The sequence below is a fragment of the Haemaphysalis longicornis genome, unplaced genomic scaffold, assembly GCF_048455015.1.
Source record: "Haemaphysalis longicornis isolate Haplotype H1 unplaced genomic scaffold, Haemaphysalis longicornis Haplotype H1 scaffold_4, whole genome shotgun sequence".
Taxonomy (NCBI): domain Eukaryota; kingdom Metazoa; phylum Arthropoda; class Arachnida; order Ixodida; family Ixodidae; genus Haemaphysalis; species Haemaphysalis longicornis.
Genome location: NW_027526361.1, coordinates 133273891 through 133562248, shown reverse-complemented (window position 1 = coordinate 133562248; position 288358 = coordinate 133273891). Strand labels below are relative to the sequence as shown.

Genomic DNA, 288358 nt, shown 5'->3' with positions numbered 1-288358 from the left:
TTCTTTTTTTTTGCCATTTTGGAACTGAACCCGAACCAGAACGAATTGAAGGAACCATTCCAAAGCGGTTCCGCGGCTTCAAAGCTAATTTCTAGTTTTCGACTATGGTTCCCCACCTTGCCCCTACGGATATTTTACCTCTCGCCCGACAGCGCAAGCGAACTTTATGCATAGTCTGTAGCTTCACAACCCATCAGATTCGTCTTCTTATACTTACTTTCAAGTTAATGTAAGTATGTCCGTACATGCTACCAGTTTGGGTTAGATACTGCCCACCTCCCCCAATTATCTTTTGTGTTCAGAATAAGTCATGAGAACGTATATTCCGAGGCGACATATCATCGCTTATTCTTCATGGTTTCTATATATATATATATGGTGTTTAATATCATGTAAAGTTTTCAATGTGTTGTTGCTTTGGATGCAACCTCGCCGTTTTGTGAATGCTTTCAGGAACATCATCAACAATAAATCCATATCTTTCACTTGTTCCGGTTTGAAAGGGCAGGTATATAGAAACAGCAGTGATACACAAACACCCGCAGTCCTCTACGTCACCGAGGCTTCTTTTGTGTGACATTACGTCCCTTGTTTACTGCTTTTAAGAGGTCTTGAGAATTAAAAAAAAAAGTTTGGGGCCTTCTCAACTCCACTTTTAAAGCAGAAGGGACAGCATTTCCATATCATTTTGAATCTGCTCAAGCTTAAAATTAAGTCGGGGCTCATGAATTAATGTCGATTGACGCGCTTTAACGGGTAGACTGGGGTGGATTAGTGAGATGACTGGGGAAGCTATGGTAATGTGCTGATTCATTCGGATTAGAAGAATTAGAGGGCCAGTTGAGGTCGATTAGTGGCTCAGACCACCCTCGACATGTTCGGGGTCCTTGGCATTTGAAAATATTGCGGCGCTCTCCTCTCGACCAATCAGGAAGTTTAGTTGCGCGAAACACAGCCGGAAAGTGGTTAGATGGCGACAACGCGAATGCTATAAATGTCTTTCGTTATGCACGCATTGTGCTGTTATGTTGTTTCTCGCGTGAGATGGACATCTCGCACTGAAGTTCAGAATGATTTTCTAATGCATATTTTATGTTATTATATTATATTATTTATATTATTTATAATATTATAGTATATATGAGGTGACACTCTAGGAAGCAACTAACTGAAAGAAATAAAGAAGCGATCAAGTGGATTGATGCGAAGGACATCAGCATTTTCGAATACCTTTACCTCCTTTGTGCTACCGTTCTGTAGCCTTGGACTACCAGCGACCATTAGCGCTGCTTGTTACTTTATTAAGCTGCTATCTTTACTAGAACCCAATCGCTGTCATATGTCGCTGAAGTTTCACAGTTGCTATCGACGGTGTTTCCCTATATTCAGCGAGTCATTATGGCCGTCTAGCCGGTCTGTTAGCACATAAAATGTGGATAGAAGGAAATCCCTCTAAGCGCCACCTGCCATGCATGACCGGTGGAGGCTGACGCTGACGCCGGACAGTTTTTTTCTTCCTTTCTTTCCTTCTTTTTCTTTCTTTCTTTCCTTCTTTCCTTCCTTCTTTCTATCTTTCTTTCTTTCTTTCTTCTTTCTTCTTTCTTCTTCTTTCTTCTTTCTTCCTTTCTTTCTTTCTTTCTTTCTTTCTTTCTTTCTTTCTTTCTTTCTTTCTTTCTTCTTTCCGTACACAAAGGGGACCAGAGGCTAAAGGCTTGGAGCCTGACTATGGCCCCTGATCCCGGTGGCAGGTAGCGTGCGGGTGCTGTATATTATATTGAAAACTTGCCGTCAAGTGCACAACAAAAACAAAAACAAAAAGTAACAAAAAAAACTGCAGAGAATACATTAGCAGTCATGCTCCTCGAACACTCAATGTGCGAATACTTTGCACGAAACAAAGGATACAGAACAAAATTTTCCCGCAGTATGTGGCACCGCAACACTGGCGAGTTTTTCCGTGCAGTGCAAGGAGTGAACGGACAACAAAACACACCCAAAGCAGAAACTTCCTTCTGCATAGATATCAACAACTTCGCTGCAACAATTTATTTCATGTTTCCGTAAATTTTAGCTATATGGAATTAACTGCTCTACAGGACATTTTTAATCTGTGTGTTTGACAACCGTTGGGGAAAATAATGGGTTTCTGAACTTTGTTCAATAAGGTGGGGTTTGATAATCCGTGTGTTGCCGGCCGTAGCTTGTTCTTGTTGAAGGCATTGGTCCATGTCGTCTACGCAAGGTAAGGTGTGTGGCAGTTACAGGGTTGGAAGAATTGTATAAATTTTTGTCCCTAATCTAGTGAAGTAATTTGAAGTAGTATGTTTGATTTGCCTTGAGAAGTAAGTGCTTTAGAAAGAGTTCATGTGTAGCTAGGTATTGAGGCCAACCGTGGTAATTTTGGAATATTCCTAAAAGCTTCTTCTCAAACAAGAACAATTCGGTATAGTTCTGGGTAGTGGTTGTGCCCCATACTACAGCTCAGTAGGAAAGTTTAGAAAAAAATAAGGAATAATAGAGTGTCTTTTTTAGCCATAACGTTGTGATATCTCGAATTTTATATAGACAGTCCACCGTTTTGCTCTGTTCAGCGGTTAATTTACACATATGGGTATCCCGTGACAGATTATTTTCAAACCATACACCTAGAATTTTTTTTTGCTTTTGATTGCTTGGGTCTGTTGTTTCGCCAATCAAATCTATAGTATAATTCAATGGCTTATTAATCGGTGTGAACACGACGAAATTGGTTTTTCTTATGTTGTATTGTAACTTATTGATAAGCAGCCAGTGGGATAGAAGATGCAAGTATTGGAAAACCCTAGTTTCCAATTGTTGCAAGGCCATACCCATAAAAAATATATTGACGTCGTCGGCATACACTATTATTTTGAGTGGACCAGGTATCGCTGGCAGACCATTTATGTATAAATTAAATACCATTGGTCCGAGAATCGACCCTGCGGAAAACAATTTATTATTCGAAATTTAGCTGAGGCTGTACCGTTTACTAGCCCATACTGATACCGATTTGCTAAGTAGTTGCGAAACAATTCAAGGGGAATACCACGAGTACCGACACTCTAATGTGTTCTTAGAAGGATTTGTTAGTTTACCGAATGAAACGCTTTTCGTAGATAAAAAAACAGACCAATACTGTACAGCCTGCATTTAATTTTTTTTTTTGATGATCTGAATTTTGATGTCCAACCCGCCGCGGTGGCTCAGTGGCTAAGGCGTTGCGCTGCTGCGCAAGAGGTCGCGGGTTCGATTCCCGGCCGTGGTGGCCGCTTTTCTGATGGAGGCGAAAAGCAAAAACGCCCGTGTGTCCGAGATTTCGGCGCACGATAAAGGTCCCCAGGTGGTCAAAATTAATCCGGAGCCCTCCACTACGGCGCGCCTCATCGCCTGCGTTGCGTCGGCGCGTTAAACCCCACAATCAATCAATCAATCAATTTTGATGTCCAGCAATGACATTTCAGATGACCGATTTTTCCTAAACCCATACTGCGCATCACAAATAATATGGTGTTTAACCAAAAAACTTTGCAACCGTATATTTATAATTTTTTTCATATACTTTGGGAAGCACAGGAAGCACCGATATTGGCCGATAGTTATTCGCAGTATAATGATTTCCTCCTTTATGAATTGGTCTGACCCTCGCTATTTTTAGCTCACCGGGAAATATTTCACTGTCGATCATCTTATTACCAATATTAGAAAGAACACAACTGAGAATATGACTAACGTATTTTAAAGGGGCTACCCGGATGTCATCGAACCCAGCAGCAGTATTGGGTTTGAGGTCGTTTATTATATTTGCTTTTTCTTCTGGTGTTGTATGGAAGTGTAAAAAAGGAATTTCCGACATTTAGATTTGGCAAGGACAGTGTGCCGTCCACAGGGGGAGCTGGCACAGTACATTCCCCACTTTGTATAAAATATTAAGTTCAGCTGCCGTGTCCGCCTCACACATCGTTCCTTGAATTGTTACAGTTGATGGTTTTTGGTATTCTTCCAGTTAAATGATTTACTTCTTGAAAATTTTTCTAGCGTTTCCTTGCAGGCGTGAAAATGGGGATTCGTAATACGCTAATTTAGCTTGCTTAAGTTCAGCGTTAATTATATTCGGATATCTTAAAATGCTCTAAAGTCAGTCATATCTCGCGTTTTGACAAAGGAGTGATACATTCTGTTTTTTGTTTATATTTTCTCGAGTAAAAAGCGATTAACCCACGGCTTTCGCATCTTCCTCTCACGTTTTCTTTTCAAATCTTCCACTCACGCACTGGCAATTCTCTCGCATTAAAGCTAAAACGTCGTTAAAACTAGACGAATGAAAAGCGTAGCAGAGCAACCAATTAGTTTAAATGAATACTCAAGAATACGAACCATTCAGTGGCCCTCCGGTCCTGCACCCCCTGCCACAAAACTACTCCGACATCCTTCATCACTGCCGAGCTTCCCGCGGGGCCCTACCACCCTCATATTCCTCTCTAGGTGTGGCCGACGCACACATTTGGGGACAACTCCAGACCGAGACATACCGCAACCACGCCTTCCTCCATTGGATTTCCCCTACCGCACACCCCCTCCCCTACTGCCCATGCTGCCCCGGCATTCCAAATGCAACAAATCATTTGATTTAGATGTGCCCTTCCAGCCCACCCCCGCTTCCCCCCAGCCACACACCCTTGAGCAGTGAGTGGGAACGGCTTGCTGCGCAGTGGCCAGCTGACGCAACATGAATTTCTTGAAACGCACGCACGGGCCGCTGTAGCACAGCGTGGACTACCGGACGAGGATGTCCACCCACCGCTTAGAGTCGCACGCAAGGCGTTAATCAGAAACGTTGTCCAATTCAATCATTGTGCGAAAATACGTGTGCGTGCGTGTGTAGAAATTTGATGGTACTAAAAAAGGTGGCCGGCTCTCTCACAGTTTCATGCCAGCTGAAGAGGCTGCCCGCTTGCCAGGAAACTACCTATCTGCCTGATAGCCAGAATATTCTGGCGAGGATGCGTGATTTGGGGACGAGAGGCGGCCCGACACGCGCCGGCCATTGGGGAGAAGGGGGCGCTAAGCCGCACTCCGGCTACAGTCATTCTAGAACACTGTACCACGGTGGCACTCGAGGGTACCAAAAACCGATGGTGGACGCACGGGTCTGCTTGTGGGCGGGTAGTCTACAGGGAGACTGCCAATTGCCAGAGGCACCGGGGCGCTCCTCACTGGCCAGGAGGCTGCCTGCCTAGCAGAATACTGCGGCGAGGATGCATAATTTTGAGGCGAGGTGCGGCTCGTCATTGGTCGGCGAGGGGACTGGATCTCAAGGCGGCACCGCGGCAGCTACGTAGAGCCATTGTTTTGGAGCGCAGCTCTTAAGCGAACGCGTTTGTAGTTCCGCATCGACCCTCGGCGTCGGCCTCCTTCTAACCGAGAGAACGAAGCCGGAAAGCGGAGGATGACAGTATGGCGAACGTGTGAGGGGGAGGGCGGTATGCCAAGGCCGCGCGAGACATGCTCGTCAGCGGCGACGCGATGCGAGATAAGGCGAGAGTAAAGCGCGCGCCGTCGTGGGTTCACTAATGACGCAATCACGTCCAGAGACGCAGCAGCTGTGCGCCGTCGCCAAGAAGACTGAAGTTCACGCTGCAGAAAAATTCCCATTAGGGAGTGTAGTAATCATCAGCCGATTTTTTTCGTTTCCTCAAGAAAACAAGTGCGGGGTTTGTTATCAAGAATGCAATACAATGAGAATATATGAATAAACTAAACTAAATAATTAAAATAGACTTCCGGCCCTAAAAAAAAGTAATTCGTTCCCATTCTATCCCAGACATCAGCAGCCTTAAGTGTCCCTGCGAAGCTTTTATTTCACATCAATGAGTGTTGTACTCGCTGACCTCCCATAGAAAACATTTTGCAGTGGATTGCACAGTTAAGTCGGCCGAGCCAAAACATTTGCACAAAGAAACCTACACTATGAAAAAGCTTTTATACCGATGTAAAAGAGAAACGAAAACGCAGCACTAAAAGGGTAAAACACAAAAACACTTTTGCTTTTTTTCCTCCGAACCCGGTCGAACCCGTTTAAACCGGTTTTAACCACTTCGAACCGAAAAAATTGTTTAAAAATGTAAGAAACAGCGCAAAGGACAGGACGTAGAGTAGAAGACAAACACGCGGCGCTGACCAAGAACCAAGTTTTATTGGTTCCAGGTGGCTTATATACACATCTACAAAGCAATGGAAAGGGAAAAGCAAATTACAGATGGCTTGAAATGTACATAAGTTCTTGTCACAAATGGCCATCGATACGTGAGGCCCAGTTATACATTTGAAAGATACGCGATTTCATTTTCATACAGAAGCACGGACTGTTTGCTTACACTTTTATCGCCTCTCTGGGCTCTCAGTACAAACGGCTGGCTGTTTCTAGTTTTTCGTTGTATTTGAGAGTCACTCGCACTGATACCGCCTGTTCCTCACTCGCAGATTTGTAGACGGGCCCCATGGTGCTGTTAATACTAGTTATGTAGCCGGGTCGCCCTTATTTAACCTAAAAGAAGCTATCGGACATGCGTCGCTCGACGACGCAGGCCACGGCAGTTGGGCCGGGACCGTGTTTCGCTTGCTGCTTGAGCTGTCAGAATCACGCAAATTTAACTTCTTGCAACCTCATTACTCTTAGACGATCTCATATTTACAATCCGTTCGACTAGGCTTCTCCCAAACTTTTCGAAAGCGGCCGCCCACTTTCGAACGACGGACACGCGGTACGTCTCGGTGTCGTCCGGCCACGTCGGTCCGGTGTATACGGTAGGGTTCTGCGCATGCGGGGCGGCGTCCAGACGGTAGACGTTACCGTACCGGAACCGTTTTTCCGATCTGCTATAACTCTCTAATGAGCGAGAATGGTGCAGGGAGGGATGAACAAAGGCGTGCTGCGTTGCTCCTCCAGTGGCAATCTTCAGGTGCGAGCCGAGCATCGTGGGACCGCTTTGTTGTGGGTCCGAGACGCTGCTGTTCAAGGAAGGTTGCACCACCGAATTCAACCGACTGACCTGTGCGAGAGAAAAAGTGCCTTCTCTTTGTGAGTGTGTGGACATCAGTTTCCGTGGCCCGGATTGGTGCGTCCTGACGTCAGCCGATAAATTGACCCCATCTTTCCGCGGGGGGAAACCATGGGGTGATGCGACGCGCCTGGGCGGTGCTTGTTACGGTTGCGCCAACCATCGCGATAGCAGACCTGTTAGTCTCCTTTCAAATCATCGGTGGTCATCGGATGCCATCGGAGCGGCGGCAGTGGAGCGACTAAGTGGAACGGCGCCGTTATCGCGTTTATATGTTCCGCGCGTTAACGGTGGGGGGAATGAGAGAGAGCAGCGCATGCGCATGTGTTCACCGAGCGCTAAAGCGCGCTGACGCACAGCTGGCATGGCGAGGGGAGCGAGCGCTAACGCAAGATGGCGCTGTGGTGAGAGCGGTGTTACCGCGCAGCTGGCGTGGCGAGGAGAATGTGGGAGAGGCGTGCGGACTACGGATGGATGGAGGGACAGGGCGAGTCAAAGAGTTGCGTCGCATCTAAAAAAAGGAGAAAGAGGGCGGGCCCAACCTGATTTTTAATCTCGTGCGCACAGGAGCGAAAAACCCTATTCACCCAGTCAGACGCCATGTAGATATCTGTACATAAAGTTTCTTTCTTCGCCGTCCCCGACCCCAATGTTTGCCCCAACTCCGGATCAACGAACGCCATCACCGGCCACGCTACCAGATCCGCAACACTGGTTGGCAGCAAGTGGGATCATCTCCACAACGGCGAGACCATCTCCACTACGGTCGGGGTCGTCTCCATGAGGCATGGGTCGACTCCAGAGCATCGGAACCGACTTCACGGAGGCATGACTGCAAAGTTTGGTGAGTGCGAGGCCATTTGGTTTGAGGGATTAGCAGGCTCTGCTTACAAAGTGTAGCGAGGGAGGTAAAGTGTATTACTCTTTTGACGCGAGGTTTATTTGGTGCTTCGGGCTAAATGATTTTTTGTAGTTACAGTTGTCAACACTCTATACAGACATGAACCTGAAGTCGCTACGAAAGCAGCAACTCCTAGAGTTGGCAAACATGTTGGGGTTAAGCTTAGGCGATGAGAAAAAAAAAGCCAGAAATCATCGAGGCTATCAAAGCAGTGGGGGCAGACGACGATGAGCTCTCAGAGTGCCGGGAGCTTATGAAAGAACGGGAGCAAGAGGAGAAAAAGAAAACAGAGGAGGAGCTAGAAAGAAAGAAAGCAGTAGCGGAAGCACAGCGTCGTGCAGATGAGCTAGAGGTGAAGCGGCTCGAACTTGAAATTCTGAAAGCCGGAAGCGGTAGTGGTGTTGGCGAGGCCTCCAGTGGAGGAGGAGCAAAGCTGTCGTTCAAAATGAAGGACCTCATGCAAGCGTTTAAGGTGGGAGAAGACATGGGTTTCTTTTTGGTAAATTTTGAACGCACATGCGAGAAATTAGATTTTCCTAGAGACACTTGGCCGCAACGCCTACTGACTTTGTTGCCGTGTGAAGCCGCCGATGTGGTATCCCGCTTGACTAGACAAGAGGCAGAAGATTACAGCAAAGTAAAAGCGTGTCTTCTAAAGAAGTACAGGTTGTCAGCGGAGGCCTACAGGCAGCGGTATCGGGAAGGTGGAAGAGGGAGAAATGAGTCGTACTCGGAGTACGCGTATAAATTGATGGCGTATTTCCAGGAGTGGCAAAAGGAGGAGGGCTTCGTTTGGCGACCACGATAAGGTGGTGCAGCGCCTAGGTTTGGAGCAGTTCTACCGCCGGCTCCCCGCAAGCATGCGTAGCTGGGTAATGGACAAATGAGGTTTCACAACGGTGACACGAGTTCTTGTCGCGTCATGCTAGTGAAATGAGGAGTGCGAAGCGGGAACTCAAACCCCAATGGCAAAAAGACAGCATCTCCCGAGATGCTGAGGGCGCTATAGCGACAAAAAATTGAAGCACCGTGACGGTGAGAAAGCGGAGACAAAAGAGGACCAGGCAAAGCACCACAAAAAGGTTTTCGAAAAGAGACAACCACTGAGTTGCCTCAAGTGTCGCCAGCTGGGCCACGTGGTCGCCGGGTGTAGGAGTCCCAGGGTAGCTTTTCTGTCGGCAGGTGAAGACGATGTGAATATGAAGCTTGTGGAGCCGTACATTCGGGAAGTGACGGTGAACTGCAAATGCTGCCGGGTACTACGGTATTCCGTGGTGACGATGGATGTAGTACATCCATCTTACGTAACCCCAGAGCAGTTCTCAGGCGAGTGCGCCTGGATCAAGCAGGCGGTTGAGGCAAACAGCGTGTGTCTTCCGATCGCGCGAATTTGTATCGAGGGCCCCTTCGGGATACTTGACACCGAGGCCTCGGTGTCGCCTAGTTTGCCGCCCGAATATCCGTACCTGTTTTCCAACTGGTCTGATGAATTGTTGCGACAAAAGGGTTTGAACTTTTGGGTATTCGTCCAAGCGCTGACCCGATCAAAAGCTCGGGAGTTGGCGGCGATAGCGCCCAGTTCAAACGAGGTGGCACCCAGCAGTCAGTGCATGGTTGAGAGCAGCACTCTAAGCGTAAAGGCGCCCTTCCGGCCATGGTAGTTGGGCGACATCGCAAGGCTCTAAACTCGAGGAACAACCTGGAGACGAGGATGAATTTTCCGACTTCTTAGGTGAGGTGTTTGTCCCACCCACTTCCGAGAGTCTGCAAGAGTTGTTAGGAGTAAACAGAGCTGCCCTGATAGCTGAACACAAACGTGACGCAACACTTCAGAACATTAATTTGGGTAGAAGTGAAGGAGTTGCAAAAAAGAATGCTCTGTATCAGGAAAGGAGTGGTATACTGTACCGTAGGTACAGGGATAGGAAGGGAGTGCAGTTTGATCAGTCGGTTGTGCCAGGGGCTTATCGCAAGAACCTCTTGCACCTGGTTCATGGCAGCGCGTGGTCCGGTCACTTAGGTGTAAAAAGAACTAAGGACCGGCAACTACAGGAATACTACTGGCCAGAGTGCTTCCGCGATGCTGAGGAGTTTGTTCGAACGTGTGACACGTGCCAACGGCTGGGTAAGCAGGGCAATAAGGCACGGGTCCTATGAAACTGGTGCCCATAATCTCCGGGCCATTTAGACGCCTCGTTATTGACACGGTAGGTAATCTTCCGGCAACCGATTCCGGCCATTGTCACATCCTCACCTCCCTTTGCCCCGCTACGAAGTTCCATGAGGGGGTCCGGACAGTTTATCGAACGCCGTTTAATCGAAGGCCGTTTTACACCGGCTGTTTCAGTGCGGCGGCCACCAATCGCACAAAGAGGATTCTGTGATGTCATAAAAAAGTTGCCAGAAAGTGGCCAGGGAGTCACCAATGCTTTTCATGCTTTTTTTTTTAAATTGCCACTATTTTTTAAGCTTGCGATAGAATTGCACCACTGTTATGAGGACAAAGCAGTCTCTCTAATGAACCGAACTTGTATTTTGCTGAGGGGAAAGGGAGCTTTGCATTACTTGCCACTCAGCGCTCACGCACCCACGGCGTCCCATTACTCCCCGCCTGTTTGACAAGTCCGAAACCTGCACCAAGAGTAAATGGCGAGGGCACGCCGGGGAGCTCCGTGCCCCGGCCGCACGGCGATTTGCACTTATGCTTGCGTGCACCAAGAAATCAGGTGTCGCCCCCTACGTCCAGGGGCGTAGCCAGGATTTTTTTCTTGGGGGGGGGGGGCTGACAAAAAGGTGGGAGGGGGAAATATGTGGGCAAGGCTTTTCGCGCGTTGTTTTCAAACGAAGCTTGAAATAACGGAGTTCAACATGCGATCTGTGTATGCTCAACGCGACCAGTAAAGCACACCTTATGGACGTTATATGATGATGATGCTGCTGCTGATGATGACCGAAATTCCCGTTCGTCGGTCTATGGGTAGCCCACGGGTGATTCGTTCGTCCGTACAGCAGGCGGTTATGCGGGCACGCGCTCGTGAGCGTGATCATGAGTGTGCTCGTGACTGTCGGGGGGTCCCCGAAGTTCGTCAGGCGGAAGTGGAGGCCAACACTGGGTGTTTACTATCAAGATTCGTGTTTTAGATTTTCTTCTAGGAAAGGGACTAATACGTTTTCTTATCAGCTATGAAGTACAGTCGAGCACGATTTGAACGTTATCGCGCCAGCATCGAGCGGCCAAGCATGTCACCGGCCTCGTAGGCCGGTGGCACGCTTGGGTAAGTGTGGCCAGAGTGCGAAATCTTGATTTTCACGGTTCCGAAACGAAACCGTAGGCCACCTACGGTTTCGTTTCGGAACCATGAAAATCATGATTTCGCACTCTTCTCTCCCTTGTTGGCTGTTCCATGCTGCAACAATGGCCCGCACGACTGACGTGCCCCCCTTTGGGTTTCAAGCTCTACATTCGTTGTTATCAAGCACAGACTTGGTTGCCTTTTATCTACGCCGACGATAACGAAACTGGCGTGGAAGATTTGCTAAAGCTGTTGTTCTGTCTGCTTCATTTGAAGGACCCGCGATAACCCTCGAATCACACTGGACTGTACTATTATTAGCAATATGAAAGGGAGCACTGGAACGCGTGGCCAACAGCGTCGAAACAGACTCGGAGCGATACGCGGATGGCGCTGTTAAAAACAAAGGGGGAAAGGAGGGCGCTCTTCCACTAACTGTTGGCACTCCCACAGCGCTGGCATTCCGACAAAGCAGCAGCTTATGTCATTTCGCCGATAATATGGTATCGTCGGACAGCCGATAAGACGCACGGCAGGAATGGGGACAGTTGTTGGAACTTGGAACAGCGTCCCCCTTTCCACTTCGTTTCCGACGGCGACCGCTGCGTATCACTCATAGCTGGGTGTAAGGGTGTTTTCTACGCGTTCCTGTGCTCCATTTCATATTGCTCATAATAGTACGTGCGGCACCTTCGTATACTATGGCGGTGAAGCTAGCAAACGGACGTCCTCGTCCTTAAGTAATTACCTTTTAAAGACGATAGTCTTTCTTGGGCTACTTAAACCCAGAAATTTTGGTCCGTCTGTATGTCTGTCTGTCTGTCTGTCTGTACGTCTGTCTTTCTGTGACTCGATTCAGCCACCCGGCCAAAGCAAAACAATGCCTGCGCAATAGTCTTATATAGTCACAGCTAAATCTACCCGTCTATGTCCGGTGTAATGTTCATACTTGTCAACATTGTTGAAGAAGAACAAGACATCACGCAAATATGGGACAACAAATCAATGCAGAAGTGATATTTGCATTGTTCCTTTATAAAAAATCAAACATGCTTGTTTTTTGCGAAATTAAATACTTCATCAACTGCAGAAAAAGAATTCACTCCGCCGTCGCCTGCTGTCGCCCGCGCCACTATAGCTTCTGGCGCTATTTTAAGAAATCAACCGGCAACAGTTACGCAAGGTTCGTCTAGATAGGTTTCACGTTCTGCTTACAACGCACGTGGAGTCGGGAAACGATGTTCTTATAAACGTTGAAGTAGGGCGCCTTGATTAACGCTCGTCTTCGCCGTACGGCAGCATTCGCATCGAGACACCCGGTTTGGAGCAGTGGAACGCGGGAAATTTAAAATGATTTAAGAAAACATTTGGCGTCTTTACCTCGGGAGGAGCGCGACGCAAGAGGAACAACATGAGAGGTGAGCGGGAAAACGAAGGGAGGCACTTACTTGGCAGAAGTCGATAAAGGCTATCGTCTTTTGACGGCATTTGCAACGAAAGGAGCAGATACGCTGCCAATTTTTGTTTTTGTTTTTGTGCTGGTAACCTGAATAGTAAAATTACGCTTAACAAAAAACCTTATTGCACTGCTGTTGAATGTTGAGCTTGTTGCACGTTTGTCAAGTTTCATTCTATTTCTAGCCGTTAAATCAGACATGGCTTCCGTAAAAGTCCGGTTAAGCAAATACGTGATGCTGATTCTAACCAAGTGGGAGGTCAAGGAAACAATGGAATAGTGCCAGAAAGAAAAAGTTCCGCAATAAAGAGAATAGTACAGTTTTGTTGATGTGGAGGAAATACAAGATGGGCAGAGCAATGCTTTTTCATAAATTATGGAACTGCAATAGTAAAATGAAATGCGATGTCGGTAGAAAAATAAACATATAAAGGATTGATATTTGACTGAACTACATACAGTGATACGCTATGTCATGTTATTACACTTTGTACCAGTGTAAAGACAAGGAATGACACGCTAAAGCCCAGACCACATGTATGCCTATATGAGGCTTTTGCTGCTATTCCGCCAGCGAAACAGAGGGACTGCCTCGATAGGCTCGCGGCAGGTTCCCGGCGCAACTCGGTGTATCCGGCGCGAAATGCAGCCGGGTTGTATATGTGGACATGTACAGCACTTGGAGCGGGCACAGGGATCAGACGTTGACGTAGCCCTTGTTATTAGTTTTATATGAACAAGAATGTCCTTAAAACTGCAGATTAATTCCTCGCCTGCAGGCGACTTCAGGCTGTTTTTCAGGCTACTTGAACCGCACCCCAGCCTGGCACGAAACATTTCGGGAGACACGGGCCCGGTGTGCCCCCACTGGCTACGTCCCTGCCTACGTCTCACCTGGGGAGCCAGCGTCGGGTTCGCAGCCGTTGCAGCGAGGGTGAGCACGACGGCAAACGCGGCGAGCAGGGCCATGTCTCTACAGGCAGGTACCACAAAGGTGAATCTGGGGCCAGCGTCAAAGCGACTCTCTCGAGGCTATGTCGCGGTGGAGAGGAGGGTCCCGCCGCAAGTCAACACCGACCGGAAAAGGGAGACGGCCTTAGCTCTCTTTCCGTGACGTCACACGATAGGGCGCTTGGCAAAAACATCGGAAAGCTGTTCAAGGGCGGATCTGGAGCAGGTGCGCCGCGCGGAAACTTTTTTTGCCGTAAGAATGAGCATGCGTGTACCTAAATAAAATTTGACGCGAAGATAATGATAGGAGCAAAATATTTATGTACACAATCTAGTTTCGTTTTGTGTCTGCGCCAGATTGGGGGTAATACACCTATTTGTTCTGGAGAGTTACCGCTTTCCTTTTTGTTTTTACTTACCGGCAGAATCGACAAGTTTGTCGTTCAGTTTGCCACAGAAGTTCTTCAGCAAAACGTTCCTGCTGCACAGCACAATGTGTTTTAGCACTGTTTCACTCTTGTGACCATTTTCACAGGCGTCGAAGTCAGATTGTTCTTCGTCGGCCAGCATCGGCGGTAATATTACTCTCTTTTTAATCAAAGTATGGTTTTATGTCGATTTCGTCTATCATTACGGTCGCAAAGCACTGGTCGCCTTTTATGTCAGAAATTCTCCTCGTTATGTAACTAAGGAATGTTTCACTGGGATGTTTTTGTAGAGGGCTCATAACATATGACGAGCACACTGACCTGATTTTCATAGCATGTGGCAAGGTGATGCTTCCATGGCTGCGTATGTAAGCGTACGCATGGGGCGATATTGTGAAGAGGTGGCAGCAAAACACCATGAAATCAGCAGAGTAGCGTCTGCGGTGTTTTCTTGCTAGGTGTAAATTGACCTGCTGTTTCAGAAAACGAATGCAGTCGCCGCTGTCTTCTTCTTGGGACGTCGACAACTGACCTAGCAATAAACAAGCAGCGTCGCAAATTTCTGTGACTGAGTTGGACTTCAGGCTCCCGTCCCACTTTTCGATGCTTTCGAGGAGTTGCACGATATCCCGTTTACTACTCGCAGTTTCAGAAACACACACATCTGCGCCTAGCTTTTTATGGCCGCTTTCATTGCATGTACCGTCACGCTCAAGTCTCCTTTGACGCTAACAGAGTACTTTAGCCAGGGCGCTTCATCTTCGACGATGTGAATTTAAAAAAATCCTCTAATTTTTCTTGATCATGTGCCAGAAATTCTTCTCCTAGTTCCTCAAGTGGCTGGCTAGTTCGCTTAAGGCATTTACTTTATTCTCTTCGCGAGCTCTGCCAATCGCCTCTCGTTGGATTCAGCGATGGCTTTCTGCACGGCAGCATGCTCCATGCGCGCCAGGCTTGGAGTCAGGCTCTTCCCTCTTCGTAGCTTCCCAACAAGTATAGCCTGGACAGTTCGGAAACTTCCAAGGTACAGCGTCCTGGCGAAGGCGCACATGAGTTAGCGACACTGTGATTGTGCGGGCAGAGGCTTTATCTGTATGCGCGGGTACACGGATAATATCCTCATTGGCGAAGTGAAGTTCATATACCTGGAAAAAAACTTACCTCCAATAAGCAAACCCATCGGTGCTTGACATACAAAAGTGCGTCTTGTGAGCCAGTTGCACGTGCACGTGTATCCTCTTGCATTGAAAGAGCAATTCTATACAAAAATGAAAAAAAAAGAAGCTTACCCTGGAATTCTCGGTGACACGTTTTCTCGCGGCACCGCGTGTATCCATGCATTCCTCAGTCTTCCTTCCTTCGGTAACTTGAACACGGGTACCTTCGTGTCCCCGGTGTAGTTGCCGAGGCATCGCGGTACTACGGCGGCTGGATGGTGGCGGTACAGCACTTGCACGGCATCTCAGCGGACTTACTTCGACACTGCCAAAACTCTCAGACACGAAAACACTCACAGGAGCAAGCAAAAAACGAGCGACTGGACAGCAAAGAGATTCACGCGGAAAAAGACACGCCGATGAAGGCTCAATATGCGGGGCAGTAGGGGCACCCTGCAGCCGGACGTGTGGTGTGGTGACGTCGCGGTGACAGGTGGGGTGATCCCCTCCGTGGGGCTGGGCTCGTCAGCCGTCCTATCCATCCGCCCCATTAGCTGACGTAGCGCGAGTGGAAAGGGAGAAGAATTGATGCCTTCTCCCTTTCCAGTCGGTGTTGAACAAGTCTGGATACTAGCAATAAAAAGTACAACCAAAGTCGCCCCACTTTTCGCCGTGTGGAACGGAGGGAACGAGCAGCATAAACGGATTGCGAAAGCTGCCTGGGTGGCGACGGGCCGGCTCCTAAATTCTTTTTTCCTCCATGCCTTGCGGCAGAGCCAATTTAATAAGCTGCGCTTGCCGTTCAGGCGTCACGGTGTGTTTGTTGGTTTGTTTGTTTAATTGCTTGCTTGCTTGCTCGCTTGCTTGCTTGCTTGCTGGCTTGCTTGCGTGCTTGCTTGCTTGCATACAGGCGGCAGCTGCCGAAGGAGGCATCGTCCGCCGGGGCAGGAACTTTAGCTTTGCCTGCCGAGTTCGCGAAAGATAACAAGAAAGGCGCCGTTCGTCATTTTCAATTTCCACCCGCAGTAGTCGGCAGTGCAAATTTGGCGAATGACGAGTATCACGCTTTCAATTAGACTGAAAAATGGCATCTGCGCTGGAACAGTGCGCAGCGCGAACGCCATCCCCGACCCTGCATTTCATTGCTGTATGTATGTATGTTTGTGGTTTATTGGCGCAAGGGTTTCTAAGACCAAAGAGCGCCAGAACTATGTTACGTGGTCTTTCAATAGTCATGTTTGTGCTTAAAATATGTATGAAACGAGTATGATACATCTTAAAATACTGTATATATGGGTGTAGAGGGCCCGTCCACTAAAGCATGAAGATGTTCATAATGGTGGCTGAAATGGATTATGGGTGCAACGTGATGCACCTCGAGCCAAAGAGCATGCGACGTGAGTGGGCTTCCCGTGCGGACAAAGGGAGCATGAGGGCCTCACTCACTGCTCGTAGGCTCTGAGGTCACGCACTGTACGAGATGAGTTTTAAAAACTTGATGTCTGCAAGATAACTTAAAAGACTTTTGTTTGTAAACATAGGTTCATCTCCTAAAAACAGTGAAGGATGTAGTGGAATGTTGTAGGTATATATTTTCGGGAAATGCCGTTTTCTGGCTTCATTGCAGAATGTGCACTCAATTAATACATGGAGGACAGTGAGCCGTTCCCCACACTTGTTACAAACAGGTGGGAGTGTTCCATTCAAAAGATATGCGTGTGTAGCGTAAGTGTGGCCTATTCGCAGTCTGCAAATGGATACTTCAATGAATCTGTTTTGTTTTTCTGTTGTGTATCTTCCTAGGTTTGGTTTTACTGAGTGGAGCTTGTTGTCTGTGTGTGTGTCCCACATGTGCTGCCAGCATTTACGGATTCCCCTCCGGATTACTGGTTTCAGATCGAGGTGAGGGACCTGCGCTACATCAACACCACTACGTAGGGCCGCCAAAGTGGCGTTCCGGTCAGCAATTTCATTGCCCAGAATGCTACTGTGTCCAGGGATCCAGCAAACAAGTATTTTTAGCTTTGACTTATAGGCAGTTATAAGAGCTTTAAAAAGGCTGTTTAGAATAACGTTTTTTGTGGGCTTAAAGGAATCCAATGCAGTTACTACGCTTAGGGAGTCTGTGTAGATGACTGATTGTTGTATTTTGTTCTGTGTAATGTGTTCCACTGTGATTAGAATACCATAGGCTTCTGCTGTAAAGATGCCACAATTTCTGTTCAATGTCCTTGTGCTGGCAAAGTCCGGGCCATGTGCAGCACAGGACACAGAAGAAGAAGACTTGGAAGCATCTGTGTAAAAAGAGGCGCATGGATATCTGTGTTGTAAACTTAAGAAATGCTGTAAAATCAATTCGCGGGGTGCACGACGCTTGTCAATTTGTTTAAAGGATGTGTCACAATGAATAGTTGACATGTCCCAAGGTGGGACTATATCGGCGATACAGGTTTTTATGCCATCATCTAAAGACACCCCTATCTCCTCTGCAAGGCCTTTGACACGCAAGGCTACAGGGGCAGGGATCGACGGGCGCGCTAAATACAAATGGGCGGATGAGATGTCATTCACAATAGAATTGCATGGGTGATTCGTCATAGACATTGTCCTAATAGCATAGAGGAGTGCTGTATCAGCACGCTGGTGCTCTAGGCACCAGTGGTCGCATTCTACATAAAGACTCTGGATTGGACTTGTCCTGAAGGCTCCAGAGGCAAGGCGAAGGCCCAAATGTAGTACTGGGTCTAACATTTTTAAGGCAGTTTTAGACGCGGACCCGTATGTTACACTTCCATAGTCTATACGTGACCTAACTAAACTCACAAAGAGACGTAGAAGGCAGTCTTTATCAGCACCATAAGACTGATGTGACAACACTTTTAAAATGTTAATGGTTTTTAGGCATTTTTGTTTGAGTTTCTTTAAGTGCTGTACGTACGTTAGTTTTCCGTCAGGCACAACACCTAAAAACTTGTGTTCTTTCTTGACAGCAATCCGTTCTCCGTTCAGTGTGACATCGGGTTCTCGACGAATTCCACGCTGCCTTGTGAATAACACACATGTACTTTTGTGAGGATTCAATTTAAAACCATTTTCTTCCGTCCATTTTGCAAGCCTGTTCACACCTAACTGTATCTGCCTTTCACATATGGACTGATTGCATGACCTAAAGCTTATTTGGACGTCGTCAACATACATTGAGTAGGAGATTGAGGGCGGCAACGATTTCCCAAGTGAATTCATTTTAATTATAAACAGAGTACAGCTTAATACTCCACCCTGGGGAACCCCATTTTCTTGTATGTATGTTCTTGATACCACTGTCCCTACTCTTACCCTAAATGTCCGCTCCGACAAATAACTTTCAATAGTGTTTAGCATATGTCCAGACACACCGAATGCCTTGAGATCAAGCAGTATGCCGTAACGCCAAGTTGTGTCGTATGCTTTTTCTAAGTCAAAGAAAACAGAAAGACAGTGCTGTTTGTGGATAAAAGCATCTTTGACATACGACTCAAAGGCAACTAGCTGGTCAGTTGTGCTTCGACCTGATCGGAAACCAGCCTGACAACTGTCCAGGATGCCGTTATATTCAAGAAAATGGATTAGCCTCTTATTTACCATTTTTTCAAAAACCTTTCCTACGCAACTTGTCAGAGCTATCGGTCGGTAACTGGCAGGTAATGAGGCATCTTTCCCCTGTTTTAATACGGCAACTACAACTGCTTCTCTCCAAGCTCTCGGAAAGTATCCCGCCGCCCATATTTTGTTGAACAAGTGCAAGAGTGTTCGGAGAGTTTCTGGGTGCAGATGTTGTATCATTGTGTATGATATACTATCTGCCCCAGGCGCTGAAGCCTTACATGTTCCCAAGGCGACCAAAAGCTCTGTTATGGAAAATTCCGTGTTGTATGGTTCGTCAGATCTTTTGTTATCACGAATCGGTTTCTTCTCCATAGATGTTTTGTGTCGTAAGAAAGCATTCGTGTAATGAGCAGAACTCGATACATATGAAAAGTATTTCGCAAGTGTGTTTGCCTGGTCCTCTAGGGTATCGCCTGTACTGTTGACCAAAGGTAGGGTGTTTGTTTTCCGTCCATTAAACTTTTTAATTCTATTCCATACTTTGCCTGCATCTGTGTACGAGTTGATAGAAGTCACGAAAGAGCGCCAGCTATCTCTTTTTGCTTGCTGGCGAATGCGTCTTCCTTGTGCTTTTGCACGTTTGAAGGAAATCAAGTTTTGCGTAGTGGGGTACCTGCGAAGGACACCCCACGCCTTATTTTGAGCCTGCCGTGCAAGCCTACACTCTTCATTCCACCACGGCCTCCTAGTGTTAGGTGTGGCACCAGATGTTTGCGGAATTGAGCTCTCGGCAGCATGAAGAATGTGTGCAGTCACCAGTTCACAGGCTTCGTCAATGCCCAAATAGCTTAAGGACGTGTATGAAAGCTGAGATAATTGTTTAAATTTTAACCAATCAGCACCAGATTCCTTAAACTTTTTATGGCAGATGGAACTGTTACGGGCTTTATCAATGCCTTTCAAGATGACAGGGAAGTGGTCGCTCCCATAGGGGTTGTCGTCCACTTCCCATTCAACAGCCGGAAAGAGGACAGAAGAGCCGATCGCCAAGTCTATGTGTGAGTATGTATTGTGTGTAGTGTTGTAGTATGTCGGCTCTTTTTTGTTAAAGAGACAAGCTCCGGATGAGAAGAGGAATTTTTCTATCAAGCGGCCCCGGGAATCTGTGCGTTCAGATCCCCATAGTGGGCTGTGTGCATTCAGGTCACCTACGAGTAGGAACGGTTCCGGCAGCTCATCTATGAGAGACTCAAATTCTGAGCTAGATAAACGATATTCAGGGGGAATGTATAGTGAGCAAATTGTTGTTAATCTGTTGAAAATAATTGCCCGGATTGCAACCGCTTCTAGTGCGGTACGCAATTGAAGAGATTGGCAAGGGATAGATTTTTGCGTAACTATAGCTACGCCACCAGAGCAGTGCGTGCAGCTATCTCTGTCTCTCCTAAATACTGAGTATTGGTTCAGGAAATTGGTGTGCTTAGGTTTCAAGTGTGTCTCCTGTAAACATAGGATGGCTGATTGCGTTTTGTGTAGGATTTCATATATATCATCTAGGTTTTTAATAAGGCCCCGGCAGTTCCACTGTGTAATTATTTGTGCTACCATTAATGTTTAGGGAGGAGATTTTACCTGGTGTAGATGAGGACTCGGGCTGGATGTATACTATCTATCGGTTCTGACTTGGGCCTGTGACACGGGTGGCTGGTGGCTTTTTGCCTCGCCCCGCCATGGTGCGCTGTTCTCTTTCCGCCTTTGGCACTGGCAGAGACGGTGTTACCTCCATGTCATCATCTGAGTGGTGTGACAGTGACGAGATGGAGTCCTTGCGGGCTCCGCCTCGAGATATGTTCGAAGTGGAGGCAGGAGCCCCTGCCGTCCCCGACTGTTTGTTGGACACAGAAGTGGTCGTGGGACCGACCACATCTACGTCCATGGCCGCCTGCAGTCTGGCAGCCGGAAGAGGAGGATTGACGGCAGAGCCGTCACTCCTCACACTTGCAGCTAACACAACACTTGCGGGCGCCACAGGTGTCGTGTCAGATGGTTGGGCTGCCTTGGGCAGCACCTGGGGGGGCTGGGACGGCACCAAGTCTGCTTCGCAGTACTGGGTGGCCGCCGTGACTAGACGCCGCTCCGCCCCCCGGCGAGCTGCATCGGCATACCTTTGAGAAAACATTGAGTGTTTCTGTCGTGCTTCTTGATAGGTAATGTTCTGGGTGACCTTCATGTTTATGATTTCTTTCTCGGCTTTGAATTTAGCACATGACCGAGAGTATGCAGCGTGGGGTTGTTCACAGTTCGCACATTTCAATACGTTAGAAGCACAGTTCTCTGAAGGGTCATGATGTCCTGCGCACTTGGCACATGTCAGTTTTCCGCGGCAGGTGGTAGTACTGTGCCCATACCGCTGGCACTTGAAGCAGCGGCGTGGGTTGGGTATGTAAGGTCGTACGTTGCAATGAAGGAAGCCTGCAGTGACAGACTCCGGTAGGACACTTCGGTCAAAAGTTAGGATCACATGTTTCGTTTTTACTTCTTTGCCATCGCGTCTGATCATTATTCTTCTTACCGCAGTAACGCCCTGGTCACGCATGCCCTCGAGGAGGTCAGACTCACTTTCATTGAGCAGGTCCATCTCAGATATGACGCCCTGCGAGCTGTTAAGGCTCCGGTGTGGCGTTACAGCTACTTCAAGGCCAAGTAGGTCGGTCTGGTTCAAGAGACTATCAGATTGTTTTTTAGTAGATAGTTCTACAAGCACGTCCCCCGATGTCAGCTTCTTTGCCTTGTAGTTCGCGCCAACTACACTCTCAATGAACTTGGCAATTAAGAAGACCGACTTGCAGGTAACTGGAGATTCCTTGCTCTTAGATTGTATCACTAAGAAGCGAGGAAAGTTGTCCGGGGTGTTAAATTTCATGTTGGGCAGAGGTTTGAAAATTACATCGGTGCGGGCCCTTTTTGGGGCCCGATCATTTGGAAGAGAGGATTTCGAAAGTACCATGCGGCATAGTATAAAGCAGGGAACTGGGGTACTTTCTTCTTTGACGTTACCCTGATGGTCAAAGAGGTCCCGGAGCTCCCAGCCTGATAGACAGACAGGGAGCCCATCGGCCGGAGCTTGACCAGGGCTCCGACGGCCACCGTTCACGGCTTCTAACCCTTCACCTTTCAACTTCTCGCCACGGTAGGTAACAGCTTAAGTATGGGGGGCTCGGGGTACGCGGTGTCGCCACTCACCGTCACCAAGATTACTCAAGGTGCCCCGTGCGGGGGCATTTCATTGCTAAAGCCGGCGATACAGCAACCGTTAGCGTAGAAGGTGCTGGGACTTTCTTCTTCCTCACCGGCAGCAGACGACGCTAATCATAAAAGGGTTGAGAGTTGGGCCAGTTGGTAATGATGCATCTCGAAAAACACACTGCGCGCACATTAACGGGGACAAGAACACATGAAGACGGCACAAGCGCAGTGCCGTCTTGTGCCGTCTTCATGTGTTCTTGACCCCGTTAATTTGTGCGCAGTTTGTTTTTCTAGACGCTAATCATCATCATTAGAGAGATTTAGTCTACCGGGTAACGTCCGCTGACGCTACGGCGGCACGTAGCGGGGCCCGACTGGGTAGGTAAAAATTCGTTCCGGTGGGGCGGCCTTCGCCATGCCCGCGCATTCTCTCCACTGAGGGGCAACCTCCTCGCCCTCCCCGCGTGCGCATGCGTGGTCGGGTCCAGGTAACCCTCCACCGCAGCCTGAGCCTCCGATAGCCGCTATGCTAAAACTCTCTATTCATTAATCTCGTCACGAGCCGCCGCATGCTCTCGTGGCTGCGCCACTGGTCGGCGACTTTGGCTAGTTTCGGTTTCCGAAATTGAGGCGATCCTAGCGGCAGGGTGCTGCGGCGTGGCCCTTCTCTTTCCCTCAGAGTTTCTTTCCACACCTTCAACGCTACCGCGCCTCCTCACGCATGCGCAAAAGCTCATCGGCGCCAATATTTTTTTTCTTTCTGTCGGCGCGCACGGCGGGCCAGTTCGGTGCGTGCGTGCGTGAGCGAGCCGGCGTGTGAAGGGTTGCGCGGGTTGCCTAAACGCCTCCACGGGGCTAAAGTTTCGCTGTATTATAAAATATATTCGAATGTATTCTAAATATGGTGCCGCGGAGGAAGGAGTGTTACCAGTCCTGCGCAGCTCTGTGGTGCAGCAACACAGGGCGAAACAGTTTGGCCAAGTTTCTCGCCTTCTCCAAAGACGACGGTAAGCAAATTAGCTTTGTACAAGTTATAGTGAATTCTGCAAAAGCCGACCGATTGCACTCTTTTGTTTTCAAAATACTTCGCGCATGTAACGTGAAGTTAATCAGACGTACATGTCAGTCGACTTGGAGTGGAAACTAATGTTTAATATATATCACAGCTCTGCATGTACGCAAAGTTTTCATTGAAGTGAACGCGTCTTTGGCGCGCACACTCTTGCTCGTAAGATCAATTTGTGGTGGCATTGCCGTTTTTCGATTGCCTTAGTAACTGCTTTAACGTCGAGTATACATATCAAGGTATTTTTTGTTGTTTCGTGCAGCAGGAATGAGTCTTGGTTTGGGCCCCAAGTCAAGGACGGTTTGCGACTTCATTGGACGTTTCCTATGGTGACTCTCCTCAATCCCTCCAAAGGCATCACGACGCACCTGCTCACACAGAAGGCAAGCTCACCTGTACGCGCTTCTTGCGGTTCACGACGGACCTACTACCACGGCGATTGGTGGCGTGGAGGTGCTGTGCCCCAAGCATTTTTTCCTCCGCCGTTTTGCTCCAAAACGTATATTTGCGGCGAAACTACTGCCAAGCGTTGCTTCAGTGCTCCGAAAAATTTGACGCGCCAATGCGCGTAGATATTGACAGGGAGTATTGGAAGGCCAAGCCGAAATACATGCGTTGTCTAGAGCAGCGACTCCACGGGACCTTCCAAACAGACCAGATGGTTCCACATCAGCTCCGTGTTTCTTGATGAAACAAGCAGTTTTGTTGTGCGGAATTCTATAACATAAGTATCAATGAACTCGTGAAGTTCTGTGCTTTCATCTGACCATCAGACGCCCAAGGAACTGCGACAATAGTGCCACAAGGAACAGGTAAAGATCTTCAAGACGCTAAGCCTTACACCACCGAAACGTCGACGGAGCCGGCTCGTGCACCGCTGCTTCGGCCGCCGCTGCTACGGCCGCCTCTGCAGACAAAGCACCCGCTCGTGCGGCTGCAGGAATGCTCCTCTGCGTCATCGCCTCGTGCTGAACTGGTGCCGCTAGCAATGCCTAGCGTGCCCCGCACCGCCGCTCCGTCAAGCAGAGCCCATACGCCGCAAACTGTGCCTCACCTGCACCCAGACGCTGTATCGCCGATGGATGAAGACACCGAGGTAGCGCCGGTGACCTCACCACAACGGAACCCAACCCATACGGACTCTCAACAGACCCCTTTAATCACGTCGCAGCAAGTCATGCCACCTGAGCAACGATGGAACCGCCAACATATTCACACTCAAGACCAAGTGGCGCCCCAGAGGACGCTTTGAACAAGTGCGGATGGCTCCCACATCGGCGTCGCCTTTTGACCTCACTAAGTGCAGTTCTTTTACCGCCAGTGACCCGCGAGCTGCATCATCGTGTTTGTGAAGTGCTGAGTTACACCCTGGTGTAAGTCCGACCTTAATAGGCTGCCTGGGGAACTTCTTGTGAGCGACGAAATTTCTCGGGTGAACTAAGCCTAACCAGCACCACGCCGTTGCTCAATCCTCCGCTGCTGCGCCCCGCCATGTTGGGGCTGCAGCAGGGATCACAGCAAGAGGCGGCCGCTACAATGTCCCTTCAAGCTCCCGCACCTGTGCCTGAATGCAGCCTCGAAGCGCCGCAAATCGGTTCACAAGCATTAACCCCAGACTTCGGCAACCAGTCATCCAGAGAACCCTCTACCACGGATCGGAGCAAAGACTCTCTACCACGCCTTGGACACGAAACCATGATGGACTACGACCAGCAAGACGTGCATACCACATGAAATGGACAACCAGACGGTGACACCCTTCCAACGTGGCAACGGAATCAAACAGCGGCAGCAGCAACGATCACGAAGACAGACCGGGTAAGTCGGCCTCGTTCGGTACTCACGCTCAGACCACTTACTAAAATTAACATCGGCGACATACCAAAAAGCTCGTTCGCACATCTCATTGGCATCATCATCATCATCATCACCAGCCTGTCTACGCCCACTGCAGGGCAAAGGCCTCTCCCATTATTCTCCAATTACCTCGGTCCTGTGCCAACTGTGACCAATTTATCCCCGCAAACTTCTTGATCTCATCTGCCCATCTAACTTTCTGCCGCCCCCTGCAGCGCTTGCCTTCTCTAGGGATCCACTCTGTTACCCTTAATGACCAGCGGTTATCTTGCCTTCGCATTACATGCCCTGCCCAAGTCCATTTCTTCTTCTTAATTTCTACTAATATGTCTTTAACACCAGTTTGCTCCCTGACCCACTCCGCTCTCTTCTTGTCCCTTAATGTTACACCTATCATTTTCCGCTCCATTGCCCGCTGAGTCGTTCTCAATTTAAGTTGAACCCTCTTAGTGAGCCTCCAAGTTTCTGCCCCGTAGGTGAGTACCGGTAAGATGCAGCTGTCATACACTTTCTTCTTCAACGACAATGGTAGGCTGCTATTCATTATCTGAGAATGTCTGCCATATGCACCCCACCCCATTCTGATCCTTCTAATTATCTCTGCCTCATGGTTGGGATCTGGGGTCACAACTTGGCCTAAGTATATATATTCGCTTACCACTTCCACTGCCTCGCCATCTATCTCAAACTGCTGTGCTGTCCCGAGGTTATTGATCATTACTTTAGTTTTCTGCATATTAATTTTCAGGCCCACGGTTCTACTCTGTTCGCCCAGTGCGGAAAGCATGCTTTGCAATTCGTCCCCCGAGTTACTTAGCAAGGCAACGTCATCAGCAAATCTGAGGTTACTGAGGTATTCTCCATTAACCCTTACTCCCACCTGTTCCCAATCCAACGTTCTGAATACTTCTTGTAAGCATGCTGTGAATAACACTGGAGAGATTGTGTCTCATTGTCTGACAACCTTCCTTATAGGTATTTTACTGCTCTCCTTATGGAGGATGATGGTAGCTGTAGACCCATTATAGATATCCTCTAGTATTCTTACATAATGCTCATCTACCCCCTGGTTTCGTAATGCCTGAATGACTGCTAGGGTTTCGACCGAGTCAAATGCTTTCTCATAATCTATGAAGGCTATATATAGGGGTTGAGTATACTCAGCGCACTTCTCTATCACCTGATTGATCGTGTGAATATGGTCCATTGTTGAATAACCTTTACGGAACCCTTCTTGTTCTTTAGGTTGACTGAAATCTAAGGTTGCAGAGATTCGGTTAGCGATTACCTTGGTAAATACCTTGTAGACGACTGACAGTAAGCTGATCGGCCTGTAGTTTTTCAAGTCCTTCATGTCGCCTTTCTTATGGATTAGGATGATGTTCGCGTTCTTCCAAGATTCCGGTACCATTGCAGTCATTAGGCATTGCGTATACAGGTTTGCCAGTTTTTCAAGTACAATTTCTCCGCCATCCTTCAAGAGGTCTGCTGTTATCTGATCCTCACCAGGTGCTTTGCCCCCTTTCATTTCTTTCAAAGCCTTCCTTACTTCTTCGGTCGTTACTGGTGGTATGTCTATCTCCTCTGAACTACTGTCTCGTTCGGCATTATCCTGTATGTCCCGGCTACTGTACAGATCCCTATAGAACTCCTCGGCCACTGTGACTATTTTATCCCTATTTGTGATGACATTGCCTTGCTTATCCTTAAGTGCATACATCTGATTTTACCCCACGCCAAGACGTCTCTTTACTGCTTTCAGGCTACCTCCGTTCTTTACAGCGTATTCGATCCTCTCCATATTATACTTCCGTATGTCAGCTGTCTTGCGCTTATTGATTAACTTCGAGAGCTCTGCTAGTTCTGTTCTGTCAGCTGCGGTAGAGATTCTCATGGTTTGCCGTTTCCTGATTAGATCTTTCGTCTCCTGTGAAAGTTTACCAGTATTGGCATCACGGCACCCCAAACATACCTCTCAGAAATAGCTTCCCACAGATATGATGTAGCAGGCAACTGCATACACATCACGGTATACGACAACGAACATGCTAAGCGAATAGCTCAAACAACAACAATACAAGCAAGGCAAAACGGCAACGTAACCACGATTCCTTTCGAGATCAAGAGTTCCTATCACCGTCCCAACATGACACGTGGAGTCATTGATGTTGAACCCAATGAGTCGAATGAAAAAATCCGCAAATGGCTGCGCTGCGAACAGGCTGAAATCCTCAATGTGGAGAGAATTGGAAAGACAAACAGGGCGGTCGTTACCTTTGACTCCCCAACACTCCAAAAGGTTGTCAAATATTATATGGCAATAGTAAAAGTAGCTGACTATCACCCAAAACGCTTGGTGTGCTACAACTGCCACAACATTGGCCACATGGCAAAATACTGTCCGCACAACACCGCATGTCGCAAATGCGGCAGAATCCATGACGAAACACAGGAATATGGCCCAACAGTCTACTGTGATGCATGTAAGGAGATTGGCCACATAGCAGTTAGCCCGCAATACCCCAGTCGCATTCCAACGCCTTCCAATACTCCGAGTAACGACGCGGCTAAGGGCATTTCATTGGCCTACAGCGTGGCGCACTCAGCAAACCATGCCAGCGAGACTCGCATAACAACACCCAACGGAACCCCTGAACAAGATCGCCCACCATCGACGTCAGCCGAAGCAGTCAACGCGAGCATTCTAGCCCAGTTGGCTTCTATGCGCAAGGAACTTGAACATTTGAGAAAAGAGAATCAAGAACTCAAGAAGGCACTCACAGAGAAAACACAACCAACACAACCACCCCAGACGCAGTCCACCAGACCCAACAATTCGACTAGGCGCTGCCGTAGCCCAAGCATCAAGCGTACGCCCACGTCCCAAACCAAACTTGACCCGGAACTCGTGCAACTGCTTTCAGTTATCCGATCTGACATCCAAAAGGAACGTGCAGCCCGTCAAGAAGACATAGGCAAAATTCGCGCTCTTCTTGAAAGCCATACATCACAGACAGCGGCCATGATGCAACGAATCACTAACCAATTACCCCAACAGGACCCAATTCAAGAACCACCACGCAAAGTACCACCACGCAGCAATTCCCGAAATTAATGATGCGAAACACCATGATACTACAATGGAACTGCCGAAGCTATTTACAAAAGTCGCCCATACTGCTACAAAAGATTCAACTGCTGAAGCCACTTGTCATCCTCCTACGAGAACCACGCACCATAACTTCGATTAGTGGGTATGTAACATACTCGGACCCCGCAATCACATGCAAACCAAGCCACTCCGCGACCAGGACACCTGGGTACTCAGTAATCCTCGTCAAGAAAGGAATTGGGTGCCATCAAATAAAACTTCCAGGACTCACGTCCCAGCACCATGAGACAATAGTGGTTCGAAACAGGCTCCCAGAGGGAAAGCAAATAATTGTTGCTTCGGCTTATTACAGACCTAAAACCGGCTCCGCTCGCAATTCATCGTTCCTATGGGTCACCCAACTAATTCATCAATATCCAAACATACCAGTCATATTTGGAGGCGATTTCAATGCAAAAAGCACAACGTGGGGATACGCCATGGCGGACATCAGAGGAAAACTTCTGGAAGACGTGATGGAAATGAATAACCTCACGCTCGCGAACGATCTCAGCGTAACCACAGAATAGGGCTGCACGCCTCCCAAAAAGATACCACACCGGATCTCACATTTGCCTCTCTTGGTCTCTTAAACGCGTGGAAAATTTCTGACACAACTTGGGGTAGCGACCACTTCCCTATAACATATTTCCTTCGTGGGAAACGACTAAGAACGACCAAAACTCTGAAATTAACGAACTGGATGACCTTTCGTGACAGCCTCAACCAAATCTCAGACCCATCCACCGATTTTCATACTCTTGTTGAACGCATCCAAAATGCTTCGCGAGCCTCGAATGAAGAGGTCACCTGCTCGACTGACACACCGACCATGGACGACCATTTGGCCAATCTGTGGCAGCGCGCCAAACACCTCACGCGCAAATACAGACAAATGGGAAAACTCCATTGCGATCTCATGAGGTTAAGAAGGCAATACAAGCTAATTCAAGAGTACCAACGACAGCTTGCTAACGACCACTGGCAAGAGCTATGTTCGAGTCTAGGAAATGAATGTGGCCTGTCGAAACTTTGGAAAATTTACAGAGGAATGGCGGGAAAAAGAAAGCAGCACATCCCGTTATTCTCAACGCTTACACTGCACAAGGATCCCGAGAAGGTGGAACGAGATATTATCTGGACGCTTTTCCCAACTTCTAGTAGACAACCTAGCGACTACCTCCCCATCATTGACATCGATAACGAAGATTCATCACTGGACTACCCATTCACGATGGCAGAGCTCCGCACTGCAATCAGACAGGGTAAGGCGAGATCGGCCCCGGCACACGACGGGATTACCTGGCAGCACATACGAAACCTCGATGAAGCTCACTTGGAACAACTACTGGTGCTCGTAAACCACTCGTGGAACACAGGCGAAATTCCCGAAGACTTTAAGCTATCCCTGGTAAACCTAATCCCGAAGCCTGGAAAAGACCCACCATCTGTAGTTTCCAACCTAAGACCGATATCACTCACACCTACTTTGTGCAAGTTCTTATTAACAACCGAATACAATACCACTTGGAATATGTCAACCATTGGCTTCACCCTTCCCAAACTGGATTCCAGCCGCATTTGGAAACGCTGGACTGCCTTTGGCTGCTGCGCCGCGTGATCACCAGATCCCCGTACGACCGCGGACTTCCCGACAAAGTCTTAACTGTGGACCTTAGAAAGGCATTCGACAGAGTAAATCAGACCACAATTCTGAATGAACTAGCTCAAGCCTTTCCCAGCAAAAGAGCATAAATATGGGTCCGAAACGTCCTTCACAACCGCCCCTTACAACTCAACAGCAAGCTCCCGGGATGGACACCTAACACCTATTACAACGACAAGGGAGTGCCACAGGGATCCATCCTTGCACCGGTCCTCTTCAACATAGTCATGGCGAAATTGGCTAAGAGTCTTGAACAAGGAACGTCGGCCAGATTTGCTATATACGCCAATGACGTCACAATATGGTGCGAGGGTAGAGACTACTACTCAATGACAACAGACATGCTCACCGAACTACAGGCAGCAGTAAACACCATAGAGGCGTGCCTACCACAACTAGGTCTTGAACTCGCCGCTGAAAAGACTGAGCTGGTCATGGTTTCAAGCACGAACAAAGCTCAGCCCACAGGAGATGACCTGCTGTATATAGGTGACACTGAGATACAAATGAAACGAGGGCACGTACGGCTACTCGGTCTCCCGCTAGCCAGCTGCAACAGCCCCAAGATATGGATCGCAGAGCTGCGACGAAAATGGAAGCCAATGCTGAAATTGATAGAACGGCTGTCCAACAAACACGGAGGGGCGAATCAAAAAGCCTGCCTAACGATGGCACGTGCGGTCGCAATTGGCACTCTAGCTTACGGAGCCCCTGCCTATGAGTTGAATAAGACCAACACCAAACACATTCAGGTGCTCGACAGGGCCACATTGTGTACCATAACGGGCCTCCCAATACACACAAAAAAAGCAGCCCTTGAGCAGGCCGTGGCACTTCCTCCCATCGTTACTGTGATGAAAGAAACAAAAGACCAAGCAGACCGCAAACGAGGTCTCACCCGCCAAGTATTGCTCCTTACGGCATGGGACGAACAAAAACCCGCACCAACAATTGAGCTACCCATCCCCCTTGCACCCTGGTCGATATCAAACAACATCGAAAGCCACCTCAGCAAGCCAATCCCACGGGCTCTTCCAGCAACCAGATCTCAACGTATTCACTAGCTGATGGCGTCTAAACTGCCAAATGAAATTGATATCTTCACGGATACAAGCGTGACTCTCACACATATCGGTGCAGCATGGACATGTCCCCAAAATTCATCTTTTAACGGGCAGATATCTTTCAACCAAAACGATGGAACCGCATTAGAAGGAGAACTACACGCCATAAACAGCGCGATTAACCACATCTGCTACGACATCGACTTTAAACCACCGCACAACGTGCGCATTTTGACAGATTAATTCGCCGCAATCCGAGAACTACGAAAACCCCTTTCACTCAACCCACTTGTTAACTCCATATTACTGCTTAAGAAACTACTAAAGAGCCAGAAAGTGAACATCAGAATCGACTGGACACCGGGTCATGAAGAGGCCAGCCCAGGAAACCAGGCCGCTCACGCAGCGGGGCAGGAAAGTCTTAACGTTACTCCTCCGCTGGTTTATACCTCGGCTACTTCACCTCCCCTACTCATCCAGCGACTCAAGAAGCGCAAGAAATGTCAGTACGAACAAGTGACACCCTCTGGTTATCTTGCTAACATGCCCTCATTAACAAGAGCCGAAGAAGTATTCATCAACAACATTTGCGCCAATGCAGCTTACACCCCACATATCATGCAGAAGTGGACAAAGGGCCCCACAACACCCTCACCCCCACATTGTCCCTACTGTAACACAAACACCAAAGCAAACCTGCACCACTTAGTATGTGTATGCCCATTCTTCGATGCACATCGTTCAGACACCATTCGACACATTGATCTAAACACCATACACCAAGAAGCACATACTGCATTAGATAGGTCTTTATTACACGAAATAGGCAAATTTCTAACCAAAAGTCGTCTTTCGCGAGTAGTCTGACGAAGGACGACCCCGGCGAAGCCTCCGAACAGTCAGTGAATAGAAGAAAAAGTGCCTGGAACTGAAGCAACCTGTGTAATCCCCTGCTTCATATCCCATTTTCCCTACCAAGTGGCTTTAGCCCTCCCTTGCCCAAATAAAAGCTTTACTACTACTACTCAAGACCAAGTGACCCGACCGGACCGGGTAAGTAGGCCCGGCTTCCAACTTGTGCTAAGACCGGTCGCTAAATGCAGCATCAATGATATCCCCAAGCATACATTTGCTCACCTAATTGGAACAACCGCTCCACAACCGTATCTAGCGGAACTCGCCACACAGATCTGACACAGCAGGAACTGCATCTACATAACCGTCTACGATGACACACACGCATGTCGCCTTGTTACTGTTGCATCTATCTCTTTCGATCCCCCGCACGGGGCTCTTTGAGTAATCTTGGTGACGGTACTGGCGATACCGCGGACCCCGAGCCCCCCGACATAAGCTGTGACCTACCGTGGTGATGTGTTTTTAAGGTGAAGGGTAGAAACCTCAAACGGTGGCCGTCGGAGCCCAGGTCAAGCTCCGGCGGATGGGCTCCCTGTCTGTTTACCAGGCAGGGAGCTCCGGGACCTCTTTGACCATCAGGGTAAAGTCAAACAACAAAGTACCCCCGTCCCCTGCTTCTATACTATGATATATGGCATTTTCTAAACACCCCCCCAAACGTGATCGGCCCCCGAAAAGGGGCCGCACGGAACTTTCATTCCCACCCCTTTCAACAACTGCCTTTTCAGCAAACGTGAATAACTATTCTCGTTTTCTTGTGATCGAGTCAGCTGACACAACGAGACCCGTCGCTTCACTGTCGGTATCCCTTGTCTCCAAATTTCTGCAAAGCACATTAGGTGAAATGTATGAAGCCAAAAAGCTCAGGACAGGAGAAATCCTTGTTGAACTCAACAATGTAAAACAATCCCGCACACTTCTTGCCAAACTCGCATCCATGATCTGGACATCAGGATCACGCCCCACCGGAGCCTGAACAGCTCCCAGGGTGTGATTTCAGAGTCGGATCTCCTTACAGAAACAGATTCCGACCTCCTTGAAGGGTTAAAGTACCAGGGCGTCACAGCCGTGCGCCGCATCACGATGCGCAGGGACGATAAGATAATCCCCACCAAACACATTATCCTGACCTTCGACCGATCGACACTTCCGCAATATATAAATGCAGGCTACATCCGATGCTCTATTCGCCCGTACATACCGAACCCGCGCCGCTGCTTTAAGTGCCAGCGGTTCGGGCACAGTACAACCTCTTGCCCCGGCAAAACAACCTGTGCGAAATGCGCAGCGCAGGACCACCCCACCGACAATTGCAATTCTGACAACTTCACTTGCGCAAACTGCAGGGGCCCACATGCGGCCTACTGCAGGAAGTGCGAGAAATTTCAACTTGAAAAGAAAATAATCAACGTGAAAGTGACAGAGAACATCACCTACCCAGAGGCGCGGAAGAGGTTCACCTCTTTCCCTCTGGGGAGGTACGCCGACGCAGCTCGCCGGGGGGCGAGCTGCGTCGAGCGGCGTCTGGTTTCCGCGGGGACCCAGTACCGCGAGTCGGACTTGGTCCCGCTCTCGCCCCCCCCCCCGGGTGTTGCCTCAGGCAGCCCAACCCGCCTCTGCACCGCTCGCTGAGCCAGCAGCGGCTGTGGGGCCAACCACGTCTGGTGGGAGCGATGCTGCATCCTCCACTTCCACTCTAACGTCCCAAACCTCAGGCGAGGGCGTAGAGGAGATTGACATGGAGGAACCAGCGGCAGCTCCGACCCCCACCGCACCGCCTGTGCCATCCGAGGCATTCCTTAAACCCTCGGTGGTTGTGGGTCAGTCAAAGTGCGCCCAAAAGGGTGCGCGGTCCAAGGGGCTTGATCAGTCAGGCATTCCGAGGGCATCAGACGACGAAACGGATGTCGGACCGTTCTTGTCTGCGGTGCACCATAAGGAACGTGTCCCGACGCCAAAGCCTCCCGACAAGCCCAAAAAGACGAGAGTCACAGCCCCGAAATACGACACATAAACATACACACTCCAGTAGCTCTCACACTAAATAATGGGAAGAGAAAACGTAATTCAATAGAACTGTAGAGGCCTTCTTAAAAATCTTGACGATGTATACGAAATACTGCATGCTAATCAGCCAAGTGTAATGTGTGTTCAGGAAACACATTTGATTTCTAAGCACACAAATTTCTTGAATAGTTACATGGTGGACAGGGATGGCTGCACACACTCTTCTGGCGGTGGGGCCATAATTGCCTGGAAATCCTTAGCCTGCCACCCTGTCACTCTGAACACTGTCCATGAGGCTGTAGCAATTCGAACAATAATATTTAATAGGTTGATAACGGTATGCTCCATATATATTCCTCCTGATCTTGCACTTTCGAGCTCTGACTTCGAGGCGTTGGTTGACCAGCTGCCCGAACCATACATCTTAACAGGCGACCTTAATGCTCACAATTCTCTATGGGGCTCTTCTCGTACGGAAGCCCAGGCTCGCCTGATAGAGAGGTTTCTTACATCCTCTGGAGCATGCCTTTTCAACAATAAACAGCCTACATACCACAACATAGGACACAACACATACTCGTATCTTGACTTGGCTATTGGCTCTGCAGTTCTCCTTCCTCTTCTCGTGTGGGGTGTGGGCACTGACCCATATGGCAGTGACCACTTCCCCACCTCGCTAACATACATAGGTAAAGGCCCATGCAGTTCATCTTCCCATAATAGGTTCAATGAAGCACGAGCTAACTGGAATACATTTACAGAGGCATCCAAACTACACCACACATCCATAGGACACCTACACGTTGAAGAAGCAACCCAACTTCTCACGGCGCACATCCTCGACGCCGCCGAAAAGTCCATTCCCCACGCCTCTGGTGCTCCGCGCAACCAGAGGAGGCCGTGGTGGAATGAGGACAGTAGGCGGGCGCGAGAGGCCCAGAACAAGGCGTGGGGTATCCTTCGTCGGTACCCCACGTCGAGTAACCTCCTCTTGTTCAAACGGGCCAAGGTGTTTGGAAAACGTGTGCTCTGTGGGGCAAAACCAGAGAGTTGGCACTCCTTGACATCCATAAACTCGTACGCAGACACACACAAAGTCTGGACACACATACGTAAGCTCAAAGGACAACAAACACACAGCCTGCCACTGGTTAGCCCAACAGGGGACACACTCGAGGACCAGGCCAACACACTTGCACAACACTTCAAACACGTGTCCAGTTCAGCACACTACACAAACACTTTCATGAAACACAAAACATCTGCGGAAAAGAAGTCACTGCGTGATAGCAACAAGTAGCACACTTGTTACAATTCTCCTTTTTCAATTCATGAGCTGAAGGCAGCCCTGACAACATGTAAGCCTTCAGCTCCAGGTGCAGACAAAATCACATACACCATGATACAACAGCTACACTCAGACACCCTTGAAATGCTTCTACATCTATACAATAGCATATGGCTTTCGGGCACATTCCTCGCTCTTGGAGGGAGGCCGTAGTAGTGGCTTTCCTGAAGGAAGGGAAGGACCCTTCCTCTCCCGCTAGCTATCAGCCCATCGCTCTTACAAGCTGCCTGTGCAAGCTCCTCGAGAAGATGATAAACAGGAGACTTGTGTACTTTCTTGAGTACAACGGTCTTCTCGAGGGCTGCCAGGCAGGCTTCAGGGCGGGGCGATCTACAAATGACCAACTTGTAGCCCTTGAATCATACATAAAGGACGCTTTCATTCACAAACAGTTTTGCACAACGGTGTTTTTTTACCTTGAGAAGGCATATGACACCGCCTGGCGCTACGGGATCCTCAGTGACCTGAAGTCTTTCGGTGTTTCAGGCCATATGATCAACACCCTTGCAAGTTATTTGTCCAAAAGAACGTTTCGCGTGAGAGTAGGTAGCGCACCCTCAAGAGTTCACGTGCAAGAAAACGGCGTTCCGCAAGGTGGAGTTCTAAGCTGCACTCTGTTCATAGTTAAGATGAGCTCCCTTGGGAAGGCATTGCCACCTACAATTTCTTATTCAATGTATGTAGACGACGTTCAGGTATCTTTTAAATCATGCAATATGTCCATCTGTGAGCGTCAAGTCCAGCTCGCTGTCAAAAAACTTGGCAGCTGGGCAGACAAGAACGGTTTTAAACTTAACCCAGAAAAATTGGGCCCATCTCCCCGGGACTCGAGTAAATGCGTCGCATAGGGGGTAGGTGTATTGCGTTAACGTTTAGTGTTTGGGAGTTGGTGGTAGTGAATGCGTTGTATCAGCAGCTTCTTGACGTAGTTTGAAAGAGTCAAGGATATAAGGCGCGTTCGTAGCCTCCCGTTCTGTGTCTTCTTTGTGGCGTAGTGGGTAGAGCACCATGTACATTGCGTTCCGCCCGCAGGGTCGAGGGATTGAAACCAGGCGCCGGATAGTATTTTTTTATATAGTGTAGGGGGAGGGGTGCGGACTACGACTACGGACGTCAACGCGGGTGACATCGTGAGTTACTGAAATGCTCTGCATTTAAAAAAGCACCTGTGTTGTCTTCTCCAGGAGGCGTGGGATCCATCCGGACCCAGACATTGCCCTTAATGGCGTTGCGCTTCCTGTGAGGAAGGAACACAGGTTTTTAGGAGTGGTGTTGGATGAAAAACTTACGTTCATCCCTCACATTAAGCAATTGAAACATAAATGTCTAAAGGCTCTCAACATTCTTAAAATCTTGTCACACCAGTCCTATGGAACCGACAAGCAACTCCTCTTACGTATTTTTACAAGCCTAGTGGGGTCCCGATTGGACTATGGAAGCGTCATTTATGGGTCTGCAACAAAAACGGCACTGAAAATGCTCGACCCAGTGCTGCATCTGGGGCTTCGCCTTGCATGTGGTGGTTTTCGCACTAGCCCAGTCGAGAACCTCTACGCCGAGTGTGATAAATGGTCCCTATATCACCAGAGGATTTACATGGATTTGTTGTATGCCTCGAAAATCATGGCCCTGACTTTAACCACCCTTTTAATTCCACCATTAATAATACATCCTCACAACAACTGTTTTTAAATCGTCCATCCATCTCTCTGCTTTTTTCGCTTAGGGTAAGAGAGGAAGCCTCTGAGCATAATGTACCTTTTTAGACATTCACAAGACACCCATCACTGATTTTATACCACCATGGAATCTGCGCCGTGCGCTCTGTGACCTGTATTTTACGCATCTTGATAAGAACAGGGCCCCAAGAATTGCGATTCAGCATCATTTCATGTATCTGCAGGATAAATACAGGGCTGCAGAGTTTTTCACTGATGCTTCCAAAACGTTCACTGCGGTGTCTTGTGCTGCTCATGGACCCAATTTTGAAGCAGGTAGAACCATGAATGCAAAGACAAGTATTGTTTCGGCAGAAGCATATGGCATCTTTCGGGCTGTAAATCACATAGTTGAACACAATATTCCTAAATCCATCATTTACACAGATTCGCTGAGTGCCGTCCGTGCATTATCATCCAGAAAGTCATCGAAAAACCATGTAGTTAACCTTGTTTTGAAATCAATTATGCTGGCGTATTCTTCAAACCTTGAGGTGACTGTGTGTTGGGTGCCAGGCCACTCTGAACTGGCGGATGAAATGGCCGCCAATGCTGCACTCCGAAACACAGTAAACATAACAACACTACCTTACACAGACCTCAAGCCACACCTAAGACAGCAACTCCGTAAAACTTCGCAAGCAGACTGGAGCGAACAGACAGACAACAAACTACAAGTAATAAAACCGCACTTGGGACAATACACTACTGACTCACACAACAGGCACATTGAAGTTACCTTAGCTAGACTACGGATAGGCCATACACATGTAACGCACTCGCACCTGCTAACGGGATCTCCAAGACCCCTGTGTAGCAGGTGTGGGGAGGGCCTATCCGTGGTCCACATACTCATACAATGCAAGGCACTTGACACTACACGACACAAACACTTCAGAGAACTCTACAGACAACATATTACCCTACACCCATCGTTGTTTATGGGTGACGATGCCATGGTTTCTGTGAAACGCGTGTTTAAGTATTTGTCAGACGTTAAGTTTTTACACCTCATTTCTTATCATGCATAATCAAATCTGGCCCTATACACCAGCCATCACCATTATCTTTAATTGATTTTACTATGTCCGGTTTATAGGTTTTATACCTACCTTTTGTGGTAATCACTTCTCTTCATTAAATAACTCCTTCTCTGGAGCTCTTTGCCCTCGCTGGCCTTGCGGCATTAAACACCAACCATCATCATCATCTCTTTCGATCACTGAGGAACGCGCCAATGTGTCCCTGTTGAGGTAAAACTCTCCCCCTTCAAACCAAACACCACCAGAGGCGTCATCACGATTGAGCCAGATGAGACCAGCGAAGAAACTCTCCAATGGCTACGGTGCGAAAAGGCCAAAATACTAGCCTCCACTCGACTCGGTCGCACTAACTGGGCTGTGATAACCTTTTACTCGCCGACATTACGAAAGGAGGTCAAATATTACATGGCGATTGTGAAGGTGTCCCCCCACCAACCCAAAAGGCTTGTGTGTTACAACTGCCATAACGTTGGGCACATGGCCCGCTCTTGCCCAGCACAGGCAGTGTGCAGCACCTATGGGAAGCACCACCCGGAGGATGAAGGCTGTGGGCCCCAAATCTACTGCGTCACCTGTAAAGAACCCGGACACATAGCACTAAACCCCACATGCCCCAGCAGAATACCTAAGCCGCCGGGCAACAATCCCCAAAAGGACACCACCTATGGGGTCACGTGGGCAGATCGCACTAGGGAACACGGATCTGATTCACCTCGTTCAACTGACCCATTCCTGACGCCGAACAACACTAACCCTAAGGAACCGACAATGGTCGCCACAATGAATCAGTTGAATGCACTGCGTGCAGATATCCAACAGCGGCGCATCGAAAATCAGCAACTGCGCACCGAAAATCAGGAACTCAAGCGTCTTCTGAACAACAAGACATAAGCCCAGTCTAATTCAAAGCGTCTCCCGACTTCCCAGACATGACCTAGCCGTAGCAAGAGCACAAAACGTACCCCTACCTCCCAACCGACCACGGAATCTCTTCGAACAGTGCGCACAGACATTCACCACGAACGTCAAGCACGCCAAGCGGATAGCAAAAAAGATAAGGAATACTTAGACGACCAACTCTCCCAGATAAGGTCCGTTATTCAGTGCGTAATAAAGAAGCTTCCCTCGTTTGACGATTCTGAGGAACCGCCCCGAAAAGTAACCTTACGAACCTCAAATCCGCAGCAATAAGAACATCACCAACAGCACTGCAATGGAACTGCCGCAGTTTTGTACAGCAACAAACTATTCTTAAACAGAAAATTAAGCAAATACAGCCACTATACATTCTGCTGCAACAAGCCCGCTGCACGCCTCAGGTTCCAGGATATACCACATATGTAAGCCCCTCCATACCGCACTACACTCGCCGCGGCTCCATAACAACTGCTACGGCACCCGGCCATGCGGCCGTGTTAGTGAACTCTTCTTTGAGCATCCAGCAAATATGTTTCGCAAAACTCAACTCGAAATTCCACGAAGTCATTGCAGTGCACACTCGCCTTCCCAGCGGGAAAGCAATTATTGTAGCAACGGCCTATTACAAGCCAGTCACGCTATCCGAAAAACAGTACAACTTCAGTTGGATTTCCACCTTGATTTCGCAATTTCCTGGTACTCCGATATTACTAGGTGGGGACTTCAATGCGCTAAGCACCACGTGGGGATACTCTAAAACTCACCCGCGAGGGAAAGCGCTTGAGGACGCCGCCGACGCATCCAATCTGCTGCTCATCAACGATGTTGACATCCCCACTCGTATCGGCCTTCACGCTGCACAACAAGACACATCACCGGACCTTACTTGGGCCACCCCTGGACTCACTAGAAAATGGATGCCCTACACCACGACATGGGGCAGCGATCACCGACCAATTCTAATTCACCTACGTGGCAAGAAACTTCGCGAGCGGAAAACAGTGAAGAGGCTATATTGGAATATTTTCCGAGAAAGCATTCTGGGCTCATCTCCGGCACTCTGGAAGCTTCAACGGAGCCTCACTCAAAAGGCAAAGAACAGAACTCCCCTATTTTCTACCCTTGCCCTTACTGAAGACCCCAGGGAAGTGGAACGGCGTCTCATAACCACCTTTTTTCCACACGTCTCCACATCACCCCCTGAACCTCTCCCTGACATCCAAATTTTCTAACCAGACCAGACCCTCGACCTATCTTTCACGATGACTGAACTACGAACAGCCATTGGGCAAGGCCACCCGAACTTCGCACCCGGCCATGATGGCGTAACATGGAAGCACCTTAGAAATCTGCCATCTGAAGCCCTCTCGCACCTGCTCTCCCAAATCAATTACCTCTGGGAACAAGGATGCATCCCTGACCATCTCAAGCTGACCTTGATATTTCCTATACCTAAACCGGACAAGCCAACTGCAACTCAAGGGAATATAAACAACCTACGCCCCATTTCATTAACCCCGGTCATATGCAAATTAATTGAGAGACTAATCAACAAATGCCTCATGCACTATTTGGAGTATGTGCAACCATACTTCCACCCCTCCCAAACAGGCTTTCGTCCCAATGTAAGCACACATGACAGCCTCTGGCTTCTGCTCAGAGTCATCAACCGATCCCACTACGCAAGAGGAAACCCAGACATTGTCATGGCCGTTGACTTACGCAAGGCGTTTGACAACGTCAGCCAAAAAGTCATTTTGGAGGAACTTGCAAAGGCGTATCCGAGTGTAAGGGCTCAAAAGTGGATACGTGTTTTCTTACAAGGTCGACCTATAAGACTCCATGGGTCACAGCCTGGCTGGGAACCCACTACCTAATACGTAGACCGCGGGGTCCCTCAAGGTTCGATTTTAGGACCAGTTCTATTTAATCTAGCCATGACTAGGGTGGCACGACAGTTGGAAGTCGACACGGCTGCCCGCTTTACCATTTATGCGGACGACGTCATAATTTCGACTGAAGCAGCCGACTTCGACTCTCTTGAGGACCAAACTATAGAACTGCAAGCCGCGGCGCATAGCCTCGAGCTGACTCTTGCCGACCTGGGACTCCAGCTGGCTGCCGAAAAGACTCAGCTCTTGGCGGTATACGGCTGCAAACCACCCGCTCAATCCGATGTGATACAAGTTATAATAGAAAATCAAGTAATACAAGCCGCAACAGAACCCATCACCCTCCTCGGCCTACCAATCGGAACAAAGAACAGCGCTGGAATATGGCTGCAGAGGTTGAAGCAAAAGTGGAAGGGTCTGCTCCACACTATCCGCAGACTTTCGACAAGTACGGAGGAGCAACCAAAAAGGCCACCCTGACAATGACAAGAGCTGTCACAGTGAGCACTCTCACGTACGGCGCTTTCGCCTATGAACTCAACAAAAGCCACACAAGAGCTCCCCGAATGTTGCACAGGGCAACCCTCCGACCCATGAGTGGTTTGCCTAAGCACACACATAACCAGAAACTCGAACGGGCAGTTCCCCTTCCTCCCATTGAGGACATCATCAACGAAGCCAAGGCGCAGGCTGAATTCAAACGTCCTTTAACACACCAAGGACATGCCCTTGCTGCATTGAACGTGCGCAGCCCACCAACACCGTGCACTTTCCCCACCCCACTTGACCCATGGAGTCGCCCAGAAATCGTACCCACTACGCACAGCAAGCCGATTGGGCGCAACAATCCTGCACTCCGAGAACAACGCGTCCGACGCCTTCAGATGACAAAACTCGAAAACGAAGTTGACATCTACACGGACGCTAGCGTAAGCTTAAATGTCATCGGACTGGCCTGGACATGCCCGGAGGTTCCTGCCCTCTCGGGGTATCATAACATGTTCAACAACCACGCCACGAGCCTTGTAGCAGAACTGCACGCCATCAACCATGCCATGACATTCCTTGCGTATGATACTAATTATCCGCTTCCTCCATCTATTCGTATCCTCACAGACTCGTATGAAGCATTGAAAACAATAAGATCTCACAATACCACAAATACCCTGGCACATCACATATTATACCAAGCGCAAGCTGTTTCCAGCGAGTTCTCACTGGAACCAGTGACTTCAGACGGCGCCATCAGCGACGGCTCCGGAGGACTGTCCACTTTTGACTCGCTGTTACTTGAGCCAGCATTGCCGTGGATTTCGCTCCCTTTATAAAGTACAGCTAATTTTCCCTGATAGAAACACAACTTCCCTGAGTTTTTCCTGACTTTTTCTAGGCTATTCAAAATCCCTGAAAAATCGAGGTTTTTTCAGGTTTTCCAGGTTGGTAGACACCCTGAGCAGCAGAACTGTGTCCAAAGATACGGCAAATACTGGATCCTACCTAGCCTGACGCATGCGCCCGGCTTCTTGGGCAAGAACTGCTGTATTTAGTGACACTACTCCTTCCTTTTCTTCAAAGATAACCTGCAAACATAATTATTATTACGAAAACATGGGGGGGGGGTCGCATTGTTCACAGGCACCTTATTATACATTATGTGGTTTCGATGTTTGTTTTGTGGTTTACTTAACCAAATTATGCGTGATTAGCCTGCGCATGCTCTCAGTGGCTTAGGCCTTGGCGCCTTGGCGTTTTCGCCCAGGGAAATAAAACCATTGGAGGGTAGAGGTATACCGCTTTGCTGTAAAACAAAAAGAACTGTTCGAAGAGACACAGCATTGTGTCAGCTTGTGCCCTCTTATTGTTTTTCTTCGTTGTTCGTTATCCTTTTACTAATGTGCCAAGACGCACAATCTTCCGTTTTACTGAATATTATCGATGTAAAGGGAAAAAAAAGGCGACAATGCCCCGCAACCCGTCCTGAAATCACTTCTGAGACTTCCTCCCCCTTAAGCCTTGATTGACTGATTGATTGATTGATTGATTGTAGGGTTCAACGCACCGACGCAACGCAGGCGATGAGGCGCGCCGTAGTGGAGGGCTCCGGATTAATTTTGACCACCTGGGGGTCCTTAACGTGCGCCGAAATTTCGTACACACGGGCGTTATTGCCTTTCGCCTTCATGGTAAAAGCGGCCGCCGCGTCCGGGAATCGAACCCACGACCTCGTGCTCAGCAGCATAACGCCTTATCCGCTTTGCCACCGCGGCGGGTCCCCCTTATGCCGGCGTTATTGGCACACTTTGGACTGAATGTGCGCGCTAAACCACTGGCACCTGTTCTGTAAGCATATATGTGGCTGTTGTTTTATTTGTCTGTTGATTCTACATCATACATCCAACATCGGCCGTAGGCATTCGCGAAATTTAGTGGCCGCAAATATAAACCACTATGATTTACCAGCGCAAATAAATCATGAATGTAAATCATTCATGATTTACTGGTAAATCATGAATGTATACCAACTAGCCCAGTTCTCGACCTTGTTATAAACCACTAGCCCAATTCGCTAAATAATTAACCAACAAGGTTAAAACGTTCTTCAATGTGTAAAGTTCCGTGGATCTTGATCTAAACTCGCTCTTCGCTTCGTATACTCTTTCCCAGCACAATAAAGCTTACGAGGACTTTTTATTGGATTTGCGACTAATGAGTCATACCTCTGGAGTATAAAAAAAGAGAATAGATGTTTCTGTAGCCATACCCCACTGCCAAGTTCGCCTTACACAGCACACACTCCCCTTTACAACGATTGAGGGAGGAAAAAAATTCCGGGCCTGGGGAGGGGCGAAGCATGCAGTGTATAAGTGTATTCGTGGCGCCTTGGTGTTTTTGCCAACGGAGGTGAAACCGTTGGGGGTAGAGGTGTACAGCTTTGCTGTAAAAGTCTAGTGTCTTTAAGGCACGAAGCGTTCCAGCGCGAAGCGTTGGAAAACGAGTGTCCCGGTATGTTGTTTTAGTACGCGTTACGAAGCGTTCCGGAGCGGGGCGTAAACGAGCGTCCCGGTGCTTTAGTACCGTGACTACACGATACGACGGTTACAACGACGACGACATGAGACGCCGACAGCCCGAGCCCCTAGAAAAGAGTGAACATGCGGAGTGAGTGGGTGGGAGTTTACGATTCCGTCTGGAAACATGCTAGCGTCGCTTCAATGCTCTGCTTCATTCTTTTTCGTCGGCACCGGGGGCCTTGGTCCTCGGCCCATCATCGATCGACCACCGCGCCGGGAGGCAGCGCCTGCGAAAGGCGGCGACGACCACGAAGAGGAGGAGAGGCGAGCGCCGGCGACGCGTGGACGACGCGAGCCCGTTGCTCCCCGCCCGGCTAGAACGCGCTCGGGGTCCGCACCGCCACAACGTCGGGATCCCGAAGGGGAGCGCGCCGCTGCTCCGCTTCATCCGTGCTTCAGCCCACGCGCACGGCACGCGCGGCGTCAGGTGCCTCGCGCTGGTGCGTGCTGCACGCAAGAGGCCCCGTGTGTGCGTGTTTCCTGGCTCTGGATTCCCGTCCGTCGGATTATCTTCAGCCCCTGGACGGTCCGCAGGATCTTCGGCATCGAACACTCGGGGTGAGTGGTATTGTTCTACGAGCAGCCCGCTCCGCCAGCGTGGTCTTGGGCGATCGCCTGCTTCGTGCCGGTATCGATCGCCGAGCGGTCTGCCAAGGCAACGGAAACGTTCCCGAACCGATGTGCGCCGCGTGGCTACGTTGTACGCGCCGAAATTTCCGAGCGCTGAACGAGTCGTGAGGACCGGGCGGTTTTCCGGAAATTATTACAATTTTCTCGCTCTGTTGTAGGTATACGTGACAAATTAGTCACCCTGCGGTCCTATTTCGCGCAACTTTTATTTAGCTCATCAGCCGCGACAGCTGATTCTTCATACGTCCAAACTGTGGGAGAAATACGAGTACACGGTACGTCCAAGAAAGCGTGGCATTAGCGTTAAGGACACATTACAGGTCAACTTCATGTCCTGCAGGCTGTGCTCCAACCAGCCTGCACCTGTTGACAAGCATTTTTTAACTTTCAGAATTACAGTGGCATATGTAGCATTTCCCAATGAAGTTGACTTCCTTTTTTCACCTTTGATTTTATTGGATATACTGAACACAAGACTGTCTTCGGCTCCTCCAGAGACTCACTCCTAAAAACTCAATAGGTCGAAACAGAAGCGAGTCTGGAACAAGCATCCCTATACCTCCGCAACTTTGAAGCGAAAGGACGGAAGACGTCTATGCTACGTACGTATGCTATGTACGTTCATTTTAGGGTATAAGCATCAGCGGCCTATATCTTCTGAAATGTTTCTCGGCAGCGTCCGCGAGCGCATCCATCCAGGCAAGTTGGGTGGAGCCTTTCGGTTCGGTAATATACGCACTATATACTCAAACACGCGCAACGGTATTTCCTTCCAAGAGCCCGTAACGAATGCTCGATTTTCTCGAATAATCCTTCCGGCAACACCACTCACGAGTTCCTTCTGACTCATTGGCCGAATATTTGCAGCCTGCCATTGGCTCTTTCTTGAATACCTCCGAAAAATAAAGCAGCTCCCAGCGGCAATAAATTACCGCAGTGTTACTGCCGGCGATTATGTTGAGACTAAGCTGCCGCCACCGAGACGCGAATGCGAGCCTAAACGCAGACGCACGGAAAGTCACGCGTCCTTCATGCTAAGAGAATTGCCATGGAAGAGTTATGATATCTGCATTTTTCCCTCGCCCGCAAAACAGCATAAGCGCCGTGTGTGCCTCAGTGGGCATAACAGCACCATTAAAAAATGAGACGAGGCATTATCTTTTATCAAGCTATCGGTCCCTACACTCAATTGGTCTATTAAAAACAATATTGTAATTCAGGACGAGGGTCCCATACACGCTTTGAAACTGTAAATATTTGACTAGCCATTTTGCCGCCAGAACTCGATGACGCTATCATTCTTAATTCCAGCCTTAACCGAGTTCATTTCCCAAGTTACCTTCTTTGTTGCTGTTGCTCTCACTTGTATGGAGAATGGTGTTTCAACCTCGTACGTTGAACATACGTTGAACCAATGTGGCTAGCCGTTTAAGCTTACGCTTGAACTAAAATGTGCCGCGCTGCGTATATTATTTTTTTAGTATAATATACAGTGATTCCTAACTTTCTGGATTGCTTGGACAGCGTTCTATGTCTATTTACAAGTTTTATCGTATTGAGATTAGACATAAACACGAGTATTCGTTCGCAAAACTCTTTCCCCCCAACGCAAGCCGTTTAGTGCTTCACAGCATGACCGGCAGGCGTGTAAAGAAGCGCCCTTTAGGTACGTGTGTAGCGAAAGCTCATCTTTAGAGCGAGAGCTTTCTTAGATGGACCGATGGCTAATGCATTTCCCCGTAGACCAGTTGGTCGACCGAAAAGCTCTGATAGCATCTCCGGAAAAACGGCGCTTTCGTGAAACCGGGCTTTCATTGCGTCAAAGCGGTTACTTCAAAATCGCGGAAAAGGAACGGTTCTATAGATAAGACAGTAGACGCATCTGTCATGAAAAAGGAGTACAATACTATATTTTTATCTCAGCCCCATATCAGTATACGCTTAGGTCGTTCGTAGATGCGTTTACTTACAGCGCGAAAAACCGCCGCATGGGTTTGTTCTTGGTTTCCGATTTGGGTCTTTGAAGGTTTGCCGATCGGTTGGACGCACTTTCAGCTTTCGCGCTTCTCTCAACTTTCTTTGGGAAGGTAAATTTTTAAACTCGCAACGCATGATGTTGGAAATTTATTCCAATTGGCAGGATGATAAAGCCACTGCCGACTGTACGCAGGTGAAAGGGATACCGAGCAATCCCACTAAGGATCCTACTAAGGATCATAAGGATCCAATCGAAAGAGCTTGGGTTCCGGTTAGTTGGAAGTCTGTATTTGTAGCTTTAGTGAACGAAAAAATTAACGCGGACAGAGAAGACAAGCGGACGCGGACAAGCGTTAATTGACGTTATAGCGTATAAACCCTGGAGTTTCAGGCTAATTACGAAGCAATGACGCAATTTAGCAAGGGGCGGCTCTCAGGCGAAAGGTCCTGGCATATACGAGACAACGTCGCAAAGCTGTGGATTTTTTCACCTAACTATGGGAAAGGGTACTACCCTTATTCAGTGTATCTATGCATAATAGACCGCACAACGCTAAGCGTAAAGGCCGTCGTAAAAGTGACAGGGTTTAGCTTTTCTATATAACCGGAGACGTCGGAATGTTGTGACCTTGAAAGTTTTCCGAATTAAATGATCGTTTTAGACCCTTTGTGTAGTGGCGGACGCAAGGATCTTTGTGTGCTTGTCGGGGGGGGGGGGGGGGTTAGGAAGGGTGAGTGAGAGCTTGATAACAGCAAAAAAAATGTTAAAAACAACGAGACGAATGCACAACAAAAAGTGCAAAACTTCGGGGTTCATTTCGGGTACGCTACGAAACCTACAGATCGTTTTAGTTCTTTTCTTTCTTTTTTGTTGTAAGGAGTGCAAACTGCGTTCGCGTGCGAAGTGTATTGCGCGGCCCCATGCCGAACTTGAGTCTCTGCGGCCAGGATAAGTTTGTGTGCGTGCTCACTGCCGCTAAACCTTCGCAGCTCGGTGACCCATTGCACGCGGTGCCGGCGTACCCTTGCACCCAGTGGCGCAAGGGTACCCTCGCACACCAATGAGCAGTGGCGACAAAGCAACCGATTTCCCGACCGATCTCGCGGGACAGCGGCGAACACGTTGAACTTGAAGGCGAACGCGTTCCGTGCGGGTACCCGCTCCCCGACGGGATTCCCTTCCGGCCGGAGCAGGTAGGCCATGGGAACGAATCGTAGCACCTGGCTGCCCGCTCAGAGACACGGACGCGCGATGTGCGATGGTTTCAACAGGAAGTTTACCTTCTCCGCGATGAGAATAAACGGTCCATCCATCGAACGCATATATGGCCATTGTCTTCCCCTGCTAGCTGTCACAGCTGAAATTTTTGCGCAACATTTGCCAAAACACTAATCGCCATCTTTTCGACATTTTCTTTGCCGCAGTGCCATAGGTTTTGCTTTTCTATGTAATACTGTACTCGTCCGTGCTGACACCAAGTTTAACCCCAGCCTGCATAACTCGTCGGGCCGCAAACACGTTTTTCCAACCTTCCACTCCCGCCGAATAATTATGTCGCCGGATATTACGTTGCTCTTTATAACTACCCGCCTATGATGCAGCTTCCTTCTGTTGATAGCCGAGTTAATAAAACTTTTCATTTGAACGGCAGCTAATACGGACGTTTCTGCCGAGAAAGTTTATCAAGTAAAAATTTCCCAACTTGTTTTCATTTAAACTGCAAAACTACAAAACGCAATAGTCTTGCGTACAGACTAACTCGCAGTTTCGGATACTGCAGTGATACTCCAAGGTTGGAGAGGGTAGTACGGATACTACAGAGCTGTATTATCCGTATTACCCTGTATTACCCTGTATGTTGTATTACGCTGTATTACCCCGAGAAAAGAGCTGTATGCTCACAATAGGTAGAATCAGGGGGCCGTCGCCACGCGCCATTAGAAAAGCTTCTGGCAGAACGTTCACTTTCGATCTGTTGTTAACACGTCGGAAAACGTGAGCCTGTTGATATATGAATAATCAAGAGGTTCCCATTTTCGGCCGTCTTAGTCTGAGCGAAAATAAAGTCTCTCTATCTCTCCCTCTCTCTCTCTCTCTGACTACAACGGCCACCCTATTGGAGCGGCTGCTAATAGAGTCTCAGCCTTACGCAGATACTAAACATTTGCTGTCTAGTCTACATACCCATTCCCTCAATTAGAAATGACGTCTTCTTTTATAATGCTTTGAAGCGCCTGAAATCGTAATTTTCCAGCGCTTCTTATGCATTGCTCCGTCGTTATTTAAAAGTTTACGTGGAGATACTCATTCCTATACCAACCACTGTATTTTTTCAATTGAGGTTGCCACATTCTTGGGTGTATGGATGATAGCAGGCATCGTTGTTCTTATCGCTAAACTGGTGTGGAAGCTAACACCAGTAACTGCTCTACTATACCTCCCCCGTTTTCAGTCACTAAGCTGGAATATGCCTCGTTCCTAAGTATACTTCGGTTGTCTAGAATGACACGTGCAACAGTTGTCTAGAATGACACGTACAAATCCATTGATCAAGTGTCAAAGAAGTTGTCGGTGATTGGACATCGCTTCTCCCGAGAGCCTCACACTCATAGCTTATAGGACCACTGGGCCAGTGAACTTGCCTTCGCATACATTTTTTAAGCTAATCTATAGATAAAGTAACTGTGTGGAAATTCTATCTCTGCGGCAACTAACAGTCCGTCTAAAACCACAATAGAAAAATTGGCGCGGCTTTCACTAGTGGTGCAAGCTGGAGAAACAGTGCAGCTGGGGTCGATCTAGGTTCTTCCGTTTTTACTGTTTTGCTACGTTTCGCTAGGGTTTGCTATAAGTCTTGTTAGGTTTTACGATGTTCTTGCTAGGCTAGATTAAGCGCTGACGGGTGAGACCAAGTTTAGCCGGATTTTTTAAGGCCGTTTCGGTCGGTTCTCTACACTGACAGAACAGCCCAGGGGGAAGAAGTTAGGTCGGCTCCCAGCTCCGTTTTTTTCTCCAGCCGTACACCACTAGAGTAAGCTGCCCCAATTTTTTGTGTTCTAGTAGCTCAAGAAAGGCTACCACCTTTGAAATGGTATTGTAAGGCGTGCGCATGCGCATATACCCCTTGTGCCCACACTCGAGCAGGCTGGAAAGCCGACTTCACTCTCGTAAAACCCTATCTGCGGTGGTACCACTTACAGGCGGCGCAGTTTTTTTTTTTTGCTGGTGTTTTCTTTTTTGCTAACGCCACCGGACCAAGGCCAAGCTTAAACAGCTCCGCTGTTAAAAGCCCTTTTCATAGTTTGAGCTCCTGTAGCAAGCTCATCGTCTTGCTCAGGCTAGGAGACACATATTTTGCGGATGTCGATAGTTTTAGCAGGTACTCCATCTGTTAAGTTAAGACGTTTGAAGAATGCAATATTGCTTTCATTTTCTATCATAAAACAGTATGGGGTACTTAGTTAATAGTCTCGTCGAATGAAATTTAGTTTGCTTTAGTAGTAGTTGGCCTGGTGTTTAGCTGTTTGCATCTTAAGTTTTTCATGGGTCGTTGATCTCACCTTAGCCGTTTGCCTGAAGCAAGAATATGCCCTCATTTATGTGCGTGATGAAATTACGTTTTAGATTGTATCATGATAGTTTCGTTTCAGTTCATTTATGTAATGCATAGTTTGTTCACGTAAATGTTCTCTTTGTTGAGTCTTTCTTTTAGTCGTGCGCCAGTACAGAGGCCTATCGGCTGTCCCTGGGCATAGTAATAAATTTTTGTTCTTTTTACTACCGTTATTACATCGCACTTTCTGGTACAGTGGCCCGCAGCTATTGGCTACGAATGCACTAGCGATGTGCCACAATGTTTATTCGTGTGAACACGAATAAACTTCCTGTTATTGCAAAGAGACATTTCTTCCGTATTAATACAGTCGTTCTTTTTCGTCCTCCATGCGGATGATATATAAAATTCTTTTGAAGTCTCGCTGGAGGGCTTCTTGAGAGCGGTCAGTTTTCATTTACTGGCTGAATGAAAACTCGCATAGCATCTCATACCATTTGCTCCCCTGGTGTTGTGCAGTTTATATCAATAAAACGCAATCCCGTTTAGTCATTTTCAAAGTTGCGTACATTCATCTACCAGCCATGACTTCAACAAGCCTGGTTGTGTTTGTCACCGCAAGCCAGACAAGCTGCGATTACGAAAGAAAGCTTGACATCCACCTGAATGCAGCCAATCGGCTGCAAAGGAAAGCTGCATTGAGGTGGTTTCTGAGGAAGTTTCTGAGGAGTTTCTGACGAAGCTGTATTGCTTTTCTTTGTAACCGATTGGCTGCATTCAGGTGGATGTCAAACTTTCCTTCGCAGAAACTTACTCCACCTTGGGGATTTCCCCTAAATCTGGTCGATTAAGCTACGATTACCTTCGAATGGATGTTTTCTCGTAACCAGTGCCCCAGCAATCTGATCGATCAAGCTACCATTAACTACGGATATATGTTTTCTCGTAACCAGTGCCCCAGCAATCTGATCGATTAAGGAGCGATTAACTTTGAATGTATGTTTGCTCGTAACCAGTGCCCCAGCAATATCCACTCTCGTGTGTATCAGCCGATAAGTGAAACGTCCGTGCCTCGGGGCAAGAGGGGTAAACTTTATATGCCCTGTTCTTATTCGAACTAGTTTACTGTGAAATTTCTTGGCATGATTCCGTGGCCAGGCACGGTTCTCGAGCAACACAGGTGGACATGAGAGGAGCCGCCCACATTCAATTTTCCGACGTGGGGCACCGGTCACTGTCCAAGATTTTAGACACCCGAGCACATTTATAGAACCGCTTAACGCACGGTACGAACTGATAGAGATGCGGTGGTGCTGGGGTCGGCAGCGATCGCAGAATATCGCAGGCAGGATCGCCGGCAATAATATTAAAAGTATACATAAAAAGAAACTTAATCGACGAAAAAATGCAAAGAAAACGACAAAAAAAAGCAGCACAACACAGCTGATATAATAGCAGGTTATTGCAATAGCGGACGACCGATACAATTCCGGCGGAATACCCCCACAAAACTTTTTGTTTGCAAACATTGACATTCTATACCGCTGTGTCTGGCTATCTACTGCGGAAGTCTATTTAAAACTTGAACTTACCTTTTTCCGGTTGTGTTAAAGTGCTTCGTGCATACCCCTTTATGTGATTCTGTTTGGGTGCTTTAAAACGTAATAAATTACGGATTCGCGAAATTTCAAACCCGATTCGGCAGTTTAAGAAAAATATCCCGGCATATTTTTTTGGCTGCTACAATACGGCACACAGTTGAGTAACTTCCTTTTAACCTCATTTTTTCGCATGCGTTGTGTGCAGTACTTAACGTGTGCTGGCGCAGCTGTTTGTGTCCGCTGTTTCGCTCCACTTCGCCATCAATTTTTTTTTCCCCGCGCTTTTAACTTCCTGCACCCTTTAAGACCCCTCAGACACTGGAATGCCGTTTCGCTGTGGACAAATTTAGCGTTCACTTCCGGTAAACCAAGACGCCGGTGTGGCACAGCTCCAAGAAAAAGGAGACCATCCTGTCAAAGCAGCGTTGAGCTATGCGTCCCCGATCCCTTTCCCTGGTCACAGGCTCCTGCGGTCACACGTTAGAAGGGTGAAAGTCGACCTCAGGTACTCAGTGCTCCAAGTTCGCGCTGCATGTCGATACATCCCTACGAAATCCACTCGGAAGTTACTCGGCAAAACGATTTTACGCTACTGGTGTTTACCTTACACAGAGATTTTGTTATGGGCGAAGCACCTTAAGGCCGAGGTTTGCCGTCCGGTGTCCGGCGTCCGTACAGCCCCGTGTAAATTGAAACATCTGTCAACAAAAGGTTCACAAAAGGTTAACAAGAACAAAATAAAAGTTTGACAAAAGGTTAGAGAGAGAGAGAGAGAGAGAGAGAGAGAGAGAGAGAGAGAGAGAGAGAGAGAGAGAGAGAGAGAGAGAGAGGCGCACAGCACCGTGTAAATCGAAAAATCTGTGAACAAAAGGTTCACAAGAACAAATTAAAATGTTCACAAAGGTTAGAGCGAGAGACAGAGAGTGCTCCTGGAAAGCCGTGCTGCGCATGCGTGAGGAGCATTGGATTGGATTGAATTGGATTTGGATTGGATTGGATTGAAAATTGTTTTAGCAGCAGTAAGCACTTTCTCGGGGGATTTACGGCAAGAACAATCCCCAGTGCTTCGCCCACTCGTCATGGCTCACTTCGTGGAGATGCGTGAATTGTTTTTTTAATGAGGAAGCTTTAAGTGCCCCATTGTGCACACACCTTGCTGACTTAATTCGCGTAGACGAAGGAACAAAAGTGAAGAAGCAGACGCAAACACGTAGTCAAACTAAACACCGTAGTCAAACTAAGCACCGTACACAGCAGGCACGTAACAAGGGGAGGAGCTTTGCGCCGGTCCTCGCGGTCTAGCATGCGTAATCATGCGAACGGAAATTCTCTCAAAATTCGCAGCGAACGGAAATTTTATGCATTATCTCAAAACTGGTGCTCTAGTGAGAATATCGTATGGGCGCTTTCGTGCACACTCGAGTTAGGCAAGGGAGAGAGAGAAAGAAATTGTGGTGGTGGTTGGTTTCTTAAATCAGGTGGTGTTAGCTTGCTCCCCCCGAACGCCAGCTAATGAGTCAATAATATAGCCCCTTAACCATGAATCCACCAGTCTCGCCTCCCGAAGGCAGCTCAGAAAAAGGCGCGACACCTTCTTACGCAGAATCCAACGTCCCCTTGGGAGGACGATGTTGTCCAGAGTGGTGTGTGGGGCTGCCAACTTTCGCTTCGCTGAGTGCAGTGCCGTCAGCTCTGCCACATGCCCTGGGCCGCACATTATGTAGTGGTATACGCGCATCCCCTACCCTTACACATGACTAACAGAGAGGTTATTGCACGAAGCCAACTTTGAATAGCCAAGCTGTCGTCTTCGCTGAGTTCGTTCGGATGCGGTACAGCAAAGTTGCTTCTGATCTCGTAAGTGAATTTTTGACGCAAGGCTGATGATTGGGATCACCCAAAGCCACTGTATCTAGTGGCTCTAACTGTAGTAGCTCAGCGTCGCTCTTAGCGGACACTTGGGACATGACTCTGCAAGACCGTGTTTCGCGTTCCTGCACAGTTCTAGTCACTTTACAGCGTGGCAGTCTGAGGAAAAGTCAATGAGTTCACAGTCAAATGCACCTGCATCAGAATGGGCATGCACTGCCCACACAGAGCTTATCTGGTCGCGCTACTCGAAATTCAGAGCCTCTTTCAGAGAAGAGAGCGTGTTCCGCCCAGAAGACCGGAACGCCATTCAGACGGCAGCATTCAGGCCGCGCTGTTACGCCGCCAAGCAAGAGAGATGTGCACGGCTCGTCGGTCAATGCCGCGAACTCGCACAGTCGCGTATACACAAACAAGGGGAAAAGGCGATTTCCGCCTCGTGTTTCGAACGTTCTATGGAATAGCTATGCATGTAATACGGTTGTGTCGAATCGCCCTTGCCTTTGTCAAATGTTTTCAATGACGCCCCTGGGACTGCGCTGCTTTGCAATTCCACGCCCTTGGCCAATTGAACTGCCGGCAAAGAATTTCCGTGCATCCTACTGTCGATCTAATTTGACACGAATCTCCGCGTAGGAGATTTTTTGACTCCTACAGTACTGATATCAGTGTTAGGACACCACCGGCATTCTACAAATTAATTACCCAGAACTGTTAAGTTAGAGATTTGAACCAAGCATTTTTCCGAGCAGAAGCAACCTACTACTCAATTAAGGCTGCGTCAGGAATCTGAATAATATGAAGAACGCTGCCACTGTATTCTATACTTTACACCAAGCCATGCGAGGAGTCTGCTGCATCCAAGTGAAGTACGCACGGCCACGCACACGTCTCTAGAAAACTCCGAAAGATGCCCCAAAAATGTAGAGAAAACAATCATAAGAATTTATTATTTATTCAGCGACTTTTTGTCAATTTTCGATTTAATCTAGCCTATTATCCGCGTTCCACCGTTTTCCCGATTTCTTTTATTCAAGTCATGTCTAACGGACCGTAATGATAGCGCAAAATAAACCATACACCATTTTCTTGGATACCCTACGAGCTTCGAAGACAATGGTTATTGTAAGTTTTTCAGGACTAGGATCGAGGGGTTGGGTGTATTAACGCGGGCACCTAAAAACAACGGCAAAGAACAAAATTTCCGCTTTTCTCCCCATGAGCGCTGGCTATAGGAGCCGTACATGGGCACAGCGGAGCACTATGTCGGTGCAAAACGCCTTATTGCAATGCAACAGTTCATCCCGCTTCCAGGGCAAAGCGTCTCTAGAGGCCCATAGAACTTCCATGCATAACACCATGCTCTCCATTCCCAGCTTGACAGCTTTTCGCTCCGTGTTTGGTACCAGACCCGTCGAGGCAGTGCAAGCTTGGGAGACGCGCTTCCACTTGTAGATCTCTCCACGCGTGCACGTGGCCCCGCTGACAAGCAGCAACTCGCCAGTTGCGAGGAGGTGTACGCACTGTTAACTACCCATCTATTTTCGGCAGGAGACCGCGTAGTTTTTAGGCTCCGTCGACATCCAGCACATCATTCATTTGACTCCCATTCTTCAAAACCGGGATGGATGCAGGCATTCAGGGGTGACCACTTGCGTTTGCGGTTAATCATTTTGTGTAATTGTGCTGGTGTTAAGTTGCTATTTATTGAATGTGTTTACTACAGGAGACATGTATGCATTTTATTAAGTAATACGTTAAAAATTCATATTTTAAATTAAATATTTTCCGAACGTGCTTAACGCTCCTACCTCAACGGTCACAACTGCTCGCTTTAGCAGCGATATTGGCTGTCTTCTTGTCTACCTGGATTGGCATTTTGCCACCGCCATTCCCATTCGTTCGTCTTTTGCCCTCCCGCACTGGCTGCACAGTCTTTTCGCAGTGCGCAGAAGCGGTAACGGGCGTCATTAGACCCGTCGAGGCAGTGGAAGCTTGCGAGCTGTGCTTCTACTTGTCGTCGTCTCCATGGCAACGTCGCCGGTGTTGCGAAGAAAGCTCCCCACGCGCCCTCTCAAATCTCCTATTCTGTGCTTTCCAAACGCTGGCTGTATTGACGGATCGACTCGAAATTCGCCGACAATCTCGTCCTTTTGCTTACGAAATGATGCGAGAATGAACCGCAGTATTGATCTCACCAACAAGGCACAAGTCGCCATACATAGAGAGTGTTGCGCTGAGCCTCCATTTATGAAGGGAAGCTGGTTACGTGCAAGCCGGATGTGCCCACAAATGCATTTGTTTCAAAACGGAGCAGACTATACCTACAAATCAGACAGAAATAGCGACGGCGAGTGCATCTCTTTCGTGGGCGTAAAGTTTGACGTTGAATGTCCGGTTCTGAGTGCTGCGCGTGTAAACAGTGGGCGCGAAATTCAAAAACACCCGTGCAGCTGGTTTTACGACGATTAAAAAAATCCAAGTGGTACAAATTGATCTGCGACCTTCCTGGTGGTGTTGCTCGGCCCTTGCCTCCGCGCTTGAAAACGATGATAACAGATTTCGGCCGTCACCAAGCGAAGAAGGGACGGTATAATAGGTGCAAACCGCGTCACTGTATACGAGCGGTTTGTGTTTTCGCACTGCATGATACGCCATCGTTAAAGCCAATCAACTCTCGAGGCTTGTTTTGTGCAGCTGTGGTATACGACCTGCGCTAGGGCGAGAGCGGTTGCGAATTGACGGGCTGCACAGCTGTGGCGCATCCGACACACATTCCTCCCAGAAGTGTGTCGCTTGTGGCTTGAGCCCGAGCCAGTGAGCAGACTGTGAGTGTCGTTAGCAGATGTGTATACCTGCGGATCAACTCGCAGTCGGCGTAAGCAGCGCCAAGCGCACCCATCACGACATCACTCCAAACACCTTCCATACCACCTGATGAGTTTCAAGCTGTTTATATGAAAAAGGTAAGGGCGTCAAGCCACTCCTGCGCAATGATCGTAAAGCCCACGGGGGTGGTCATAAACAATTATAGCCGCTCCAGCCACATTTAGTGTGTCCCTGTCTCAGCGTTTCTGTTTACATGCAGCGTCAGCCAATACCGGCTATTGTTTACAAATCAGAACAGTCTTGTTACAGAGCCACCGCAGTGGAGTTGATCCTGGTGATGTGAATGACAAGGCTAAAACGTAGTCAGCGTATATGATGGTCGGTTTAGAGCGTGTCTGGTGAGCTTCTTGATGGTAGAAGGGTGGCAGATGTGTTTTGTGTAGGGTCTTTTGGGAAGTCGTAGGTGGCCTTGATCCGTGAAAGCTAGAAAAACTTTACTTCACAGTATACTGCGACATGCGCCCTGTAGTCGCCTAGCGTCTCTACGGTCCAACAGCAATAGTAAATCCTAATACTAACCCCAAGTGATACTTTGCATGTGCGTTGTTTACGTGCACATGTGACAGTGTGGACGATCCAAATTGAAATATACCATCTGTAGATACCTTGCCGAATAATTTGCTACGTATTTTGTAAGAGCCGTAACACAACGACGTCGTGAGATCTTAATGTTTTGAATCGTAATATAGAGACCAAGAAAATCCCAAATTAATTGTGATAATTCTAATGGCCCGTCTATAGTAGGCCTATTAGTGATCATTTTATAATGTTCAGCTAATATGACTGCATTGAAATAATATCTCTTTAGTGCTCCCGCCATAATTTTAAGCGCTGCGTCGAACGTTCTTAGTTGTCCATTACCCATGCAGTCACTAGTGCAGTGGCCTGAGTATCAAGTTTATTTCACTTCAACTTAAACGCACACGTTCTGAAGCTCCCCATCGAATGCAGCGTTATTTGCGGCTAAATGTCGTTGAGTCGATCCGGGGAATGGGCACACTTAGGTGCCACACGCGTTTTTTCGTAATCCCCGGAGTAGGTACTGTATGGCGCTTAACGCACGACTAGTTTTCGCAAGACGAGACGTTGCGAGGGCGTATGCTGCGAATTGCTTTTTTGCAAATCCAATCGGGCCACTTTTATTTCAGGAATGATTTTTAGTACGATGCGTGGTACCTGTTGAGGGAAATTAATTTACTCAACAAGAGTGTCTGCGTCTTCCGTTCGGTTGTGTTTCACCTGACGAGCACGGAGGACAATTTTCGGCATCTCTTTTTTTTTTCTTCTTCACGCATAAATTGCCTCTAGCAGTACCTAACGCCTCTTCATATTTTAGTGCGTGTGTGCATTGACACGTCCAGTATGCTTAAATAATATTACGCATTAGAGACGAGTAAAGCCTCTGAACCAAAGCTCCGCTTCTTTCGAAGCCGTTATCATAACGACTCCACCAAAACTCCCGCCTTTTCAAGGAGCCCAACTGTTTCTGTTAGAACTGACACCCTTTAAGATGTCCCAGGCCACATACACGATTCTACTCCAACTTCCCCCACTTGACCCAGTGTTCTCCAACCAAAATAAAAGTTGCCCTCCCCCCTCCCTCTCTCAAAAAAAACTTGTAGATCTTTTTTTTTGTTTTTATGTGATTATTCTTATCGACTGTTGTATGGAACAGCCGGGAGAACAGTGCGTCTCATTTGTTCTTTTCGCCTCAACTGGATGCATAACCGATAGACAAAATGTAGGCGTCGCTAGACTGATGTGGTAATAAATGAGTACTTGTAATAAATAAGTACATTATAACCCCGCTCTTTCGTTCCTCAGTGCTGCATTTTCCCGGCTGCTACGTTGCTTTTGTCTAGTCGAGGCGCAGCTTACATAGAGTCCTATGTATTAAAATGCTCGCTCTTACGTCGTGTCTCAAAGTACGTTCCCGGATCATGCGTCACAATCTGACACTCCGACGCCGCCCGGACAGCATGAGCGGACCGCCATTTTGACGCTTGACGAGCCTTGGCCAGTCTTGGTTACAGAACTTGCTGAATGAAGCCGCACACGGTTGCGATTCACGACCACTAGATGGTCGTATGATAATCTATGCCATCACCATAATCACTGCGCCCACAAGGGAAGTGCCACTTCGGAATGCCGGAAGTGCGTGTTTGGCATAAAAGCACCACCGCGACAATCGCTCTTTTCGTCATCGCGCACTTCAAGCTTTGAGAGCACCGCTGTACTTGCAACCGCGAACTTTGTCGTGCCTTGATTGCGTCGCGAAAACGGGAGGCGCTTTCCCTTCACGAAAAGCTTGACGTACTGAACGCAGTAGACAAGCAGCCAGCGCGGAAGAGAGTTGACATCACTAGGAACCTTGTAGTGCCAGCGTAGTGTTTTCCAGCGATCGCAAAAGGCGGCAATCCTACATTCTCGAGTTCTTTAAGGTTCGAAAGGCAAAGTTGCAGAAATACATGGTTGCAAGTCAAAGCTACGCTGTTTTCGTTCATTTTCGAAGGTTTCCTCGCTGCCGCATTTTACTGGTTGTTACGTTTTGTTTTACCGGTCCGATGAAAAATGAATGAACGGTTTAGGGTTCGGCTAGTACATCCCCGAGCGCTTGTCGGTGCTGTGTAGGGGTTCCGTCATAGCCTCTTGATGACAAAAACTGTGGTTCTAAACCAGCCTTCGTTTTTAGATGCGGAGGATCTCATGGTTGGGGCTGTGTCCCTCCCTCCCTTGTCCGCCGTCCGCACTCTACTGCGCATGCGCGTCTCTTCAGCCCCGTCAACGTTTTGGCTGACGTCAGTGCAGTCCACTATAAAAAGAAATAGTCAGGCGGCGCCCGGTTTCGATCCCACGGCTCTCTGGCCGCAACGGGAGGTACGTGGCGCTCTTCCCACTGCGCTAAAAACCGAGACGGCAGTATGTGCTACGAACGCGCCTTATGTCCTTCACTCATTGAAACTAAGCCAAGAAGCACTGATACAACGAAGGCACGCGAAGCTGAACGTCAACGGAAACGACGAACTAAAAACTAGTGGGAACTTCAGTCGACCCCATGGCTACTTCCCACCTAGCAGCGGATCGCACCTGTCGCCGTATAGACCTTCCACGGCCGCTACCACTTCTTACGGTGTCCACATTAAAAGAGCTGCTGCTGGTGGAAAAGGAGAACCTCCACCGCGCCGCGCGTGCTTTACATTCACCGCGTGGAACTGACCTCCCCAGTGGACTCGCTCGCTAGGAGGAGGTCCTGCTGCGGAGGCTTCGAGTTGGGGTGGCCTTATCCCCAGCGGTGACCCACGCTTGGCCTGCCCGCTATCACGCACCGTTTGCGGACACCTGTCCCTTTTGCACGGTCCCTGCGTCCGAAGCCGACACGAGCCACCTTCTATGAACCTGTCCTGCCCTTCAAATCTCTCGCCTGCGACACTTCCGGGGCACAGGGCTCCATCCTGGTAGACCCCCTGATCTACAGCGGTAAATATGGGGCCCTCAGTACAGGTCGCTGCTGACTTTTCTGCGTGAAACAAATGTGATGTTGTATATATAACTTTTATGCCGTAAGGCAAACTCTCGCAAAAAAAAAAAAAACATACTACTCAGGGTTCCCCTACGGGAAGATGGTGTAATTTTTTTTTTCGCCTTTAAGCTGAAATGCAATTTTCACTGCTTAGGTTAGTTTTCGGTGTTTAAAATGATTGCTTTGTGTTCGTTAAGTCATGTTATGTTAGTTTAGGTTAGTTTACCTTGCTTTACATTAGGTAAGGCGATGTAGCGCTAGACGCGGCATTTTTTTACGAAATGCCCGTAGACGTCGATATAGTGTTGTGCTTACAGTACCGTCGGACGACACTCTAGACATAACCTTCCCACAAATACAGCATACCCACGCGGGGATCGGTCTACGCTGAATAGCCTATTTCGTTACTGATTGAATATGGAGGGTCATTTGATGTCAATCAAAGGAAGCTACCTCAGGCTCCCATCAGCAACATTTTCCGTTCTCATCTCTTCTTTCCTAATTCCACCTAGCACGAAAATGGGTTATGGCAGGGCAAAGTGTCAGACCCCGCAATAAATGCATTTCGCCGCCACCACCACACACATAAAGCACACGCCTGCGAGGGGATTGGTCGACAATTGTTTAAGCGCCATGTGCCAGGATGGCTTGTGCCCGATTGCTGGCCAATCCCCCATGTGGGTACGTGTCACGAGGAACAACAACAGCAACAGCGGCTTGCCTTCTTCTTTGCAAGCCCTGTTCGCCGGAAGTTATTTTCGCTTTTCATGCTTTCGACGACTTTCTGCAAGAAACCTTGACCCCCAGTTTTCTTTCGCCCTAATTTTGTTGCCTTTCGTTTGTAGTCATTTTTAATCTATTTCTTGATTTTTTTGCGTTTCTAATTACAGTTTCTGACATATCTCAAGCATCATTAGGAGCCCGATCGTGCCCCCTTTCCCACGTTCGCGAAGAAAACTTGACTGATGGAGTGAAAGCCCAGTAATGTTTTCAGGATGCTCTCAGGAGCCCTTTTAAGCTGCAAACGCTGGCGGGCAGTATTTCATCGCCAGATTTGCTGCGACAGTTTTTTAAAGACGATAGTAGGGCTACTTTAACCCAGAAATTTTGGTCTGTCTGTCTGTCCGTCTGTCTGTCTGTGACTCGATTCAGCCACCCGGCCAAAGTAAAATAGATATTGCGCAATAGTCTTATATAGTCACAGCCACATGTAAACGTGTAAGCCCGGTTTATATGTTCATACTTGTCAACTTTGTTGAACAAAAACAAGACATTACGCAAATATAAGACAGGAAATTAGTACACAAGGGATATTTACAGTGTTCCTTTATTAAAAAATTCATGTATGCTTGGTTTTTCGATAGCAAATGATATTCTACATCTACTGCAGAAAACCGCCGCCTCCTGCGGCATTTGAAAAATCACTCGGCAACAGCAACGAAAGGTTCCACTAGCTAGGTTCCACGTTCTGCTTGGAACGCACGTGGAGCACGGACACGCGGTTCTATAAACCTTGTAGTCAGCCGCCTCTATTCACGCGCGTCTCCGCCGTACTACAGCGCTGGCATCCAGGAACCCGGCCTGTAGCAGTGGAACGCGGTAAATTCAAATCGCCCAGCGCAAACCTTTAGTGTGTTTACCTTGGAATCAGGGCGACGGTACAGGAACAGCGTGAGAGGTGAGCGGGGAAGCAAAGAGGGGCATTTCCTTGGCAAATGTCTACAAAGACTATCGTATTTTGACGACATTTGCAAAGAAAGGAGCAGATACGCGGCCAGTTTTTGTGTTTTGTAACCGGTGGACCGCCAGGGTAACGGAGTGGGTACCAAGAGGCGGGACTAGAAGAAGAGGAAGGCCATTAACAAGATTGAGGCACGAAATAAATTTCGGAGGCAATTGGAGTGGACTCGAGCAGCGCAGGACAGGCGGGCAGAGGTCAATGGGAGAGGCCTTCGTCTTGCAATGTGCCTAATTAGGCTGATGATGATAGCGCTTGTAACAACCTCCGTTCCTCCATTTCTTTTTTTTTTTGCTACTGAGTCTACAGCATGCCTGGGAAAATGTCTATACAGAACCGCCATGGATAAAATTTAGAGTACTTTATCTGAATAGGAACTCTGCTGGCTGCGACGAAAGTCAAGCCATAACGTTTTCTGCGCGCATAATTTTCAACCATATTGTTTGTCTAAGCGTAACGAGTAGTACATATCAGCTGTGTTTACCCGGAAGAAGAAGAAAGTAACTTCATTTCCACAAGGATCCCCTAGTACGGAGATCCTGGGATAGCCGGCAGGGCCATCTCTGCGCGTTCAATGAGTGTTCTTTGAACTTCCGTGCCAGAGTTGGCCAGCCTCCTTTCCCATGAAGGAGGGGTAGGATTGGGTATGGGGGGAGTTTGGGGTAGAATGACATGCCTAAAATAAATTATAAAAGAAATCTCTCTAAAACAAGCGGACACACATACCTAGTGACTCCTGTCGGATGACGGTCACACTTCGCCTTGCTTCGCTCTGAGACGTTGCCACTTGTTTTGCCGCGAAAGCAGCAGCAACGAAGTGCTTTCACCTCGATCCTTGGGTTACGCTATAAGAAGGCGGCGTATCTGAAAGGAGAAGCGTGTTTGCCTTGCGCCGTAAAAAAGCCTAATATCCTGCTGCAGGAGCACGCTTTGCCTCTCGAGTTCGTCCACGGCCTTCCGCGTGCACATTGTGTACCCCGTGGTGGAAACCTTTGATTTCCTTCGTGGTGCACGCTTCCTTCCTTCCACATGCTCACGGGCATGACGGCGTCCTGGCGCCATGCTGTACTCTCTTACGTGAGAGGAATGGGATCTCATGGCCAGAACTTTCTCAAATATGGGCAGCGCGGGAAATCTATAACGGCAATGGAACTGGTGTCCAGTGACCTTTCCCCGTATCCGCCCTTTTTATCGACGCATGGGTTTCGGGGGTAAGGGTTAGGAATTTATTTTAAGTTATTACGAAGAAATTCCCGTTAGTGTAGGCTTAATTTTCCAGCTTTGAAATACCGCAAGCAAGTTCTACGGATGTGGCTCCGTAGCGTTTGCGATAATCCCTGTTGCAACGGTGTAAGATACTGCTGGACGGCAAAACACATGTCGCAAAATGGATAATACGAGGCAATATGATCAGCCAAAACATTACCGCTTGTCACGCTTCACAAAGTCGCATGATCGTCTGACAAGGTGCCGTGAAGAGCAGTGTTCCCAGACCTCCGGCGTCAGGGGCCATACCCTAATTATTATTATTTTTTTTCATTTCTCGTGCTGTTTCCTCAAAATTATGCACTGCCAGACCCAACCACCTACATTTAAAGAAATGTAAATAATCCAACTTTACAGCAAAACTAACCGCCTCGAGCTCAACCCTGACCTGTAGTACATTTTTGGTAGAGCGATTGCTAGAAAGAAAGTTCGCGGGAGAGCGTGCGTGCGTGCGTGTGTGCGTGCGTGATATGCATAGTCAGATCGAGACAGATACCCCAAGCTTGCTCCCAAGTTCATGTCTCAACGTTTTACACTTGCATTATCAAAGCTACAGTTAGGAAATGCTACGCGCAAAAACTTGTCGGGTGGCGAAGCCACGGCGAGGATGTGATGGCACAACTGGCGGCGCTCACCCGTCCTCCCGCAGGTCGGTTGAAATGACCCCGCTGCAGGGCTGCATGACATAAGTCCCTGGATTCAAAATGTTATTTTCCAGCTTCGGATGTGCAGATACGAACAGGAGTGCGTGCAATTTTATCCCCTCGGAAAAGCTAGGTGGGTTGTCCAGGTTTCGTGCCGATGCGGCCTACAACACGCAACCGTGCTTCACCGTGCGCTCACGCGTAAGGCGAAGAAGCTCACCTACGAAGCTGGCGTAACGCAGGTTGTACGCCTGATACTTAAACGCGAAGTACAGTCATTGGCAGTGGAGCACGGAGACTGCGAATCGACATCTTAAGTTGGTGATAACTAGTTGATACTGCGCCGTGACTTAATTTTGATTGCGTGGTCGCGTCGACATTGCGGCTTTGTTTTACTTACTACATCGTTGATATTGCGCTAGTGCGCTGACGTCGTGATAGTTATATGATATGGCAAGAATTTTTACTGGAAGAGCCAGCCATGTGATCCTTACCTATCACCCTCTTCATTGACCTGCATTTGGTTCCGTAGTTCATCCGCTCCTTCTCTCACCGTTCTTCAAGTTTGCGCGTAAACTGCGGACTCGACGAATGCGCTTGACTACGCCGTGCTTTCTTTCACATCTTCTTTTCTCTGCGTGCTAACACTTTATTTTTTTGCAGCTGATGCTACTTATGTTAATGAAACGTTTTCAGGTGATTTGTTGAAGGTATCTAGGCCTTTTGCTTTGCGTTAAACAACGTACTTGGCGTAACGCTGCCTGTCGGTCTCCTCCAGATAGAGGCGTGCGTTGAGCATAACCCCTTTGCATATGCGTGGGTAGACAAGCTAGGCGCTTGTGAAACGATGAGCCACGCGGGAAATCTTCACGTAAATTAGGGGATATTAACCCACATGCCAATGTTTAGGGTCCCATTCGGTTACGCTTAGGACAACCTATGAACCAGGTTTTGCCCTCTGTCATTGCGTACAAGTCGTTTTCTGCCTTTTATGCAAAGCGTCGCGATGATGATGATATTTACGGTACTCGTGGATGCTACTCCATAGCGGCGCGGAAGGTACGAGTATAGTTTACTAAAAAATTATGTGAAAGCCGTGCATCTGGTAGCATCAGCTTTCGCGTAAGCGATTCTTTCTTGGTAGCATCAGTATAGCGACTCTTCGTATAGTCTTCCGGAATAAATCCAAGCATGCTATTGCAGATTTTCAATTCCTACAGGAAATCGGCACGATTCGCAATACTTGATAGTGTTGACGCTAATTGGCTGCTCTCGGACACCGGCACTAATCAGGTGACATTTGTTGTTAGTTATTATTCCCGTCCTATCCACGGATAATTCTAAGTATCGATACCAGCCCCGAAATCTAGAAGGCCTTCCGAAAAGGTGCACAAAGCAGTTTTTTTAGGAAACGTTGGCATAAACGAGGGCATTTCTAAACATAGTTCCGGTTCCTCTCGATAGATGGCAAACCCCACATCGCTACGGCGTTTAGGCGAATTTTCGCGTTTTTGAGTGTCAACAAATGCGGCAAAATATGGCGTACCATCGCCATGTGTCGGGATAGCGTTCGGCTATCCTCCGGCAGGGTTAGGTGTGCTGGAAACGTTAGGGCAAAAATCTTCTGAATGATCTAGCCACACCTCCTCGCTCTTCGTTTTCTGATGTCCAGTGGAGAAGCGCGTTTAGCTGCTTCCATTGTTTCTTTGCTTCGCGTCTCTGCGCCGCGCTTGCCCGCTTCCTTCTCAATTTGATTGAGGTAGTTGCAACAGCAACTATTGACTCCAGTGTAGCCCGTATTGAAATACCAACCGTCTATCGAGAGGAACCGGAACTATCTTTAGAAATACTCGCGCTGTAGCTCAAACAGCTCTGACGGGGTTACAACTTCGCTCTTTAGGGATAACGGCGCAGTGAACAATTTGTCCGGGTATCTTATTACCGGTACTGGGTACGCGCAAGGCGGAACTATTGACTGTTAGTTGCCTCCTTCACATACGTACAGGCACACTGCAGAGACATAGAGAGTAAATGTTTATTGAAAGGGAGAAGAGGTCGGCCTGAGAAAGTGATCTTGGGTCTGCTACTTCCTACTGGGGGAAAGTACTGGGGACAGAAAGAGAAAGGAATGAATGTGGAAGGTATGGGAAAGGACAATGAAATCGACAAATGAACTATGTACAAGCCGTAAAACCTCACATACAACGGGGCGCTGAATCAGACAAATACAGTCCGCTTTTCAGTACATGGTTATCATCCATAAAATACAATAAGCATTGAGACATTATTTCGCGGTCTGTTAAATTTTTTCGCAGCCTAGAGCCGAGAATCCAGAGAGGAGTCACTAAGAAATGTAAGCAGGGCTTTAACGGCTAGGCGTTGTTTCCTGTTGTCAGCCCACATGCCCAAAATCTTTTGTTCGGACATGAGGCGAGTGTCGAAGCATAGTAATGCCCTATACATCAGCCATCACCATTATCTTTAATTGATTTTATTATGTTCGGCTTACACGTTGTTATACCTACCCTTGTGTGGTAATCACTTCTATTTATTAAATAACCTCTTCTTTGGCGCTCTTTGCCCTCGTTGGCCTTGCGCCATTAAACACTAGCCATCATCATCATCATCAAGCGTAGTAATGCTGCCTCATGCGTGGGGCTCAAAACCGAAGTTTACGGCGCCAAGGAGCATGTTTCACGGTTACTATGCGTGAAAAAGTTTAGAGTGTACCGTTGATAACTTCGCTGACTCTTCTCCCAGCCTCAATTGGCCTTAGAATTTTCTACTAGCGTACCAGACAGCGAAGTGTCGCATGTGCGCTTGTGTGGAGCGCCTTAGAGCTTGATCATCATCATCATCATCATCATCATCACCAGCCTATCTACGCCCACTGCAGGGCAAAGGCCTCTCCCATTATTCTCCAATTATCTCGGTCCTGTGCCAACTGTGACCAATTTATCCCCGCAAACTTCCGGATCCAGGGATACAGGCCACAAACTAAAGGCACATTCTTCCAGGCACAAGCGTGTCGTGGCTTAGTTTCAATGGAACGAAGGAATTGCGACGACCCCGCGGCGGCTGGCCGACGAGCCGTGCAGTAGCGCAGTCAAGCCAAGCCATTTTGTTTTGGCGTCATACGAAATGTCATAGAAACCGGCAAGGAGGATGCAGAGAGGAGGCAGCAGTTCCGAATTCATTTTTCTACTGAATAAAGTCGCGTAAACGCAGCGAGAGTGGTTTAAACATGGCCTAGAGACTCCAAACTACAATTTGCTCTAGTAATCCCGCAATGTTTATAAATCACTTCAGTGTCCCTTTAAACTTGTCATGCGGTTGCTCAACTAACGAACAACTATCGCCATCTATTAATATGAATTTGCAGTGGATTGTGCACACCGGTGTTCGTGAATGCCTGCCGCCTGCGTATCTATTTATTAAGTGCAGGCACGGAGACTCCGCCAGGCAGACTAACATATGACTCGCGCCACGCCACCCAACATTCAAAAAATCTTGGTTAACTAGAGGTATAACTGGCGCCACTATGCGCCTACCTTAAATCATAAAATTATCGACTGATACGTCCTTTTTGTACGTCAGAGCGTCCGCAGGCGCACGAGCAGGGCCCCTAGGAAGCCTTTATATCGACTTCCTCATTTGATTGATTGATTGATTGATTGATTGATTGATTGATTGATTGATTGATTGATTGATTGATTGATTGATTGATTGATTGATTGATTGATTGATTGATTGATTGATTGATTGATTGATTGAATAAACGTTTATTGAGAAAAGGAAAGGAGGAAAGCCAATGTGCCAATAAGAAAGTTAATGAGAAAAGCCAATGTGTCCATGAAAAAAAAATTGGCCGCGTATTTGTTCCTTTCGTTGCAAATGTAGACAAAATACGATGTCGACCTTTGTCGACATTTGCCGAGTAAATGCCTCCCTTCGCTTTTACGCTCACCTCTCATGTTGTTGCTCTTGCGTCGCGCTCCTCCCAAGGTAAACACGCCAAAGGTTTGCTTAAGTCAATTTAAGTTTACCGCGTTCCATTGCTCCAGGTCGGATGCCTCGATGCCAGCGCTGCCACGGCGCAGACGCTCGGGAATCGAGGCGCCCCACTTTAACGTTTATAGAACATGTGCGTTCCAACCAGAACGTGAAACCTATCTAGTGGAACCTTTCGTAACTGTTGCCGCTTGATTTCTTAAAATTCCGCCAGAAGCTATGATGGCGCGGACGACAGCAGGCGACAGTGTGAAATTTTTTTTCTGCAGCGGATATAATATTTTATTTCGCAAAAATCAAGCATCTATGAATTTTTCTAATAAAGGAAAAATATCTCTTGTGTATTAATTTTCTGTCTTATATTTGCGTAATGTCTTGTTCTTGTTCACCAAAGTTGACAAGTATGAACACTGACACCGGACTTAGACGTCTATAGATTTGACTGTGAGTGTATAAGACTACTGCGCAGACTTTGATTCACTTTGGCCGGCTGGCTGAATCGATTCACAGACAGACAGACAGACAGACAGACAGACAGACAGACAGACAGACAGACAGACAGACAGACAGACAAAAACTTCTGGGTTTAAGTAGCCCAAGAAAGACTATTGTTCTTTAAAAAACCATTCAGCATGATAATAGCGACACCCGCCCTGTGGGCGGTCTTCCCAGTCGGGACCCCCCAGATCCTCGGCTGCTGTGCGGGCCCTGGTCACCAGGTCTCGCTGTTGAGAAGCGTCAGAACGTGCAAGCCCACTGCTCATCATAACTGGAGTTGAGATTAGGGGTGAGGTGTGGAGTTCGAGAGAGCACTCCTCATCGTATAGGGAATGGAAAAAAGAAAACAGCCGCGGTAGAAGTGTTAAAACTGTTCGAGTCTGTATGTGAGTGGCTTCACTTGATGTCGCTTGCTCACGATGTGAGGTAGTCATCATCATCATCATCATCATCATCATCATCATCACCACCAGCCTATCTACGCCCACTGCAGGGCAAAGGCCTCTCCCATTATTCTCCAACTGCCTCGGTCCTGTGCCAACTGTAACCAATTCATCCCCGCAAACTTCTTGATCTCATCTGCCCATCTAACTTTCTGCCGCCCCCTGCAACACTTGCCTTCTCTAGGGATCTCTCTAGTGAGGTAATAGCGGTCCACAAAGGATTGCTAGCGTGTTTTCTTGCTAATCCGCCAGCTCAACCTCCACCATCCTGCTGGCGTGTCTACTTCTTTGTTATTCGTTTATATTTCTACTCCAGTTAACTAAATAACCACTATAAAGGCTACGGCACCGTCGAAGTTTCTTCCCTACGCTTCACAGCTTTTTTTCTTCCCTTTATTTCAACATTCGGGAATTTATTTGCTAATACCGTTAGCATCTGTAGTGCCACAGGACAAATTCATGGACTTGTGGCCTATCCGCGACTTCGTTCTCGGTCTTCTTTCAACAAGGAATAAATAACCGCGGCAACGCATCACTTTGCCAGACAGTCATGTCATGTTTTCTTTCTCTCTCTCTTTTCTTTTCTACGCAACAATAGCGCCCTTGGACAATCTGAAAAAAAAAAAAAAAACCTCTGGTGTGCCATTACGAAGAGAGAAAATGTGTTGGATGGTGGCTCAATAGGACGTGAAAATTCAAACTCCTCTTTTTAACGAAGGATCGTTGAAGTGCTCAGCTTTCATCCAGGTTTTCGGCGATCATCTGCTGCCTCGTCTTACGCCCCCTAGTTCCCTCTTCGGGTAGACACGTGGGTGGGTACTTCACGTCGCGACTCTTCTCATACATGGGATGCCGGAGTAGGAACCAGCCCGCCTCCTGGGAGGACATCTCAACCGCAATGAGCGTGTTCGTGCCGAGGACCCGCAACACCTGAGCGTAGTTCATGCCCGGGTTCTCGGCGAATATCGCAGCGACCGCCTTATGCCGGTTCGGCGCACCGCTGTCCGACTTGTTTACGTAATCGACCACGTATACGCCGCGCACGCGTAGTTGTCGTCGAGGATAGCGTGCGAGTCCATGTTAGAATCCAGGACGGACGAGATTCGCGGGTTGAACGTGTTCACCTTCACGTTTCAACCATCTTTAACACTCATCCTCATCGCCAAAAGAAGTTGGCTTGCCTGCAGTGTGTTGTGAGGCAACATCGCCATTAGCATAGAAAGCTTCGCTTGAAAAATAACCTCGCAGCGGTTTTGTGAGATTTTCGTCACTTTCGTGCACAAATGTGAATTCGGTTCCACGCAAGATTGAGAAGTTACTCGGTGTTAAAGGAGTAGCGACACGCAATTTCAAAGCGAAGACAACTACGTAAAAGGCCTCCGTTGTATATGGAGATGTTCCCTACCAAGTTTTAACAGTAACCGTTCAGTATAACATATTTTAACTACATTTTAATATTTGCGCGCACGAGAAAGCTTAGAACGGATACGTTTTTTCAGTCGGCATTAGCATGGCCATCTGCTCCCCCTGGCCGCAAACTGCGGACGTGAGGGCCCCCGTGACGTGACCAACGCGCTGGCTCCGGCTGGCGCGCTGATGTAATGTCTGTGACACGTCGCGGTTTTGGGACGCACGTCATGCTGCCCGGGTGCTTGTCTGGACGCTCGCACGCACGCTCGCGCTCTCGAGCGCGTCCACACTGGCAGTGGTACGACAAGAACGGTGACGTCACGAGTGTCCTCCTGTCATGACGGCCGCCTCTGTGTTTGTTTTGTCGAAACTGAAAGTGACCAAATAAACCAGCTCTACATTATTATTTACTTTCGTACCGGCTGTCTAATGTGTTATTCTATGATTAGTAGGCTGGTAGGCATCCATAACAGCAAAAAAAAAAAAAAACGTAACACGAAAATTTCTTGTCAGTACTCCTTTAAGAAGTTACTTGGTATGTTGTACAAGCAGTGAGTCACAAAGTATCTAAGCGAGCGTCACGGGAGGGCCCTTTTGCCCTGAGCCGAGTTTAAAAAGAAACCCCAAAACGGGGCAGCATTTCAGCGTAGACCGAAAAGAGAGACCATTTCGGGCGCACCCTCTGCGGGGTGCAGACACATAGATCTTTTTATGGCGAAGAGTGCAGCCGTTTGCCACTGCCAAGGCTCGTATACCGGGGAGGATATCGGGTGTCGAATTCCGCTCCTTTCGCGCCGCGTACCGTTTCGCAGCGCTTCGCGGTGCCGTCTTGTTACGACTCGATGTCTCGCTGTTGTGGAACACGGGTTGTCGTCGTGTTGTTTACGTCTCGGCTGCGTATGTTTCTCAGTGTCGTGTTCTGCCGAGAAACGACGTCCTGCTTCGGCGACGTGTCAGAGACGACGGCTTGGACAGGACACGAGTTCTTGGAAAACCCGTCAGCGGGCTCTTGCTCCCATCAGCGTTTCAAGGGAAAGTGCGAGAAGAGGGGAATGCGGTGCCGTTCGAAATGAGTTATTCTTCTGAACATTGTCGCTTCATTTCTTTTTTGTTTGTGTGTGCATACGGTCGACGCGGGGAAGGCGTTCAGGACGCCCGAGTTCGCGGTCCGCGTGGGCGCGCTGATTCGCGATGTCATTGCGCGGATAGTTTGTGGTATCTCTCTTCCACGATAGCGAAGTGACCGAGAAAGTTTGTGCCGCAGCTTTGAATCCCCTCCTTTCCGTCGCTATTTATTACGGAGCGAAGCACACCAATACGCGTTCCCAAGCTTCAATTCACGGAGCAGAATAGCACGAACCATTTTCTTCCTGCTTCTTTCGCGCGTAGAACGAGTGATTTGAGGTATGAACGGCGATCCCGGAGCGGCGTGTCCAGCATCTGACAAGGAAGGCAGTGGAATGCGCTGTTTACAATGAAAGCTAGCGGTTGTTGTTACACGGTTCCTTCGTCACTGTGCGTTAACTGTAAGCTTCCGTGGCAGTGGAGGTGTTCTGCTAAGGCGTTTTTCAGGTGCACCTAAAATCTTGGAGTGCGTTCCGGGCAGCCCCAGCCCTTCTTTAGATGGAGTCAAACAAGGGCAAAAAAAATAGTAACGAGAATAAACCCATTTACGTGCGAGATAAACGCACCTTAAATAACCTCTGTTGTCTTAAGTTAATCCGTAGCCTGCAACGCGCCTCCAATCCCGAGTGTTGCTTCTGAAAGCGAAAGCCCAATTCTAACTGTATACAATCGAACACAGTTATATCGAAAACGGATACATCGAATTATTCTCTATATCGTACACTTCGAACATCTCCTTGGAGTTCGTATGAAAAAAAATTAGCAGTGGCTTAGCGCGGCAATGCCAGAATATACGTAGCGTGAGCTAAGGGTCAGCACCCGTACTCCAATTGAATTGGATTTCAATCCAACACAATCCAATTTAATCCAATCCAATCCAATCCGATCCGATCCAAACCAATCCACTGCTTCTCGCGCTTGCGCAGAACGGCCCTTCACGGCACACGCGAAACCGCTCAACCTCGGCTAGTGTAGCTTACGCTGCAAAATTATAGCGTTGTTGTACGCGTGCATCGAACTCCCGATTATGGGCGCATTCGGTATATCGAACGCTGCTTCGCAAGTGCCCCTGCAAGTCCGCTTCTCCTGATGCGGTGTTGCGATGATCATAACCTCCGTGATGACAACTTCTCGCGGGCGCTGCCGCACTCGGTGAGAAGGAGGCGGCGTAGCGTCGCTTTGGTGGCATGTGCGATGGCCTTCAACACCTGCTCTACCGTTAGCATGAGGGGAAGCCGAATGCCAGCGAGAACGCCGGAAGTGATCGCGTGTGGAAGCCACACAGAGGGAACGAAAACCCACCAGAAGCGCTCGGTTTCTGGACCTTTTTCTGGGTGCTTCAGCAATTAGCAGTGGTGGTTCGCGCAGGCGGACCGATGCGGGGTGATGCGTGTTTGATTTGTCCATGGCACTCGTTTCGGAGCCATGGTCAAGAAAAATTCTGGGCCATCTCCACTAACGTGAAACCTGAGGAGGGGCGAAGCATGCAGTGTATATAAGTGTACTCTTGGCGCCTCGGAGTTTTTGCCAACGGAGATAAAATCGTTGGAAGGCAGAGGTATGCACCTTTGCTGTAAAAGTTTCTTGTCTCTGAAGCACGAAGCTCTCTAACGCGAGGCGCAAACGAGTGTCCCCGCGTTTTTCTAGAAGGCATTACGAAGCGCTCTAGCGCGAGGCGTAACGGTGTTTTTTAGTAGTATACATGAGACGACGATTACGACGACGACGACGACGACAGGAGACGCCAACAGTCTCAGCCCCTAAGGAGCTTCGCCCCAAAAAACGAAATTATTTGGATTTAGCGACGAAAGGGGACATTATTCGACTGGTACAGGCCGGTAAAAAGACGTCGGCTGCACAGGTATTCGAAATTTCTCGCAGCCTTTTTGGGCGCGATACTGCGCACAAACCTGACGAAGTCAGCCCGGCGAAGTCAGCAAAGGCGAAGTCAGCACGGCCACAGCCCGGCCGATCCGGAGCCTGTCGTGTGCAAAGCGGTTTTGTTACGCGCCTCCAGACGGGAGGTGTTCGCATACTGGTGACGACGGCGCTGAATGCCTCGAGAGGGAATTAGAGAGCTGTCAGCATTCCCACGCGCCATTCTAAATGGCACAACGGCATAGGAGTTCGTAAGGGCTAACGGCGATGTGCTAGCTGTGGCGGACATCACCGATACCAAAGAAGCGACCGCCGTATAGGCGATCGTTCCCAATCGCCTACTGCAACCGAGCTCGCGTCAGTGTTCAGATTCGCCACTGTTTTGGCACATTGTACAACGCCGGATTTTCTCATTTTGATGGTCTCGTTCGCTTCAAGACAGCGTGGTGAACTTTACGAAGCAGAAGAAGGAGAAAGCGAACCTCTAATACTTTTTTATGTTAAATGAACGGTGCGGTGTTCGTCGCGCTGTGCTTCGAATTTTTCATGTCGTAAGGAGCAGATGGGCAAGCTACCGCTCGCCAAAATCTCGGAAAGCCCTCAGTGATGTGCGTTTATCAAAGAATCCTCACACGGCCTATTTCATATTTCAAATCATCGATATACCGAACTATACCGCGATCCCCTCGCAGTTCGATATATTCGTGTTCGACTCGTAAACGCGCTCAAAATCGGGCATCATTTTTGATTTTTAATGACATAATTAGTGACAGAAGAAAGTATACTTGTAGAGGAGAGAAAAAAACACGTTCGAGCATATTGGTTCGAAATTAAGAAGTCACTAACCGTTATCGAAACGGTTGTAGAGCGATGTTATTGTATCAGGCGGGACTGAAAGGGAATAGGTGAAGGATTGAGAAAGGATATAATCAGAAATTTGTACTTCGAACTTCCTGACTGAGCTTCTCAGGCCACGAACCTCCGAGTACCGTGAGTGCTTAGAGGTTTGGCTTCTGAGCTAAAAAAAAGAACTTGTGTCAAAGAAGCAAACATAATGGTAAAATATCTATAATAAAAGAGCGCATAGCTGACCGTTTTCGGCAGCTAAGATCGAGGTAAATTACACGGTTGGCATTCGAGTTGGTATGACAGGGCTAGGTAGTATAGAATCCTTGTTGTTAGCTTAGTACCCACGCTACACATAAGATGTGAGGAGCGTCAGAGTGGAAGGATGTGGATTAATTTAGGCCGTATCAAGACTGTTCTTCGAAATCCCTTGCGTGCAGGTTTATGGCTTTTTGCTCCTCTACGTTAAAAACAGAACCGCCGTGACTGATAATGGAGCCTGCGACTTTGGGTGTAAGGCAACGCCCTGGCCACCACCATTGGGGCGGTCCGAAAGACTACAGGGCTGCGTTTGCCAAGCCCGATAGTGAATACTTACTACCTATATAATTCTGATTGTGACATTCAGGAAGGCGTCCCAGCACCGGGCTCCATCACCTCCGTCATGTGAGGTAGCGCGGTGAAGAGCGTCCGGCAAAAGCTGCTGGCTTGGTGACGACGAGAGGAAGCCGAAGGCAAAATTAACTGGTTTACTGAATGGCGAGAGATGAGCCGAAGCAAGACAGGAACGGGCGATGTTACAGCGCAGGACTCCAGCGGAGTGACAGCATTGATTCGCTGCTCCAAAGCGAATAATCTTCTGCGTTCTGGGCGCCGTATTTATGCCCAAAGCGCTAACGATCAAACAACGTTCCCTCTGCTTTTGTACACGGCGCGAACACACTACAGACACACACAACTCTCGTTCCATAGTTCGTGAGGGGGGGTGGGGGGGGTAGTAGCGGCGCACGCTGAGTCTGAGAGGAAATAGAGTAGGCCGCGGCTGCGATGTCCTCTTCCTTCGGGCAAGTCGCTGCACGCAGAGACGAAGTTCGAATCACCCACAGCGAGGCGCCCTTGCGCCGGCCGTTCTGCGGCATGTTGTGATCTGTCCGAGGCAGGCTTGCAGTCGCAAAACTTTGCAGGACGCGCGAACATGGTTGTGGCGTGCAGAATCGTAACAGGATGCGCCCAGAGTTTAAACGAAAAATGAGCCTACCAGACAAGACCGTCGGTAGACTGAATCGCCCTACACCTACTGTGGACGCCAAGGTCTAGCGGCTTGGGATACTACCACCCGCTGGAGTCAAGTAATCCAGGCTGCTCACAAAGGCGCCGAATAACTTGTGCCGTCCATGCAGGGAAAGAGCAGGAATGACGTTATTGTTTCTGCACAGCGGCCTCCACTTCATCCCGAACAGAGCTGATGCATGCTCGACGGACGCATACGGCCTGTTCTCTTCTCTCTTCATGCTAGAGAATGAACCTCCAGGGAAGAGATTCCGTCAAAAGACCATACCAGGATTGTCTTCCGTATAAGCGGTTTCGGGGAGTATGGAACCCTTTCCGTTTGAACCCGTTTTGTAACATGGACGGGGAAGAAAACAGCCTTTAGCTTGCTTGCCCACCATCCCTCCAGAGGAGATCTGTCCTTTCTCAAGCCATACCAGCAACTCAAAATTGTTGGGGTGATGTGTGAAGTATCCACCAGCCCAATGCCTCACAATCGTATTTTTATGTCGATACTTGTCGACTTGCTGTTTTGTCAAGCGATACCTAATACTAAATACTCACTGCATCAAAAGAAAACGCGTCGAATATACATGCATTTCAATGCTGTCCTGCCCTGCTATCTGCAGTGTTCCTCGGACAACCACAAGCCGACGGATGCTGTGCCAGCAAAATTCTTATTATAACGGCACTTACGGTGATTTCGCGTAGATCCGGGATCTTCTTATTTGTTTTTGTTTTGGCATTGAAAATGCACGCGGAGCACTGCTGTGCACACAAGTTCCGTTTAACATAAGGCGTGGTGCAGCTTACATGAGATTCAGGTTATTCCGTGTTTATTTATTTATTTATTTATTTATTTATTTAGTTAGTTAGTTAGTTAGTTAGTTAGTTAGTTAGTTAGTTAGTTAGTTAGTTAGTTAGTTAGTTAGTTAGTTATTGAAAGTCGCATGTGGACATAAAAAAAGCACCAAGTGGTCGGAAATAGGGTGCGATGAGAAACACAATTAGAGTTGACACAAAAGCTGACACTGCGGCAAATACTATAGGTCGTAAGTGAACACTTCAGATCGATACGTCGCAACACAATGAATCTAATGAAAGCAACGTTGACGGAAACAACGCGGAGCAGACAGTTCGCGCACTGCTGTTTTCTTTCATTGTGTTTCGAGCAATACACACAGGACACAGCAGAGCAGCGGAAAAAACACAACGGAGAAATTCAAAAAGAAAACAAGAACACAAGAGGAAACGTGGGGATTGAACGTATGGTCGAGCTGCAAGAAAACAATTCAGGACGGCGGGAGTGTAAACATTCAACGTCACAAATGATTTTCAACCTTGCTTAAGAGGCAGATTACATTTATTATCGGTGCATCCTTTACACCTAATAACTGAAGAGGTGTTAAATTTTACGCAGTATTTACGCACAGTCGGTATTGGAGTGCCAGAAGCGACCAGGAGTAATTATACGGCCGCTAACTATCATCACCGAACTGCGCAAAGAATTGTGAAGCATTGTGCAAACTATTTCTGCATCGTCAGCACCCAAAACTAAAAATTTCACGCAAGCGAAATGATCGCTCTATAAAACACTCGCACTAGGTTGCTCATATATCAGACATGTCACCACATGTGACATTTCTGGTCATAATTTGTTACAGTGTAATATGGTGGCACTGGCGTTCCCAGCAACTTCTGATATATGAGCACATATGTCCCACAGGTCACCATATGTGACATATGCGTTCATATAACAGAAGTTGCTGGGTATCAAGGTGTAGCCAGCTTACACAGTAAGGAATTCCTGTGAGTTACTGAAAGTACTAAGGCTGGCTTTTATAGTATTCTTTCGCGCTTGCCATGCTTTTTCACTTAAAGGTTACTTCGATGCACGACAGGCCACTCACACAGAGCGGTTCTTGGCGTTCCTCGTTACCATGGCAACCGGCATATCAGTCCCTCCCCTTCCATTCATGCCTCTTGTGATGTGTCGCGTTGCTTCCGCACGTTGTTTTACAACTTCTCTTTGTTCTTTAACAAGTCGCCGCACATAACTCCCTTCCTGGTAGACATCGCTCAAGCCTGCGTCCATCTCCTTCTTGTTTCCCAATCGTATTCTTCCGTAAGAGCGTTTGAAACCCGAAGAATCTCATTGGTACCATTTGTCAAAGCTCAAACCTTATCCCGGTGTGATAAATGATTTGCACAGCACGTAGACAATAGCGCCCGGCGTGCGGGCAAGGCTGACACGCTGGTATGCCACCTTGCGGAAGAGTCAGTCTCTTTAACGTTACGCCCGCACTTCATCGAGGGAGGAAAAAAAAAAAAAAGATAGCGGCGGTGTTTGGAGAGACGGCAAGTTGCACTGCAGCGACAGAGTCACGTGACAGGTCGCACAGCTGCGGAGTGCGCGAAGAGGCCGCATCAGCAGCCGCAGCAGAGACAGAAGCACGCAACACATGTGTTTTCCACGGCAGTCCCCGCAGCCGTGTCGAGCCGCCGCGCTCGGCAACAACACTGCGCTCGCTTGCGTTCGTTTTCGACTCGCCGAATTTGGTGCGTGTATGTCCTGTGCAGCTGCTACGTGGTGCCAGTGGTTTGAAAGTGCCCGCTTATCCTCTGCAGTGACACCATGCAGAGCTTGCAGCAGCGTAACTTCGCTGCCCCGGTGTTGAGTACAAGATGCGTCGACTACGACTGAGAGATGATGGCGCGAACAGTGTTGTTGCACCTGGAGAACCCGCCTGTTGCGCTATTCGGATCTTCCCAAATTTAGGAACCAATAATTTGGGAAAGGGAGAACTACAACGACATGCTCAAGTGCTTTGCCCTACGTACGCTTCTTAAGCGTCCGTTGTTAAGTTGGTGGTGAATACAATGGCCTGCCCAACATCCCGCTTCTCGGCATTATTTTCTGTGCACTACAAACTTGGGTAGTGAAACATACGCTGCCATGTATTAACGTAAACTACTACAGTGAATAGCGGACATCGCAATTTTGTTTTTCGCCGTGTGTGTGACGGTTTGGTGACGTGTGAGTGGAGTGCTGGCTCCCACAGTGCGGCGTTCGTACGGATGTGAATGTTACGATGGCAATAGCCGTGGCTCTGTTGGTCGACGCCTGGGTCGAACCCGAGGCGGAAGACCGGTCCCCCGAAGAAGAGCGGGAATCGCCTCGCGAGCGCTGTTGTAGCGGTCGCCGGCGCAGCAATTCTTGGCCGGCGACGGCCGATGTGGCCACACAGACTCGCTGCCGCCTCTGCCCCTCCCCCGGTGAGTAAGACGCTCGAGACAGGGCACATTTTTTTTTCTGGAGCAAAACGCCGCTTGCGTGCAGTGCTCCAACTTTGTGCTGGTGCAAACAGGCGAAGCTTCCCGACTCATAGCAGCTTTTTTTTTTTTTTTTTCTTTCAGAAGTGATTTATCTGGAATTATTCCGTGGATAGCACAGCATTTTCACACAGCTACTGTTGAAGCTGAAAGCGTGCTTTTGGCACAGTTTTATGTTTAACACGTTGCTTTACCATCTTCCAGATTCATGTAAACTATCAGGTTTAAAACTATCCACAGTAGCGTTTCCCAACGAATGACACAAATACTGTTTCGAGTTATGCAAATTACAAGTTTGCAATGTTCATGCTCAAGTCGACCCACTGCTGCATGGAAATCATTACTTTTCCGCATTGGTTTTAATAGGTTTCCTGGTGATCGGCTTTTTTGCAGAAAAATCTGGGGCTATAAGAAAAAAAAAACGTTTTACTGTTTTTTTAACTACACATGTCTGCGTCCGCTTACAATCATGATTCATGAATAAGGTTCTGTACGCGGAAGCCTTTCGCAGATTTTAATAAACACACCTTCACAAAATGGAGTAATCTCATATGGCAAAACAAGGTTTTTTAATGCAGCGCCCAGTGTTTCTGCTTTTTTGTGGAAAAAAAAAAACTAAACGTTTCAGAGGAGATCCCGGGCTTGCGACGTACTATCCTAGTGAGCATAAATTATTGGGCTACTGCAGTAGACACACCGCCGCCTAGAATATTCTGCGGGAAAGATGCTGCACTGCCTTTCTTTGCTTCTGTAATTTTGTAGTTAAAGAGAGTGAGTAATCCTATATGCCTTACACCGGTACGCTGCTCTCGGCGCAATTCACGGCAGTTCCAACTTTTCTCCCCTGGCGGTCCTTTTGGGGAGCAGGAAAAAAATTTAATATGCTTCTACACATTATTTATCGGACATGAAGTGGAGGAGTACGTTTTAGCTGGCTTTTGGCACGGGGCACGTAAAATATCGCCCTATAATTCAAGAGCCGAGATGTTTGAAGGCAATCGTGGTTGTAATCGTACTTCTGTACAATATTTTTAGTACCTGGTGTGTGGCATTATTTCTAGCAGCACTGCGTGCGAGAAACATCTGGTTGAGTTTGTGAAACTCACCAGGTCGTGCGTAAAGCCATCCGTCATGGATTACGCAATGTCATCCATATAGCATAACACTAAGTGCTTCGGCTCTGGCATAATTCGAGTTCCCCCTGCATTTTTTGTTCAAAATGGCTGCCATGAAACCATATATTCTTACCAATACGCAGAGACGGCAGCAAGAAGTGTCAAGATGTTATATGTCTTAATTGCCTTTTAGGAATTCCTGTGTGGCTCGAATATCCGATTCCATTGGCATCGTCAATTTTGACTTGTTTGTAATTAAATAAGCCTGTAATTCGAAGAATCAATTTTCGAGAAAAGAACACTGAAGCCATTCCACTCCGCGAAGTTGGAAGCACATCGGAGATCTACAGAAACACCACAAACTCTCAACCTCAGATTACTTTGGAAGGGAGAGGACTTTCACTAATTGTGGGGTTGTATGGGGTGTACAGACGAAAAAGGGAAATCTAATCTTCGTCGTGTACATATTCCCAACGCACCCAAAGCTGGCATTGAGAACTGCGTGCACGTCAACTTCCTGTGGGCAAAATGTGATGATGATACCCCGGTGAGGCAGACATGGCTGATTTTAATGCGGAGGTCTCCCGTACGCACAAGAAGCGATTAATCCAGTACGTATTGGAAGAGTTTTATCTAGAGAAGGCCCGCATTCCTAGCATGGTGCCATTCTTTCCTCATCCTTCGGAAGGGCATATTGCATCAGTGGACCACAATCCAGGGGATGTTTTCTCCGGTGATTTCAATGTAGATATCTTCAAACCAAAGAAGAAGTTCGTTTCATGCAGAAGAATTTTTCACTAAAGAAGGCTTGAGTGTTGCCTCCATGAATCCTTGGCCAATCGCCCGCAAGTGCACCTTGCATAAGCGGGCATATAACCAAGGGCCGTTTCTTTTTTTCGTCGGCGTCTCCAATGTGGCTTTAAAGAACCAGGCCGGACAAGACGTGATTCGTCCTGTTAATGTTGGAAGTGTTTGACTGAAGAAGGCTGGCATTATTAGCGTGGTGTGTGGAGCATAGATGAGTTACTGACCGATGACTCGCTAGTGTACGTTGCATTAGTGGGAATAAGCCAGGCGACGTGTTTTCGGCCGTGGATTCAATGTGGAGGTCTACAAACCAGACAAGAAGTGGTTTCTTCAGTTCGTGTTAGAGTTTGGACTAGAGGAGGCCGGCATTCCTAGCATGGAGAGTGGAGCCTTTATTATTTCTTGGCCAATCCCCTACAATTTTCTGACGCTTATTAAGATGAAGAAGAAGAAGGAGAAGGTTTTTTTTATTTTTTTAGACATTTTCGAATGTAAAAGTGCCGTGAGTAGCATGCCTATGTGGCAAGGGCCTATGTGCCTATATGTGCCTACGTGACACATAGGCTTAAGTGCCTATGTGGGAAGGGCTGTGTTTGTTGACGGACAGACACAAAAGATGCTGCTGTGATTGCCAACTACAACTTCGATCTAAAAGAAGGCTTTCATGCTATGCTACATTTTTAAAGCACAAAAAAACCCCCTGAAGCCTTACTATGAGCTATTAGAGTCCTACAGCATTTCTTTTTCACAAAATCGGTAAATTTTTCGGTCTCGCAATCATTGTGAGTATGACCATACAGCGGCAACTAATTCACTAATACTTGGAGAAACTGTGAGATGTTCTCGTAAAATCAATAATAGAGCACAGCTGGAGAGCACGCCTGAAGGACAGAGAGGGAGAATACGCCACACTATGTAGTGTGGTTTACAGGTCGGCCGAGAGAAATACCGCGGCTGAGTTTGCAGAAAAACAGCGACATCAATCATTTTCTTTTTGTTTCCGCAGTCCCAGCCAGCGAGAATGTTCGCCACCAGTGACAGCTGTTAGGCAAAATACGCAGGAATTAAATAGACTTTCACACACGAATAAACCTGAGTCATCGCTAGGTGATTTCTCTTTATATGGTATTTCAATCGAGAAATTCATAGAAAGCGGACGTAGAATGCGCACACCCCTGCAGGACTTAGAGCGTGTTTGCTCTATTTTGAAGCGACCAGTATAACCATACTTCGCTGGTCGCACACACACTGCGAGGTTAGGGTGGAGGAATTGAGTTAAGTAGGGCTTAAGTAAGGGCCATAAAAGAGGTAGAAGTGAACACACGCACACATCCTTCTCTGGCCGCCCATCGCGCCATGACTTAAGGATCCGACCAACCAACCAACCAATAATAACGAGCGGAGTGGGAGAGATGAGCCGCTTTTACTGTTGTGGAGGGTAAAGTAGTCCCGGGACGCTCCTCATGTGTTGGCACCTCGCGAGACGCGTGACATTGTTAGATGCGGCTGCTGTGGTCGTTTTACTTCACCGTGAAAACCAAATAATACGGAGCTCCACACGCCGAAGGAATATCTAGGCTATATATAGCTATGTAGATAAGGGCCGATTCATGTCGGTCCTGTCATGCCCTTTACCAAGTTGGCTTAACGTTGTGTGCTCGGGCCATGTTCGTTTATTGCTGCGGTTACCGAGGTGCCGAGGCAGGGTTTTTCCAAACCCGCAGCTTCTCTGCTCCGCAGTTTTCTACCTCACGCCACTGGTGCAGTCTGGAATTGTAGTTAAATTTCAGCTTCTCAGTCGACCTTTCGGAGCAGACTCATGCAAAACTCAAACTGCTGGCTACCTGCATTCCAGGCGGCACCATTACGTGTGGATTTTTGTCGGTAGTGTGGTGTTCGGTGTGTGCGTGTACAATTCCGAACTTAAGCGCATCACAGGTCTATGTCTTTCAGGGGATGCTTATCCCATCGAGCCACTACGGACTCTAAAGCTTGAAGCCCAACGATGTCTGATGCCTCTGTGCACCCCATAGAAGCTCCATGCCAAAAAGGGTCACTTGCCCCGCTCGCTTGACATAGCAAAAAAGTAGCTCTTTCTCATTTGTCCCCTCTTTTTTTTTTTCGCCCTGACCTTTTCATCGTGTATTTTCTTCCGCCCCACCCACTTCCCTGAATATGACAGACGTCGAGAGCGCAGTCGCATCTTAGCCCCGAAAATATGCACTTTTCTAAATATACGCACTTCGTGGAGCGCCAATTTTCACCAAAATAGCGCTCGAATACTTGGCCACAGCCTTCACCTCTGCTGACACTTTTTCACAGTGGCGTGGAAAAACTAACATAACAACATGAGAGATAGATAGATAGAGAGAGAGAGAGAGAGAGAGAGAGAGAGAGAGAGAGAGAGAGAGAGAGAGAGAGAGAGAGAGAGAACTTTATTTTGACGCCTGTACCTCGAGCGCTACATGTTTTCTTATTCAGGTTGTTGAGACTTGCGAAGCCGATGTTCTTCGGATACGTGGTATGGTCTAGTGTGCCTCGGCTCCTTAGGGAAGGGTCGTTCCGGGGTGGGCATTGGTTGTGGTGAGGACGCTATAAGGCTCTCATATGTTTGCGCATATGCAGAGCTAGGTTTTACCGTCCAGGCATCAGCCGCAACGTGAGCGTTTCAGAAAACCTGCATTGATGCCCGGCATGTGCTGGGTTGGCGTGTGCCTTTTTGTGCTCGTTGAATGAGCCAAGCGTCAGGACAGGCGAATTTATAAGCGGTAGGAGAGGATGGCGTGTTTTTTTTTTTTTTTTGTAGTTTCATAATCCCGTAGCGTAGCTGTAAGAGAGGAAAAGAGAGAGCAAGTTGAATTGAAAAGTAAATCGGCCGGCCCAGGAAATAAACCCTGCTATTATTCGTTGTGGGAAAGGTACGGAAATAAACAGAAAATACCATAGAAGGGGGATGGCCATAGAATAACGCACGAGGAAATGAAACCTAGTGATGAGAAATTCACACAAAGCACGCCTACCGATGTGCCTCGTATAATCCACACCACATGACGCTACCACCACTGGTTGCTCAGCGTTTAGTTCCCCACGTAAGATGTAATTATCTGAGAATAAAAATGGATCTAGTCTGTGCTAGTTGATTCATAAATGGTGGAGAACTGCTGGAGTTTCTGGCGGATACGGCGGGAAATTAAATACGGATGCTGTCTCTCCTTTGTGTCTGTATTCTCCAGAAGTTCGAGCTGCTTTCAAGCGGTTACTGGAGTAACTGCACATTGCAAGTCGGCTGAAACGAAAACAACAGACACCAGACTGCCTCCCACAGTTGTATTGTATCCTCAAACGTAGAAAGCAACCTTACCAAATGCGCGAAGGCTGTTTAATTAGCTACCATACTTGAGTGTACGGCGTATGTTCGCGGTTCCTCATCGATTGGCGCGATTTTTTCAAACGATAGCAAGGCGTCCACTGTTTCGTTTCCATCACGCCCCCCTCCTTGCCGCTTTCGTGACGTCGGCGATGACGACACCCCAGTGGTATCTCTGCGGGACAACATTTAGCGGACTGGCGGCATTTTCAACCGCTCGAACCGGCACCTTCACAAACGGGAAGTAAGTATAAGCCATATATGGGCTAAAAAAATTCGCGCATCTCCACGAACTGAATCATGACGAGTGGGAGAAGCATTGGGGATCGTTCTTACAGTAAATCACCTGTGAGAGTGCTTACTGCTGCTAAAACAATTTCCGATCCAATCCAATCCAATCCAATACAATGCAATTCAATTTAATCCAATCAAATCCAAATCCAGATCCAATCCAATTCAATCCAATGCTCCTCGCGCATGCGTAGCACGGCCATCCAAGAGCCCTCTCCCTCTCTCTCTCTCTCTCTAACCTTTTGTGAACTTTTTATTTTGTTCTTGTTCACCTTTTGTGAACATTTTGTTCACAGATGTTTTGATTTACATGGTGCTGTGCCGTGAGCACGGACGCCAGACGCCGGACAAGCCTTTAAAGTGCTTCGCCCCTAAAATCGTGTGACGACTAGGACAGCGTGAAAGCACATTTCAATCCGGTGTGGCGTCTGGTGAAAATCGTGTCTGAACCACCGGCGGAACTGTCCCGTGGTTCCAATGAGCCAATCCAATGCTCCTCGCGCATGCGTAGCACGGCCATCCAAGAGCCCTCTCCCTCTCTCTCTCTCTCTCTCTAACCTTTTGTGAACTTTTTATTTTGTTCTTGTTCACCTTTTGTGAACATTTTGTTCACAGATGTTTTGATTTACATGGTGCTGTGCCGTGAGCACGGACGCCAGACGCCGGACAAGCCTTTAAAGTGCTTCGCCCCTAAAATCGTGTGACGACTAGGACAGCGTGAAAGCACATTTCAATCCGGTGTGGCGTCTGGTGAAAATCGTGTTTGAACCACCGGCGGAACTGTCCCGTGGTTCCAATGAGCCACGCAACATAGAGGGACGATGAAGGAGGGGCGCGTACGTGCTGCCCGCGGCGAGTGCTGGGTTCTGCGTGCATGTGAACTTGAAATAACAAGACGCTCGCAGATATGGATGCCTGGTTTTGTGCCTCCTTTCTCGACCGCCACTAGGCGCCGAGGCGCGGTCTCCCCACAGCGTAATTATGGTACTTGCTGCCGAGACTGGTGCATGGTGTTCCCTCTTATGGCGCCCATCCCACTTGAACTCCAGACTCCCGTTGAATAGTCAAATACAGTAAAACCTTTGTTATAACACAATCTGTTTATCCCAAGTGTTTCATGGTTCCTTGTACCATGCATGGAACTCATCGCACTATTAACAAAGTAACGCTTCAAAGACACCAGATTCCGGTTGCGGACCCGATGACTTCATTAGAGAGTTATAGCAGATCGGAAAAACGGCTCCGGTACGGTACGCGGTACCCGTTACCGGACCGTACCGGGAAGGCTCGTTTTAAGAGTTATAGCAGACCGTAATTACCGGACATGCTACCATGACTGGGAGTGACTTGGGTTGTACGTCGTTTGGCAATTCTTCGTGAGTCTGTAGCGTTTCCTGTGCTGATATATATTAGTTTTCAGTTATTAAAAGCGCTAAAGGCAGTATTAAAAAATATATATCCAACGCTTCTACAGAGATTCGAACTAGTGACTGGGTGAACATCAAGCGGGCATTTTACCTCTACTCCACCTCAGCAGACGGCGCCAGCAGGTCAAGCTGTGCCCTCAGTACATACGGCTGGCTGCTTCTAGTTTTTCGTTGTATTTGAGAGTCCCTCGCACTGATACCGCCTGTTCCTCACTCGCCGATTTGTAGACGGGCCCCATGTTGCTGTTAATACTAGTTATGCAGCCGGATCGCCTTTACTTAACCTAAAAGAAGCTATCGTACATGCGGCGCTCGACGAGACAAGCCATGTCAGTTGGGTCGGGACCGTGTTTCGCTTGCTGCTTGAGCTGTCAGAATCGCGCGGATTTCACTTGTTGCAACCTCATTTTTCTTAAACGATCTCATGTTTACAATCCGTTCGACTTGGCGTGAGCCAAGCGTACGTCTACCAAACTCTTCCAAAGCGGCCGTCCGCTTTGGAACGACGGACGCGGTACGTCTCGGTATCGTCCGACCAAGTCGCTCTGGTTTACCGTACGGTTCTGCGCATGCGCGGTGGTGTCCAGACGGTAGACGTTACAGTACTGGAACCGTTTTCCCGATCTGCTATAACTCTTTATTATAGCGAGAGTTACTACGAAAAAACTGCCCAGTTAGACCAAATAAGACGGACTAATCCACCTCAGTGTTACAGGTGTAAACCAACGCGGCACGCGACGTTTCGTATTTGTTTTCTTCCTCTTGCCACAAAGCGGACTTTGCGGGTAAAGGGGAGAGGCGTCGAGCCTTGACCTTAGCGATGGCCATGAATCGAGCCACGCGGCCGCTCGAAGTATGCCGTATCTTGTTTCTCGCCGCCGTTCACGCCGGCGGCCGGCCGTGTAACGGCGTGTCCGAGGTGGCGAGGCGAGGGCCGAGATGGAGCGGGTTGCGTGATTTACGGTCCTTCGACGAAGGAAATGTTTACGTTGGTCGCGAGCCCCGCTGCATCCGCCAGGCGAAAGGCACGCTCCATATTTGGGCTCCTACTCTGCCCTGCTCCACTTTCCGCACGGCGATACCAGAGGTTCGTTGTAAATCTGCGCCTGTATACGAAGCGCCCAGAGCGGAGAGCAGCGGAATAGCTGTGAGACGTAGGTGACAAGGGTCACGGCCAAGTTCGCAGCACGAACGACCCCTTGTTCTCTGAACTTCTACATACCGACAAGTTTATATCCAGGGCCGCCGGGAGGGCATGAAGTCTTTGCGAAGTGCTTTTCTAAACTCAAATCGGCTCCCTAAGTGCGATCGCGCCAGGCTGGTTTTATAAAAACACCTATACCACGTTTTTTTTTTCCTTCTTCTTTAGCGTGAGCCGTATCAAATATCGTGCTTGTTGTTTTTCTGCTTCAATTTTGCGCGGCACGTGCAAGCTTCGACAAGGGGACGAGGCACCAATAAATCACATATCCTATGCTGCCGTTAATTCGCGTCACTTATTCAAATTTTTAGGCCAAAAGATATCGCTATTGAGCGAACGACTAGCCCGTCAGTGATGATCCTTTGCTATCAACCCGCCGCGGTGGCTCAGTGGCTATGGCGTTGTGCTGCTGAGCACGAGGACAAGGGTTCAATTCCCCGCCGCGGTGGCTTTTCTGATGGAGGCGAAAAGCGAAAACGCCCGTCTGTTCGAGATTTAGGCGCACGTTAAAGACCCCCAGGAGGTCAAAATTGATCCGGAGCCCTCCACTACGGCTCGCCTCATCGCCTGTGTAGCATCGGCGCGTTAAACCCTACAATCAAACCAAATCCCTTGCTATCAATGCCATTTTCAAAAGACTGCGCTGTAATAAGTAGTCGAAACTTCAGATAATGCCACGGCTTTGCAGCTGCGACGTGTTCCGCAGATCCTGGTGATAGCTTGAATTGCAATGAGGTGACGCACATCGTAGGAATGAACAGTAATCTGTTGTTGCTTCACTGCTTCAATCATCGATGGTACAACAAACACCAAATTAATTCGGCGTCACAGAATTTGTTCCCATCACTCACGGCCCTGGCGATGTCGACAGCTTTAGCGCCGGCATCACACCAGTAGCAGACGACACGCGGCCAACCTGACGACGTCACGCACGTGATGAGTGATACTCCCCGGTACGATATTTCTGCGCGGCGCCGTTAGGATGCTCTGGTGGTAGCTGCAGCCACAATGATTGATTGTGGCGTTTAACGCACCGACGCAACGCAGGCGATAAGGCGCGCCCTGGTGTAGGTGTGCGGATTAATTTTGACCACCTGCAGGGGATCTTTAACGTGCGCCGAAATCTCGCACACACGGGCGTTTTTGCTTTTCGCCTCCATCAGGAAAGTGGCCGCCGCGGCCGGGAATCGAACCCGAGACCTTGTGCTCAGCAGCGCAACGCCACAGCCACTGAGCCACCGTGGCGGATAGTTGCAGCCACGCACTCCCGTGTTCCCCATAAGCGTGAATCCTGTAGCACCAGTTTAAGGTGCTTATCTCCGTGCTTACCCGGCATACGGTCGTCCTCGGGGCATCATTTGCAGCTGCGGCGCTCCCCCCTGGCGCCTACAGCAGCTTCTGTTTCTAGAATTGTCAGTAGTCGCAGTGCTATATTACTCGGTTACAAGTTAAGAACGACAACAGAAGTTGCCCGTGCGCCTTCTAACCTCAACCGCTGTTTTCCCGCACGGAGCGGAGTCGGTTGCTGCGAATATTTGGTAACCACATAATAAAAGTACGTGCACGAGGAAAACTAGCGAAATGCTCTTGCGAGTGCAAGATTCGAACTGAAAATTGGTGAGAAAAGCCCTTAACTTCACGCGGTGAGCCCAATCTCCTTTCAGAGGTAACACACGTGACGTCATCGTTTTGTTTCTTCGGTGGAGTGGTACACACGACATGCGGTATCATTCCCGGATACAAGTAGAGGGGCAGCGCCTCGAGTAAACAACGCTAGCAGACGACGTGTTTCGGACGCTCCCACCTGCAACAAAACACGCCGACTTTCTTCTGTGTTGCCTAGCAACGCGTTTTTTGTTTCATTCGCGGGACATACTTTTCTCTCTGTGACATTGAGCGAGAGGCTTCACACACGACAGATGCGATTTGACGAGGTGGGGTGGCTCGCGCTCTTCCTTTGAAATTGCTAAATCCCTACCCCCTATTCCACGCGCTACGGGCTGGCCTACTTTGGCGCGTTCAAAAACGCGCAGAAAAATGTTGACCTAGTATAACGCAGTACGATAAAAGCCGCTCATTTTAGGTAAGAACAAATATTTCGAAGCTGCCATATCCCCTGGTAAACTCATCATGGGGTTGTCAAGCTCCATCCCACTGTAGTCCCGTTTTCCATGTCATGCCTTTAAGAGGACCCTGAAAACAGCTGGCATATTTGTTGCAGTCGGAAGACTGACCTAACCGCACCTGTCTCAGCGTTTATGATCGCAAAATGTGTCGTCATCATCATCATCATCATCATCATGATCAGCCTATCTACGCCCACTGCAAAGCAAAGGCCTCTCCCATTATTCTCCAATTACCTCGGTCATGTGCCAACTGTGACCAATTTATCCCCGCAAACTTCTTAATCTCATCTGCCCATCTAACTTTCTGCCGCCCCCTGCAACGCTTGCTTTCTCTAGGGATCCACTCTGTTACCCTGTTACTCTGTACCAGTGTTACTCTGTGACAGGGTACACTCTGTTACTCTGTAAATGTGTCATAATCACTCGTAAAGCACGAATTAAAAAACTCATTTGCCTCCCTCAATTGTTATTTGTGAACGTTGATTTTGATTGTGGGGTGTTAAGCGCCAACGCTACTCAGGAGATGAGGCACGCCGTGGTGGAGGGCTCCGGGTTAATTTTTACCACCTGGGGATCTTCAACGTGCGCCGAAATCTGGAACACACGGGTGTTTTCGCTTTTCGCCTCCATCTGAAAAGCGGCCACCGCGGCCGCGAATCGAACCCGCGGCCTTGGGCTCAGCATCACAAAGCCACAGCCACTGAGCATGATTTGTAAACGTCTCTAAAGACGTAAATATTTTGATGTAGAGGGGAAAGGCTTCGAACTTGCGCTGTGATCAATAGAACACATAAAATACTTCACCCTATAGTAGCTCGCAGTAATGCAACAGGAGGCTGTACGGCTTATTGAACCTTCTACATTTTATCACGTAATCTTAGTACGGGAGCGTTCCCGTTCCAGACGCAGGAATTGCGTTGTGTTTTCGATACAAGCTTCGAATCAACCTTAGGGCACAAAATCACTATTATTTAAAAGCTTGAGTTTGAAACATTTCTATGACACTCATTCGATTTTAAGGTGATCTTGCCTAAGTAGGCATCAGCCTCAGTGCTTAGGCAATGTTTTTAGGTGATGTTGATAATTCCTACTCTAGTTTCACGTGACATTACACCGCTTCTGCCTGTGGTAACCCACGCCATTGTAGCATGGTCTATCGGTTCGACTCTCATTGTAGCGCTGATGCAGCCGTGAGAGAATTTCTTAAGCGGAGGATGATGGCGCCCATGCGCAAATATATCATCATAATTGTCCCCGCATGGCTTGTTGATGCGGGACTATCCGATGTTCTGGATTTCCACCATCGAGGGGCACAGGACCTTTTTTGACCCAAGAAACCCACTGCGTCGCTTGATGGCGATGCCAGTCATACTCAAGACGTTCTTTCTCTACCTATGTCTCCCTCTTCTATTACAGTGTCTCCTTATATTGGGAGTCATATAATCCTGAAGGATAGTTTGCCTACCATTGTAGGCAAACTATTCTTCCTGTATCCTAACAGCCGTGGCGGCCTCGTTATAATGAAGGCCTTCACTGGGTCGTCGCCTGAGCTGGTTCGAGTAGCTGACTTTAAGAGAACGCCGACATGTCACGGCCAAGATAGCGACTTCCTTAACGAGGATAAAGCGTCGAGGCATGAGTACACATATATGCACCGCTCATATATACACTGCCGCCTTATCGAGCTGCGCGGAGAAGCTAGTGCATTTTCGGCCTCACAAGCCACGGAAGAAGGTCTTCCTCTCCCCCGATAAATCCATCGCTATACACACCTCCAACGAATCTATCTTCTGCGGCCATATTGTGGACAGGTGAAGTTTCACGCAGACGACAATTGACGAGATGGCAAAACCAGTGGTCTCCTCATGCTTGTAGCAGTCCAAAACTGAACCGGTTCATTCCCAAATACCAGATGTATTGAGGAACGCTGACGAGACTGGCACACGGAAACGTGTCTCCGCGAGTAGTAAGCTGTACCAGCTGGTCCAGTGGGAGGCTGTACCGACACGAACCTGGGCTCTGCAGCTTTAGCCTCGCGTAATATTGTCTCTGCTAGCTGCAAGTGGCAAGAGAACTAGCCTGCCAACACGCTTGCCGATTACGATGACCTGGGCACAACCAGCCATTCTTAGGGTGGAACTTTGGCGGCAGTCGGCTCATGACGCGGTGGTTTTCAAATACTAATCTAAAATATTCCCGTTCCCTTGTCTCGGTGTACTGTACGCGTATCAAACTCGATTCTATAAAGCATTGAAACATCCGCTCACGCCTGCCGCAACCGAATGCCAGGCGATGCGACACCCATTTGGCGCTATCTTCTCCGTACTTTTTCTTTCTCTCTGCGTTTAGTATTGGTAGTCGTACCGACTTTTTATGAATCTGAATGAATCCCTGCTTTTGACTTGTTCGCGTATCGGTAGAGAAACTCATTTTTCCGCACTGGTGTTCGTCGTATGCGCATATCACGACTTGAATAATGATGCGACTGCGAGGCAAATATGAAGAAATAAAATGTGATATCGCAAAACGAACCGATAAAGCAACACTTCAGCAGCGGGCCACGTTTGTAAACCGTTAGAGCGATAAAAAAATGTAGTAAATAAACAATTTATGTGACAATGGGTGATTAATTGAGCTGATTGTATGTGGTGATCATTTGGCACTGCAATGAATACTATCGCAATTGGTCAAGCTGCAACTTACAGATTATTGTTAAATTACCGGCATACTTCTGTCGTTAAGAAGTATAACTGCGCGCACGTTTACCACGGAGTTCAAGACACGAACCTCTCATGTTACTGAGCGTAAGTTTCGTGTTCAAAAGAAAGAGAATCATTGGCCCAATACCATGCGGGGTGTTATAAAACAGCTGACTTTACACTTCACCGGCAATATTTACTTTACAGGCCGTAAAACTCAATCTGTGCTTGAGGAGCGGGTCAATTGAACGGATACACTAAGAAGAATTATCAACTCCAGAACTAACAAAAGAAGCGCAGTGAGCCTATATATATATATATATATCGAGAGAGAGAGAGAGAGAGAGAGAGAGAGAGAGAGAGAGAGAGAGAGAGAGAGAGAGAGAGAGAGAGAGAGAGAGAGAGAGAGAGAGGCGTAATCAACGTATTACAGCAAACAGAAGGAAACAGTGGAACTGGTCACGGACGTCTATAACGTGCCTATTTCTTTCCTTTGCTTCACACATGGGCGCAAGAGTTTTGAAATGGCGTTTTCACGCCTCATCAAACATACGTTAGTTCCCACTTTAGCGCCGCTGATGATGAATGAGAGAAACTTCATACAACCTGCCGGACTTTTGCGTTTCCATCCATAACCTACCAGAGCTTCCTTATTTCTCTTATTGGGGGACAAACGTATGGTAAATATTTGGTTGTGTCGGTCAGTTGTCTTCGATCCTTCATACCATACCTAAATCCCTCCACGGCACTTCAGTCCAATTCAGTCCGCGTTTTCGTAAATCACCAGAAGACTTCCCAAATCGGTCACCACGAAGCCTCGCAGCCTCTTTTGTGAGGTTTGTGGGAACGGCGCGAACTCGCGTCGAACTTAAGGCGTCGTGATCCGCAACTGAACTGGCTTGTCGGGCCCCAAGCGGGAACGGAAGCGCTGCATACCCCGGCCGGCCACCACCGGGTGTTTTCTCTGGCGCCCCTCCCCACTCCGCTCCACGCGCTGACGCTGGAGCGCTGGCCGCGTCAACAGGGCCGTGGCCTAGCGCCTGACTCACGCCCCGGGGCCCAAAAATAGGACCGGGCCCACGAAAAGAATTCCCCCCGGTCGACGCCGCCACCGCAGCAGCGCCGGTGCGGTGGTTCCTGGCTCTCCGGCCGACCGAACCACGGACGCTAGCACCGGAGGGCGCAAGCGCCAGCGGCGATGCTTTCGCGCTAAGCGCCAGGGCGCACTACGTGACTCTGTCCCTGTGCACCGGTTCCAGCGACTGTGGTGTACCTGCCTCGCCCCTCTGCGAACAACCGACCCACCCACCGGCTGACTCTCGCAGGTAGGCCAGCCCAGCTCTCTGAGGACCTGTCGCGTTGCCTGCAAAGCGAGGTGTGTAGCGCAAGCCTTCCGATGTTGACGCCCTGGCACGTTCGAGCTGGCGAGCACGAAAGTTTGGACATCGGTGTCGGGCACCAAGATTTATAAAAAGAAGCAGGTGTTTGTTAAAGCGGACAGACCTCGTTACCGTTGTCGTCCGTTCTGGTTTTGGCACGCGGGTTGTTCAGCTCGAAGGATGAAAACGCAGACAACGTGTGTTCTACAGCAAGGCGAAGCTAACTTTGACGTGAGCGCTTTAACGTGGGCGCTGCCACGTACCGACGTGGTGCGGAACGTTACGAGTAACTTGACAAGGAAACCTCGCCGAATGGGAAAAATTCTGGTGGCGTAACACATGATAACGTCATCGCATGGACACTGTATCGAGAAAATGTAGGAGCAATGAGCCAGTGGACAATGCGCCCGATAGACACGTACGCTGTATTCGGAGTTAGGTACGCAGCATGGCAGGTGTACGATGGCGTTTAGCATGGCCTTTTTGTAAGATAGTAGCGACAGGGATGTAAATTCTTTTCTTACGCATGCCCTTGGTATTCTATTTTGTATTATGAGAAAGGCGGAAGGAGGGATGCGTTGTGGAAGAGGAGGCATGTGTTAAAGCGGGTCGTAGTCTCACCTACGCGCACAACGTCATGGTTTTCTTTTGTTCTTGTTTTTCGCCTCGCAAACTTCGTTGTAAAGTGCTCGTTAACCATCGGCAACTATTGTTTTTCGATCGTTCCTTTCTTACACTCTGACGGATCAGTTCTTGCCGTCGCCTGTTCGTGGTCCGTCCCTTTACAAATTAGCACGAGCCATACGCGACATCCATTGCGCTACGGCAGAGAAAGGGCCTCAAGGGTGTGTAGCCTGTGAGAGTAGCCTAGCCTCCTCCCCGCGCGAATCGAGGCTTTCTGGAAAGGACTGGTGTTTGACTCGCATTTTCTGCTTAAGCAATTAATGCGCATTCTGTGAACTTCATTCGTTGAAAAATAAAGAGATGGTGGGTGCCGTCAGAGCCGTAACAGGGGGACAAACCGCGACCTCTGAATCTCAATTTTCTGAAACCCGTGTCTTAATCCTCATTGTTGTTTCCGTCTGCATACCCTTCCGCTTGTTGCTCGCTATTTATTTCCCGTTTCTTATTCCATAGCTCCTCGCTCCTCCCCCTTTTTATACGCGTTTGTATTGTTCACCCTTTCTGACCCAAGCCAACAAGCAATAGTGCTCGTACTATCACAGAAACGAAAAATAGAGCCCATTTTCACGGACCTAACTGTGCGAACTGCATTACATTTACGATGCTTGCATGTTCCGGCGTTCAAAGTCGTCATTCTGGTGGAATATCTCACCACTACTCTTGCCAGACGTTGTCAGGGTGTAAGGGGTTCAGTAAGCGTAAACATGCGTAGTGTTCATGCAATAACAATCGAATACCGCTTGAGTGGTCGGTTCTGTCGTGGCGGTGAATAAAATGCAAGAAGCTCACACTGACGCGTATCACTTGAAGGTAGCGAAGCTGTACGCAACCTTCACGACCATCACGGTGGTTTAAGTCCACGATTGCAGCCGATTTGCTTGTTCTTCGGTGCCGTAACTACCTTTACTGTATCATTGCTGCTGTAAGTGGGAGCGCCTTTCAATTTTTTGGGAAGTGATACTCATTGGACATCACCTTGGAGGCGCGTACGCTATGGCGTGTATTTCTCGTTCCCAGCAAGTGTTGCCACAATTACGGCGAACACTGGAGTTCTTTTTTTTTTTTGCCAATCTTGGCCAATCTCCCTAAGTGGGTATGCTTGGATTGACAACCGTGCGCAGGGGACGCTGGGCGTTGACGCACACCCGATCACTAGGCATTTTATTAGTTTTGTTAACTGCCGAGCGGTCGCAGCGAGGCCTGCGCTCACGTGCGCGCTCGGCAATTTCTTGGTATTTTTAACTGCGGACACGAAAAATTACGGTTTGCTGTAGAGCTTCGCTGTTAACACTCGAGCAAAACGACATACAGTTGACGGCATTAGGAACACCTTGTAGAGCCTCAAGTCATCAAAGCTAATTCTTACCTACAGGTCGTCTCACACCTCTAATGCAACTACTGCGGGCCATAAAAATAATTGGAATTTTTGCAACTGAATTCCAGTCCTTAGAACACAACACATCAAAGCCTACTCCAATGGTATATTGTCCCTTTAAAGCGGCTCTGAAGAAGTTGATAAGCATCGCATAATTACACTGTCTGCCTAAGGTCCGGCATGCGGGGGTTGTCATCTGGTTCGAAAAATGGCCGGCGGCAATGTCACCCGGGAACGTCATAGCCTTCGACAGTTGTGTAGAGAAATCCTTCGTGACGTCACTTGCGACATTCAGTGTGCCTACGAATTGTCAAGCGGAACGATGCCAGGCTTAAAGGGGCCATGAAGACAAAACTCATGTTGAGTTTATTCGAAAGATTGCCTGGTTAGAATAACACCGACACAACTTTTAATGTAAACGACACTCGAATAAGCTGCATAATTAGAAAAAAAACGTGATGGCCTTGTGACCCACAAGCCCATTTGCCGCAGTAGAACCTATGAAGTATTACCGGCAGCTCCTTAATTGGCTGAGGCCGTCAAATACAAACTGAATTTAGGCAGGGCTTACAAGCTTGCAAAACGAGCTCTTTGCGCTTAAATTTTATGCATATTCTTTTTTATAGCAGTAAAAATTGTGTCGTAAACAGTGGAAGTTATGAACGCAGGCGTAAACATAAAAGTACCAGGGCGTACTGCAAGCAGTATGCCAGTTATAACTGCGCAGCCGTCCAACGCGTCAAGCTTACACTGGCGAACTGGTGTAAGCGACATGGTCTGTGACTCTGTCTGTCGAGCATACCCAATGTTTCACGAAACGATTACTATCAACCGTAAAAAAAAAAATAGCCAGGGACAAATCCTCTAAAAAACAAAGCGTGGGCGGACAGGGGTCTTGAGTGGTATCGTGACGCCATCTGGGAGGACTAACGGTAAACAAGGCAATGAAACACGTTTGGCAGTTCACTGCAGCCCTAATCGCGTACTAAGAATCGCTACAAGTTCCCGCCCTGGATTCGTCATCGCCGACGTCACGAAATGCACGATTTAGCGAATAATTAAAATTTTGCCTTACGCGGTTCAATTTCTTAGCGAATAAAGCATCTATTGCAGCCGGACAAGCACTGGGTGCGCCATAAAACACCAACTATTTCGAATAAAACAAACTTGTATTTCGTTTTTGTCCCTGTCGCGACGACTGAGTAGTAGTGCGGCGGGCGTTAGCGGTATCTCGGGATTTCTTACGAAGGATTTTTCACGAAAGGTGGGACAGTCGTTTCCGATCGACATCTTTTATGTTGACGACAATATTACATATATTTATTTATTTATTTTATTTTAACGTACTGCCAATGCCATTTAGGATTTTTGCAGGAGGGGCGATACATAGTTTCAAATACACCAAATTCAAACGTGGTTTTCTTTCATACACGAAGAGAACAGTATAAACAAGCGGGACAGGTTTTCGACATGACAAGCGAAGGTTACATATTACATATTAAATCTCAAATCTCATGCATCAAACGTCACGAAGTTCGTGGAAACAACAAAGCAACAAAACATAATCAAATTCAATGCAGGATGAAACCCAGACAGAATTTGGAGGCAATATTTTACAGCAGCGATTCAAGAACGAACGAAACCAAACATTTTACGAAACCAAGCCAAACATATTAATGAAGAACTATTCAGTAATAGTGAAAATCATAAGTGACCCAGAGAGAGAAGGAAAACCGTGTCGACTCATTTGATTAAATTCTCGCTGTTGTTCTGGTTAATTTGTCTCGTGGAACCCGCCGCGGTGGCTCAGTGGCTAAGGCGTTGCGCTGGTGAGCACGAGGTCGCGGGTTCGATTCCCGGCCGCGGCGGCCACTTTTCTGATGGATGCGAAAAGCAAAAACGCCCGTGGGTACGAGATTTCGGCGCCCGTTAAAGATCCGAGGTGGTCAAAATGAATCCGGAGCCCTCCACTACGGCGCGCCTCATCGCCTGCGTTGCGTCGGCGCGTTAAACCCTACAATCAATCAATAATTTGTCTCGTGGAGGTGGTTTTCAACTAGAGTTAGGAATCGTTCTATGGGTGCGCTACCGGTAATCGATGAGTACACAGGGGAAAACATATGCGAAGTTATTTTGTGGGAAAAAAATTGTTCCTTGTCCCTTTCTCAAAAAAAATTTCAAATCCAGCTAGGGTCACTGGCTCGTTGAGCAGCCTGCGGAAACTCTGAAACTTCTACCGCTGTAAAACAAAAACTACTGCCGCTATCACCCTAACTCACTGCAGCTATGCAGTTGTACTCACCGCAATGGTTACTTAATGATTTTTTTATTGTAACGGCCATTTCTCGCCCTACATGGCGGTCATAAGCTTCGTACAAACCACGTGGGTATGTCGCCGCAATACTGCTAACAAGGCCGTGTTTGGCGCCTTGTAGCTGCAAAACAGAAATAATGCAGCATGTTCTTGAAGTAGGTAATAGAGAGCAACATTGGCTTTAATTTGTGAAAGTTCGAAAAAAAAAAATCAAAGAAGGCTTTTTTTTTTGGCTTTCCTAGTATACCAAAATGCGTTACCTAGCTGCAGTACAGTGCGTTTTTAAAATTGAACTATCATGACCACACGATCCAAAATTGGCACGAAGATTGAAAGAGGATAGAAGAATAAGTCTGAAAATTTTCAACAACCTAGCTTGTTTAAATGCCGAGAATAAAAGCCCAACATTTGGGCAATTTTCAATTTTTTTTTTAATTTGGGCATTTTTATTAAAAGGAACTTGCTCTGCAAGACAAACATGCATATGGTAAATCATTTGAGAGTATGCAAACCCTTTGCATAAAAAGAACTAGGACGATAGCTGCAGTAGATTTTGTTTTACATCGGTAGAAGTTCCAGATTTTCCGCGGCCCGCTCAACGCGCCATTGACCATAACCGGCTTCGCGAATTTTTTTAAGAAAGGGAATTTTTTTCCCACAAAGTAACTGCAGGTATGATTACCCTATGCACAATGAGCTATATATAAAATTTTCGTCAAAAAAAAAAAGATGTGGACCGGATACGCCTGTTCCATCTCTCGGGAAAACACCCACCAGAAATACCGTAGTGACAGCGTTGTCTGGTTACCCACAACGGCCTTCAGCAGAACTGGCAATCCCGACTACATGAGGAGCGTTTTATCAAGATGAGTTAAATCCAACTTAACAGAATTTCAGAAACAAACGAAAATTTGTGACCGAACCTAAATGCAACGCTGTCAAAGTTATATGTTTTACAAGTCAGCTAAAGGAAATTAACTTTGACAGCGTTGCAATTTGGTCTATTAACAAATTTTCATTTCTTTCTAATATTTTCTTCAGGTGTATGTACTCATTTCGAAAAAAAAAGCTCCTCACATGTACCCTGTGGAAACGTGGAACCCTTGCGTCGAACTGCCATCCCGTACGTCGAGAATGGTGGTGATGCCAACGGCATTATGATCTGATGAACGTGGTATGTGTGCGGCCAGACGAGTCATGTACATAATGAGGCACTATCTTTGTAGTTTGAAGATCCCGACCGTGCTACTGCTGCTCGCCAAGTACCACGTCTTCTTCCACATGTAGTAGGAAGCTGGGTGGAGAGTATGACTGGGAATCGTAGGTTAGTCCAGCACGCGTGGCAGAGCCATGCAGGTACAGATGTCGAAGACGGTGGTAGCTGCGAAGTATTCAGATTTTGCGAGATCCTTGGATCAGCAGCGACGACCCGAGTGGTGCTGTAGCCGCCCTTGGGACGTGTGAAGCCACCGCGAGTGTTTGATAGAAGCTACAACAGCAGTGAAGGGGCAGGGGACGCTGCTACGGGAATTGTAGAGGAGTCCGGTGCCACGGTGATGGTCTCAATGTGTCACAGCTGTGGCGGCCGTGCTGGGCTACAATAGTGCCGCGCTGCGTTGAACCACGTCGTGGTTGGACATGCCGCCCGGTGAAGTCTTGTCCGGGCTCTGGTTCTAAAGAAACTCCGAAACATGTCGGGTCAAGATGCGTCGTCCCTGGAACAACGGATGGCGCGGCGTCTCGTCGTTGTTCGTTGGTTTTGCCGGTTGGACTGAAGGGGGGTGGAAACGTCGATTCCTGTCTAGGTGGCAGACCATGAAACAACAGAGCGGTTGAATGCGGGAGAGCAGCCTCCCGTAGCTGATCTGGTTATCAAAGCTGCGGGGGTTATTTATTAAGGGCGGTCATCATGGAGTTGGAGGAAGGAGAGACAACATTTTCAGACAAAACTCCTAACCACATTCCATAATCTCGGAGTTGTAGAAGAATTATAGTCGTAGTATTCATGCACTAGCGGGTACGCAAAACAGTGAGCTTCCCTTACTTTATTCGGGGGAAAATACTATGGGAAAACAACTGGCAGCAGCGGTACGCCTGCACGTGCACTCCGCACGTGACACCCACTGTGGAAACGGATGGACGGACGCATAGACTGGCACACCATACACATACAGAAATAAAAGTTACAAAGGTAAAGCACTGAATCTTGGTATTAATTAAGAGAACATTCTCGTCTCCACTGTAAAACAATTGGCGGAATCTTTACCTGGTCCTCCCCTGTTTCGTTATCAAAACATCCTTATGCTCACAGCGGACGTAAGTGATTAGAGTAAGGGTGTTCGAGTAAATTGAATTGTTTAATTGAATTGGTTGGGAGGCGTTTTGGTAAATTGTATCGAAATAAATGTCAGTAACTGTGTACTTCACAACTGACGGACGATAAAAAAAAACCAGCGAAATAACAATGGTGTTTTTTTTAAGGCACGACGATTTTCGTGATATTGACAGCGACAACAATGAAAAAAAAAAAGACTGTAGGCAGTTTAGTCGCTTATGCTAGCTAACATTGAAAACTACTCTTTTTTATCTCTCTGAAAATGAAATTCATCAAACTCTGAAGCACTCAACACAACTTCGCGTGTCGTTAAGCCCGTAAACAGCAAATGAAGCCTTTCTCTGCCGCACGCCTGAAACAACACACTTTGTACGAGTCACAGCTAGACATCGTGCGAAAGAAAAAAAGAATGCTGCATGGAGTGATTCAATAACCACCCCGTCCTGCGCCGTACATTTGTATCCTTTATATACAATCGCGGTAAACCTAAATATACTGTACCAATGGAATATCGACTGCGAACGAATATCTAATTATGGAAGCAGACGTGATTCCAAACAAATATTACGCCCACCTCCCCTCGCGGGAAACCTGGTGTGATGCGACGCTGAGGGGGGTTCAAGCGCAAGCGGAGAGCAACCGTCGACCGAAAGGCCGCCGGAGAGCGGCACACCGGTTATATGCGCAGCGCGCCCGAAGGAGAGGAGACCACGGAGAGAGAGAGTACTGCACATGCGCAGCACCGCGCGCAGCGCCGCCCACCGGCGGAGTGAGAGCGCGCTGGGCCGCACACCCGCAGAGGTTGAGAGAGAGTTTTCACTCTCACCTGGGCACGCGCAGGCGCCAGTGCGTCTGCCGCGGCTATGACGCAACACAATCCAACACAATCCACTTTAATCCAATCCAATCCAATCCAAGTCAAGCCAAGCCAAGTCAATCCAATCGAATCAAATCCAATGCCCCTCGCGAGAGAGTGTTCGCTATCGTAGAGGAGAGGGGGTGAGTGGAGGAGAGTGCGGACGCCGACGACGGACGCACGCAGGAAGGACAGGGCCGCCGACAAGAGATGCTCTCAGCGTCGCATCTAAAAACGGTTATATATTAGTACGTGACGTCCAATATCCGCGCACGCCTGAAATAACCTAGGCTTTCCTGGGCACGTCCGCTATTGCAACCCGCTTGGGAATCTTCCATCCGGCCGCTCATCTGATGAGCGGAGCTCTGCAGCGAAGCTATTTTGCGCTGCGCAGACCACATCCGTCGCTATCACGAGCGGAGGACCAAGAGAAGAAGGCACAGTGGCGGGGGGTGCTCCCGTGGGCCGCCGCGACATGATTGCGCCCCGGTTTCTGGCAGTGGGACAGCGGTTGTGCCGGGGTAGACAGAAAGCTGCTGCCGCCGCGTTCGGCTCGGCGTCTGCGCGCGCTCATTTGTGCACAAGGTAGCGAAGAGGCGGCTGTGACGGCTCCTGACGAAAACACGCCGCGCCGTCCTCTGGACCCGAGCCAGTGTCGCCGTGGGGCTGGCCTTAACCCCGACCGGCAAGGATGCGCCCGTTCGTGCGTACGTGCAGCGCGGCTTTTTAGACTGGGGGAAGGGAAAAGGGAGGGCGAAAGGGGGAGTGGTGGGAAAAGAGCCTCTATTTTGGATATGTTCACCTATTTTTTTGCGGCAGAGGCACGACCTGAAAGGGAAGGCCCTCAGTCCCGAAAGGCTCAGAGAGGAGTTATCAATCTTTGGGATTTATTCTTCCTTGATTGATAAACACGTCGGTTGATTGATTCATTTGATTGGCTTATTGCATTAAATATTGTTCTTTGATTTATTATTCATTTGTTGCTTTTGCGAGTGATTGATTGATTGATTGATTGATTGATTGATTGATTGATTGATTGATTGATTGATTGATTGATTGATTGATTGATTGATTGATTGATTGATTGATTGATTGATTGATTGATTGATTGATTGATTGATTGATTGCAAATGCTGCTCATATGGGGAATTAAGAGTGGTGTGTGTAACAGCAGAGACCTCTCTCGAAGGGCTCGCAGTCTCGCCCCCTGCCAGCAATCCCGAAGTGAATCGAGGCTGGTTGTGGAGAGGTGAAATGACGCCGATCGCTCCCCGGCCGCGAGGTCTCCGTTACCCCGTTCTTGAATTTCACGGGAAGCATTGTCGTACGTTCGTTCGCCCTTCGCAGTGCTCCCTTGGCGTGTTTATGGACTCCGGGCACCGCGTTTCTTTGCCAAGGCGGCTTTCGCCGTTTTCACCTTTTCTCCATTGAAAGACAATAATTCTTTCAACGGAGTGTCTTTTTCGAGATTGGTTCCTTTCCACTGTAGTAGAACACGGCCCTGATTGGAGCTAGAAAGCTATATCAACTATGGCTAGAAAGGGGGTCGCCAGAATGCACTTCTCGGGTGCCGTGGGCACGGTTCAAGCGGATATAAGCCCGTTTCACTGACTTCAAGAGAACTCGCTCAGAGACGAACTTTTAAGGGCCTCTTGCCGGCCCTCATCGGGGCCATACGCCGGGGGTGTAGAACTGTCGCACTCAGTTATGTTCTGCCATGGTTCCCTAGGTGTCATTAATCGCTGTTCGCATTTTGTAGGTACTAAGTATAATGCTTGAAATATATCTCGTAAATGTCAGTGAATCTTAGTATAAGTCGTCCAAACGCACTATCCCCAGCTCCCAAACACCCCCGATTCCTTAATCGCGGTAACGACATGCAGCATTAGAGTGAACTAAGCCGGACAGCTAGGACTGCGACACTTATCTAGGCACCCCTGTGAAAAACAGGCTCTCTAAAATACGATCCAGCAAGTCAATCTGTATGAAGTAATATGAATTGATACTCCTTCGTTTGGACAATTGAACCTCCTATCTAACTTGCGCATAAAAAAGCAGCGCTCGTATGATAACAACCTGGAATTATAGCCTAGTGGTTATGATTATCGCCTCTCACACAGCAGCGTTTGATTGCAGTGCTGTCGACTTCCCTTTACAACAGTGCTGAAAATATTCAGGCACGTACGCACGAGCAAGAAATATAAAGATCGGTGTACACCACTAAAGTAATTTCACTTTTAGTGCTACGTGTTTGTCTCAGTTCCTTGGGGTGATGTAGAGCGCCAGTCTTGTTATTGCAAACGGCTTGAGAGCGCTCATGCTCAAACTATACACCACGGGAGCGTGCCTCATAGAGGGTTTATAGACAGCACTGTAGTAAAACAAGGTCTTGAAACCCCCACGGCACTTGAGCCTCGGGGCATTGTTCCGCAATGGCAGACCGGCTGGGCATACGTATACAGCTGGTTCGCGTTGAGCCACTTCCCGCAACTCCCACTTACGTGCCACGTGACCTCCTGCCAGCCTGGGTGCAGAGCGATCTCACATCGACGCATGTTTACACATAACGCTTAACACGGTTCTGAAACACGACCTTCAAGGAATGTACGTACACTTTGAGACGACGAAGGCACTACGCTCTCGAAGCAGGGGCACGGTTTCCGTCTGCACCTCGCATACACGGAGTACCAAGCCGCGATCTGTCGTCTCCCAGCGCCCATCCGGTCCTGGTGTCGGTATGAGCCGCGTCGTTCGGCTCGTTCCCACAGCGACCGTTGCAACACGACGCCACGAGGTCCGAGAGGTGCCGACGTCCTCGACGCATTCTCCGGATGCAAATGTTCTCTTCTCTCGTACCGATGCTTAGATTTGCCGCGCTGAGCCAAGTGCGCGGTCGACGACGATGCGGTGCTCCTCGAGTGGACGCCCGATGGCGCGCTTTGTTTAGAGTGGCCTCTAAAATGACGTCGATGCCGGCCCCTCGTGGCCCTGGTGGCCGCACAACGTGGGGGAGATCAGCGTTTGGCGGTGGGCAGGTCACTTCCGTTGCCCTTCTGGGATGCGCGTTTAGTTGCCATGCCCCCTTCCCCTCTGGCAACGGTCGTTGGCAAGGAAGATCACGCCGAATGGCAAATCAGCGTGAACCGCATGGTGTCGTCCTCGCACGGGACACCGAACAGGGAACCTCGGCTGGCAGCAGCGTGGGGAGAGTCGACCACAAGGTCTCAGGTAATTCGCCGAACGCGTACTCCGCGATTTTTTGTAACGGAACTTTTAGTATATGTCGGACGGAATGTTTTGTGCCCTTGTCCTCGTCCTATATGGACAAAAAAATGTGGCAACCATCTTTGTGCTTACCTTAGTGACAAACGCGTGACATTGTACTGTCTTGTATTGACAAGGTGCCATGCCTCTCCCCACGGGTGGAGGAAGGAGGAGGTTATAGTGCGGGGCAAAATGGCCGCCACTGCTTTTTATGGTGCTTCGATCTGTGGTATTGTTGAGTGCCTGCATTTAAATGCTGGCCAGATTCACTACGACCATCAGTTGTATTTGTCCGCCGTATGTGTGTATGTATTTATTGTTCAATAGGAAAACAGGAAGGGCCACCAGCAGGCGTAAATTGTCTCGCCTATGGGCGGACACCGGAACGCCTAAATTGAGGGCTTTTCAGACACCCAAGTCTAGAATGCGATGCATGTCTGTGCACGGCTTAAGTTTGTTCGTTTTTAACTACGTCAAGCTTCTCCGTCATCATCATCATCATCATCAACAACAACATCATCATCATCAACATCAACATCAACATCATCATCATCATGCCACCTACCTACCATGAACAGCCGACTATGCACAGCGTCGTTCCCGCTTCTCGTAAGGGTCAGTGGCCGGTCCCCACAAGGTCTTTTGGAAAAGATGCTAGACATTGAAGGGCAGCTTGTGTGTGACATACACGCTCTACATCTCCAAGCTCTCCAAGCGCACCATCACATTGCACTTCAGTGGATTCCAGCCCATTGTGGGATAACTGGCAATGTGAAGGCGGACATTGCTGCATCCGTTGCGCATAAGCATAATGGATCGGCATTAGCTATACCATTCTCCAGGAAAGATGCATCTATACTTGCATCCAGCGTGGCATGGAACATGCAGCCTGGGATGACGTATCACGTCATTACGCGCCGTTATATTTCATAGATCCCAACTGCAAATTTAAAATGCCACCAGGACTCTCCAAGCTGGTACAAGCAATTCTACATCGCATGCGGTTGAAATGTCGCATACACGCGCAACTTCCTCTTCAAGATAAAACAGGCTACGTCGCCACTCTGCCCACACTGTGATGTGCCAGAAACCCTGCAGCACCTGCTCTGTGAATGTGCTCGATTCAGTGCTCAAAGAGTATCCCTCGCAGTGACTTTGGGACTGCCGCTTTCCGTGGACATGCAGCTAAAGGACGTTTTAGGACCATGGGCTTGTCCCAAACGTGCTTTACGGGCTACCAAAGCTCTGATAGAGTACCTGCAACACACAGGTCTAGACCAGTCGCTGTGAATAACTCGCCGTATCTGTACGCATCAACTTTTTGAACATCATCGCCATCATCTTCATCACGTCATCAACTGGCGTAACAAGTTAGGCATTTTAGCCCAGCTAACATCGCCAGACTTCATTAAAGATCGCTCTCTCTCTCCCACAAGGTCTGGGCCGAGCTACGGGGTCACCTTGTTCATGGTATACGGGGAAGGGTGACTAATTGCTGGGACGGCTGTGGTGCGTTTATGCACCTGACGCGTCATTGTCGTCGCATGTAGAATTAATGCCAGTCTTGTTAAAGCCTGTCCAGAAAGCGAGCAGAGATATAAGTCAGCATTTGTGAGCCCCTGGCCCGCGAGCTGGTTTTGTCGGTTCACCGTTACGTAAGAAGTACGGAAATGAGGTAAAAGGGGGCTATGGTGCCATTTTTGGTGATGGTCGCGTCAGAGGACAAAAGGAAAGAACAAAAAACAATGCGCCCTATATATTTGCCGAATCCGCGTCCCCCCGCCCCCCTCCACCCCCCCCCCCCCCCCAACAGTCATTACCCTCGTCACCTATAATTTAAGGGCACAAACTGCATCACTTAATGCGGCAAAAAATGTCCTCAATAAAATGCTCTGACCTAAGAAAGGTAATATTAGTTAAAGAAAATGTACGCATCTCTACTGCCCGCTTTCAGAGATCACATTTTGGCGCTTCGGATCACCTCGAGGGAAAAGGCGCAACCGAACTTTAAACTTTGCACACTTTATTCACACGAAATCCACGCAAGACATAGTGACAAGATAAAACTTTCCCGCATCTGGTCTTACAAATCTTAGTTGATGCGTTCTAGCCGACGTCAAACGGTCCCCACGCCCGCGACCTATGCCAGGCGGAAGAGACAACTAGAGTCGACTCCACCACTGTTCGCAGAAATTGTCACCATGGGGGATCCCAGTTCCCAGTTAGCCTCCTGACATGACGCTACGGTGCACCGGGCTGCAGCCCGTGATCCCGCCAAAACTGCAACTTTGAAGTATACGCAGACTGCAGGCGCAAATTCACTCCTCCGCACAAGAAATCGCCCGAACAACAGCGAACCACAGTAAGGCTGACGCAAACGCAAACACTACTCACACCCGACATAGTGCACATGTTCAAAGGCTGTGTAAACACTTTCTTATTAATGTGTGAGGTATGCCACGTACTGACCAATCACTGAAAGCGCATGTTATGGCTATGCCCCCAACGTAGACAGAAGAAATCGCCGCACTGAGAGGCTCACTAAACTCTCCGCGCTGCAGCAGCAGCTGCCGATGGCAGGCTTTGTCCTGAAGACTATACAGGCACCCCACGAGCCTCGCAGGAACCCTGAAAAACCCACAAATGAAGGACTCCTGTGGCCCCCCTTAGCCAAAAGGTAAATCTCTCCCCCCCCCCCTTCTCTCTCTCTCTCTCTCTCTCTCTCTCTCTCTCTCTCTCTCTCTCTCTCTCTCTCTCTCTCTCTCTCTCTCTCTCTCCGTCCCTCCGGCGTAGGCCTGAAGATGATGCGTCCCCCTGTCTGTCGCTAGCCGAATCCGAACCGTGGTGTTTGTCGCCCTTCGCACCACAGCTAACACATGGTTCTTTCTCTCTCTATCTTTCTCTCTCTCTCTCTCTCTCTCTCTCTCTCTCTCTGATAGGGGAACACTAACCTCCACAAGGCAGAGAAAACTGCCAAAACTGGCAGAGGGCGGCACAGTTCTCGCTCTGTCAACGGAGAACGAACCGTAGCAAAAACTAAAAGAAATGAGAAGACGCTGTCTGGGAAGTAACCCCCCAGACGCATCAACCAGCTGTCAGCGATGAACGAGCACATAGCATTTGCGACCGCGATAGTTGCCAAAGAAAATTTCTACCGTTTAAATGTCTACTTTTATGCCCTCGGTGTTCCCGCCACGAGCAGGCTCATCTGCATACAATGGATGATTCAATTGGCGTTTCGCTTTGAAAGAATTTCGGCAGCACAGGTCAAACCGGCGTTCCTACTTAGCCAACACGCATCGAATTGCCTGCCCTTCCACAGTGAACTATGCCACAGCAGCGGTGGGTCTTTATCAAGTGCGCCCGTGGAGGGGGCGACGGTGTTTATGGCCCCCCGCTTGGATACAGGAGAAAATCCCTCGAAATCCCCGTTATCGCTGCGCCGCAAATGGAAGCGCGCGCTGCGCCTGCGGGGAAAGCTCTACCAAGGCCACGTTCGCGCGGCGAGACTAATTTCGCGTCGGCGCTCGACGGAGGCACTGTAATGCGCATTTATTACGGCATCCATTGTAGCGTGTGCGACTAACTTATTGCTTATGTGTGTTGTGACACAAGCGGTAGAGCTGAGCAGCGCTGAGCGTGGTCAGCGGTCAGTTCAATGCGCTGGGCCAAGAAGGTGAACTCTAGGCAGTTGCAAAACTTCCACCTCGAAGCCGTCTGCGAAAGGCATGAGCCTTCTTCAAGCGGCGTGCAATTCGGCCAAGACCTTCTGGCAACCGCCTGAGGCGCGCTGAGTGGCTTCTAGTAGTTGGAGGAGGATTTCATCCTGCGCAGTATACAAGGAACAGCAGATGACGATTACGAGGACGCATCGTTTCACCGTCGCAAGTAAGGGTGTCGTATTCTTCATAGCGTCCCGCTGCGGGGCGGGGCGTTACATTGAAAACGGAAGGGACACGGGAGTGGAGGTGCAATGTGTTGGGAAATTTGCTGGTGTTGTGTCCAGGAAAATACCTTAAGTCCGCGGGGAGGGTTGGGATGGGGCGGGGGGGGGGGGGGGGGCATTATTCACTATCTGTGGGTGTAACATTGTTACCCTGTTACCCTATTTAAAGCAAAGAGCATTAACGTACACATCAGGGTCAACTGTGCCGATAACCTGTGCCTTTTATAGCCACAGTGGTATGTATATACTTGGCTCGAAGCCTCGTGGGACTTGAAATTGCGCAAACAGAAAGGCGCGTAACTTTCTCCGCGATTCCTTCGTCGTTGTCGGAATTTCACCGCCGCCATCGTTGAAAGGCGGCAAACCATCCTGTCAAGGGCTACCTGGTGGCAAGCATGCGAAAGAAGCACGAAAGAAGGCTCCAGGAAGTAGAGTGATGCAGCAAAGTGAACTCTGTCTCTCAAATGCCTCAGCAGCCTCAAAATTCTGCGGTTGTTCCCTTCTGTTTGCATTGAAATTCGATTTAAAGAAAGAATGCCAGCACCGCTCCACGCATCTAGCATCCCAACACGACCACCAAAACGCAGGATGAGAGGGACTTTGAGGGCATACAGAAAAAAAAAATCCTGGTCCATCTCCACTAACGTGAAACCTGGAGAAAGGCGAAGCATTCAGTGTATAGGTTCACTCTTGGCGCCTTGGCGTTTTTGACAACGGAGGTGAAACCATTGGGGGTAGAGGTGTACAGCTTTGCTGTAAAAGTCTCGTGTCTTTGAAGCATGAAGAGTTCTCGCGCGAGGCGTAATCGAGTGTCCCGGTGTTACTCGAGCATATTTAGGGGAAATCCCCAAGGTGGAGTAAGTTTCTGCGAAGTTTCTGTGTTTTTTAAGTATGCGTTACGAAGCTTTCCAGCGCGAGGCGTAAGCGAGTGTCCCGGTGTTTTAGTACCGTGACTACATGAGACGACGATTACGACGACGACGACGACGACGCCGACATGAGACGCCGACAACCCGAGCCCCCAAGGGGCTTCACCACTAAACGGGCGCAAGGTGGGGGATGCGACGGAAACCTTCGGAAATCGGCCAGTATCGTGTTAACGACTGGTCTTTTGCTGTTTAGATGGCTTGGTGATCCGGTGATTTATTCGACCTTCGAGTGTAGCCAGCATACGTTATACGAGGGCTATAAGTCACGCCGTTATATAAGATGTGCGGAACGGGAATGTTTCGTTGCGGGGGTGGGTTTCTCGGCTTTGTTTCAAGAGATTTGGTGTGTTATAGCGATAATGTTAACGGAGCGTTTTCTGCCTTTCTTTGACGTGGAAAAACAAAGCCAACTTAATATCGGCGTAAGGACAGAGCGAACTTTACAGCGACTTTTCTTAAGTTAAGCCGTGTTTAATTTTGTCAAGCGTCACAGGAGCGCCCGGATTAAGAAAACTTGGACGCGAGAAGGGGCGGTGAAGTTAAGATGCAAATGTAGGCCCTAATGCAAATCGAACTAGCCAGTCGATAGCGTGTACCTATCATCGTGAAGGACTGGACTCTTCGATTAACACCAAGACAAAAGTAAGAATTGCGGTATGCGCAAAGTGTACTTATTGCTGACGAGTTTTGCCGTGCTGGGACGAAAATAGTGGATCCAGAAGGCATCGCTAAAATAGGGTAATTTTGAAAGAAATAAAATGAATAAAATATGAATAAAATCAAAAATGAATAAAATAAAAAAAGAATAAAATGAGAACCAAGAATCACCAACTGGCACTCCACCACTTCGAGCATTCGTCTAAGTGAAACGAAGATCAATTTTTACAACAAAGCTGTTTTTATGTGTCTAACCGCCCCAGTTCTCGTGCCCCTGTGGAATGAAAAGTCGAGGACCATGAAAAATTCATAACGTTGTGCATAAACGTCTTAGGGCCTCCACATCTTGATATTTCATACTGCGATCGGGAGATCTGCTTCACAGCAAGGCACTTGTGTTTAGAGGTGAAGCCGACCTTAATTGTATTGGCGTAAGCTTTGTCTCTCTAAGCTGGCTTTCACAGATTAGGTGTTGCGCAGTGAAGCGTAGCCGTGCACGGAGGGAGTATGGTTACACCAGTTACAGCCCCACTTAATTATCCTCTCCACCGCAACCGCCTCTTTCCCGAGCCGTGCACACTGCTCGCTACGCGCGGCGTCTACTACCCTCGCCATTGCGCAATGCCGCGCACTCCCCGGCTGCCACCTGTGCGGCGCACTACAGTCTGCGCTGTGATTGGCGTAGCCGCGCTATATTAAAACATCACTGTCTTTACCTCAGCGTAGCACTCGACATACATGGCTGAAAGTCTTTGGGAGAGGACTTCGCCCTGCTGTGCACGCAATCAGGCTGATGATGATGATGTTGATGTCTCTGTACTCACCAATCCTGTGTGTTCTGAGTCTGTGACATGGAAATCGGTCCACCGTCCTTATAGGGACCCTGCAACACTTTTTTTTCGACTTTTTTGAAATCCTAAATGTTTGTAAACGTAGTCACCCAACGCACCCAGTACTTAAATTAGGGGGTCGCAGTACCTCAGCCAAACATTACTGCTATATGCTCGTCAGATAACTCGTAAACTCGCTCAAAAGATTTCGCTCTCTTTCCCGGTCTTGACGTTCTTCGACGGCTCGAATTACGTCACGAAGGCCATGTAGCGGCTGTTGGCCGATTTTCCTTCAGTTGCAGCAATGAACGCTTTTCGATAGCAGCTTAAAAAAAAGCCACAAAAACAAAGCAGTAACGGAAGGCCTATCTTCTGCGACGAGCAAATCACACAGCGACATTCCGTGCTGGCGATAACTGTAGCTTTCGCAGATCTTCCAGACGCGAAGGAAAGAGTGAACGCGCTTATCGAAAGTGCTGCAGGGTCCCTTTATAACTCAATATAGCAAATCCCCAATAATAGTAAACCCCAACATAGCCAATCCACCCAGAGCGCCAGCTTCGCTGTGCGCGCCTCTTCCCAGGGTAGAATGGCTCTAAGTTTTGTATGTCCTGTTGGTTGTTATTATCACTCCGATTTTCGGCTCGCTTCCGCGTCCGCTCCTTTGGCCTTCCTGCGGTAATTCGTGGCTTCGTGGCTCCTTTTCGTTGCACTCCTGAGCACCTGCCGTTGCAGGACACCGGTAAATGCTGCAACAGCGGCCGCTGTGTCGCTAACAAGTACGACGGGACCTAGCGCGGTTCTGTGACACTAATCCACCCTGAGTGCACTAACGACGTCAACCTCTCCGTCTTACCCAGGTCGCTCCAAGCGTGGCGCCGTCCCGCTGTCCACCGGTCATCACGGCGTGAGGACATCGCTCCCGGAGGGAGGCCCGCCGCAGACGAAGCGCTGCAACGCCTACGGCGACCCGGGTCCGGCGCCGCCGCATCGCGACAAGGTCAGTTCTGCATATTCCGCGTTTACTAAGATTGAGAAAAAAACGCCAAGAAGCTCCCGGAGAAGGGGCGTGCCAAGAAAATTAAAAGGTACTTTAATATTTTCTGGCGGCTAGCGTTTTACGGTGTACCTGATAGGTAGGCCTTCTAAGTTTCTAAAGCACGCGCTGGCAAGAAACATGTCTTCTCGTGCCACAAGGGAGCGTTATTGTGAGGGAATGATGGCGATGAAAGCCTTTACTGAGCTAGGCGGAAGGCGTTATGAAGGATAGTGACCCCTCGTGCGACGTATTGCAGGTAGCGCGAGGTGAGTCGGCTAACCTGTATTGGTAACAGAAACACCGGCGCTGGCGTTGGGATAAGAACTTGAAAACTGTAATTTAAAAGGTACCATTATGATGACAGCGTCCTATCATACAGATGTGTCACAAAGTGGAAACTTTTTATTGGTAATTGGATGAAGTACCGACTATGAAGTACCGACTGGAGGAAGTACCGTGGCTGCATAGTTTCGAAGCTGCTCACGTCAGGAGACTGGCCGTTTCACTGGCGTATTCATCGGAGAGAGGGGAGGATGACAAGCGTTTCTGAATAGCACTGCCAAAGCTACACGGGCCTCCTCGATTTACCAGTCCTGGACGGTCCGCGGGCAGTCCGTGGACTGCGTTCGGACCGGAAGTCCCATAGGAATACATAGGAAAATCGAGCACCGGATCGCGTCTCCGGCAGTCCGCGGACGATCGAGGAGGCCCAGTGTGTGTCCTGCCTTTCCCCAACGCTCCTTAAAGGGGCACTGACACAAAATTTTGAAGGCGAGATAACTTCGGAGATAGATTGGTGGGAACACATATACATCATCTGCAAAATATCAGCGGCGAATACAGCCTAGAACATATTTAAAATCAATTTTAAAGTGTGCGAAACGCAACCGAGCAGCCAGCAGAGGACCACGCGCAATCGACATCCCGAGGAGATTGTGTAAATAAACAACATCTAAACACGTCACGAGTTTGTGTTTGCCGCTTCCGCACTGCCGGCGTTTTGCGCCGGCTCGCCCGGCTCGCCGCTCCAATCGGAGGGCCGGAGGGCGGAGCCTCTGCTCTCGAGAACGAACGACCCGATCGTTGGCGGCGGAGGCGCCGTGATTTCGTCAGCTCATCGGGCAGCTGGCTGCGACCAAAGTTCTACAGCGATTCCAGGCACTCTGTTTCTATTACTGTTTATTACCATTGGATGCGAAAACGCGCCGGAGGCACGAAAAGCCCACTGAGCTAGCCGCACGGTCGCTGTGCAGGCGGCGGCCACGGCCGCGAAGTGGCCCAGGCCGGCGCAGGTAGCTCGAGTGATAGCTTGTTACCGCTGCACGAAATTGTCCCCAAGTACCGACCATGGTGGCTTACATGAGAAAGGAGTTAATGATGCGATGGCGGGTTGCATTAAAAATTGTCATCTGCACCGCTTACGAGAGCGGCACTCGAATATCCGCCGCAGTGCTAAGCCGAACAGATCTGTAGGCGGACCTGTAGGCAGACCGGCCGGCTGCTCTCAGCGCGCGTCTTGCCACCCACCGTCTCGAGCGTCACGCGTCGTTCTTTAGCCGCGGTAGCATTTTCACTTGCAGCGCCTGCGTCACATCCACGGTCGCTCTTTAATTAAGCGCCTCGCGAGATCAGTACGTGGGGGCATTCGCAGAAACTGCCGTCGATGCGGATTCGACAGTGCTACGGCGGCTCTGCTCTGTGATATCCCTCCGACGGTCACGTGGTCAGCTTTGTTCACACAAAATCCACAAAATCCATCGTTTCGCGGCACTCGCTGAAACCGAAACTGCGACTGGCCGCATTGAAAATGCCTCTAATTAAACAACCGTCGCACGCTGAAGCAAATGAGGTTTCTACAGGTTATAAGTAGGTCACTACCTACTTATTGCAACAAAAAAAAACGAGATGCAAAATTTTTGTGTCAGTGCCCCTTTAAGTCATGACGAAAGATACCGCCTACCGACCGCCCAGAAAACGGAAAGGTCAGTCTGGATCCGCATTTTGACTATTCTTGATGTCATTATAACACTGCCCTCCTTCCTTCCCGCCCGTAAATTTCCATGAATCCGGCCCTGTGTCCATCCGTGACTGCTGCCTGTAAGTGAAGGTGGAGTTGCCCAACAGTGCCTGCCACTTGAAATCCATCCACGGGCCACAACCGCTCGATGCGATTTCCATCTAGCGGCCGTGCACGGGCCAATGCTTGCGGCAAACGCTCTCCGGCCCTCCGGCGACGAAGAAGCGCCGTTGTGCTCCCGAAGGAGAGATTTTGAGTACCTGGCTAGGTTGCCTCCGGATGGCGCCACCACTTCAGCCTCCGCCACTTTTCTCGTGTTACAGAGCGCGCTGGATTGCGCGTTATTTCGTAACAACAGGAAAACGGCAACAGAAAAAAAAACCGTAAAGTAGGCTTCTGTTTGCGTTCTATAAATAGCGGTTTTCGCAGCTACGTAAAAGCAGGACGTTGCTTCGGCGCTCTTCATGCAGACGTTGACTCCGGAACAAGGCGTTTAGCGAAAGCCGTTTCGAAGGCGTTTAGGTCTTGCCGCCTTGAGATCTTTCCGCGCGCTTTAAAGTCAGCCAGGAAGCCGTATACAGTGCACACTGCATTCGGTTAAACAGCCAACGGTGAAAGAGACAAAGAAAAACACCGTGAACGCATATTAAGACAAACATAACGAAGCCCTAAAAATTTAGCATCTCACATTGGGCCTGCCACAAGAGAGCGAAAGTGTTGTTCGTCTTGACCATGAAATTCAAGCCAGGCTAGCGTCAACGCCTTCTCGGACTGGGTAGCCGCAACTTCCCATTGACCAAATTCTTCCGGTCAACACTATAGAAGTGCTGGTGAACCAAGAACTGCCCAATCAGGCTGCAGTGTACTCCGTCATGACGGACAGGTTTGTGTGACAGTTCTCCGTTATTTAAAAAGGCATGACATTAAACACGACAATTTCTTTATTGCGTAGCGTTCATAGTTATTTTAGTGTGAATATTTTGATGACCGAAAGCTCAATGCCGTCATAGAAAACCCACCTTTTGATTTAAACAGACTTATTTTTCCCGGGACATCTTCGTGAATGTTGATTTTAATGGAGAGCTTCAAATAAATTACCGAAGCGGAAATTCGAGTCCACAGACACCTCTCCCCTTTTTTTACCGCTTTGAAAGAGGCACACCACACTGTGCTTCGAATTAAGCCAGGGGCCGCATATGTTGCGGTGATGGAAAGCCTTAGCCATTAGCCACTGTTCCACTGCACCATGGTGACCTTAGGTTTTTCAAGATTCATTGCAACGTTCAACCACGAAATTAAATCGCGGCGTTCGCTGCGAACTTTAGGCAAGACAGAGATGCGCACTGAGTCACCACTGGCGGCGACGAAAAAAATGCAAGTAAATGAAAATATCTCAGAAAAAACAAAGCACTTCCGTAGTACGTGCCAGAACAGAGCCAGGCGGGATAGAATTGCTACTCCTGTACGGCGCGGAAATGGTATTTTTCTCCCCTATTTTACTTTCTGAAGAAACAGAAACACGGTGGGGTGCTCGAGCGGGCTATAAATACGCTACCGCCCGTAAGCTCCTCCAAGACGGCGGTGGTTTCTGCCTTATTTAGAGATTCTCTTGCTCTAGCGGCTCCGTGCTGCTCGCCCTCCTCTTCCTTCTCCAGCGCGTGCCGATCTTTCGCTACACTCGTGTTTCTGTTCCCGGCCCGAGGTCGTATATAATCCCCCCCCGGCCCACCGCCCGCTGCTGTCAGCTGGGCCACTTAAACCGCCGCGTCGAGCGAACGTTAGACGCCGAGAAAAATTTCCCCGCAAATATTTTTCTGTGCGAGCCGGAATGCGTCAGCTCGGGTGGAGAGTTTTTTGGCTCGCGGTTTCTTGCTCTATCTTGTGCCTTGAGCTGAGTCGCCGAGACGGAAACCTTGTGTTGACGTATGTTCTGCTTGTGGAAGCTTTGGTATTCGCGCAAGCCGCGCCTGACCACGTCGCGCACGTCTCCCCATTACACGCCGCGCTCCGGAAGTCGTTCGTTCCCTGTCTCTTGCTATCCCCTGATTCTGCCTTGAAGACTTTACGTCTAGAAGTCCAGTGATTTGTGCGACCGACGGTGGGACCCGTACGACCAGTGGGAGAGAAGATATCCTTGGAAAGGGAAATGATGTAGCGAATTTTGTTGCACACTTTTATTACATGGTACTTAATGCTGACGTAAGATACAGGGAATAAAGATGTTATGTATATGCCACACGGAAAATAAGGTTAGAGCATGCATGCTCTAAACTTGTTTTCCGCGGCCGCCGAATATGATTCTATTTGCGTTTTATTTTCGGTTATTTTTATGGGTACGTGGGACGTAGCGAGACTTCTACGGTGAATTAAACGTATGCGCCGTAGCACTTAAGTACCGAGTGAGCTGATTAAGAACAAGTATTTTAACTAAATCACAATATGAACACTACTCACCAGACTGCGGCAAAGCCGAGCGCGAAAGATCGGACGCATGGAAAGCAGCTATACGAATCGAAGTGAGGCTAACGTCTTAACCTTCTCGAGCATTTCATACTTTCGGTTAGTCAGGAGGGAGGGAAATGGACGGAACAGCCACTGAGTAGGGATGTGCGTACTGATGAACCGAACACAGTGGCTACTCGTGCGATCCCGACCGATATCGAATAAACAGGGAATCCCTCACGATCGTACGAGGAAGGTTAGTAATAATGGGTCTTTAAAATGATCAGGTAAGGCCCTCCCCGCTCCCCTTCGAAAGTATTATTTCGCTGAATCCATGATACCGAAGTAATAACCGAGCAGTCACCAACCGTGGCAATGCCGTGAAAGCCTACTTTCCTCCTGCTGCATGCTCAATGCGCAGTGACAAGATACGCGCTCAGTTGCGAGGCCGTTCCTTTTGTAAGCTAAGTTCTCCTGTTTGCAGCTTCAGCCATTTTTAGTTCGCGTTCGCTGCTCGACAGGTCGGCCTGTAAGGAACCCATTCCGTCTTGAGACCCCTGGCTCCGACGGCATTCATGAAAACGTCTCACTACCAGTTCCTTCGGCCAGCCTCGGATTCCACACTAACTTCACTACGCGCATTCTTGACTGTGTCGTCCTAGTCCCTCCACATTATTTCGCGGCGCTCTTTGTCTTCTGCCTAGAATGATCCCTGGGATCAGGGCCATACCTAGAAATTTTTTTCGGGGGGGGGGGGGGGGGGTTATGAATTTTGGGAAGGGGGTAGTTTTGCTGAAAGCAACAGTAAGTATTGTTTACGTGCTGCCTGGAAAAGATTTCGGGAGGGGTTCGAACCCCCAAACCCCCCCCCCCCCTCTGGGTACGGCCCTGCCTGGGATGTCTGGGACCCTCGCAGACCTACCGGGGACGCGCGTTACGTACCAAAAGGTTACTTCTCATGCCGCACGTCGGAGTTAACGTTAAACGTACAAGTGGTGTCTTACTTTGTAGAAACCATTTATTATTTTATATGTTGAAGATGTTTATATCTCACAGCGCTTGAAAAGTAATTCGTTATTTTATAAATCTGCCCGACATTATCGCCCGTGGTGCCCACTTCCCTGGAAGCAGGGAGGTCTACTCATCCGCACGGAATAATATTTCGCACATCACGGCAACAGCTTCAGGAACAGAAGCATTAGATGACTGGCAGATGTCACGCCACGTTCCCAAGAAAGGTTCTCGTGTTTATTGCCGCCTATTGCACGCATTGCATTTTCCATTATTGGTGCTATATTTTGTCGTGTACTTTGAAACAACTTGGATCGCTGTGTGGCTCGCGCTGTGGGTCCGTTACCCTATTACATTTGTTATCTATCACGTCCGGACAGCGGGATATGGGTAACCGCAGGACGATGTCGCTTCTTTAATGCTTCTCCGCGTGTCACCGCGGCGGCAATCGCGGAGTCGGGAGGTTTCTGTAGACACCTAGTCAACCATCAATCGCTGCCGAGTTACACGGCCCCTCGCCAAACGCAATTACGTATTCCGCAAAATTGCGCAAGTTGAACTTCAGGCGTGCTTGCTTCGGGAATTGAGGGCCTTTCGTTACACGGTTTCCGGTCGGGTGGCAATAGGCACCCACGCAGGTTCGATTTAAAAGTATTATTATTATTTTTTTTTTTTTTTCAAGTAGGCTGTGTTGGCGAAGAGTTGCCGGCAAGCGGTGAAAGCGCGGGTTGTTGCACGACGATTCAGCAAGTCGGGAGGCGTGATTCTACGACTCTTGACGCTTGAAAATACGCGGTTTATTTTCGTTGTAGTTCTGCCTGTTCTTGGGAGTCTCAGTAGTCTAATTTATCGTTCGCAGATCATAAACAGCACGCCGTGGCGCTATCTCCGCCATCACGCCATCATCGTTCAGCTCACTCAGTTACGGCTTGGGAACAAGACTAGTCCTGAGCCCATAAAAGTGATTCGCCGACACGTCCGTCCTTTTACCTAACACATGCTATGTTTACGTTTGTAACCTTAACGCATTGTTATTTTCCATTGCTTTCAATGAAGCAGCCCCCAGCAAGACGTCCAGATTTAAGGTCCCGGAACCTCCATCATCGTTCTGTGCGGAACTTGTAGCCATTAGAGAGGTTCTGCTTGCTGTAACCGGATTAACTTTCTAGCCCGTGGCACGCATCGTAGTTCACACCGATGCCCTTCAAGCAGTCCGCTTACTACGGTTAGTTAGTCGTAGCCCTGTGCTGGCCCAGAGTATTCACCAGATTGCGGCAGGCATTGTTTACAAGATTCTTATTGAATGGATTCCACGTGATCTACTCACAGACCACTGCAAGGCAGACGTAGCAGCCAGTCTAGCAACGTACCTTTGTTCCATCTTCAACTTCCCCGTTAGAGCTGTAGGATGCCACTCTCCTACTAAGAGAAAAGAACACCTACGGCGCTGCTCTCATTCCACCGTGTGCTGCCACATTCCCCCCGGTCTTACCCGTGCTGAGGAAGTAGCGCTTAGGAGGATTTGGGTGGGGGCGGCCTTAACTCCCGCCGTGAGATTCCGAATACCGATATTCCTTTACAAACCCTGGCTTCCCAGTTTGCCTCAGCAGCAACGCGATCGCCGACCTCCACCAGTTGCTGTGACCCTGCCTCGCCTTGAGGCCGACGAGACTGCGGCACCTTGCGGCGACGGGCCTTCGCGTAGACGACGCCTCCGCAAACGTCGCACGGATACACGGGCGCCATCATCGTTCACTCCTTGACTTCATCCGCGAAGCGAATATTTTCAGGTTAATTTAATCACCCTTCGTCGTCATCAACTCATACCCCCTCATCTATGCCCTGGCTCTTAACAAAAGGTAAATATTTCATGTATATAGGATATAACGCGGGAACGCGCTCTCACACGCTCAGTGTGTGTGTGCGTGTGTGTATGTGCGCGTGTGCGTTACACGGTACGTGGAACCTGCAAATGGAGCTTAAAAGTGTCCTTTGTTTCACATTCGTTACCAGGAATGAAGATCATCAATTGCGTCGTTGGCATCTCGTGTGCCTGTTACGATTTCTACCCCACCGAGTCTGCAGTAGTCATAAAAAAGCGTATACCGAACCTGTAAACGCGGTGTCCCCCCGTGGCAAAGCGGAAACGCACCACCCCGCCTTCCGAACCTGACGAATCGGCCGACCACGCACCTCTCACGTGCGTTTTATTTCTGGTCCGTGCGCTTTCGTTGCATCGAGCCACGCAGCGCTGGAGGGCAACGGATCCCCGCGTTACGTGGTGTTAAGTCTCTGTTTAGGCTTCCGTACGCCCAACTGTCGGCGGCTAAGATTCACGATCCCATTCCCACGAGTACCAGCGGGAGTGCGAAGGCGGGCGGGTCGTTAGAGCGGCTGTCGTGATAAATGGGTGCCGCCCAGTCGAAGCAACCACAACACACGCACCATTAGTCGGAACGTTTCGAGGTCCGGAGGAGCATTAGAGCGCACCTGCGGGGCCAAAAGATGACCGCGAAGGAAACGAATCATTACGGGACTCGTTCTTCCCCCTCTATTGTTCCTTTTTTATGTAAGTTTCCCATTGACATTACATTCCGATCGCTGGCGCTTTCTGATCTGAGCTGGTTTGTTAGTATATATTTTTCAAATTAAAGCTCCGACGGGGACATGCCCTGAAGGTCCTGTTACAAATAGGTGGCTTCTGGAAAAAGACGGCTATAACTGCGCATGGCATTGATGCTTAAGTTTTGTGCCTTTTTGTTTCCGTGGTCTCTTGGTAGAGCGTAACTTATTTCAGTTTATTTGGAAAGACTACAGCTACAGATACTAGCGTGCTTGTTTGCGACAACTATAATGCAGAAGCAGGCTGGCGAGTTTTGCCAAAACGTAACGAATATGCGAAGTCACGTTTCTGGTTGACCAAACTGCGTATAAAAGTGAAACGGAACTATCCAGTCTCGACTGCGTTTCCGCCGTGTTGGAGTGGCTGAGGTCCAGCTGAGGATTAATGTCTCCGTTTCTGTCGTTACAATGTTCAACATAAAAGGCCGCGCTGCTGCTTTTCAGAGCCCCTAAGATGGACAGTTGTCTAACATGGCCTCCATGGGGGCCACAGTCTGCTTTTAAAGCACGCAGCATGGCGCATCAAAATCTCATCCCGTACACTAAACAGGTTTCGGAACATCTTGATGGTAGCGCACTTAACACGGACACTAGAAAAAGAGACGACAAACGGTTTGTCGTCTCTTTTCCTAGTGTCCGTGTTTAAGCGCGCTACCATCAAGATGTCCCAAATGTAATACAAACTAGCCCAGTTGTCCCTTCTTCTACAGTAAACAGGCTCGTGGATTCCGTGCAAGCCATTTGTATCAAACAAGCAGACCCCGAATACGTGTTGCTAGTTGGCCTTCCAGAGCCTCTGTCTCTGCGCTGTGCGCTCGTGCAGTGACAAGTCTTTCACGTTAAACGCTTCTACTGCTCCCAACACGTTGTGGTTCATTCGCTGAGAAGGCGCGTGACCCCGTTTGACAGGAGGTCCTCCGCCCCCGCAGCCTCTCGGAGCGACCATCACGGCAACCGACCCTCCGTCTGCCGCCGTCTGGCCGCCGGGGTTCTTGACCCCGTGCTCCGCTCTGGAATTTCTTTCCCCCGGTTCTCAGAAAATGAAAAGGTTCCTCCTCCCTCTACTCCCACTTTCCCCGCGGCGCGCCAGGAGTAGAGCAGCGGGCCTCCGGGACCGAATTCCTCTTCGCTCGGGGACATAGAACAACAATGGCCGCCTCGTCCCCCCTGAATGGGCGACGGGGGCCCAGAGGGGTCAGTGTGCTGCTGCGCCCTTTGTGGCCAGGCTGACCGCATAGAGAAAACGCCAGGTATTGGGGCCGGCTGGGAGAAGAAGAGGGGCCCGCGTCCAGATGCGCTTCTGGGCTTCCTCCTCCGCCCGCGCGATCCACATCTCTTTCTCTCCCTCCCGTGGATCCTCGGTTGTTGCCACGGCGGTGGTTCACCTGCGTGACCCGCGCCCGTGACCCCGAATGCGGCGTTCGCGCGCCGCCTCTCTTCCCAGGGAAAGTGCACCCGCCCCCTTCGCTGGCTCGCTTCCCTTCTCTGGATCCCGCGTTTTCTTGAGATATCTGTTATGACAGGACTATCGGTGGATAGGATCACCGAGGATTGCAGAGAACCTTGCCCATCGAGAGGGACTCTGCTGTGTGGTACTGGGGCTTTTTGGAACAGAATCGAATTTCTACGCGTCACTGTGAAAAGCAGGATTAGTCTTGCCGATGTGAAACAATAAAATTTAAGCTCTTCCCCGGTGGCTTGGGGCTAACGGCGATTGTTCTTTAGTTAAGCAACACCTGACAATGCCCAACTTATTTTGTTGGGAAGCCAAAATTAAGTAAGCAAGTATAAAATGCATCGTGTCCTTTTTTTTTGTTTTCATCGGGAATAATTCCTCGTTTGACAAGAATGCTGCATATATTATCACCCACGTGTTTCTTTGTGTTTCTGCGTCCACGACCCCTCATGGAGGTCATGATACGGACCCGTGTACAGCTCCTCGCTGCAGCGGCATGATATGCTGTGGCGGTTTGCGAAGACTGGTACCTATAATCGCAACTTTTTTGCCGCGAGAAGTGGCAGTGCAGCTGCGGTTTGAATTTACCGCCATTGGGCGCAGTCCGCATTTCCAGGTGCTTTTCACGCTGCTGACGTCTTGCACAGCGAGTAACTCGGCTTGAGATAAAAAAAAAAAATAAACATGCCGCTGCCCGCGCCCTTACATTCCGGGCGTTTTCGTCTACGGAAGAGGATCTTTCCAAACCCTCCATCTATCCCCCGGTCCCTCCCCGATACACTGAAATCGTATATCATTATCGCCAACTGCGGCTTCAATACCCTCCTCCGCACCCATCCCTCAGCACACAGGCGGCTCGCATTTGGCGTCGACTGCAGACCAACACATTCTACAACACCACGATAATCCACCACATCTCTTCCTCCACTTACCCCTACAACTGCCCTTCTTGCTCCGTCCCAAACACTACCTACCACCTAGTCTGGGAATGCCCCTACGGGCCAAACCCCCTCCCTTCCCCATCCCCTGAGCACTGGGAGCGCGAGCTGGCCAGCTCACGGTGCGAGGACCAAGAACGCCTCATCATTCGCGCCCAAGCTGCTGCGCTAGCTCGCGGCGATCTGGACTGAGAAAGCCACCCACTTTTATGCTCAATAAAAGTTTTCCAATCCAGAAACACGGCGAAAGCTGACGCCAAATTAAAACTCTTTATTTAAAAGAAACGCGGAACAAATGCCAGAAGAATCAGTCGGAACAGGTTAGGAAGTGATAACGGAGTAGCACGTAATTTATTCCCACTAAAAAAACAAAAACAAGCACTGTTCAAAGCGAGCAGTTCTTTCTTCTGTTTCTATTCCTTGGCACGCTCCGTTTTCGTTGAGTCATTTGTTGAAAAATTTCATTATCCAAGAAGACTTTTAAGATTCAGCGCCCTTCTTGAATTGTTCCAACTTTCACGCGGCGTTCAATAGCTGAACTCGTGCCATTCTGCCCAACCTGCTATACCGCTTGTAGGCTACTTGTACAGTGTATGCGAAAAGTAAACCTTAGTTTACCTTGGGGCCTTTATTCTTTTTGGTTTCAAAAATCGACTGCCGAGGGCAAATCAGCTTATAAACAGTTTTGTGTGAGAGCAGGCACAGCTGTTAACCCTATTAGGCGGATCCAGCAAAAAAAAAAAAAAAAAGGCGAAAGAGTACGCAGAACGGTTTTACGGGAAGGTTTTGTTATAGTGATGGGCCTACTACCATTGGTTTACAAAAAAAGACTGAGAAAAAGCGCCGTTGTTGTTTTTGTTGTCCTGTTGACAAAATTCCTTCCGCCGTAAAGAGAAAAAGATAGAACTCTCACCTACCCTCGCGGGAACCCCTGTGTAGATGCGACGCATAGGGGGTTCACGTTGCAGCGTTGGACAGCGGAGGAACGGCGCTGGAACGATGGAGCGGAGCGGCGCAGGCACCGCGTTTTATAGCGCGCATAACGGTGAAGGGACGCGCCGGCGCCAGTGCGTCTGCCGCGGCTATGACGCAACACAATCCAACACAATCCACTTTAATCCAATCCAATCCATATCCAATCCAATCCAATCCAATCCAATCCAATCCAATCCAATCCAAGCCAAGCCAATCCAATCAAATCCAATCGAATCCAATCCAATGCCCTTCGCGAGAGAGTGTTCGCTACCGGACAGGAGAGGGGGTGAGCGGCGGAGAGCGCAGCTCGTGCGGGCGGCGAGGAGAATGGGGGAGGGGCGGACGCCGACGACAACGCCGATGATGCCGGATGCACGGACAAGGCGAGTGAATGAGATGCAGTCGCATCTAAAAACACGTGTGATCCGATGGGAACCAGGGTGCTGTGCAATCTCCGCACTTTTTAAGTGCAGAGCACTTTACGGGCTCGCCCTGTCGCTATAGTAGCTCGCAACGGTCGATGCGACTGCCGGAATCAAGAGGCGCAGCGAGATAAGCCTCATGTACCGTCGTCAGGGGGTCACGCTGAAGCTACGAAAACCACGCGGTTTAAATAGTCATAACCGTTCGAACCTAGTGAACCGCTGGCACTTGTCTTGCATCTCCCCGTTGTTTGTCGCAAAAAACAACTGCATGTACATTTCAGGCACAATCTGTGTATATAACCGGCAACCCCTGGGTTCATTTAGTTAGGAAAGCTCGTTGGGTTGATTTTTGCGATACTAAGCGAAAAAAGCGGCCGCGCAAGAAAAAAATTGCGCGTTCGAAATGCCGCAGGAAGGCTCCAGCCAGCCGCCCAAGAAATAAATGGCGCGTTCGAAATGACACAGAAAGGTTCCAGCATACGAAATTAAAGCAAGCACAAAAAGAACAGAACTCCCAATGGCGCAATTTCAGGCAGGGTGTGCGCGAGCACTGCGAAGGCGGGAAATTTGAAATGCATTGGGTGGCAGCAGTGAGCGGATAACGGCGCTACAATCCATAATGGCGAATCACTGCTCTGCACTTCCGGCAGCTTTCACATTGAGTGGAATGGCATTATTCTTTTTTCCTTTATTACATGGTATTCATGAGTTTTATAGGCTAACACGGCGCACTTTATAAGCAATCTAAAAATATTCGCAGTTTAAGGAGGAGAACAAGACAAAAGTTCGAACTAAAAGTACGGAAGGCACTCACACACATCAGAAACGTAGATACATTTTGAGACCAGGGGCGGTATTCTCGTAACTGTCCCTTTTGAAAACGTCCCTTTTGCGTCCCTTTCATCGTGACGTACTTCCGGTTAAGAAGTGGACGTTGGCAGCACGGAGGAAGGTTAGCAGTAGGTTTGCCGCGCTTGCGTTACGTCACTTCCGGTTGTTTGCTTTTAGCCAATCAGGGCTCTCCAAAAGGGACACTTTTGAAAGGGACGCAAAAGGGACAAAACTCGAGAATACCGCCCCTGGGCTCACTTTGGAAAGGATAGACGCTTCGTACACACCTACCCACATTGCTCCTGAAAAAGCGATTTGAATTGGCAGCGGTAGGGCAGAAGTATTTGTCGTCGTTGTTCCTTGCTTCGTGACACACAGTCACGTGGGGGATAAGCCACGAACCGGGAGACTTGAGTGGATAAGTGCCCGCATAAAAAAAAATAACCAGTGGCTTAGCTCGGCTATGCCAGGATATAGTAGCGTGAGCTAAGGTTCAGCTGGTTATTCTTAGCTTTACTGGTTCTCTAGGATTAGCTGCTTATCATCCTCACTGCTGCTAAAACAAATTCCAATCTAGTCTAGCCCAGTCACTGCTTCTCGCGCATGCTCAGCACGGCTCTCCAGGAGCCATGTGCTATCGATCGGCTCCGGTGCACCGTCAGACTTGGTATACTGCGCAACGGAGGCGCACAGCCATGGGCACGCGCCGGCGCCAGTGCGTCTTCCGTGTCTATGACGCCACTCCTCTGGAATGCGCAGACCGGCGAATGTGCAGACCCAATTCTGTACACAGATCGTGCTCCAAATGGATTGGATTTCTCTAATCCAATACAATCTAATTTAATAATATCCAAATCCAATCCAATCCAAAGCTCCTCGGGCTTCCGCAGCACGCCGCCCTTCAAGGTCCACGCGAAACTGCTCAACCTCGGCCAGTGTAGCTTACGCTGCAGAATTCACAAAACTATGATTTAGAAGTCTAAAAGTTGTAGATTAGTGCGTGCCACGTAACACGTGAACGCGATGGCCCGTGAGTAGAACAGGCGCACACCAGCCGTGCAGAATTCTGATTACATGGAAGCTTTGGCGTTCGTCAGTCTGCTCGCTGATGTACTTCGCGCAAGAGGTGAAAGTGAAGAAAGAGACGCAAACTGGCTGCAGCAATAAAGAAGCAGCTAGATGTAATCAGCGCCGAAGTATACAAAGGAACGAAAGCGAGGAAAGAGGCGCAAATGCGATTTAGCAGTAAGGAAGTTGTGAATAAGTATCGCCAGGATTTCACTTTCAAAGCACGTTAGCAGACTTCACTACCCCGAGGAGTTTTTGTTCCTACACTATCGGCCTGCGGTCAGCCTCAAAGAATGGAGGTGAGGGCGCTGACAAACCCCACTGTCTGAATGGAAGATGACGGAAGCATACGAATAGTGCATAGGGCCACCTGGTTCCGTATACGCATACACTGCGGCACTGGTGGTTTCGAGTCTCTATTACACGAATGTGGGATTATCGAATAGTAAAGGCACATGGCTGCACGGCGCTACGTTCATGTAAGCAGCATAAATTACCATAAAAAAATAAGGGTTGGTGATTTTTATCTAAAAAAATCCCGGGCCATCTCCACTAACGTGAAACCTGGGGAGGGGAGAAGCATGCAGTGTATAAATTTATTCGCGCCTTGGCGTCTTTGCTAACGGAGGTGAAACCGCTTACAGCGTTGCTGTAAAACTCTAGTGTCTTTGAAGCACGAAGCGTTCTAGCGCGGGGTGTACATGAGTGTCCCCGTGTTTTTTTTTAGTACGCGTTACGTTCTGGCTCGAGGCAGGAACGAGTTTTCCGGTGTTTTAGCGCCGTTACTACAGGATACGACGATTAGGATGGCGACGACAGGAGACGCCAACAGCCCCAGCCCCTAAGGAGCTTCGCCCCTAAAAGTGTGTAGACCGACCTAGCCACGACACTAGTCTTATTTCAGGAAACGTGTTGGCTTTGACGTTCTTCCTTCATTTGTTCGGACGAGTGCGTTCTTGTATCTATTCGCTTGTTTTTTTATCTAAAGCTTATAATGGCTCTTCGCTAAACCGCGTCCATTTCTTTCTTCCTGAATAAAAAATAATTTGGAAGTGAGTTCCCGTTCGTGTTGTTTTGGGCTTGTCTTTCCTTTTGGGACTCGTGCTGAAGACGTGGATGACCAATTGACCAGCACGCCTTTGTTCCTAGGTTGCAAAACGTTCGGTCAAGCCGCTTAGCGTTGCGCATTATTTTAGTTTGACGTCAAATAAATTTTACGGCAGTTGGCAACTCCCGCGTGATGACGGATTATTTTCGAACGACGTGGTTTCCTGCAACTTTCGTGTTGTACCGCCAACGTACCGTAGCTTCACCCCCTTCTTGGAATCCGCTCCCGTTCCGCACCTGGTCGGGCCAACGCACTCCGGCCGAGTGATTTCGTTTTTCGTCAGAAACAAAAGAAATAAAGAACGAAGAACAACGAAAGAAAGAATGTAAGGGCGAGAGAGAGAGAAAGACAAAAAGAAAATAAGGAAGAAAGAAAGAAAAGAAGGTAAAAAATGAAGAAAAAAAGGAAGGAAATAAGGAAGAAAGAATGAGTGAGAAAGGCGAAAGAAAGACAGAAGGAATTGAAAGAAAGAAAGGAAGAAAGAAAGAAAGAAAGAAAGAAAGAAAGAAAGAAAGAAAGAAAGAAAGAAAGAAAGAAAGAAAGAAAGAAAGAAAGAAACGCGTTGTGCTCAGAAGATGGTTGCATGCGCACACTCAACCAGGCGACAAACTGCCATTTCAACAGTAAACATAACAGCTTGACCAAGCAAAAAGAGGCTAGAGCCCGAACGCAAGAGAGGGGCTGCCCTGTCAATAGATGTTTTCTCTGGCAGCCCGAAGAAAGAAACGTAACTGATGCGAACCGGTAAGGGTGGCGTCGTAATTACGTTGGCGCCCCAGGGGGCGCACGCCGTGACGGGGAGTGTGCGGTAGGAAAGGATGGTTGTTTCGTAGCGTGTCTGGTTTGCTTCCAAACATCGCTTCGTTAAAAATCGACGTGTGCCAGCCACTCTTGCGGGGAGCGCAGTGAATTGCGCACATCCATGTAAACACTCGTAACACACCACGGAATTTCAAACCCACGCACGCTCCCCCACCCTCCTCAGCCATCCCCCCATTATTTCATCAGGTTTGTTCTGCGTACTGCGAGGCCTCTCTTTTCCCGGGAACAATTGGAATCACCGGCATTCCGAGAACTACTGAGCCCTGAGACCGTCAGCTTCGCCCAGAGTATCCGTATACTGCTCGGAGTGAAGCGTCAAACGCTTCTCGAGTGGCAACGGCATTGTACGAAACAAGTCCCGTACACTTTTTGGGCGTACGTCCATGCGGTGATTTTCTGGCGATAGAATAAAGGAGAGAGAGAGAGAGAGAGAGAGAGAGAGAGAGAGAGAGAGAGAGAGAGAGAGAGAGAGAGAGAGAGAGAGAGAGAGAAGCCTCTTTAATGGGCAAGTGAGGTCAGCCAGGCTGGGCGCCCGACTTGCTACACCAAATGGGGGTGAAGGTGGGAGGAAAATATATGAAAAGGACTCTCACTCACACATCAATACTCAAACACACAGGCGCACACGAAAAGCACACACACAATCAGGCGATATAGTCATTTGTGCGAGAGTTTATAGCTCACTCACAAGTCCAGTGCTCCGGAGGAATGTTAGGAGCGCTTTTGTTGAGGGACTTGCCATGCCGGTTGTAAGCCAGGGCCCGAGGAAGTGCCTCGAAGAGATCTGGGCGGACGCGGGCAGGCCCGCAAAGAGCTTAGCTGTGGTACGCTCAAGTTAATAGAGAGGGCACGTGCAGAGAACGTGCTTTAGGTCCTCGCTAACTGTACAGGTAGGCCACACAGGTGAGGAAGCCTGGCGAAGTTTAAAAAGGAAATGCCTAGTGTAAGCCATATTGAGTTGGATGCGATGTAGGACAGCTTCATCTCGCTTGCACAGACCGCTTGGCATCCGAAATCGACACTCTGGGTCTATTGTGTGCAACGGATCGTAGGTAATTTTTGGGTCGGTCCACAGCAATCGCTGAGAACTCTTGGCAAGCGATGACGCCAGAGTCACTCCGTCTCGCCTTGTGAAGGGCACTGGAGTAATAACTGGGCTGAAATGCGCTGATGCAGCAGCTCTGTCGGCTTCGTCGTTGCCAGCCACACCGCAGTGAGATGGAAGCGACTGCAGAACAACGACGTGCTGGTTGTTTATTGCCTGCGTGTGCAGGCTATTAATTATTGACCAAGCTGCTCTTGTGGCAGCACCATGAGGTGCTGAAGGGCTGCTTGAGAGTCGGTGAAGATTGCCTATGCCTGAACTGGAGCCATTGAAATGTGTTGCAATGGAGCACGCAGGGCCGCAGTAACCATCGACGAAGCTTTGTGACCTAGGTTTGCGGTAATTTTTGTGCGGGTTGATGGGATCCATTATCCGATGGCAGATGACGTTTCCATCACTGATCCATCCGTGAAAATGTGAGTGTAATTTTGGAAGGTAGTAGCAATGTGCTCCAATGAAAAGAATTTCAGAGCAGGCAGAGACAACTTAGGTTTTCTCTGGATGCCGGGAACGGGTAAATGTTATTTTCCAGGATGCAAATATCCATGGTGGCTTGGTGTGCTCTGGTGGGCTCTGATACACTGGTGGTAATAAGGCAAGTACCTCGGCTTCTGAGTCACAAGCCAGCGGATGGTCGACAGTCCTGGTCACAAACCGCAAGCGTGCACGAAGGAGTTCTTGCTGGCAGAGAACCGCAGAGAACCTACTCTCGCGGAGAGTCCCAAGGGTTGAAATATTTTTAGGTACCCCAAGGCACACACGAAGCACTCTGCTTGTAAGCCTTCTAGAAGCCGTGAGTTTGTTTTTGTGAGAGGCTCGAGGGCAGGCAAGCTGTAGCAAAGCAATCCCTCGCAGAGTGCATTGTAGAACTTGATGAGAGACTCCACCGAGCAACCTCACGCACTGCTGGAGATCATGCGGAAGATCCATGTAGACAAAATATTACTGTGTTAAATTTGAAAGAGGTAACCTTTGGTAACTTGCTTAACTTCACCCAAGCCATGAAATACGTTTTTACCGAGAAAATACACACGAAATGCATTCGTTTATTTATTTATATATAATGTAATTGCTAGAAGATTTCCCTAAAATCGGCATCATTGCTATGAGACGCAGCAGTACTTATAATGAACTTAAACTGTGCTATGTCTCCTTGGCCCCTGCAAACACATATAAATTCCTTTAACTGCAGAGGAGAGGACACAGGCCGTTCCGCATTATGTAGCTGCAGTGCTAAAAGCAGCGGGCGTGTTGTATGTACAGCCGGTAATACGCTTGTCTATAACAGCGATTTCAACTTCAACCAGCTACATCCGAAAACTGCCGAAACATACTCGTTCCAAACATGTCGGAGGCAAAAGCAAAGGGCTAGGACTTCAGAATTCCGCAGTAGTTTTATTCAAATCCCGCTCCGGCGGTGCAGGATAGGGCTGAGAGTACGAACGCTGTGTTATAGACAAGCCTTTTACCGGCTGTACATTTTGTGTTCGGATGCCACCCGGGGTTCATGTTTTTAGCCACTTTCTGTGTCCCCTAACATTGAGAATAAATTACTGCGTTCGTTCGCACAAACAAAAATATCAAGCTACACCGGCTATGCCTTAATTGATTATCTTAACTGCACAAATGTCGGAGTGGCAGGACCCTCATCGAAGGTATCCACCACTGCAGGCTATCGATCCGCAATGACTCCCGCTTCCCACGCGGCCTCAGCAAGCGGTGCGAAGGAGTGTTGCACCGACTGCGCCTGAATGTAGCGTTTACTCGGAGTTTTAAGTTTAAGATAGGTTGGGAAGATTCCGCCCTGTGCCGGACTTGCGCTGTGCGTGAGACTGTAAATCACTTGCTGTGCATCTGCCCGCGATTCACTGCTGCGCGAAAAACTGCAGCGAGCTCCCTCTCTCGTGTACGCCATGGAGGCAGTCTCAAACTTTGTCATTTTCTTGGGGTCTGGGCCATTTAGTGCTGACACTGCCTTAGGCACAAACGTTCTGCTGCAGTTCCTAGGAGACACTGAATTGAACAAATCACTCTAGATCATAGACACAGCAAGTGTCTCACTATATGTACTCTTTCACTCTGTGGCGTTCATCTGTTTTTTTTTCTTGGGTTGGTGTTGTTACTCATTTTTTTGCGTCGATTACTTTTCATTTTGATTCAGCGTTTACAATAACGATTTTCTTTTCAATTGTATTTTTATGTCCAGACTCTTCGGGCAGCACTCTCTTGTTTTTCTTGTCCTTTTTTAACGTTTTTTTTTGTTTTTTCCCTGCTGGACCCCTAATGTCTAACATTCACCACTCATCAACGTAGACACCCCCCATCTGGTGTAGCAAGCCTTGTCCCTAGCAGGGCTGACATCACCAGTTCACATTAAAGAGCATTCTCTCTCTCTCTCTCTCTCTCTCTCTCTCTCTCTCTCTCTTCGCTGCGGGCTTTCTTTTCCACTTCTTTCAAACACCCATATTCAATGTTGCTAGCATATCGGCCGAGTTCTATTTTCTCCTTAGTGGGGCGAACGAAACGACTCTCGGGAGTGTGATGAGCTTCCCTCCGTTCCCGCCAGGCGACGAAAGCAAGCGGAATCTGAAAATGCGTTCCTCTCCGCTGGAAACAAATACAGGCAGCTTGACACCTAAGAAACCCCAAGAGATCACTGAATGCTCACGTTGCTCAGTTTCCTCCTAGCGAGAAGCTGTAGCACACTAAGTTTCACCGCTCTCCGGGCTCTCAAGACGCCCCGGCGTTGTGCGCAAAACCGTCGTTGTTGCTGTCCGGTAAAGGAAACGGCTGCCGCTGTAAAGAGAAAAAAAAAACTGTGGTTGATTCCTTTGTCGTAAGAATCGGTAAAACACGAAAGTGAAATGTGCAGCGAAATCTGCAGCCGACCATGATCTGCGGGTCGGCGGCTGTCTTGTGGGTGTGCTTGGCGAGCGACGTCTTGCTGGCGGGTCACTTAGGCAAAGGTGTACTGGCGTCATTTCCGTGACGGATACGACGTCAGTGAAACCTTGGTCTATCCCGGCATAAAATACTTTCGTGTTAAAATATAAAACCCGAAAACGAACAACCCTAAGTACAACGTACTCTTTAGTACTAAAGGTTGCTTCCCCGCAAGAAGACCCTCTGTGCAGGGGTGCACCGTTTACAGGCCGCTTCCTTCGTTGTACTGGCGTCGCTTCCGTGACGGATATGACGTCAGTGAAATCTTGGTGAATTCTGGAGTAAAACACTTTCGTGTTAAAACAAAACATATATGGGTTCGTAAAGGATCCAAGTTGGGTGTACAAAGCACGAACGCAGTGCGCTACCACTGCGCTATGTCTGCACGCTTCCAGCGGCGGAACAAAGTAGTAGTCGTAGCAGGGATATAAGCTTTATTTGATAAAAGGGGGAGGAAAAGGGGGAGAGATCAAAAGTGGAATCGAAATTCCAGCACCCCACAAGTTATGTGGCCAGCCCTGGTCCTACTAGCAACGCAAGTTGCTGCTGGACAGGGATTCCTCCCACGAAGGAGCGCTGAAGTTTACAAGGGACCACAGAATAAATGTACAAACGGAACGGTTCAAGGGCATCAACCGTTTCGTTTGCCCTTTATTCTGTGGTCGTCCTGTAAACTTCAGCGCTCTACGTTTCCTCATGTCTCGATACCGACTATAGCCACCGATACCACCATGCGTTAGTGAAGTCAATTACTCCCAGGACTCTCTTGAGGTTTATAGCCATTTTCGTCCCAAGTAAATGTGCATTTCCAAGCTGCATGGAATAAAGCCGCTTTCTGGTGACACATTTGGCAGACTTCATTATACTTTTCTAGAAACATTAGTGAGGGTCTAAACGTAAGTGTTCTTTTTCTACGATTTCTCGGTTCTTCAGCACTTAGGCCGGGGTGTGGAGTAGGCATCGAACGTCTTTTGAGTTTCTTTGATGTTACTTTGCCTGTGCGCTGTACCTAATCCGGCTGCGTCCTCGTTACCGTCTAGTCCCTCATACGCGGGAGTGCGAGGTCATTTCGTTCTTGATATTAATTGATTGTGGGGTTTAACGCGCCGACGCAACGCAAACGATGAGGCACGCCGTAGTGGAGGGCTCCGGATTAATTTTGGCAATCTGGGGATCTTTCACGTGTGCCGAAATCTCGGATACACGGGCGTTTTTGCTTTTCGCCTACATCAGAAAAGCGACCGCCGCGGCCGGGGATCGAACCCGCGACCTCGTGCTCAGCATCGCAACGCCTTAGCCACTGAGCCACCGCGGCGGGTTATTTCTTTCTTCGTGCCACATACCCTGTTGAGGGAGTGGCTATGAATCACGAGCTTTAAGAGACTAATGTGCCGTCTTCACAAAACTATGAATTGACAACGCAAAAGCTGTACAATAGCGTGCGCCACGTGTCAAGTGATGGCACGTGAGTAGCCAGGTTGCACACCAGCCCCCGAGAGCTCTGATTATACAGAATCTGCGGCGTCCGCGGCTCTTCTTGCTGAAGTGATTCGCATCACAAGCCGTACAAACGAAAGCGAAGAAGTAGACGCAAACACGGTGTACCAGAAAAGAAGCCCGTCGAAGTAAATCGCGCTAAAAGACAAAAGCGAAAGCGAAGAAATACGATTTCGCAGTAAAGAAGTAGTTGATAAGGGTCACCGTGCTTTCGCCTTCAAAGCACATAAGCAAGCCTTGTGCACCGAGAAATTGTTTTTGTATCGAGCGTCAAAGATATCGCCGAGAGAGGAACTTGGTTCGCTAACTGCGTCATCAGGCGACGATTCCCGTTTCCGAGTTGCCACAGGGAAGTGCAACCAACGTTAGCGCCTGGTCGCCTTTCCGAAGAGCAGCGAACGGGCTGCTCATTCAATTTTTTTCTCCGAATGGCACAAAGCGGGGTCTACTGCCAAGTCTGGTTGTCGCTGTTATCGCATGACTCCCATGTTGTCGGCATGCATTTTTGGAGACCTTTTGCAAGAGGCTGTATTGGCCAAGAGGTCTGGGGCACAAGATAGCTGGGCACGCAAAGGCGTATGTATATTATCGCTGTAGTTTTCCCAGCATGTATAAAAGAAGTCATCGCATGAGCCCCTATTTCGGGGCTTATTTGATATACGACGGTAAGTGGTAGCCGGATACAACCGTTTGGAGTGTTACACGCGATGAGTAGCATCACGCCGAGTATCACAGAATGCGCTGTCACCTCAAATTTATTGTCGCCTGCAAGCGACAGGGGTACGGTACGACGGGGAGAGGCGATCAAGTTGGCAACCTGACTGAAGCAGCGAACGAGAGATCGTGATCAGATTAGGTGACTCGCGGTTGTGGAAAAAAACTAATGTACACCCTGGTCAGTGTGTGTACGTTGAAAATCACATTAGAGAGGGAGAGAGGGTCCTTGCGGGAAGGGGGGGGGATAAGTGCTCAAGAAGCGATATCGAATAGAAACTTCGTGTGTGAATCGGTTCGTAGTGTTTGTGAACAGTGGTGTATGCAAACTAAATACGAAGGCAGCAGTAAAACAATAGCGAATGCAGAAATGCAAGCCCTTATGCGCGAGTTTTGACGTGCACATTGCACCAAATGATCGCACCTTTAGTAATACAGTTAAGTGACGTGACACGCTAATTAAACACACGAATGTTAGCGTTGAGATTAGCATTCCGGTGCTGTTGTTATTTTGAAGGCGAATGCATCATCGACAACGCCGCTTACGAGAACATAACAGCCAAAGAATTTTGAAAACAACGCAGCGTTGGCTGAAAGCCTTGCAGGGAAGCTTCAACGGATAATATTGGAGCCAACAAGGAGTGACACCCCGTTTTTTTGCACGTTCAAACAAAATAAAATTGGCCGCGTGTCTCCTCACTTCGGGGCAAATGCGGTCGCAAAACGATATCCTTCTGTCGCCTGTGCCACGTAAATGCTTCTGCTCTCTACTCGGCCCACTTCTCACGCTATCTCCCCTTCCTTCCGCGATAAACACGGTGGAGGTTTCCTCGGGTAATTCAAATTTCCCCGCGTTCCGCTTCTCGGGGTTCATTTACTGGAATCTCTCCTTACTCTTGAACTTCGCGGAATGCCGCCACGAGGTATAAGTTAAGGCGCTATCGTTTTTTTTTTTTTTGTAGTTTGGCGCCAAAACATTGTTTTCAATGCGCATTTTTTATTTGCTGTCGCAAAAGTCGTCCAGCCACGTAGTTTTTGTTAAATGAAAACTGCAAATACGACTTTTGTATGGATGTTTTGCCTTGAACGTGGACAATGTTTCTTTTTTCCCTGAACAACATTGACAACTATGAAGTATTTCGAGATTTAGCGGTTTGGAAATGGTTTGCCTCTACTCGTCAAGATTTCTGTTATGTATTCGCCGAGTAACGAACCTATAGGGTACAGACAGACACATGGGCGTCGGAGGAGGGGGGAAAGGGGCCTTTGCCTTCCCACTCCCCCCGCCCCCAGGCCAAACCGAAACAATATCCCCCTTCCCCCACCCTCTCCTTTCCCACCTCAATGCAACAGGTTTGCCCCCCCCCCCCCCCCCCTTCAAGACAAAATCCTGCTGACGACAACGGGCAGACAGGACGAAATAGGGAGTTTTAGCACAGCGGCTAGCGGAGGCTCACGCTACGGTATACGCGGGTTACCGGGACCCGACCGCGCATGCGCGCGCGGGGAGGGCGAGGAGGTTGCCCCTCAGTGGAGAGAAGGCGCGGGCATGGCGAAGGCCGGCCGGCGGAACTAATCCCCTCACCGGAACGAATTTTCACCTTCCCAGACGGGTCCCGCTACCCGCCGCCGTAGCGTTTGCGGACGGTAACCGGTATGTTAAAACTCTCTAATATTTGGATTTAAGTACGCGAAGAAAGACGATCGTCTTTAATATCGTTTTTTAAAAATCAATATGGCGACATTCACAATGGAAAGCAATGAAATACTGTACACACAATATACGTGAGAAATAGGGGGTACAAGACGTGCAGCGTGCACTTCAACTGTGGTTTGGTTCATGGCTAGTTTACCGTTTTTTTAGGAACAGAAAAGGCTTAAAGGCATGTCTTTACGTGCCATTTCATTATGCGGACTCTGATTTTTTGAAACATTCATAGTGTCCTCTTTGGGAACTACGACTGCTCCACATTTTCTTTGCTCGGTAGCACACACTCCTTTTCTGGCCATTACCACTACAGGAAAAATGTGCGTGAACAGAACGAGAAGTGATTGATTGATTGATTGATTGATTGATTGATTGATTGATTGATTGATTGATTGACGCGCCAAAGCTACACTGTGGCTATGAGGCGTGCCGTAGTAGAGGCGATCAGATTAATTTTCACCACCCGCAAGCGATCTTTAAATCTTCAACTTGTGCCTATAACTCTACATACAGGCGTTTTAGCTTTTCGCCCCCATCAGAAAAGTGGCCACAGCGGCCGGGATCAAACCCGCGTCCTTGGGCTCAGCAGAACAAAGCCATAGCCACGCAGCTACCGCTGCTGGTGAAAACAAAAAGCGACTTCAGCCGCACTGTCGATTCGTGAAGCACGTCCAAACAGGAGGGTCGCCTTGGATACCTTTGACGTGAGTCAGTTGCCCTCCGTTCGTTCACACGAGCAGGCGTAATCGGTGGCACGCTGTCCCACCAACACTGCAGCGTGCTCACTTGACTCGACGAGCCGGTCGTGTAGCCGGAGCCCGCCAGAGATTCTTCACACACCCACGCTCACACGGTCTAAAAAGGGGGCGTGCTGTTGTCGCCGAGCGCTTTTTGGACCCCATTGACCGTGAGTCAGACTCGACTCCTTCATCGGGACCCGGACACAGGTGACCAGAATCCGATGACACGTCACTGATCCTGCCTCGAGTGAAACGTTACCTTCTCCCCTCGATTCCTCCGCATCCTCGCTGAAGATAGAACGAGTGCCTTTTAAGAACATTAGTCTTTCTGGAGCTACCTATGAGGGAATGAATATTGATCTGTCTGTCTGTCTGTCTGTCTGTCTGTCTGTCTGTCTGTCTGTATGTATGTATGTATGTATGTATGTATGTATGTATGTATGTATGTATGTATGTATGTATGTATGTATGTATGTATGTCCGTCTGTCGTCCGTCCATCCGCCACCCGTCGGTCTGCTCATTTAAACCACCACGGTAAATTAAGAGGTGAAAGAACGCTTAACGTAGGCACAATCATTCCTATCTATATTAAAACTGCTGCGGCGGATCATACATGTTTGGATCATTCAGTTTAATGAAAATAGAACGCATATTTGACGCAATATATAAGTACTTGACCGAAAATTCCAGCGTTATTTTAACCTAGAAAGCACGTCGGATTGGTTTTAGGAGAGCAAATGAAAAACAAAAACTACGCTTTAGAAACGACGTCGAAGAACAGCGAGCTAAAAGCAAACACTAGGCAAAAAATTTCAGCTTGAGATGCTACAAGTACAACAGGAGGAGGAGGAATAAACTTTTATTCAGGCCCAATCTGACTCCGTGTGTGGAGGCAGACCAGTGGGGAGACTCCTTAGTCCAGGAGTCCCTGGCTCTGGCTGGCAGTCCGGGCCCGTCTCACCACAACAGGAAGAAAGAATAAACAGAACGACGTGCGCTGCGCAACAGGCGGCGCACGAGCAGACCGAATACGCGAGAGTTGAATAGAACAAGCAATCATCGCATTCGCGGAGAGAGAAGAGGGCGTGAAGGGGCGGGAACGGCAGAAGACTACCGTCTTTCGGCGACACTTGCAGTGAAGCGAACAGACATGGGCGGCCAGTTTTAGGGGCGAAGCTCCTTAAGCCATGGGTCTGTCCATCCCTTGTGTCTCGTGGTACGTGCCCGCCGCATGCTTTCGGAGATGCAAAGTGGGCAGCGTTGCACGCGCAAGAACCGGCTGCAACCGGCAGCGCAAACTCGGCACCGGGAGCGCGAGCTTGTCTGTGTTCGCCAACGGAGGCGCGAGCGCACGTGCACTGCGCGGGGGAGATCACGCAAGAGATCACGCCACGAACGCGGGCAGTCGTTCTCGGAGATCGAACGAGACGCAAGGACCTTTGCTCGTTTCCTCTCGTCTTGTTCGGGCACAAGTTCGCCCTAAATAAAAGTTCTTTCTTTACCGTTGTGTCCCATCCTACGTGACAAATTGTGGTGGAGGTGCGGGGTAGTCCTCGAAGGCGCGGGGTCTTTCACCAGGTCTGGGCCTGGGAGCATTGACTCCGAAAATAAAAGTTGATTTGTACAATGTACGCACACAGCCTTACGTCTTTCTTAATGATGTAATGGGCGAACTTTCACGGGAGAGTTACGGTTACCGATGATCTCCCCCTCTCGAGCTTCGCCCCACTTATCATCATTCATTCCGTGGATATGGCGTGATTTTTTTTTGTTCTAATTTTCGTTTCAAAGCTACAACTGCATAACCGATCGCGCGAAAGATTGTCCCGGAGGATCTTTGCGACTGCATAACTGCCCGTCGACTGCGCCCGCTTTAAAGGGAGCGCAAGCTCGGGATGATCGCCGTGATTTTTCTTCTGGGAGCAGCAGCGAGTCTAAAAACGCGCGTTTCATCTTCTCGTACGCGAGTTGGATTTGTAGAAGATATTTCAACTCCGCAGCGATCCCTGGTCGCCACGCAGCCGATCACTCTGTCAGCCCTCCATCAGACCTCGATACTGACCTTGAACGGCGCATACCATTTCCAGAGTCCCGTTATCAGAAAGGCCGGCCGAAAGCGTAACAGCGAGCGCGCGTGTGCGCGCGCGTCGGCCTTTACTTAAAGGCGGAAGTTTCGGGCTCGGCGGCGCCGTGTCGACGTAAACAACCCGTTGAGACCACGGGTCTCGTGCCTCGCGCTTGCGGATGCGCGCGTCGACACATCGTTTCTTCTATCACGTGGCGTACTATATACTCCTCTATCGGGAGCGCTCTTTGGTGTATGTGCGTATGTGCGCGCCCGCGTGCGTGTGTGCGTGGCCTGGAGGGGCAGCGTAAGTGCCTTCGAGGGTTTTCGTATTCAGCGAGCGCAACAGCGTACCGGGATTTCATAAGGGTGGGAACACAACCACGAGACAGTGCAAGGTCACTCAGCGGCCTTGCATTGCAGTGAACAAAATCGGAGGCCAAGAAAGGCCTCGGATGAAAAAAAAAATCCCAGAAATTTTGAGTACATGAAGAATTTTTCGCCGATGCACTACTGGCTAAAATGACGTTCGGACTTCTAATGTGAGAGCTCTGATTTTCAGTATTTCATGCAATGGTAGAGAATTTATTTTAAAAAAAACGCTCACGTAACGTTTGTGAAGCGTCCATTCACAATACGTCGCCGAGTTCAACTCAAGTTATCCCTCGGTACACTATTTAGCTGAAGTCTAGACCCATATGGGAATTTCCAAAGTTCGAAAAACAAATAAGAACGCCTTGGCAGCTTTCGTTGCATGCTGCCTAATGAGCTATCTCAGCAATTCACGTTGATTAACGATGTGCTTTGATTCTCCATCGGCGTTCAACACGTTGAAGCGACTTGTTTCATGCTAAGCTGTTCAGTTTTTGTTGGTGCCTGCGAAGCCTGTGTGGATGCACGCGGGCAATGTCCGGCAAATGTCATCTGGCAGACTTGCGATTGGGTCGCTACGTCTCAAGTTCGGCAGCGACATGGGGTGCAAGGAAAGCGGCATTTCTCAGGGCGCCTTTCTCTAAAAAAACTACGCGCATAAATTGATCGATAAAACTAAGAACATAAACTAACTTTCTCAGGGCGCCTTTCTCTAAAAAAACTACGCGCATAAATTGATCGATAAAACTAAGAACATAAACTAACTTCTCATAAATTTTAGCCCGATGATGCGATAGGACAACCTGTGCAGATTTAATATTACGTGAGCATTCTTAGGACACTCCCTTCAGAAGTCTGTCGTAGCACTGTACTGGAGCAAATCGTAAGAACAATAATGATTATAATGTTGTTGATGATGATGATGATTGATGATTGCTATTGGTTTCCCCTTTGTAGCGGGGTGATGACGTGTAATCTTACCAAAACGAACTAATACACCTATGTTTTATACTCTTGTTTTAAACCTAGCTCTGCTTAGGGGAGGCACAAAAAACTTATTAGGCACAAAATACTTTTTTTTCCTGTTACAGGTGGTAACTGTCCCAGGCAATATTCCCCTCTCTGCTTTTCGTCCACCAGCATTCTAATCTTGTTTTCGTCCCCTCGACAGCCTTGAAGTTAATTTCCTCTGTGCTACCCTTAAATCCTAGGGCTTCTGGAAGCCGAATTTTCCCTCATGTAGATGTGGATGGATACCCTCGCATTGCAACACTATGTGCCGTATAGTCTCTGTTTCTTTTCCGCAGGCCACGCATTCCTCATCATTTTGTGAATACTTCCCCACAAAACTCTTAGTTCGCAGGTAACCTGCTCTAGCCTCAAAAAGCAAAGCACTGCCCTGGGGATTATCGTAGAAATTTTCCTTCCTGATGTTCAATTTCTCGGCCCTGTACAAGTCTAACGACGTTTTAGCTTCCATTTTTTTCTCTCCATTTATTCGTTCCAATCTGCCTTGCCTCTTTTTTCGTTACCTTTTCTGTTTTAGATTCTCCACTGTTGTTTCCGTATTTCATCGTTAGCCTTCTAGTCTTCCTTAACCACTGCGTGTCCACGCTTTTCAAGTATAGGCACCTAAAAACCTTAGCCGCCCACCTACGTCGATCCGTTGCTCTCAACCTCAACTCAAAACATATTTTACTCTGCGCTTCTCGAACTCCAAACGACGCCCAGCCCATATCTCCCTGCACTGCTTCGTTAGTTGTTTGGCAGTTGCCTCTGCGCCTCATCACCGCACCGGCTGTTCCTCCGGGCGGCGCAAAGAGTGCGTTACTGCGAGTATTTTGAACGGGACGCGAGTCGCTTCCGGGTTTTTTTCGAGCTTAATTTACTTGCAAATTACTGCCACGACGGCAAGCAGACTACGAGCGCTATTGACGTCATGCGTCCGTCGTTTCAGCGAAGTGATACACCAGATGAGCTATCGCCGTTCTTAGCTTGTATTAGGGTGTAACGTGTAACGGAATCTAGGGCCTTCAAGGTAGTCTTATCTACAGGTGTAAGTGCGGACACGGACCTCTGGAAACAGGGGCGCAGTCGAAGGGGGGAAAGGGGGGAGGGTTTTGGTGTCAACCCCCCCCCCCCCCCCCAGATTTCCCTCTGCATTTCAGCATTTTTCGTCCACGCTGTTCCTACTCCGCATCGGTATATTGATATGTAAAAACAAAACAAGACAATTAGATAAGACAATGAAAACGAAGTGATGTTTGCCTTCAGGCTATTTTTCCTTGCAGTATTTTTGTCCGCGGCTATATATGGGCAGAAAGAGCTATACATAGGCAGAACAGTTCCAAACTAGTAAAACTGCTGGGTCAAGTCACACGTGTCCCCGATATTTGGCGCCAGGGAACCCTCATGCACGTTAGAGGTAAAATGTAAGTGCATAACCGGTAGTTTCCGCACTATTTTAGTCAAGAATACACGTTGGGTTGGTTTTTACGAGACCAAGTGAAAAGTAAAAAGCAATGCCTTACAAATGTCGCAAAAAAGCTGCAGCTCGTGCATAGCAAAAGCAAGCACAAGAAGAACACAGCTCCCGCTCGTATTTCTCAAGCCAGAGCAAGAAACAAACAAACAAACAAAAACGTTTCTACGAAAAAGATGCACGGAGGCGGGAAAATTGAAGTGCATTGAAAATATGTCCATTTTATTAATCAAGCCAGAAGAGGAAGAATAAGAGAAGAGCATGGGGAGGGGAAAAGGAATTGCGTGGCTGGGGCGCGGCAGACGACTGTATCGTTTTTCGATGATATTTACAGCACAGTATGCTGATACGCGGCCAATTTTTTGTCTTCGAGCAGGGGCGGTATTCTCGTGTTTGTCCGTTCTGAAAACGTCCGTTTTGCGTACTTCCAGTTGTAGGCGGGCTTTGGGTTGACTTTTGCGAAACTGTTCTTGTAAACACATTTCAAGCGACTAAACCTATTTTAAACTACCTTTTATGTGTTAACTATTCCGCCAGCGAACTATCAAGAAAGCGTCGAACAATCGTCTGCTCCAAATCGTCTGCTCGTCTGCTCCGAGAAGCCGCGGCTCAACAGTAGCTCCGCCGTGCTTGCATGGCGTCACACCCGCTTGTTCGCTCTATGTACCGCCCCAAGTCGCCTGATGCACTCGGAAGGTGACGTGTCCGTGTCTGGCCGCGACGATGGCATCCGATGGGCGGCCTTGTATAAGAACGCGTCCAAGCGGTCACGGGAGTCTTCCGGTCGTCCAAGGCGCCGGCAGGGCCCGCGTGCACTAGGGTGCAATTGATACGCAATCCTTTCGCAATCGCTGCTGCAAGAAGGCGCAGCAGCGGCAACGCCCACGCTTTCACCTCTTCGCGACGGTTCTATATTTGCGCCCAGCCGCCGTAAAGTGCTCCCGGCCGAACAAGGCATACACGGGCTAAACTAAAGGAAAGACGTGAGCGTGTTGACGAGTTATTTTTATTACGACGACGGCAGCGATTATTATTTATTTATTTATCCCACAGCGCGTTTTCAGTACCCACAGCGAGTTTTAAATGCATTACATTGCATTACAGTAAGGGGGGGGGGGGGGGGGAAGAAAGTAGAAATACATGCAAAATACAGGCAAACAGAAATGGCATTCAATGAATAATGACAAGCCAAAAGACGGCACGGTCAATGAAGATAAAAGAACACGGAAGTATATCGTTAGACATAGTTGATACAACATCATCGGTCACTTACTCCATTCGCTAATAGTTTTAGGAAAGAAGCATGTTTCAATAATTTGGTTGTACAATGAATTTTTTTTATTTTACAGGAGTGATCTGTCCTTAGCGAAACATAGTCAGGACCCAAAAATAACAAGTTCAGCCTATCCCTGTTTTATTATGATATGAAATATATTGTGAGAAAAAATTTTAGTCTGAGTACTTTCGTACAATGCTGAATCGAAGCCCAACCTAGGCTGCACTTAGCAGTGGACACATTCAAGTTGCGTGAGTAGTCTTTAAGAACAAAGCGAGTAGCCGAGTTCTTCTTTCTAGTTTCTCGATATCTAGTCTCTCATGATAATGATTATAATGAGGATTATTATTATTATTATTATTTGTTGTTGTTGAAAACTGCTGTAGCTTAAGTCCTTTGTGTCATTCCAAATTTATGTACCGTATTTATTATATGCAAACTGTGTTCTTGCTTGTTTTTCACTTTTCCTTGTTTTGTGTTGCTTGAATATCTGTACGTTTAAGTGTCAGTGTTCGTAACGCTGAAGCTTTTTCCTTTTTTTTTTCATTTTGGAACTTCCTAACATTTTGCTAGAAAACTTTGGTTTTATACGTATACTTTATGTCATGTTCATTCAATATTTGCTTGTATAGTTCCTATTTTTCACGTCTCTTGAACGTTTCGCTGGCCGAGTGCCATGGCTTGCAACCCTAGGCCTGTCTTTTCTTTTTTTTTTCTTTCCTTTTTTTTTGCTTTGTAAGATTTCTGTAACTATTTTTTACTTTATTGTTTGTGTCATACATATTGTTTTTGTGTGTTGTCTCGTCTTAATTTTAGTGTTTTTTTGTTCTGTATGGTGTACCAGCACCAAGACCCTAGGGTTGTTCCTGGGCACCGAAAATAAAGGTTGATTGATTGATTGATTGATTGATTGATTATTATTATTATTATTATGCTGCAATCACCATCATTAAGTAGAGAAAGGAGAGGTCATTAAACAGTGCGCTCTCAGTAGAGCCATGACGACGAGTACGACGACGATGATGATGATGATGGTAATGATAATGATTATGACGTGGATGCCGGCGTTAAAAGTAATGGCAGATAATGTCCAAGAACGCGCGACCTCAACAGATAAAGAGCTATGGGGGCTGCGAAAAATGGGAGGAAAAGCTAACTAAACGCGATGAAATTTGCAAAGCATCACAGAAGGCCGCAAACGCTGGCGGTCTTTGAAAATCGCAGTAGGCGAAACTAACTTGCCATTTTTGATGCATGAGAAAACCTGAAGGCAGATTTCGCATCTCCAGAAAACGTAGGTCTTATGAGCTATGGTTTTCGAAAAACGTAATGGAAAATTTAACTCAATCGAGCGTGTCCAAGAGTCCGTTCTGCGCAATCTCAGACAAACCTGCCAATGGCTGTGGGTCTTCTGGACTTCTCGGATAAAATAAAAGGGATGTCACCATGGTGACATTTCAAGAAACGGGAAATCCCCATTTCAGAAGGTTTTTCGAAACCCGTTCGGGACTTGCGTAGCAATTTGGCGTTCTGCAGCCGCGGAAACGGACAATAAGGGACAAGGATTTTATTTTTGCACCAGCTGAAAGTAAGTGACAAGTGTGACTGAGAATTACAGTTTCGAAATTACAAAGTAGATGTCGCACAATAGACTGTTGCTGTTCAGCAAGAAACGGTTCCCTCCATGAATGAATCGGAAGCGCGATAAGAAATCCCAGCTTGTAAGTTCTCACCATTGTTCCCCCCAATGCTTCCCGGCTGTGGCGTCCGCTTTTCTTATGGAGGCGAAAATCAAAAACGCCCGTGTGTACGATATTTCGGCGCACGTTAAAGATCCCCAGGTGGTCGAAATTAATCCGGAGCCCTCCGCTACGGCGCGCCTCATCACCTGTATATATGCATGCGTTGCGTCGGCGCGTGAAACCCTACAATCCAATCAATCAATCAATCAATCAATCAATCAATCAATCAATCAATGCCCGGAACTTTGGGAATAAAGTAGTGGTGTGGCTGTTGCGATTAAGAACACTTCGAGGTTTACTGTTCTGTATGGCAATGGAAACGAGGAGAACATGTTATCGAAATTTATGTTTTCTGGGCCAAGTAGTTTTGTAGAAGACGTGTATCGACCTCCGAATGACCTTCTCGAATATTTAAATCTTGTTGTCCATTGTCCTTGGTGAAACATATCCGTTATCTTCGCTCATGGACACATTTCGGAGTGAACAGTTGAGTCAAGGGTACCATTCACCCATCTGCAATTTTTATTATTTACACGGAAGTGTCCGTTATCGTCCATGACGGGCACTTCGCAGCACACGCCTTTTTGTTATCTTTCCTTACGGAAACGCCGGATTAAACAATTAAGGCTGGAGCATCGTTGACGCGCGCCGGCTGCATTTTTCAGTCAATTCGACATTTACTTCCAGTCCTGTTCCCGCTAACAGCTTCGCGCGCGCTGTGATCGTGTCACTTCTGCGATTCTCATATGCCTAAATTACACATTACAGAAGACGGCGTACTTCGCCCCGTGCTTGAACTAGATGCTCAAAAATCAGCCGGTTCCGACCAATTCTCAAACACTTTTTGAACTGATATTAATCACAGTCTCGTGACAGAAGGTCCTTCGACACTGGGTGAACCGCCAGTTTCCGCGTCTGCTAAGAGCTCTCCACCACGCTTCTACGCCAACAAGGCCGAAGCGCGGGTGGCGTACAACGGAGCGAGGGGTGCCTAACGCCGGGAACTATAGGTGCTACCTTAATCCTCTCGTTGCCTTCCAACTCCCGTGCGCAATAACGATGCAGAACTACGCAAGTCTTTCACATTTGCCGCAAACGAACCCAAAACGCTTTCGCATTCCAGCCACGTTGACAGATTTAAGTGCTCCGAAGAATTTCATTGAACTACCATTACTCTCTGTTCCCAAGAACAACAAAATCGCCAAGTCCCCGCGTCTCCATCCTCGTCTCCCCAGGCCATCCCACCTCCCCCTCTCGCTTAGGCGTCGACGCTTGCGCCGCATTCCTCATCCCTTTGCCTAGCACAGAGCGTGAGCCTCCCCCCAAAACACGCCATCTCTCAACACCTGCCAGTGACACCACAGACCCCCTCCCGGTTGCCAGACTAGCCAATGTGCCTAGGGAGCAACAGAGATAGCGTCGGCGCTTTTGTGGCGGCACCGCACTCACCCGTTCGACCTAAATTCTCCTAGCCACGTACAGAATCTCAACGATGTTGCATGGTACGAACTGCTTTGAGGGTGACCGCGCTCGACGGGCACGTATCGGCGCGTTCATTTTCCAGTTGGGGGCTCGGCTGAGCGTGGGCTCACATGTCCCAATAGCCAATAAGCGGGTGAAGCTTCAGACACGGTCTCCGCCAAAACGCTCGACTACCAGCCCTTTGATAATACTAATTACTGCCTTTACAACAATCAGACAGTCGTGATTTAGCACCGTAACTCACCTGGCATCAATAAGGAATGAAATAACTAGTATGTACAGTCTTTGTAAAACTTTTGTGGGCCAAGCCGGAAACGCGCAGGCTGCAAAAAATTCAATGTACGAGTTACGTCCCGAGCTAGGCTGAAACTTTTTGTGCAGAAGAGCTAGGGATAACACCTTTCTTTCTTACTGCCTTGAAATATTTTTGTCACTTTTAAAGGTAAAGCCAATTCCTTGAATTCTTTGTAGTCGAGAAGGCTTAGGATTGGCCCACAAATTTTGACAAAGGGTGCACACCCAATTGGAAAGAACGGAGAAGTGCAGTTTTTTTAGACTTATCGAAAACATTTAATGTCCTTCCTCGCCAGAATCTACGGAGAAAAAAAAAAAAAAACCTCGAGCAAATGGCATATTAGGCAAACTGATGTCGTGAATACATCGCTTATTAAGAAAAACTGAAAACGATCAGTTGGAACCAATGTAAGTATCTCCGAGAGCTTGGCCGTGTACTTCGGAGTTCCGCAGGGCTCAGTCCTTGGGCCCCTGTTTTTCTTTATTAGATGTTTATAGATTGCTCACGGCATTGGCGATTAAGAAAGCAGCCCACTTTTATGCTCAAAAAACGTATTTAGATAAATCGACACCTCTCATCTTTGTTTGGAACAACTTGTTCAGATAGACCTTTCGCAGACGACTGTGTAAACTTCACGGTGATTAATGAGCAAAACGACAAAATTAAACAGAACTTTACATTCAGCTAGACAAGGCGCGTTCATTACACTTAGCAATATGAAGAAACTATTCGATTAAATTTGAGCATACTCTAAAGGACATTGTTATTGCGCACGCTGATAAAATAAATACTTAGACATTACACTTGCATGTAACCTTTATTGGGATAGTCACACATCGAAAATACCTGCCACAGCGCATTAAAAATTATTAATTAAGAAGTTATTAACCTCGGAATATTCACCTTGTGGGTAAATTAAACGTACAGCATTACAACACAAATGTGACCATGCTGATGTTATCTGAATACTTACGAACTGCACTTAGTCACTAATGTTAAAAGAGAATGAAATTAAGCTTCTTGCTTTTGTTTTTCTGTTTACTTCGTACATTGTGTAGTCTAACTTATTAAACATTAAATATAATTTAACAAACTAGAGCAGCGCACGACTTTGTCCAGAACAAATTTTCCGTAACGACTTAATTAAGGGCGCTTCAAATTATCCCATGACCACTACCTAGAAAAACCTTTCAGACCTCGCCAGAAATGCACCCCTGTACAACTAAAAGGTGCGCGGACAGTTAGTATGAAGTCACAAGTTCTGGTTATTTCTTCGCGCAATTTTTTTATTGCAGTAACTTGCCGGATGGAGCAGTCAAATCGAACTCGTTAGAATCTCTTTTTCGTTATGTTAAAAAAGTGTGGTCTTTTCGTAGAGGTTCCATGCATTCTTGTGGCCTCGCGTTTCTTGTGGCGCGTGTTCCCACACCGAATACGGCGAGTGCATTTATCTATGTATTTTAAATTGTGTATGTTGCTGTTCCGACGCAAAAGCATTTTCTTTTCGTTTGAAGGACACCACTCCTCCCTGAGCCCGGAAAGTACGTTTATCGCAAAGGGTCGATCTGGTAATAAAAATAGTACCTTCGCGTTACATTCAGTTTATTAACACAGCTTTCAAATTGTAGACGATCGGTACCAAACGGTTGTAATTCCTCCTCTCTCTCTCTCTCTCTCTCTCTCTCTCTCTCTCTCTCTCTCTCTCTCTCTCTCTCTCTCTCTCTCTCTCTATTCTGATGTTACCACTACACATGGAACCCAAAGGGGCCTGCAGCATCTGCAGATAAAATAGAAGTCACGGTTGTGATAATATTTATTTATTTATTTATGTATTTATTTATTTATTTATTTATTTATTTATTTTGAATGTCCATATGTCCCATTAGAGGCATTAGAGAAAAGAAGGCCTACAGCGAACGCCTGGCAAATATCTAATGAAGTGCAATGCCACAATGAACCAAGAGTGTCACTGCATATGTACATTGATAAGTGATACGGGAATAAATGAATACACGCAATGCCCGAATGCGTATTAAAGTAACACATAATTAACAGGGCGATGTGATGGTAATTAAAACAATCCAGTATCACTAAAAAATGAAATATACACTTCACAAACGTCATACCTGGATAGTTTTTCTCTTTCTCTCTCTCTCTCTCTCTTTAAATTTTTCTTTTGGTGTTGTACTAAGGAATTCCTGTAATCCGCTGTGAAAAAAATACGTTTATTTTTAGCTCGCACAGTTATAAGTAAGCCACTTTAGTCTGTCATCCTGTAATGCGCTTTATTTCGTTGAATAACACTGCAGTTTTGAATACGTATACATGACGTAATGCTTGCGCCCGGCGAGCTCAGAGATTCCATTCCGTCGGCTTGGGGTGGTCGTAGCGAAAGTAACGACATATAATCAACATCAATCAATCAATCAATCAATCAATCAATCAATCAATCAATCAATCAATCAATCAATCAATCAATCAATCAATCAATCAATCAATCAATCAATCAATCAATCAATCAATCAATCAAGAGGTTTATAATCACAAGACAGGAAAAAGGCTTACAGACAATTTGGACCGATAGCCAAGAGGCTAGTTTCCGGTCCAATAGAAAAATACACATACAAATGCGTCGCAGGTATCCACCAAGGGTCGACCATAAAGAAAATGAACAGAAAAAAGGCAAATGAAACAAAATGAAACACATAAAGCAGCATGGACATCCGCTATAATTACAATCGCATCATTCAACTACATTCTGTTTGTCCAAGTAAAACATCTTGCAAGACAACTTGAAGTACCTTACAGTTTCTAAGTGAATAGGTACATCGTTCCACACTTTGGCACCGTAGAATTCAATGAGACTTTCGCCGTAGACGTTATGACAGATTGGCAAGTTGAAGTTGGCGTTGGTTGCTTGCCTAGTGCTCCGAACAGGGATAGAAAAACGTGGTAAGGGTACAGGAAAGTTATGGTTTATAATTGCGTTTACTAAAAGAGATATTTTGTTTTCCTAAACAGTTGAAAAAGAAAGTACACGCAATTCCTGAAAAATTGTATTGACAGGACGGTTGTATATTGTGCATGGTGTAAGTGTTACATGGTATATCGTTTTATATAGTTACGCCACGTTATATAGTAGAAATTGCGTGCTTTTGATGAAAACTAAGCTATGCGGTTATTTTGACGTTGCAAGATGAAAAAAAAAAAGGCTCATCCGAAATCTTACTAACAAAATTTCGTTACGAATTTTTTTCATCTCATCGTCTTGCGAGCTGCTGGAGCATCACGGTTGCATTGGCGAAAAAAAAACTGTGTGTCCTGTTCACGGGGCCGAGCTAACTAGTCCACAGGCACTTTATTCATCACTGTTGCAACGAAGTCAAGAAATACGCAAGCTGCTGGTACTTGGAGAAGTTTATCGGAGCGAAGTGGTGCTCTTCGGAGCAGTCGAAAGATCAAACGTCGAGACAGAACGATCCGCTCAGTCTGCGAAGCTGTTGGAGAAGCTGTTTTTTAACTAGGCGCAATTACTGTCGCTTCTTCCTCTTGACGATTCGCTTGTTTCAGTGATTCAATTTTTTGAATGTGTAACGATGCCGAAAGCGGCTTTTTCAGAAGAGGTATCTCCTGAAATTAAAAAAAAAAAACATGTATTTGTATGTTTCTATCGTCTGTGCTCCGGAGTTTTTTTTTTTTTTTTTTTTTTGTATCTTCCGAATCTTCTGTATCCTCTGAAATATCATCCGTATTTGAGACGTCCAACACGTGCATCGCGATGTTTGTATTCCGCGACACTTTTTGACGTAGCTCTGCACAGCCCTGATCTCGTGACAGGCCTTCCTGTCAAAGGGTGTTTTTTCTCGCCCTCTGCCTGTTAGTATTCTGTGTCGCGCGTTGCCCTCGACCTCTATCGCTCGTGTGCATGCAGGAAGTGGCCCGCGCACAGTCATAAGCGCCGGCGCCCGAAGAAAGCCGGTGGCTCGGCGTTACGTCGACGCCGCTCCCCCTTCGCGAGTCGACGCCATTGGTCGTCGGGGGGGCGCGCTTCTCCCTTCCCGGCCCTTCTTTCTCGCGTACACAAACGCACGTGGTGGTTGAATCATACGCGCGCGTGCCAAACGGCCCGCTTTACGCTCGGCTTCTGTCGGAATGCTCGCCGGGGCGCGAAAAAAAAGACAGACCACGCCACCCCGTGTGGCGATGTCTATACACTGCTGGCGGCGTGGGATGTTGTCACGGGTGCTTCGACCCATCGGATGTTGCGTTCTCCCGGCCACCTTCTCTATTTTCACCCGACTAGAAACAAGGGCATTTCTTGTCTTCCTCCCTTCGGTCACATCGAGCGATTTTCTGAAGGACGTGCGTTCTATATTCTCTCTGTAGTTTGGTCCCTTTCGCTTGGAGCTCTCTCTCTCTCTCTCCCTCTCTCTCTCTCTCTCTCTCTCTCTCTCTCTCTCTCTCTCTCTCTCTCTCTCTCGCTCGCTCTCTCTCTCGCTCTCGCTCGCTCGCTCGCTCACTCTTCCACTACCATTCCGGAATATTTTCACGCACACTTTTCATTTTGCTCCGATCAGGAGACCCCGGATCACATGATTTCCTCGCCACTTCTGTTTCTTCCGTCGTCGCGTTAGGGGGCGTGTGTTTGTACGGCCGTCCCTATTGGTCGATGTTGTGCTGTTTCTGCATTGTTTTTCTGAACCAGACTACTCCGCGCTCTGCGGTTGTCATCCGCTCTACGCTTCTGCCAGTGCGAACGTCGTCTCCTCTCTCGCTCCTCCTCTACCCAAACTCGGCTCGAAGGTGGGCGCAATATCTTCGCGCTGCTCTCCGATCATCGACCGGGTTGGTGTGACAGCTTCGCCATTCTGGCATCAGCCGCGCTCCGAGTCGTCACTCCCTTCTCGCCGTGTCTTAACTCCGTGCCGAGCTCTTCGTCCGATCTCGAGGCATCGACGCCGCCCTAACGAGACCCCATGTTCGACGACCCGGACCCACCAGTTCGGAATTTCCCGGCAGACCCTGGCACGGACAGGTCGGCGTTCTCACCTAGCCCAGTAAGTACACGGAGCAGCGAGGGTGCGCTCGTCTCTCTCATATCGTCCCGGAGAAATTGACGCCGACGCTTTCGTTCGATGGCGTCACTGGAATGTGCGTACACGTTACTGAGAAAATGTACGAAATTTGCACTTATAATCACTGAACCATTCGATACGGTGGTCTTGTTTACGCGATGGAACTCTAGCCAGGGTAGCCTGCACTGATAACTAGTTGATTTCCCATCAGGCGTCAGTTTCAAAGCTTTCTTTATCGGCGTAAATTGCGACAAAAAAGAGAAAATTGTGCAGTCGTGAGTCGCCCAAAGAGTTCGAACACAAAATTAGGCCTAACGGCGGTACGAGGTCATTCTGAGAGACTTTATTAATTCTTTCCAGATTTTCTCTTGTGCCGGCACAAGCGTTATTGCACATACTGTACGTGCATAATCAGAACTGTTGTTGCGCAGTAACCTCAGGAAATGAGGGGCTATTACTCCGTTACTTAGGCGCCGAGAAGTGTAAATTATCACTGTAGTGTCGTCATCTTGCAATGAATGACGAATACATCTGGTAGCAAGTTGATGTGATGCACCGATATTCGCTGAATGGGCGCTGTTGGGCCACTCACTGCACGACATTGTATTTCCGCCCGAAACAATATGCGCTACTTTTTTCAAAGCTGATATGGTGTTTGCTCGAAAGAGTTGCCGTTTTCTCTTACGAATGTGCTAATTTATTTCCGGCGATGAGCTATTAGCAAACCGTTCACCCCAGTTTCGCTTTTCTCAAGGCGCCTTCTCACCAAAAAACATGTGCCGATTGGAACCACCTTCCCTCTTCCGTTGTAACGATAACAGACCCTTTGTTGCTAATTGCTCGGAAATTTTTGCAACTATATGCAGTTTTCGTTATCTATCCTTGTCTTTTATTTACTTGTTTCCTTACTACATATCCTTTCTTTTTTTAGCCGATTTATGTTGCTTTCGTTCTTTGTGCTTCTGACACTTGTTTCTTTTCTTTGGTTTTTTCCCTTGTCTTTATTCTTTCGTGTACTATGGAATGTTGTACTCACCCCTTCTGTAACGCCCTACGGGCCCTGAGGGTATTCTAATAAATAAATAAATAAACGCCCTTTATGCCTACCCTACCCAAATGCCTACCCAAACCATCCAAAATTTATCGTTCGCAATAAGTTATATCGAATTAGGTACCGAATCTCTAGCAATCCGAGCCGACACTACCACCGCCAAAGGCAGCGATATCCGATTGATTGATTGATTGATTGATTGATTGATTGATTGATTGATTGATTGATTGATTGATTGATTGATTGATTGGTAACGACATCCCCTTCTTACGGGGTGATAATTCTTGACATCTCCCCTAAAAGCTAGTGCACCTGTGTTGTGCTAATGTTTTAAATTTAGCGCTGCTCTTAGTGGCCGGCCCGGATTCAATTTCGTTTGTCCCACGTGGTAGGTTTCCTACGCTATATTCCCTTCTCTGCTCTCCGTTCAGCACCATTCCAATCTTCTTTTACTCCTGTACAGCTTCGTCGTTCACTTTCTCAGTACTACTTTGAAGTCCTAGTGTTTCGGGGAAGCGAATGTGTCCCTCACATGGATTTGGACGCATACAATCCCATTCTAACAGGACGGGCTGAATCGTTCCTGTATATGCACGCCGCGGTGGCTCAGTGGCAAAGGCGTTGTGCTGCTGAGCACGAGGACGCGGGTTCGATTCCCGGCAGCGGTGCCTGCTTTTAACATGGAGACCACAGACGAAAAGGCTCGCATGGTGAGACGTGGGCGAGCATTAAGGATCCCCACGGGGTCGAAATTAACCCGGAGCCCTCCCCTACGGAGCGCCCAAAGTGTAGCTTCAGCGCGTTAAACCCCGCAATCTGAATCTGTTCGTTTCGTTTCCGCAGAGCATGCGTGCTCCATAATTTTTGGTATACTCCTTCACAAAGCTGTTCGTATTCAAGCAACGTGCTCTAGCCTCAAAAGTCAGAACACTGACCTTGGTATCATCACAGAGATTTTTCTTTCTGATACCAATTTTCTAGGCCCTGCACAGCTCTAACCACGTTTTCGGTTCATTTTACACCAAAACTTTACTACTTTCGTCCAGCGCTTTCGCGGAGAATCCGCAAGTTCGTAAATAGTTTCTTCCTTTTTTTATTCACCCACTCAAATGCTTGTACTGTTGACTCTAACGTCGACCAGTGTTTCCGCTTTTCTTTTCTGCTACTGTCTCGCTAGTAATAATTTCAACTAGCCCAACTATCCGCCTAAGCAGGACTGACACTTCGTTAGGGCTACTCTCGTTTAAAAAAATTATTCCTTACTTCTAAAGTGCTAAATTTTAACCGCACATATGGGGCGGCTTACTCTCGAGGCCCCAGTCGCGTGCAGCTGAAGAGCATGATAAAGGTGCTTTCCGATAACTTCTTCTTCTTTGTGTTCGCCCGACTCCACTCTAGTGCCTCTCTTTTCGCACCCTGATAACCTGATTGCACCTAATCCTCGTCTGACGACACCTGTTGGATAAGGAAGCCTAGCTTCGCATACTATCATAGTGCTAGGTTTCATCACCAAATCGTGAGCAATGGTAACAATTTTCTGAACCTGTAATGTTCTTTCTTCTCACATACGACATGAAGAAGAACGACAAGTTTGACAGCCCTCGTAGTGATATGAGGCTTTCTTGATGAAAGGCGTTGACACCGCTACACTGGCTGAGCTAGTCCGCTGGCCGCGCGCGTTTATTGCCACGCGCTTGCGTCAGTTGTTGGTGCAGTGGTTTGCGAACGTTTGTATACGGGCGTGAAATTTTTTTAGAGGAACCGATGTTTAAGACTTTTTCTTTTTTAACATGCGGGGACATTTGCCGAGAAGGTGTTGCAACGAAATTTAGGCATTCGTAGTACGAATACGGACCCACAGACAATGGAGGTAAAGCTGTTATCATACCACCAGGCCTTGGGGACATGCCTACGAGGTTTTATGTATGAGTCTAGTTTTTCAAGCTCACATTGCCTTACGCACCGATGTTCCTTCCTGGAGCTTACATGAACATCAATGGAGCTGACACTGACGTGTGCCTGCGCGTGCGTGTACAGGGTGTTGCATCGAAAAATGGAGCACTTAAAAAAATGTTTGGAGCGAACCGCTGTCACGCTCAAACTTTACACGAAGGTCACATTTTGAGGTCTGTTTTGTTTGGCACCACGAAGAACGACGGTACTTACCGTAATATACAGAAAATAAATAAAAGCTATTTTCGTCTAAGGGAAAATGGCGGCCGAATTGGACGTGAAAGCTGATCTTGCAACGACAGCGCCACTAGAGTGAACTAGAAGTATAGAGTGGTTCAAACGGGCCCCAATATGTGAGGCAAAAAAAGGGGTCGAACCGTTTAGGGGCGCTGCGAACGTTACCCCTCCGTCTAGCTTAAAGTCCCACCCTAACTACAATAACGGTACATTCACTAATACATTTTAAAAGTCAGGCAGGCATACACACGCTTCAAGAAGATGCAACCAGTCCGGCGGCTGCGATTGCGCCGCATAGACACTGTACACAAGCGCACATTGTTCGCGAAAAATTGACTTAGTTCCACGAGGTTCCTCGGCATGGCGGTCAATCATGCGACACTTCCATAGGCTAAAAAATCCTATCAGCACGAAAAGGTCATATGCACGGAACAGTTCTTCATCACTGGCAAGAATCGTATACTGTAAGGGGTGATGTCTGTGTCCTTTTCGGGCTAGTTTCCCATGCAATAATAATAATAAAAAAGAACGTTACCCCTCCGTCGTAGCGATGCGGAGACAGTACCTGGCTCCTACGCAAAGAACCTGGGTTCAAATCCCGGCTGGGCTGTCTTATGTTTTTTTTTTCGTAGTACCTCATAATGCATATAAAAGCGCCTAAACTGTACCGTATATTGTTGCTGTGCACTAACTAATCGGCTTGTTTATATTGGGTGAGTGTTAGTTGAGGGGGCGACAATTTAAAACAACCAACAGATACTAAAACTTTAAAAATAGCTACAGCGCGAACAAAAACAAGAACACATACTTACACATTGGCCATGAACTGGCTGAAATTACTTCTGTAGCTACCCTGCCTACTACAAACGCGTACATAACCAGACTTTTATAGTTCAGGGAACCACAGGCGCAGCTGCATAGGCTACGCGTTGCTTCTCACTTGTGGCTATAAAGCGAGAAAAAGCTTAAGGAAGACAATTCAGCATAAACGGAAGGTTCGGTCACAGACGAGGGCGTGCCAATAAAGTTTTATCACCACGAATAAAAGGCTAAAGACCCAAGCAATACCGCATACTTCTGCTGCTACATGTAACGCGAAGAAAGCTGCAACTAACAAATAAAAAACAATTCCGGTAACTGTTCATCACTGCTTTAAAGAACTCTCTGTGTGAAATATTGTTCAAGTAAATGATGTGATTAAATTAACCAGAACAGGTCTTGTTACGCTGTAACGCTTGATATTGTGCTTCAGCCATGAACTCGTCGTCTGCCTTTGTATGTGCTTCCTCGCTAACGCAGACAATACATGTTCAGTTCTCGGCAATAACAAAGAAAACAGAAATGCACAATTTGCGTTTGTATGGCCCAATTATTTAATACTAAGAGCTACTTGCACTAGAATTCGCTAAATGAATAACAAATTAAAGATTAGCTCGTCTGTACTCGGTGATGATCGTCTGCTTTGTCTGCACGGCTGCGCAAGCCGTGCCCACGGCAGTCTGTTCATTTCACATATCGCCTTTGTAACTAACTGACAAGATTGCAAGAAACAATCTTGTCATTGTAACTCTAGATAAAAGAGAATGCCCTTGTTGAGGGTTCTGATCACCGTGTGCGTTGTAGAAGTAACTCGGCGCCGTTACATTAAGTAACTTTTCACTAAGCTAGCTTGCACGAATCGCTAATTTTTCTATGTCGATGCCAGTGGTCCCGTTTAGAAACTAAATGTACGTGCTGTCTCATTTGTGTAATTTACATGCTTTTTTTTGTGCGTATAGAGACGCAGCTTAATCAGGCACATACAGAAAACAGTGACAGATATTGTTTCACAGAAACGGCTTCATCATTAAACTCTTCTATTTAAATGTGTACCGTGAAATTCGTTCGTAAGTGACGTGCATGAATTCAGCTTTATTATACCTTTCAAAGGGGCATTAAGTGTAACTGTTTTGCTACACAACACCGGTTGCATGAGCACCGCAATCACAGCCCACGCTAAAGGTTATGTTTCTGTATTTTGTATAGAGGGGCAGAAGACAGAATGCGAAAGGCCAGATCTTGATTTGCATATGGGCTGAGCTTAGGTTATCTTTTGTCCATAGTAAAATAAAAGGCACTGGCTATGTTACAGCTTTAAAAGTTCATCCAACTAAAAAAGAAAAAAAAGACTGTCCTTGAGGGGGATTTGAACCGAGGTATTTCGCGTAGGAGTCGTGTACTGTATCCGTTGGAGGGTACGCTTGCAGCGCCCCTAAACGGTTCGACCCCTTTTTCTGCCTAACTTTTAATACATGGGCCCTATGGGCGTTTGAACCACTCTATCTTCTAGTTCACTCTAGCGCCACCTTGGATATGCAAAACGAAACGCGCGATGGCGATTCAGGGTAGGGATGACCCAAATGAGGTAGCAGACGACCAGAAAACCTCTTTTGCCGATACTTTATGGTGGCCACAAGTAGCTACATCAGAGCTCATACGAATCATAATAAAGTATTCCCACGGTTCGAAAACCACGCGGTTTAAATAGCCATAACCATTCAAACCTCGTGAACCGCTGGCGCTTGTCCCCGTTATTTAACGCAAATAAAACTGCAGGTACATATCAGGCAAAATCGGTGTATACAACCGCAGCCCCTGCGTTCTGTAGTTAGGAACGCTCGTTGGGTTGGTTTTTACGATTGTAAGCGGAACAAGCGGCCGCGCAAAAAAGAAATGTCGCGTTCGAAATGACGCAAAAAGGCTCCAGCCGTGCAAAAAAAAAAAAAGAAAAAAAAGGAAAAAAGAACGCGTTCCGAATGACGCGAAACAGCTCCAGCATACGAAATTAAAGCACGCGCAAAAAAAAAAAAAAAAAAAACAGACCTTCCGCTGGCGCAGTTTCAGGCAGGGGGCGTGCGACCACTGCGAAGGCGGAGAATTTGAAATGCAGCAGTGAGCGGAAAACGGCGCTGTAGCCCATATGGCGAATCACTGCTCTGCACTTTCGACAGCTTTCACATTGAGTGGAACGGCTTTAATTTTTTTGTCCAGTACTTTATAATGGTGCATACAGAAGTAGATCTAGAGGCAATTCTGGGGGAGGGGGGGAGGGATAGGAAGGCAGATACCTCGGAGCATGCCCCTTTCCCAATCTCCCCGTTGGATTCTTCAACAATAAGTACGACTCACCAGCAGATTGATTACTTACCCTTCTGCATGCCTCTCTATGCACAATTGATCCTTATCTCGGTGCGAATTTCCCTGGACAGCACTTCAGTTCGAGTCAGCAGCAACGTGCAATGCCCGAGGTTCGATTTAAGGGAGCGTAGGTTCATTGCACGTTTCACGATCCGAAAAACGGTTGCGGCTTAGCTCAACCAGAGTCCTTCAATTGAAGGACTCTGGCTCAGCTAACCTTGGATATGCAAAGCAAAAGCTTGGCTTAGTCCGGTTGAGTTTTGGTCTCGCTTGGTTAACCTTTGATGTAGCTGCACTGCCGACTACGGCTCAAAGCCGTTCGGTCCCGTGAACGCTCACAGAACGAGGCCCGGCCTCGCTTTCATTCTCAGCGAACGTGGCGTTTCTCTTTCACGGCGAACGCGGCGCAAATGAGTCACACCGCCCGAGACGCCCCAGCGGTGCATGCGTCGGAGGCAGCGGGTTTGGTCGGCTGCCGATCAGCTGAGCCGCCGCTCCCGTCACAGCCGCTTCCGCTAGGACGCAGTTAGTGAAGCTTGCTTTAAAAGTTACTCAACAGTCGTTCGCCAGCCTTAGCCGGAAGTTCGAGTTAAGGCGTTTAGCGGAAGCGTACTGTAATTGCGTACATTAAGGGACAAGAAGAGAGCGGAGTGGGTCAGGGAACAAACGCGTGTTAAGGACATGTCAGTATGAATTAAGGAGAAGAAATGGACGTGGGCAGGGATGTAACGCGAAGGCAAGATAACCGTTGGTCATTATTCAGGGTAACAGAGTGGATCCCTAGAGAAGGCAAGCGTTGCAGGGGGCGGCAGAAAGTTAGATGGACAGATGAAATCAAGAAGTTTGCGGGGATGAATTGGTCGCAGTTAGCACAGGACCGGGGTAATTGGAGATTAATGGGAAAGGCCTTTGCCCTGCAGTGTGCGCAGAAAGGATGGTGGTGATGATGATGGCTGTAATTGCATTCGCAGTAGCGCAATATTACAAAGATCTGTTGCTCGGTTCTCCTTCTTACGAAGGGGACGGAGAGTTTTATTATTTATGAAACTGGCGATTGGGGCCACGCTTCCTTCAATAATTGGCTGTTGTTGTCTGGGTGGCTTCAAAAATTACAGAGGAATGCCAGAAAGATCCGTGAATGGTTGTTTAGTAAGTGCATTTGCCGCGCTCAACACAATTGCGCTGAATCGTATTGTTCCAGCTGAATTGTTGGGAAACGTGCACGGGAAGATGACGTAATGAGACCTCGTGGCTTACTGGTTTGTCAATGAACACCGACAAACGAGATGCGCGCAGTAGTTTCTCTTTTGCATAATATCTGTCCTAGTTTCCTCGCGTGGTCATTGTTCATCGAAACTGTAGAGCAGGAGTGCACGGAGCATTGTTCACATAAGCCACCGTGTGCACTTCTCTCAGGTCGTACAATTTCCCGATAGCCTCCTGCATTGATTCTTTGTCAAATATCCCGCTCTCCGCGCTGCCGACAGTATCGCAAAGAAATGCGACGCTCTGTGCGTTCCATCCTGGCATGTCAGGAAGTTTGTGGCCCGTCACTGATAAGGTCCGTGGTTATCAACAAACGAAACGCAGATCACGAATTAAGATTCACGAGGTTCGTTGATCCCAGGTCCCGTCTTGATTAGGAAGCGGTCGTAGAGTAATATAGGGCTGATTAGTGAGGCGGCTCAGGTGAACTATGGGGAAGTTATCGAACGTCGCGTCGAATTGAAGAGTTCGAGAAGATGTTGATGCGATGAAAAGACGAGGAGAATTTATAAACCAATTTATATTAAAGTGCAGAGTAAGGGTACAAAGATAGAGAGAGAGAAATAATTATTTATTGGAGAGTTTAGCTCCAACCCAAACAAGAGCTGGCTACTCCAGGCGTTGGAGTATACAAAAGGTACAATACTTGCCCTAAGGAACCACAAGGGGTTAGATTAAGTACATTGAGACAGCACCGGTCCTTACAGCAGTGGAATAAAGTTAAAAAAAAAACAAGAGAACTATACACATCTATATACAGACGACATCCACGACGTGACACAGATAGTTCCGCCAATATACATAACACCCTTGTGTGTTTCCACACCCATTTCAGAGCGTTTCAGAGGAAAGTGCACTTATTTTCGGCAAGGATAGGGGTGTCCGAGATAGCAGGTTAAGCTTATCACTTAGTTTTTTCCGATCGGTCGCATATAGAGGGCACTCAAGCAGGACATGATGTACATCTTCAGTTTGGTGTCCACAAGCACAGCAGGTGTCATCAGCGAATTGAATACGGTAAAGAAATTTCTTGGTGTAGGCCACGTCAAGGCGAAGGCGATGTATTAACGTGTCGACGGAACGACCCAGGTGAGACGCACACGGGTATGTAAGGTACGGGTCAACTTGGTATAACAGCGATGAACGATATTTATCGGTCAACCTGGTTTCCAAAGTAATGTGTGTCCTTATTTTTTTCAAATAATTTTTAACATCACCTCTGGTTAAAGGCACGGCGCTACACGTGGAATTTGAATGAGCGGTTGCTGCTAATCGGTCAGCTCGTGCATCCTATTGAGAATGATATATCCCAGTACGTTTTAATCACTTGATCCCTAAAACTCCAACTCTAGCCCTCTAGCTACGGGCGCACATAAATACCTTAACAGCGCACGGAAACCCATTTCTCCACGGGATCTCTCTAGAATTTGTGTACGTGGATATGTAAGTAACATGCGCGAATCGCCAGTTCTGTAGAAAACCCACACCACCTCCACCACAAGCCGCCTATTGCAGGTAGAGTCGACGACTTGTAAACCAATGAACTATACTGAATCCGGTAAAAAAACATCGGCCTGCCTTGAAAGCGCAAAGCGAAAGCGAAATGTTCTCATATCTCAGCACTGCGCAGATAGCAAAACAACCTACCTAGGAAGACTAACCACTGCTGCGTAACATCGCGCTATCAGTTGTACCCTGAGAGCCGAGACGGCGTCCGTTGTTATCGCCCTATAGGTATTCCCCACTGCAGTGTCACATCACCATATCAGTCGTCCCCTGAGGGGTCTGACTGCGTGAGCTGTTATCACTTTCCGTATTCCCCAGTAGCTGTGGCTACACTACTTCACATAAAGTTGTTCTTCGCAGATAGGTTGTTCGCGATGAGCTCATCCCCTTATCAAGCACACGCAAAAAATAAACCTGGCTTCACACCTTCACTGATAGTTGTCGGCTGCTCGCGATGAGCTCATCCCCATATCAGTCACACAATACACACCTTGCTTTTCTCCTTCCTATGCGCACCGATTGCGCTGTCGTCTAGGGCAGGTAAGGGCAGAAAACGTAGCTCGCTTTCTTTTAGTGCATGCCATTGCGTTCACGAAGCGTTTGAGGGTATACGTTAGCAGCGAAGTATATTATTTTAAGGGGGTCACGGGGGCGCTTTGAAAAACATGCTAGGGAAGAATACGTGCGAATCTATGGGGGGAGCAGTGCCGAACACAGCACTTAGGTATCAACAGATTATTGGGAACAAGACGAAAATCAGCTCACCTACACATCCAGGAAACGGCGCCCTGTAATCCCAAAAAATTCCCCGCATTTCCCCGAGGGGAAGAATGTGAAAGTGCGAATGCACGAGTTGAATTTGCGCGGTTCGGTAATGTTCGCGAAAGAGAGATCACACACACACACACACAACTACAAAGAAAGAAAGGTGCATTTATTCACAGACACCTATTTGTGTTGTCGTTGTACTTGATTGCTAGAGCGGATCTCAGCTTTGAAATTTCGTGTCAGTACTCCTTTAAGCGGGTGCATTAGCCCTTCTCACGCCCGATTCCTGGCCAATCCCCCACGTGGGTATGTGCCATGTCAGCGGCCAGGCAGCGCGCGCCCATCTCCCCCCGTTGCCAAGGAAGACGAGGAGATTCCTGGCCAGTCTCCCACGTGGGTATGTGCCATGTCAGCGGCCAGGCAGCGCGCGCCCATCTCCCCCCGTTGCCAAGGAAGACGAGGAGATTCCTGGCCAGTCTCCCACGTGGGTATGTGCCATGTCAGCGGCCAGGCTGCGCGCGCCCATCTCCCCCCGTTGCCAAGGAAGACGAGGAGATTCCTGGCCAGTCTCCCACGTGGGTATGTGCCATGTCAGCGGCCAGGCTGCGCGCGCCCATCTCCCCCCGTTGCCAAGGAAGACGAGGAGATTCCTGGCCAGTCTCCCACGTGGGTATGTGCCATGTCAGCGGCCAAGCAGCGCGCGCCCATCTCCCCCCGTTGCCAAGGAAGACGAGGAGATTCCTGGCCAGTCTCCCACGTGGGTATGTGCCATGTCAGCGGCCAGGCTGCGCGCGCCCATCTCCCCCCGTTGCCAAGGAAGACGAGGAGATTCCTGGCCAGTCTCCCACGTGGGTATGTGCCATGTCAGCGGCCAGGCAGCGCGCGCCCATCTCCCCCCGTTGCCAAGGAAGACGAGGAGATTCCTGGCCAGTCTCCCACGTGGGTATGTGCCATGTCAGCGGCCAGGCTGCGCGCGCCCATCTCCCCCCGTTGCCAAGGAAGACGAGGAGATTCCTGGCCAGTCTCCCACGTGGGTATGTGCCATGTCAGCGGCCAGGCTGCGCGCGCCCATCTCCCCCCGTTGCCAAGGAAGACGAGGAGATTCCTGGCCAGTCTCCCACGTGGGTATGTGCCATGTCAGCGGCCAGGCAGCGCGCGCCCATCTCCCCCCGTTGCCAAGGAAGACGAGGAGATTCCTGGCCAGTCTCCCACGTGGGTATGTGCCATGTCAGCGGCCAGGCTGCGCGCGCCCATCTCCCCCCGTTGCCAAGGAAGACGAGGAGATTCCTGGCCAGTCTCCCACGTGGGTATGTGCCATGTCAGCGGCCAGGCAGCGCACGCCCATCTCCCCCCGTTGCCAAGGAAGACGAGGAGATTCCTGGCCAGTCTCCCACGTGGGTATGTGCCATGTCAGCGGCCAGGCTGCGCGCGCCCATCTCCCCCCGTTGCCAAGGAAGACGAGGAGATTCCTGGCCAGTCTCCCACGTGGGTATGTGCCATGTCAGCGGCCAGGCTGCGCGCGCCCATCTCCCCCCGTTGCCAAGGAAGACGAGGAGATTCCTGGCCAGTCTCCCACGTGGGTATGTGCCATGTCAGCGGCCAGGCTGCGCGCGCCCATCTCCCCCCGTTGCCAAGGAAGACGAGGAGATTCCTGGCCAATCCCCCACGTGGGTATGTGCCATGTCAGCGGCCAGGCAGCGCGCGCCCATCTCCCCCCGTTGCCAAGGAAGACGAGGAGATTCCTGGCCAGTCTCCCACGTGGGTATGTGCCATGTCAGCGGCCAGGCAGCGCGCGCCCATCTCCCCCCGTTGCCAAGGAAGACGAGGAGATTCCTGGCCAGTCTCCCACGTGGGTATGTGCCATGTCAGCGGCCAGGCTGCGCGCGCCCATCTCCACGTGCGCGGACATCGCCGGTGGACGCAGGTTCAGGGTCGCTTAAGAAGTACATTGCACTTAAAAGCAGTCGATGTTCACTCCACGTAAGAAGTGGGTATCACAGTGGCCCTTCTGTGGTCTAACCTCGAGCAGTATCAAGAAAGGCGTTTAGCCGTCGGTCACTCGAATGGCCGCCAAGGAGTTTGCGTATTCCTCACGCATGTTCCGAGGAAGACGATCGGCCGGCGCGTACCGGCGTACGCAGCCAATCAGAAGTTACATTTGCGGCTAATCAGCATTTTCCGCCCAGGTTCCGGCTACGCGCACCCAACGGAACTTTTCTGCTTCCTGTGGGCGTGGTTGAGGATTAGAGAATAACACTTTTCACCCGCCGCGGTGGCTCAGTGGCTAAGGCGTTGCGCTGCTGAGCACGAGGTCGCGGGTTCGATTCCCGGCCGCGGCGGCCGCTTTTCTGATGGAGGCAAAAAGCAAAAACGCCCGTGTGTACGAGATTTCGGCGCACGTTAAAGATCCCCAGGTGGTCTAAATTAATCCGGAGCCCTCCACTACGGCGCGCCTCATCGCCTGCGTTGCGTCGGCGCGTTAAACCCCAGAATCAGAATCAGAATAACACTTTTCCGCCAACTTATCCAAATAAAGCCTGAGCGATGCTCCGGCATTAAAAACTTAATTTCGGTGACATGCCGCCGAACCTGCCGCACAAGCATCAGCAAGGTAAGGGGGGCATGAGGAGGGGCAGTAATATTGAAGAGGATAGTCTATTTTGGGCTAATTAAACACAGACATTTGGGTCTGTCTGTATGTCTGCCTCTGTGACTCGATTCAGTCACCTGGCTAAAGGGAAACAAAATCTGCGCAATAGCCTTATATACTGCCAGCCAAATCAAAACGTCGAAGCCCGGTTTGTATGTTCATGCTTGTCAACATTGTTGAACAAGAACAAGACATTACGCAAACATAAGGCAGAACATCAATACATAAGTGATACTTGCAGTGTTGCTTTATTAAACATTCATGGATGCTTGGTTTTGGCGATAGCAAATGACATACTACATCTACCGCAGAAAACCGCCGCCTGCTGTTTCCCGCGCTCCTGGCGACATTTCAGAAATCCCACGGAAACAGCAACGAAAAGTTCCACTAGATAGTGATATATATATAGGTTCCACGTTCTGCTTGGAACGCACGTGGAGTAGGGCAACTTGGTTCTATAAACGTTGAAGTAGGACGCCTCGATTCACGCGCGTATCCGCCGTACTGCATGCAGCGCTGGCATCGAGGAACGCGCCTTGTAGCAGTGGAGCGCGGTAAATTTAAATGGACTTGAGGAGTCCTTTAGTGTGCCTACGTTTGGAGGAGCGCGACAGAAGAATAACAGCATGAGAGCTGCGCGGGGAGCAAAGGGACGCGTTTACTTGGCAAATGTCTACAAAGACTATCGTGTTTTGTCGACATTTGCAACGTAAGAAGCAGATACGCTACCAACTTTTTTTTTGCGATAACTTGTGGTTTCACGTGACTATTCCTTTAACAATGCATATCACCTCAACACTGCGTAACTTCCCCGCTATGTAATTTTTCCTCAATGTCCGAATGCAGTCACGCAACACCATATTTGCCACCGGTATATGCCTCCTGGCTTTTTTTTTTTTTTTCTTATGCGCCCACCCGGCTGATGCGTAGCTCGTGGCCCGGAAGGGCAAACAGCTCGTGCCCAACCACACTTTACTGCGTCTGTATTAAGGCGAAACGCTATGCGGCGTAAATTACGTGCACTATCCATGCACATGCCCGAAAACGTCTTGCGGCGAAGCCAAGTCAATCGCTGACGAGTAGCAGGAAACGGCCGCAACTCTTTATTTATGCAAACGTTCCCCAAAACAATCATATTACCGTTGGCTGCTCCAACAACTCCACCATTACCCAGAGTGTATTTATTTATTTATTTATTTATTTATTTATTTATTTATTTATTTATTTATTTATTTATTTATTTATCTTAAACGCCCAGAGGGCATTACATAAGGGGGATACATAAACCTGGTACAACTGTGTTTTATACATTAGGTGAGGGAACTGTGACAAAGTGGTGAGTCAGCAACGAAATGTAACAATCTTGAAGAGAAGCGATCACACATTGTCAACGCGCGTAGCACACTTAACAAGAAAACAGTCGCTATATATCATCGCCGGCTTCTAAATAAGGTAAAAAAGCAGATTTGTTACGTGATGGATCAGTGAGGGAGACGATGTTTCAGGGTAGGACATTCCATTCGTTTATACACAAAGAAAGAGGGGAAGACTGGTATTTGTTAGTTCGCAAATATTGGTTTAACCTTATGCGCATGGTCGATACGAGCACGTATACGTGAGGAGCAGTGTGAGATAAGCTTCGGGAAAAAGATGCGTTAATTAGTTACTGCTAATTAGTTAGCAGTAAAGTTTCAAACGTTGCTGAATTCTCGACTGCTGTCAAATCAGGGGCACCAGCGCAGGGGAGGGGAGGTATGGTTGCAAAAAACGGTTAATTGTGGGGTTTAACGCGCCGACGCAACGTAGGCGATTAGGCGCGCCGCAGTGGAGGGCTCCGGATTAATTTTTACCCCCTGGGAATCTTTAACGTGCGCCGAAATATCAGGTTGCAGTAAACGGCTGTAACTGTTGCTTTATCAGTACTTTCTTTACGAAAGCCACAAACAAAGCACGCTAGGACCGTCATACTTTTAAATCAGGCTCGGCATATTGCACCTAAAGATGCCTTTCTAGCATTGCGCTTGTGTGAAGAACTGAAGCCGGCTTTAGGGCAGTGGCTTGATGAATAGCGTTCAATAGGGGCAGGGTTCCGGAGGGCCTGTAGTACTTTGCTATCAAATATTTTATATTGTCCGTTAAAATGTCTTCCCAGCCAAACACACGTGTAACGAGGTGAAGCCAGCTCTACAAGGGCTATGTATACATCGCTTCATAGGGTTTCATTAGGTTTCACAGACGTGTTCACCACAACGCCCTAATGTCTTCTTATTTTCGGATAAACTTTAATATTGACCCTGACAAGGTGCCTTCCCAGCAAATAATTTGTGAATATTTCTAAAGCTTATTTTGAACTGGCCAGGTATACATAGGTTCACATGCTCCCAAATATCAACTTTGCACACTATGGCCTTCGTAGTTCGTTGACTCCGACTACGTATGTGCCGCCTGAAAGTGTCTTCCGAGAAATGCGTTTGTGTCTAGCGGTAAAGCTGACTTTAAAGGGGCTTGGTATATAGCGTTTTACAGGTACACGTGAGGTCTTATGGAGGTATTTAATAAAAAAGGTACGGGCAGACTTGTGGCTGGGATTATGGCTTCCAAACAATGCATGTCTTTGTAATAGTGAAACAGACTTTAAAGGAGTTCCTTGTATGGCTTGTATAGCATAGTGGCGCAAGCACTTCAACTTCCACTTTAATCAGAGTTGTTATTAACATTTTGCCGACTCTTTTGTATGTTCACAGTGCGAAATAGCACGGCTCGTCCCGAGGTGAAGGATGAAGGTTAGTCAGAACATGTGTGAACGCATGTGGTTGGTATGCACAGAGCCACGACCACACACTGGCATATATCATGCATATATATGTGCATACATGCACACGTACATGCGTGCATACATAAACCGCACACATACACACATATATGCATGCATGCGTACATACATACATACACACATGCATCCATATATCAGTGCATATATACACTAGTAAAGTGGTGATCAATAACTTAAGGACAGCCCAGCGGTTTGAGATAGGTGACGAGGCAGTGGAAGTGGTAAGCGAATATATCTACTCGGGTCAAGTTGTGACCCCGCATCCCAACCATGAGGTAGAGATAATCAGAAGGATAAGAATGGGGTGGAGTGCATTCGGCAGGCATTCTCAGATAATGAATGGCAGCCTACCATTGTCCCTGAAGAAGCAAGTGTATGACAGCTGCATATTACCGCTACTCACCTACGGTGCAGAAACTTGGGGCTCACTAAGAGGGTTCAACTTAAATTGAGGACGACTCAGCGCGCAACGGAATGGAAGCTGAGTGGTGTAACATTAAGGGACAAGAAGAGAGCGGATTGGATAAGGGAACGATCGCGTGTTAAAGGGGCCATGACGAGAAAATACAACTTCGTTTAATTTGAAAGAACTAGGATTCAGTACCTCACTCATCTTCATTCCAGCCATAAAATATGTTTTTTAACGAAAAAAATGCAAGAAGTATTGAAAAATTTTCAAGTTTTGCGCCACACTGACGTGTTATGCACAAGAGTGACGTCATACGGGCCAACAATAAAACATAATTTTCAGTGCGTTAACTGGACGTTAGCATTCAAGTGATGCGGTCAAATGGAACTAGATGGCCCCTTACAGTGGTCCAGTCATGTGTCTTCGCGACCGGTAGTTAGGCGGCCGCCAATCGCATAAACAAGGTTCTGTGCCGTCATAGAAAAGTTTCGGGAAATTGGCTAGGAAGTCGTCACTGCTCAACACGTTTTCTTTATCTCCATTATTTGTTCGAAGATTTTGATGATATTGGTATCATTGTTACCGGGACTAAGCAGTCTTTCTAATGAACCCAAGTTGTATTTTGTCTCCATGGCTCCTTTAAGGACATATTAGTAGAAATTAAGAAGAAGAAATGGACGTGGGCAGGGAATGTAACGCGAGGGCATATGTGTGTATGTGTGCGGTGTATCTATGGTTGGTGATTAAGGGTAACAGAGTGAATTCCTAGAGAAGGAAAGCGTTGCAGGGGGCGGCAGAAAGTTAGATGGGCAGAGGAGACCAGGAAGTTTGCGGGGATAAATTGGTCGCAGTTAGCACAGGACCGGGATAATTGGATATTAATGGGATAGGCCTTTGCCCTGTAGTGGTCGTAGATAGGTTGGTGGTGGTTATGATGATGACCTAGACACGTACATGCGTACATACATACACCGCGCACATACACTCACATATGCATGTATGCGTACATACATATACATTCACCCATGCATGCATGTATACGTGTATGTATGTATATGCATACATACATACAACGTACATGCGTACATACATACACCGCACACATACACACATGCATGCATGCATGCGTACATATGTACACATATACACATGCACGCATGCATGTATACGTGCATACATACATGCACACGTATATGCGTACATATATACACTACACACATGTTTGCATGCATGCGTACATATGTACACATATACACATGCATGCATTTTTTCGTGCATACATACATGCACACATACATGCGTACATGCACACACATACACGCATGCATGCATGCATGCATATATGTGTGTATGTATGTATGTGTGTATATGCACAGATACATACACACGTACATGCGTACATACGTACACCGCACGCATACACACAAGTATGCATGCATGCATATATACGTGCATACATACATGCACACGTACATGCGTACATACATACAGGGCACACATACACACATGTGTGCATGCATGCGTACATACATACACATACACACATGCATGCATACATACGTGCATGCATACGTACATACATACACCGCACATATATACACACATACATGCAAGCGAATGTTTCCATTCAAGTTTCACAACGGCAAGCCAACCTAATCTGCGTCAGGCAGCTCCTTCAAAGGACAGCTTCCTCCAGTTCCTCTTCTGCATAGGCGACGTGCTTTTCTCCGGCCTCCCACACGAAAGGCACCGGAAGCTGTATGTTACTCGTCCAATTTTCGCTTGGGCCATCTCCTATAGTGTCCCGCCGAGACGAATTGCACCATCGGAGAGAGGAAGGATGCTCCGTTCAGGACCCCACGTTTCGCGGAACTTCTCATAGGCGCGAATGTAATAAATCGACGCTGTATTTGGCGAAACCCTCGAGGTGTGACGACGCTCACAGCCACGAGGCGACCTCCAATCGACGCTTATCCCCTGGTATATCCCCGAATCACGTTCGGCAACGAGAGCGTAGTATCGTGCTTTGGCTTCCTCGTTGACGATCCTCGAGCGGATACCGTTATATAAAGTTGCGTAACGGAACCTTGAGCCAGCCCGTGTGCCGCGAGCACAAGGCGCGAAGTTGCCACGGTTCGATGGTGCTCGATGCATCACACTCGGTCTGGATTAAGCTCTCCCGTAATTGATAAAAAGAATGCATCTGCCTCCCAGAGAAGATGATGGGATCTGCACGCGTCGTTGCTGCAGAAGTAGATGCGTAGTCGTGATTCGTGCTCCACACTTTTGGTCTGTTCTTGGTGATGAGAGGGAAAATATCCGGGCGTTTAACGGTCCCTGAAAATACTAGGCTGACCACTGGGCTAGTTGTACTCACCGCGGGTTCCTGTAATAAATTCCACCAGGTGAAGTTCTTTGGCGCGCAAGCAAAGGTTGCCCGAGTGGGTGCTTTTGGGCTCGCTCTGCGCGCGAGAAACAGCAAGGCGGGCCGAGAATTCGAACCCGTTACATCAAATTTTCATGGAGCGTCTGACACACAGCCCTATGTAACTGAAAGTACAATAACCATACGCTGTGCGATTGAAAATCCCACGACGTGCAGGGGGCTTCAACGAAGCAGGACAGAAGAAATTAATGAGGAGTGTTGAATTTTCCGGCGACAAATACGTACGAGTTATTCAGCGTCTCGTGGAATATTGTGCCCTATATTTAATAGCTGTGGTAAGGGAGTAAGAATATATAACTTATGACTGCGACGGATGACCACTAACTGTGTACAATCAATCAATCAATCAATCAATCAATCAATCAATCAATCAATCAATCAATCAATCAATCAATCAATCAATCAATCAATCAATCAATCAATCAATCAATCAATTGATCGATTGACAGTCTATCAACGTGCCCAGAAACAACCTAAATGCGCTTCTTTTTGAGTATTTGATTTTTATTTCTTGGCGAAACCAAGTGGAGGCTGAGACTAAAGGCGGACGTGGCCTGACAGGGGCCTCAGCCACCCGATTCGCCCGAGCGAAAAAATAACAATAAAAGACAGCACAATTTTTAACGCGGAAAATTGTATAATAAACTTCGTACAATAAGCTGTGAGCAAACATGTCGTCACAAAACAGAAAAATCCAATTTCCTCGAACATATGATGAGAACGTTCACCCAGTACGCACGAACGTGCACAGTGAGAGCAAAAAAAGATATATAACAAGCCAAGGAGTAAACAGTCCTTAACATTTCAAGCATCTTATGCAAACAGGAAAACAGCGCGCCAGCGAATATGAAGAATACTAATAATAATAATTCAAATAAGAATAATATTATGACTGTGTTTTTGAAGTGCTGAGAAGCAGCGAATGCCTTCTTAACGGCACACTAAAAGGAAACATGAATGGGACAAAAGCACTATAGGCCAAAGTACGAATCGAGAACTGACAGGTTCTTCAAACGAATAAGGTTATACTAGAAAATGAAGAGTACCAAGCGTGCGACGTACAATCGCCATCTCAATAGGATGAACGGAAATACAAGCCGTTTTTTGGGGGTTGTATTGAGCGGCTGAGTTTCAAAGAAAAGATCAGCGTAATAACAAGTAGATGTAGGTAGAGGAACTAAATCCGGTAGAACAGGACTTCAAACTTTTTCTAACCAAGGAATAATAAAGCGGGTTACGGAATGCAGGAGAAGACTAGGGGCATAACGAACGAAGGTTTGTTGCAGGTGGAACAATGGGAACTGGTCGTTATGTGAGATATGAGATATGACGACGGAATACTGGAGATTTTCGTGTATGTTTCGTCTCTTCTTTTTAGCCTTCAATTGCAAGCAGGTGTAAGGATGAAATATCTCCGCTCAAAATTTGAAAGATGAAGGTAATAGCTTCAGTTCGCCTGCCTGTCAAACGTCCAAGGCGGTAAGAAAGGAAGGAATCAAAGCCAGCCTTGACACTATGCCGTAAAAAGCAGCGTGCGTAAACAGACAAAAACTTCCTTTGCGCCTTGTCATTGTCAATGACATAGCTATTCCACAGGTGTATGTCTTTAAAAACAAAAAGCCCATTCGATTACAGACGAATAGTGCTTTAGCAATCAGCTAGGGCTGTTTAATTCTTTCACGTCCTTGCACGAAACCCGACCAATGAGTCGGCTTCGAAACAGATTTCAGAGGTAGAGGGAAACTTAGTGCGCTGTTGAAAACTGCACCTCGAGGTCAAAAATCTGAGGCGCACCTTGCGCCACGCGTAAGTACGTAATGTTGAGACATTATGAGACGTTTTGCCTACGCAAGGCAGAAACATGGTTTTAGTTGCGTTCACAGATTGTTTTCCGGGCACTAGCTGCTAAAAGCTACATCAGGTGAAGAGCCATGAAACCCCGAATCAATCAATCAATCAATCAATCAATCAATCAATCAATCAATCAATCAATCAATCAATCAATCAATCAATCAATCAATCAATCAATCAATCAATCAATCAATCAATCAATCAATCAATCAATCAATCAATCAATCAGCCACTCAGTTTATCATTCCATCAATCATACAATCAATCAATCAATCAATCAATCAATCAATCGACTCGATAGCTAATCAATACACTGATCAATGAAGCAATCAATCAGTTTATTAAGGAACATTGGGATGGGCGATCGGCCTGTTGTGCTGGAGCACAAATTAAAAAAAAATTAACGCAGAAAGTGTACACGCTAGACGCACTATACACCAGCCAAACTATCATGGCACAACAGAACAACACAATTTCACCATATCGTTAACTACAAACGAATGACGTGTAACGGGGGAAGGGGGAATTAAGAATCCTCAAAATTGACTACCTTACAAAAGTGAGAACCAAAATCATTATTAGAAGCAGCGTACTGCGCAAACAGCGAGACAACGTATACCAAGCAAACCGCAAAAGAACATGCAGCAACTACTCCTGACATATAGACTGCGTCCGACAGAAGAATGGAAGAAATATGTCATACAATTTTATTCGAGACAATAAGAGCACGATTTTGCTCTGCACCTGCCCTAACTGAACAGATCGAGTGAGGGGTGGCAAATATATATCGACATCTACAGACCAGAAGAAGTTGTAAGGGTTTTGTGGCCTAACAAGAGGACATGGTGCGTCTTCCAGATGGTGTACGTACAAGGGTGTCATTTTCATCGTTTTTTTTTTCATAAGTGGTGTTAAAATGGTGATGATGATGATAATGACATTGACGATGATGATGTTCTTGGCGTCGTTTTGAATAATCAAGTTTCGCTAAAGTACTTACTTACACGGCAATTTTCTATAATGTGTGTATGTATGTATTTATTGAGCATTGCAATGGGAAGATCCACCAGCAGGCGTAAATTGTCTCGCCTATGGGCGGACACCGGAACGCTTGCTGGTGTATGGGGACGTAGGATAGGGAGGAAAGAGTTCATAGGAATAGGAGAATAGGCGACAAGGTGCTTTACGCATTCTCCTGCATGTGGGTGAACCATCTCTCCATTACCAACGGTCCGTTTGAAGCTTTAAAAATGTGTTTTGACATTAGAGCACGGTTATCTTTAGAAAGAGATGAACAACAATATCGATATTGATTTTCAAAAGGGTCCACGCAGGGAGAAGGAAACGAAACCCGCCTTTAACAAGCAGAAGACCCAGCAAAACCTTTCGCATGAATGCTTTCGTTATTCTCGAAAGGTTCTCGCCGCCCTTACACATGACACATTCGAACGGTCGGTGCTTTTGGGTCAGAGCTGCGCCTAACAGCAGAAACGTTTAGTCGTTGCTTGCTTATTTTATTCGGACCCCGTTCCCTTGCCCCAACGGTCTGATAATAGTTTGGTACACAGAACGTAAAACTGCGTTATTTAGAACATGCACTAAGTATTTGTTCGAAGGCGCGCACAGTTGGTTTGCTAACTCCTGCACAGCTTCCAACGAGAGTGCCATCGTGTCAACGCGCGTACATCAGTACAACGGCGTTACCATGGCTGCCTCTTCGAGGCAGAAGAACGTTGCAGAATGGGCCAGTCCGTGTGGAGGTCGGTGACGGCAGGTACAAGTGCTCCCAGCCAGGGTCAGGTCTCCAAGCCAGACGCGAGCGTCAAAACAGAAAACCCGAAAGAAAAGAAACGAGAATGCCCGCGACAGAGCAGCAAACCGGACTGATACAAAAAAAAAAGAAGTAGAAATAAAACCGGTGAGCAGGTGGTTTAAAGATCACGCGTGCACCACCCGTTGTGTGCGTGCCTCTCTGGCACAAAAGCGTCGGCGAACACACGCGCAAGGGAACGGACCATGTAAATAGACGCGCGAAAATAAACGCAAAACGAACGGAACGTGGACGGGTGGAGGGGGACGTGGATAAGAATAAGCGAAAAGTAGCGCAGCGGAGTCCCCTCTCGACCCCACTTTCCCCGGAGACGGGAGAGCCGCGCATTCGAATCGTGGTTGCGCGCTGTGGTGCCAGGAACCCTACCGCGTGGCGTTACGAGGCAGGAGTGAGGGTGAACTTGCTCTCCCCTCCGACGACCGAGAGAGGAGGAAACGCAAGCTCCGTTGGTCGCGTCCGTCGCTCCCAGAGCATTCTCTTCCGTGCCGCCAGCGCGGGGCACCACCACGCTTGCGGCTTCGACAGAGTCGCTGGCAGACTCTCGTGGGTCGACGCAAGAGACGGCACGCCGACGTCGCCTTGCCGTCATGTAGGCGGAATTAACGCCGTGCGCTTGTTGGCGGAGTGTTCCCACCGTGTTGCTCTCTTGCAAGGTCTCTGTCTCGTTCGCACGATGAGCTCGCGTCGTCGGTAGCAACGTCCAATATCCAAGCGTCGTGTTACCCAACTACCGGCCCGAGGACCTCTTCCGCATGGGCATCATTGACTGTGTGCACGACGGGACGGCCTGAGCGTGGGAAAACTCCGTTGCATCGTCCGTTTGTTTACAAACCGGAGTTTGTACCGGTCGGAGTTTATATTTTCCCCACTCCCAGTCTTCAGGGGGTAGTGGGACAATCGTGGTGAGGCGGCCATGCCTCCGGACCGCGGTGGTTTAGACGTGGCCGTGTACCTGGTCGCGGCGCGGGCTACCGTGCAGTGGGTGACCGAGGAAGCGTCTTCAAACGACGCGACGTCCACGCCGCTACCGCCGTGGTCCAACCACCGCTACGCCAGGACTGTGCGCGCCGTCGGCACCGTCGATGTCGTCCTCTTCTACTACGTAAGCCGAAACGCCTGGCCCTTGGCCCGGGGCGCCCTCTGCCCGTGTCTTTTAACCTCATAAAGCTTACTTTATGTACACGTGCGTGTATGTGTACGTGAGGGATGCATGTGTGTGTGTGTGAGATAAAGAGAGAGGGAAACAGTCGTGGGATTAAGAAGAACTTAGTCGGTAATTCTAGCCTGTTTGCTAATCTGCATGCTTTTAAAACTCCGCTCTTATTCTACGTATACTTGGCGCCAACAGACACAGTATGTGTTGTGCTCGGTTCCAGAGAAAGTCTAACCACGTGTGACGCATATGACGGCGTGGTGGCGCTGCACCACTCCCGATAAAAGCGGCTCATCATTAATGTTAGATACGAAGTATTAGCCTAGATAATAGAAACAATATAAATGCAAAAGAATGCAGAATTACCACAACTTGTTGCAGTAAGTCAGCGACAGCACCCGGCGCTGGCAACCGACCGGATTCCACATATGACAGCCCTCCCCTGTTTAGTGCGCGCCTGTTGAGGCGCGAAGCAGACGGGAAAAAGGACGGGCTGTGCCCGCCTACTTCGCGTCCCTAGAGGCGCGAACTAGCCTATTCCCGTCTAGTCCACGCCTGTGCAGGCGCGAAGTAGACGGGCGTAGGCGGGAAGGAAGCACTCCGCTACCCGGTTTTTCTGGTCCTGCCATGCCCAGAGCCCAACTTCCTCACGGGGCGTTGACCAACGTTGCTGGTACAGTGGCGCACTGTGGCAGTTATCGTAATTGTCCCTTTCACTCGAACAATGCGACGACTGGACTACCGCCCCCTCCCCCTTATCATGCCTCCTTTAGCGGCGCATGCGCCGTAATGCAGGCGGAAAACGGCGCACGCGCGCACCACGACGCTGCACGACGGTCGCTGCACGCGCATGCAGTGATGGCAAACAACAGACGAAATACCCCCTTATGATCTTTCGCCAGTTGTCACTGTAAAGCATGAATAGTAACCCCACGGTATTGGCCTTAGCTGATGTAAGACCGCTCAGTGCCAAAACACTAGACGCTGGTATTTTCAGCGACTCTGTGAGATATAGTTCCTGAAATTTGTTTCCCTTGACATCGCGATTATCTGAGCACCGCCATCAGGCTTTTCTCGCTGTACGAATGAATCACGGCGGTCCTCCACAGTGGCTCGAGGACATACACGAGGACGTGGGAAACGCTTCTCGTCGAAATGCTTCTGCGCCCAGTGCATCATTTCGCACTTGGGACGATTCAACCAACGGGGTTGTTCTCATTTAAAGTAACAATTTTCTCACATTTGTTGGCCGGGAATCCGGCCATGATGGGAGCTCGATTTCAAGATTTTCGCCTTAGTGATAGACATGGCGTGTCATTTCACGTGCGTAGCTCTAACGGTTAAGCAATAATAGCGACAGAGGATAATTTGGCGATGGTCAGTCACCTATTAGGATATAGCTTCAAAGAAGCACTCGGTCTCCGAGGAGCTACAAAAGAGGAAGCTGAATAGCTTGCATTTGTCATGAGTAGGCCGCGCATGCGCGGACGCTGTTTTGGTTCCGTGCAACATTTCAGCTAACTGTCACATAACAAAATCACGTCCTACCGGCCGCGAGTGCAAGTGACGACTTGAGTGCCTCCCTGTGCATATATTTCCCATTTGTACCTTCCGAGAGCACGGTGGTTTTTATCAAAGCATGCACTGTTCTACCTACGCTGTGGTTGATGCTTTCGGTTCTTTGAGCTCACTGCGCATGCGTGCCACGGAGGAAAAAAAAAAAAACGGTTGCCAACCGGGTCGGTATTCAAATTCAACGTCTCAAATTTTGCAGCCACGTTTACGTGGCTCCGACAGAAGTGCAGCCAACTCAAGTCCTGCCGCGTCGACCTCCTGTATGCACGTATAGGATCCGCTCGGACAGCGCAGCAAAGTCACTGTGCCAGCAGCAGGCTTGCACGCGCTCCCTTTTCGCTGCTCTAGCTCCCTGCGACGCGCTTCTTCCTCATTCATGTAACCACGGCTTACTCAAGAAAATGCGCTTATACAGGCTACCGATTATACACAAAAGGACGCCCCAGGGTGGGTAACCGTGACCTTCAAAACTTTGATTGATTGATTGTAGGGTTTAACGCGCCGACGCAACGCAGGCGATGAGGCACGCCGTAGTGGAGGGCTCCGAATTAATTTCGACCACCTGGGGATCTTTAACCTGCGCCGAAATCTCGTACACACTGGCGTTTTTGCTTTTCACCTCCATCAGAAAAGCGGCCGCCGCGGCCTGGAATCGAACCCGCGCCCTCATGCTCAGCAGTGCAACTCCTTAGCCACTGAGCCACCGCGGCGGGTGGCCTTCAAAACTGAAACGGTCTCAGTCGTGCACTTTCAGCGCAAAAGGTACGTTCAAGGCGTCATCACAGCTTCAAGGTTTTGTCGTGGCCACGTCTGGTTCTGAGGGCGTTAAACCCGCGCTAGTAATGGGCCTTTATCGTTGCGCCCGGAAGGGGCGCAGCCCCGGCGTACGCGCCACACGTGTTGCGCAATATGGCGCCTGGAGTGCGCGGGGAGCGCTGAGGCCCGGAATAGCAGGATTGGAAGGTCCCCGATAGCTGGGAGAAGACGGAGGGGGCGCCCTTATCTGTGTCGCGCACGCATATCATACGCTCGTGCCCTCTTCCTAATCTCGGTCGGTAGGTGTGGGCCGACGTTGCGTGTACGTTACGCGCGCACTGTGGCGGCACATCTGAAGCGCGGCTTTGCTGCTGGAGTGTTAGGTCATGTCACGCCCCCGGGTATGCACGTCGGCGTACAGTTTTCAAGTTTATCGCCGCCGGGGACGTGGCACACGCGACGGACAGAACGTTCGTGTGATTGTTGACCAGCGTAGCGTTCTCGCTGCTACAATTGTGGAAGTCGTCCTTTCGTCATGACGGTCCAACCACATGGTAAAATCGACGCGTACTCGCGTACCTAAGTAGCTATAGGGGTAAGCGCGCGTAAAACGTGCGTACTCCGGCGTACGCCGACCGAATTGCTACGCGCTTGTTACGCCAGTCAGAGCCAGCCAAAAATCGACGCACTTCTGCTGACCACGCGCCGAAACCAGTTGCGCTTGCGCGTTTGAGTGGATGGGTGGTTGACCGGCGGAGTTGGCAGCGATAAAGTTTTATCCCTCAGTTGAAAGCGGTTTGCCATGAAAAAAAAAAAGTTTCTGCTTTGGTTGTTCTTTGTTAGAGTGCAATTATATGGTCAGAAATGGTGAAGACAAACTTCGGCTGGTGCCGGTCCTATGGCGTTAGGCGTAGGCGAAATGGCGGCCGTTGGGGTTACGGCGGCTGCCGTGAGGTTACTCGCACTCATTGGCGTAGTGCGCTGCAGCGCTTACTCCTACGCGCGAGTACGCCGCCATTACGCGCTCATGTGGTTGGGCCTTGAGGAATCCTTTTCGCTTTCTGTGATTAGTGCTTCACCACGCACGCCGTGATAGGGTTACGCGGAAGCAGGACGAAAGGCACGAACCACGGTCGATGAAGCGGTGATTTAATGGGCGGTCATGATAGCACGAGTTAACAACAGGGTTACTCTACATTCGAAGATGCCGTTGTCATCTTGAGTCGAGCTTCCATATATGGCTCAGTGCCCCACTACCCACATCTTTCTTGTCTTGCAACAATATAGGCTCTCTGACACGCGATGGTTTTTCTACCCAGAAAACTTGCGTCGATGGTCGAGATACGTTACAGATGGGAAGAAGATATAAATATGAGGGTCCGGTGAAGAAACGAGATCGGAATTGGAATGTGTTAGTAGAGTGTGATAGACATGACCCAAAACTTTTCTGTAAAATAAAGAGCGCCATACAAGCCGCGTCGTTACCTCGCTGCCATATATACTAGCTGCCAAGGTTACTAAACAGCTGCCTGAAACTTATTCCCTGGCAGTGACGCTCTGGCCAGGGGTTTCTCTGGGGTTCCTTCCTTTTCACGGCATTTTGCTTTGATTCTCCGTGCTAATTGGACAGCTGTAGAATGGCATGTTGGGTCGCTCCTGTTTCAACTAGTTGAGGGAACTTTTGTAGCCAACCCAGTAGACGAATGGGGTCTAATATGGTCGTTATCGTTGGGCAGCAACAGTGATGGCCGGGGTACTAGAATAAGGAGCGAGATTGAGACCGAAAACTGGGAAAAATTGCTTCGTTAAGGTTTATAAGGAAGGGCTGAGGTCCTGTATACATGGTCGAGTCAGCACGGAACGTTTGGGATCACTGTAATCATACATAGTTTGCTGTTCGAGTAGTCACGTGACCATATGGTAACGTCATCAGCGTAGGTAGTGGATCTCGCACTTGGCTCTTGTTGGAGGTTGCGGGCAGTCCTAGTCATATCCAAATTAAAGGCTGTGGGACTGAGAATCGAGCCTTGAGTGACTCTTTCGTCGTGGTAAAAGGTACGAAGAGTCTAACCTCTCATGTTCCTTGAAGCTTGATAGGGTGGGCTTCAAGGCGCGCCCAGAACAACGACTCTGCGTGAGATCGTCGCGTAATTTAATTTTGTCTTTGTCCCTGATCCTTGGTTTCTATTTATTTGTTTCCCTCGATTCCTGCTTATTATTTTTTTCTCTCATCAAACTGTCAATCAGGCGTTCATCATTACTCTCCTGCTCAGTGCCAGAATCCATTTACAATACGCCAATGATGAAAATAAGATAATAATACGTGAAATCTCGCACCCGTTCTAATGGCTCGAGTTAAATTAGTCGTGGCCATACATAGCGGGATAACACACAGCAATATCATTAAAAGTGAAGCTACGCTGTTTCGAAACTTTTGAAGACTCATGTAACAATTTCGTAGCATTTATTTGTAACACATGTAGTGCTCTGTTTCATCGCGAGTTATTCGTTTAAAATTTTCAATCCGCGCAGTCTAAAATCGCAGGGCTGTGGTGGGCTGTTACTGGAGTTTCTAAATGCCTTCGTCTTATCCAAAAATTTTTGTTGCCTTCATTTGTGTGGGATGACCACTACACCACAAGAACAGACGTACAAATGGAGGCAACGAAGATTTTTGGACCTCTAGAGACAGCTACACTGACAGGGAAACTTGAACATTGCTTAGATGTACAACTAATTAGTGACGTCTTTCCCGATCCTCTTTTCCATACCCTGCCCACAGGAGGCTAAAAAACCTCCTCTCTGCAGAAAAAGTTAATTCATTTCATTCATTCCTTCATTTGTAGAAAAATAAAGAGCGAGAGTGAGAAAAACTTGATTTTGGAGCCTGTGTCCAAGGGTCTGCTTGGATTTTTGGTATGATTACAGGTAATGCCACTAGATAAGGTATCAGAGTACCGCCACTGAGGCAATCAGTGGTGGTACTCTGCCATTTTGTTGTTTATCAGTGTTGCCAGATTGCCGCTTCTGCGGCCTCTCCGCTAACTTCGACTGGGTCCTCTGTTAAAGGAGCCATGAAGACAAAATACAAGTTGGGTTTATTAGAAAGACTGCTTAGTCCCGATAACAATAATACCAATATCGTCGCAATCTTCGAACAAATAACGGATATATTAAAGAAAACGTGTGAAGCAGCCGCGACCCCCTAGCCAATTTCTCGCAACTTTTCTATGACGTCACGGAACCTTGTTTGTGCGATTGGCGGCCGCCTAACTGACCTGTCGCGACGACACATGACTGGACGTCTGTAATGGGGCCTCTAGTTCCATTTTACCGCATCACTTGAATGCTAACGTGCAGTTAACGCACTGAAAATTATCTTTTATTGTTGGCCCGTATGACGTCATTCTTGCTCATAACACGTCACTGTGGCGCAAAATTTGAAAGTTTTAAATACTTCTTGGTTTTTCTTTTCGTTAAAAAAACCTTTTTTGCGGCTGTAATGGAGCTGAGTGAGATACTAAGCCCTAGTTTTTTACAATTAAACGAAGTTGTATTTTCTCTTCATGGCTCCTTTAACAACACTGCCGAAGATGCAGCAAAATGGCATCTTGGGACACACTTCTGCTGCTGAAATGCATCTACACGCGTTATCTTTGAGTCGCGTTCGGAACGACGCCAGTCGCGCATAGCCGCAGGGAAGGGAGGGCAAGCTAAGCCTAGCAGAGTTGACCGACTATACGCATGAACAATGAAATGGCGCCGCCCATGAACAGCCGTGGTGTAAACAAATGTCACGCGATGCGAACTCATCAATGATCATGGCAACGGCACGGAAAAAAAGAGTGACGATACTTTGTAACCTTATCCAGTGACGCTAGTTACAGTAACTGGTCAAGCCCCGACGTATTTCTGATACGGGTCCGGATAGCGGCCCAATACAGCTCGTGAAGCTCCTTGGACCGTGTGACCCATGCCTCCAAGCCAGAAGGACGCTCTGTGGCTGGAACTGGTTGGAGAGAAGTTCTCAGATTGACTTGTATTTCGGGGCATGTCCAGAGGGCATGTTCGTTGTTGGGGTGGCCGGGAGAGCCGTCTATGTAGTGTTGAATGTGTTGTGTTGGTAGCGAGCCGGTTCTCAGTGCGTTGATTTCGCGGTTTATGCGGATGAAGCAGCCACTTCCCATGGTGCACGTCATCAGAGCCACGTGCGGGTCCGAAACAAGGAAACTGGGCCCGCGTCTCTAGCGTCCTTTTGTCGCCGCAATCACATCAGCGCGACGCGGGAAGTAAACAGGGTCGCACTTATTTCCGAGCGCTCAAATGTGGCCGGATGCAGATAGCACGAACCGTCCTCGTATGCAACGCCTAAGAGGCGCCAGGAATCCGCCTTCGACGGGAGCGGTTTTTTAGGCGCAGGATCTCACCCCCGCCTCTCTGCGCACGTCCCATTTCTCGCAAGAGAGCAGTCTGTCGATTTTAACCCCAGTGGCCAAACCGGCACCGCTCACTCACTAGCCAGAGTTAGTGCCACTAGATAAGGTTTCAGAGTATCGGCACTCTTTATTCCTATTGTTCCGTGCCTCCGCTATAATCATTGGTCAGTGCGCATCCCGTGACATTCGTCTACAATAAGACGGTTCATGGGCGCCGCCATTTTGTTGTTTATGCCTTTTAGTCGTTCGACTCTGCTAGACTCAGCTCGTTCTCCCTGCTCTGCGACTGCGCATGACTGACGTCGTTCCGAACGCGAATCAAAAATAACGCGCATACCAGCATTTCAGCAACACAAGCGTGCACGAAGATGCCGTTTTGCGGCATATTCGGCAGTTTTTTTAACAAACGACACGGTGGAAGTTAGCGGGGAGGCTGTAGAAGCGGCAATCTCGCAGCACTGATAAACACCAAAATGGCCGCCATTGCTTACTTGCATGCCTTATCTTGCATACCTTATGTAGTGACACTAGCCAGAGTCACTGTCAGTTATTCCCACTTATGACCGAAACCTTAGCCAAAACAAGTTACAGTAATAAATGATTTACAGTGATTCTGCCTGGTCGGTGAGCGGTAGCCGTTTTGCCGGTAGCGCTGAAAGCAAAATAAACTGCGTTTTTGCGATATACGCTGTGAATGCGCAGAGAGCAGTGTAATTGGAATCAAGCGCACAAAATCCTCTATTTTGTCGACGGTTAGAGCCGAGTTGTTCCAATGAGCATCTCGAAATGGGGGGCACAGCGCGCCGTAAAAGTGTAGTACTCAACAATAGGCTGTAAAATATGAACGTAGTCGTGATCCCTGTCGCGTACTTTCTCTTTTAGTGAGTTTTAGTGCGTGTACCGCGCATTCGCGCTAGTAGGAAATGAGTGACACGAAAGAAGCAACACATGATGACTGGCTATTATGATATCACAAAAAGACACGGGTCAAAGATATGACAGCACAAAAAAATTCCCCGCATTTCCCCGAGGGGAAGAATGTGAAAGTGCGAATGCACGAGTTGAATTTGCGCGGTTCGGTAATGTTCGCGAAAGAGAGATCACACACACACACACAACTACAAAGAAAGAAAGATGCATTTATTCACAGACACCTATTTGTGTTGTCGTTGTACTTGATTGCTAGAGCGGATCTCAGCTTTGAAATTTCGTGTCAGTACTCCTTTAAGCGGGTGCATTAGCCCTTCTCACGCCCGATTCCTGGCCAATCCCCCACGTGGGTATGTGCCATGTCAGCGGCCAGGCAGCGCGCGCCCATCTCCCCCCGTTGCCAAGGAAGACGAGGAGATTCCTGGCCAATCCCCCACGTGGGTATGTGCCATGTCAGCGGCCAGGCAGCGCGCGCCCATCTCCCCCCGTTGCCAAGGAAGACGAGGAGCGCGCGCACCCGCAGCTGTTGCTATGCGGACGGCGGCGAACGCTTCAGGCTCGCTTAAGAAGTGCATCCGCACTTAAAAATGTGCGCTACTAAGAAAAATGCAACGCGCTCCCTCACAGTTCAGTGCAGTGCGATCACAGGTATATATCTACGCTCTTCAGTAAACCTGCCAGGAAGTTGTTAAACTAATGAGGTCACGTCCCTTTTTTGTTGGCCGGGGAACATTTTCATACCCCTTTTCATTACAGTTTTATTACCTTTCTTCAGTATTTTAATACGCTGTGGCCACTAAATGCGCAATTTCTGGGGTCCTGAATTCGTGCCAGGCGTTCTACTCGCACAAAATTCTGCGAAGCGGTTTTCACTCCTCTCGCAGTGTTTTCAGCATGATATATAAAGCTCCGTCGCCTCCTCGACGTTCTCCTCCTCCACGGTCAACGAGGCTGCCGACGGCACTGACCTTGCGCCCAAAATTATCTCGCTACCTCTTGTGTTATCTACTCAACCTGTTTGCTCAGTGTAGTGCCTCAATCTGATGGCCGGTATACAAAGAGGGCCATTTCAAAAAGGAGGATGATGCTTGTCGGGCTTGACAAAAGAGATGTCAGACAACGATACACGCGCGCTTTGAATGTCTGAAAAGCAAAGATCCAAGATATGTTTAGAGCTGTTTTCGATATTATTAAGTTGCGCCAAGGATGTGAAATCCACGAAGTCTAAAACCATGCTGGATTTTTGCTGTACGTAATAATTGTAGTGTTGATGGGTAAGATGTTCCCATTGTACACCCGGTGTATTTAAGTCGCCCAGAATGATATGCTGGTGATTCGGGTGTGATGAGCAGACTTCTTCTACAGATGTAAGGAGCTTTTTAAACGACAATATAGGAACATCAGGTGGAATGTAAAACGCCCCTAATAAAATGAAGTAGACGTCCTCCAAATCTGATTATTGGTTGGCGCGGGCCAGCATAACACACAGAGGAGAAAGCAATTTTGAAGTTTTTTAAGAATAAAGGAACCAGCGCAGGACAAACTCGGGGCGACACCATGGACACGGTCAGACAGGCACGCTCCGCATTAAAAAAAGACATCCCCCTCGCGAGGGGCACGATCAAATGCACAGCATTTCCGAGGGGGTGCGCCGGCAAGTCGTATCTCTTGATCGCGGGACCCGTGTCGCCATCTTTTGGAAGCGCGGGACAACTTGTGGCGCTTTCGAAACAAACGAGAAATGAGTGAAGGATATAAGGCGCGTTCGGTGCATCGAAATCTGTGTCGGTTTCGTGGCTCGGTCGGTTGTGCGCCGGGCACCTTGCGTTCCGCCCGCGGCGTCATGGGTTCGAAACCGGGCGCCGGAAACTGTTATTTCTTCCTGGCTGCGGACGCGGACTACGACAAGGCGCGCATGCGGACTACGACAGCGCACGCCAACGCCGCGTGACATTGTGAGTTACTAAAATGCTATGCATTTAAAACACCGCACAATACGAGTCAAGAACGGGGCTATGCTCTGCGTGAGACAAGAATAATAGGTCGTTGCTCTGGGCTGAATAAGTGAAGGATGCGCGAAGGAAAAAACAAATTGGCCACGTATCTGCTCCTTTCGTTGCAACTTTCGATACTCTTTCGTCATCATTTGCCAAGTAAATGCCCCTTTTCGCTTTCCCGCTCCCCTCTCATGCTGTTCCTCTCCTATCTTGCTCCTCCCAAAGCAAACACGCTAGAGGTAGAAATTTGTTAAAGTCAATTTAAATTTACCGCGTTCCACTGCTCCAGGCCGGATGCCTCGATGCCAGCGCTGCCGTACCGCGGGTACGGGCGTGAATCGAGGTGCCCCACTTCAACTTTTATAGAACCACGTTGCCCTTCTCCACGTGCGTTCCAAGCGGAACGTGGAACCTATCTAGTGGAACCTTTCGTAACTGTTTCCGTTTGATTTCTTAAAATTCCGCTAGAAGCTATAGTGGCGCGGGCGATAGCAGGGGGCCCAGCGAAGTTTTTTTTTATTCAGTAGGTGCGGTATTTCACTTGAATCAAGCATCCATGAAATTTTTATAAAGGAACACTGCAAATATCACTCATGCATTGATTTTCTGCCTCATATTTGCGTAATGTCTTGTTCTTTTTTCAACAATGTTGGCGAGTACGAACATTGACACCGTACTTAGACGTTTATGTTTGGCTGTGGGTACATAAGACTATTGCGCGGCGTATGTTTCACTGTGGCCGGATGGCTGAATCGTGTTACAGACAGACAGACAAACCAAAATTTGCTCGTTCAAGTAGCCCACGATAAAAAGTCACTAGGAAACCAGCTAATCTTTGATAGGCTGCGTTGAGTAGCTTTAAAGGTCATCACAATGCTGAAATACTTAAGGGAAATCGGGAAAGAAAGGGAAAGAAAACCGGAGAAGCAAGCCAGAAGAAAGTTGAGGGCCTGGTTCACCGCGACTGAAAATGAAGGCCAGAGGCCAGCAGCACGAAAAGAAAAAAAAACTCAGAACAGCAAGATTCCACGAATCATTGGCGAAAAGTTTGGCAGCCCTCTATGTTCTTGCGAGAAAAGTGACTACGCCATCCAGGATGATCTCTTAACATGACTTCGTAGGGAAGGCTTGACTGCGGGTAGCCAGCGACATCTAGGGTAAAATAATTCCGGCGACTCCCACAGAGATAGGGAGAGCTAGGGGCGTTTCGAAGAAAAAGAACTTGCATTGTGCTGGTTTCAGTTCTTGTGGTTTCAGCACAAATATGTTCTATTCTTGTAGTGAATGAGGAAGAGGTATCATGATGCTGTTTCTCATAGCCGGGCGTGGTTCGACGGCTATATCTATATTAGATGCGACTGCATCTCATTCACTCGCCTTGTCCCTCCATACGGCGTTGTTGTTGCCCGTCCACACCCCTCCCCTATTCTCCTCGCCGCGCGAGCTGCGCTCTCCGCCGCTCACCCCCTCTCCTCTCCGATAGCGAACACTCTCTCGCGAGGGGCATTGGATTGGATTCGATTGGGTTGGGTTGACTTGACTTGGCTTGGCTTGGCTTGGCTTGGCTTGGATTGGATTGGATTGGAATGGAATGGAATGGAATGGAATGGAATGGATTGGATTAAAGTGGATTGTGTTGAATTGTGTTGCGTCATAGCCGCGCCACGTTGCGTCATAACCGCGGTCGTTCCAGCACCGGCCAAAGAAATAAAGAATACATCATACGCGTTCCTCACACGTTTCACGCAATTAGAGAATCAACCCAACGGAAACACCAAGTGAACCCCCAAGATGCGTCGCATCTCCACAGGGTTCCCCTCGCGGGAAGGTGGGGTAATTTTTTGTCGATCCTCCTCTCGATCTTAGTCATGCAGGTTTATACAGCGCAAACAGACGTAACACAAGAAGTAGACAACACGAGCGCTTTCTCTCAACTGTTTATTTCATGAAAGCGCACGCACTTACACTCAACCCCTCCTGCACAATAAATGCGCGAAGCACACGACGATAACAGTTGCCTTTCATTTTATCATACCGCGTGGCCCATCAAACGCTGCCTCGAAAGACTTGACTTCACTGGCGTGTAGTTTAATCGACGGCTGAGCTATGCACATGTCTCCTGATTTGCCTATTGTGTAAGCTTGCACGATATCGAGGTATTTCGGGCTTACTCCTGCAGGACTGAAACCGCTTGCATGATTATGTTATGTTCCACGAGGCCAGAGGCTACCTCAAACCGGCTGGAACGCCGGTGGCTGACAAGGGCAGATGTACACAGAGACCGGAAATCCTAGACAACCATCCTCAGCAGTGGTTCCGATAATAAAAACAATAGCAATAACCATCGATTTTAATAACGCCTCTCTCGTCTTCTTCTACCATTCGGTGTGCTAACAAGCTGATCTGAATGTTTTCCAAGGGCACCGTCGCTATAGCGCAGGTGCAACCCTATAGCGCACTCGCGACGTCTTGTCCATACAAAAAAAAAAAAAAAGTGAAATAGAACGCAGCGTGGTGTCGGCTGATGAGTCACGTTGGCGCCCCGGTCAGCGGCGTATAACGCCGCGTGGTGCCGTATGGTGCCCGAGGGAGGTCGGGCAGTGCAGATGCACGGGCGCCGTTACACTGCGGGCGTCGCGGTAATGAGAAGCCGGCGGCGAGCGGGTCGTCAAACGGACAAGGCGCCCGCCGTTGCGACTGGCGCAGCGTGACCGGAATACGCTAACGGCGGCCAGCAGCTGAGGACCCCGTAAACACTGGGAGACCACTCTGTGATATAAGCGCCTCGCGGAGAATTAACGAGAGTAGCGTCGCTTCTCCTGACTTTCGTTCTCTGGGCGGTGGCAGTGTGGAGAGCAGGGTCAGCGGTTATCAGCTAGCTCGACAATTAGCCTGTGACGTGGATGGTAGGAGGGAAATGGTATCTTTATTGCTTGTACGTAGAAGAACGCGTGTGCCGCCTCACTTCTACCGCAATTACTTCGTAAACAAGTAGCGTCAGATTAATCAACACGATGTACGATTTGCGAGTTGCATGTCTTTAATAAGCAGCCCTAGATATGCTGAATGTCTTTGTCAGTGTGACGTGGTCTTTGGACCATTGTTGTCCGACGCCTGAGAGAGTCCTTTGGCCGCCCTGGGAAACGAAGACCTCGGTGTCACCCTACGGTCATGCGCACTCCGTGCTGCTACTACTTGTCCTGTGGAACAAAGCAATCGATGCCGGGGGGGCAGAAAAACACACACGATATCAAGAGAGGGGACAGACGCAGGGCTGCGCATGTCGCCTTTCTTGATATCGTGTGGGTTTTCAAGCGCTTGTACGTACTCTTGGTCATGTTTAACCAACTAATTCGAGGTTCGACCTTACCATGGGACGAAACCCAACCAAAAGTCACGTGGGTGGACGACGTTTTGGGACGCTCGAAACAGGCGAGGGAAGTGACAGAGTCGGAAAACAAAAGTTACTTGGAAAGCGCTGGATAACTGCGGCGTAACGTCGCTGTCCACAACTTGGTCGTAGCTTGACGCTGAGTACGAAACGGCGGTGGAACCAGGCTTGCGCCTGCCGAGTATTCAGTGCAGCATAATACAAACGCTGTCATATGCAATTGCGACGCCAGCCACCGCTATCAACAGCATGGGAGCTCAGCTCCATTTATCATCATAATCAAATGATCACCTGCGATCATCATCGACTGACCGGCGGAAGGAGACGACGACGTTGCTCGGACTCGGAAATCGAGCAGACGCGGTTCTCAGCCATACGGCCAGTTCCTGGCGATAAAGCCACTACTACCTCTAGAGTATCGTATAAATGTACGTGCACACTAGCGTCTCGAACTTGCCGTGCCGCCCTTCCGTCAGCCGCCAGCGGCGTCGCCCGCGCTGCGGGTGAAGGCTGCGGCGCGACACCGCTGGCGGCCTTCGGCAGGGCGGCACGGCAAGTTCGAGGCGCTATAGTGTGCACGTATACATTTATAGGTGGTGACATTTTGTGGCCCGAAATAGCGCTTGGGGAGTTTTTCGCTCGCTCCACGTCGGCGCACCGGTGTCCAATATGTAGGCCAGTAATTATCAAATGCACAATCCCGCTTCCCGGCCCTGTAGGCGATACCCCATGTTTGTTAGTGTTTACCTACAGCCAATGCCGCATGCCCGCGTAGTGTTTCGGTCAAGAAACTGGTGTTCGGTTGCTGAGAAGTTCAGGCAATAGGAATGCAAGAGCTCCACAAAAACATTTCGCCAGATGCGCTGCAGGTTAATGTGGAATCAAACCAACCGGCGCTACGTGCAGTTCGGATCCACAGAAATATCTTTTCGGTCCGCAGCAGGCAGTTGTACTTGCTGAGGTGCTTCCCCGAAATAACCAATCCGCACCTCGCTCCTTTTTTTCTTTTTTTTTTTTTTGAGATCGAAGCCCCTTAGTGGTTTGGGCTGTCGGCATTCATGCCATCGTCGTAACCGTCGTCTCATGTAGTCATGGGACTAAAACACCGGTACACTCGTTTACGCATCGTGCTGGAGAGCCTCGTAAGGCGCACTAAAGAAACACCGGGACACTCCTTTTCCAACGCCTCGCGCTAGAACGCTAGAGTGCTTCAAAGACACGAGTCTTTTAGAGCAAAGCTGTATTCCCCAACCCCGCAACAGTTTCATCCCCGTGGGCAAAAACGCCAAGGCGCCAAGGATACCCTTGTACACTGCATGTTTCGCCCCTTCCAAGGTTTCATGTTAGTGGAGATGGCCCGGGATTTTTTTTAGAGCGAAGCTTTCCTTGGGCCTTCAGCCAGGTTTGGAGGCACCTGCTGCTTCTTTCTGGCATCGTGCGCCGCTGGGTTTGATCTTACACACGTCAACGCCATATTTTCTGGGTTTCATCTTGCGGCGAGGAAAACGATTAGGCGCAGTGCGCGCCGGGTTTCCGGGGATGCGCCGTTCATACAGGACGGTATCTGCGAGAAATCGACCGTTAAACTGCCACTGTAAAAATTCGCTGTAGAAAGATTTATACCCTTTTATATAACTAACTACCTTACAACCTAGCAAAAAACAATCGAAAATACCCTTTGGATGTTTTGTTGTTAAAACACCCTTACACCTTAGCAAAAACTCAAGAATACACCCTTTTGAAGGGTGTTTCATTGTTTATTACACCCTGTAAAAGGGTGTTTTTGTATGTCTTTTGATAGGGTTTAAGATTGTTAGTTACTGGCAGTAAAGGGTGTAAATAATTTTAGTGTGTGGGAATTGCTGCTAACGGGGATGAAGAGGGCAAGTTATAATTGGCAATGAAGTAAAGAGGAAGGATGAAAGTGGAACCTGCGCGTCCTCTTCGGGTTCTGTGAAGTCATTCTTCAAGATGTTTCACAAGTGTTGTGCACTTGCACGCAAGAAAGAAGAAAGGGATTGTAGGGGGTTGGGGGATGGGAAGATTGAGGCCCGTAATTGTCTGGCGTGAAGCTGACACCTCAACAGCCCGTTGGGCACGCAAGCGGCGCGCTTCTAGATATACTGACATTTCACAGCCTTGTGCTTCATCGCAGGCAGTGATGCTTCGGAGGCATTTTGATTCCAGGCGTCAAAACTTCCGGTTCTGTTTTTTTTAACGTATGTTTGACTGTTTGGAAACAAGGGTTAGAGGCCGTGTGTCGTGGTATATGTCCATCATGCAGTAGTCATGGGAAAGAAGGCATCAGGAGGAGAGAAAAGAACTTCTGCGTGTAACCCAGCCTTTCTCTTTGCTATTACCCATGGCGACCAGCCGATTCCCTTCAATGGGTAAATCCCAAAAATAGGTGGTCGTCATCATAATCATCAGCAATATATTATTAATTATCGTCACCGTGTAACTAAGGTCTTGAGGCCATACTATGAGATTAAGGCTATAGGATGCATAGTTTGACGTCTTACGTGTACTGGGAGAAACTGCGAGCAGTTGTAAGAGTCTTCTACTAGTAGCGGGCATTTTTTCGAACGCCTCTGAATGCGACCAGTTACTTCTTCTAAGGAAAAATAAAGTGTTATTCATTTGCGTTTTAATCCAGCCGATGCGTGAAACCTTTAATCGGAGTGTAATGACCAGCTGTACTGGTAAAATTTGCAATCAGCTGGGTGCTGGCCCCACCCCCATAGGAACTTACTTCTCAGGACCCACCCTGCAGGAACATGACAATTTCAGCTGTCAATACTTCATTATTTGATGTACTTTTATAGGAGGTTGATTGATTGACAGATATGGGGTTTAACGCGCCGACGCTTCGCAGGCGATGAGGCGTGCCGAAGTGGAGGTCTCCGGAATAAATTTGGCCACCTGGGATCTTCAACGTGCGCTTAAATCTCGAACACACGGGCGTTTTTGCTTTTCGCCTTCATCAGAGAAGCGGTCGCCGCGGCAGGGGATCGAACCCGCGTCCTTGGGCTCAGCAGCTAAATGTCTTAGCCACTGAGGCACCGCGGCAGGTTTTTTTATAGGAGGCACTCTCTCTCTCGCCGTGTGTCCGTCGCCATCTGTCCGTCGTAAGCAACACGACACGTGTGCTGGGGAGCACAGATCTCGCAAACAAAACCCTTTTGATACTTCACTCAAGTCTGGGAAGTCGACTCCGGGCCGCTGTACTTCTGAGGCCGCGGGGCATCGTTTACGAGATCAGAGAAAACGCAAAGACGCTGCGCGTGCAGCCGCCAAGCAGCTGTCGTTGCACCCGTTCAAACAGCGGGAAAGCAATGCCGTTGTTTCCCTGCTGCAAGCGTCTCACGCACGCAACCACAGCACCGTGAAATGAGAGAGAGACCGAGAGCGATCTGTAGAGTGCCCAACTTGAAATGCCACCGCTGGCCTCGTGACTTTTTTCGGTCGCACGTCAAGCGCTTACGTGTTCTAGCAGCGTGGCAGCTGGTCTTTCGAGTGCGCGCGCACGAGAAGGCAGCTACAACGGCATCAAACAGCGGGCACGTCGCAACAGCAACCAGGTCGTCGCCGCCGCTGCCGCCACCGGATGTCGTGCCCGAGGACCGTATCTCGGTGACTCGAAGCGCGGGTCTCCGCTCTTACCCCTTTATTACTCACTTCTCCGTCTCTCCCTGGCGACCGTTGCCGTAACGTCGCCGCAAACCCGTTCCGTCAACGGTCGCCTTCATTTCGCGCCTTTTCTAAACACGCTTTTCCAATCAGCGCCGCCGGCGGTCGCGCATCGTTCCACGGTTGTTCCTTCTTTGTCTCGACAGTCTTTGGCTTTGTTTCGCGTAAACAGCTCTCTTTTCTCGCCCGATTGCTCATTTTTTCTCCGCGAACTCCCGCGGCTTTTCGCGCGGCTTGAGTCGACAGCGCACTGCGGGTATTTTGAGTTTCGAAACAATCGAAAGTGTGTCTCTGTCAAGAGAAGTAAAAGAAAGAAAGAAAGAAATCGCAGCGTACGATCCGCAATGGCAATAAACTCTCCACGCCGACTTTCGCAGTTTGCGAGGAAGGTTTAGTAGTGGAACTGGCCCTTTTCCTTTTGGAAGACTGTGACAAAAATGGAGAGGACGGACAGGAAAAGGGGTATGAGGTGGCGACCAATAACCACAACTCAACCACGACAGCGTCCGGTGTCATAGAAAACATTTCAGACTCGTACGGCAAACTTGAATGTCCGCCGTTTTTGAAAATCCTCGCGGCTAATCTCCGAGTACGATTCGTCGATCTTCAGAAGTCTCTCGGAGTCACCTTTTTATCGCGGGAATGTAGTAGCTATCATTCCTGTACACACTCGCAGCAATTAGCATTTCTCCACTCGCTTGCTTCTTCGTTTGTAGAGACTTATAAGTCTATTTAGCAAAGATCAGAAGGCATAAGACGGTTAATAAATTGTAAAAATTCGGTTCTATTGTGCCTTTTCTTTCGCCGTAATTTTTGGGCAGTCTTGCAGAACGGGAGCACATATGGAGTCCGTGAGAGGGTGACGAAAAACAGTTGATTAAACATGGTATGCACTGTGGGTAAGGACATTCCATATAAATATAGGGTAAGACGCCAGAAATAAATAAGAGAAATGGTCAGGGTCATTGTCGATTTTTTTAAGGATCTGTGCTGCGAAAATTACCTCCATCACTTTCTAGGAAACCTTTGTGGCGTTAGGGCAGAATATGCACTCATTCCGGGACGCCACTTCACATCGGAAGCTACTCGACATGTCGGTTACGGACAGGGCGAAACATGTCTTGTCGTGTCCGTAGCCGGCAGCTGTCCGTGCGTGCGTGATCCGCATGGCCGGTACTTTTCCGTTGTTCACTGCCCCACGCGATGGCTCCAACGCCTTACAATTTATATCGATCCCTCCAAAGTCAACAGCGAATTCAGCGGTGCAAGCTGGAAGCACAACATTTATATAGTGCGGAATTCTGTTTTGGTGATTGGCGTATTGGATAAAACCCGTAAACTCTCGAATGCTGCGAAAGAAAAACGGCAGTTGTTATGATTTCGTCGGCTATTTTGCGATTTTTCATTCTGGTGGTATGCCTCAAAGGCGGTCAAGCAACCGTATTGGGCGCTGCAGATAACTGGTGAATCGGCCACGTTTTGTAAGTTTACGCTCGTATATAAGTACGTCTGTGCCCCACGCGATATCTCAGCTTCCTTTGCGTGTCACGTGTTTTTTTGGGGGGGGGCTACGGTTCTGGGGGGGGGGGGGGGGCAGGTTGAGGGAAGGCGGTTACCAGTATACACAATATGTGTGATATATGTATTACATATATCTTTTTTTTTCTAATGGACGCTAAAGAGAGATATCACCACAATCATATCAGTTCTCTTAGGGTCTTCTAAAAAGAAAGATGGTGTACTTAAAAAGAAACATTGATGGAGCTAATCACAGTTCCAAATGAATTTCATACTAACATTATGTGATGGGAGCAATGGGCAGAGTAACTGCACGTCGCCAAATTTGCATAAATGCGAGATGACCGTGACTTCAGCCCACCTATGCGCGCATAAGGAAGAGTATCCGGAAATTTTCACCCCGACTCCAACACTATAGCGTTCACCGTCCTGTCTCCCCACGAACGACAATTTCGATGCTCCGCGTAAGCATCAACACGCTTGCACTCTCTGCCTAATAGTATCAAATTATTTGACCAGCAAAACCGATTGCTTTTGGAATAGAATGCATTTATCCCAACTGCATGCATTATTATTTATTATAACCGGACTGAATTTACTGGAGGAGCGATGTCAACTTTTGTATTTATGAACGGTTCTACGAAAGCACGGTGGCAGTTTCTCTGCGTTGTTTTCGAAAGAGAAGAGAAGAGCCGCCCATGGCAACGTTTTGAACACGTGGCCCTGTGACTGTAGGAGGAAAAAAAAGAGCGAAAAAAACGAGGAAGGACCGACACTGACGGGCATGACAAACGGTGTCTGCTTTGGTCTCAAACGGGCCTCACTTCAGGAAGTTCAAGGGCGAGAGGGGAGTGGGGTTGGACTGAGGCATCGACGTGCGGGATTCGCTTACGCGGACACACAACCGTGGTTATCGCAGGACGTTGACCGCTTATATTCCCACTAAGAGAAAAGAAAGCGGGAAGAAAAAAAGAAAATGGTAGGCACCTATAAGTCCTTGCGGAATCCCAAAGCTGCGAAGAGCGCGTAATATTTCAGTGCTATCTCGTTTAGTCTACTTTAAGGCATATCCGGAGAAGTTGGCTTTTCAAGGCACGGAATAGACTCAGCGCCACGAAGTATTGCGACCTTAAAAGTGACCTGGCTACAGAACAAAAGTTTGCAGCATTGAACTAAACGCACTACGCGTAACTGTGATCGTGAAAACGTGCAGAGGGGTAGATGACAAGCGCGCCCAGATCTGGAGCGGTCAGCAAACGCGGATATCCCGCTAGTTTCCCGCGAATACTCCTCCTACTCCCATAAACATCGCTGTTTACGATTTATTGCGACAGGGCAGCTGATCTGTTCAACGGAGCGCATCAGCTTTTCTTCGAATCCTCCACCAAGGCGCATGCTGCCGTGGTCACGGTGGGCTGTTAGAAGCTGGAGCGTTCCGCCGGAGGGGCTCTTTTTCTTTCCCTGGGGTCAACTCCGCGCTTGCGGTGAGACAATGACCTCCTCCCAGGTTATACGACTTACACCGATGCTCCCGGCGTCTGGTCGGCTACTCTACGTACCAGTGGACTCGGGAAGGGAGGGGCGACCCGCAAACACGCGTTTCCTTCGTGCTCGCGTTTCCTACTGCCGGCAGCGACCGGCAGATGGTCGGGATTTAAAGCCGCCCGGAAAACGGAGTGAGAGAATGCGGGGATATGGGAATGCACGCTCGCAAGCGGAGTCGCCTGTCCGCCCTCTTGCCCTGTGCTGCCGTGATTCGTGCCGTTCGGCGTCGAAGAAGGAAATCAATTCGACGCTTTATGGGAGTTGTTTCGTGTTTTCTCCGGGTGTTTAGGTTGTCTTAAATTCGACTTACCCGCGTGAGTTATAGCGCCATCGAAGGCGGAAATGGCCCGACGCCGATTAGGCCCTTAATTGCCGGTTGAACGAGCCCATCGAGCTCGACAAGTCACGGTATACAGGTGGGCCAAACTGGCGCTCGTATGAGAATGGTTTGGAGGTCGGTGGAGAGACTGCTTCTGGTGTATATCTCTATTCAGGCATTTTGACTGGAGAAATGAGGATAAGTGCGAAAGGGGGATTATTGAGGCCAGTTAAGATTTGCGGGGGACATTGTCTTGTTAGGGTAGTCTTAAGAACAGTATATTTTCAATGATTTTTTTCTTCTGAATCTGACTTATGTAGTTATGAAGCTTAAAAATCCCCCCCCCCCCCCCTCGTTTCTTGTGCTCTTCTACCACCACCCCTCACGTAATGCCTCTACCACGGAGGTCCTTGATGTATAAAATAAATAAACAAATTGCAAAAATCAGTGTCTAAGTACCTGCACTCACAAAGCTTAGCCAAAAGTGAAAACTTACCTTAGCCAAACTTAGCCGAAAGTCAAAAGTTAGAAACTCAGCCAAAAGTCAACAAAGTCAAAACTTAGCCAAAGCTTAGCCAATATGTACATGAAGAAATCAAAAGTAATGTTGATACAAGCACACGAAAAGCGCCCTCTTGGACAATGAAATGCTTGAAGAAGTGGGTGAATGTAAGCATCTTGAATAAGTTGTTAGTGCCGATCAAAAGTACGACGAGGAATCAGGCGTAGAATCCCTATGGACTGGGGGGCATTCGACATGTACTCTCAAATAATCACCGAAGAGAATGGTATACAACCAGTGGTTACTTCCAGGTGACTTTTGGGGCAGAAAATTTGGGGCACCGACTTCATATTCACGCTTTCAATTACCTTCCTGAAACAAGACACGCTTTGTTGATGCCGCCGCCACGAACATCATCCCGCCTGAATCACAATCATCAGGTTGCCCTTATCATCTCCCATACGTCATCAATGCACTCTTCCCTCTTTCCTCATGAAATAGCGATTTCGAATACATTGCCGGACGACATCGCCTCGTTTAGAAATCGAAAAGCATTTCGTTAAAAAATAAACACTCAAATTGCTACGCTACCAGTATTTATGTGATTCAACTCTCCATTTAAATACGCCTAACGCCATTTGCTCCTACGAGTTGTGTTTTTACTCAGCAATCTTGTAATTATTTTTGTCGTCATTTTTTGCTTCACCTTTGTTTGTTGTTCATACGCCGTATGCTTCAGCCAAGAGCCCCCCCCCCCCCCCTTTTTTTTTATGTAATGCCCTCGGGTATTTAAGGTGGGAATAAATGAAATGAAATGAAATTAAACTTACTGAATACTATAAGGAAGACTTGGGTAAGCCCAACGAGTTTTGGTAAGAAGGATAGCAGTAGCGCTTAGAGATAGGACGCAAGCGTCTTGAGTTAGAAAGCCGAGGTGGGCGATATTCTAGCTGAAATTAAGGTAACTTGGGCGGGGAATGTAATGCAAAGATGGGACAACCGTTGAACAACCAGGGTAACCTAGTGGAATACGGGAGATGGGACACGGAAGTGAGGGAAGCACGATAACTCGATGGGGGAAGGATAAGATCGGGAAATTCGGAGGCAGCGAAGGGATTCAAACAACTCAGAGCAGGAAAAAAATGAAAGCCGATTCAAGAGGTTTTTATTACGCAGTGGGCATAAGATAGGAATGATGCTCCTGCGTCTGCTGCTGCTGATGATTACGATAATTACGATAATGATGATTGTTGTGATGACGATTATGATGATCCGGCAAGGCCGAGTGCGAACATAAAAGAAAGTTACCCGTCTACGGCACATCTCGGGTGTTTCTAAACAAGCAACGCCTTGTTTTAGTTGCTGTCTCAACCGCTTTATACGTAGCGACTCAACCTTATGAACAGTTTGAGTCGGATGTCCGCATACATGAGCTCGAGGCTGTTCACGTCAAATTCAGCAGAGCCGCTGGCGAGCACCTCTTTGTGCTTGAGGCTTTCGTATGATCGCGCGTGCGTACTGTTTTCCTCAACGATATTCGTCGCCTTCACCGGATGCATGCCTGCTCCGTACGAGCGGATGCCAGCAACGAACAGGTGGGGATCCCACGGTGGTGTCGGCTATCGAGGGAGGTCGCCGAGCACGGAACGCGTCGCCAGCGCTGGTTGACTCCGGATTCCCCGCCGGCCCTCAGCCCACACGCAGACGATTCGTTAGTGCATTCTAGGCCGATCACCCCAGAGCACCAACGGTGTAACGCCGTGTACGTGCACAAAAAAAAAAAAAAGGCACAATTGGCGATGTCAACACGTTCAATTGTTATGGTAAAGTGAACGTAGATTATTGGTAGAAGGAAACAAAAAATAAACAATATCGATAATAAAAATAATTGAATTAAAAGGGAACAAAAAAAAAACTGTCTACCTGATGCGCTGGCCTCACCCGCCTGAGACAGTTATAGAGAACCCGAAAACACAAAACGCGACACAATGAAATACTCTGAAAAATCGCCAGTCGTAGAACGCGTTGTACCTCCAAAAAATAACACATTTAATCCTTATAATAATGTCAATGGAGATAACTTGTACAAGGGAATTAAAATGAAAGCAAAAATACTAAAAGAACAGGTGAAAATGAACTAATGAAATAAAAAAAATGTCGATCTTATACACTGTTGCTAAACAATTGAGACAAACATTTAGCACGGGGTCGCGGGTTCGATTCCCGGCCGCGGCGGCCGCTTTTCTGATGGAGGCGAAAAGCAAAAACGCCCGTGTGTACGAGATTTCGGCGCACGATAAAGATCAGGTGGTCGAAATTAATCCGGAGCCCTCCACTACGGCGCGCCTCATCGCCTGCGTTGCGTCGGCGCGTTAAACGCTACAATCAATCAATCAACGAGACAAACATTTATGCAAATACAAAAGATAATGGAAACGCATCAACGATGTAACACCTTACATACGTACAAAAAAATGAAGGAAGTTCACACTAACGCGTAAGACTTGAAGGTAGCGAAGCTGTGTGCAACCTTCACGGCCATCACGAGGGGTTTAAGTCCACTGTAACGGCTTATTTTGGTTACATACTGCCGCTACTGTAGCATGAAGATGGTAGTGAAGAAGTCGAAACGTTGAAGAGGTTTTAAAGGTTAACTTGTTTACTTTACTGATGATATTGGTGACATTTAGCACATACAAACTTGAAACAATTACACTTATTACATAGATGAAAAAGGCAGTCAAAAGATTAAGAGTACTTAGCGGGACATAGCTGGCGGGCGAAGGGCTCCCGGCGGGAGGGCACGACGACGGGCGGCAGAGTTTCTGAAGTCAGCTGGTGCAGGCCGCCCTCTCGCCCTCAATAGCCGGAGACGCCGCGTTATATTCCCTTCGCGCGGTCTGGTGGGGGACGTATTGGGGGAAAAAGCGCATCCTAGCGTGTGCGGACGCCCGGGAGCAAGTCTAAGGCACACCCGCAGCCAATCAGGAAGACGCTTCTTAGCTCCAATCAGACATGCCCCCGCCAAAGTGAAAAGGAAAAAAATCACACACAGAAGACACAAAGTTCAAACTCGAAGGCGCCCGTTTCTGGCAAAAGAATTACTGGTGAGAATAAAGTAAAGGTATACAAACTCGAAAAGGAGAAAAGACAGGCGGCCGTTTGAACGAGACCGAGGGTCGGAGAACATAGCGGCCCGCGTAGGCGCACAACGGGGGGGGGGGGGGGGGGGGGGGGGGGGGTGGGGGGGGGGGGGTCGGAGACGCCAGTGCGCGCGGTAACAGAAGCCGAGGCGATGGTTCGCTTCCCCCAACAGCCGCGACTCTCGGTTTCTCTCTCTCTCTCGGTCGGTCAGCGCGCAGAGACAAACTTCGCATGCGCTTCTTAGAAAAAACGGGGCAGGGCCCAGCCGCGTCCGAAGCGCTTTCACAGAAACACTTGGGAGGAAGAGCCCCGGCGGCGGCACAGAACTAAAAAACAACCAGAAAACATCAAGAGATCTCCGCTTCGCGACACCACGATTGCCGCCGATTTCTTCTTCGCTGCCCCAACAGCCTTTAGTGCGTCATTGTTGCTGAGTGTGAGCTTCATTCATTTTTTTTTTTTTTTTTGGAGTGATAATTATTGGACATCACCTTGGAGAGGGGTGCGCTATGACATGTCTTTCTGGTTCCGAGCAAGTGTTGCCACGATTGCTGCGAACGCTGAAGTTCTCTTTTTCTTTTTTTTGGCCAGTCCTGGCCAATCTCTTTGAGTGGGTATGCTTGGCTTGATAAACGTGCGCAGGGAACGTTGGGCGCTCGTAGCGGGGCACGCACACTTGAGCTCTCGGCATTTCCTTGGTTTTGTTAATTGCCAGCCGGTCGCCGGAATCTTGGCCAATCTCCCTAAGTGGGTATGCTTGGTTAGAGAAATGGGCGCCGGGGCCACTCGGCGGTCATCGCTAGTCACGCAGACACGAACGCTCGGGATTTTCGTTGTTTGTTAACTGCAGGGCGGTCGCCACGAGACCCGCGGTCACGTGCGCGCGCTCGGCAATTTCTTGGTATTTTTAACTGCGGACACGAAAAATTACGATTTGCTGAACAGCTTCGCTCTTAAAAACGCATACTTGACGAAGTTAGCGCACTTAAACGTTATTATAGTTTAAATGCGGTTCATTGTCAAAACAAAAACAAAACAAAAGAAAAAAGTCACCTTTATAGCCGAATATGTACCAAAATTAGCCCACTTTGGCTACTGATAGCGAAATGCGGCTTAAGAATCTGAAAGGGACAAACAGCGCTGAAGGTAAACAACTCTCAAAATTTCCCTACATTTTTTTTTTGCTTATACGGCTTCGTATATTTCCCGCGACGGTGCCAGCAAACACTCAAGACTCGAACTCGGGCTCATTTTACAGACGCAACACTCCACGCTTATCTGCCTCCAGCTGTTCTTCCACAAGGGCGATGGCGTACGACAGTCTCAGGTCAAGTGTGCTAGGGGCCGATGTTGCGTTCACCGATATACGAGCTAGTCCGACGGACGCACAGCTGGTGTGTTGCCTTTGCCAGTACTCTCTCCTCTCTGTGTCGAAGAAGTAGGGACAAAATTAGAATTCCAGATGGTAGACAGATAAGGTACTCCATATGGAAGGAATAATTCGTGTTAGGTGTAGAAATACGAACGCGATAGCAACAGGAAAAACATGGCTTTAGCTTTGACAATTGCATATATGTTTCACGTGTCTTGCCTTAGCATATTAGGGGCTGGGGCTGTTGGCGTCTCCTGTTGTCGTCGTCGTAAGCGTCGTCTCACGTAGTCACGGTACTTATAAACACCGGAAAACTTGTTTATGCCTCGCGCTAGAAGGTAACGCGTACTAGAAAAACACCGGGACACTGGTCTACGCCTCGCGCTAGAGAGCTTGGTGCTTCAAAGACTAGAGATTTTTAAAGCAAAGCTGTATACCTCTACCTCCCAATGGTTTCATCTCCGTGGGCAAAAACGCTAAGGCACCAAGAATACACTCGTACACTGATTGCTTGCCCCTCCCCAGGTTTCACGTAAGTGGAGATGGCCGGGGATTTTTTCATTCCACACGGCTTCGTCATGCCGAGTGTCCTGTTTTGTAGATAACCGTTGGATGGGCGTGCATGAGCCCTTCGCCGCTGCGAACAGGCCGAAAACGTTGCGCCACCGGGACTGCCTTAGCGCGCCTCGAGCCCCGGCTCTTTTGAAGACCTGGCGCGAGGGAGGGGTACCATTGTTTCCGGTTGGATCCACCGCGCGTGCTTTGTACATTTATTTGCCACCAGGCAGCGCATGTTTCTGGGCGCTTTAGGCCGCACAAAAGATGAAATCAGGTTTTCACTCTCTAAAACTACACTTGGGCTTCAAGGCGTGTCGTAGTGGAGGACTACGAATTAGGACCACCTGGACTGTTAAACATTTCGCAACACGGGCCCGCCTCCACAAAGAAAGCAGTCGCCTGCGGTCAGGAATTAAATTACGGACTCGGTGCTTTCATTGTCTGGGTTTCATGACCGTATTTATTGAAACAACGAGTGGACTATTCTGCATGTTCTTGCCATCGGCCTAAATGTGAGGAGAGGGAAAGCGTGCAAACACGCCCATCGGGTCTTTTGATCTTTGACGTCTTGTTTTATTTATTGTTTTTTGTTGTTCTCCAACGCCAGAAAATTAAATTTACTACGGATTCTGTTTCTTCCAGCAGGCTTAGGCTGTCATGCTTTTACGCAATGCCGAAGTGCACCCTCGCCCTTTTCCGAGATTTAATTGCCAATAACACTGAATGAAAGCGAGGAACATTTTGTTTTAAACACGCAATTATGAATTCCAAAATTATTTTACCCTCTACGAGCATTGCGTTCTTGTCTTTCTTTTTGCTGAGCAGCACGGCGAGTTTGTCTAGTCGAATACGAAGTCTTTCCGATACCTATCGCAAAGGATGGATACATCTTTTTTTTCTTTTTTCATAAACGTTAAAGAACAACACGACGCCTTCTGAGAACGACCGATCCTCGTGCGGCGTTCGCCGGGTTTCGCCGGCGGGCAGCAGCAACATTGTCCAGCTTTCCGGTTTTTGTATGGCTGGCGCCTCGTATGCATAGAGCGGCGGCTCTCTTCGAGACACGAGGAAGGGCGATTCTCAGGCGGCGATCGTGTCGAAATCGCGGCCGGCCGTTCCCTCTCGTTGGGCGCCAGATGTTCGCCGGTTGCGATGATGCACCGGGTTCGCGTGGCGCCCCTTTTCGCCCTCCTTTCTAATCCGTGGCGCCTAAACGAGCCACCCGTTCTCTCATGCTCCTCTCGCTTTCATTATTTATTATTGCCCTCTCAAGCAGGAGGAGGAGGAGGAGGGGCGGAGGCCGCGGGTCGGAATTGTTTCTCAAGCGAGGTGAGCGCACGCGATCTCGTTACGCTCCGACGGAGGAAATGGCGAGGAAAGGCCGAGGCTCGCGGCACGCCTCGAGGAGGAACCGCGACTAAGAAACTCGCGGTTCCTTCTTTTTCGTGGTCTTCCTAAAGGTTCATTTTAAGTGCAGAGCACTTTAGGGGATCGTCTTGTCATCGTAGCTCGCTGTAACGCTCGTTGTCAAGCGACTGCCGGAATCAGGCGGCGCCGCGAGATAACGGACCCAAGTAGAGCCCGGCGTACCCGTCGTAGGACGTCCCGCAGAGGCTTCGAAAACCAAGCGGTTGAAATAGTCATAACCGTCCGAAACGCGTGAGCCGCTGGCGCCTGTCATACATCTCCCCGTTGTTAAGCGCAAAGAAAACTGCAGCTACATTTGCGGCAAAATATACGTAATTAAGCGGCAGCGCCCACGTTAATTTAGGTATACGAAGTTGAACGCTGTTTGGGTTGGTTTTTACGATTGTAAGGGGGAAAATGTGGCAGTGCAACGCCGGCACGTGCGGGAGGAAAAGAAAGCACAAAAAGAACAGAACTGCCGTTGGTGCTGTTTCAGGCAGGAGGCGCGGGCACTGTGGAGGCGGGAAATTTGAATTGCATTGGGTGGTAGCAGTGAGCGGATAACTGCGCTACAGCCTATTATGAAGAATCACTGCTCTGCACTTCCGACATCTTTCACGTTGAGTGGAACGGTTTTATTTTTTAAAAGATGGTGGTCTTTCTTGCCCTACCTAAAGCCAAAAATGTTCTGTCTGTCTGTCTGTCTGTCTGTCTTGGTCTCTCTGTCTTTGTCTGTGATTCAGTTGCCCGACCAAACTTAAAGAAGGATGATGGTGATTGGTTGGTTTTCCTGGCGCCAAAAACTTGCTGTTTTGTAAAAGTAGTGTGACGTGTAACTAATTTCGGACAGTTAACATAACGTTCGGGTCAATTTTTTGTTAAACTGAAGGCAGGGTTGAACATGAAGTAGGCAGTACCTATCCAAACTACTAATACTGCGGGCATGGCACCTACGTGTCTCCATTATTCACGCAAACGACACCTCAGGCATATGGGAATCAAAATGGAAGGACATAACCGAAAGTGACAGCGTTTTTTACATTGAGAGCGCACGTTGTAGTTGTTTGTGGGACATTAAATACTTAAAAATACTTTGCCTTGAGAAAGTTGTCGGAAAGAGGCGACCTAAAGCGAATACTAAATCAAAAGATGTCGGCTGGCGCTGTTCCAAGGGCATAGAAATACGGAATAAAGAAGAGGACGTGCGCTGCCACAGTAGGCGTGAGCAGTACGAACGCGGGAAAATTGAATTGAGTTACCATACAAACTTTCATGGCATTCACCATGGCGCGGGCGAGAGGGGTGGGAGAAAAAGAGAGGAGAGCCAGATGCGTGTCAGGGACAGCAGAAGGCTATCGTCTTTTGACGACACTTTCAACAAAGTAAACATACAGGGTCAAATTTTTGTGCTTTTTTTTTTGGTTTCCGCGAACAATGAAGAGACGAACGTCGATGCAAGCAACATGTGTACGGCATTCGATAATCTCGTCGTTTCCTGCAGACGTCCAAACTAAGTTAGATATACGCCGAGAAAACTCAGAACATGGGTAAGCATTGGCTGCGAACGCAGGCCCCCTCCCAATCTTCACTTTCGCAACTATAGGCCTCGCGCCTACCACTGTGACTACTACTACTACTACTACTACTACTACTACTACTACTACTATGCTACTACTACTACTACTACTGCTACTACTACTACTACTACTACTACTACTACTACTACTACTACTACTACTACTACTACTACTAGTACAGTAGCCGACCGATTTTTCGGACCTGGAGGGGAACGAACAATAGTCCGAATAAAAAAGCAGTCCGACAAATCCGCGAGTCGCAAAAATGAACTTTATTTCATTTAAGCAGGACTGAAGAAGTCGCCAATGGTTCCTTGCCTTCAATTCCTCCTTAGTATGAGCACGTCTGCTTGCATCTCTGCAAGCGTCAAGATTTCTTCCTCAGCATTGTACAACAACGCCAAACCATTTGCAATGTCTTGCGTTGACGGTTGCGGGCGGTCGGGAGTGTCGGGCCACGTGTGACCAGTTTCCGGCACGCGATATTGCTTCCCCCCGCAGACTGCATGCAAAATTATGCCCTCCAAGATCAAAATCTGTTACCCCGGAGGGATTGAAGCCAAACCCCATCCGAACCGAAGCTGGCCAGGTGGCTTAGGATTCAAAATGACGTCGTGCTGGAGTCTCCCCGTGGCTCTGTCGCGGAAAATGCTGTCTGAAAAATCGAACTTCTGGCTGTATTTTGTCCGAAATATCCGTTGTTTATGTATATTACTGCAATGGGTCATCTGGTGGTTTCTCGGGAAAGTCCGGAATATTGAGCAAGTCGGAATTTTTACAGTCCGAAAAAAACGGTCGACTACTAGTACTAGTAATACTAGTACTATACGCAGGCCTGACTACCCCATTGACTTTGACGCGTCAGGTGGCTGCGGACGGAACAATAACAAAAATAGCGCGGTATTCAATTCGACATTCATAATAGAGGGTATGCGCGCGGATCTTTCGCCAGGCGTGACGTTACGCTATGGGGTCCAACGTCGTGAACCGGTACCCGCAGCTTTACGTACAATAAGTTTGACGTTGCTTGACACGTGGACAGGGCTAACTTTAAGGCTACCAAACATTGGGCATAACCATAGGCTTAACTAGGGTGCAAGACCGAGTAACAGATAGAAGGAAACCACGCGAAGCAAAAGGGTGGTGCTGCTTTTATGATTGTGATCAGAGTTCACGTGATTTCAGCATACACCGCTCCCGCCTTCCCAACACACGCACTGCCTCACCCAGCGGCGCGGCAGTCACTAGCGAGTCAGGGGGCTCTGCTTGGCACACCGGGCTGCCCACAATACGTGCATATAAGTTCCTCAACTGGGCATTAATACTTTCCCTTTTACAATCGTGTCCTAAAGTTCCCACGAACCACGAACGTACGTTTGGACATGGGCAAGTGCACATCTGGGTCCGGGAGCGACCACGCGCGGTCGCTCCAGTCGATTACTTTGTACAGCCGTTCCCGCAAGTTTGAAATTTATCATCATCATCATCATCTTCATGATCATCATTATCAGCTGCTTGTCTACGCCCACTGCAGGTCAAAGGCCTCTCCCATTAATCTCCAATTACCCCGGTCCTGTGCTAATTGCGACCAATTTATCCCCGCAAACTTCTTGATCTCATCTGCCCATCTAACTTTCTGCGCCCCGTGCAGCGCTTGCCTTCTCTAGGGATCCACTCTGTTACCCTTAATGACCAACGGTTATCTTGCCTTCGCATTACATGCCCTGCCCACGTCCATTTTTTCTTCTTAATTTCTACTAATATGTCCTTAACACGCGTTTGTTCCCTGACCCACTCCGCTCTCTTCTTGTCCCTTAATGTTACACCTATCATTTTTCGTTCCATTGCTCGCTGAGTCGTCCTCAATTTAAATTGAACCCTTTCAGTGAGCCTCCAGGTTTCTGCCGTATCGACTAACCCAAATTTCCAATTTGTTTACGCTGTGCCTTGCCGAGACCGGTTATGCGCTGTGCTACAATTGTTTGTTCGGAACTCGCACAATTATTACTGTTCTTTTATTTTGTAGTCCCGTGAGTATTTTTTATCTAAGAAAGCGTTGTTCCTAAATGAATTCTCCGCATTTTTGTAAAACAAATAGTGTGGTGTGGCATCCTTGAAGTCGGTTTAAATGCCGGAGGCTATTTGTTACCGCGTTTAATTAGCTTTCTGCACCATGTAGAAAGTGCCGATTCTGTACCGTTCGGGAGGGAATGTCGCGTCGGTACAGCAGTTTCTTGCGTTAGTCACGCATAACCAGATCGGGCAAAGTTATCGAATAGTCACGCAAGCGCAATTCCTTCAACGCATTCGGAGGACCACAATTTTTATTCGTATACGCGAACAACATTATCGGGATGATGACAATTGTTCTTCTGTTTCGCAAGAACCAGCATCTATGTAGTGATATTGTTTATTGGAATAAACGTTGCAGCTTAGTCACGAGCGCTTAGCGATGAATCGGTGACTTCCAGTTTTGGTTCTTATTCACACGCCTTTCCGTTAAATAGAAGAGCGCTCGTACGCGTGCACGCATGTAGTTATGAAACCCGTCGTTTATCAACTACCCCCTCGTATACCGTCGGCAGCGCTATTCTGACGTCATCTACATGTCTCAACTTGACCCCGGGAGAGTTTTGTTAGAGCCAATCGGCTTCCTGCAGCCGTTTTTGTTTGTGTGCCAGTAATATTTGTACTGCTGCAGTACTTTCCCGGCTATTCGCTGTAATATACAGATCTTGTGGAGTCGGGTGTTTTGACAGCCTATAGTGCCAGAGTACTCCACTTATGTTTTCTTATTTTAACGTGAGTACGCCACTTATTTTCTCTCTAAGTGTTTTTTTTTTTGTGTGTGTGATGAACTATACGAGTAGCGCGTAGCACTGTGACTTGTGTTACCAAATGTTGATTTGTAAAGAGAATCTCTTTAAGCAAACATTGTACTCATTCTAAATAATTTTGCGTCAGTGAATTAACCGAGACTTTCTTGCCTGTTCTATCTCAAAAGTTATGTGTCCAAGTTCCGATGGCCCAGTCCTTGACGCTTGCTTACTTTGTTCTCTCCCCACAGGGGCCGTGCGAGCGGCAGGCGGCGAGGCCCTTCCGGTGACCGCTCGTCCCGTGGCAGCAGCAGCCGCCCGGCGGCCTGGGGTCCGTTCGCTGCAGCGGCTTCGGCTATGGCTGCATCTCGTCGTGCCGTGCCCGCGCGAAGCCGCTGCACGCAGACCGACCCTCCGCTGTGCTGCTGCTCTTCCTACCCGCCCGCGGTCAACGCGAGCGTCGACGGCATCGTGAACACCAACGGCACCCGAACCTGGTACCTCCAAGTCGAGCCCCTCAGGCCCTCGGCACCGCCGCTACCGGTCAGCGCCGCGTACCAGGCGGGCGCGTCTTCGGACTTGTCGCTTCTGCGGCTAGCCGACGCGCCTCCCGACGCGTGCCTCGTTGTGGGACCGGAAAACGGCGCCACGCGCTCGTTCCCGGTGCATGCCTCCGTGCTGCGGTCTAGTCCCGTGCTCGAGGAGAGGCTCGAGCGAGGCACCGGGGCTGAAGACTGCGGCGGAGGTCCAGGACCTGACGGCTGTCAGCAAGGAGGTGCCGCCGCGGAAAGAAATGCCGTCACGGCCCCGAATCCGATGAGGACGCTGCGCGTCGTCTGGGACAACCCGAACGTCTTCGAGAAGATGCTGCTGTGAGTGAAGATTTTGATCTACTATCGGGAATCATTACTTTTCAAGATTTGGAACATCCGTAAAAGAAAAACGCATTACCAGGTGCGGTGCGGTGCGGTGACAGCGAGAGAGAGAGAGAAAGAGAGGAAAATACAGGTGCGGTGACAGAGAGAGAGAGAGAGAGAGAGAGAGAGAGAGAGAGAGAGAGAGAGAGAGAGAGAGAGAGAGAGAGAGAGAGAGAGAGAGAGCAAAAACTGTTGGTGCCGTTCTTCTTTCTGCTTTGCAGTTCAAACACGCCCTTATGGGAATATTCCGTCCGGTTTTGGTCTTGGGTAGATGGGTAGATTTTTTCTGGGTCGTCAGCTTTTATTAGGTTCTGTTGTGGATACTGGATGGACGCTGTTAAGTTGTTTTTGTGTGTGCTGCCACAAATCTTGACTGGAACGTGTGCATGAGCTTAAGCATCTTTCAGTGAACCGGAATCCACAGGTAACATTCGTCCTTAACTGCTGTAGCCCTTTTCTTTTAATTGTCACAGTATAAAATGCAATGGCACCCATCACTGAAAATGTGAAGTAGCAGCTTTGAATTGTTCGGGGCATGGTATGGTGTCAGCGCGCGTTGTACGAAGCGCTGCCTCAGAACAGCTCCGAGAAACGTACGCGAACAAGCGCTCGGTCGAGGTATTTCGATGATGAGCCCTCGGTGGAGGATCTTCCGCGCGCACAGACCCCTCTCTGTTTAAAAAATACTGCAGGAGCCAACTCGTGGGTAGCCATATTTTCATTTAAAGTTATAATATCCCACGTATCTTTTACAAAATGCTTACCAATGTTTTACATTCTCTATTTGTGAAAAAAAAAGGTGTTGTATAAAGAATATTTAGCTACCCTGCCTGTGAATACTTCGCAGAAATATAGTCGGGGAAAGGCGGGGACCTTGAAAAATAGTCCGCCTAATTCGCGGGTAATGTTCTTTCATTTCGATGAGTAGCTTTTACCCTATATTATTAACGTGAGCCAACGCTGCAAGAAGTGACGCCGCTAACACCGTCATCTGGTCGCCCGTTTGTAACAGTCCTTCCCATCAGTTGAGGTCAACTTAAGTTTTAAGTGCGAATGCACTTTATAAGCGACCCCAAACCATCCACCGCCGGCGGCGTTGGCGTCCGTAGTGCTCCTCTATATTTGAAAAAGAAACAGCATCCGGCGCCAGGTTTCGATCCGAGGACTTTGCGGCCGCAGCGCGACGCTCTACCGACCAAGCCACGGACGCGACGGTGATATCAGTGCTAGACGCGCCTTATATCTTTAACGCATTCAAACTACGTCGTCAGCGGCGTGCGTTGGCGACTCTGCGGCGTTATAGCGGCTTGATAACTGCGTGGTGTACACGTGATACTACAAACCCGATGGAAGAGATGGAAGAGAAGGCGGCGAGGCGGTGGGCTGCGGGGGCCGAGCGCAAGCGCCGCAAGCGGGCCGACAACCGTGCATTCGCACTTTCACATTCTCCCCCTCGGGGAAATGCGGGGGAATTTTTATTAGTAGCGCATCCTTACCAAAACTCAAAACCGTTTCGTAGTTTAGGATTTAGATAGTACAGGCTCCATACACGTATCACGATGCTGTCTCGCGAACATCAACTCGCAAGCCACCAGACATCACCTATCACCTTATGCGGGGGTGTGTCAAACTTCCCACCCACTGAAGACATGTTAGCGCTGACAGACGGAACACAGGATAGGAATCCACAGGACGGACGACGCCTCTCGTCTGCGCCCCGCGTTACAGCGTTAACGTGTTGTCTTCAGTATCAAGTAATATATATATTCCAACTTTCCGTCCTTAATCCCATTTACCTCATTCATCCAACTTACAGTAGTGGGAGCACAGGCTGATTAGTTCCCAGCTTGGGCATCAGATCTCCCGGTCACAGGCTACTGTGGGCCTTGAGGTGGCCTGGACTGAGGCCACCATCCTGTGTCCTTTTGCCTCCCCTTTCCGTTGAAGTAATATAAAAGTTGTTGAGAGAGAGGGAACGTACACGTCTTGAGCGACCGGCCATCACTTGCCTCCTTCCCAGGTTCCTGTACAACCGAGACGTGCGCCTGGACTGCGTGCCGACGGCGTTGGAGTTGCTGCGTCTCTCGCAAGCGTTCGTCGTGCCCGGGCTGTTCAGCGTCTGCCTGCGCTACGTGGGAGACCAGGTGGACCTGCACTCCGCCCTCGCCGTGCTCACCCGGCTCTGCGAGGTGTCCGGGGGTGGCGGCGATGGCGGCAATGGCGGTGGCAGCGCCATCGTGGACTCCCAGCAGAACCTGCTGAACGAGACGCGTGCCCGCTGCCTAGAGGTCGTGGACCGACACGCCGAGCGCCTGCTGGCAGACGTCGCCTTCGAGCGCCTGCCCCACGCGCTGGTCGCACTTGTGCTGGCCCGGGACTCCCTGTGGCTGAGGTACGCAAGGACGTGGTTCAATGGCTAGGAGCGTACTCGGGCTGACTCCCCACTTCCCAAAGGAAGATAGGTTTAAGGTTCAAAGAGAATTTATTATAACCCACATATCAGGGCGCAGCGACTAGTGATAACAGCGCTGCCCTAAGAACAGAAAATTATCCAATCAGTCTGCATGTAACATGGTCATTATACACACTGCACAAAATTTTTGGCGTGGTCAACAAGTCACTACAAATCAAGTCACACAAACTTCACCAGTGTTCAGAAAAACAGCTCATAAACTAACTCAGCTCAGTACGGCACTAAAGAAACGCTCAGGATGTTACTCCTGACCACTATAAAGCGCGTAGACCAACGCAAGAGGAAGGCTTCTTCCCCTAGAGCTGCCAACTCATGCTCCAAATGACTCATCAGAATCGACCGGACACGCCACAGCAGTGGGAACATTGCCCGCTGCGGCCGGGCTCGAAGACATGCAGCACCACGATTTCTCCACAGAACAAAAGCACCAGCGCACATCAGAAAGTTGACCAACACATCATTCGAACGAGTGTTCATTCGAAGTGTGAGTCCGAACATCCTGCTTAATACAGTCCAGAACGTTGCCGCTACACGACAGTGAAACAAGGCATGTTCTGATGTTTCAGTGTGGCCGCAGTGCGGACACCGTGCGAAACGCACAACGCCGAATCTCGCCAGACGGTCACACGTCGGGAGAACTTCCCAGCCACGTAACCATCCGAAATCCCGAACATCAGCCGGAAGTGCCGCCGAAGTCAGCTGATGCCACCGGACACCGCGTGACCTTCCTATCTGTTGGTTGTCTAATTGGGTTATTGCCAATTTTTCGCACACTTCACTTGCCGTACTTTCCCTAAAACTTAGGCTTGGCAGGAAAGACTGGAGATTTCGCAATGTTTTTATAACGTACGCGTAAAATGGCGGTGGCTGCTCAGCTGAAGGACCGGCGATGTGCGCGTCATAAAATAATGACCGGGAAGTTCCCAGAAAGTACTGGAGCAGCGCCTTTCCTGGGTACTCGTCTGAGTCCACGAGGTCGATCACTGCTCGTACCGCCAGCACGCTGCTCATGGTTTGCAAACAAGGCAGACTAAAACCACCCATTGACTTGGGCAGCCTCAGCAGCGCTCGTGACACTGTTTCTGTTTTGCCCGCCCAGAAGAACGATCCAAACTTCGTTGCGAACTGTCGGGTGAAATGGCGCGGTGGTTTGGCTACGCGTGCTACATAAAAAAGCGCCGCCGAGACGGACGACTTAATTATGTAGCTTCGCTCTGCAAGGGAAAGCCTGAACTTTCCTGCAACTGCAAGACGTTGCTCCGCAGTCTCAAGGAGACGCTTCCACGTACTACGCGCCACTTCACCTGAGGCATGAAAAACCACACCTAGTACTCGAACACCCGTCACCCATTCTACGTCGCCCGCCAAGCCAGACGCAAATGTGCCGAAGCGCACCGCCATACTTTTTCCCCTGTTCAGTCGAGCACCAGACAGCTCACCGTACTCCTGAAATAGCCGCATAAACGCTCGGTAGCTGTCCTCGTCCCGAATGAACAGGGACACGTCGTCCGCATACGCGGACACTTTAACTTGGCCTATGCCTGGCAACGGAAAGCCGCGGATGGCAGTGCTTGCATCAACACGGCGCAGCAGTGGGTCGAGACAAATGACAAAAAGCAAAGGTGACAAAGGGCAGCCCTGCCTTATCCCACGGGTGACAGAGAACGGACTACTTAAAAGCCCGTTGACAAGCATTCGAACGCTGACGTCCGAGTACAACAGCTCGAGCATAGCGACAAAGTCTGGCGGAAAGCCGTATTGGCGCAAAACTCCCAGCAAGTATCGGTGCTCCACTCTGTCAAAAGCTTTCGCTTGATCGAGAGAGATGAAGCACCCAGAAGCGCTAATCTTTGTCGCGTAACTGAACAAATCGCGCGGCAATGCCAGGGACGAGAAAATTGTGCGACCTGGTACGCTGCACGTTTGCGCTTGGCTTATGATATCGGGCAAGACGGTACTGGTGCGTCTGGCCAAAATGGATGCTACAATCTTGTAGTCAGTGTTCAGTAGTGTAATTGGCCGATACGCCTGGGGCTGCGTAGGATCCCCGCCTGGTTTTGCGATCAAGATGACACGGCCTTCACGGAAGGAGTCAGGTCGCACTCCGCGCTGAAGAAAGCCGTTCACCATGTCGAGGAGTGCACCCCGAATGGCCGGAAAAAATTTCTTGTAAAATCCAGCAGGGATACCGTCAGGCCCAGGCGCCGACGCACCGTTCAATCTTTTAAGGTACTGTGGGGTAAGCCCACAAAAGACGAGACACAATGAAAAAGGACCGACAGGACAGCGCTGTCGGTCCATTCCGCAAACAGCGAGCGCTGGGTGGCTTGCTTGATACATTTCTTTGTAGTATATAAACGTCTTTCCATGCAAATGACTAAGTTGGGCTCTTCGATCCATTTCAGAGCATACATGTAATTCTACGTTTTGTCATTCGGTAGACAGAAACGACATTTTTTCAGGGTCAATTTTAGTAGAATTGTACGACGGTTGGTAACGACATTATGTCTATCTTATATTGAAATGGGTGCTTGATTAACTGCTAAGCATAAACTTGACGCCTTGACAAGAAGTCGAAGTGCTTTCACTTGACTTATATTTTTTCTGGGGGTCATAATTTAAAAAAAAATTCAATAAAAATTTGTTGTCCCTTGATCTACACTTTCAGGTCCGAGTTGTCAGCGGCCGAAGGTGCCGACCGCTGGGCGACCGCAGAGTGCTTGCGTCGGGGCCAGATAGCCACCGCCTCGAGCAAGCGCGTAGCGCTGGGCGACGCCGTCTACCTGGTTCGCCACTTCCGTCTCGGCCGCGACAACTTCCGGCGGGGACCGGCCCTCCTGGGCGACGACGAGGCGGCCCTGGTCCTGGACTTCATGGACGGCAAGATCTGTGAGGCGCAGCTGACCCCCAACCTGAGGGCCAACCTGGCTCTGCGAGAACGTCTCTCCCTGCCTCCCCCCACTCTCGCCCTTCCGCCTTCGTCCCCACCGGCCGAGTGCGAACTCAGGGCAGCACCGGGTCAACTCCGGAGTCAGACGATGGCCCGGACGCGAAAGTCCACGTCGGCCAAGATGCGCAAGTGCGCTGCGGATATACTGTGGACGGTCGTGTCTATCCTAGACTGACGATTCTGTGTCTGCGCTGGTTAGGACGTTCGTGTTGTTGTTGAGTGTCAAGTGAGACAAGGCACCTGCGGCAATGTAGGTAGGACGTCGTTGTGGAACGCCTGCTTTTGCTGCCTGCGCTTCCTAGCATTCCGGATAGTGAAAACTCTATTCCACAAACTGCAGCTTGGCTAACTATATATGCTAATGGCTAGAAAATGCGATATTTTACTCCTTGAAATCTTTCGTTTTACCACCAAAACTTTACCCTGGTGCTTGCTTTCGTGTACTTAATTCGCCCGAGTGACTGCTATCTTTCAGCGTCTAACGCGCAGATCAGCGCAGTGAACCCGGCGTGCCCGGTGTGTAGACTTGTGCTGTAGGGTGTGCCGACACCAAAGGCATTGGCACCCCGCGTAACTCTGATAAAGCAGTGACGACGTACAGAAAAAGTACGGTAATTCTCCAATTGCGGAATTTATTTTCTAATGGCGGATGCTCAAAGGCGAATTCGCAAGCTCCGCTTGGATGTGGGATGTCCTGGAGGACTGCTGGCGGTAAGCGCAGATCCCGGTAGACTGCAGATCACTGCGGTTGCTACGCGGCCGGGAAACTGGGGACACCGGCACACTGACGTTACGGGGAGACTTAAAAGACCTGTATTCTCGGCTGCCAAGATCACTGACAACTATCCCTGTTCCTGTGCGCAAGCTGCGCTCCGACGATACATATTTGTTTGTGATAGATTGTTTGTGTTTCTGTACATACTCCTATTGTAGTCAAAGTAAGGATTAAGTTATCCTTGACCGGGGTGTACATTTTCTTCCCCTCATTCATAGTTGTGTTGTTTTCATTCCTGCCAAGTATATTTCGTGATTTACGATGCTTGCCTCTGACGTGAAATGAAAGTGCCTTTTAGTTCTGTGCATAGCGTTGGGCTGCTTGACGCTCTCTGACGAACTTGAAGCCCGCGGGCCGCGTACAATGTTACAAGTGGACGAGTTTTGGGGAGCACTCGAGAAACTGTTCCGGCATGCTGTGCGAAATTTGGACTCGTGTTCGTTGTTTAATTTAGGTGGACGAAAAAGAAAGTCAGGGGTGTGTGGTTACGCGCATAAATTATTTTCACGGTGCTCTTTCTCAGTTCTGCAGACGCTGTAAAAGAGAATAGCAATCTCATAGCTAACCAGCCTCCAATAACGTTTTTATTGGAATAACCGTCTTTACTGTTAATTTCCACGCACAAAATGGGGAAAAAAACCGGTGACTTCACCAAACCTCAGTCAGTCCTGTTGGTAGCTAATTGAAGAGCTCGAGAAATCGCGAATTTTCGTTATCTGTAGTACGAGAACGCACAATCAAGCTTCTGTTGCTCGACCTTGCCTGTTGCTGTTGTGACCACGGTATAAAACAAACATTTCTTGTGACTACTTACACTGAGCGGCGGCGCCAGCGAAAAACGCATGTCGAAAAGCAGGCTGAGCTGGTGACAAGATCTCCCGCACTGCCCTTATAATAGACGCCGTATAAAAGACGTATAATAGACGTATAATAGACGTTTGATTGCGTCGCGTTGTCACGTGGCTTGTCCAGTGCGCATCGGAACGTCACGATCATGTTTGTCGTGCTGAGAAAGGTGAAAATGTCGGGTTTGTAAATTAAGTGCAAAATTGTCCTATTTTGCTGTAGGGCAAATTCCTGCTTGGAGATGAGACGTCCCTTTTCTGGATTGGCGGAGCGTCTTCTTTGACAAAGGAACGTGCATATGCTCACTGCAGACGTCTGGTATTCGCTGGCACCTGATCCATGACCATTTGTTATTTTTGATCCCGTATGTCATAGGGCAGCTTTTCGAAACAATAAGTTAGAATGTGTGTTCACTCTCGGTACAGTCCGCCAAGATCTTTGAACAAATTCCGAAAGTATTATCGGGCCGCCATTCGCCCTTTTCGGTTGCTTGTGGAGGCACTTTTAGGCTCATTGGTATAGCTTTATGACAAAAACTGCATCGATGAAGTAGTGAACAGTCGCTCTGGGGTAGCCAGTCGTGGTTCTTGCGGACGAAAGTACGACGTTGGTCTGACGACACGGCAGTTTAAGTAACGGCAAGGTTTTGTAGGGGCGCGATTTTGTTAGACAGGCGTCCATCTACATCACTCCATCCTCACTGCAGTTTGCATAAGGTTAAGAAACGCGTGTTTGCTGAAATGCTTCTGCAGAAGCATGTGCTCACTTTGAGTTATGGGCATCGTTACGCACAATTCCACTTGCCGTGATGTGCCATATCGACCCAGCCAACGCACCCAGTTCTCTATTGCAAAGCAATAGCAAGCTGGACGATTTTGCTGAGTTATGCTCATCCTTCTCTGCTAGTTGTGGTGCACGTACGACTCAATGGCCGCAGCCCTTGAAGCGTTTTGTTTTGTTCTACGAACCACTCCCGTACTGTTTCTGAGCTCGTCTGCGCAATGTTCGTTTGTAAACACTGTGCCATAATTAACCATCGCATTTGTGTTTGTCTTCGACTTTTGCGCGGTCTAAAGCCGAAGCTAGGGCTGGGGAAAGTGGAAGCGAAATGGGCACTTACAGAAATACTGCCCCACGGCCCTCAAACTTTGGTTCGCCGTGTGCTCCCCAGCGCGTTGCCATAGTAACTTATGCGTGTGTGGTGTCATCTTTTGGCATTTTGTGTTTGCTTGCCGGCGCCGTGTGGGGCGTTAAATACTATAATGAACAGCTTGTGGAATGCAAAGCTGTCAGATTTAACTCATTTTTGTTGTATTATTTGCGCGACTGTGCGTTCGAGGAGCATTACGTAAAAAATATTCTCATTCTGTTTGCGAAACTGCATGTAGGGTTTCCGGAAACATTAAAAAAAACAATTAACTGACGTTACCATTTGGTTTACATAATGCAGGGTTGTGAGATTCCAGTTTTCTTGCGCAATTGTATTAACTATCGAGTGTTTTAACGAGGCTAACTAGCAATAGCATAAAGTAATAGCTGTACTTACTGGTGTAGGCTACTACACTCGAAACCAAACGATGCTCAGGCTAACGTCATTGGAATCTTCTAGCGGGACTGCACTAACTCAGATGTGAGTTGCCAAATATGCGTATTCGGCAGATATATGCGATTTTGTACTCCGCCTCGATGTGAACTTGCGGTGAAGTGCTCGCTTTTTCTGGGTCCGTACACTTGGTTCCTGAAATAATATCGAGTTGCCCGACTTATGTTTGTTCTAGTCAATTCCGTGGGAATCAAATAGCACAGTATATGCCTCGTTTCGTATGCCACCAAAAAACAAAACTCAGGAAGGCGACCCGCTAGCGTAGAGGCAGTTTCGCATTGTTTTAGACGCAGGGCATTTTCTCTATACTTCTCAGTTATACGAAGCCGCTGGTGCCATATATTTTGTTCTGTATGCGCTAAGCTGCCTTGTGTTGTTGCTGGAAGTGTTGTTGAGTTTTGCTGAGAGCACTGTTTTTCTCGGGGTAGTTCACTGTGCGGAGTTCTCGCAACGCTGTACATCCGTTATTTCGAATTTACCCAACGACGGCCGTCCGTAGCATGGCCAGAGCAAGCATTAAGAATGTTCCTATGACGTTCGCATGAAACTCGCGACCAAGTGACTGCGAATTTGAAAGTGACTCGTGCTCGTTGCACTCAATCACTTCGAATGGTCGCTCAAATCTAGTCCTTAACCAAAATGCAGTTCTTGGTTTTGTTGTGTTTTACACCTCACCGTGTGAATTTTGATATTTTTGTTGTCGCCTTTGGGAGAAGAAAGTGGAAAAAAAAACCGACCGTTTTCTTACAGTTATAACGAAAACTAGTATGCGGTCGAACACGCCAGTGCTTTGCGCATTAACCGTTGTGTTTTGTGCGAGGGGCCTCCCACGTCTAAGGTGGCTTCCCCGCATGTCACCAGTAGTGAATTGAGATCCTGAGGAGTGACATCTGCTAATTTACTGAAGTTTTGAGAGTAGAATGGTAGTTCTTGAAGGACTAACCTACAATGACATCAGCATCAGCAAAATCAAATGAAATAACTCATGTTAGCCCACGTTTGGCCAGCGGGCGCGAGGTGTAAGTGGCGGTAGTTTCGTTACACTTAAGAAAAGTTTATTTGAATCTTGATTTCTTGTGCAAAGTAATTTCGGCTATAAAAAAAGCACCAATCGGCGCTTTAAAAATAATGATGGTGTTTTTGCAACAGGAGGGTAGCGATAAATAATGACGCAATTTACCTCAACCTAAATACGCTGATGAAGCAAAGTATTATTTCGGGAAAAACGGTACATATATTCAAAAACCAGTGCACACGTGGGAGCAGGTTGTGATTCGCCGATGCTTTCTTTAACTTCACGCTGTCATATATTGTTTGGCTCATGATCGGCGTCAATCAGGACTGCGGTTAATAAGGAACCGATAACCTGTTTTTGTCATCGCCGATGTCGATGTGTTTATGTTTAAACGAGCGCATTATTTTTCCCTGCTTACACCGGCTGTGATACCGGCCTTGCCATAGTGCAGTATAACGGTGATGCCAGCAAAGGCTGTGCTACAGTTTCGTACGAAACGCTAGTAGTAACACCGAATTAGCTTTACCACGCTTAAGCTGACGTTTCATTTCGAACACCATTTAGTGTAAGCAGCAAGAGGGGAAGTTAAATTCACGACTCTTCTTTTTTTGAATAATTGGAAATACAGGTGGGCAGGTAGCATACGAGAGAAAAGAATTAGTTGCTGCTATGGACGCAGTTAACCCAACGTCGGTAAATTCAATCCTGGCTGCTGTGAGCAGTATGACAGGGGGCGTATGAAGCCGCTGCAACGCGGTCGGCAAACTATAGTCAATTATCCAGAATATAACTGCGCGAAAGATGGATACAAGAAAGGACACGGACGAGCGCAGGACGAGTGTCCTGCGCAGGAGGACGAAAGGACGAAAGCGCAGGACACTGCGCAGGACGAGAGCGCAGGACGAAAGGACGAGTGTCCTTTCTTGTATCCGTCTTTCGCGCAGTTGAATTTTGAATATGAACCCCTTCCAACTCGCCCAGCTGTCTATCATTATAGTCAATTAAGCCCGTGCGGTTACGCCCAGCAACAACTCTGAGAGATAGAAAATAACAGCGTTATCTTGCATAAGGGGCCCGAGCTAGTGCTTTGAAAAAAAAAGGACGAGGGTTATAACCTGCCGCTTCTTTGCCGCAGTCCCCGCTCTGCATCCTTACGCCCCTTCGACTAGCCTCCTGTGGTTGACCACATTGTCAAGCACTCCCCTGTTTCCTGTCGTATTGATCTCGGCTGGTGGAGCGGGCTGTAGCGGCTGGAAAGGCATATGGGGTCCTGGACTAGACTTCACCTCCTGAAAAGTCCACGCAACTTTTTCCCACAATAAAGATGTTTATCCTCAGCCTCCACCTCTAATAGGCCAGACGTTGAGAACGAACTTAGCATGTAGAAGGGGACTGTTAGAAAGGTGCTCTTAATAAAGAGCTTGTGTGATTAAACCGAGCTTATACTGATCTGGTACTTAGTCACCTACCAAAATCAGTCTCCCGAAGGCGTTTAATTAGTTTTTTGCTAAAGACATTGCCATTTGTAGATTACGGCCGTCGCTGTACCGACGCTTCCAGCTCATCGGCTGTGAAGAAAGTATTGATGTTCGTGTATTTGCCGCACGTGCCATTTCAGTGGGTCAGTGCCATTTCCTCTGCCAAGAAAGCGCACCTATTTGTACTTATTCGCGGTTGTATTATTGGTGTTGTGCAAGCGCAGTCGGTGAAGACTTATTTTTGCTCTTACAAGAGCGCATGCGCCCAGAGCTGTCTTTCTCTGGAGGGCGGTTGTTTAAAAGAAGAAGCGTTTTTTATTGTTTATAGTTGTACAGCTGTATAGGCTTCTCACTGCTTTCTCAAGTGTAAACCCTTGAATCTGCGTGCCATGAAGTGCCCTAGCTTGAATGGCTACTTGTCTTGCCTCGTCTGTACATAGTACATACAAGTTTTATTTTACCTATTTTATCTCCGCACATGTCAGCGCTTCTTGCAGTGTCTATGTGCCATGTTCTGTGTTCTATACGCGTGAGGAGCGAAGAGCGCTGTTTCGAGCGAATAAATGGAACACCCGTTCTTGCGTAAAAGATTCTTTGCGTTCATTTCTGCACCATCGTTTCCTGCGTCCAACTACAGCAGTCCCTTGACCACAGCAGTGCTTTGACCACAAGCAAAGACGCACAACTGAAATGGTAATTTTAGGGGATGTAATCAAAACTCCTTTAAAGCCGATGCAGTCAATGGTGGGACTAAACCTCGTGTGGTCGAGTAAGGGTTCATAGCAAGGGTTCATATAAGGGTTCACAGAAAGGGTAAGGGTTCATAGTATGGGTTCATAGGTCGGGTAAGGGTTCATATGGTTCACGGGGCCGAGAAAATCGGAAAAATAAAAGTAAATAGCAGTTTTTATGACGAAAATTGTATTTTTCGCTACATCACTCAGGGTAGCACCTCTAGAAAAACGCGGTGATTGGCTGTGAACGAGAGGGGGATAACGTGGGTAAAGTTTAAGCGTTTATTTTTACACATTTAGTTTGGTGCCGGTTCCCTCTAGTTTCTGCTATTTTTTAAGCCCGCCTACACCCGCGCAGTGGCCATTAAGATGGCCTTTACCAAACTATGAATTCGGTCATGTGGTATTGCGGCCTGACCCCGCCCCCCTCCCTGCACTCTCCTTCGGTAAAAAAAGCGCCCTTTGCCTTCCATTTATCAGCTTGGAGAGGGATACTACTTCTTCGAAAACCTACGTGATCGGCTGCACACAATGTCGTGACTCAGTTGTATCCTTCTAGCGCTCATGCACCGTATAGCGTCATTGTTTCTCTGTTCCAGGCCTCGTACCGAGTACTTGTATGTCTCATGCAGTGGTTCCCTTGAACGTCCTTAAGAAACGTAGGCCGAAAGTCAACCCTGAATTTCAGGAACCGAAATGTACAAAAAAAAAACAAAAAAAAAACACATGACCACAAGAGGCGCAGCAGCGTGTGAGACGCAAGGAGAATCTATTATTAGAATCTAATATGCGGACCCACTGTATAGATAGGAACTACACGGGTCGCCACGTAAGAGGAGACGCAATATTCTCACTACATACAAGTTCGTGGCACGAGCTTCCCAATCAATTATACGCTACGCTGAACACCATACCATCAGGAACAGACAACAAAGTTCAAAATCAAAAGTTAATTTCAGTTCACACGTCTATAGAACAGGACGAAGAGTTTGGCTGAATCGTGGCCCCTAACCTATAGATGCTACCCCCTCCATTACCACAACACCTGGGAGGTTTTTATTGTCAGACCCAGCACACTACCACCACAAATGAGCACCAAATGAACTGCGGACCGCTTAAAGGGATTTTTAAACGCGCAATGATATTGGTAAGTAAATTTACGCAATCGAGAGGTAATGTTCACAAGGATCTCTGAGCTGAGTACCGCTCTTTCATGAACTGAAATATTTAAATAACAATTGCTAATAATTACAGATGATGGGACATGACTATATACAGGGATGGCTACGGCTGGATGATAACCCAGTCGAAGCAAGGAATTGTATCTTGGTAATTAACACCGACTTTGCTAGGTGGAAAGCTGGAGTGGATTGGCCGGTGGTGTGAATATCAAGCCAGCTCTACCCGTGAGTTTTGAAGCAGCCGTGACTCTAAGCTGGCGAGGTAGAGGGAGACTGACAACGCTTACAATGCCCCTTCCCGGTTATTAGAGAGGTTTATCACTCCGTACGCTCCGTATGTGCCGTTCTTACCGTGTTGACCGGGACCGGACTGCGCCTGCGCGCGACGGCACGGCCAGGAGGACACCCCACACCGTAACGAATGCGCGGGCATGACGAGGGCCCGCCCACGGAACTAATCCACCCTACAGGAGCGAATGCACAAGTGCCCTGTCGGGTCCAGGCCAACACGGGACGAACGTAACGAACGGAGCATACGGGGTGCTAAAACTCTAATAAAAGGTCGAAAAGGTGCTGCGCTCTAGACGAAGCGCTTCTGGGTCTGGTGTCCCGTATTTCGTCGCGCTTTCAAAGTTCGTTACGCGTAAACATCACGACGAAGAGAAGGTTTTTTCCCTTCCGAGGATAGTTGACTTTTAGAAGTGTTCTCGCGACGCGACGTAGGCAAGATTTCACTATTTTAATGATCAACGCGAAATTTCCGTTCCGATCCGGCTGTAGTGGTAGTGCCGTTAGGAGACGGGTTAGGCGGTGAGAGCAGCGGCTAGTTTGGAATTTTGCCGTTCGTGGGCCCCATGCCGATTAAAAGGCGCAAGTATAGGCAAATTTGGTAACAACCGGGCTTTTTTGTTCCACTGCGCGCCATCGGTAGAAGGGCAGACAAGGAGCGGTCGTTTGCGTTTTGCGGTTGCCGACAGCTGGCGCCACTAAGCGCTGTCTTCGGCGTGGTTCTATTGCCCGCTAGATGGCTATCACCGGCTACTACGAAGTATCGCTGCGGAGGGTGTAAGGCCCTATTTTTGGCATTAACACGCCCAACCCAAAGAGGGGTACCTTTTAAGCAACGAAGGGCCTTTCGGAAGGCAAACTTCCTTTTATTTATATTTTTCCGTAAGCGCGACGCTGTCGCCGAAGCTGTCTTCCCCTCAAGCGAACGTTTACTGCGGTGAAGCAAACTTTAAAGCTCGGCAGGCAGGCGTTTGGGGAAATCATGCTGGGTCCTGACGGTGCTGCGAAGACACAATGAAACCGTGGTGTGGAAGGAATAAAACAGCCACCCATTAACGCATTACTACGTTTATTTGTGGACTGTTCAGTGATTTTACCAAATATCTTATTGTGTTTTAAGCTTCGTTTGCCGCCACCACAAACTTGTCGCAGCTGCGTTCTTAACACGGCACTGTTGAACATGAGCCGAATGACAGAGAAAATAAAATAAACATTATTTCGTTTCATGTGGGGCACTGTTGTCAAGACTGCGAATACCGCAGAGGAAAATGTTAGGCTGAAGAGCCTTAAATGAACGACGGTGCTACGGTCGACTCTCGTTTATAAGAAGTACAAGGGGACCGCGAAGCCCTTCGAATTAACCGGAATTCCCAGTGGACAAAAGCCCAGGAACAGCACTTTTGTCAGTCAAAAACACGTCTCCCTGCGTGGTATTCTTCAAATTTCCACTTTCGTCGCGAAGTCGGCCGCAAAAGACAGGTTGCCACCTATGTACCTGTCGCTAAAATCGACGCCTGAAACGTCCACCACAATTTCTCACACGGTCTGGACGCAACAAATAAGGTTGAGGGTTTCAAAAAAAAAAAAAAAAAAAAAAACAAATTAGCAGTGGCTTAGCTCGGCTATGCCAGGGTATACGTAGCGTAAGCTAAGGTTCAGCTGGTTATTCTTAACTTTCCTGGTTGTCTACGATTAGCTTTATTATCATGCGTATTGCTGCTTCAATGACACACATACACGGTATACGCGTTATGTGACACATGTATATTTATGAAGCGGCTCCGGCGCGGCGTCACCAATCGCCCCAGAGCTAAGCTGGTTCCATAGGCGCACGTCGGTACTGCTGCGACGCACGAGCCATCGGTTCCACACCCGGCCACCCCTCGCATGATCATCTAGTGGACCGGGCCGCCACGTGCGGAACGGAGGTCGGCGAAGAAGCTGGGCGCGTGGGGTATGTGAGAGACGCCGGGCAGCGAGCAACGTTCTGTTCGCCGTGTGACGTGACTGTTCCTCGCGCATGCTCAGCATGGCTCTCCAGGAGCCACGCGAAACTGCTCAACCTCGGCCAGTGTAGCTCACGCTACAAAAACGCGGTCAATATCACAAGGCCCTCTACACCAGAATCATTTCCCCTTGTCAAAGACGCAGTCAGTAACGTCACGTGGTTCAAATTGTTTCACGCCAGCTACGTGAGCCAATTGAGTCCTGCGACTACGTCGTCCACAAGCGGTAAGCCGGGATATAACATACCTCAGACTTCTCAATCGGTGGATTGGTTGATTGTGGTGTTTAACGCGCCGAGGCAACGCGGCGATGAGGCGCGCCGTAGTGGAGGGCTTCGGATTAATTTTGACCATCTGGGGATCTTTAACGTGCGCCGAAATCTCGTACGCACGGGTGTTCTCAATCGGTCAAGAACTACGAATGGACGTAATATGAAAGCAGTTGCTCGCACAGTCCACGGTCGCTCCGAGGTATCAGAAACCAGGCAATCTTGCTTTACGTGACTTCCAGGTGTGGGCTGTCGTGGCATACTTTTGAGTGGTCCTGTTATGCCAGTACGCGGAGACGAGCGAGTATTCAAGCGTAAAGAAAAGAAAAATGGTGTCGGGGTAGCTAAAGGGAACATAAGTGAAAACTAGGTAGAATGGGCTATAACCAGTCGTCTTATGCTTAGGTGTGTTGTAGGCATATGTCATAAACTGTAGGATATCGTCGAAATTTTTTTGACGAGAGGAAACGTACATGGACCATGTTAGTGAGTGAATGTCGTGTAGGTCAGTTCAGGGAGGGCGTTTGTTAGTCTGTTGGTTCATGATATTGCGTTGAACATCGATATTGAAAAAAAAAAGCTCTTTAAAAACTTCAGCAATGAACTGGCACCCAATGTTGCTGATGAGGACACGAGACGGGCCATGTGGAATTTTGTAGCAAGGAATACGTCGCGCCTCCTCAGCAAGCCAGAAATATGGCTGTTTTCTTATATGGCCAATATGGCCAATAAAGCAGGTGTTTTTCGCGGGGAAGATTGCGTGCAACGCCCAGTTGGCCAGCCGTAGCGTCGTCGAGGATAGCGTAAATTAGAGAAGAACGTAACTTTCTTGCACGGAGCAAGAATGCTTTCTTGGCACCACTAGGGTCTGGGAACCGGTCAGCCAGCAGTTCTTGTACCGTAAATACAAAAGGGCTACAAGGAATACAGAAGACGTGATACAGAAGTAAGCAGCCGTGTGGGAGACGAAGTGCTATCCACGAATCTAAAGAAAAAAAACAACACACATAATAACAAAGACTCGGGGAACCCATCAGATCTTTGACCAACTGCGGTTTCTTGAAGCACGTTAGAGCCTTGGTCTTTCGTGTCTTGGTCTTGGCCGGGTGCATTTCCTGTCTACTAAAATTCTCAGCACGATCGAATGGCGTTCACCGAGCCGGAATTTGTGAGAATAGAGGACGAGGCGTGCCTTTCGCACACAGTACAGGAAAACATTATATCGAAAGCCGTGCTACCTGCGGCGCAATTGTAGCGTATAGTGGTTAAGTCCCTCGTCCGTCACCGTGCGTGTCTCAATTCAATTGCCTTTACACGTGGAATTTCGGGGCCATCAGCTGATTACAACGCAGGGTGTGACCTCAAGGGCCGCAGAATATTTTTAATAACAAACAAAATGCTTATATATATATATATATATATATATATATATATATATATATATATATATATATATATATATATATATATATATATATATATATATATATATATATATATATATATATATATATATATATATATATATATATATATATATATATATATATATATATATATACTCCCAGAACTTCCGTGCTTGCCACAGCCTTTTGTTTTTCAGATTTGCGCTACGCCGCCCACGAGCCAAGAAAAAGTACTCCGCAGAAAATAACTATTAAACTATAACATAATCAATAATGACAGCCGTCACTGTAAAGAAAACATTCGAAGTGCAAAACCTGGGAAACTGCGGCTTGGCGCGCCAATAGATAAATTAATAAAGTGAGCAGACGATTACACAAACGTTAAGCGATTATTCGAATTCACATTACGTACCTACTATGGAATAAGATTAGAATAGCATCAAATATTGTTTTTAACGATTATCACCCCCAATATTTATATCTAGTCTACACGGGTCACTACTTGAACAATGACAATAACAGAGGTACAACAAACATGTTGAACTGCGCATGAGCACCAGTGAACAGTAGCGACTGAGGCATGTACACGAACATTTGGGCTGAACCTTCTGCGTCTGCAGCCTTTTACCTAAGGGGCTTCGCTCTAGTCCTCAGCTCGTTCCTGCACGTTCGCCGTTTCTGGGCACGTGGTTTGTACTTTTAGCAAGGTCGCGTGACCCCATTTGCTCCCAACAGGGCCATGACACCCTTCCACTGCTGCGGCCGGCGACGAGGGCCCCGGTGACCGTCCACACGACGCAGATACTTCGGCCGGCTGGCCGAGGTCCTTGACCCACGCTCAGTTCAATCATCTTTCGTCGGCTTCTGAGAAAACGAAACGGCCTTCCCTACCTCAACGTTCTCCCACTTTCCCCTCTGCGTCTCCCAAAGAACGGAAAACTCACGTGGAAGCCTGGAGGGTGGATGTCTCTTCCCCTCGGCGCCACGAAGCCACAATGACCGCGGCCCTGAATGGGCGGCGCCGACCGGTCGAATGGAAAGCCCGCCCCCAACTCTCCCCTTTGGTCCGAATCGGGTCAATGTGCTGTCGCGTGCTCTGCAGGCCCGCTGACCCCCACGCCGGAGCAATGCTGGGGCGTAAATAGAGCTTGACAAGAGCAGCTCTAAATTCTTTCCCTCCACCTCCATTCCCTTTCGTACCCTCGTCCTCTCCCACCCTTCTACAGGTTCCCCCCGGGCGATTCACCACTTTCGCTTTCGCAGCCGTCGATGGGTCGTCTATCAAGGTGTTGCCGGTGGATGACTTAGTGCTCGGACACGCTGAAAATATCTTCACAGGGACAGGGATATACCCTTTGGTTGAAGGCCGTTTCATGTACAGGTTATCCGGCCCTTCTGACGGCACCCTTAACCAAAATTAGGGGGAAGATGGTCCGTACCAATTAAACACACGATGGAGATACATTGTCGCGCAGTTGAGGTTGGTTTCGACGAGACCGAAGTTTATCGTGCCGTTAGCATTTAAAGTAATTCATTTAACCACTACCACTTTAGAAAGCTCGAATAAACCTTTCTCCCCCCCCCCCCCCCCTCTCTCTCTCTCTCTTGAACTGAACCAAAATACCGATAATTTTTAAGCATACTCTAAATGTTATCCTATAAGTTTTTTGTACTCGTCACTTTGTCTTCCGTCGCCAAGTTTTTTCTTGAGGTCTTAAGTCATCCTGTTTTACGTATTTTTGTATAATATAGATGTTTTTATGCATTTATGGTCACCGCTATTTCAATCTTCTAAAATTTCTTCACTTCGAAGTAAGTTTAACAAAGTACAGCTCGTTGATGTAAAGTTGATTTGACTTTAACGCTACTTTGTTGTGGGGTTGCATAAAACGGCGAAATTTTACTTCGGTAATTGACCACACGCATGTTTACAGCAGTTCGAAGCTTCATCCGTGAAACCTAACATTCGGCTCTTCCACAGACTGAGCCCTGATTTATGGTCCTAGATCTGTATGCAGTAACGACGACCTTCAGCTGTTTGTCTTATAGAAAGCTTCTCACCACGGCAAAGCAGATATCCGCGTTTTCCAAAATGACACAGAGTAATCGGTAGCGTTAAAAAATATCCTCAGCGAATCAGCGAATGGCTGGTTTAATGGGCGGTTGACGCACACCTTGTGCGCACGGCTAGCACTGCAGCCTGGCTGGGTATCCAGGCATTCTCAACGACGGCATCGGCAGACCACGGCGACCGCATCTTGCGGGCAGTCCTCAGAACCGTGCCTCATCCGAATCCACTCTTGCTTCGTCACGACCTCCCCTTCTTCTTCTTCCGACGTCACCCTAATGCTTAGGATTATTCTGCCGCTTCCATTGTGGGGGCATTCTTGCGGGCCACATACCCAGAGATGGCGATCATCCACCTCAAGCCACCATCAAACTTCGTCGTCCTCGAAGTCTTCTCTGACGCGCACACCACCGCTGTCCTCTATCTCATCGCAGCATAGTAACTTTCAAAAAGAACCCTCAACATAACAAGAAATCGCCAAAATAAGCCATTTGGCCCAAAATCATTCACAAAAGTACGTAAACGCAAGAACTGCGCATTTTTTAAGGGGCTGCAGGGTATACAATCTTAACCACAGAGCTGATAGGATTTAACAGAGTATGAAAAGGGTGTCGGTATATGCACAGTATGAACGAATGAGTTTCTTTGGGAACGCGCACATGCAGAAGCTATAGATGGTATTCACTGAAAAGTTTAGCTGGCGATTTGTTCGCTTGGAAACACTGAAAACCGCCATGACCGTGCCCGCTATGCCCGCGCATGCGCTTTGCGCCTGCATCTTGCAGAAAAAAAAAACTCCAGCGTACATCGCCCGCCGCGTTTCAACCCGATTATCGGCGGTGGCGTCCACGGATATATTATTAATCGCACTCTCATTATGTGGTGGTGCTCTACGACCCCTCGAGCACTTCTCATCCACGGAGAATGAAACTGTGGCTGCGAACGAAAGCCACACGGTGCGCAAGAGACCGACACTGCAATGGCCTACGACCACTGTCGCCACAAGTGCCGTCTAATGCGTGGTTGAGTAAAAAACCAAATAATTGTTTTGAAGAAATGTTTCACGTGTGCTCCGATTTAGATACGACGGTAACGTAGCACCTAGTGCATGCGAGGCCGTCTCCCGAGCCGTGCCGTGATCGCACTGCGCATCCGGCACAAGCTCTGGCGAATCCCAAGCGACCCTTGAACAAATCGCTGAAGTTTGGCTCCCACGCGGCAAAATTTTCGGCTACGATATTTTTGTTTTAGTCTTTGAACAGGTGACAGACCTCGGGTGCATGTCTTTCACTTCGTCCATCACGACTTGGTCCATCACGACTTAGTCCACCACGACGCAGTTGCACGCATACTAAAGGCTCTGAAGTTTTTACCGGTCTACCTAGTCGTGCGACGATTTTAACCGTGCTTGGCACTAACTAGATCGTAGGGTGCTGCACGGAACAGTATTTGGTGTCGAGGAATAAGTTCGCGTTCAGTGGGGCATAGTTTAGAACATCGAACTGTTCGCGGTTGGCATGTGCTGTGCTTAATCGAGCGCCAGCATGAATAAGTACTGCCATCTCGTAGCGCCCGACGTGACCAGCGCGGTGTCGGCTTAGTAACACAGGCGCTTGGGTAAAAGCATGGCGGCGCACGTGTATAGTTGCCCACGTGCTTGCCACGCCAGTGAATACAACCTACACTTCAAAAGTAATCCTTCTGAGCTCTCTCCTGTGACTGCCAAAAGGAGGAAAATTTATAAAACACTCACAAAGGTTAGTGTGTTCTGCCCAGGGCTCAGACTCAGAGGAAGCCCCAGATGGCGGAGGATTGACAAAAAACATCGCCAACACAGCCGGTATGGTGCGCACCAGACTGGTATTCTGGAGGTCGTGGGTTCGGATCCCACCCGGCGGGCATTTTTTCACCACTTTCTTCTGACTCAAAAAATTGTTCATCTGTTTCTATGAACCACCACAACCTCCCCTTTGCTTTCCGAGGTTTTCTTGACTACCAACCCTTATTTTCAATATATATATATATATATATATATATATATATATATATATATATATATATATATATATATATATATATATATATATATATATATATATATATATATATATATATATATATTTATATATATATGTGTGTGTGTGTGTGTGCAAGTGTGCCTGCACACATACACACACACACAGACTTTGGAGTTTGTATACACTACTTTAGGCTCACCAGTAATTATTTTGCCGGAAACGGGCGCCTTCGAGTTTGAACTTTGTGTCTTCTGTGATTGGTTCATTTTTCCTTTCGAAAATGTAGCTGATTCGAGCTAAGAAACGCCTCGTGGATTGGCTGCGGGTTTTCTTTATTCCCCTCGGTCCGCGCACTCCAGAATGCACTTTTTCCCCCATACGTCCCCCACCGGACCGGTTGACGCGGATATAACGCGGCTCCGCCGAATATTGGCGGCGGGCGGTCTGCAGCCGGACTCACTTCAGAAACTCTGCCACCCGTCATCGGGCCCTTTCGCCGGGAGTCCGCGATCTAGTCAGCCATGTCCCGTTAAGTACCCTTGATCTATTGACTGTTTTTCTCATTTGATGTCATAAGTGCTATCTTTCAATTTGTATGTGTTAAAGATCAGTAAATGTCATTATTAAAGTAAACAAGTTAACCTTAAAACTTCTTCAACGCCTCGACTGCTTCACTGCGATCAGCATGCTACCGTAGCGGCAGATATTGGACCAAATGTCGCCGTTACAATATACACTGACAGCAGAGAGGCGGTGGCAAGACTCGGTGGCACCCCAGTCATCGGATCCACAAGCCACCTCATCACGACGATTGCGAAGAGACTTCGCACAACGAAATCCATTACCGTGCGGGTGGACTGGGTGCCGCGACACGCGCGTGCCGTCGGAAACGAGGCCGCCCACGCGTGGGCGAGTGACGAAGCAAGTATCCGCTCCGACCCATTAAACCCTGTTCCCCCAGCACGGCACGACCCAGACCCTGCGGATGACAGAGCCGCTGCGAAGCAAGAGAGCAGGGCGAACCTCCGTGCCGCTACATCTCATTACCCACGACCACTGCCAGGAGGACTTCCCACAGGGGCCCAAATTCTGCTACACAAAATAAGCGCAGGGGCTTCTCTTACGGAGGACGTGCTCGCGAAGTGGCGGGCATACGTTTCCCGACGCTCACAACACCTGAGAGAACCCCTCGAGAACTCCAGGGAGACTACCATCGTGACCTGCTCCCCGTGTCACACGCCAAAAAGGCCCACAATGCAGCACATGCTGCGGGAGTGCTCGGGGCTCGCGGCGGAGAGAAGAGCCCATCTTCCGCCGTACATCAAGACCCTCCAGGAGTGGGCATCGCCTCCTCTGGGCCGGGCACACCCTAGAGAGACTGTTATGTCCCTGTGGACTCTCGCTTGTACCACGGGGATACACAAGAGAATGTAGACGCTCTCACCTTATTTACCGCCTTCGCCATCCCTGACTAGAAATTAAGTCTCCCCTTCGGAATAAAGAATTATAATAATAATACAACCTCCTTGACAGGGCCAGACAAGCCCTCTGCGAAAACTCAATGCACGTCAAAAGTTTATTCGATTTCAATTGCCCCGCTTTCTTCTTCCCCACACGGCCCAGAGGCTTCCTGTTTGTGAATAAAACTATAGCAATAACAAAATATGAGGCTCCCGCTGATAATGACGACGTACTTTGCTAGCTACTCACCCCATTGCTACTTACAATGCTCCCATTTATCCTGCAGCACCAAGTACATGTCGGCAAGACAAGTTTCTTCGTCGAAGGCCACAACCCATTCGCTATGCTCACCTTCCGCCAGCCAGAGCCAACTGGGTATGATGGTACAGGGGTGCCGTGCACACCTCATGTTTCGTAAGGTGCTGGTTCAAATCTTATGGAGCCCAAGATTTACGCACTTATCTCTTCTACTCAAGTAGTCATTTTCAATATAGGAGCTTCCATGACAAATGTGGAGCAATTCTGACCATTTAATCACCCGTTTCTTATTCTTAGAGCAATCAGCAGCTTTTTATGCGCCCGTCGCTTAATTTGTTGTACCATCTGTGAAGCATCTTCATGCCGTGGACTCCGGATTTTCCGCCGACACGTTTACTATTGCTTCCTAGCTAAAAAAGGAAATAGAGAACGCGGGTTCAAATCAGGCCACGGCGGCCGCTTTTCTCATGCCGGATTGGATTGGATTGGAAAACGTTTTATTTTTATTATCGCCTTGAGGGCAACCGTAGGCGCGGTGGGTGGACACCCTATTCCGGAGGTCACGCTGGGCTGCAGCGACCCGGGCGCGCGTCAACAGAAACTCCTGATCGGCGAGCTGGCCACTGCGCAGTACCCACTCCTCAAAAGTGTGTGTGTGCGTGCGTGTGTGTGTGTGGGGGGGGGGGGGCGAAAAGCCAAAACACTGGTGTGTCGAGATCTCAGAGCGCGCTAACGATTCCCATGGGGGTCAAAATTAAGCATTAGACCGCAGTGTACGGTGCATCACATAGCCCATGATCAGCTTCCGAACGTTGCGCGCGAAACTGTAAAGCTAGAAAAGAAGTGAAAGAACAAAGTCGTATCCGCACAAGGGCAGTTAGCATACGCAAAAGTGAGGGAGTTTTCAGGCATTTCGTCATGAAACGAGCAGTTATATTGAGTAAGACAATTTGGTTTCTCTGTATAAGCAAAACTATTTCCTTACGTCGTAGATGGGAAATTCCTTCCACGACCTGCCCGTGTTCGCCGATTCCGCGTGCCAAATCCAAATTTGTTATTGCTGGTTTGGTTATTTTTAGTTCTCCCGACGCCACTGGACAGGCTGGCGCTGTATTTAATCCCCATTACCCCGCTGCATACGCGTTTGCTCGGGCTGCCATCGTTGTTATCTCGTCTTTCTCTCGGTCCGTTGGGCTCTGTCTTTGCCGATTTACACTGAGGAAAGTGCACACCTTCTATGGGATCGGCCGTGTGCTCAAATGCGTTTTTAAAGCGTAATCGTTACTTGGCTAGGCTGGAGAAAGCGCGCACCCGCCCCCGGCGCCCACCGAAACCGCGTCCACCTGGATATCGTCTGCAAAGAACTGTCCACAGCTTCTTTACCTTTGCTAACGGGTTCCATGGCACTCCACGTGCTTGATAGCGCAAGTACATCCGAAAGATTAGGACGAAAATAAATATTGAGCGAGTTTCCTGCTATTCATGGAACAGAAAAAATTAACACGAAGAAGCCCTTTGCGCGCAATGCTTCACAAAGTGCATCAAAAGAAAAAGGAAAAGCAGAAAGAAGCACTCGGCGTGCGGTTAGTTCCAGTTTTGTTAATTTCCCTTGGCTTACGACGCATAGCGCAAATAAAACAACAACAAGAACAACTGAAAAGGTTGACGTTGTTTAGTGCTTCCTTCGCTGAAAAACATTTTTCCGCAAGAATGACGCCTCTTCCACGCACAGAATGGCGCTGTTCGGATGTTTGTACAAATTCCAGCCTCCCCTGTGAAATTTTGCGCGTGCATAGACGAGCTTCCCGTCGAAAGAAAGCTGCTCGACGTAAAGTGAAGTCAACAAGGTATCCGCGTGTTCAAATGCACAACAATGCTTGAAAATAAAGAACGGTAGTCGAGCACGCGCATGTGGTAGACGTTTGGTTCACTTGTGTACGTTGGCGCTTGCATAGCTAAGAAACGGGGTTGCTGGCCGGTATTGTCGTTGCTCGCCGGTATTATAAGCAGTGATCGGTACAATCGCCATTGATTGGTACGACCGCTACATTCAAGGGAGCAGTCGGAGGCCCTACTGCGATCAAAGCGAAGACGGCGAGTTTGGGGATTACACGTAGCCCCACCTGACGGAGCGAGCCTTCCATAGACTGCATTTTTTTGCCACGCTGGCTTCCATTATCGCCAGCAGCGATGGGCAGGTCGCTATCTATAAATCCGGCCGTGATTCCTACAACACGGACCACACCAAACTAATCTGTACAGAATGATGCTGCTAACTGGTGGAATAGGCTTTCTTGTACATTTCAGCTCTACTGTTCGATGCCTTTAGCGGTCTCTATTAAAGGGGCACTGACACAAAATTTTGAAGGCGAGATAACTTCGGAGATAGATTGGTGGGAACACATATACATCATCTGCAAAATATCAGCGGCGAATACAGCCTAGAACATATTTAAAATCAATTTTAAAGTGTGCGAATAGCAACCGAGCAGCCAGCAGAGGACCACGCGCAATCGACATCCCGAGGAGATTGTGTAAATAAACAACATCTAAACACGTCACGAGTTTGTGTTTGCCGCTTCCGCACTGCCGGCGTTTTGCGCCGGCTCGCCCGGCTCGCCGCTCCAATCGGAGGGCCGGAGGGCGGAGCTTCTGCTCTCGAGAACGAACGACCCGATCGTTGGCGGCGGAGGCGCCGGGATTTCGTCAGCTCATCGGGCAGCTGGCCGCGACCAAAGTTCTACAGCGATTCCAGGCACTCAGTTTCTATTACTGTTTATTACCATTGGATGCGAAAACGCGCCGGAGGCACGAAAAGCCCGCTGAGCTAGCCGCACGGTCGCTGTGCAGGCGGCGGCCACGGCCGCGAAGTGGCCCAGGCCGGCGCAGGTAGCTCGAGTGATAGCTTGTTACCGCTGCACGAAATTGTCCACAAGTCCCGACCATGGTGGCTTACATGAGAAAGGAGTTAATGATGCGATGGCGGGTTGCATTAAAAATTGTCATCTGCACCGCTTACGAGAGCGGCACTCGAATATCTGCCGCAGTGCTAAGCCGCGAACACATCTGTAGGCGGACCTGTAGGCTAGGCAGACCGGCCGGCTGCTCCCAGCGCGCGTCTTGCCACCCACCGTCTCGAACGTCGCGCGTCGTTCTTTAGCCGCTGTAGCATTTTCACTCGCAGCGCCTGCGTCACATCCACGGTCGCTTTTTAATTAAGCGCCTCACGAGATCAGTACGTGGGGGCATTCGCAGAAACTGCCGTCGATGCGGATTCGACAGTGCTACGGCGGCTCTGCTCTGTGATATCCCTCCGACGGTCACGTGGTCAGCTTTGTTCACACAAAATCCACAAAATCCATCGTTTCGCGGCACTCGCTGAAACCGAAACTGCGACTGGCCGCATTGAAAATGCCTCTAATTAAACAACCGTCGCACGCTGAAGCAAATGAGGTTTCTACAGGTTATAAGTAGGTCACTACCTACTTATCGCAACAAAAAAAAAAAAACGAGGTGCAAAATTTTTGTGTCAGTGCCCCTTTAAGGATGTTTTGCGAAAGCAAAACTTTTGTAATCGAAACACCCAATTCAGGAGCGTTCAAGGCACGTGTTATCAAGTACTTTAGGCAAAGTTACTATGTAAAGAACTAAAAGGAAACGACGCCGGGAGACTGTGTAACCGTGTGACTGCATAGATATGATTCCCTAACACTGACATGTTGATCTTCGCTTTCAAAACAAACATCAGAAACACGGACAAAAATGCTGATCTATTAATTAGAGACGTCACTTACACGTAAAATATAAAAAAAAACTGATATTCAAACAGAGTTTTGGAATTGCTAAAACACAATATTATCCCTGCAAGATTGCGAAATGTCGGCGTCAAGAAATTCTTTGTGTGGTTAAACAAGAACTTTCTCGAGAAACTAAAAATATTTTTCACTCTTCAAGCTGTAGTGCCATGGTGACATGGGTCATTTGAGGTTCACAGGTGTCGTCCGGTATTACGTCCCTTACGTGAGATTAATCCCACATAGGCAACAGTTTCCAATCCAGTAAGTTGGCCTATTCGCTGGTGGCGGGGCAGTCATTTCCGACGTGCATGGCCATGCTGCTGTCACAAGCGAAGTCACGACTGAATTCCTTGGAGGCTTTAAGTGGCTTATTACACTTGTCCTTGGCGCCTAGAGATCCGCACTGCGTATAACACAAGAGGACAAAAAACACCTGCTTCTCCGTCAGTGCGTGTCGGCCACCAAGCCCTAGGCGCAAATTCTCACTGACTCGTACGAACTGCCTGAACAACGTTTCCACGGCCAGTGATTTTAGCGTGACACTTAGTTCCACCTTGTCGGCCGTTACATGGTCACTATGGTAGACGCACGGTGGCTTTGAAGAAAGCTCAAGTCGTGTGTCGTTTTCCAACGTGTTCACAGCTCGAAGCAGAACTTGGGTGAAAGCTTCAGCAATCTCGCCTCCGAGGGCACCGTACTTCATCACAGACGGCGCGTCGATGTCGTACACAGGGACCTCGAACGCATTGGGAAGGAACTCAAACTCGCTGTCACTGAGGTAGTAAGCACGAGCACCGTTTCTGTCAACGAACTCAGGGATCCCCGTATCTTGGCTCGCAACACGGGCACCCTTAGTGGCGTTCTCTATGTTGGAGATGACTGAAGACCCCATATCGCGGAAGTGCCGGAAAAGCTCGTCCAGGTGCGCCTCGGTTGATTCGCTGAACAGCCGGAGGGTGGCTGACCCTTCTTCAGTGTCAGTTGTGTTTGGCGCAGATAGGACTGAAGCCAGCCGGTTCCACGGCGGCGGGGCGCTTCTCAGCGTCTCCCTAAGTGACCGCCGCAGGGTTCGGACAAGCACCGAAACGTCCCGAGCCGCGGCTGGCTCGAGCTGGTCGCGAATGTAGCCCGCATAGAAAGACAACCCCATGTATTTATGGGTGAGCTGGGCGCAGAAATTCTGTTGCCCGACCTTCGCTTCTCCGTCTGTCATGTAGTAGTAATGTACGAGATCTTTTCTGGAGAGGAGCGAAAACGCTTGTACGGTATTCCAGCCGACGTAGTAGGCCATTTTTATCTCACCCAGGCTCGAAACCAAGTTAAAGAATTCGTTGAAGAACTCCACATTTCTAATCGTAAACGCGAATCTTGTTCCCGGCGTAATATTGAAGCGCTTGCTGATAGTTTGCTCCCAAACAGGCTTTGGAATCACTCCTGCCCTTGTTTTCGTCAAAAGGTCGTCAAGGCTAAGGTCTTTCAACGTAGTATAGTGAGTCGACTCAAGCGGTTGGCGGATCTTTGCAACCACGTCCTCCTCAAGAGCCGTCAACTCCTCGTAAGGAACCAAGCGGCCGACGTTCCGCTTGAACGCGTCCACCATCAAGTTGAAGTAATCGCGGTGATTTGACGGGGTATACTCGCTCAGCATGTTGTCCCTTCGATTCAAGGCATCTCGATAGACGTAAGATAACTTCGCCGTGAAATTTCCTGGATGTCGCGTCCGGATGTCCAGGATCGGGCCCCAGTTCAAGGCAGCGGACAGTGAGAAGATCGTGGAGAGAAGACTGGATGTATTGCCTTCTTCAGGCCACGAGACTCCGAACTCAAGAAGTTTGTTCTTGACATTTTCGATGTCGTCGTTCGTTCCGCTGAAGATACCCGCGCAGGCCTTATAGAACGCCGCTGCTTTTTCTACCGCAGTCTGGTTATCCATTTCTGTGTTAGTCTGGATATTTCTGGAGATGACCTTTCCCAAGAACCTGCGCAAAATTGAACCCTTCACGTTAGGAAAGGGACAATATATTTTCAAGCACTGAGCGTAGCACAAAGCTCACAGGCTTACATCGACATGGTTGTTTAGTTCTTCCAAATTCCCAGCCTTCAAAGTGCTAGCACGCTCTCTGCCTGCAACCGCACGAGCAGGAAGGAGTTCTGTTCTTTTTGTGCTTGCGTTCATTTCGCCTTACGTCGGCAGATTAGAATGCGCCGCTTTTGGCGGTCACTTTTCTCGCTTACTATCGCAAAAACCAGCTCAACGATCATTCCTAACTAAATGCACGCGGGGGCTGCCGGTCATTTACACAGATTTTGCCCCAAATGTACTCGCAGTTTTATTTGCGCTAAGCAATGGCGAAATGCATGACAAGCGCCAGCAGTTCAGGAGTTTCGAACGGTTATGAGCAAACAAACTGCCTGTTTTTCGAAGCCTCTGTTTGGGACCGTTAGCCGTAACGCCGTTACGCCGTGGGCCTCTGTTTGGGTCCGTTACGTCGCTACGCCGTCTGATTGCGACGGTGGCAAGACGCTAGCGTGGCAGCGAACGAGCTGCGACGGCAAGGCGAGACCCTGAAGTGCTCTGCACTCGAAAGGTAAAAAGTATGCGAGCTGTCCCAGGAGAAGGCGCGCGAGTACTGCGAAGGCGCGAAAATTGAAACCATTGAACAAACCTTTGTTCAATTCATCAAGAGAGGAGTGAAGCGAGGAGGGGAAGAGCACGAGGGGTGGCAGCAAAGGGAAGAGGACGGCGCCACAGCCCCTCTGCTGAATCACTGCTCCGAACTTGACACATTTCACGTGGAGTGGAACTGCTTTATTTTTTTATGCCCATTGCGCATGAACGCGTCGCTCTTTCCGTGCTGCGCCTACGCACAAAAAGCTTATAGTGAACTGGATGGCGTAGGGTGTCTTTTCGGTGCACTTTTGCTTAAGTTTAGAGCGGAAACTCTACTACGCCATGCCTCGCAAAGTCATTCATCGCGTCGCAATGACCTTCCGCCCCCGGAGCATGTGGGGAAGGTGTGGCGTGACGCCGCGTGATTTGATGGGGAGAGGCGCCATAGGTGCGCTCGCTAGAAGTCTCGCCGCTGCAGTACCACGGGACAGCGCGAGGACTTCACGGCTGCTTCGCCGTCGCTTGGTCGCTCAGTCTCGCCATAGATTGCGTGCTGGGGGAGACATCTAGGCTTGCGTTTCAGCATATAAACTACAGAATAAAGCCAATCATCTAGTTGGCCAACTTTGATGAAATGCCATGTGCACTTTTTTCGCAAAAACCAAGCCAAACAGGCTAAACAGAGCGATCAACTTTATTGCCCGTTAAATCGAGAAGTTCAGAAATGTTTTGCAGGCATTATTGTCGCTGCCTTTGTAAACGGGAGGCCTCGCCTAAATTGACAAGAGCATGCTCTTCTTCGAGACAAGAAATATGGGCAGTCTGGTACGCGTCGCACTTGTTTTTCTAATTTTGTTGGCTCCCTGATTTCGCTGAACGTCTTTACGTTACGCCATAGCATTGTTTAAAGACAAGCATCCGCACACGAGGTAACTGTGTGAAAAGGGACAACTAGCAGAGCTGCATACATTTTGTTTTAACGTAGCCAGTCATTCAAACGATTTCCTGTTATATTGATACGCTTCTACATGCAAGGCACAAGAATTCCGTTAGCGACTTCATCGCCACTCGCATTTGTTAAGGGCTCCTCGAACATTCCAACACGCCCGTGCTTCCTCGTGGAATAGTTAGGCCGTCGTGCACGGTTCGCTATACCTGACCCGTGCAGAGCAGGTGGTTTTTATGTTTAATTTATTTGCCAGGATTTAAAGATTGAACCCCCGTATGCGTTTACCTATTGCTACTGTTTTTATCTATTTAGATGCACCTTGACAATGCATAAAGTTCCAGCTTCCTAAGACAGCTGAAGAAAAGCGCTGGGCCTCTTCGTTCCGAGTTAGACTAGATGAAAGTTGGTGGTTGCCTGAGTATTTAGCACCATTCATTGAACCCAAATACCAGTGATTTCTTAACAAGGTGCATAATTTCATTCCTGTGGTCCCCTGGACCATGTTATAAATTTCACTTTCATCAATTCGTAAATTCAAGTGATAAATTCTCCCGAAAAATCGATTCTGCCGAAGGCTCAGGCTTGGTTTATGTCCCGAGAATTACCTGCAGTAACGAAACCGTCAAGTTGTGTTTCACTTAAAAAGATTTCTTCCACGGCACCTGAATCTTCCCAGGAGAACAGAGTAATCTCTAAGGCTAGAAACTTTCACCGGCGGAACAGTATTGAAAAAAAATTAACAGTGCTCGATCTGGTGGTGCATCAAGCGGCCACGAGCACGTGGCAACGAGTGGACGTCTCACCGGGTCGTCATGTCAGCCTTGACGGAGACCGTCATGGTGCGCTCCCACCCCTCGCAGACGTAGCCGTGGAAATCTTCGCACGGGTGCACCGATCGGCTGAGTGTGGCGTTGAGCAGGTGGGCGTAGTGTTCGCACAGGTGGCTGTCGCACAGGGGCGTCTCTCGCCGGCCCAGGTAGATGGCGGCCGTCGCGGTCAACAGGACGATCGCCACAATCGGGACCACTAGCACGATGCACCGCCACCTTTTAAACGGCAGGGGCGTCGCTTTGAGTGTCGTATGACGAGGTGAAGGCGAGGTGGTCCGAGGGCTCGGCAGGAGCTCGTGAAGGCCCCTGGCATCCAGGTCCGCCTCCGTGGCCTGGCACAGAAATGGACGAAGGGAATAATTACACACGTTGTGGCTAAGGCATCGCGCTGCTGAGCCGAAGGGCGCGAGTTTGGTCCCGGCCCCAGTGGCTGTTTTTCAGATCCAGGGGAAAAGCGAAAACACCCGTGTGTCGAGAGTGCGGCGCACGTTAGAGATTCCTCGGGAGGTCGAGATTAATCCGGAGCCCTGCAATCCGGCGTGCCTCATAGCACGTGTGCAGCTTCGGCACGTTCAGGAGAACTCACCAGTTAACATGCGTATGAGACTTCATGACCCACGGGCTTAAAAACCATCGTGCACCAATGCAAAACGATTTACAAATGCATAGGAATCTTCAGGATGGCCTATTTTGCTCACTTTTTAAAAATTTGCGACTCCTGTACTGAGTAAAATACACAAACTCTCATTTGCTAGACAGATAGCCCCCGGCACACTACGTATACATGTCAGAGGATTGTCTCCCCAAACTCGGCATACATAATACACTAAACGAACCACTCCAACCACAGCGCTCCCGTGCCTCCAGAGGCTCACACTTATGCCCGTGGGAGTACTTCAGGACATAGGACGCAACAGCTTTTTCAAACCCCAGCAAGCACCACAACGTGTTCCTCTCAGCATGCGTCAAAGTCCATCCTACCCCTAAGCACATGCCTACCACCGAGGCCGCCGCGATTCCGGGGGAGGCTTGGGAAACGAAACAGCGCAGACCTTTGTACTCCGCACAGAGAGAGAGAGAGAGAGAGAGAGAGAGAGAGAGAGAGAGAGAGAGAGAGAGAGAGAGAGAGAAACTTTAATCACAGTTGAAGTGAGCATATTTGTGGTCGGGGTCTTCAGTCCAAGACTCCGTTGGTACGGCCGGCTGTCATCGCCCTTTCCGGACATCGCGCAACATACGGAACAAGCGCGCACAGTCCTCATATTTCTCGACTGAAGTGAGTGAATAGCAATCGAACCCTCCAGTGAAAACTTACCCGTAGCAACGGCTGATGTGCTTGTCTCACCCACGCCACCACTGCCCACCAGCAACAACCATACTTGCCCATCATAACGAACTCATAACCAGCCTTCTACCTGTACCAAGTCGGCCTCGCTCTTCCCCAAGCTATCCAGATCATACAGCACCTCTCCGAAGACTTCGAGATCTCTATTACCTAGACACCAGGGCGCACCGGATTTGTGAGGCATGAAGAGGCCTAAGCCACAGCCCACGACCCGGGCACTCCAAACGGCAAGCTAAAGTCTAAACGGATAAGACCACCCTTCGCAGCAGGCCATCCCCTCGACCATACCAATGCTTTGTTCTTCAATGCTTTGAAGGAGTCTGACCAAGAACGTTACACTCCTTCCCAAACCACACTCTTACCAACCATCGAGCGTGCACTTACGGCGACAGGAAACAGAGGCATACTACAACTAACCATCGTGTCCCTCTCTCTCTCTCTCTCTCCCACTAAAGTGTGACAGCCCACTTCAAACTTACCACCTTGCATATTCCTATCCCGACCACCATCACCAAATCTCCTACCAATCATTTGCGCGGTGGGATTGTGTGCTGCCCAGCTCGGCGCAGGAGCGTCAACTCGCCCTGGTACAATGAGCCACGGATGCAGTGCCGGACCGTGGAATCCTGGACATTGGATGCTAACCACACCGCTTCCCCTACCGCAAGCTGAATAAAGAACGTGTTCACCACTACCTCCAAAGATACTAACATTGAAAGGAATAGGCATGTAATGACAAATGCCAGGAACAAATGGGAAAGAAAAACATGGTGAGGTAAGTATTGCGCTATCACGATTTTATCATGCTGGGTATTTACGCCTTAGCTGTTGAGATCTATTTGTTCAAAGATAACCGTTGGTCATTAACGGTAACAGAGTGGATCCCTAGAGAATGCAAGCGCGGCAGATGGCGGCAGAAAGTTAGATGGGCAGTTGAGATCAGGAAGTTTGCGGGGATAAATTGGCCGCAGTTAGCACAAGACCGGGATCATTGGAGATCTATGGGAGTAGCCTTTGTCCTGTAGTGGACGTAGATAGGCTGGTGATGATGATGATTATGAGTTCAGAGATTGTGCCTGTCGACAGTCCCGTGTCACTCACATAGTGAATTCGACGGTGTTTCTACATCTCTTCAACCCTTCATGCCGCTCTTTAGCGACATGCATTTCAGCTACCGGGGGGCGTGTGTAACCAACAACACAGGACCAGACAGCTGATGAAGCGGTACGGAAATTCGGTAGGGAAGGTGGGGGATTCACAACTGTCAAAAAGAGGTAAAAGCAGCAGACACGATTAATTGGGTACAGAGAATGGAAGGGGAAAAAACCCTAGAGACTTTCAGAACAGAGAAACTAGATATCAGTCAGGAAGGTTTCTAAGGCAATACGCGAGGATGTGTATTTCTCTTTGAAGCACCGGCGGGGTGTCTGAGAACATGGGAATACACGGCTAACTACAGGCAACACGATGGAACTTGTGTATGCTGCGGCAGGGATCTGGAGACCGTAGAGCATTTTGTCATAGGCTGCACAGAGATACGACAGCGGCGGGGCGATGGGGAGACGACGGTGACGGAGGCTTTGGGATTTGGTGTGAGGGTGATCCTCATGCAATTTCAGGGCCACAGAGGTGACGAAGAGGCAGCTGGAGTGGTGGTGGAAGATAAGTAGGGAAGAGAGTGGGGCGCAGGATGCGGAATATAGTGAAATAGAATTTAGAACAGAAAGGGGGGGGGGGGGCGGGGTGGGATAAGCATGTGTGCAAGAGCAGAAGGAATGGGGGAAGCGATGGGAGTAAAGGCCAACTGCACTCAAATTTTCGACAACGTAAAAATAATGTCACCTAATAGTAAACACACGAAAAGTGCTAAATGCATAATACTATGTTTCAAACATGAACGCGACCGACGCAAACGGCTCAGGACATTGGCGTTTTCGGAACTGAAACTGAACAGAAAAGGAGGCCATTACCGGTGGCCGGAAGTGACGTACGTGATGGAACGGAAGCGGCCGCGCCAGAACCGGCGGCCGCTCAGAGCCGCCTTCAAATGCGCGTGGTAGAGTCGCGTTTCGCGCTGTTATTTCCACGGAAGACCTCCCACTAACGTTGCCCAGGATAATGAAGTTAGGCGCAATTCCGACATCGCGTTGCTATCAATCGAAATGATGCAGAACGTACGACAGTTATTTTTCAATCAGAAAAATTGGCCGCGTACCTGCTCCTTTTCTTGCAAATGTCGTCAAAAGACGATAGTCTTTATCGACTTTTGACAAGTAAATGCCTCCCTTCGCTTTCCCGCTCACCTCTCATGTTGGTCCTCTTGCGTCGCGCTCCTCCGAAGATAAAGACGCCACAGGTTTGCTTAAATCATTTTAAATTTCCCGCGTTCCACTGCTCCAAACCGGGTGTCTCGGTGCCAACGCTGCGGCAAGGCGATGACGCGTGTGAACCGAGGCGGCCTACTTCAACGTTTACAGAACCGCGTTTCCCTACTCCACGTGCCTTGCAACCAGAACGTGGAACTTATCTAGTGGAACCTTCCGTAACTGTTGCCGGTTGATTTCTTAAAATGGCGCCAGAAGCTATAGTGGCGCGGGCGACAGCAGGCGACGGCAGAGGGAATTTTGTTTTCTGCAGTTAATGAAGTACTTAATTTCGCAAAAGTCAAGAATGTATGATTTTTTAGAAAGGAACACTGCAAATATCACTTCTGTAATAATTTGTTGTCTTATATTTGCGTAATGTCTTGTTCTTCTTCAAGAATGTTGACAAGTATGAACGTTACACCGGAGTTAAACGGGTAGATTTAGCTGTGACTATATAACATTATTGCGCAGGCATTGCTTTACTTTGGCCGGGTGGCTGAATCGAGTCATGGAGAGACAGACATACAGGCAGACCAAAATTTCTGGGTTTAAGTAGCCCCCTAAGAAAGAATATATCGTCTTTAATAACTGCCGTTGCAGCAATCCTTGGCATTGCGAGTAAAAAAGCGGGGCCTAATTTACAAAGCTTGTTGCTCGTACGATATCGAAAAGCAGCTCTGATTAGCCGGCGCCTCGGCTGCCACATCGCTCTCTTTGAAGGGAGTAAAGCCGCACGCGGGCGGAGATCAATCGCTATTTTTACTATACATTACGTGCAAACAGCTTCGTGAATATCAGCGCAGTATTTTTTGCGTTGCTGCTCAGCGAAAATCGAATTTTAAAAGGCATCAAAAACTATAAACCAGCTGCAACAGCTAAATGATCCACAAAACACGAAAAATGTTACCTATCCACCGATGTTTTCAACTTTCTCCAAAGACATGTGAAGTTGCAAACATTTTGCTTTCAAGAAAACTAAATTTAGAGCTCTACAAAAGTAAATACTTCATTTTGGAATTGAAAAAAATCGAGTTTATAGTTTATGGCAGGAGCAGTTCTGTTAGCTATCACACTTCGCGAGACGACGGCCGATATTTGTGCGGATGTATTTGTTACCACGGCTAAGGCTGATATTGGTTCACTTTGCTAGTGATGCAAAATTCGCACAGGTGTTTATACCCTCCTGTACAACAGCTCTACTTAGGTCGCAAAACCTTGGACAGTTCTAAGGGATGATGGTTGAGTTGGCCCAGGCCAAATATTGCAAATATTGGACGCGGAAGTGCAAGTGGTCAAGAGTTTATAAAAGATCCTTTTTTTCTGTGATAGATGCAATAGGAATGACAAATGCAAGGCAAGTGTGCGTGTCGCGCTAGCATTTTTCAGTAGAAATATTATTTAAGTAAAAAGAGTTTCGCTAGTTCTAGAGCGTTCGTAAGCGCGCGTACAGTTCGTAGGCTTCTAATATATTTTATTGCGCTGAAAAAAAGGCGGATGTGGCTACCTATGCGGTTAGTTTGAAACATGTGATGGCAACGGCGGTACATCATGGTGATGTAGCAGAGAACCCCTGGCGAACGCGTCCCTGCGCCCGGCGGAGCGCCGTGCAAGTCGACGGAGAAGCGCGAGCTCCGCGGGACAGGTTGCCCAACCTCCGTCACGGGCCGCTGGGAACTTGTTTCGGCGACTCTCCGCCAGGTGCAAACGTCGTCTGCACGGAGCTACTTCAAACGACGGTACCTAGTGCGCTGTGTGCTTACGAAGCTTAGACTGCTTAGATTTTAAGAGCTTAGACTGCTTATTTGTATCAAATTTGGACAAAGAAAAATTTGAGTGCAGTTGGCCTTTAAAACCGGGGGGAGGGGGGCTAACCCATTAGGCTAGTTAAGGGTAGGGCGAATAAATAGAATAACACAGGCAAATCAGTTTCTAACAACCGACGTCCCGATACAAAGGGAGGGCCTCTAATCCTCATCATCATCACCAGGCTCACCTTTCGAAGGGAGCCTCTTTCGTTACTAGCTGTACGAGGAGACGCCATGGAATGCATCGTCAACCCTGCGTTGGCGTTTGGAAGGGGTATACAAAACGACACCGGAGCGTTGGTCTTTGGACGGGATGTCGGCGATTGCGCTGCCACTGGGTCCCCTGGTAAGTGCTCTGGAGCCTGCAACTCCACGTTCGCCATCGGAGAGGATGCCGTAGATCGCAACGCGCCTTTGACCATCGGAGGGGATGCCGTAGACGGCAACGTGCGTTCGGTCATCGGAGGGGATGGTGAAGACGGCGACGCAGGTTCGGCCATCGAAGGAGAGTCCGGAGATGACAAGGTGGGGTTGGCCCTTGCCGGAGATGTCGGAGATGGCGGCTCCATCTTGGTCCTTGTTTGGGACGCCGCAGACGGCAAAGCCACGCTGGCCCTGGTATGGGACGTCCGGGACGGCCGAACTGTGTTCTCCCTTACGTGCACGGCCTCCTGGGCAGCGACAACAGCGTGAAACATTTTTTTGGTAACAGTGGTCGTGAACACTCGTAATCAGAGATTTCCTTCACTGAACAAAGACAAGCTGAAGGAAAAGCCCTTCACCCTTACCTGGCCACCCTTACCTGGCCTAACTGCACCCAAGGTTCCCCTCATTGTTTTGCACCTCGAATACCTGGACGAGCTTAGGGTTGTTGGGTGCAATATTTCGACGCTTTTTTATGCACTGAAAAGACATTCGAAGGAACCTGAAGGGCAGGATATTCTTCGTTTTAGCGAAAATTCAGCTTTTTTACACCTAAATTGCGTTTCATTTCTGGCCGTATGAATTTGCAGCGCGATCGCTGGCTACACAGTCTGAACGTAATTAACTTACAGTCGGTAACAACCCCCAAGGAATATGTTGCTGGCGTGAAGTAAAAAAATTAGTCAGCCGCCTTTCCTGGTGAGCAAACAACTCTGGTTACACGGCAGCTGTGCGTATCAGAATAATGCCCTGAGACGTTGTTATCTCCCTAAGAAACAAAGTTGCAGATGACATCTACGTTCGAGTCTTAAGAAGTACGACAGTAATTGCGTTATCTCGACTCCTAGGGAGGGTTTCGGAGCGGAATTGCTGCCTTTACTAGCTATGCTTCACGAGCATTGGAGGCAGCAACGAGAGAGAGACTCGCAGCAAGGGCGTTTAATCACCGTGGCCCAGCATAGAGAGAGGCCCTCTGCCCTTCTGTGGCTTAAGATTTAAGCGTGTAAAATTGCAGCTGCGTGGTGTTGGTCGTTAATTTGAGCGAGGAAGCGGCAGTGTCAGTGTTTCAATGTATTTATTCTCAAATGTCTATGCCGAACTGTACGTTTTTGCTTGTTGCGAAGATGGAGAGAGAGCGAAAATCCTTGTTGAAGAAATAGTTTGTTTTCAGGAAAAGGGAGTTAAGAGATGTTAGGGAGCTAAAAGGTGGAATTTGAAGTCCAAGGCCCCAGATGCAGCAGCTCCTTCCCTTGCCTCCCAATCAGCTCGCGCTGATCTTGAGGGAAGGAGCTGGCCAAAGCTACCTCCCATGTTTCGATGGAAGTGGAATATATGCTTTAGTTATTCTCCTCTGATAATTCCCTTGTACATGGCAAGATTGCCTGAAAGAGGGTGGATGTTCCGCGAATTTACAGTTTTAAGTAATGTATGATGTTCCAACCGAACATCTCCGCCCCCATTTATTTGTAGGCACTTATGTTGGTTTATCTTCCACAGAGTTTGCAGTTCTTCGGTATTGAGACCCCCTTGCGGCAGGGAGGAAGCTCGTGTTCCTAGGCGTAGGATTTCCAGACCCTAACATTTTTCCGGGAGAGGAGTGTGGTACTCGTGGCTGCAAGGTGCACGGCATGTGGGTTCGTGTGCTTCTTGGTCAGGGCCTTCTTTTCTACCAGACTCTTAGTCCGAGTGTCTAAGGTGACGTTGTTGACTGTCTAAGGTGACGTTGTTAAGATTCGTCCTATTCCATACTTCCGCTAGTCGGATTGCCAAGTGGATAGCTCAAACTTCCGCTTCTTCGTTCGTGTAAGTAGAAGGGTCATGCATTCACAGAGACTGCCCGAGTAGTCAACTACGACAATTACTGCCTCCGAATTTCGTACATCCCTGAGTCGGTGCATACTAAATTTTCATGATATTAGAACTTTCTGCAAACTAACTTGATCGTGCCATATCGCCTGTTCTTCTATACGTTTTTATCCATGCTTTTGATATGGGTAGAGAGTTTTTATGCTGGGTCGCCGTGCAGTCGGTTCCTTTCCATGGGGGAGGGGGTGAGAGGGGCTGTCTACCATACGGTGACCCATCCCGATTTTGTTTTGCGAGGCACACCATTGGTGCCAGGAGAGCGGTTTCTATATTTTGTTCAAAAGTGTTATAAATACACAATTTTAGATGTATTCGTCATGATAGTAGCATCAACTGACAATTTAGGTCCATTGACCTTCACCTGCTGCTGTGCTGCGCGGCCCAAGCCAATTCGAATGTTCTTATTTCGTCCCCCCATGAGTTAGAGGCCTTCCCCTCCTAAACATTTCTTTGGGTGCTCTCAGTGCATCTCACGTTAAAAATTGAGACGTGGAGGGCTGCCTAAGCTGCTGTCCTGATGATGGTATTCATTTGATTTTCTTGTGGTGCGGTAGGCTCGGCGATATCCGACTCAAGGTCAGTGGCTGCTGAGCCTTATCGTTCCTTCTCTCATTCCTGCTCTTCTCTTGGTTAAGCATTTCATATCAGCAGCAGCTGGCTAAAGATATCCTCTGTTTGGTGATTTTGAGATCTGCTTTGCCGCTTGGCCCTAAATCCACGTCGAGCATATTTATTAAGACCATACGTCAGGCCAGAATTGGGCCTAAGCAGGACGCCTTACGTGCCTGTTCTCTGGGAGGACCTCTTTACCTTATTCTGTCTGACTTCTAAGTTGGCCGCATAGCGCGATCCGTCGTTTGCCGAACACAGCTTTCGGCGAAAACCGAACGGTGGGAATATCGAAGAGTATTTCAAAAATTTATGTAACTAAACGCTGTATATTCGTCTCTGCTGATAATGCATGCCTTTCAGTTTGAAGAAACTGGCGTTAATTATTTTTTCCCTGTTTTTGTTTAGTGACCCTATGCTGGTGCCGGCATTAGTCCTGGTAGAAAGTACGCGGTGGTGCCTGGCTGTGTGCGCAAGGCGTTGTGCTGCTGTTGCTGAGCCCAAGGACGCAGGTTCGATTCTCGGCCGCAGCATCCTCTTTCCTGATGGCATCAGAAAACAAAAAATGGGGTTGATCCTTCTTTCATAGGAATCGGTAAAACAAGAAATTTAAATGTGCTTTCACACTGGGAGCAGTTGAACGTTTATTGTGCATCGATATGAACTTGCACATCACTCTTTAAATTTCGTCGGTATGGCACCGTTAGACAAATCCACATTAGACACCGGATTTCACGCGCCGGAGCATTGCGTAAACCCGATTGAAACCCCAGGCGCTCGCAAAGCGTGCGAACTAAATCTGACGGGTTGTCAGCGAATTGTTTGGTGAAGTCATGGTCCGTTACAGCAAAAGGAGCGTGATTTGCGGGTCGGCAGCAGTCTAGTGGGTGGGCTTGGCGAGCGACGACCGGCTGGCGGGTCGCAGGCCTCGAGGACATACCGCGGTGCCACTTACGAGCGACATCACTTGTAAGATGCCGGGTTTTGTTGTCGCCTGCTAGAACACATTTCCTGCTCTTAACCGACCGCACATTTTTTGTTGTGGCCACCGTGTGCCCCCTCTTCGCGGTTTTGATGAAAATTACATAAAGAAGTTGTCTACAGATCGAATATTCTAGGCAAGCAATCAGCGACTCGCATGTTCCCGGCGACACCACCACGGCTGGCCCATGCTCACCTTCTTCGTTGATCGTGATTTCCTGGATTCCCTTCTCGAAGCTCTTGGGCCAGGAGGGGAGGCAGGAACCTGTTGTTCCGGCGTTAGCTGTGGAGGACGTCGTGAGAAAGTGAACAGCGGCTCTCGTAAAATGGTCATGAACAGTTGTCACGAACACTTCCATCCCCAGATTTCCAGCTGAAAATACCGACTGGTCAGGAATCTAGTAAAGCTTTTGTTAGAAAATGATGTTTCGCTTACAGGAAAAAGCCGCGTCGCATATACATACCGTAAAAGTTCTTCGCGAAACCAGGAATAGTTTTTAGGTAACTCGTATTCAAAGGTCCATACATTTCAATTAGATAGTTTGGACGGCTCTAGAAGCTATTAGAGCATCGTGATAAACTTTAAACTTCGCGAAACCAGGAATAGTTTTTAGGTAACTCGTATTCAAAGGTCCATACATTTCAATTAGATAGTTTCGATGGCTCTAGAAGCTATTAGATCATCGTGATAAACTTTAAACTGCGCGCGAAGCAAGCTTCCGCCTTTAATGCAGTTTTTCCTGGATATGACAAAGTTGATAAAAGTTCACTATTTTTTCTTATATGCAAGTTTTCGTTACATGCAGGTTTAATTATAATGATGATGATCATGATTGGATTTTTTTTGGCGCAAAGCCAGCTGGGGGAAAGAGCGCCAAACAAATGTAGATAACAGAAAAACGTTGGTAATAAAATGTGCAAGCCAGAATAACAGTAAAATCAATTAAATGCAGTGGTGATGGCTGGTGTATAGGGCCAATTTTGATTATGCATGATAGGAAATGAGGCTTTAAAAGTTAACACCATACTAATATTCAAAAACGCGTCTCATGGAAACCATATATGGAATTGTCACCCAAGAACAAGGAGGGGTTTAGCGGCATATGTTGTTTGTATAGTTCTCTGAAGTGTCTGTGTCTTGTTGTGTCGACCGCCTTACATGTGAATAGGATGTGGACTACAGATACGCCTTCCCCACACCTGCTACACACGGGCCTTGGAGACCCAATGAGCAGATGTGAGTGCGTCGCGTGTTTGTGGCCTATCCGTAACCTGGCCAGGGTAACTTCAGAGCATGCCTGTTTGGTGTGTCCGTAGTGTATGGTCTCAAGTGTGGTTTTAGAACGTGTAACTTTTTGTCTGTCTCGGTATTCCAGTCTGCTTGCCATTCATTACGGAGGTGCTTTCTTATGTGTGGCTTGAGGTCAGTGTAGGGTAAAGTTGGTATGTGCAGTATATTTGAATGTACAGCAGCAGCGGTGATCGGATCCGCGGTCTCATTACCGGCTGTCCCAGAGTGGTCAGGGACCCAACACACAGTCAGTTCAATGTTTGAGGCATATGCAGAGATAATGGTCTTTAGGACGAGATTGATGACAGTTTTTGGATCACTTTGTGGATGACAATGTTAGCACCACACTAAACGAGTCTGTATTAATTACAGACTTATGGACATCATGTTGAATAATATGACTTGTAACAAGAAAAATGGCAAATGGCTCTGGCGTAAAGATACCGGTGTTTATATTCATAGTTCTACTTGCAGTAAAATTGCGACCGTGCGCAGCACAAGGCGCGGTGGAGGATGTTTTGGACGCATCACTGTAAAATTCTGCACAGTGATAGTTATCCTGCAAAAACGAGAAGTGCTGCAAAATTGCGCTTTTTGGAACTCGATTTCTCTCCATTTTTACGAATGATAAGTCGAATAGCACGGGGCGAACTTCCCATTGGGGGTAAAAGCGTGCTGCAGGACGTTTTATAGGTATCTAAAAATGAGACAGTCAATTCAGACACCTGCTCTTTGACTCTGAGTGAGAAAGGTACAGAAATGGTTGGGCGATTTAAAACGATCTGGGATTTGGATGCATCATTAAAAACAGGTTTAAAGGGATGGTTGTCCATTGATGAAAGTTTAAAGGCGTATAACAAGTCAACATAGGTTCGATGGTGTGATAAGCACCATTTGTAACACTCTGCGTAAAGACTCTGGACAGGGCTCGTACGGAATGCGCCACAAGAGAGGCGAAGCCCCAAGTGAAGCACTGGTTCGAGCATTTTAGGTGCTGTTTTCGCGGCTGAACCGTACAGAACACTCCCATAGTCAAAACGAGATCCCACTACAACACGTAGGAGGAGTTTCTTATCGGCCCCATATGATTGCTGTGAGAGGACCTTTATAACGTTTATCGTTTTGAGGCATTTATGCTCGAGTTGTTTGATGTGTGGAATGAATGGGAGCTTTTCATCTAAGACTAGACCTAAAAACTTGTGTTCCTATTTACGGGAATCGAGTCGCCATTAAGCTTGATGTGAGGGTGCGCTTGCATCCCGCGTCTCCTTGAAAATACAACGCAGGTAATTTTAGAAGGATTAAGTTTAAACCCATTTTCGCCTGCCCCGCGAGCAATTTTGTTAACCCCAAGCTAGACCTGACGTTCACATATAGACCTGTTACATGATTTAAAAGATATTTGTCGTCATCTACATACACCAAGCAGGAGATTGTTGGCGGCAGTGCCTTTCGGAGAGAGTTCATCTTTACTATAAACAAGGTGCAGCTCAAAACGCCAGCTTGACGCACGCCATTTTCCTGCACGTGAACGTTTGGAAGTGTCGAACCGAATCTAACACAAAATGTTCGTTCTGACAGGTAACTAGAAAGAGTGTTCAGCATGTTACCTGATATAACAAAGGATCTGAGGTCTCTAAGAGTGCCATAGCACCATGCGGTATCGTATGCCTTTTCGATATCAAAAAATAATGCCATGCAATATTGTCCATTTACGTAGGCATCTTTAATGTAGGTCTCCAATTCAACCAACTGATCATTGGTGGATCGACACGCCCTGAAGCCTGCCTGGCAGCTCCCAAGAAGACCATTGTACTCTAAGGAGTACACGAGTCTCCTGTTTATCACCTTCTCGAGAAGCTCGCACAGGCAGGTTGTGAGGGCGATCAGTCGATAGCTGGAAGGAGAAGATGGGTCATTCATTCAGAAAAGCCACTACAATGACCTCCCTCCAAGACCTTGAAAGCTGCCCCGAAGGCCATGTTTTATTGTATAGGTGTAGGAGTGTCTCAAGAGTGTCGCGTAGGTGTTGTGTCATGGTGTATGGAATCTTATCTGCGCCTGGAGCTGAAGGTTTGCGCGTGCTCAGGGCAGCCCTCAACTCATAGAGTGTGAATTCATAGTTGTAAGTAGCTTTTTACTTGTCTTTGGCTTGTAAGGGCTTTTTCTCTGCAGATGTTTTGTGTTGTATGAAAGTGTTAGTGTAGTGTGCTGAGCTGGACACGTGTTGGAAGTGTTGTGCGAGTGTGTTAGCCTGGTCTACGAGTGTGTCCCCTCTAGCACTTACAAGGGGCAGGCTGTGTGTTTGTTGTCCTTTGAGTTTTCGTATTCGTGCCCAGACTTTGTGTGTGTCTGTGCATGAGTTTTGGGAAGCGCACCCGCTTCCCAAACGCCTTTGCCCGTTTAAAAGAAATGAGATTATCCTTCGTTCAGCACCGACGGAGGGTATCCCACACCTTGTTCTGAACCTCTCGCGCCCGCCTACAGTCCTCATTCCACCACGGCCTCCTGTGGTTGCGTGGGGCACCAGAGGCGTGGGGAACGGACTTTTCGGTGGCGTCGAAGATGTGCATCGTGACGAGTTTGGCAGCTTCCTCCACGTGTAGGTGTTTTATGGATGTGCGGCGTAGTTTAGATGTTTCTGTGAATGTACTCCAGCTTGCTTTTGATTCATTAAACGTGCTGTGGGAAGACGGACTGCTTGGGCCTCTATACCTATATACGTTAGTGAAGTAGGGAAGTGGTCACTACCATATCGGTGCGTGCCCACACCCCACTCAAGACATGCAAAAAGAACTGCAGAACCAATAGCCAAGTCAAGAAATGAGTATGTATTGTGTCCAAAGTTATGGTATGTAGGTTGTTTTTTGTTGAAAAGGCATGCTCCAGAGGATGTTAGAAACGTCTCTGTCAGGCGACCTCGGTCATCCATTCGGGAGGAGCCCCAAACAGAATTGTGCGCATTACAGTCGCCTGTGAGGATATATGGTTCGGGTAGCTGGTCAATAAGTGCCTCGAAATAAGATCTCAGAAGTGCAAAATCAGGATGGATGTAAATGGAGCATACCGTTATCAACCTATTAAATACTATCGTAATAATTGCTACAGCTTAACGATAGTGTTTAAAGAGAGAGGGTGGCATGCTAATGATTTCCGGGCGACAATGGCGACATCGCCCGAAGATTGTGTGAGCCAACCCTATCATTTATGAATACCATGTATGTACCTATTTAAGAAATCTATTTGTTTCGAATTGAGGTGAGTTTCTTGGAGACACATGATACTTGGCTGATTGCCATGGAGTATCTCACACACATCGTCAAGATTTCTTTGGAGGCCTCTGCTGTTCCGTTGGATGGTGTTTTCTGTTGCTATTATTTACATTTAATAATGACTGGAGTGTGTGTTTGTGTTGTCTTTCGGAGCTCGTACTCTCGGAGGGGCATTTGGGGCATTTATGTTTTCTTGGGCGTCGGAGGCCGCTCCTTGCGCTGCATTGCAGGCAGGAACGGCCCGATGTCCATCTCGTCGTCAGATGTCCAGGGAGTGCCCGACGAACCGGGCCCCCGGACTTCGCCCCCCTCCGGGGGCCCTTTGTTTGACCCGCCACCGCCGAGGGTGTCGGGGGCGCCAGAGGTGATGATGATGATGATTTCGGGTTTAATTATCATCATCATCACCTCTGGCGCCCCCGACGCCCTCGGCGGCGGGTCAAACAAAGGGCCCCCGAAGGGTGGCCAAGTCCGGGGGCCCGGTCCATCGGGCGCTCCCTGGACATCTGACGACGAGATGGACATCGGGCCGTTCTTGCCTGAAACGCAGCGCAAGTTGATGTTGATGATCTGTTTTTCTAGTTGAAAATTTTCGCACTTGCAGGAGTATGCCGCATGCAGCCCCCGGCAGTTCACACAGGAGAGGGTGTTGGATGAACAGTTCTCATGCGGATGATCATAGGCCGCGCATTTTGCACACGTTGTTCAGCCACAGCAAGAGTTTGTACCATGCCCGAACCGCTTACACTTAAAACAGAGCCGTGGGTTTGTGATGTAGGGACAGATGGAGCAACGGATAAAGCCGGCATTTATATGTTGCGGAATTGCTGACCGGTTGAAGGTCAAGATTATGTGCTTGGTGGGAATCTCATTGTCGTCTCTGCGGATGGTGATGCGCCTCACGGCTGTGACGCCCTGATACTTCAAGCTCACAAGGAGATCCGCATCCGTTTCGTTCAACAGATATGGCTCAGAGATCACACCGTGAGAGCTGTTGACGCTCCAGTGGGGTGTGACCCTGATGTCCAGACTAGCCCGTAGAGTTTGAGTTACAAGCTTTGTGGCCTGCTGCTTGTCGTTTATCTCGACAAGGACCTCACCAGTCCTTCAGAAATATCTGACCATAGGACAATCTCGTCACTTTTGTGAAACCTGCGTGCATTGTAAGATAAGCAGCTTAAAAGTGTGTTCAAGCCCTGGATATCATGCTCACCTTCTTCGTTGATCGTGATTTCCTGGATTCCCTTCTCGAAGCTGCTGGGCCAGCAGCGGAGGCAGGAACCTGTTGTTCCGGTGGTAGCTGTGGAGGAAGTTGTGAGAAAGTGAAGAGCGGCTTTTGTAAAAGGGTCATGAACACTTGTCACGAACACTTGCATCCCCATATTTCCAGCTGAAAATTCCGACTGGTCAGGAATCTAGTAAAGCTTCTGTTGGAAAATGATATTTCGCTTACAGCAAGAAGCCGAGTCGCCTATACATACCATATAAATTCTTCGCGAAACCAGAAATAGTTTTTGTGTAACTCATATTCAAAGGTGCATACATTTATATTAAATAGTTTACATGACAATAGAAGCTAATATAGCATCCTAATAAACTTTAAACTGCTCGCGAAGCAAGCTTCCGCCTTTAATGAAGTTAAGCCTGGATATGACAAAGTTGACAAGCGTACGCAATTTTTGTTGCATGCAGGTTTATAGTTGAGTTAAGGCTCGCGTGACTGAGGCAGAAACGAAACCATAATGCTAGACATCAGTGAAGGCAAACTCAATCCTCAGTGAAGCGAAAGAAGTCCTTAGAGGGTTTATTGGGGCTTATTGGAGCTTAGAGCTTTTTATAAAAAGCTGCGTGATTGGCGCCTGCTCCTTTCTTACAAGCTTAGGTACTACACGGCTCTCCGAGGTCACTGACCCCCGTATTAACAAACGTAACGTAAGTACCACTTTTGCCTTTTAACACTTTTCGGTGCCTTAACGAGTTTCAAGAAACAAACTTATGCTGGAAGGGTGTCTTTTTGCGAACTTGATGCTCTTTTCCGCGTTGGAAATTGTTGAGGGGTGCCAGCTGGGATACTGTACAGGGCGGCTACATTTCTTCTTTCTCGCTTTGAAGGAGTGGGTCACGTTACGTTGCTCTCAGAGGATTTGAGACAGGGAGTCGGGCATAGGTACACGCAGGGGATTATATTTGGAAGCCAAATGAGCGGACATGGGTACTTAACAATGAGCTATAGCATTGCAAGGGATGGTTCACTCAACACTAAAGCTAGACACACAGAAATCGAAACGTCCTACATGGGACTTTTGCCGACGCGGCCGCGTCACCTCGTAGGTCGTAGCGCGATCCCTCGTTGCCGCCTTCGCCGGCAAGAGTTATAGGGCCAGGCCCCGGCTGCTGCCCCAGAGCTACATGAACCACCGCGCGGCCTATTCACAAACCATATCCTGTAGGGGACCAGGCCGACCACACCCTCCCCAAGCAACGACGCAGCTCCGTGACGTCGCTTCCTCTATGTGCGCGACATCATGCGACATGGACTTTTTCTTTTGTTTTCCCCTCTTGAAAAGACGAAACTTCGTTTTCTGGCAGCAGAGCTCATCACCGACTCACGTACACCACAGGCACCACACGTAGCAGTGTTGACGTGCGACTACACCGCACTCACACGTGAAAATACTATAGCTTGTGACACGGGCAGGAAAAAAGTTTCCTTACTCTTGCCAGCTGGTACGCTACTCTAGCAAAACCTGAATTGGCTGCTACGTTTTCCCCAGGATGCCACCAGCCATTCCAGTCATTATCATCATCATCATCATCATAAAAATTTTGTTTTTAGGTTATTCTCTACATTTTCGTTGCTGCTGGCTCTTTACAGCGGTGCTGGTATTCACTAAATTAGTGCATTTCTGCAGCCGAATCTTCAGGAAAGGGAAAAAACTTACTGATAAGCTTGACGACTGCGTTGCATAAAGGTTAACCGCCACAGCGTTTCGTTACATAGAGGTCGCGAACACATGGGCTTCAATGGGGGTGGCAATGGGGAATTGAAAAAACTTCGTTAAATGCAGGAATTCGTTACATAAAGGCTCACTTCCTCCAGGTTTAACTGTAGTAGCTGTGAGAAAATATTTTGCATTACACTGGGTATCTCCAAAGTTACCGCTTCTGACAGTTTTGCGGTAAGCCGGGAAGTTACACATGCCATGAAAATTTGTCGGGAGCACCTGAACACCCAATTTTTTTTTCCAGATTTTCGTCGTCACCTCACTCTGCCCTTTTTCTGTAGAATAAACTTCTTGTTGCAAGCGTTGCTTCAACGGCGATGCTCTTCTCAAGGTTGTATATATACGGTCTTTTTTAGAGGTTCCGCCACTTCACTAAATGCTTTGTGCAATAACAAAGCTAATCTCTTCCCCGCTATGCAATGCCTGGCCGGAAGTAGCCGACATACGTATCACTGTATGAAGGTGTACTACCGCGGTTTCATGGTCTATGTACTTCAGCTGCGGTACGCTACCAATCTACGCTACCAAGCCAGGCGCCCGAGGTAACGAGTGTCACCGCCTGTTCAACACTTTTCGCCGTGGAATATCAACATTTCTCTCCCACAACGTCAGGCAGCTTTACTCAACTCGTCTTTATGAGCTGGAAGCAACAGAGCCGCCCAAGCCATAGAATATACGCGAGAAGGTGAAGAAGAGATGCAGCCACCAATGAATGGGAGTAGCTCGCCCGGAAGCCCGCAGAGCCAACGTCGATTAATCTTCATCGGGATGGGCCGACGATATTCAGTTTCGAAGCCTGTGTCAATAAATAACTGAATCTGCGGTTGAGTTGGGCTGAGAATGCAGTGCGGCTTCGAAGAGGCGTCACTGGTATGAGGCCAACTCGCCTTTACTTCCGACAAATGTTGTCGGAAACATCGTCACTCCTGTTTGACCACGCCGCCCCATATTCCAAAATTTATGTTGTTATTATGAACGGCGTCCTTCGGGGCTGCACGCGTGTCCAATCCATCCAGTCTAATTCACCCGTTCCAGCAGCTTCCAGAGAAACCATGGCCAGAACCTTTGACAAGTTTCACAAGCAATTGCTGAGGCAGCCATGGAACTCTCGAACAAATGTGCTTTTGATGTCCGAGAACTCTTTTTTTACAGTCAAACTGTGTTCGCCAAAGGCCTTCTACCGGTACGCCTACCTTAAAGGGACGCTGAAGTGATTTGTAAACATTGCGGGATTACTAGCACAAATTGTAGTCCGGAGTCCATGGGCCATGTTTCGACCACTCTGAGCACGTTTACGCGAATTTATTTAGTAGAAAAATCAATTCGAAAATGTTATCCTCCTCTCTGCACTCTCGCCCATTTTCTGTGGCGTTTCGTGTAACGTCAGCAAGGCCTCTTGAAGGGGGAGAAGAGTCAGCGAAGTCAATATAGGTACTAAGGAAATAAAATCAACTGATATTTTTACCGTACAGCGTAAACCTAGGGTGCGGGAAGCACTTTTTTGCGCTGGGCGAACAAGCACAGCGGTCAGCAGAACGACCACACATTTGCGAATGCTTTTCCGTGTAAGAAATGCAATGGCTAGATGTGAGATATAGTGGAAGTTTTGGGGGACACTTACTGCACGAGCGCTATACAACAAATAGTCACCTAAGGTACTTGAAATGCCAAAACTAAATAAAAGTGTAAACTGGTTGTACACTATAAACCTTATATATCCACCCTCGGCAGCGCTGGCTCGTGACCGAGCGGTCTGAAGCGCTAGGATTATTGTTTTTGCAAGTCGCAAGTTCGAATCCCCGAGAGTACATTCTTTTTTCTGTAAGTTGATTTTTTCGTTTGCGGCCGGTAAACTGAGTTCACGATTTTTGGGCCGTGACGTTAACTGCTCGCCGATCGAGTTCACAGATCGCGCAGACACACTGACGCGCTGGCGAGTTCTCGTTGGCGTGCTTTTGCCACAAGCACCGACTGCTTGCGGGCAGTGGGCACAGGCCAGAATCAGCAGAACCTTGGCCTGGTGCGAACACGCTTTTTACGATTCAGGCAAGAGCGAGGAAAGCTCCAAATATACGGGAAAAGCGCATGGCAGTTGAGCGTCTGCGGTGACGCGGAGGTCGTTCATCCACTGCGTAGGGCTCGGCTAGTGATTGCTACGATTCCAAGCCGTCCTGGGAGGCTTGTCTTAGGCATTTTACAGCCGACAACATGGTAGAAGTGCGGTACGACGATTACTGAGAGATGGAGAATGCCCATCCAACGATGCCGTCGGATGTCAAGCATGTTGTTTTACAGAACCGAAACCGAAACTTGTTTGAATGCTAACCTTGGACATCGTACAATCAAGGTGAATCTCCTCCTGTCATCACAGCCTTTAGTTGGTGAGGCCGCCACAGACCACGCATGGTAGTTTTTCTTCTTTCCCGCTTTATACCGACTTATCAACCGGATCAACGATGAAAAGTGTAGTAATTTCAGCCAGTCTACGCAGTGCTAGCAAAACCGGGAGCTTGACAAATTCACTTCAGTGTCCCTTTAATCAGATCAGATCATTCGCGCAAATTACCAAAGTGTTGCCAGTACGCTCCTAATCGGGATTGTCCCAGTGCTACTCTAAGTTCGTTACCTATTTGACTGAGGTATTTCCACGCATGCTTAATTCCCCGAGGAGGGACCATCGTTTACCACCCAGGATTCCAATCCTAGTGCCTCCGGACTTTTATTTTTATTTTTTAACAATTACCAGGTCTTTACAAGTTGCTTAGAAAACAATCAATCAATTTGTTATATTTCTGATAGTTTTTTTCAGCGGGTGTGGAGTGGTACCTTTTAAACCACTTTCATCACAAGGCACTTAAAGCGTTGCTCAACCCTCCCTGAATTCCCCGTCCGATGTAATGGCTGAATTAATTACCTTTATATACAGCATATTTGACAGAATTTGGTGGAGTAGCTAGTACATTTAGATTGTTGCCGACACAGCGCATTCATAAAAATAACTATTTATATTTCGGTAAATGACCAAGTCATGCATCCATCCAGGTATGATTGCATGATGTCGTGCGTATTCACCGCGAGATCGACATGTAGGTGGCGAAAGCGTCGCGCTGCTAGTGTGAATGCTCCGCTGAGCGGCCGTAGAGAATGCACTCCGTGGCAACGCTTCGTGCCTTTTTCGCCCCGTATGCACGCATGAAAGGCGCAGGGATGAGATGAAATGCTGTAGCTCGGTTCCTCAACGTTCAATTTATTGCATGGTTGCGGCAATAAGCTTTCATTACTACGCTGGAAATGCCGCGACACATCGGGAATCTCAGACCGGCCGAAATAATGACAATGAACTTCTACTCCGGGGCTCATAGCAAGCTCGATATTTTCATACTATCACTTTCAGCCTTCAATAAAACCATAAATAGAAACAAATCAGGGCCTGTATGTCTGGGATTCAGTTTATAACAGCAGTTTCAATCGCGTTCATTGCTAGCATGACACATTCTTGAATTTGTGGGATGCCCTGAAATGGTAACACCACTTAACTTCCCCGACATTTTTTCTAAGGGCTTACGACATTTTTTGTGTGTTTGAAAAGCAACATAAAATTAGCGATTTTTAACCAGCGCACACATGCAATAGCAACCGTTCTAATTGGTCTTTTGCGCGCAGCTTTATTTAAATAAATTTCAGTGACTATGAAGGCAGGTTTCATAACTAATGGTGTCGGGTCACTTATTTAAGCCTTTCATCGCAAGTGAACTCGCGAAATAAATTGCTAACGCGCGCAGTACAATCAACATCTCATGTTTAGCTAGACCTTTGCAAAGTGACAGGCTGGCTTACAGAGTGTAAACCAAGCTTCTGGTACCTCACTGTGCGCACAGATTATCTGTTACGGCTGAACTGTTGACCATTTGCGTTCCTTTTAAAATCTAACAGGGTCCTGGAGCAGCGAGATGTGCTGGCATTATTGCGTAATTTCGCTTACCAACCATAAATATGACAAATGAAGTTGCCCTGTTGCAGATTTAGTAAAACGTTCCTCTTTATTTCTCGTTAGGAAATGGCGCAACCGGTTCCCGTTAACTGCTTTGTGTATTAAACTGGACCTCGCTTTTGTCTTGGCATTTACCTCTTGCGGATTGATTAAAAAACCAACTGATAAAAGTTTTTTTGTGACTTTTGTTTTATAAGGGGGTAGGGGGGAGGGTCTTCCAGCGTTCCAAACGCAGTGGAGTGAGAAACCACGTAAGGGGAAAAACCAAAAGTTGGCTATCAATATTACTTGCAAATGGAAGTACGTTAGACATCCTGTTCCGTAGCGGTGAAAAAACAGTATTTTAACCGTAAATGCAAGCATTTTAATAACTTATTAACCCACCTTTTCCAGAAATTTTGGCTGGCCTTTTTCAAAATGGTATTTAAAGCGAGCACGGCGGGAAAATTAAACAAAAAAAAGGAACGTCCAGGCAGTCGTGGCCCGCACCCAACACACATGTGGGCCACAAACCTGCATTATATAACACGATTTTTTCTGCTTCTTTAAACATAGGTTCACTTTAAGAGGTTAAGACGTGAACATATCAGGCGTGTGGTTATGATGAGTGAAACATCTTTGGACTAAGTGATTCATTTCGTGATTTGAAATTGGGTTTATAAAAATGACACAAGATATGTCACAGGACCGGCGCAAACTCATAACTGCTTAATTTTACTGAGAAATCCCCGTGAAATATGTACTTTTGTGCATCCACAGAAATGTATTTGAAACAATACATAAAATTAGCTACACAGCATGCGCAACCGCTGTCCTAAAAGTGGTATTCATTTTCGAAAAGGTACGCTAAGAATTAGATCACACAGGCGCTTGCGTGTGTAAAATACGTCCCCGGCAATGTATAGGCGATAGCGCCCTGGTCGTGTGCAGTGTAATTGTTTTTGTTTATTTTTTCTTTCTCAAATAACACAGCGCAATTTTACAAGGGTGAGGCAAATGTACGGGGATGCACGTGTCTTGTCGCTTCATACCCATTTCGTGTAGTAAACTTTTATCCTTTAAATAACCACCACGCCACCTTTAAAAGCACCCTTTGACGTTCCCGAAACGGCAGACGACTGCACTCATCAATAAGAAGAGTGTAAACTGTCGAAGCAATGCTTAAGACACGTTTCACGCTCCAGCATTGACAGCGGTGACTATGTGTCATGGAACCAAACTAGCGCATTATCCGGAAACGTCCGCTGATTATTGCGTTTGTATAGATAAAATGTGCAAGCAGATGAAACTGCCACTGTTTACTGCCAAAAAAAGCGCACAAATTCGGTTTTTTTGTCGTGTGCATCTTGAGTATAGCCCCGCGCGCAACATGAACACCGGCCGGACTGGAAGAGCGGCGTGCGCACACTTTCATGAAAGTGCGCGGACGCCACTCTTGCAGTCCGGCCGTGCAACACTGGGAGCGGTTCGTCCCGCTGCCGCCAGGGGCCGACTGTGTTCGATCTCGAGGTCAATAGCCTCAGTGAAATCTGTCATAGCGCTTCAGTGCTTGTAAATCTACAAATTAGATGTGAAAATACGGCGTTCCCTATTTGCTCGGGCTAAGCTTTCCCCGCGTTTCACGCACCGCCAGATTTTGTAGAGGAAATTTTGCCTCGGCGAATTTGGTTTCTTGTTAACAAATCTACGTTTTGCTACCAATTTAATTTTTGCGCATATTTGCAAGTCAGAAGTAAAGCCATGAAGTGGGAAATAAAGAATCCAAGCAGATGTCAACTGATACCTGCAGGATTGATAGCTGACGAGTCGTTACGCGTGGATTAAGGGGCTTAAGGCACAAGATATAAGAAACAGGCGAAAGACAAGAAAGGCCAAGCCAGTAGTGGCCATTAATTGTTCCTGTGTGTCTCGTCTTTCGTGCTGTAACATTACACAGTGCCATTGATTGATTGTAGGGTTTAACGCGCCGACGCAACGCAGGCGATGAGGCGCGCCGTAGTGGAGGGCTCCTGGTTAATTTTGGCCACCTGAGGATTTTTAACGTGCGCCAAAATCTCGTACACACCGGCTTTTCTGTTTTTAGCCTCCATCAGAAAAGCGGCCGCCGTGGCCGGAAATCGAACCCGCGACCTTGCGCTCAGAAGCGCAACGACTTGGTCACTGGGCCACCGCGGCGGGTATTACACAGTGCGAACTGCCATAAGTTAAGAAAGCGGCATCATATTTTTGTCCCTATCAAGTGAGGTCAGTTTCATGTACAGTCTACCCTAAATTCAACCTTAACACTCACCGAAGTGCGCGTACCGCGGTCCGCAGTCTCCATTCGAACCAACTCCAAAATCGCTGAATATTCGCGTGAAGGTTTGTGGTCACGGAGGACGGCTGCTAAGATTGGCGGGGGTAGTGGGGCTGCCACAGAAGAGCGTCGAAACCCAACCGCATGCAAGACACTTCTTCTATGTCTTTCTTGACATGCGCAAATGAAGCAGATTGTGTGCGAAACTGGCGTCCACTACAGGCACAAATTATTTTTATGCATATAAAAACGTCTGATATTCGCCTATTTACCAGGATTCTAAAGGCACAAGGGCCTACACCATCTCAATCATAAATAGTATAAGAGGATTGATATTTCGCAACTGGCAGAGGCGAAGACGAAAAGGTCGATTGAACCAGAGTTACTGGATATATTGAGTAACTCTGGATTGAACTAGCTAGACCAGGGAACCAGCTTACGTTTGTGCGACAGGCGCCGCTTGAATCGATCGGGAAGCCATAAAAGTTGGGTAATTTGCGACTTCTATTTCATTTAACGCTTCCACTTTCTTCTCTGGAAAAATAAATTGAACCTACAAGCTGCAACAAGGCTTCAGCCAACGATTTAGTCCTGCCCAATCCCCCTTTGTGGGCACGCGCAAATCGCTTGAAGGGCATCATCATCATCACCACCATCCTCGTCGTCGTAATTATCATCACCCCCCCAACGACCACCACAGCCTCAACCACCGAAAGGATCTACATTCCGCAAACTACGGCGGGAAGTCATACGAGCCAACCGACTGAAGTTGCAAAAACAACAGCGACTTATGTGTCCTGGCAGATAAAACCGACGAATCCTTGTCTTACTCCATGCAGCTTCAAAAAATGATGCTCTAAAGTAGCTGAAACCGACCTAAAATGGTCACATGTAACAACATTAGCTTTAAAAAATATTTCTAGAAATCAACCCGAAACTGACATTTGCAATCCCCAATTACAAAAAAAAATGCACTAAGTTCAACTTAAAATGTTACATGCCCAAAAGTAAACGTAAAAAAGATGACATGTTGTCGAGATGGCGGAGCCAATGCATACCAGCGGGAAGCGTACTGTCCACACCAGGTCGACTCATTCTCTTTAGAGGTGGGCGAACAGAATGTCGGTATGCGCCAACACGAGGCATTGCGCACCCCACAGGAACAGGCCCATCTGAAAGTCAAACTACCAAAAGCTCGACTCCTGGGTTTTCGATTGTGGTAGCTTAAAGAAAGTTCGAAAAGCAACCGCAAAAGATAGTGGCTAAGTATTCGGCACCCGTTCTAACAGATGACTGGTATCCACAACAAAGAAATAGGGGACCAGAATGTGCAGAATGTGAGGAGGGCCGGAACACCGAACGAAAGCATCTTGAAGTTTGGTGCAGCTGGGACAGGTCAGCGATTGACGGCGAATAGCTATCGCTTGAAGAATGGAAGATAACTCACTACAAAATAACCCGCGCAGCTCATTCCGGGGATAAAAGCCATGCGTATAGCCACTCTGCGCGAGACGGGGAAGGGAAAAATGAGGGGGATGGATGGTTAGAGCACGGACACTACCAAGGACATTCTTTGCAAACAGACAGCCATGCCGGGAGGAACATATCTGCCCAGCATCTCCATCGACCCGAAGATGCCATGAGAACACGTTAAATTGAGCTGCACTCGGTGTGTGCGGACGCGTACATATACCAATTAAGACAACCCACCGAATGGGAGCACGCCGAGAATGCGGCAATCTTCGCCTCTTTCAGGGGACTACCCTCTGTTTTCTTCGTGGAGGAGATTTCAGTGCATCTGGTGGCACTGCACCAAACTTTCTTGCTCCCGCAAATTCACTTCTTGCTTCCCGCCGACCAGCTCCCACGCTCTATCGCTCGCTCGCTCGCTCACTCACTCACTCACTCACTCACTCACTCACTCACTCACTCACTCACTCACTCACTCACTCACTCACTCACTCACTCACTCACTCACTCACTCACTCACTCACTCACTCACTCACTCACTCACTCACTCACTCACTCACTCACTCTCACTAGCAGCAGTGGAATCTGAGCGAAGCAGTAATTTTATACTTTCATTAGTTCATTCGTTATTGCGAATGAACAATCCCGGTATTAAGTGGTATAAGCACTGTGCCAGTCAATCTCCCAAGAGAAAATAGCAAGTGGCGCCGGGCGCCACGACCGTCCACACCTCCAAGGTCGCAGAAACACTCTTTGCGTCGTCCAGTCCCCACCGTGGACTGTGTAGAACCAGCGCCCCTTCTGCACAAACTGGATCCCGGAATGTTACCGTTTGGGTCTGGTTCACCGGAGTACGGCAGCAAGGTCCGTCAGGAGGTGAAAATGCGAACGCAATATATGCATATCTGTCAAACATGTTAACGTGAAGAGCTTAGGAAATTAAAACCCCAGGCGCGGATCTTCCGCTGCGTCTACTCCCTTACTCGGCTTGCCCCTTTCTGGACGATGACTAATCCCCGCTCTGAATCTCGAGGTTGTAAAATCCGCTGATAAGAGTCCTATAGCTGATCTGCATAAGGAGCCAGTGAAGGTGGAGGAAGGCTGAAAGTACACATAATAATTGATCACAGCATCGTTCACCTCACCATTTCATGAATTACCAAGACCCAACTAGGTGCTTCCCACCTCACAGATTGGAAAGCCTTCCGGAATACTCTAGAAGCTACTCCACCCGCCAGTTCGGACCTCGATGAATGGACCGCCACCATTGAATGTACTCTTCAAAAACACACCAAAGGAATCCCGCTCACGACCGAGTGCCCCGCTGTAGATCCGAACCTCGATCACCTTTGGACAGCCAGGCACATCCTGGTAACACGCTGGAACCTAACAAAACAAGCCGGCAACTCAAGTTGAGGGTAGAGGGTTATTTATTTAAACCAAAACAGATATACATACAATGTACACAGAGACCCAACAATGTTGTCAAAGGATCCCAACCAAATAATACTGTACTTTTATAACAAGTTGGTACTGGCACTTGCAGCAACAAAAAAGGTAAAAATGAAGAATAAAAATCACGCTATCCCATGCAATTTTCAGGCATAGGATGTTGCTTGACACGTTTTCTAAACAATATAAAAGTAAGGTTCTTAGTTTCGGCATTCAGACTATTCCAGCAAGTTGGTCCTGTAAATTCTAGTGCGTTTTCTCCATAATTGGTACGAATTTTAGGCAACAGAAGACGTTGTACGATAGCATCAGTGGATCGATGAGAAGTTTGCAAACAAACAGTGTTTATATTAATTTTGTGTTGAAGATTTTGGAACATGAGTTGCGCTATGTTATACGGTACGAAATTATAAACATGAAGTACATAAAAAAATTCAAACATATTCACTATTTCATTACTTGTACAACGTAAAACAATTTGAAGTGCTCGTTTTTGTAACCGGAGAATAGGCAACAGATGTGTTTGATATGTGCAGCCCCAAAATACGATACCGTAATTTATGTGGCATTGTACGAATGCATAGTATAAGTTGACAAGTATATCTGAAGTACAAAAATGTCGACATTGTGCAAGTACATGCAATCCATAGCCTTTTTTTATAATTAAGCGTATATGATCAGTAAATTTTAAATGATTATCAATAATAATACCTAAAAATTTTGTGTAGTTAGTGCGGGGAATAGCCGACGAATTATAAATAACAGGAGATAGCTCTTCTACTCGTTTGGCCTCTGAGTGGAATAATATGTAAACTGTCTTTTGAGGGTTACGTTGAATAGCATTAGCTAAACACCATGAATATAAGCGTTTGAGTTCTTCATTAACTTTTGTTATTAAGGCTCTCTCATTACGGTCCGCAATTAAAAAATTCGTATCATCGGCGTAAAGCACCGGGCTGGCGTGAAGGTCATTATTATACAATAAAAACAATATGGGTCCAAGGATGGATCCCTCAGGAAGTCCAAGGTTTATAGATTTAATTTCGGATTGGAATTTACCGATATGAACTACTTGTTGTCTATCTTTCAAATAATTTTCTATGAGACTCAGAGGAGCGCCAATAATGCCGTTACGCAGAGCTCACCTCACAAAGCAAGCGGAAGACTACACACAACTCAGTCAGCGGAATTGGCTCCAATTTTGCGCTCAGTTACAAGGAACGCTTAGTACGCGCAAAACCTGGCACCTACTTCGATCCCTAATGGGTAGCCGAGAGAAGAACACCACCAATAAACATCACATCCGCCGACTCATGCATGCCTTCACAGGAGATGAACAAGGCCTCCTCAACACCTTACGACAAAAGTACGAACTTTCCCCACAGTCTTCTCTGCCTCTTTATTCAGACTATAATGGTGACCCTAACGCAACGCTGGACACGCCTTTTACCTACGAAGAACTCGAGGCAGCGATCCGCAACCTCACGCGCAACACAGCACTAGGTCATGACAAAATCACGAATCGTCTAATACGCAACCTTCCTTTGGCCAGCCTCAATCAGCTCCTAAATCTTATGTATGATCATTGGACACAACGGACGCTTCCGCCTGCCTGGAAACACACTGACATCTCACTGATCCCCTGACCTGGCAAACCAATCGAGATATCCAACCTGCGCCCTACCTCATTGACTTCATGCCTCGGGAAACTGCTTGAAAACATGGTTTACAATCGCCTTCCGGAGTACATAGAGGATAACAACCTCCTCCCCACGACAATGTAGGGCTTTCGACCTCAACTGTCTACCCGGTGATCACACCGGTGCTGGCGCGCCACGTGTGTCCAGAGGTCTACGAAAGTGTGCTGTGCAGTCTGTGCGCGAGAACGAAAACAGCGCTAGCCCACTTGCTGTGGGGATGTGAACGACACTCGCTGGAGGCAAACGATGCAACGCGCCTTCCCGAGGACATTACGTATGCCATGAACTCGGGTGAGCACGAGGTGCAACTACGAACTATCCAGCGGCTCGATGCTGCTCTCGCAGGGCAGAAGCGCAGGGAAGCGTCGTCGGGGGGTCGGCGGCTCAACACCCGAACACCCACCACGCACTGACAGCGCCGACGCCCGCGAGGCACTGCTTCGGGGATGACCTAATACTCGTCTAGGAAGGGCAGGCCCTGCGTGGCCGAGGCCCCTACCCTCCACAGGACCCTTCAATAAAGTCATTTTCCCTCTCTCTCTACCCAAGACGTCCTCCTGCAACTCAAGGAAGACCTTCTCAATAACCTTCCGAAGCATCACAAACACTGTATCCTCGCTCTCGACATCAAGAGCGCGTTCGATAACGTTTCCCACGACGCGTTACTAAACAGCCTGGCCACTCTCCATGTTGGGACACGACTATACAACTATGTGAGAGCCTTCCTTACCAGCCGCACCGCTACAGTGGGGATCTCTCATTTACGCACACCCTCCTTCCCAGCGCTTCCCCGAGGAACACCACAAGGCTCCGTCATTTCTCCTTTGCTATTAAACATAGCTCTCAAAGATCTGCCTCCGCTACTGGACACCGTCCCATCCCTCCACCATGCCATATATGCCGACGACCTTACCATATGGACCAACACAGGTTCCATCGGCGAACAACAAGAATCACTTAAACGAGCCATCGACATCAGTACCATAGATCTCTCTAAATATGGTCTGACCTGCCCCCCGGGAAAATCCGCACTGCTAACCCTTCAGCAGAGAACTCGGGGACGACACACGGCGCCAACGCCGGACCCGGCTCTTACTATACAGACTCGTCCCGTTCCTGTAGTAACCCATCTCAGGGTACTGGGACTCCCAATCCCACAAGACGGCTCAGGCTCGCACATCATCCTGGCACTTCAAAGCACAGTTACACAATTGGCACAACTAGTTAAGCACATCACCCGCCAACGTACTGGTCTCAAAGAAGGTAAAACTGCCCGTCTGGTTCAAGCTTTCCTCATCTGTCGCCTTACATACGGAGCTCTTTACCTCTCCTTCAAACCAGCGGAGCACAAGAAACTGGGCATTTTAATTAGGCAAGCGTACAAAACTGCACTCGGCCTCCCCACTAACACCTCTACTGACTTGTTCTTACGCTTGAGAATACATAATACTTGGAAAGAGCTGTGCGAAGCTCAACGAACTTCGCAATTTCGACGCCTTAAGCTTACACCCACTGGCTGTAGTACCTTAGCTCGTCTGGGCTATCCGACCCCGACTCAGCCTCACCGTCTGGCACGCCTTCCCCCCCTACTGCGCTCTCGCATTAAGTCGCCCCGCTACGCCGGAACATGCACCCACGCAACCACGATTGTCGTCGCACCGCCCGCACCAACTACATCCGCACCCACTACCAGCATCTTCCCGACACGCTGTACGTGGACGCATCCCCATATCCAAACCGATCAACTTATGCCGTCGCCACTGTCGACGGCCAAAAACGCATTATCTCCACTGCCTCCACGCGGGCCTCATCAGAAACTGAAGCTGAAGAGATAGCCATTGCGCCCTCCCTTACCTCCACTCGTCGCGACTACGTAACAGTAATCACCCACTCGCAGGAAGCCTGCCGGCATCTTCAAAAAGGTCTACTTCCTCGCACTGCCCTACACATAATCGAACACTCCACTTACCTCCCCGAGGGGTGCCACATTCTATGGACTCCTGGCCATTGTGGGTTGGCCGGCAATGCAGCGGCGCACACCGCGGCCCGAGAAGTGATACACCGGGACATTGCCCCCGAACCCCCTCCTCCCTTCCTGGATGCCCACCCCCTACTCACCTACAACGACATTCTCACCCATTATAAGCTGTCTCGTCGCACCTTCCCGACACCTCACCCCTCTTTAACAAAGGCTGACGAAATCACTCTCCGCCAACTACAAACCCGGGCCTTTCCTCACAATACGCTATGGCATTTGATCTTCTCCATCTCTCACTCACCGCCGTGCAAGTTTTGCCCCCAAACAGGTACCCTTTACCACATCGTATGGGAATGCTCCCACACACCTGGCCTACCTCCCAATCCCCAACCTTCCCCTTCACAGTGGGCGGTGCAGCTGTCCAGCTCTGAACCCGGCCCCCAGCTTAACCTGGTGAGACGGGCCCAGATGGCCAGCCAGAGTCAGAGACTCCTTGACTAAGGAGTTCCCCCACTGGTCTGCCTCCACATACGGAGTCAGATTGGATTCAATAAAAGTTTATTTTTCCTCCTCCTTCCATGTTGGAACCCCTTATGGCCTGCACTGTATACTTATACGTTTGTATTGGCAATAGTAACGCACTGTGCAGGTTATGCCGCCACTTGAGGGCAACGGTGGTGCCAAGCACCGGGAAGTGCAAGTCGGAGTATCGGCCGCCGACTTCACCTACCCAGACTGCGCCTCAAGATTGGGCTGCAGTCGAGTAATCCAAGCCAAATCAAGCCACTTGCAGGAAGCGAATAATTTCTCTGGGAGGTGTACGTTGTGCAGGCACGTGCATTGTGACTCAGAAGTCTGCTAAAAAAACTTGATGTCCACCATCGCAGATGGTTGATTCGTCGCCAACATGGTAGCAATACTGCTCACCTTTAGGTCAAGCCCGTGTGGCAGATTTAGCTTGGAGCCGCCACAGGCGTGGGTGATACTGACCATGTCAATCACTAGGTCTTTCTCCAGCTTTTGGCACCTGGTGTGGTTGGTATCGATTATCGGCACAAGGTCGGCGTAGCACTCAAAAACACCCGTGCCGCACCGAGTACCCTGATACAAATAGTTCGGACCCACGGGAGCCCGATTGAGCGACTTCTCAATTAACCGCTTGATGGTCAGTTCTGTCATCTTGCCTATGGAGGCGGCGAGCTTCGCTGATGACACACAACAGCCCTTTAAAGACATCCAAGAGAGGTTAGTGTTCCGGTGAGTAACGCTGCTGTGGCTCTGCGTGCTTTGGCGGTGGCTTGATAATGCTACGGGATTAATAGAAAACATTAACATGGCTAAAAACGAACGCCTTTTTAAAAGGTACCTATAAAACTCAGTACAAAATGAGCGTGCAATGTTTGCAAGTGTAATGAGTGCATCGGTAATTATGAGATTTCGGGAGGACAGGCTTATTTCGTGCTCTTCGATATACTCCAAAACATCCCAGTCTACTTAACCAAAGCAGATTCTTCTATGGTCATCATCAATAAAGAGTTGCCCTCTCTCTCTCTCTTCACATTCAGCAATGTTCTCGCCACGCTTGCAAGCAAAAACAATCACAGCAACGTTGCGGAGCGATTGTTTGAGTTTCAACAATGTTTCCGAATATAGCATATGAATATTGTCAACCTACCATAGCGAAGAAATACGTTGTTACGGGATTATATCTGAAACATTTTCATGAAGAATTAGTAGGCTGCTTTGTGGAATGTGCATACAAAGTTCAGAAATTTGTTGCACACTTTTTGATATAATAATCGGGATCGCGCATATACACACAGTTGACTGATCGTAACATTAATGTAACGTTTAAGCCACGTTAATACGGTGAGGTCAAATGTTGTCCAACATTTCTACACATATCCAAATGCTTATAGAACGTTTACAAATGACTTAAAAACATGGCTTAATAACCTACCTTGATGTATTTCGCTTCATATTTATCCCTTTCACATTTTCTTTCGCTTCATATTTATCCATAGCACAATCCGTAGCACATTTATTTACCACACTAACATCTGCTTTCTCGCATTGGAACTTCTTTTCCGCGATCATATTGATTGGGAGAGTGGCGACAAGGTGTTGCTAGCATGGTCTCAGCTAGTTCGAGCCGCTCAGTGGGCCGAGCGGGCATACGCGACTGACGTGAGCGCGGACCGTCTCCGAGGGCAGAAAACAGGCAGAAAACTCCTCACGGTTTCCTGCTTTATTTATTTCTTGCCAACGACGCGCGGAATCTACAAATTCAGATCAGCGATCGTCGTAGTTGATCGGGAGGATGGGGAAACGAACCACGGGTTTCACTTCAGCCATGATCACGTGCAGTTCCACTGGCTGCGAGAGCGACGCACGAACGCAAGCTCCTTCTGGGGCCAGCTTTGGGGCACCCGCTATTTCAGCGAAATAGCGTGCGCGCTAAACGCAAACATAGAACCCCAAGGACGGATTGGGTTCTGCGCATGCGCAATGCGGCGCCCCAAGACGCTTGGGGACTACAGAGCGTTGGGGCCCCCAAGAGGCCCCACATTCTAAAACTCCCTGTTATCAACGGAATAGCGACAAAAATGTTGCCAGGTGTGGGAACAGGTTAGGCAATACGCCCCAAAATTGTCTTGCCGTTCGTGTCACAGTTAGCAGAAGAATCCACCGTGCCTACTGGGACACCATGTGCGCGTGTGTGTTAGTCTTACTTTGGATTTCGTTATGAGGCCCCGTAGGGCCATCCAAAAATTGTCACGAGGGGGGGGAGGAGGTAAAGAGAATTTATTATAACCCACATATCAGGGCGCAGCGACTAGTGATAACAGCGCTGCCCTAAGAACAGAAAATTATCCAATCAGTTTCCATGTAACATGGTCATTCTACACACTGCACAAAATTTTTGGCGTGGTCAACAAGCCACTACAAATCAAGTCTCACAAACTTCACCAGTGTTCAGAAAAACAGTTCATAAACTAACTCAACTGAGCACGGCACTAGAGAAACGCTGAGGATGTTGCTCCTGACCACTATAAAGCGCGTAGACCAACGCAAGAGGAAGGGTTCTTCCCCCTGCCAACTCATGCTCCAAATGACTTATCAGAATCGACCGGACACGCCACAGCAGTGGGAACTTTGCCCGTTGCGGCCGGGCTCGAAGACATGCAGCACCGCGATTTCTCCACAAAACGAAAGGACCAGCGCACATCAGAGTTGACCAACACATCTTTTGAACGAGTGTTCATTCGAAGTGTGAATCCGAACATCCTGCTTAATACAGTCCCGAATGTTGCCGCTACATGACAGTGAAACATGTTCTGATGTTACAGTGTGGCCGCAGTGCGGACACCGTGCGGAACGCACAACGCCGAATCTCGCCAGACGGTCACACGTAGGGAGAACTTTCCAGCCTCGTAACCAGCTGAAATCCCGAACATCAGCCGGAAGTGCCGCCGAAGTCAGCTGATGCCAACGGACACCGTGTCACCTTCTTATGCGTTGGTTGTGTGATTGGGTTATTGCCAATTTTTCGCACACTTCACTTGCCGTATTTTCCCTAAAACTTAGGCTTGGAAAGGAAGACTGGAGATTTCGCAATGTTTTATAACGTACGCGTAAAATGGCGGCGGCTGCTCAGCCGAAGGACGGGCGATGTGCGCGTCATAAAATAATGACCGGAAAGTTCCCAGAAAGTACTGTAGCTGCGCATTTCCTGGGTACTCGTCTGAGTCTACAAGGTCCATCACTGCCCCTACCGCCAGCACGCTGCTCATTGTTTGCAAACAAGGCAGACTAAAACCACCCATTGACTTGGGCAGCTTTAGCAGCGCTCGTGACACTGTTTCTCTTTTGCCTGCCCAGAACAACGATCCAAACTTCGTGGCGAACTGTCGGGTGAAATGGCGCGGCGGTTTTGCTACGCGTGCTGCATAAAAAAGCGCCGCCGAGACGGACGACTTAATTATGTAGCTTCGCTCTGCAAGGGAAAGCCTGAACTTTCCTGCAACTGCAGGACATTGCTACGCAGTCTCAAGGAGGCGCTTCCACGTACTACGCGCCACTTCACCCGAGGAATGAAAAACCACACCTAGTACTGGAACACCCGTCACCCATACGTCGCCCGCCAAGCCAGACGCAAATGTGCCGAAGCGCACCACCATACTTTTTCCCCTGTTCTGTCGAGCTCCAGACAGCTCACCGTACTCCTGAAATAGATTCATTGTGAACAAGGCACCCGTACGGGAGTCGAAACTCCTTTCTATGGATTTAAAACATTCATGGTCGGTGCCAGTTTTTATTGTCATGTGTTTTCTTGACCAGACGGGTTTCCGTCCAACCCTAGATTCCTGAAATAGCCACGTAAACGCTCGGTAGCTGTCCTCGTCCCGAATGAAAAGGGACACGTCGTCCGCATACGCGGGCACTTTAACTTGGCCTATACCTGGCAACGGAAAGCCGCGGATGGCTGTGCTTGCATCAACACGGCGCAGGAGTGGGTCGAGACAAATGACAAAAAGTAAAGGTGACAAAGGGCAGCCCTGCCTTATCCCACGGGTGACAGAGAACGGATTACTTAAAAGCCCGTTGACAAGGATTCGAACGCTCACGTCCCAGTACAACAGCTCGAGCATAGCGACAAAGTCTGGCGGAAAACCGTTATTGCGCAAAACGCCCAGCAAGTATCGGTGCTCCACTCTGTCCAAAGCTTTCGCTTGATCGAGAGAGATGAAGCACCCAGAAGCGCTAATCTTTGTCGCGTAACGGAACAAATCGCGCGGGAATGCCAGGGACGAGAAAATTGTGCGACCTGGTGAGAAGAGAACTTATTATAAAACCACATATCAGCTGGCAGCGACTAGTGGTAACCGCGCTGCCCGAAAAAACAGAAAAAAAATCTAATCAGTTTCCAAGTACTCCGGGCCGCCTACACTTTGCACAACAATTGTCTATGTTGGTGAAACGATTAAGCTTCACTGAAATCAATGCACAAAAAGTTCACATGTGTTCAAAGAAAGAGTTGAGAAACTCGTTGAAAGTCACTTCGGCACAATAGTGATGCTCAGGATGTTATTCCTGCCCGCTATGAAACACGTGGACCAGCGTAACAGGAAGGCTTCTTCACCTAGAACTGCCAACTCATCGTCTAAGTGATTCATAAGCATTGACCGCACACGACACAGCAGTAGAAACATCTCCCGTTGCGGTCGGGCGCGAAGACACGCGGCACCACGATTTCGCCATAATACAAATGCACCAGCAGACATCAGGAAGTTCACCAACGTGTCATTTGAACCTGTGCTCATTCTAAGTGTAAGACCAAACAACCTGCTTAGCACAGTCCAAAGCGTTACCGCTACACGACACTGAAACAACGCATGTTCCAATGTTTCAGTGTGCCCGCAGTGCGGGCACCGTGAGGAACGCACAATGCCGAATCTCGCCAGACGGTAACACGTAGGAAGAACTTGCCAGCCTCGCAACCATCCGAAATCCCTAACATCAGAAGGAAGCTTCGTCGAAGTCAGCTGATGCCAACGGACACCGCGTGGTCTTGCGGTCTGCTGATTATCTAATTGGTTTATTGCCAATTTCTCGCACAATTCGCTTGCTGTACTTTCCCTAAAATTTAGGCTTGGCAAGGTAGACTGGAAGTTTCTCAGTGTTTTGACATCATAGGCATAAAATGGCGGTGACTGCTCAGCAGAGGGACCGGCAATGCGTTCGTCTTAAAACATTGAGCGGTGAGTTCCCAGAAAGTACTGCAGCAGCGCCCTCCTTGGGCACTCAGTTGAGTCCACAAGGTCGAACACTGCGCGTACGGAGAGCACGCTACACAGGGTTTGCAAGCAAGGCAGACTGAAACCACCCATTGACTTAGGCCGTCTCAACAGCGCACGCGACACTGTTTCTGTCTTGCCCGCCCAAAAGAACGACCGAAACTTCGTGCCGAGCTGACGGGTGAAATGGCGCGGCGGTTTCGCTACGTGTGCTACATAAAAAAGCGCCGCCGAGACGGACGATTTAATTATGTTGCTGCGGTCTGCAGAGGAACGTCTGAACTTTGCCGCAACCGCAAGACGCTGCTCCGCTGTCTCAAGGAGGCGCTTCCACGTACTACGCGCCACTTCACCCGAGGAATGGAAAGCCACACCAGGAATTCGAACACCCGTAACCCATTCTACGTCGCCCGCCAGGCTAGATGCAAATGTGCCGAAGCGCACCGCAATATTTTTGCCCCTGTTCAGTCGAGCTCCAGACAGCTCACCGTGCTCATAAAATAGCCGTATAAACGCTTGGTAGCTGTCCTCGTCCCGAATGAACAGGGACACATCGTCCGCATGCGCAGACACCTTGACTTGGCCTATGCCTGGCAACGGGAAGCCGCGGATGGCGGTATTTGCATCGATAGGGTGGAGCAGAGGGTCTAGACAATGACAAAGAGCAGAGACGACAAGGCGCATGCCTGCCTTATCCCACGGGTGATGGAGAACGGACTACTTAATAGTCCGTTGACAATAGTCTGTTGACGGGGATCCACAAGAGAATGTAGACTCTCTCACCTTCATTACAGCCTTCCCCATCACTGACTAGACCTTGAGTCTCCCCTTCGGAATAGAGAATAATAATAATAATAATAATAATAATAATAATAATAATAATAATAATAATAATAATAATAATAATAGAACCTCCTTGACAGGGCCAGACAAGCCCTCTGCGAAAAATCAATGCACGTCAAAAGTTAATTCGATTTCAATTGCCCCACTTTATTTTTCCCCACACGGCCCAGGGGCTTCCTGTTTGAGGATAAAACTATTGCAATAACAAAATATGAGGCTCCTGCTGATTATGACGACGCACTTTGCTAGCTACTCACCACATTGCTACTTACAATGCTCCCATTTCTCCTGCAGCACCAAGTACATGTCTGCAAGGAAAGTTTCTTCGTCGAAGGACACAACCCATTCGCTATGCTCACCTTGCGCCAGGTAGAGCCAACTGGGTATGATGGTACAGGGGTGCCATGCACACCTCATGTTTCGTAAGATGCTGGTTTAAATCTTATCCAGCGCAAGATTTACGCACTGATCTCTTCAACTCAAGTAGTCATTTTCAACATAGGAGCTTCCATGACATATGTGGAGCAATTCTGAGCATTTATTCACCCGTTTCGTATACTTTGAGCAATCGGCCGCTTTGTATGCGCCCGTCGGTTAATTTGGTGTACCATCTGTCAACCATCTTCATATCGTGGACACCGGATTTTCCGCCGACACGTTTACTATTGCTTCCGAGCTAAAAAAGGAAATAGACAACGCGGGTTCAAATCAGGCCACGGCGCCCGCTTTTCTCATGCCGGATTGGATTGGATTGGAAAACGTTTTATTTTTATGATCGCCTTGAGGGCAACCGTAGGCGCGGTGGGTGGACACCCTATTCCGGAAGTCACGCTGGGCTGCAGCGACCCGGGCGCGCGTCAACAGAAACTCCTGATCCGCGAGCTGGCCACTGCGCAGTACCCACTCCTCAAAAGTGTGTGTGTGCGTGCGTGTGTGTGTGTGTGTGTGGGGGGGGGGGAGGGGCGAAACGCCAAAACACTGGTGTGTCGAGATCTCAGAGCGCGCTAACGATTCCCATGGGGGTCAAAATTAAGCCTTAGACCGCAGAGTACGGTGCATCACATAGCCCATGATCAGCTTCCGAACGTTGCGCGCGAAACTGTAAAGCTAGAAAAGAAGTAAAAGAACAAAGTCGTATCCGCACAAGGGCAGTTAGCATACGCAAAAGTGAGGGTGTTTTCAGGCATTTCGTCATGAAACGAGCAGTTATTATCAGTAAGACAATTTGGTTTCTCTGTATAAGCAAAACTATTTCCTTACGTCGTAGATGGGAAATTCCTTCCACGACCTGCCCGTGTTCGCCGATTCCGCGTGCCAAATTTGTTATTGCTTGTTTGGTTATTTTTAGTTCTCCCGACGCCACTGGAAAGGCTGGCGCTGTATTTAATCCCCATTACCCCGCTGCATACGCGTTTGCTCGGCCTGCCATCTTTGTTATCTCGTCTTTCTGTCGGTCCATTGGGCTCTGTCTTTGCCGATTTACACTGAGGAAAGTGCACACCTTCTATGGGATCGGCCGTGTGCTCAAATGCGTTTTTAAAGCGTAATCGTTACTTGGCTAGGCTGGAGAAAGCGCGCACCCGCCCCCGGCGCCCACCGAAACCGCGTCCACCTGGATATCGTCTGCAAAGAACTGTCCACAGCTTCTTTACCTTTGCTAACGGGTTCCATGGCACTCCACGTGCTTGATAGCGCAAGTACATCCGAAAGATTAGGACGAAAATAAATATTGAGCGAGTTTCCTGCTATTCATGGAACAGAAAAAATTAACACGAAGAAGCCCTTTGCGCGCAATGCTTCACAAAGTGCATCAAAAGAAAAAGGAAAAGCAGAAAGAAGCACTCGGCGTGCGGTTAGTTACAGTTGTGTTAATTTCCCTTGGCTTACGACGCATAGCGCAAATAAAACAACAACAACAACTGAAAAGGTTGACGTCGTTTAGTGCTTCCTTCGCTGAAAAACATTTTCCCGCAAGAATGACGCCTCTTCCACGCACAGAATGGCGCTGTTTGGATGTTTATGCAAATTCCAGCCTCCCCTGTGAACTTTTGCGCGTGCATAGACGAGCTTCCCGTCGAAAGAAAGCTGCTCGACGTAAAGTGAAGTCAACAAGGTATCCGCGTGTTCAAATGCACAACAATGCTTGAAAATAAAGAACGGTAGTTGAGCACGGGCATATGGTAGACGTTTGGTTCACTTGTGTACGTTGGCGCTTGCATAGCTAAAAAACGGGGTTGCTGGCCGGTATTCTCGTTGCTCGCCGGTATTATAAGCAGTGATCGGTACAATCGGCATTGATTGGTACGACCGCTACATTCAAGGGAGCAGTCGCAGGCCCTACTGCGATCAAAGCGAAGACGGTGAGTTTGGGGATAACACTTAGCCCCACCTGACGGAGCGAGCCTTCCATAGACTGCATTTTTTTGCCACGCTGGCTTCCATTATCGCCAGCAGCGATGGGCAGGTCGCTATCTATAAATCCGGCCGTGATTCCTACAACACGGACCACACCAAACTAATCTGTACAGAATGATGCTGCTAACTGGTGGAATAGGCTTTCTTGTACATTTCAGCTCTACTGTTCGATGCCTTTAGCGGTCTCTATTAAAGGGGCACTGACACAAAATTTTGAAGGCGAGATAACTTCGGAGATAGATTGGTGGGAACACATATACATCATCTGCAAAATATCAGCGGCGAATGCAGCCTAGAACATATCTAAAATCAATTTTAAAGTGTGCGAATAGCAACCGAGCAGCCAGCAGAGGACCACGCGCAATCGACATCCCGAGGAGATTGTGTAAATAAACAACATCTAAACACGTCACGAGTTTGTGTTTGCCGCTTCCGCACTGCCGGCGTTTTGCGCCGGCTCGCCCGGCTCGCCGCTCCAATCGGAGGGCCGGAGGGCGGAGCTTCTGCTCTCGAGAACGAACGACCCGATCGTTGGCGGCGGAGGCGCCGGGATTTCGTCAGCTCATCGGGCAGCTGGCCGCGACCAAAGTTCTACAGCGATTCCAGGCACTCTGTTTCTATTACTGTTTATTACCATTGGATGCGAAAACGCGCCGGAGGCACGAAAAGCCCACTGAGCTAGCCGCACGGTCGCTGTGCAGGCGGCGGCCACGGCCGCGAAGTGGCCCAGGCCGGCGCAGGTAGCTCGAGTGATAGCTTGTTACCGCTGCACGAAATTGTCCACAAGTCCCGACCATGGTGGCTTACATGAGAAAGGAGTTAATGATGCGATGGCGGGTTGCATTAAAAATTGTCATCTGCACCGCTTACGAGCGGCACTCGAATATCTGCCGCAGTGCTAAGCCGCGAACACATCTGTAGGCGGACCTGTAGGCTAGGCAGACCGGCCGGCTGCTCCCAGCGCGCGTCTTGCCACCCACCGTCTCGAACGTCGCGCGTCGTTCTTTAGCCGCTGTAGCATTTTCACTCGCAGCGCCTGCGTCACATCCACGGTCGCTTTTTAATTAAGCGCCTCACGAGATCAGTACGTGGGGGCATTCGCAGAAACTGCCGTCGATGCGGATTCGACAGTGCTACGGCGGCTCTGCTCTGTGATATCCCTCCGACGGTCACGTGGTCAGCTTTGTTCACACAAAATCCACAAAATCCATTGTTTCGCGGCACTCGCTGAAACCGAAACTGCGACTGGCCGCATTGAAAATGCCTCTAATTAAACAACCGTCGCACGCTGAAGCAAATGAGGTTTCTACAGGTTATAAGTAGGTCACTACCTACTTATCGCAACAAAAAAAAACGAGGTGCAAAATTTTTGTGTCAGTGCCCCTTTAAGGATGTTTTGCGAAAGCAAAACTTTTGTAATCGAAACACCCAATTCAGGAGCGTTCAAGGCACGTGTTATCAAGTACTTTAGGCAAAGTTACTATGTAAAGAACTAAAAGGAAACGACGCCGGGAGACTGTGTAACCGTGTGACTGCATAGATATGATTCCCTAACACTGACATGTTGATCTTCGCTTTCAAAACAAACATCAGAAACACGGACAAAAATGCTGATCTATTAATTAGAGACGTCACTTACACGTAAAATATAAAAAAAACTGATATTCAAACAGAGTTTTGGAATTGCTAAAACACAATATTACCCCTGCAAGATTGCGAAATGTCGGCGTCAAGAAATTCTTTGTGTGGTTAAACAAGAACTTTCTCGAGAAACTAAAAATATTTTTCACTCTTCAAGCTGTAGTGCCATGGTGACATGGGTCATTTGAGGTTCACAGGTGTCGTCCGGTATTACGTCCCTTACGTGAGATTAATCCCACATAGGCAACAGTTTCCAATCCAGTAAGTTGGCCTATTCGCTGGTGGCGGGGCAGTCATTTCCGACGTGCATGGCCATGCTGCTGTCACAAGCGAAGTCACGACTGAATTCCTTGGAGGCTTTAAGTGGCTTATTACACTTGTCCTTGGCGCCTAGAGATCCGCACTGCGTATAACACAAGAGGACAAAAAACACCTGCTTCTCCGTCAGTGCGTGTCGGCCACCAAGCCCTAGGCGCAAATTCTCACTGACTCGTACGAACTGCCTGAACAACGTTTCCACGGCCAGTGATTTTAGCGTGACACTTAGTTCCACCTTGTCGGCCGTTACATGGTCACTATGGTAGACGCACGGTGGCTTTGAAGAAAGCTCAAGTCGTGTGTCGTTTTCCAACGTGTTCACAGCTCGAAGCAGAACTTGGGTGAAAGCTTCAGCAATCTCGCCTCCGAGGGCACCGTACTTCATCACAGACGGCGCGTCGATGTCGTACACAGGGACCTCGAACGCATTGGGAAGGAACTCAAACTCGCTGTCACTGAGGTAGTAAGCACGAGCACCGTTTCTGTCAACGAACTCAGGGATCCCCGTATCTTGGCTCGCAACACGGGCACCCTTAGTGGCGTTCTCTATGTTGGAGATGACTGAAGACCCCATATCGCGGAAGTGCCGGAAAAGCTCGTCCAGGTGCGCCTCGGTTGATTCGCTGAACAGCCGGAGGGTGGCTGACCCTTCTTCAGTGTCAGTTGTGTTTGGCGCAGATAGGACTGAAGCCAGCCGGTTCCACGGCGGCGGGGCGCTTCTCAGCGTCTCCCTAAGTGACCGCCGCAGGGTTCGGACAAGCACCGAAACGTCCCGAGCCGCGGCTGGCTCGAGCTGGTCGCGAATGTAGCCCGCATAGAAAGACAACCCCATGTATTTATGGGTAAGCTGGGCGCAGAAATTCTGTTGCCCGACCTTCGCTTCTCCGTCTGTCATGTAGTAGTAATGTACGAGATCTTTTCTGGAGAGGAGCGAAAACGCTTGTACGGTATTCCAGCCGACGTAGTAGGCCATTTTTATCTCGCCCAGGCTCGAAACCAAGTTAAAGAATTCGTTGAAGAACTCCACATTTCTAATCGTAAACGCGAATCTTGTTCCCGGCGTAATATTGAAGCGCTTGCTGATAGTTTGCTCCCAAACAGGCTTTGGAATCACTCCTGCCCTTGTTTTCGTCAAAAGGTCGTCAAGGCTAAGGTCTTTCAACGTAGTATAGTGAGTCGACTCAAGCGGTTGGCGGATCTTTGCAACCACGTCCTCCTCAAGAGCCGTCAACTCCTCGTAAGGAACCAAGCGGCCGACGTTCCGCTTGAACGCGTCCACCATCAAGTTGAAGTAATCGCGGTGATTTGACGGGGTATACTCGCTCAGCATGTTGTCCCTTCGATTCAAGGCATCTCGATAGACGTAAGATAACTTCGCCGTGAAATTTCCTGGATGTCGCGTCCGGATGTCCAGGATCGGGCCCCAGTTCAAGGCAGCGGACAGTGAGAAGATCGTGGAGAGAAGACTGGATGTATTGCCTTCTTCAGGCCACGAGACTCCGAACTCAAGAAGTTTGTTCTTGACATTTTCGATGTCGTCGTTCGTTCCGCTGAAGATACCCGCGCAGGCCTTATAGAACGCCGCTGCTTTTTCTACCGCAGTCTGGTTATCCATTTCTGTGTTAGTCTGGATATTTCTGGAGATGACCTTTCCCAAGAACCTGCGCAAAATTGAACCCTTCACGTTAGGAAAGGGACAATATATTTTCAAGCACTGAGCGTAGCACAAAGCTCACAGGCTTACATCGACATGGTTGTTTAGTTCTTCCAAATTCCCAGCCTTCAAAGTGCTAGCACGCTCTCTGCCTGCAACCGCACGAGCAGGAAGGAGTTCTGTTCTTTTTGTGCTTGCGTTCATTTCGCCTTACGTCGGCAGATTAGAATGCGCCGCTTTTGGCGGTCACTTTTCTCGCTTACTATCGTAAAAACCAGCTCAACGATCATTCCTAACTAAATGCACGCGGGGGCTGCCGGTCATTTACACAGATTTTGCCCCAAATGTACTCGCAGTTTTATTTGCGCTAAGCAATGGCGAAATGCATGACAAGCGCCAGCAGTTCAGGAGTTTCGAACGGGTATGAGCAAACAAACTGCCTGTTTTTCGAAGCCTCTGTTTGGGACCGTTAGCCGTAACGCCGTTACGCCGTGGGCCTCTGTTTGGGTCCGTTACGTCGCTACGCCGTCTGATTGCGACGGTGGCAAGACACTAGCGTGGCAGCGAACGAGCTGCGACGGCAAGGCGAGACCCTGAAGTGCTCTGCACTCGAAAGGTAAAAAGTATGCGAGCTGTCCCAGGAGAAAGCGCGCGAGCACTGCGAAGGCGCGAAAATTGAAACCATTGAACAAACCTTTGTTCAATTCATCAAGAGAGGAGTGAAGCGAGGAGGGGAAGAGCACGAGGGGTGGCAGCAAAGGGAAGAGGACGGCGCCACAGCCCCTCTGCTGAATCACGGCTCCGAACTTGACACATTTCACGTGGAGTGGAACTGCTTTATTTTTTTATGCCCATTGCGCATGAACGCGTCGCTCTTTCCGTGCTGCGCCTACGCACAAAAAGCTTATGGTGAACTGGATGGCGTAGGGTGTCTTTTCGGTGCACTTTTGCTTAAGTTTAGAGCGGAAACTCTACTACGACATGCCTCGCAAAGTCATTCATCGCGTCGCAATGACCTTCCGCCCCCGGAGCATGTGGGGAAGGTGTGACGTGACGCCGCGTGATTTGATGGGGAGAGGCGCCATAGGTGCGCTCGCTAGAAGTCTCGCCGCTGCAGTACCACGGGACAGCGCGAGGACTTCACGGCTGCTTCGCCGTCGCTTGGTCGCTCAGTCTCGCCATAGATTGCGTGCTGGAGGAGACATCTAGGCTTGCGTTTCAGCATATAAACTACAGAATAAAGCCAATCATCTAGTTGCCCAACTTTGATGAAATGCCATGTGCACTTTTTTCGCAAAAACCAAGCCAAACAGGCCAAACAGAGCGATCAACTTTATTGCCCGTTAAATCGAGACGTTCAGAAATGTTTTGCAGGCATTATTGTCGCTGCCTTTGTAAACGGGAGGCCTCGCCTAAATTGACAAGGGCATGCTCTTCTTCCAGACAAGAAATATGGGCAGTCTGGTACGCGTCGCACTTGTTTTTCTAATTTTGTTGGCTCCCTGATTTCGCTGAACGTCTTTACGTTACGCCATAGCATTGTTTAAAGACAAGCATCCACACACGAGGTAACTGTGTGAAAAGGGACAACTAGCACAGCTGCATACATTTTGTTTTAACGTAACCAGTCATTCAAACGATTTCCTGTTAGCTCGATACGCTTCTACATGCAAGGCAGAAGAATTCCGTTAGCGACTTCATCGCCACTCGAAATATTAAGGGCTCGTTCTAACACGCCCGTGCTTCCTCGTGGAATAGTTAGGCCTTCGTGCACGGTTCGCTATACCTGACCCGTGCAGAGCAGGTGGTTTTTATGTTTAATTTATTTGCCAGGATTTAGAGATTGAACCTCCGTATGCGTGTACCTATTGCTACTGTTTTTATCTCTCTAGATGCACCTTGACAACGCATAAAGTTCCAGCTTCCTAAGACAGCTGAAGAAAAGCGCTGGGCCTCTTCGTTCCGAGTTAGACTAGATGAAAGTTGGTGGTTGCCTGAGTATTTAGCACCATTCATTGAACCCAAATACCAGTGATTTCTTAACAAGGTGCATAATTTCATTCCTGTGGTCCCCTGGACCATGTTATAAATTTCACTTTCATCAATTCGTAAATTGAAGTGATAAATTCTCCCTAAAAGTCGATTCTGCCGAAGGCTCAGGCTTGGTTTATGTCCCGAGAATTACCTGCAGTAACGAAACCGTCCAGTTGTGTTTCACTTAAAAAAATTAACAGTGCTCGATCTGGTGGTGCATCAAGCGGCCACGAGCACGTGGCAACGAGTGGACGTCTCACCGGGTCGTCATGTCAGCCTTGACGGAGACCGTCATGGTGCGCTCCCACCCCTCGCAGACGTAGCCGTGGAAATCTTCGCACGGGTGCACCGATCGGCTGAGTGTGGCGTTGAGCAGGTGGGCGTAGTGTTCGCACAGGTGGCTGTCGCACAGGGGCGTCTCTCGCAGGCCCAGGTAGATGGCGGCCGTCGCGGTCAACAGGACGATCGCCACAATCGGGACCACTAGCACGATGCACCGCCACCTTTTAAACGGCAGGGGCGTCGCTTTGAGTGTCGTATGACGAGGTGAAGGCGAGGTGGTCCGAGGGCTCGGCAGGAGCTCGTGAAGGCCCCTGGCATCCAGGTCCGCCTCCGTGGCCTGGCACAGAAATGGACGAACGGAATAATTACACACGTTGTGGCTAAGGCATCGCGCTGCTGAGCCGAAGGGCGCGAGTTTGGTCCCGGCCCCAGTGGCTGTTTTTCAGATCCAGGGGAAAAGCGAAAACACCCGTGTGTCGAGAGTGCGGCGCACGTTAGAGATTCCTCGGGAGGTCGAGATTAATCCGGAGCCCGGCAATCCGGCGTGCCTCATAGCACGTGTGCAGCTTCGGCACGTTCAGGAGAACTCACCAGTTAACATGCGTATGAGACTTCATGACCCACGGGCTTAAAAACCATCATGCACCAATGCAAAACGATTTACAAATGCATAGGAATCTTCAGGATGGCCTATTTTGCTCACTTTTTAAAAATATGTGACTCCTGTACTGAGTAAAATACACAAACTCTCATTTGCTAGACAGATAGCCCCCGGCACACTACGTATACATGTCAGAGGATTGTCTCCCCAAACTCGGCATACATAATACACTAAACGAACCACTCCAACCACAGCGCTCCCCGTGCCTCCAGAGGCTCACACTTATGCCCGTGGGAGTACTTCAGGACATAGGACGCACCACCTTTTTCAAACCCCAGCAAGCACCACAACATGGTCCTCTCAGCATGCGTCAATGTCCATCGTACCCATAAGCACATGCCTACCACCGGGGCCGCCGCGATTCCGGGTGAGGTTTTGGAAACGAAACAGCGCAGACCTTTGCACTCCGCACAGGGACATCGCGCAACCTACGGACCAAGCGCGCACAGCCCTCATATTTCTCGACTGAAGTGAGTGAATAGCAATCGCACCCTCCAGTCAAAACTTATCTGTAGCAACGGCTGATGTGCTTGTCTCCCCCACGCCACCACTGCCCACCAGCAACAACCATACTTGCCCATCATAACGAACGCATAACCAGCCTGCTACCTGTACCAAGTCGGCCTCGCCCTTCCCCAAGCTATCCAGATCATACTGCACCTCTCCGAATACTTCGAGATCTCTATTACCTAGACACCAGGGCGCACCGGCTTTGTGAGGCGTGAAGAGGCCTACGCCACAGCCCACGACCCGGGCGCTCCAAACGGCAAGGTAAAGTCTAAACGGACAAGACCACCCTTCGCAGCAGGCCATCCCCTCGACCATACCAGAGTTCTTCAATGCTTTGAAGGACTCTGACCAAGAACGTTACACTCCTTCCCAAACTACGGTCTTCCCAACCATCGAGCGTGCATTTACGGCGACCGGAAACAGAGGCATACTAAAACTACACCATCGTGTCTCTCTTCTCTTCCTCTACAGTGCGACAGCCCACTTCCAACTTACCACCTTGCATATTCCTATCCCGACCACCATCACCAAATCTCCTCCCAATCATTCGCGCGGTGGGATTGTGCGCTGACCAGCTCGGCGCAGGAGCGTCAACTCGCCCTGGCACAATGAGCCACGGATGCAGGGCCGAACCGTGGCATCCTGGACATGGGAGGCTAACCACACCCCTTCCCCTACCGCAAGCTGAATAAAGAACGTGTTCACCACTACCTCCCAAGATACTAACATTGAAAGGAATAGGCATGTAATGACAAATGCCAGGAACAAAGGGGACAGAACAACAAGGTGAGGTAAGCATTGCGCTATCGCGGTTTTATCAGGATGGGTATTTACGCATTAGCTGTTCAGATCTATATGGCCCGGTAAACGTTAACGAAAATAGATGACGACCACGGTCATGGTTACGCCCCTCAAGAAAAAATCATGTGAGTAATACTGCTGTTAAAGTGTAAACAGGCTCATACGCTAAGGCAAAAGTAGACCTAAGCGTTTTGGCGGGAATTCCCGTAATGCGCGAAATAACAGAAACGACGTAGTCACAGAATACTCCTTATTTAATCCGCCCTCCCAAAATACCGCAAACCTTCAAGCTGTTAACGTCGGAAAATTGCTGTGAAGGTAACAGCCCAACGGACAGCTCGCAAGTCCCGCACTTGCTAAGCTGTAAGTAGCACGCCTTAAGTTAAATAGGCACAATATGCTCCCTAGCTCCCATTAAGAGCGTATAGTTCAAATATGACCGTTGGTCATTAAGGGTAACAGAGTGGATCCCTAGAGAATGCAAGCGCGGCAAAGGGCGGCAGAAAGTTAGATGGGCAGTTGAGATCAGGAAGTTTGCGGGGATAAATTGGTCGCGGTTAGCACAGGACCGGGGTCATTGTAGATGTATGGGAGAAGCCTTTGTCCTGTAGTGGGCGTAGATAGGCTGGTGATGATGATGATTATGAGTTCAGAGATTGTGCCTGTCGACATTCCCGTGTCACGCACATAGTGAATTCCACGGTGTTTCTACTTCTTTCCAACCCTGCATGCCGCTCTTTAGCGACATGCATTTCAGCTACCGGGGGGCGCGTGTAACCAACAACAGAGGACAAGACAGCTGACGAAGCGGTACGGAAATTCGGTAGGGAAGGTGGGGTATACACAGCTGTTAAAAAGGAGGTAAAAGCAGCAGAGACGACTAATTGGGTACAGAGAATGGAAGGGGAAAAAACCCTGGAGACTTACAGAACAGAGAAACTAGAAATCAGTAAGGAAGGTTTCTAAGGCAATACGCGAGGATGTGTATTTCTCTTTGCAGCACCGGCGGGGTGAATACACGGCTAACTAGAGGCAACACGATGAAATTGTTTCTGCTGCGGCAGGGATCTGGAGACCGTAGAGCATTTTGTCATAGGCTGCACAGAGATACGACAGCGGCGGGGCGCTGGGGAGACGAAGGCGACGGAGGCTTTGGGATTTGGTGTGAGGGGGAGCCTCATGCAATTTCAGGGCCACAGAGGTGAGGAAGAGGCAGCTGGAGTGGTGGTGGAAGATAAGTAGGGAAGAGAGTGGGGCGCAGGATGCGGAATATAGCGAAATAGAATTTAGAACAGAAAGGGGATTGGGGGGGGGGGGGGGGGGTGGAGAAGACAGAAGCGGCCGCGCTAAAACCGACGGCCGCTCAGAGCCGCCTTCTTATGCGCGTGGTAGAGTCGCGTTTCGCGCTGTCATTTCCACGGAAGACCTCCCACTAACGTTGCCCAGGATAATGAAGTTAGGCGCAATTCCGACATCGCGTTGCTATCAATCGAAATGAAGTACAACTTACGACAGTTATTTTTCCACCAGAAATATTGGCCGCGTATCTGCTCCTCTCGTTGAAAATGTCGTCAAAGCCGATATTCTTTACCGACTTTTGCCAAGTAAATCCCTACCTTCGCTTTCCCGCTCACCTGTCATGTTGTTCCTCTTGCGTCGCGCTCCTCCCAAGGTAAAGAGGCCATAGGTTTGCTTAAATCATTTTAAATTTCCCGCGTTCTACTGCTCCAAACCGGGTGTCTCGATGCCAACGCTGCCCCACGGCGAAGACGCGCGTGAATCGAGGCGGCCTACTTCAACGTTTACAGAACTGCGTCTTCCTGCTCCACGTGCGTTGCAAGCAGAACGTGGAACTTATCTAGTGTAACCTTTCGTAACTGTTGCCGGTTGATTTCTTAAAATGGCGCCAGAAGCTATAGTGGCGCGGGCGACAGCAGGCGACGGCGGACGGAATTTTTTGCTGCAGTTGATGAAGTACTTAATTTCGCAAAAGTCAAGCATGTATGATTTTTTATAAAGGAACACTGCAAATATCACTTCTATAATAAGTTGTTGTCTTATATTTGCGTAATGTCTTGTTCTTCTTCAACAATGTTGACAAGCATGAAAATTACACCGGACTTGGACGGGTACGTTTAGCTGTGACTATATAAGATTATTGCGCAGGCATTGTTTTACTTTGGCCGCGTGGCTGAATCGAGTCACGGAGAGACAGACATACAGGCAGACCAAAATTTCTGGGTTTAAGTAGCCCAAGAAAGAATATATCGTCTTTAATAACTGCTGTTACAGCAATCCTTGGCATTGCGAGTAAAAAAGCGGGCCCTAATTTACAAAGCTAGTTGCTCGAACGATATCGAAAAGCAGCTCTGTTTAGCTGGCACCTCGGCTGCCACATCGCTCTCTTTGAAGAGAATAAAGCCGCACGCGGGCGGAGATCAATCACTATTTTTACTATACATTACGTGTAAACAGCTTTGTGTATATCAACGCAGTATTTGTTGCGTTGCTGCTCAGCGAAAATAGAATAATAAAAGGGATCTAGAACTATAAACCAGCTGCAACAGCTAAATGATGCTCTAAACACGAAAAATGTTACCTATCCACCGATGTTTTCTACTTTCTCCAGAGACATGTGAAGTTGAAAACATTTTGCTTTCAAGAAAACTAAATTTAGAGCTCTACAAAAGTAAATACTTCATTTTGGAATTGAAAAAATCAAGTTTATAGTTTATGGCAGGATCAGATCTGTTAGCTTTCACACTTCGCGAGACGACGGCCGATATTTGTGCGAATGTATTTGTTACCACGGGAAAGGCTGATTTTGGTTCACTTTGCTAGTGACGCAAAAGTCTCACAGGTGTTTATACCCGCGTGTACAACAACTCTAGTTAGGTCGCAAAACCTTGGACAGGTCTAAGGGATGATGGTTGAGTTGGTGCAGGCCAAATATTGGAAACATTGGACGCGGAATTCGAAGTGGTCAAGAATTTATAAAATATCCTTTTTTTCTGTGATAGATGCAAAAGGAATGACAAATGCAAGGCAAGTGTGCGTGTCGCGCTATCATTTTTCAGTAGAAATATTATTCAAGTAAAAAGAGTTTTGCTAGTTCTAGAGCGTTCGTAAGCGCGCGTACAGTTCGTAGGCTTCTAATATCTTTTATTGCGCTGAAAAAAAGGCGGATGTGGCTACCTATGCAGTTAGTTTGAAACATGTGATGGCAACGGCGGTACATCATGGTGGTGTAGCAGAGAAACCCCGGGCGAACGCGTCCCTGCGCCCGGCGGAGCGCCGTGCAAGTCAAAGGAGAAGCGCGAGCTCCGCGGAGCAGGTTCCCCAACCTCCGTCACAGGCCGCCGGGAACATGTTTCGGCGACTCTCCGCCAGGTGCAAACGTCGGCTGCACGGAGCTACTTTAAACTATGGTACCTATAGTTCATTCCACAAGCTAGCTGCAGCACTGTGGAGGCTAAATTGTTATCTATAGTGCGCCCACTGAGGGCGCCTAATTCGCCGTGAAGAGGGTCCTGAAAGGACACTCCCTTCTCCCATCTCGGTAAGTGGCACCGCAAGGCCCCGGCGCCTTTTGTCGCTTCCGTCGCGGGGAGTTAGGCGCCCTGAGGGGGATAACAGTGTAGCCTCCACAGTGCTGCAGCTATCTTGAGGTATGAACTACAGTGTTCTGTGTGCTTACGAAGTTTATAATTTCCCCAAGGTGATTTTAAGAGCTGAGACTGCTTATTTGGAACAAATTTGGACAAAGAAAAATTTGAGTGCAGTAGGCCTTTAAAGGGGCCCTAAATAGGCTGCCAAATGTTACGATTTTGCGTGCGCAGTCACTGGAGTACTATCCAAGGAACGTCATCCCGCAAAAATTGTTTAAATTCGTTAAGTAGTAGCCGAGTTATCGCTCATTAAAAGGGGCCGCCCATAAGGCCTGGGGCTCTCCTCCTCTAGTAGCTCCTCCGAAGCACTGTGGAAGCCGCGACGTCATCGACCCGGCGCAAGACCACCGAGAGAAACAGGGCAATCCATCACCCTCCTTGATGTACGTGCAGTCATTGGCTGCGCCAAGCCCTGCGCGCGCTTTTTTTTTTTTAGCACTCGACGCGCATGCTCCGCCCACCAGATTCCGGTTGCACGGTGAGCGCTGGCGCTGTGGTTCGCGTTCGCGGCGCCGCACTGGGCAGTGTCTCGTGCGTCACAGAGGCGCGTCAGAGCCGGAAAGAACTGCGTCAGAGCGCGCAAGTATGGCGGCAAGGTATGGTTGGTGAGCCAGGAGAGAAAGTGAAATCTTTTTTTCGTGTTTGTGCGGCCCCTGCTTTACGCAGTGGTGTAATATTTGGTACACGTTGTCGTGAAGGGGTACTCTAGCGATTGCGCGATTGAAATGGCGACCTTCGGAAGCCTATTTAGGGCCCCTTTAAAACCGGAGGAAGGGGGGCTAACCCATTAGGTTAGTTAAGGGTAGGGCGAATAAATAGAATAAAACAGGCAAGTCGGTCTGTAACAACCGACGTCCCGATACGAAGGGAGGGCCTCTAATCCTCATCATCATGACCAGGCTCACCTTTCGTAGGGAGCCTCTTTCGTTACTAGCTGTACGAGGAGACGCCATGGAATGCATCGTCAACCCTGCGTTGGCGTTTGGAAGGGGTATACAAAACGACACCGGAGCGTTGGTCTTTGGACGGGATTTCGGCGATTGCGCTGCCACTGGGTCCCCTGGTAAGTGCTCTGGAGCCCGCAACTCCACGTTCGCCATCGGAGGGGATGCCGTAG

The 288358-nt window shown here is 48.5% G+C and overlaps 2 protein-coding genes across 3 annotated transcripts in view; one reads left to right on the top strand and one right to left on the bottom strand.

Moving 5' to 3' along the window:
- The window catches only part of LOC144179390 (uncharacterized), a 20958-nt gene extending 5498 nt beyond the window's left edge, over window positions 1-15460 (bottom strand). Inside the window, exons 1-2 of one of the 2 annotated variants that reach the window (XM_077707725.1) lie at window positions 15398-15460; window positions 13624-13761 (exon numbers count right to left, since the gene is read on the bottom strand). In XM_077707725.1, coding sequence (XP_077563851.1) covers window positions 13624-13761; window positions 15398-15445 — 186 coding nt within the window. In that variant the 5' untranslated portion in view covers window positions 15446-15460. The remainder of the gene's footprint in view (window positions 1-13623; window positions 13762-15397) is intronic. The other variant, XM_077707726.1, reaches the window with a different exon arrangement.
- A 61971-nt stretch (window positions 15461-77431) lies between these two features.
- LOC144179389 (uncharacterized) lies at window positions 77432-213237 on the top strand. The gene is made up of 5 exons (XM_077707724.1): window positions 77432-78259; window positions 110779-110919; window positions 205087-205705; window positions 207771-208142; window positions 210892-213237. The coding sequence occupies exons 1-5, from the start codon at window positions 78076-78078 to the stop codon at window positions 211346-211348; spliced, it is 1773 nt and encodes a 590-aa protein (XP_077563850.1). The 5' UTR covers window positions 77432-78075; the 3' UTR covers window positions 211349-213237.
- The last annotated feature ends 75121 nt before the right edge of the window (window positions 213238-288358 follow it).

What these genes read in the sequence shown, in the direction of transcription:
- LOC144179389 (XM_077707724.1), top strand. Translation starts at nt 78,076, where the DNA reads ATGGCAATAGCCGTGGCTCTGTTGGTCGACGCCTGGGTCGAACCCGAG. An exon ending in CCGCCTCTGCCCCTCCCCCG is followed by an intron (nt 78,260 to 110,778) that starts GTGAGTAAGACG and finishes CGTCTTACCCAG; the next exon opens with GTCGCTCCAAGCGTGGCGCC. An exon ending in GCCGCCGCATCGCGACAAGG is followed by an intron (nt 110,920 to 205,086) that starts TCAGTTCTGCAT and finishes CTCCCCACAGGG; the next exon opens with GCCGTGCGAGCGGCAGGCGG.